The following is a 211419-nucleotide window of genomic DNA, read 5'->3' on the forward strand; positions in this document are numbered from 1 at the left end:
CTCTAGAGCTGGGCTTTTGGCTCCGAATCGTGCAGGCTTCCCACTTTGCACAGACCTTTCATCCCCTTCCTCCTTCTTCCTCCCTCGGGTCTCTCGCCACCACCCCCTAACCCCCCCCCCCGCCTCCATCCCCAGATGCCTCCATGCCCAGGTGGTGTTACCCACTGAGGGTGGCCCAGGGGGTTTGCAGCCGGGGAGGTTGCCACCAAGGGTGGGCCGCCCCGGAGACGAGAGGCGAGGCGGCGAGCCCTGGCATTTTCCTTTCCCCAGCACCTGTCCCACTTCGGCGCCGGGGCTGGGGCTGCGCCCGCGGGCGGCCTCGGAGCTTGAGCGCCAGAACCACGCACTGAGGTCGCCCAGGGTGGGGAAGTGGGGGGCCGGGGGAGGGGCGGGGCATCCGGCGGGGACGTCTCCCCCACCGCATGCAAGACCCTTTGCGCTCCCCCCCCAACATACACTGAGGCTAAAACAGGGGGATGAGAGTCACACAGAGCACGAGCGAAATCGTTCGCTCTCCGACCCGAACGGCGCGTTGCTCGACCCCCCCCTTCCTGGAGCCGAGGGCTGGCCGAGGAAGGTGGCTCCGTTCTTCCCCCGTGGCCAGTGCGGGGTCTGCGGCTGCCCGGCGAGGTTCCGGCTTCCCCGGGACTGGCAGGGGGAGCCCCGAGAACTGCAGGCCCGCCCCCCCTTCCTCCTCCTCCTTCCCCTCCTCCCCCACGTGTCCTCCCTGAGCCCAGCGGCCTGATCCCAGCACCCCCCCGCCACCTCCCCCCTCCCGCTTCGCCCGCTTCCCCGGCGGCGTGGAGAAGAGCAAAGTTGCGACAGCGGCCGGGGGCTCTGCCCAGGTAAAGGGGGCGCCGTGAGGCGGGGGTGGGGGGACGGTGCGGCCCTGCGGCGGGGGCGGGGGGAGGATAAAGAAACTTGTTTCCCGCGGCCCCCACCCCGCGTGGGTTCCGATCTTGCGTGGAACGAGCCCGCATGGCGAGTCGCGGCAACACTGCCAGGACCGAGGCCGGCACCTGGACCCGGACCCGGACCGCGCGCTTGGGCCGGCTCGGCGGGCGCAGGCAGCGGGCCAGGCCAGCACCCAGGCAAGGGCGGGGTGGGTGGCCGTACACCGGACCAAATCGGGGACTCCGGTGGCGTGGGCGCGGGCCGAACCCGGACCGGGCCGAGTTGGGTGGCGAAGTAGGACGTGGATTCGGGGGCGGGGCGCGGCGGGAGGGGGAAACCAGGCCTGGCCAGACTGGCCTGGGCGTGGGGGCGGGGGGCGAGTTCGGGGCACTTGCTGGGCTCTGGACCGAGCGGTAGGGCGGGGCAGCGCTAGGGGCTGGGCCGGACCCGCAGGGAGAGGGCGAGGGGAGGGAGAGCCGGGGGTGGAGTAGGGGCGTGGAGTTGTGAGCGGGGTCTGGCCTCGGCCGGGGGCGAAGGTAGATCGGCGGGGCCGCGAGCGGAGGGAGGGAGGCCCGCGGCAGCGCGGCGGCAGCGAAGGCCAGCTTCCGCGGAGTTTGTGCCCGGGCTTCCCGGGCTCCGGCCGCCTCACGCGCACAAATGGGGCTAGGGGATTGAGTGGTAAGCAACTCCGAGGGTTAGACGGTGATCCGGCGGCGATTCCGGGAAAAGCGAGGAAAGACACTGTCTGCGATTGTGCCGCACCCCCCACCCACCTCTTAGCATCTGGATTCTGCTCTCGTAGTGGGGGCCGCGGACCCTCCCCGCCACAGTCTTTTTACTCTCCAACACTCCCACCGCCTTCCCCCTTCTTCAGCCATCTGACTCTCCTAGGGGTATGTGTTTTTGGGGGTGGACGGCGACGGGGGTGGGGGATACTTTCCTTCCCGTGGCGGCAACCTAGTTCGTATCTTATTCCTACAAGGTAGCGTCGCTTCGAGTCGCATGGACATTGGGGTTTAGATAATTTACCCCCACCCAAGCGATTTAATGGCTTTTAAGCAAAAGGCGAATACCTGGATTTCCATGACAGGGATGAGGTTTGAAGATTGGGATTCACCCCCAGCTCACTTCCACTACCAACCCCTCTTTCTTGTGAGCTACTTCCACGAGTATCCAAACCTGGGGGGGGAGGGGGGACGGGAGTATTAATATGCTTCTCTATTTCTACACAGGGTCGGCGTGGCGAAGGACCGCTAGCCTTGGAGAGAAAGTAGCCACCAGTCCAACTCGGGTCGCCCCCACCATTATTTCGGTGAGGGGGCAACGCTAAGAAGGGGATACTGGTGGGTAGGGGCCCAGTATAAGGGAGGGGGCTGGGTAATCGTCCCCAGAGGGACTCCGTGTCTTGGCGGGGAGAGAAAGAGGCGAGCCCCGGCTTCAGGGGAGGGGTTCCGGGGAGGGAGATGGGGGGGTGGCGACGACGGTGGGGGGGAGCGGGAAGAAGGGGGAGTCACGCCCTGCCTGCAAGGGGAGCCTCCCTCAGGCCCCTGGGAGAAGGGGACTGAATGCGTCTGTTCTCCGCTGCCCGGCAGAGATCTGGGGTCTCGAGATTTGCACACTGGATCGGCACCAGTGGCCTGAGAAAGTCAGGTCGGGGCATAAGGTGGAGAGCGTTGGAAGAAAGAGAGAGAACCCTTTGGCCGCGGCTCACTGACCCTCTCCCTTCCTCAACCTCCCCCTTCGAGGGGCGTCGAGGTGGGGGGGGGGACGTGGAGCTCCTGCAGCCCCGCAGATTGAGCGCCTCCGCCTCTCTCGGGAGTCTAGCTTTTTGCCCGGCTTGCTGCAGCCACTGCTGCCTCCCTCTCCGGAATCCGCTCGGTCCTCTCAGCGATCCCCTCCTCCTCTCCTCCCCTCCCAGTGTCACCGGGGCTGCTTGGCTCTGCCCCCTTCGCCGCCGCTTGCTCCCTGCTTTCGTCCCTCCCTCTCTTGCTCGCTCCCTCCCTTCGCCTCCTCCTCCCCATTCCCCCCACCCGCGTAGGCGGCATTCTGGGAGTTGTAGTCCGGTGGAGCGGGGGTTGGCGCCGCCCGCGGACCCAGCCGGACTCCACTTCCCGTCGAGCCCTGCGACCGGCACCCACTCCACCAGGCTTCGCTCGCACACAGACACACACACACACCGCTCTCCCCCTCACTCTTTCGCTCGCCGCGGCTGCTGCCAGTGTGTGGCTCTGTCTCTCCTCCGCTTTGCTGAGCCCTCCCTTCTTCCTCTCAGTTCCTAGAGTCCGACCGCCGCCGCCGCCGAGAGAGAGGAGAAGGAGGTCGGTGGCGATAAGGGGCGGAGGGGGGCATCAGATCGGGGCAGTATTAGGCGGGTGGTGGTTAAGAGGGAGTAAGAGGGAGCCCGGGTGGCGGCCTGAGCCTCCCCGCGGAGCCGACCCGGGAACAGGTGCGTCTTTTTTCTCTCTCCCCCAATCCCTCCACCCCTTTTGACTCCCCGGCTTTTTCGTATCCCCCCACCCGCTTCTTTCTATCTTAAGCCTTTCTCCAACCCTGTTCCTTCTTCTCCCTGCGGCCGCTCGGCTTGCCCCCCGGGGGCGCCGTCCTCTTCGTGTCCCCGGACGTAGCGCTCCCTGGAGCTGGCTATGTCTTCGCCCCTCCCTTCGGGACAGCTCCCCTCCACTTCCCACCTTCGTACCCCATCCCCTGACTTGCCCTACCCCCTTCTCGACCCCCTTCTCTCTTAGCCAGGTGAGACTCGTTCGCCACGATCCGAGAGAGTCTTCTTCCCGGCTGGGCGGGGGTCTCCATGGAAACGGGGGTCGGTTGATCCTGGGGGGGAAACCATAGGAATTACCCCACTCCTCGGAAAGGGAGGTGGAGGCTATGGTCTTGTTAACTACCTGACCCCAACCCCCGATGCAAGGATCCGACGATCCGAAGGGAGGCTGGCTAGCAGGGCAGGGCGAGAAAAGGCTTTTTTTTGGGGGGGGGGGTTGTCCGTGATGAAGTGTTGAAGAGACCGGGAGAAAATATCCTCCAACCTCAGAGGGGAGGTGCGACGGGTGCTCTTCAGGGCTGCTTTCTTCCCGGCGCTGGGGTGCGGGAACCGTAGGGTAAGGGGTACCCCTAGGTGGCGGCGGGGCCTGGGTTCGGGAGTGGGAGTGCTGTGATGGGGGCAGGGGCAATTATCCGAGTCCCTGGAAAAAAGGCGGGGGATGACTTCGGAGCGCCCTGGCTCCGCTGCCCTCGCTCTAGGGGCGGGGGCCGCCGGGCCGGGCGCGGCGGGGAGGGGGCTTAAATTGAAGGAAGATGAGATCGGGGGCAATTCACACTAGCACCGGCAAGCCAGAGGGGAGATCCGGCGTGCAAGCCCTCCACCCGCTTCGCGCCAGGCCTGGAGGCAAGGGGTCGGTGAGCGAAGCCGAGGGCTGGAAGGAGAGAGGCTCCGGTTACGGGGCCGGGTTTCGGGATCAGGGGCAATCCCCCGGCCCTTGGAGAAGGAGGGAGAGGGATGGCCGCGAACCCCAGGGCTCCCCCACCCCGGGTCCTAAGGGGCGTGAGGAACGGACAGCAGGCCCAGCGGAGCTGGATTCGAGCGGATCGCGGCTGGGGAGTGGGAGGGCTTAGTGGTGGGCTTCGGGGGGAGCAGTCCGGCAGCGGGGCGGGCGGGCGGGGCGTGGGGCTCCGGCGGGCGGCGGGGCGGGGCCGGGGCGGCGCTGCTGCCGCCGCCGCTGCCGCCGCCGCCGCTGCTGCTCCTGCTGGGGCCGCCGCAGCCGTTGCCGCCGCCGCCGCCGCCGCTTCTGGGCGGGGAACGGAGGCCAAAGAGAGTCCCGTGCCGGGGCAGAGGGCGCAGGCGGCGCGCGGTGGGGAGGGGGCCGTCCTGGGGGCGGGGGCAGGCGGGGGGGGTGGAGCCCCCGACGGGGGGCGGTACGAGCCGGGACGACGACGACGAGGAGCCCCGGGGGCCGGGTGCATGGAGGACGAGGTGCTGGGAGAAGGAAGGGGGGTGTGGGTCCCGCGACTGGCCTCGTGGGCTTGGCTCCTCGAGGTTCGGTTTCGGGACAGAGCCCTGCAGGGGCGCCAAGAGGCCGGGGAAGGGATAGGGAGGTGAACTGGTCGGTGGAGGGGGCCCTCCTCGCCGGGGTCCCGCCGAGAGGAAGGCTGGGCCAGAGGGACGTCCGGGGCAAGGCTGGGAGGAGCCGGCCGCACCTCGGCTAGGGATTTCGCGTTATGGAGGTGCAGGAGATCGTTGTAGGGAAAGACGTGGTCGAGGGGAAAGGTGGGAGGGAAACACTGCAAACCCGGGAGGCCAACAGCACAGGCCCATGGGGGTGCCCTTCTATTCCGCTCGCACGTCCTCCCTCCCTGAGTGGAAGCACTATGTTTTTGTTTTATTGTTTTGAAATTTTCAATGTTGGCTGATCGAAACTGTCGATGGGGTGATATTCATTCTTGGTGTCTCCTGGAGTAGACAGTAAAGACAGGCATCCTTTGGCGAGCAAGCATCTAGCCCAGGGTTTAGAGGCTCTTTACGTTAGTGTGGAAAGGGGGCCCGGTAACTTTGTGCCACAGCTTGACTACTGTTAAGGCAGTTTGGAGGTCGTCCCCGTGGTACAGAGGTGGAGTACAATTGCAAAAATCTTCAGTGAGACTTCTGGAGATGAGTTGTAGGTTAGCGTTACAGTGGTTAGCCCTGTGGTTCTTTCAACTTAGAAGGCTCTTTCTCAAAAGCACGCCGTTGAGTTACATGGGAAAATAAATGTGGATTGCATTTGGGGTTGAGAGTGGATTAGGTTGATAATAAAATTTCAAGGTTGGAAGGAAGTTTTAAGGTTATTTACTTTTCTGTTGATATGTCCTGTCCTTGAATGTTGGAATTGAGGGAGCTTTATTTTGGGGAAGATGGTAGATGGCACAGTGTAGGATATCTGGTGCACAGTTTAGGGTACTTTAATTGAATGATGATGTCACCATGTGGTACTAAAGATGACAGTATGTAGGAGAGAAATTTGGGGGATTCCATTGGGGATTAAATGGGATAACCTAATTTTAAGAATCATCCCGGGGCTCCAAATAGAAGCAAAAGGCTGGGGAGGAGCCTGTAAAATTTCGATGGAGGCGAAAAGTTAGTAGCAAAGACTGAGGGAGCTGGGAAGAGCCAAGGGGCTTGGTGAGTCAAGTTAAGAGAATCTGAAGGTTGATAGTAGAGTTTAGGGATGTGGCCCTCTTGACTAAGTCATGAGGATGTTGTTAGGTGGACATCTTTTGACAGGGCAACTTAGGCAACTGCCCTTGGGGCAGATGTGAGGGATGAAAGGTACAGGCCTTGGGGCACAGAGCCTGACTAAAATTGACCTTAAGAGGGCTGATCCTGATACCAGCTTTACAACAAGGGTGGTTAGGTTTCTTTTCTTTTTTTTTTTTTTTTTAAGATGGAGTCTCACTCTGTCACCCAGGCTGGAGTGCAGTGCCACAATCTCAGCTCACTGTAACCTCCGCCTCCTGGGTTCAAGTGATTCTCCTGCCTTACCCTCTAGAGTAGCTGGGGCTGCAGGTGCCCGCCACCATGCCTGGCTAATTTTTTTGTATTTTTAGTAGAGACAGAGTTTCGCCATGTTGGCCAGGCTGGTCTTGAACTCCTGACCTCAGGTGATCCACCCGGCCCGGTTTATTTTTGTCCTGGCTGTAAGTCATTGATGAGGAAGGAGAGGGGTTTTACCTCTCCCTTGTCTGAGTCCAGGAGGATTTTTTAAAAAATTTTTTTAGAATAGGCCAATAAGGAGGGGACACAAATTTTTAGAATAGGCCAATAAGGAAGGGACAGCAAAACAAATTGTTGGCATAGGGCAGAGAAAAGCTAAGGCCCCGGCAAGCTCTGCTGCTGGAGTCTGCATAGGGCAGAGTCTAGAGAGTTCCACAAGACATGATGACTGCACCAAGAACATTCATGTGGGTCCGGCTATTTTGATTTGCCAGGAAAGCGTAGATAAAGAGGGAGGATCCCTTTCTCAGTGACATAGACATTCTTGGGAAGAAAAGAGGAGTCCTCCAGAGGGCTCTGCTTCATTTATGATACAGTTCATGAAATAGAAAAAAATGGGCCGGGTGCATTGGCTCACGCCTGTAACCCCAGCAGTTTGGGAGGCCGAGGCAGGCAGATCACTTGAGGTCAGGAGTTCAAGACCAGCCTGGCCAACATGGTGAAACCCCGTTTCTACTAAAATCACAAAAATTAGCCAGGTATGGTGGGGCGCGCCTATAATCCTAGCTACTTGGGAGGTGGAGGCACAAGGATTGCTTGAACCCGGAAGGTGGAGGTTGCAGTGCACTAAGATCGTGCCACCACACTCCCGCCTGGGCAACAGAGCGAGAGTCCATCTCAAAAACAAAAAAAAAAACCAAAAAAAAAAAAAAACAAAAAAAAAAAGAAAAAAGAAAAAAATGTTTAGTATGGGGAGTGGAGGATCTCAGGACACTATTAGTTGGATTATGGGTTGTAGGGAAGGGCTTCTTTGAGAGAAACAGAATTATGGGAAAAAAGGACTTGGACACTAGAGGGAAGGAAGGCAAGAAAGAGAAGTCAGGAAGAGGGCTGGTTGAGCAATGAAAGGAAAAGAAAGGTGATCATCACTGGTCCCATGTAAGGGCCAACTAAGGAAGAAGTCAAACCTTGAAATCTCTAGGACAATGTTTTCCAAAGTAAACTTTGAAGAACTCTTAAAGCTCTTTACAATTTCATGCTGGAATCACTAAGGTTAGGACAAGAGAGAAGGAATATATGGGGTAAAAGTAGGGTGGGGGAGAAACTGGCATTTAGAGAGAAATACAAGCATATTTATCCATAAGGAAATAGGGAACTTAGAGATTATATACAGGTTAAAATGCAGAATGTGAGAGAAAAAGAGAGGAATTAAGAGCCAAAGGAGGAAGATATTTACTCAGGTATCTTTTGGAGCTGGTGTTAGGGAGCGGAAAAGCTTGCCTTTGACAGCCACTGCCCTGAGAGGGCCCAGGAAGCAGAGGTTAGCTGGGATCCAGGCCTTACACATCTAAACATTAATTAGAAAATCTAGACTAAAGTAAGGATACTGAATGGGGGGAGGCATTCACTGTCCTAAATAGAGTGGCCTTGAAAGAAGGAAAAAGTGGGAATCCACCAGTGTTTCCAGTCTGCAGGTGGGAAGGATCCTAGGTATCAGGAGATGAGTGATGGAAATTCCAGGGTGAAACTGGATAAAAAACTGAGTGGCATGGGAGCCTGTGGGCCAGAATTGGAGGGTTGGGGTTAGGGGCATGGAAGAGAGGCTCTAATCAGGGCTTGGACTGGAGGCCATACGGAGTAATTCATTGATTCTGGGCTGAGCTAAGCTTGGGATGAAATATAACAGCCAAAGAGAGTAGAGAGCTGTTCTTCAGGGCCAGTCAGCATCAGAATCAGTGAAGAAATTCGAGGTCAAGTTTGGGTGGGAAAGTGAACACCGGAGTGGAACAGAGAGGGCGCTGGAGAAAGTGACACAATTGTTGGGGTAGAATAGGAAAAGGGAGAAGCCACTGATGATTACATAACCCAGAGGGAAGACCCTAGGCCTTCGAGTTTTCAAAGAGAAGGGAAATTTCTTAATGCTGGAGTTTGAATTAGGTGTGAATCCATGCTTGCCAGAGTGTTTAGTGTCAGGATGGCCAAAGAGGGAGGTAATATCTACTTTTCGGCCACTAGGATGCTAGTACAGTATTTGATATAATTATACATATGAACTAGGCTTTATTAATGCCGATTTTTGAATGGTTATCCTCAAAATAATGTAGAAATGGTTCTTTTTCTAAATTAAATCATTCCCTTTCCCACTGTTCATAACTTAAAAGCAATCTTTCATGATGAGAACTTTCTTTGGCGAACTGAAGTTTCATTCTGGTCAAGAGTAAAATTTAACTCTGTGTTTCTATCCCCGTAATTCAAATATGCTGTTCTAGTTTTCTTTTTTATTCTAAGCAGAAGCGACCTTTTCCCCATAAAACATAAAAAAGGATCTTTTTTTTTTTTTTAAAGTAACTGCAGGCTGCATGTCAAGGTCATATTTTCCCTGGTCAATGAATTATGATGCATTCGAATACAGCTGATATATTATTTGTAAAATGTGGTAATTTTCAGATATACTCATCACAGTATGTGAGGCAGGATACCTCTTCATTTGTATTTTAAGAAAACCTTAAGCTGAAGGTCCGTGAGGAATCCAGGGTGCTAAGGAGCAGGGAAAGCTTTGTGTTTTGGGCTTCTTTACCGTCGGTCTGCTAAGAAACAAAATTTGGTTACCTCATTACTAAGGTATGCCTAGAAATCATAGTGTTAGTGCCATTTAAGGGTACTGTTGAGTTTTGTTATAATGCTGATGTCCAGGGACAAGGAGAACAAGCAGATTTTTGCTTTTCCAAGTTTTGTGGAGAAGTGCACCGTATATGACTATGATCGCAGAGGTGAGTTGATGCACTGTATACCTGAATCCATGAGATGATTATCTTCTGATAATGAGGCTTTACTCAGTTTAACTTGGTTGTACCACACCCCAGTTAGTATAGTACAGTGGTTCTCAAACGTGAGCTCCTCAGAATTGCCTGGGAGGCTTTGGATACCCACAACCTCAGATTAGAGTGCTTGCTCTTCTACTTCCTAGCTATGTGGCAGGAGGCAAGTCACTTAACTTACTTTCTTTCTTTTTTTTGACAGAGTCTCACTCTGTCACCCAGGCTGGAGTGTAGTGGCGTGATCTCGGCTCACTGCAAGCTCCGCTGCCCGGGTTCAAGCCATTCTCCTGCCTCAGCCTCCCAAGTAGCTGGGACTACAGGCGCCCGCCACCATGCCTGGCTAATTTTTTTTTTTTTTTTTTTTTTTTTTTAGTAGAGACGGGGTTTCACTGTGTTAGCCAGGATGGTCTCGATCTCCTGAGCTCGTGATCTGCCCATCTTGGCCTCCCAAAGTGCTAGGATTACAGGCGTGAGCCACCGCACCCGTATTTTTTTTTTTTTTTTTTTTTTTTTTTACCAGAGACAGTCTAGCTCTGTCGCCCAGGCTGGAGTACAGTGGTGTGGTCTCGGCTCACTGCAACCTCTGTCTCCTTGGTTCAAGCTATTCTCCCACCTCAGCCTCCTGAGTAGCTGGGATTAAACGTGCCCACCACCATGCCTGGCTAACTTCTCTATTTTTAGTAGAGATGGGGTTTCACCATGTTGGCCAGGCCTGTCTTGAACTCCTGACCTGAAGCGATCTGCCCACCTCAGCCTCCCAAAATGTTGGGATTACAGGCATGAGCCACTGTGCTAGGTCTTCACTTAACTTTCTTTCTTTCTTTCTTTTTTTTTTTTTTTTTTAGATGGAGTCTTGCTCTGTCACCCAGGCTGAAGTGCATTGGTGCTATCTTGGCTCACTGCAACCTCCGCCTCCCAGGTTCAAGCGGTTCTCGTGCCTCAGCCTCTTGAGTAGCTGGGATTACAAGCGCCCAGCACCATGCCCAGCTAATTTTTGTATTTTTAGTGGAGATGGGGTTTTGCCATGTTGGCCAGGCTGGTCTCGAACTTCTGATCTCAGGTGATCCTCCCACCTCAGCCTCCCAAAGTGCTGGGATTACAGGCATGAGCCACCATGCCCGGCCCACTTTGTTGAGCCTCAGTTTTCTCATCTATACAATGGAGATGATAATACCAATTTCACAGGGCTGTGAGGATTACACAAAATCATCCCAGGCCCATAGTAGGTGCTCAATAAACGGGACCTATTATTTTATTTATATATATAATATAATTTTTTTTTTTTTGAGATGGAGTCTCGCTCTTTCGCCCAGGCTGGAGTGCAGTGGCGCTATCTCGGCTCACTGCAAGCTCCGCCTCCTGGGTTCACGCCATTCTCCTGCCTCAGCCTCTCCGAGTAGCTGGGACTACAGGCGCCCACCACCGTGCCCGGCTGATTTTTTGTATTTTTAGTAGAGACGGGGTTTCACCGTGTTAGCCAGGATGGTGTCGATCTCCTGACCTCATGATCCGCCTGCCTTGGCCTCCCAAAGTGCTGGGATTACAGGTGTGAGCCACCGTGCCCAGCCCTATTATTATATTATTATCTAATTTTTCTTGTTCAATTGTGTCCTATTATTTTACAGTAAACATGGTGGCAGCATGAAAACTATCAACAGCTTCTCAGTGGTCCTCTTATATCTTTTTTTTTTTTTTTTTTTTGAGATGGAGTCTCGCTGTGTCCCCCAGGTTGGAGTGCAGTGGCGCGATCTCAGCTCACTGCAAGCTCCTCCTCCTGGGTTCACGCCATTCTCCTGCCTCAGCCTCCTGAGTAGCTGGGACTACAGGCGCCCGCCAACACGCCCAGCTAATTTTTTGTATTTTTAGTAGAAATGGGGTTTCACCGTGTTAGCCAAGATGGTCTCGATCTCCTGGCCTCGTGATCTGCCCGTCTCGGCCTCCCAAAGTGCTGGGATTACAGGCGTGAGCCACCGCGCCCAGCGGTCCCCTTGTATCTTGATTCTCTGTCCTCTTTCTTCATATTCCTGTTGTATTAGTACACATTTAGCATTTACGGCGTGCTAGGAAGAAAGCTTGACTCATCACTGCATCCACCTTTGAGATGGAAGTGGCGGCTTCTTTAACAGCTATGCTGTAACACTGCTCAATAGTTTAGGACAGGAACTGAGAAGTGTATGTCCAGTTGAAACTTTAGGGAACATTTCGGGCCGTGGGTGACATTTTTAAGAACCATTGCTTTCTGAAAAGGGCTGTTTATTTAATTAATTTATTTATTTGTTTATTTATTGATTGATCGATTTGAAACCGAGCCTCACTCTGTTGCCCAGGTTAGAGTGCAGTGGTGTGATCTCGGCTTACTGCAACCTCCGCCTCCCGGGTTCAAGCGATTCTTCTGCCTCAGCCTCCCGTGTAGCTGGGACTGTGGGTGTCAGCCACCATGCCTGGCTAATTTTTGTATTTATATTATTTATTTATTTTTTGAGATAGAGTTTCGTTCTTGTTGCCCAGGCTGGAGTGCAGTGGTGCAATCTTGGCTCACTGCAACCTCCGCCTCCTGGTTTCAAGCGATTCTCCTGCCTCAGCCTTCCGAGTAGCTGGGATTATAGGTACCCACCACCACGCCCAGCTGATTTTTGTCTTTTTTCTAGTAGAGATGGGGTTTTGCCATGTTGGCCTGGCTGGTCTCGAACTCCTGACCTCAAGTGATCCATCTGCCTTGGCCTCCCAAAGTGTTGGGATGAAAGGCGTGAGCCACCACGCCCGGCCTGTTTATTTATTTTTGAGACAGGGTCTGGCTCTGTTGCCTCAGCCTCCCGAGTAGCTGGGACAGACCACCACGCCCGGACAATTGTTTTTATTTTTGTTTTTAGTAGAGACAGGATCTCCCTGTGTTGCGCAGGCTGCTCTCAAACTCCTGAGCTCCAGCATTCCTCCTGTCTTAATTTCCCAAAGTGCTGGTATTACAGGCGTGAGCCACTGTGCCTGGCAGAAAATATTCTTTTTTTTTTTTTTTTGAGACAGAGTCTTGCTCTGCCACCCAGGCTGGAGTGCAGTGGCGTGATCTCGGCTCGCTGCAACCTCCGCCTCCTGGGTTCAAGCAATTCTCCTGCCTCAGCCTCCTGAGTAGCTGGGATTACAGGCGCCCACCACCACGCCCAGCTAATTTTTTTTGTAATTTTAGTAGAGACGGGGTTTCACCATGTTGGTCAGGCTGGTCTCAAACCCCTGACCTCGTGATCCATCTGCCTCAGCCTCCCAAAGTGCTGGGATTACAGGCATGAGCCACCGTACCCGGCGCATTTTATTTTATTTTTGTTTCTGAGATGGAGTCTTGCTCTATTGCCCAGGCTGAAGTAGAGTGGTGCAAACTCGGCTCACTGCAGCTTCGACCTCCCAGGCTCAAGTGATCTTCCCACTTCATCCTCCCGAGTAGCTAGGACCACAGGCCCATACCACCAGGCACAGCTGATTTTTAAAATAATTTTTGGGCCAGGCACAGTGGCTCATGCCTATAATCCCACCACTTTGGGAGGCCGAGGCTGGCAGATCGCTTGAGCCTAGGAGTTCAAGACCAGCCTGGGCAATGTAGTGAGACCCTGTCTCTACAAAATAGTACAAAAATTACCTGGGCTTGGTGGCGCCAGGTGTGGTGGCATGTGTCTATAGTCCCAGCTACTTGGGAAGCTGAGGTGGGAGGGCCACTTGAGCCCGGGAGTGCCACTACAGTGAGCTGTGATCGTGCCAGTGCACTTCAGCCCGGGTGACAGAGTTGAGACCCAGTCTCAAAATAACAACAACAAACTCTTTGAGGTAATACTGTTTAATGAAAGCTGTATAGATACACCTTTGAATGAATAATATATGTAAAATTAGTTGAACCCATAGCTGAGTCTGTTTTGTTGTGAGAAAATAGAAAGAATAACCTGATGATGGTCTCTCCAAATATCTGTGTGTGTAGTCCAAGAGACTTTTATAAAAGCAAAAGTTGGGTGAGGAAGAATTGTCTTTTTTAAAACTATATATATCTATATTTACTTATTTATTTATTTAGAGACCGGGTTATGAGACTGGCTAATTTTTGTATTTTTTGTAGAGATGGGGTTTCACCATGTTGCCAAGGCTGGTCTGGGACTCCTAGGCTTAAGCAATCTGTCTGCCTCGGCCTCTCAGTGTTGGGATTACAGGCATGAGCCAGTGCGCCCGGCCAGGAATTGTCTTTAGGTGAAAAATTGCGTATCATGAATATGGTATACTGAAATGGAGGCACCAGAGGGCCACTGTCACAGTCTATGGCAGGCAGGACCCAGAAGCATCTCAAAAGGGATTCAGAATGTCTCATATTACAATGATTCAACTTTCGAGTGTGAAAAACACACTAAATATTTATATGGTCCTGCTGAAGACCAAGATTGAGGAAAGCCAATTTGTGTTTTTGTTCTAGTGGAAATTAGAAGTACTCAAAAAATGACCCTAGCTATTTAGGGTGACATTTTGAGGTTGCTTTGCCTTTTGAAAGGACTGATTAATTTCACAATGATCACTTAAGTTTTGTGTGACATCTAGAAGTTGTATAAAATCTTATAGCTAGAGCCTAGGTCTATTATAAAGCTATGAGGAGGTGTTTTTGTTAAATGGAGTAAAGTAATTTTCTTACAGCAGGAAATGGAAGTGAGTACTGTTTGAATAATAGGAAAAAAGTATCATAGCAATGGGTAGAAAGCAAAAAGAATCTGGCGGTACAAAAATGTAAGTGAGGCCAGGCACGCTGGCTCACGCCTATAATCTCAGCACTTTGGGAGGCAAAGGCAGGAGGACTGCTTGAGGCCAGGAGTTTGAGACCAGCCTAGGCAACATAGGGAGACCCTGACTGTACTGAAAAAAATTTTAAATTAGCCAGATGTGGTGGCGCACACCTGTGGTCCCAGCTGCTTGAGAGGCTGAGGTAGGAGGATTGCTTGAGCCTGGGAGGTCAAGGTTGCAGTGAGCTATGATCATGTGATTGTACTCCAGCCTGGGTTACAGAGCAAGACCCATCTCAAAGAAAGAAACAAAATGTAAGCAAAAGATTAAAGCTTTTGCATTTGACTACTTCATTCTTGGAATAGATTACCTATGGTCCTTTTTTAAATTTTTTATTTTTATTTTATTTATTTATTTTTTTGAGACAGAGTCTTGCTTTTGTAGCTCAGGTTGGTGTGCAATGGCACAATCTCAGCTCTGACCCCCCGGGTTCAAGCGATTCTGCTGCCTCAGCCTCCCGAGTAGCTGGGATTACAGATGCCCCTCCACCATGCCCAGCTAATTTTTTTGTATTTTTAGTGGAGACAGGGTTTCACCATGTTGACCAGGTTGGTCTTAAACTCCTGACCTCAGGTGATCCGCCTGCCTTGGCCTCCCAAAGTGCTGGGATTACAGGCGTGAGCCACCACGTCCGGCTAGTCTATGGTCCTTTCCTAAGTGCTTTCATGTTATTCCAAATTTTTAGTAGGGACTAGTAGTTTATTCCCATTTTGCAGGTGACATGGTAAATGGACATAGAGAGATAGTCTGAGATGGCTGAGAAGTCGGGACTGGGAGTGTTCTCCAAGTTTTCCCACCCCAGTGTAGGCTATGGGTGCTAGAGTATATCACATTTCAAGGCATTAATGCCTTGTAGATGGTTCTGAATGGATTTTGGATGTTCCTAAACATCAGATCAACCCTGAAAGGATGGGATCCAGCACTAGTGAGGAGAGTGAAAAGGGCGTAGTATGGGTCTGGATGCTAATGCTCACAGAGGAACTCCAGGGAGATTGCAAGCCCTGGCCGCTCGGCTGAGATGACTGTCCAGCCTCCTGAGGCGACTACCTTGGGGTAACTACATTCATTTGAATGATAAACGCTCATGTGTTTAACAGGCAGTTAACATTCCTTTGTATCCAGTCTCATAAATGTTTATAGGTAAGGTTTTAGACATGGAAGTACCCAAAGAGTCTATGAAGGGGTCCATGCTAGACCTGTATGCCAGCAACTACTTAGCCTTCTCACTAAATACCAGAATTAATGTATCTGGGCAAAAGATACAATATGCCTTATAAGACTGATCCCTTGGGGTAGATACCAGTGGAAATATTTGGATAGGAAAAAAAAAATCCAGGGGAAGTAGAAAGTGTTAGAATAGATTTTTAGTCAGGCAGAAGTTTGGGATGAACAGCAGAAAGGGCCCTTCTTCCTCCTTTAAATTGCCTGGCAGATTATTTCTAGTTGATTTTGTGTGTGCAGTGGTAGAGGAACCAACTTGGCATGAAGGGAAGCAAAGTAAAGTGTTTGGGGGCATGTCTATGGGACTTCTTTTTTTTTTTTTTTTCCGAGACAGAGTCTCGCTCTGTTGCTTAGGCTAGACTGCAATGGCATGATCTTGGCTCACTGCAACTTCTGCATCCCAGGTTCAAGCAATTCTCCCGCCTCAGCCTCCTGAGTAGCTGGGATTACAGGCGCCCACCACCAGGCCTGACTAATTTTTGTATTTTTAGTAGAGACAGGGGTTTCACCATGTGGACCAGGATCGTCTCGAACTCCTGACCTCAAGTTATCCACCCACCTCGGCCTCCCAAAGTGCTGGGATTACAGGCATGAGCCACCATGTCCGGCCTTTCTATGGGACTCTTGAGTTTCAGGGAATATTTGGTTAATGGTAGGGAAAGATGAGGGAATATAGATATTGGGGGTAAAGATTGAGAATTTTAGAATATCCTTATATGTATTAGATCATTAAATAACAGTTTATTTTTATTTTTATTTTTTGACATGGAGTCTAGCTCTGTCACCCAGGCTGGAGTGTAGTGGCCTCATCTTGGCTCACTGCAACCTTTGCCTCCCAGGTTCAAGCGATTCCCCTGCCTCAGCCTCCCGAGTAGCTGGGATTACAGGTGCACACCACCATGCCCAGCTAATTTTGTATTTTTAGTAGAGATGGGGTTTCGGCGTGTTGGCCAGGCTGGTCTTGAACTCCTGACCTCTAGTGATCCACCTGCCTCTGCCTCTCAAAATGCTGGGATTACAGGCGTGAGCCACTGCACCCGGCCAGAACGGTTTAAATTGGGGTAACTTCCTCATTGAGGGCAGGGGTTGTGGTATGTAATGAAGTAGGGAAAACAGGAATGTTAGTCTCCTAACACATTCTGTTGAATACACATGGAAGAAGGCAGGGTAATCAGGAGGGCAAGCTCTGTAGTAGGAGTTCCACATCTAAAGCCGGGTAAAGTTGTCCTTGCTGGGTGTGTGTACATTTTCCTATGGAAAACAATGAGCAGATTTGCCTTCACTCTAAAAGACTTCTGGGCAGAAGTCATGGCCTTTTCCCTTTAGCCCTGAGATCTCAGTGTCAGTGGTCTCTTAGATCTCCTCAGGGGTGTCTTAGATGCTGTTTTTTTCCCAAGTGGAATGATGAGGTGGCCTTTCCTTTTGCTGCTGTAAAGTTTGCCTCTGTCTTATGGGAGCTTTACCAAGAGCTCTGGGTCTCTATTGGAGGAGTATGTCCCAAAGTTGGTTTTCTTTACTTATTAGTCATCACTGACCCAGCCCTCCTCCTTAAACTGTCTACTGGCCACGCCTATCCTCTTGAGGACAGATTCAGGGCCAGGCTTCAAGATGAATATTTTCCGGCTCTTTCATTTTTTAAAGTCATAATTGCTTCCAGGTCACCAGGCAGTATGAACCAAAAGGAGCCTGGGGGAGCAGGACCACATTTCGTTTAACTGAGAGCTTCTTAAGCTTGGGTTTCTAGTTTACTGTCTTGATGGTAGAGTCCAAGCATGAATAAATGGGTAGGTTTCGTGCTATGTGTAGAAGACCGAGTTGTGTTCCATACGTTGAGTGTTCTGCACTTAAGGGGTGTTCAGCCACAAAGGGAGCTACATGATCCTGAAGTACTTGTCAGCTGCATGAACACCCTGTCTGATCATTTTCTTTTATTTATTTATTTATTTATTTATTTTTTGAGACAGGATCTCTCTTTGTCACCCAGCCTAGAGTACGATGGCGTGATCTTAGCTCACTGTGGGCTTGACATCCTGGGCTCGAGGGATCCCTTCCGCCACAGCCTCCTGAGTAGCTGGGACCACAAGTGTGCACCATCACACCCAGCTATTTTTTATTTTTTATAGAAACAAGGTCTCACTATATTGCCCAGGCTGGTCTCAAACTCCTGGGCTCAAGCAATCCTCCTGCCTCAGCCTCCTAAAGTGCTGGGGTTATGGACATGAGCCCATGCCTGGCCTGGTCCTTTTTAAGGTTAAAAACCTCATAAACAGTGCCTACCTCAGTCAAATACATTTGTCAGATAGATGCTCTTTCTGTTGCCTCCTTTAATGTCCTTCTCTTCCTCATATGCATGATGACAACCATGCTTTTGCTTGTAATTGTTGTGAAATCTGCATGTTTTGGCATCTTCATTTCAAAACAAAACAAAAAAATCCTATCCCATCTGTAAAATCTCCTTTGAGATTTTGGTGCTGCCTATCCCCTATTACTAACTCCCCCAGCCCTGACATAGGCTATAATTTGATGTTATTCTTCCCCTTTTGAGAACACATTCTCTCTAAACTTTTCTAAAATGTCTGTCTTCAGTGCTTCCCCACAGTGTTTCAGTTTGGCCCATGATGGTGAAATATTTCAGGTTCCCCTATTTCATTTTTTTTCTTTTGGTTATTGCATGCGATGGGCTTTTCTTTTATGCCTATCACACCTGCCCTTGTCTTCTAGTGTGTTCTATTTGGATTTGTTTTAAAGATCTCTGCTTCATTATGGTTTCTCTTCCACTACCCGCTTGCCCTCAGCTTAGCTGCTGTTTTTCACCATTTTAAAGTTATTGCGGCCAGGGGTGGTAGCTCACGCCTGTAATCCCAGTACTTTTGGAAGCCAAGGTGGGCGGATCACGAGGTCAGGAGTTCGAGACGAGCCTGGCCAACATGGTGAAACCCCGTCTCTACTAAAAATACAAAAATTAGCCGGGCATGGTGGCCCATGCCTGTAATCCCAGCTACTCAGGAGGCTGAGACAGGAGAATCACTTGAACTCAGGAGGCGGAGGTTGCAGTGAGCCAACATTGCGCCATCGCACTCCAGCCTGGGTGACAGAGCGAGACTCCGTCTCACAAAAAAAAAAAAAAAAAAAAAAAAAAAAAAAAAAAAAAAAAAAAAGTTATTGCTCTCCCATTAGTTCCTTTTCTTTTCGGTTTCTCCTGTTCTGTAGTGTAGTGATTGTCTCTGGCTACCTGCTCTTGGCTGCCCACTTGTTAGATTCATTTCCTGGAATCTTGGGCAGACCTTTTACTTCTCTGTGCATGTGCCTCCTAAATTGAAGTTTTACATATATATATATATATATATATTTTTTTTTTTTCCCAGCCACACTTACGGCTTTGGATTGGCAGAGCACATGCTCTCCTTTGTCCTCACCATGAGTTGAATATATCTTTTGAGTTTTTTCCCCCAAAGTAGGGATAGCTCACAGTGGTTCTTCTGCCTTTCGAGGCAGTGACCAGGGTTGATTCTTGGGCCATGCAGCTGTTCATTTCTTTAACAATTACATGGTTGTGACATCTGGGAAAATCCTTTGAGGTATTTCATATCCTTGTGCCTGTGCTTCCTGGGTCATTTGGGATTACCAAGTTTCTTCCAAGTTCCTTTTTGGAACTTTGCTTTTGATGTGATGATTTCCATCAGAGAGAGGGAGAGTGGGTGGCGTGGTGGGGGGAGGTGGGAAGGGAGAACACATGAGTACCAGTGCTTCAAGCAAAAGCAAGCCAGCATACAAGTGTGTAAACCAGCGGCGCTTACCAAGTGTGGCATGCCTGCAAGGCTTTTCCTTTTTGCTCACCTCTCCTGGGATACTAATTTGATTGGCTATAATATAATAAAACAAACCCCTAGGCCTACTGAATCAGAGTCTCCAGGATGAGACCTAGGAATCTGTATTTTGAACAAGCTCCTCGGTGATTCTGGCTGGGGAAACACTGGTTGACATTGACCGTCCTGACTCCTCCCTTCTGTGAGCATTCACGCAGTCAGGAGCCTGTTCTCTAGGGCCGCTTTAGAGGTTCCCTTTGTATTCCCTCTGGCTGGGGAAGACCAATCTTGCCTTCTTGTATAGACCATGTAGCTCAGTGTCAGTGTTCTCCTGCCTGTGTTTTATCCCTCCCCTCCTCTCCTCTCATCTGCAAAGGCTACTGTTAATTAGCAACAGTGGGCTTCAGATAGGAAGTGGCGCTCCTGGGACAAAATCATGATAGAAAATTGAGAGGCAAAGATTTAAGTGGATGCTCCATCTTGAGGATCTTGTGAAAATGGGGTTCTCCAGAATCAGTGTTGCTCTCTACGTGGTCATAACGTGTATTATATAGTAATTATTTTGATATTTTAACTCGGTTTTATTTTTTGTTTTTGTTTTTGTTTTTTTTTGGCCTAAAAGCTCCTCATCTAGGTGATGTTGTATGATGTTCTGTTTCCAAATGCCAGTGTTCCCCCTCTGATTTCTGTCCCAGACTCTACATACTACTAATCCTAATCCTCTCTAAATAGAGCAATACGAAACCTGAGAGTGAAAAATCCAGCCTCACTAATACCTGCTGCCTATAGATATTTAGTAGCAACTAAAACTTGTACTTTGTGTTGAAACACATCTTTTTTTTTTTTGAGATAGGGTCTCCCTCTATTGCCCAGGCTGGAGTGCAGTGGCGCAATCTCAGCTCACTGCAACCTCTGCCTCCTGGGCTCAAGCAGTTCTCCCACCTCAGCCTCCCAAGTAGCAGGGACCACAGGTTTGCACAGCCACACCCGGCTATTTTTTTGTATTTTGTAGACATAGGGCTTTGCCATGCTGCCCAGGCTGATCTCGAACTCCTGAGCTCAAGTGATCCACCTGCCTTGGCCTCCCAAGGTGCTGGGATTACAGGCGTGATTACAGTGGGATTACAGGCCACTGCTCGGGGCCTGAAATGCATTTGATGGCAAGAACAGCCCCTTCCGTTGCTTGAGTCCTCTAATTCTTTTTTCCCCCCCCCAGACGGAGTCTTAACTCTGTTGCCTAGGCTGGAGTGCAGTGGTGTGATATCGGCTCACTGCAACCTCTGCCTCCTGGGTTCAAGCAATTTTCCTGCATCAGCCTCCGAGTAGCTGGAATTACAGTTGCCTGCCACCACGCCCGGCTATTTTTTGTATTTTTAGTAGAGATGGGATTTCACCATGTTGGCCAGGCTGGTCTTGAACTCCTTACCTCGGGTGATCCACCCATCTCGGCCTCCCAAAGTGCTGGGATTACAGGTGTGAGCCACCATGCCTGGCCGAGTCCTCTAATGCTTAGTAGAGAGAAAAGATTAAATGAGTACCTGGGGTATCAGCCAATAGGCTGAGCTGGTTTTGTTTTTGTTTTTGTTTTAGACAGGGTTTTGCTGTCACCCAGGCTGGAATGCAGTGGCACAATCTCAGCTCACTGCAGCCTTGACCTCCTAGGCTCAGGTGATCCTCCCACCTCAGCCTCCCAAGTAGCTGGGACTACAGGCACCCACCACCATGCCCGGCTAATTTTTTGTAGAGATGGGGTTTTGCCATGTTGCCCAGGCTGGTCTTGAACTCCTGGACTCAAGCAATCCTCCCAGCTCAACCTCCCAAAGTTCTGGGATTACAGGTGTGAGCCACTGTGCCCAACCAGTGTTGTTGGTTAAAATGGGGATATTCCAAGATATTCTGAGAAACAGTCAAAACTTGATTAACCAGGATGTCCAGGGAACGGGGTCCTTGTTAAAAATATTTCTAAAATTATGCTAACCCACATAACTGTCTTCATAATGTTAAAAGATAATTGTCAGAAAAAAGGTAAAAAATCATGACTCTAGTACAGATACAAAAATGAACACGTGTTAAAAGATTTTATTTTACTCATTAATCAACAAGAGAACCAGACAGATGTTATAGCTGGTTCAAACAAAAAGTCAAAAAGCACAAATTTATATGGAGTAAAGGAATTAAATTGCAAATGGAGGCAAAAGTAGTTTTTCTACAGTGGGGAGGAAAGTCAATCCAAACTCAGTGGGACAAGACAGACTTCGCATATACATCAGTTACCTGCAATTACAGAGATGCAAAATAGCTTGAAGACAATAACCTGAGCTAAAATCAGATAGCCCAGAAGGTTATACTATAGACAGTGCATAGTTTTTTCATTGAAGTACAAAGGTTTTTCTGTAGTAAGCAAACATGGTGGATGCTTTGTGTGTGTGTATGTGTGTGTCGGGGGGTGGCTGTTGATTTTGCTTCTTGTGATTTCTCAAGGCCATCACTTCAGTTCTTATCCAGAATTCAGTTCCATATAACATGCATTTACTGAGTAGTTACTATACGTAAGGTGTCGTGGAGGAACCAAAGACAAAAAAGGATGCTATTTATTTTTCTTTCTTTTCTTTTCTTTTCTTTTCTTTTCTTTTCTTTTCTTTTCTTTTCTTTTCTTTTTTTTGATAGAGTTCCACTCTTGTTGCCCAGGCTGGAGTGCAATGGTGCGATCTCGGCTCACCTCAACCTCCACCTCCCAGGTTCAAGCGATTCTCTTGCCTCAGCCTCCCAAGTAGCTGGGATTATAGGCATGTGCCACCATGCCCGGCTAATTTGGTATTTTAATAGAGACAGGGTTTCCCCATGTTGGCTATGCTGATCTCAAACTCCTGACCTCAGGTGATCTACCCGCCTCGGTCTCCCAAAGTGCTGGGATTACAGATGTGAGCCACCGTGCCTGGCCAAGGATTTCTTACCTTAGGTAGCTGATTGGTGGGGGAGACAAACATGCCTTGCCCCCAACTAACCAAGCTAGAGAGGAGAATTAAGAACCAGTGCTGTGGAAGAGGTAGGGAGTAAATGCTTGAGGATAACCAGAGAGGGGGGGGTTAACTGAACTCAAGGGCTGAGGCTAGGGGGATGACATGATGACATTTAAGCTGGGTCTTGAGAGAAGACAGGGAGAGGAAGGGGGAAGCAGGAGAGGCCATTTCAGGGTGAGGAGGCAGAAGAGTCCTGAAACTGGATGGTGTGTTTAGGAAGGGTTGGGAGCTGGGGGTGGTGAGAGTGGTGGGGAAATGGCAGGATGTGGTGGAAGAGGAGGCTGGAGAGGAGGTTTGAGGCCAGGTCATGAGGGCCCTGAAGGCAGTGGCTGGCTGGATGCTAGAGGCTGGGGAAAGCTATTGAAAGCTTTTGAGGAGGGAAGGAGTGACATGATCGAACTGGCGCTTTAGAAGATGAATTGATTGTAGAATCAAGAAATTGAAGGCAGAGGGAACAGTTAAGAGGTGATTATAATATTCTGGGTGAGAGCTGATGAGGGCCTTCACCAGGGTGTGGCAAGAAGGGTAGAAGGCAAGGCTGGAGATGGCATTATTAAGGCCTGACTTCTGATTGAATATGGGTGGCAGGAGAGAGAAGGAGTTGAAGACGACAAGGCGGAAATTTCCAGGCTAGGGGACGGTAGTGCTATTAAGTAAGCCAGGAAACACGCTGCGTACTGGGCATGGGGGTGGGGAGCAGGTTTATGAGAACAGATAATGAGTATGGTTTGAGACACGTTGAGTTTGAGGGGCTTGGTGGTCATCCAATTAACAGCAAGTTGCTGGCAGCTGGAAATTCTGGTCTGGGCCTAAGGAGAGAGGCCAAGGCTAGAGATACAGATTTGGGAGTCATCAGTGCATCAAGGGGCAAGCTGAAACTGTGGAAGCTCATGAGCTGAGAGAGAAGGCAGGGCAGGGCTGACAACTGGCACAGAGGGAGAGAGATGGGTGGGGGAAGCCAGAGAGAGCCAGCAAAAGGCAGGCTAGGAGGAAAAGAGACAGAGGGAGACCAGGGAAGGACCGGAAGAGGGAGACTGAAGGCCAAAGAGTAGAGGGGAGGGGGAGGCACAGGGGAGGGAGAAGGGGAAGGAGGGGGAGAGGGAGGAGAGAATGAATGGGAGACTGAGGGAAATGGGGAAGGTGAGATAAGCAAGAAAAAGACAGGAAAGGAGAGAGGTGGGAATGGGGAGAAAGTTGGAGAGGGGATTGTGTGTGTGTGAGAGAGAGAGGAGAAAGGCAAGAGGTGAACAGCTGGGAGAATAATAGGGGGAGAGAAAGGTGAGGAGGAGGAAGAGTAAAGAGAGAGAGATGGGTAGGGGGATGAGGAGAAAGAGGGAAGAAGTCTTGGAAGATAGAAAGGGGAGGAAATGGGAGAGGGTGGCAGAGGTGAAGAGAGACAAAGATCAAGGGAAAGGCCAGGCCCCAGTGAATGCCCAAGTCTTGGGCTGGGCAGTGGAAGAGAAGGGCCCCGGAAAAGCCATCAGGCAGTGGATCAGGAAAGACAAGAGAAGGGAGAGAATAAAGAGAAGGAGCGAGGGCAACGTATCCCACTCTGCAGAGATGAGGAGGAGGATGAAGCCCAGGCAGGGTGGATGCCTCTCTCCTCTCTTCTCCTACCACCTCCACACTGGCCTTCTGGCTCTCCCTTGATCTTTGTGGGCAACCTCCTGCCTTAGGACTTTCTCATTCACTCTTCCCTCAGCCTGGAATGCTTTTCTCCCAAATATCCACGTGGCTACTCCTTCAACTCATTCCAATGGTTTAAATGTCTCCTTTACAGCAAGGCCTACCCTGTTTCAGACAGTAGCCCTCCCCACCCTAGACTGTGCCCTTGCCCCTTAGTCTGTGTTGTACTATCTCCTCCTCCTCCTCCTCCTCCTTCTTTTTTTTTTTTTTTTTTTTTTTTTTGAGACGGAGTCTCGCTCTGTCGCCCAGGCTGGAGTGCAGTGGCGCAATCTCGGCTCACTGCAAGCTCCGCCTCCCGGGTTCATGCCATTCTCCTGCCTCAGCCTCTCCGAGTAGCTGGGACTACAGGCGCCCGCCACCATGCCCGGCTAATTTTTTTTTTTGTATTTTTTAGTAGAGACGGGGTTTCACTGTGGTCTCGATCTCCTGACCTCGTGATCCGCCCGCCTCGGCCTCCCAAAGTGCTGGGATTACAAGCGTGAGCCACTGCGCCCGGCCCCTCCTCCTCCTTCTTCTTTTTTATTTTTGAGACAGAGTTTCACTGTTGTTGCCCAGGTTGGAGTGCAATGGCATGATATCAGCTCACCGCAACCTCTGCCTCCTGGGTTCAAGCAATTCTCCTGCCTTAGCCTCCTGAGTATCTGGGATTACAGGCATGCGCTACCACGGTGGCTAATTTTGTATTTTTAGTAGGGACAGCGTTTCTCCATGTTGGTCAGACTGGTCTCGAACTCCCGACCTCAGGTGATCCACCTGCCTCAGCCTCCCAAAGTGCTGGGATTACAGGCATGAGCCACTGCACCTGGCCTGTTGTACTATCTTCTAACATGCCGTGACATAGAACTATTTAACATGCTATGACATAGAAGTATTCAACATGTTTATTGTCCATGTCATCCCCCTGGGATGTAAGCTCCACACGGGCAGGCATTTTGTTCTGTTTTGTTAATCGTTGAATCCTCAGTACCTAGGATGGTGCTGGCTCATAGTAGGAATGCAATAAATTGTGATACTGTGTTGAATGTGGACAATCTCTGAAAATTGAAAAATGGATACATGAAACAAATCCCTCATACAACTGCATCTTATTGTGATTTACTTTGGAAAGTGGAGAACAGCATTCAATTCTGATCACTGTAGGGTTCCGTTCAGTTGAACTTCAATGAATAAGGATTTTAGCTAATAAGCTAACTCAAGAGCTTAAGGGTCTCAAGACAAGCTCATTGGATAAAGCTTTTTCTTGGTGCCTCATTTTTTCTAGAAGGTAAATTGACTGTGCCCTGCTTGTCAAAGCGAGAGAGGGACAGTGGGTGAAGAGAGTGGTGGAACATGGAGATAACAGACTGACAGGAAGGGACAAGGACGGAAACGTGTGGTTTTTTTTTTTTTTTTTTTTTTTTTTGAGACAGAGTCTTGCTCTGTGGCCCAGGCTGGAGTGCGTTGGCATGATCTCAGCTCACTGCAACCTCCGCCTCTTGGGTTCAAGCGATTTTTGTGCCTCAAGCTCCCGAGTAGCTAGGATTACAGGTGCGAACTGCCACGCCAGGCTAATTTTTTTATTTTTAGTAGAAACGGGGTTTCACCATGTTGTCCAGGCTGGTCTCAAACTCCTAACCTCAGGTGATCTACCCGCCTCGGCCTCCCAAAATGTTGGGATTACAGGCATGAGCCACCGTGCCCTGCCGAAACAGGTGGTTCTGGATGGAACGTTGCTTTCTGTTTGTTTGCTTGTTGGTGGTCAGCGTGCAAGGAGTACCGCACCTGATTTGGAGGGAGCTTGAAACCAGGTTAGATACATGCGTTATGTCCAACTCAAAGTCAATGGAGTATTTTTGATGGACTTACAAAAAAGAGCATGTGCTTCCTCTGAAGAGTGTAAATTGGCTACGTCACTCAAATACTTCAGTACCCATGGATTAGAGAGTAGACGAGAAAAAGGTCACTAGTAGTGTTGTAGTGCACCATTCATGTATGGGTATGACTCTCTAATTGTAGTCGGTTAGGCTAAATGTATGTAGAAATATATACTGTCATCTCATTTGTCTGAAATAGATTGAATTTCCTCGAACACTCAAGCATATCTGTCTTTTAAGATAATTTAAAACTCACTCTAGGTGATTAACAATGTCCTCATCTCCATCCTGAAACCTATGGATTCCTAGAAAGCTGGTGCTCCCTCTTCCTGGTTTAGACCTTAATTTTCCATAGCAGGCTGGCTGCTTTAACATTTTGATGCTGTAATTACCTTTATTGAAACATTGCTGTGTAAAAGGTGATTGAAGCAGCTGTCCCTGTTACGAGTTTTGATTTTCTGGAATTCTTTTCCCCAGGGGGAGTGGCCACAGCAGGTCCTATCTGGTGGTGAGTGGCTGTCATGATCTCTACAGCACCGCTCTACAGCAGCGTGCACAACTGGACCAGTTCTGACCGGATTCGCATGTGTGGCATCAACGAGGAGAGGTGAGGAGGCTGGGAAGGTGGCCGCTGCTGGCCTCCAGTGAGCAGTACCTCGTCACCAGAGGGATAGCTGCATACAATAGGGCCTGGGGAGGGACCCCAGGGAGGAGACTCTTAGTTGTTTCTAATTTTCCTGTGGTGGGATGGGGATGGGGCTGTGTGAGTGGCCTGATCTGCCATGCTATCTCTTTTCAGATGAAGGTGAGGAGGCCAAAAAAATGACCTTTTGCCAGCTAGCACTTTTCTAGTCATTAACAACTGTCAGACTGTGGAGTGAGGGGAAGCTCAGGCAATGGCAATTTTTTTTTTTTTTTTTTTTTTTTTTTTTTTGAGACACAGCCTCGCTCTGTCATGCAGGCTGGAGGGCAGCGGCACAATCTTGGCTCACTGCAACCTCCGCCTCCTGGGCTCAAGTGATTCTCCCACCTCAGCCCCACCAGTAGCTGGGACCACATGCAAGCAACACCACGCCCGGCTAATTTTTTTTTTTTTTTTTGTAGTTTTTGTAGAGACGGGGGTTTCGCCATGTGGCCCGGGCTGGTCTCGAACCCCTGAGCTCAAGTGATCTGCCTGCTTCAGCCTCCCCAAATGCTGGGATTACAGGTGTGAGCCACCACCCATGCCTGGCCAGTGATTGCAGTTTTTATTTGCTGCATCAAAGTTTGGTGCTCAAGGATATGTGTAAGGTATTTTCAGTCCTTGATCTAGGTCGGGAAGAAAGATGGTTTTATTGTTCAGATTTCTACTGGGAACTGGCAGTGGGCATTCTGGTGGTCAGCGCTTTCCCACCTCATGAGGCTGATTCTGATTTGAAGTGAAATCCTTATGAAGTATCAAAGGAAGTTGAGACCGCCTAGCATAGTCTTGAGAGTTGGTGACACCTGCCTCAGGTGTGTGTGTTTTCAGTTATCTGTTCCCCAGAATATTTGGTTGACCAAGATGTGCCATTTCCTGATCGTGCCCCATACCCAAAGCACTCAAAATGGCCTTCAGAATTTATATTTGACTTTCATAACCCTTGGTCAAAGAGCTGTGTGTGATGGCTGCAGTGCCTCTCTCATTTTTTTTTTTTTTTTTTTTTTTTTTTTTGAGATGGAGTCTCACTCTGTCGCCCAGGCTGGAGTGCAGTGGCGCGATCTCAGCTCACTGCAAGCTCTGCCTCTCAGGTTCACGCCATTCTCCTGCCTCAGCCTCCCGAGTAGCTGGGACTACAGGTGCCCGCCACCAAGCCCGGCTAATTTTTTGTATTTTTAGTAGAGATAGGGTTTCACTGTGTTAGCCAGGATGGTCTCAATCTCCTGACCTCGTGATCCACCCGTCTCGGCCTCCCAAAGTGCTGGGATTATAGGCATGAGCCACCGTGCCCGGCCGTTTTTATTATTTATTTGTTTGTTTGTTTATTTATTTATTTTTTGAGACAGAGTCTGGGGCTACAGGCATATGCCACCACACCTGGCCAATTTTTGTATTTTTAGTAGAGACGGAGTTTTACTATGTTGGCCAGGCTGGTCTCGAACTCCTGACCTCACGATCCACTCACCTCAGCCTCCCAAAGTGCTGGGATTACAGGCGTGAGCCACTGCACTCGGCCGCCTCTCCCATTTTTAGAGAAGGCACTGCTCCTTCATGCTTGCTGGTGTTTTTTTGTTGTTTCAATCCATTGATTGTTTAAATTCAAATATACGTCAGATAAATCACCAAGACACAGAACAATATGGCTTTCCCTGGGATTCAAGATCTGACGTTTCTTGAGTAAATCTTAGAAATGTGTGTGTGTGTGTATATGGGGGAGTATTGGTAATTTGAAGGGAAAAGGAATGGAAGTCTTTGTGTTTATCTACTTTCTTCTTCTGTTCCTAACTGGAGAATTATATACTTGTCTGAGGTCAAGGTTAGCAGAATAGACCTTTTTATTTTCTTAAGCCATTAGTGCCTGATAGCTTAATGTTCTCTGTACTGAAGAACAAGTTAGAGATGGGCTTAAAAGGAATTTAATTTTAGGATACAAAGAGTCAAGACCATGGAAAATGAGATAAAATTCTCAGGTGCTCAGGAAGAAGTGTTTTCCTTTACATATGAAGCATGTCCTCAGATGATCACTAAGAGATGATCTAGGGAAAGGCAGGGTGATGATAATGATTTGCGTAAGTATTCATTGGCAGGTCGTGTTGACCTAGTTATAAGTAGTTGAGACTTTGATGCAGAAATCTGGACTAGAGCCTTCAAAAGACTAGCGGGGCCGGGTGCTGTGGCTCATGCCTGGAATCCCAGCACTTTGGGAGGCCGAGGTGGGTGGATCACCTGAGGTCAGGAGTTCAAGACCAGCCTGGCCAACATGGCGAAACCCCGTCTCTACTAAAAATACAAAAACAATAGCCAGGCATGGTGGTGTATGCCTGTAATCCCAGCTACTGGGGAGACTGAGGCAAGACAATCACTTGAACCCAAGAGGTGGAGGTTGCAGTGAGCCGAGATTGCACCACTGCACTCCAACCGGGGTGACACAGCAGGACTCTGTCTCAAAAACAATAAAATTAAATAATAATAATAATAATAAAAAAAGAGGCCAACAGACAAGTTACCTTAGTTCACCATCTACTGTAAATCCCTGCCAAGAAAGGACCAGGAAGTAGGCTCAAAATCTGATTTTCCCTCCATCTTGTTTTTTGTTTTTGAGATGGTCTTGCTCTGTTGCTCAGGCTGGAGTGCGGTGGCACGATCTTGGCTCACTGCAACCTCCGCCGCCTGGGTTCAAGTGATTCTCGTGCATCAGCCTCCTGAGTAACTAGGATTACAGGAGTGCACCACCATGCCTGGCTAATTTTTGTATTTTTAGTAGAGACAGGGTTTCACCATGTCACCCAGGCTAGTCTCAAACTCCTGATCTCAATCTGTCTGCCTTGGCCTCCCAAAGTGCTGGGATTACAGGTGTGAGCCACCATGCCTAGCCAGATTTTCCCTCTTAAACCTGTGCCTAGTGCTTAAGAGGACTTTTTTTTTTTTTTTTTTTTTTTTTTTTTGAGATGGAGTTTAGCTCTTGTTGCCCAGGCTGGAGTGCAATGGTGAGATCTCAGCTCACCTCAACCTCCGCCTCCCAGGTTCAAACGATTCTCCTGCCTCAGCCTCCCGAGTAGCTGGGATTACAGGCATGCGCTGCCACACCCGGCTAATTTTGTATTTTTAGTAGAGACGGGTTTTCTCCATGTTGGTCACGCTGGTCTCGATCTCCCGACCTCAGGTGATCCACCTGCCTCAGCCTCCCAAAGTGTTGGGATTACAGATGTGAGCCACCATGCCTGGCCTAAGATGACCTTTTAAGTGTTGTCACTTTTGATCTCATCCACCCTTTATTGTCACCTTCTTGCTACAGTCTAGGCCATGCTATCACTGGTTTCCAAAATGTAATCTCACCTTATTTAAAAATCATTTTCCTTGGCCCTTTACAACTTGTAGAATTTAGGAATTTGAGGTACAAAGCTGTGTCTGGAGTTCAACTCTTAAAGTGATGTTTTAGAGGCCTGCCAGCTTTGGCAGCTGCAATTGAGGACCGCAGAACAGGAGGCATGGGCTTGCGGCTTGCCCCAGGTGGCCGTCTCTATGCAAACCTACAGCTAAATGTGTCTGCTTGCCTGCTTGCATCCCTTCTAGGATTAATTCATGCTTTCATTCAACAAAAATTTATTCAACATAATGAGAGCAAACCAATAGTTCTAGTACATTGGTGGTGAGTGCCCTAGAATAGTATGTCCGGGTCCAGTGGGAGTCCAGATGCAAGACTGACAAACCTTCTGGTGGGAGAATAAGGAAAGGCTTCCCAGAGGCAGTGGCATTTGAGCCCGGGCTTGAGGAATGAGTAGGAGTTTGAGGTGAGAGCTGGTATTTCCCTGAGACAATAAGAGCACAGTGTGGCTGGGCACGGTGGCTCATGCCTATAATCCCAGCACTTTGCGAGGCTGAGGCAGGTGGATCACCTGAGGTCGGGAGTTCGAGACCAAGCTGACCAACGCGGAGAAACCCCGTCTCTACTAAAAATACAACAATTAGCTGGGCGTGGTGGTGCATGCTTCTAATCCCAGCTACTCGGGAGGTTCAGGCTGGAGCCCGGGAGGCAGAGGTTGCAGTGAGCTTGAGATCGCACCATTGCACTCCTCCAGCCTGGGCAACAAGAGAGAAACTCTGTCTAAAAGAAAAAAAAAAAAAGCACAGTGTGTTTGGGGAAGGTCCAAGTTGGAATGAAGGCAATCTTGGGGTACTGTGGGACTCGAACCAGGGAAAGTCTCCCAGGACTGGAAGGTAAGGAGCCTGGTGTGTGCTGGGTGGTATATTTCTCTTATGGGTAGTCTGGGCCCAGCAGGAACTGAAGAGGGTCCGGTTTGACAGTGGTGCTAGCCCTTAATAATTAGGGAAATGGCCCTGAGGGGTCATGGCCGTTTCTGGTTTAAGTTCCACAAAGCCTTGAACATAACAGCTCTGCCTCCTCTGTGGTGGGAAGAAACAGCAGGATTGATTTTCAGTCCTGACTGAAGCCTGCTATGACCTCTGTTCCCTCCTGCCGCCCGCCTCCACCAGCTGCACCCTCATAACCTTGCCTGGTTGACCCAGCTCTTCCCGGGCCCCCTCCCCTGCAAGTTACTCCTGTCCCAGGCTCTTCTCTCAATGGAGCAAGTTAATGTTTGCTTAGCTCTGCCCAGCCCTCTTCTCAGAGGATTTGAAACGCGGCTGCATGACATTTTGCAGCGCCTTCGGGGCTGGACTCAGGTGTGGGTATGGCTGGAGTGGCCAGGACTGCTGTTGCTTGGTCTGGTTCTGTGGTTCTCTGGCAGCTGCCTTCGACGGCAGGGATTCTGCTTTCAAGGTGTGATTTCAGGCAGGGTGAGAGCTTGCAAGGGAGGAGTGAGGATGCAGCCCACTCCCTTTTGTATGGCCAGGAGGGGAAAGAATGTAAATAAATGGCACCTTCCCATGTGGGGTTGCTTGGGGGAAGTGCTGCTTGTTTCCCCTCGAGTACTCCCCCTAAAACCGTCCCTGGCAAGTCTAGTGGGAACACGCTTCCCCCGGCCCAAGGCTGGGCATAGGTCTCGCTTTTGTGGTCTCTCAGGAGTTGATGTGACAGTATGTTTTCCCTTTCCCTCAGGCCCTCCCTCCCTCCCCTTCCCTGAGACCACCCTGACTGCATCTAAAGCCCTTGCCTCTCCTTACAGTCATTTCTGTTTGTCACCAACAGTCACTTCCAGCAGTGGAGCCCTCCCACTTCTGCCAGCCCAACTGCCTTTTAAAGGGAACAAGCCTTTCCCCCTCGGTTAGCCCCTTCTGGATCCCTGAAAAGATGGGGAGAGGCCCGTGGTGATCCCCCTTGCCTTTTTTGCTTCTCTTGCCCCAGGTACAATTTTGGAGTCCCTGTTTCAGTGGGAGGGAGGAAGTTAGCAGGGCCCTCCCCCTTCTTGTTGGGGTTGGCTCCAGCACCCTGACTGCCCTTTGGCTAGGGTGACTGGGGAGGCGGGAGCTGGCTTCTTCAGGGCTGTCTTCAGGAGCTTGGGGTGAGCCTCTAAAGAAGGGAGGCAAAAATTAGCCAGGCATGGTGGCGCATGCCTATAATTCTGGCTACGCAGGAGGCTGAGGCAGGAGAATTGCCTGATTCCAGGAGGCAGAGGTTGCAGTGAGCCAAGATCAAGATTGCACCACTGCACTCCAGCCTGGGCGACAGAGCGAGATTCAATCTAAAAAAAAAGAGGGAAAAAAGGAAATAAAAAAGGGAGGTCACCTCAGGCACAGTGTATTTCCCCAGGGGCACACAGAGCAGTCCTGTGCCTTGCCCACCCAGGAAACGCACTGCAGCATCTGTGTTGGGGTTTTATTCTTTAACCTAAACCTCCTCCTTGGCCACTCCCACCCACAGCTCCCAAGGGCAGGGGGCAGTAGTTTTTTATTGTTGTTGTTGTTGTTTTGAGACAGGGTCTCACTCTGTCGCCCAGGCTGAAGTGCAGTGGTGGGATCTCGGCTCACTGCAACCTCCACCTCCCAGACTCAAGCGATTCTCCTGCCTCAGCCTCCCAAGTAGCTGAGATTACAGGTGCCTGCCACCATGCCCGGCTAATTTTTGTATTTTTTAGTAGAGATGGAGTTTTACCATGATGGCCAGGCTGATATCGAACTCCTGACCTCAGTGATGCACCCACCTCAGCTGGCCTCCCAAAGTGCTGGGATTACAGATGTGAGCCACCATGCCCAGCCTAATAGTTCTTGCTGTACTTAAAATACCAGATTTTCAGTGGGTAACTTCACCCTTCCAGTCTGATACCACCCCCTCCCTTTTTTTTTTTTTTTTTTTTTTTTGTCAGGATGTACAATTTTCTGTGATGCTCACCTGAAATTTGGAGAAGACTTTTTGAGCAGGGGGAGATGCATTTGAGTTTTCCTCCTTTGGGACCCAGCTCTCTGGCCTTGAGCCCTTTTCTCTGGGGCATATGAACCTGAATTTGGGGTCTGAGGCCTTTCGGACGAGAGAGAACAAAGTGGTGCTGGGAGACTGATGGGGGGGTGGGGAGGGGTGCTGGCAGTAGATAGGATGTTGGCAAGGATAGAAGGAGGGTAGAAGGGAGGGTGTTGACTAGAACTCTAGAAAAGGGGGCAGTGTCTCCTGTAGGGAAAAAAGTAGTATTCTTAAAATGCCTCTCAGCACCCAGTGACCTGGTGGCCTCCAAGTGGTATCATTACCAGTGCTAATAAACGTGTCTCTGCCCTAGGCAAGCCAGGAGGTGAATAGGTGATGATTCGAATTTAGACCTGAAAACACAACAGGGGTTTATTTGTTTTAGAAGAGGATTACCCATATGACACTTTCAGCCAGCTGCCCTTAGAGACTTAAAATAAGATTGTATTTAAAAGAAAAATGGGTTTTGCACGCCTTTTGAGGCATTCAGTGGTTCTCATGTCTCTCCCCTTTGAGCAATGCCCTGTACATCCTGGATGGTCATTTTGGCAGGTAAGCTTCAGGGAAAAGGTAAAAGTGCTAGGGTGTCCACACTCCTGGCAAGAGCCCTAGAAAACAGGGTAAACAGTCCGAAGAGGGGAGTCTAGTCAGACTGGGCTCTGGTAGAGACTTGCAAAGCTAGGTGTGGAGCCTCCGCTTTGTAACCAGGAACCCAGGAACCCCTAGTTCCTTGTAATCCCCCTCACAAGTTACTACAGGAAGTGAGACAGGAGGGTTTTATGGGGACCCAGGCAGGCAGGAGGCATTCTGGGGAAGGTGGTGTTGGCTCAAATCCTGGGCCTCATGTCCCTTCTCTGGTTGTATCTTCCATGCTAGAAGAGCACCTCTTTCTGATGAGGAGTCAACGACAGGCGACTGCCAGCACTTCGGATCTCAGGAGTTTTGTGTCAGCAGCAGTTTTTCCAAGGTAAGAGGCTTTATGGAGCCACGTGCTGTCCACCAAAGGATGGAGCTGAGCTGCCTGGGAGGTGTGCCCAGCCTGCCATCCCAAGAAGTGGGCAGGAAGGGACAGGGTCTCTCCCAGGAGTTGGTGTTGGTGGGACATAAATTGGCTGGCTGCCCTCTGTGTCTTCCGAGACCTGGTTGGTCGAGTTGCAGAGAAGACCAGCAGTTGCCTCTCAGGGGCCTCAGGACACTTGCACCATCTGCAGGGAGCTGGCTGAGATGTGCATGCTATCCTGTCGTTGCAGGTGGAGCTCACGGCAGTTGGAAGTGGCAGCAATGCCCGGGGGGCAGACCCAGATGGCAGTGCTACAGAAAAACTTGGGCACAAGTCAGAAGACAAGCCTGACGATCCCCAGCCAAAAATGGACTACACTGGGAATGTGGCAGAGGCTGAGGGCCTCTTGGTGCCCCTGAGCAGCCCAGGAGACGAGCTCAAGCTTCCCGCATCCGACAGCACCGAGGCCAGCAACAGCAGGGCCGACTGCTCCTGGACTCCACTCAACACCCAAATGAACAAACAGGTTGACTGCTCACCTGCCGGAGTAAAGGCTTTGGACTCTCGGCAAGGTGTTGGAGAGAAGAATACTTTCATTTTGGCAACTCTGGGAACTGGAGTCCCTGTGGAGGGGACCCTGCCCCTGGTTACCACTAACTTCAGTCCTCTGCCAGCCCCTATCTGTCCCCCTGCTCCTGGTTCGGCCTCCGTGCCTCCCTCTGTTCCAGATGCATTCCAGGTTCCCCTCTCCGTCCCTGCCCCAGTCCCCCATTCAGGGCTTGTTCCAGTCCAAGTTGCCACTTCGGTTCCAGCTCCTTCCCCTCCCTTAGCACCTGTCCCGGCTTTGGCTCCGGCGCCACCGTCAGTGCCCACACTCATCTCTGACTCGAACCCCCTTTCCGTTTCAGCCTCAGTCTTGGTGCCTGTGCCAGCTTCTGCTCCCCCTTCAGGCCCAGTTCCCCTGTCGGCTCCAGCTCCTGCCCCGCTTTCAGTCCCAGTTTCAGCTCCTCCCTTGGCTCTCATCCAGGCTCCTGTGCCCCCTTCAGCTCCGACCTTGGTTCTCGCTCCCGTCCCCACTCCGGTTCTGGCTCCCATGCCAGCATCCACGCCTCCAGCGGCCCCTGCTCCTCCGTCTGTGCCCATGCCCACTCCAACCCCATCTTCCGGCCCACCTTCTACCCCCACCCTCATCCCCGCCTTTGCTCCTACACCGGTGCCTGCACCCACCCCAGCCCCCATCTTTACTCCAGCCCCTACACCCATGCCTGCTGCCACACCAGCTGCCATTCCCACCTCTGCACCCATCCCGGCCTCCTTCAGTTTGAGTAGAGTGTGCTTTCCTGCAGCTCAGGCACCAGCTATGCAAAAAGTCCCCCTGTCCTTTCAGCCAGGGACAGTGCTGACCCCAAGCCAGCCGCTGGTATATATCCCACCTCCAAGCTGTGGGCAGCCGCTCAGTGTGGCCACACTGCCAACCACTCTAGGGGTTTCCTCCACTCTTACGCTCCCTGTCCTGCCGTCCTACCTGCAGGACAGGTGTCTCCCAGGCGTGCTAGCCTCCCCGGAGCTCCGTTCTTACCCGTATGCATTTTCTGTGGCCCGGCCTCTGACTTCGGATTCCAAGCTGGTATCTCTGGAGGTGAACAGGCTCCCCTGCACTTCCCCATCTGGTAGCACCACCACCCAGCCTGCACCCGATGGGGTCCCTGGGCCTTTGGCAGATACCTCCCTCGTCACTGCTTCTGCCAAGGTGCTTCCAACTCCACAGCCTCTGCTGCCAGCCCCCAGTGGGAGCTCAGCCCCACCGCACCCCGCCAAGATGCCCAGTGGCACCGAGCAGCAAACAGAAGGGACTTCCGTTACCTTCTCTCCTCTTAAGTCACCGCCACAGCTGGAACGAGAGATGGCCTCTCCACCTGAGTGCAGCGAGATGCCCCTTGATCTATCCTCCAAGTCCAACCGCCAGAAGCTTCCATTGCCGAACCAGCGCAAGACACCCCCCATGCCTGTGTTGACCCCCGTGCACACCAGCAGCAAGGCCCTCCTTTCCACAGTCCTGTCCAGGTCTCAGCGCACGACCCAGGCTGCCGGTGGCAATGTCACCTCCTGCCTGGGCTCCACTTCCTCTCCCTTTGTCATCTTTCCCGAGATCGTGAGGAATGGGGACCCGAGCACCTGGGTGAAGAACTCAACTGCGCTGATCAGCACCATTCCTGGCACCTACGTGGGAGTGGCCAACCCAGTGCCTGCATCCCTGCTGCTGAACAAAGACCCCAACCTGGGCCTCAACCGTGACCCCCGCCATCTCCCCAAGCAGGAGCCCATCTCTATCATTGATCAAGGAGAGCCGAAGGGCACTGGTGCCACGTGTGGCAAAAAGAGCAGCCAGGCTGGTGCTGAGGGACAGCCAAGCACAGTGAAACGATACACCCCAGCCCGCATTGCCCCTGGGCTGCCAGGGTGCCAAACCAAGGAACTCTCTTTGTGGAAACCCACGGGGCCGGCAAATATTTATCCCCGGTGTTCAGTCAATGGGAAACCTACCAGCACCCAGGTCCTGCCTGTTGGCTGGTCCCCGTACCACCAGGCGTCTCTGCTTTCCATTGGCATTTCCAGTGCCGGGCAGCTGACCCCCAGTCAGGGGGCGCCCATCAGGCCCACCAGCGTTGTTTCGGAGTTTTCTGGTGTGCCATCTCTCAGCTCCAGCGAAGCCGTGCACGGACTTCCCGAGGGGCAGCCACGGCCTGGGGGCTCCTTTGTTCCAGAGCAGGACCCTGTTACAAAGAACAAAACTTGCCGGATTGCTGCCAAGCCTTATGAAGAACAAGTCAATCCTGTCCTCTTGACCCTCAGCCCTCAGACCGGGACCCTGGCACTGTCTGTTCAGCCTAGTGGTGGGGACATTCGAATGAATCAGGGGCCTGAGGAATCAGAGAGCCACCTCTGCTCTGACAGCACTCCTAAGATGGAAGGCCCCCAGGGGGCTTGTGGCCTGAAGCTGGCAGGAGACGCGAAGCCTAAGAACCAAGTGCTGGCCACCTACATGTCCCATGAGCTGGTCCTGGCCACCCCCCAGAACCTGCCTAAGATGCCTGAGCTGCCTTTGCTACCTCACGACAGCCACCCCAAGGAACTTATCTTGGACGTGGTTCCGAGCAGCAGGAGGGGCTCCAGCACAGAGCGCCCACAGCTTGGAAGCCAGGTGGATCTGGGGCGAGTGAAAATGGAGAAGGTGGATGGTGATGTGGTCTTCAATTTAGCCACCTGCTTCCGGGCTGATGGCCTCCCAGTGGCTCCCCAGAGGGGCCAAACTGAAGTTCGGGCTAAGGCTGGGCAGGCTCGAGTGAAACAGGAAAGCATAGGGGTCTTTGCTTGCAAGAACAAGTGGCAGCCAGATGATGTGACAGAATCTCTGCCGCCCAAGAAGATGAAGTGCGGCAAAGAGAAGGACAGCGAAGAGCAGCAGCTGCAGCCACAAGCCAAGCCCATGGTCCGGAGTTCCCACAGACCCAAGGTGAGTGCCAAGCTAAGGTCCAGGGTGGGGCCGAGACGCCGCTGGTCTACTTCGTGCCACGGATAGCAACCTCCTGTGACCCCTACCCTGTGACACAGTGCTGTTGGGCAGCTGTGTGAACTGAACGGATTGGAAGGCTTTTGTAAAAGGAATAGTGACCTGCTGTCCCCTCCCTAGGTCACATTTTCCATATACGGTGTCTCAGCATGGGGAGAGGCTGGCTTGTAGTTTGTAGGATGTGGGAAATGATTCCATCCCTGGGGTAGGGAAGCCATTGTCCCAGATGAGGTCGGAAAGCGGAAGAAGGTATTGCTGAGGGAAATCAATGAATAACAGGCTCTTCCTTGAATAACCATTCTTCCTTTTCCTTTACTGAGAGAACACTGGCCTTGAGAACTTAGGGATGGGGAGAGCAGGGGCCTCTGACGGGGTTGTTCCTTGCACCGCTGGTGGGGGGGCCTGCTTAGGATTTGCTGGGAGCCTTGTGGGGTCAGAGCCAACTTGGCTTCTGTGCTAATCAGTTTTCTACCCGCTCGAATGCTTGAGGCAGCAGCTTTGGGTTTTGGCCCATTGGGGGTTGGATGGGCAAGGCAGGTTGGGTGTCTGGGTGTTGGTCTTAACAGGCTATGGATGGTGGCAGAGTTCTAGGCAAAAAGGTGGGCCAGGAACACTTGATGAGAATCCCCTGGTCCCCCAGAAGGGACCAGAGGCTACTGGTGATCCAAGGAGAATCTTGAAACATTTGAGGATAGGGTTTATTAAAAATCTAGAGCAACTTGAAGTTCTGTTAGCAAGCTTTCAAGTTGGATGTTGATGTACACTAAGGGACAAATTTTCTGGCTAGAGCACTATGAATTTGGCTGTGGCACAAGTTTGTGGTCTTTTTTGGACCATAGACCATTTTGAAAAGCTAGTGAGAGCTATGGACCCTGTCCCCAGAAACGTGACCTCAGAATTTTGCCAATAATTTTAGGGGGTTCATGGACCTGACCTCTGCCCCATCACCCAAAGCTCACCCAGGGACTCCAGGTTAAGAACCCCTGGGATAGGTATTTGGGTGGCTTTTAACTCACAAACCTCACAACCACCTGATATGTCAGAGACACGTGAAGTAGGAACGTGGGTCATGACGCAGTAGAGCATATAACATTTGGCAGGTAATTGCCATCTGCACTTGGTGGTAATAAGAATAATAATTCATGTCGTTTGAGTTGTGTTTCTACATTTGTTATCTAATCCTTACAGTAACCATATGAGGTGAATGCTACACCAATCTACAGGTGAGAAAATAAATGAAACAGAAGCTCAGAGAGGATGCATTACCCAGTTACACAGCTACTAACTGGCAGAGCTAAAACTCAGACTCTGGTCTCTGGTTCCAAAGTCCATGTTCTTCTTCAGCTATACCATATTATCTTCCACTCTCTTTTTGTTTTTTTGTTTTTTTGTTTTTTTTTTTTTGTTGTTGTTGTTGTTGTTTTTGAGTCAGGGTCTTGCTCTATCACCCGGGCTGGAGTGCAGTGGCTAGATCACAGCTCATTGCAGCCTTCACCTTCTGGGCTCAAGCAATCTCCCACTTCAGCCTCCCAAGTAGCTGGGACCACAGGTGTGTACCACTACACCTGGCTAATTATTTTTTTGTAGAGACGAGGTCTCACTATGTTGGCTAAGCTGGTCTCGGACTCCTGGGCTGAAGCGATCCTCCTGCTTCAGCCTCCCAAAGTGCTGGGATTATAGGCGTGAGCCACCTCACCTGGCCATCTTCTACTCTCCACCCGTGGAACTGTTTCACTGAATGTTTTGCAAGTTTTTGTTGCATGGCTACTGTATGCCAGTCCTTCCCAGGCAATGGGAATACCTCTTCAGGAGGGTGGTATCGTAGATTGATGAGGAGTATGCTCCCTGGAGCCAGACACAGAGCCTGGGTTTGAATTTTGGCCCCACCTCTTCCTAGCTGTGTGCTATTAGTCAAGCTATTTAATCTCTATGGCCTTCAGTATCTTAATCTATACACAAGGCAATAATAGTATCTACTCATAGAGTTGTTGTGAAGATTAAATGAGATGATGATATAAAATGTCCACAATAGGCAAATCCATGGAGACAGAAAGTAGACTAGTGGTTGCCTAGGGTTGGGGAGGATGGAAGAATTGGGGAGATGGGTATTGGGTTTCCATTCAGGGTGATGAAAAAGTTCTGGAGCTAGATAAGTAGGGATGGTTACATAGCTCTATGACTATACTAAAAACAATTGAATTTTACACAAGTGAATTGCATGGTATGTCTTAATAAATTATATCTCAGTAAAGCTGTCATTTTAAAAAAGATTAAAGAATTCGATATACATGAGTGTAGAGTAGTATCTGGCACATAGTAGGTGTTCAGTTAGTGTTAGTGGTTGCTGTTATTGTTAGCATTACAAACAAAATAGATGTGGCCCCGCCTCTCATGAAGCTTATGTCTTACAGATGACTCAGTGACAGGTGGGCACTGCCCCATCCTATATTAGATGAATAGTTCAGTGGGCCCACTGTCAAATGCAGAGTGCAGAGAATAAAATGACAGGACCGGGGGCCTGGAAGCAGCTCTTCGCAACTGCCTGTAAGGATTTAGTAAATGTCTATTTTTTGGGAGTGCAAATCACTTCGTTCTTTCTTTTTTTTTTACATGCCACCTTCCTGAGAAGGAAGCTGTTGATCAGCAAACTAAGATCAGGTGTTTGTTTGAAACAGCCCCTTTCAGGGCTTGGCCAAGAGTGAAAATAGTCTCCTGTTGCCAATACCACCTGCCCAAGGCCTCTCAGGATCCTAAAGGGCCTTCTGCATCACCAGCAAAGAGAGGGAGTTCTGCTTCATTTGGTGCTGGGTGTATTTTATTGTCTTCTCATTCCTTGGAAAGCTCTTTGGAAAATATTTCAAAACTCTGTTAACCAGAACATTCATCTCACACGGTCTCCCCATCCTCCCAACTTCATGCATAAGTTGGAGTGTGTGAAATATTTTTATTCCTGACCTCAGGTGATCCACTCGCCTCGGCTTCCCGAGGTGCTGGGATTACAGGCTTGAGCCACCGCGCCCTGCTAGATGTTCTGTTTTACTTGTTTTTGTCTTCGGAAGTAAAAGTTAATGATCTGTATTTGAAAGAGCCAGCTAAGAATGATATTCAGAAATAAATAGGACATGTTCAAATGTATGTACATTTGACTTTATTCCCCCTGACTTAAAATAGTTTTTCTCCAGCCGTACCTGAAGGTCAGTTTTTAAGCAGTAGTTCCTCATCTTCCTCTTTCCAACCAATGCTTTCCTCCTCCTAACACTTTGGTTTGTAGGAACTGGCAGTAAGCCAAGGGGGAAACTGAACTTGAATTTTTAGCTCAGGCCTCTGGTGAAAATAAGAAGCAGGAAGAGTTCATGGGATAGGAGGAGTCCTGGAATTTGATGGGTAGTGGTGACTCCCTGTCCCTGGAGAACTAGGAGGCCCCCGCCCCCGAAAATGTTCCATCAGTAAGGTATGTGCCATCCCCTTAGCTGGAGGTACACCACGATAACCTTCTAGCAGGCGAGGCATGGGTCAGCTTAGGGGAAAAACAGCTCAAGCAAGTTTAACCCTTCCTTTCCTCCTCGGACCTTTTTATTATTCCAACGTTTTGCTTATTCTGCACTCCCTGCATACTAGAATACTGGAAATCCCTACATTGCCCTATTTCTTGTTTAGTGGCACAGAGAGACCTCAAAGCTCGTGAGAATACGCGACTGTTAGGCTGAGAGTGTCCTTGCAGTGTGTGAGCACAGCCATTGTACCTCTTAGATGCGCCAGGCAGTGGGCGTGGGAGAAGCTGAGCTGAAGCAGTCGAGGAAGTGATTCGGGGAAGATAGGTAGCAAGAGCTGATGCCCAGAAGCCCGGGCTGGGGGCCAGGAGCCCCGGGTCCTAGTCCCAGTCCTGGGTCTTTCTCACTGCAAGCACAAATGTGCTAACTTGCGGGTTGGCCTGGTAAGTGGCAGTCCCTGAGCCAGTGGACACGTGGAGTTGTGTGTTACCCTGGACAAGTCATTCAACCCTTTGTCTTGGAGCCTCCGTTTTCTTATCTGTTCAGTGGGGATAATATTAGCTTCTCCTCCCAGGGTTGTGGGGAGAATAAAATCCAATAATGGAGATGAGAGCATTTGGAAAAGTTGAAAGTGCTGCAGAGTATAAAGTGGCATTATGAATACTGCCTGGGCCTTTTCACTGGGTTTTATAAATATGAGGATATTTGAATTGCTCCTGTGTCATGTTTTTCTTCTTCCCTTAGTTGAATCTATTTTCTGGTATTAATTTACACGTGAAAAGAGACAGTTTTCCTTGAGTTGGCCTGTACTGAGAATTATTTTCAGTTGTTGGTGCAATACCATTCACAGTGAAGTTATTTGAACAATGTAGTCTCCCAACTTGCAGAAGAGGCATTTTGTTTAATGCCGGTCTCTCCATTGGTGTTTGGGTACAGAGAGTATGGGGCCTGACTTTGCACCTTTTAAAATGACTTTGGGTGTTTATTCACTGGCTTGTGAACGCAGACTCTGTAGACCTCTTTAAAGTGATGGGATGTGGACGCCTATGGGGATTAGCTGGGGCCCCTGTCGCCCACTGTGGAAGGCAGTGCACGGCCCCTTGCCCCTGGTCCCCCACTCTGGGCAGCTCATGCCTCTAGGTCAGAAACGGGACACACGGCTCAACCCCGGCAGAGCTTTCTTAAGAAGCGAAACTGACCTCAGACCTGACCCTCTGCCTCTCCACAGTGCCGGAAGCTGCCCAGTGACCCCCAGGAATCTACCAAGAAAAGCCCCAGGGGGGCTTCAGATTCAGGAAAAGAGCACAATGGAGTCAGGGGAAAGCACAAGCACCGGAAGCCGACAAAGCCGGAGTCCCAGTCTCCAGGAAAACGAGCCGACGGCCACGAGGAAGGTAGGCCCCGCGGCCCTGGCCCTCTGGGCTGGGCTGCAGAGGGATCCCCAGGGCACGGTGGTGAGGGCAGAGGGGCTCAGGCGCCGACTCCTTCACTCTGGAAAAGTGAGACTTCTTCACTGTGGAAAGAAGATATGATTGACCCCTCTGAAGTCTAAGGTGAGCAAGCAAGGATCAGGGGCCCCTTCTGCTCCCTCTGGGTGCTAGAATAAGGCTGAAGGAAGTGGTTTTCAGACACAAACACCAGGCACACAACACAGTAGCCGACCCATTTCCCCGCGATGGGTCTAGGCTCAAAGAAACAAGTTTAAGGAGAATTTAGACAAAAACCACAGAATGGGGGTTCATTACGCTGTCTTCTTTGGGTATACTGGAAAACTGCTATTCTGAAAAGATAAAAATAAATAGCTAGGAGAGTTTAGAGAAATCTTAAACGTTTGTTATCATTTAGGGACACACAGGGTGTTTGGGATGACAGGGCTGGCATGTGTCCCTAACCTGTCCGTTTTGCCACTAATAGTTTCTGGGCACCCTTATCAGGGAGAGAATCCCCAGCATTCCTGAGCATAGGAGTCCAGGTTCATGGTCTTGCCCACCTGACATGACTATGACCTGCCTCTTCTGGTCTGTTTTTTTTTTTTTTTTTTTTTTTGAGACAGAGTCTCGCTTCGCTTCCCAGGCTAGGGGGAGTTCAGTGGCACAATATGGGCTCACTGCAGCCTCAACCTCCTGAGCTCAAGTGATCCTCCCACCTCAGCCTCCCGAGTAGCTGGGACCACAGGCATGTGCCGTTATACCTGGCTAATGTTTGTAGTTTTGAAGAGATGGGGTTTCACCATGTTTCCCAGGCTGGTCTTGAACTCCTGGGCTCAAGCCATCTCCCTGCCTCAGCCTCCCAAAGTGTTGGGATTACAGGTGTCAGCCACCGTGTCTGGCCTCATCTGTTCCTAGCCGTTTTTCTCTGTTCACTGGCTCCTTGTTCCTATCTTCCCGCCTCACTCAATCCTCCAAGATTCACTGAGGGTGCCCTCCTCTGGGACCTGCTCCAGCTCAGTTAGAACTTTGTTTATTTTCTTTTTTTCTTTTTTTTTTTTTTTTTTTTTTTGAGATGGAGTCTTACTCTGTCACCCAGGCTGGAGTGCAGTGGTGCAATCTCGGCTCACTGCAAACTCTGCATCCCAGGTTCAAGTGATTCTCCTTCCTCAGCCTCCCAAGTATCTGGGACTACAGGTGAGTGCCACCACGCCCGGCGAATTTTTGTATTTTTAGTAGAGTCGGGGTTTCACCATGTTGGCCATGCTGGTCTCCATCTCCTGACCTCAGGTGATCCACCCACCTCAGCCTCCCAAAGTGCTGGGATTACAGGCGTGAGCCACCATGCCCGGCAGAACTTTGTTGAGGTGCAGCAGCCTCAGAGTCCTATGGGCAGTGGGGCCTCCTACTTTCCTACTTTCTGGCACACTGTCACATTGATACTGTGCACTGCCTTTTCTGGTATCAGCAAAAGTGACCAAACTCCCAGTTTTTAAAAACCACCTGGAAACACTCATTGTCTACAAGAAACACATATGTGATGGCCACGTAAGGGGAGCGAATAAATGTAACCCAGATTAACCACAAGGTAAACACAAACTCTTTCTCAGTCTTTCCCCCGAGCCTCACAGGTGGGCTTTCTGGTCTTTAGGCTTTGATTCTAACATTTCTGCTTTCTGTCCCCAAACCACACATCACTCCAGGTTCCTTGGAAAAGAAAGCAAAGAGCAGTTTCCGTGACTTTATTCCTGTGGTTCTGAGCACCCGCACGCGCAGTCAGTCTGGTGAGTGAGACTAAGGTGATGGCCCCTCTCGGCATCTTCTATGAAAAGAGAGATCGAAATCTGGTTGAGCAGTTTTACCATGGGCCCAGGTGTTGAGTTGGGAATTTGATTCACTGTGCCACAATGCCCAGCTCCTTGCAGAGATAAGAGAGCCCTGGGTGGGGGCAGGGGACAAATAGTCCTCAAATGTTGCCCACTGTTTGAGGATTATTTGTTCAACTTTTCAGAGCAGGGATTTGACATCTCTTGTTGGGAGCTGATGGTGGAAAGAGGTAAGGCCTGTGCCACTCAGGAAAGCCGGTTTAACTCCAAGCTTTGGCACCTCGTCATTACTGGGGCCAATCTCAGGCACAGACATTTAACTTTCGACCTTGGTCTTATTGCCCTATGTGACAGGCATCCTCAAAATTGGAAAAGTCATTGAATCGCCAGGGCTGGCAGAATCACATTTGGCTCCCTGAATTTGTATTGGTCAACCTCTAGGGACTAAAAAAAGCTAGCCCTTTCTAGCCACCACTACCTTCTGCTAGCCTCCACACTGGTATCCAGGGCTGGAGATAGTTGTCCCAGTTCACCCAATTTCCATGCAAATTGGATAGAATGGGGAAGCAAGGTATAGTGTAAACTCAGTTATCTGACATTCTATTAACTGGCACCTTAGCACATGGCAAGCGAGGTGGTAATTGGGGCTCATAATGATGGCCTGGAGGCCTTGCAAAATCCTGAAGTGTCCTCTGAATTATCAAAGAGCAATTACATTACAGCCAGTCCCATTTTAGTGTTAAACACATTGTACTGTATTTGATTCTTTGGAAATTGGTGGTCCCTTTGTGATCTCTATGATGATTCTGTATTAACTAGAATATTAGATTAACCAGAACACTTTGTTTTGCCTGGTCTATATAACGGAAAATGTGCTGTTACTTGCTGTCTTTTAGCAGTGTGACTAACTTGAAGCTTTGGTCAAGGGCTACTTACTCTATTTGCCTCGAACCATTTCTTTCTTCTGCTGACCTCGCTTGGGTCTGGGGACTGTTGAGTTAATAGCTGGGCCTTGGGAGAAAGATGGTGGTGTCTCACAGCTGCTTCCGAGGAGGAAGGTGTCAAATCTCCTGTAGTGTGAAACCAGGCCAGTTTAGGATGTGCTTTTGTTATTAGCAGAGTTGAAGGAAAGAGTGGAGAGAGAAAATGGCCTCTTGGCAAGGTGGCTGAGGAAGGCAGGAAAGGTACCAATCCATCCTGGGGTGGTGGGGGAGGAAGGGGAAGCGCTTGCCCAGCGGTGAGGAACAGCTACAACTGGGTGGAGGGAGGTGCCTGGGAGGAAGCTCCACCCCTGAACTCTTGGCAAGTCAGGAGGAGGTGGGGTCAATTTAAGGGAAGTGGGCGTGCCTGGGTGCATTTGGGCATGACCCAACCAGGCTCTGTCACAGATCACAGGAAAGGGACTCCTTCTTGCTTCGCTTTTCTTGAGACTCTTCTCTTGTGATGTTTCTGCTTGGCCGGGATGGCTCTGTCCCCAAGATTGGTGGTGCCACAAAAGGAGTATATCCTCCCTCGCCCTGTCTGAGACCCCAATTGCCCTCTCCTAGCCCCTGATTTCCCAGGGACCCATGGCCCTCTCCTGCCCTTCACAAAATACTTGGCACTTTATAAGAGCTAAGCAAGAGTTTTGGGTGTGAATTCAGGTGACACTGTAACGTGGATGAGTAAGGGTGTGTGTTTTTAATACTTGACGTTGTCTGGTATATTGGACTCTGTAAAGCACATATGCGTGAAAGATCTTATTTGAGCCTCAAAACAGCCCTGTGAGGTCAGTAGGGGGAGAACAGTATCCCCATTTTATAGATGAGGAGACTGCACTGAAGGAACTTTCCCGAACGGTACAGCTAATAACTGGCAGAGCCTGAACTTGAACCCAGACCTTCAAACTCCTAGTCCAGGGCATTCACTTCGACACCATGCTTTGTCCTTTGAAGAAGTACCTGACCATCCTCTGTACATCCCATCCACAGGAAGCATCTGTAGCTCCTTTGCTGGCATGGCAGACAGTGACATGGGAAGCCAGGAAGTCTTCCCCACAGAAGAAGAAGAAGAGGTAACCCCCACCCCAGCTAAGCGTCGAAAGGTGAGAAAGACCCAACGGGACACCCAGTATCGCAGCCACCATGCCCAGGACAAGTCTCTGCTGAGCCAGGGCCGAAGGCACCTGTGGCGAGCCCGAGAAATGCCCTGGAGGACAGAGGCTGCCCGGCAAATGTGGGACACCAATGAGGAGGAGGAAGAAGAGGAGGAGGAGGGCCTGCTGAAGAGGAAGAAACGAAGACGGCAGAAGAGCCGAAAATATCAGACTGGAGAGTACCTGACAGAGCAAGAAGACGAGCAGCGGCGGAAAGGGAGAGCAGGTAAGGCTGGCCAGGGGCTCTGCTGTCGCCGCGGCCCGTTTGGCTTCTGGGAACCCTCGGGCATCTCTACGCCAGCCAAAGGCTTCGGGACCCAGAGAAACCTGGTGCTATGATCTCCAGCTGCCAGAGGGGGTCACTCAACTCCAGCTCCGAGCCTTTGGCTTTGGGTTGACATTGAATGAGTTCGGATTGGCCTGCAGGTGAGCGGAGGACATGAAGGCCCAAGCCCTCCAGTTTCTTATAGAAGTCTGAACCTGTGGGCAAGGCCACGGTGACATCCTTGGCATGGGACAACTGGATACCAGGGAGTTCTCTGGTTGGCTTGAGGGAGTCGAGTCTTTTGGGAGGACGGGTTCTCTCTCCTAGAATCTTGGGTTCAAGAAGACAGAGGGCATCGGCTGCCTTTCCTGGGATACTTGCAGCCTCTAAGCTAAAAAGAAGTACAGTGGGTTCTTCAAACCAACAGAAGAACTTCAAGTAGAAACGGGCACAGCATTGCTTTATCCGTTAAAGCCACAGTGATTATTCAGAGGCGGAGTGAAGCTTTGAGGTGACCCAAAGTAGCATCATTTTTGTTGGACCTGAGTTGAGAAGGCAGGCAGCCCAAAGAGAAAACCAGGCTTTCTCTGACCACATCAAATGCTGTGATATACCATTCCGGAGGCACAGACTGTCACAAGACGCTAATATCAGTATGTTCCACTGAGTACTGTTCAGGCCCATTCCTATAGTGGATTTCTAAATGAGCAAAAAGCACATCTCTGGGTTTTATAAAAACACCTCTTGTCTCTCACTGTCATTCTCTGACCTCTACCCTGGAAGCAGCAATTGATTGCCTCCTATAATATATTCATCCTGAGCTGCCAGTAAACATCCGCTGTCTCCTTATTAGCTAAAACTGAATAACCTCATATTGAGTGGGTAGTGGATTCCAGGTTTGCTATAATGCAAAGACGGCTTAACCTCATTTCCGGCTCTGTTTAAGTGGAGATATGTATGATACCCATCTCTACGCTCGAGAGAGTAATTGAGCTAATTTTCATCAACTATGTGACAGAGTGGGAACAATTTTCTCTTTCTTCTGCTAGAGCAATAATAGATTGGTCAGGAATGAGTTGTCAAGCTGTTGGCCTCAGCCACCTGTGTTAGGATGAAGAAGAGCTTTTGTGTATCACCTAATCTTCTCTAATGGCACCTGTTTTCCTAGCATGGAAGCTTCCTGTGGAACGTATTGGCTCTTGGAACCAGAAGGACCTTCGAGGTTGCCTGGTCCAGTTTGCCACCCAATGCAAAGATAGAGATCTCCACAGCATTCTTGACAGGTAGCCAGCCAGCCTTTTCATGAACACACCTCCAGTAATGCAGAGAACACCACCAATCAAGGCATCCTACTTGATTTGGGGGCAGCTCCAGTTGTTGGAAAGTAGGCCATTCTTCCTCTGTGGATGTGTCTAAGGGTTTTGCATTGAGGCAGCTGGATTTGGCACGTGGTCTGGTTACTTTCCTCCAGCTCTGATGATGGCATCTTCGTGCAGGAATTTGGCAAAGGCCAAATGTGGCAGGTTACCCTACTTCTGTCTGAGCCTCCTGACTTTTCTTTTCATCTTGGTTTTGGTTATCTCCCTTCTTGACCTGCGGAGCAGGTAGGCAGAGCCACTTCCACTCACACACCTGCCACCTCCGCTCTCTAGTCCTTTGTGGGCTACTATAAAGCCTTCACTTCTCTGCAATTGAATAAACACCCGAGCCTGCCTTGCCCTGGGTAAACGAGGTGGGGGGCTGTTTCTTTGCCTGTAGCATTGAACACTGTAATATGACTTCTTCATGTTTCCTGGGGTCCTCACAAGGCATGGTTCTGTTCCTTCCTCTTTTGCCTCAGCCTAAATGTGTTGCATCAAAAGCCGGAGTTTAGAACATTCTGACTGGAAGTGCTATTAGAGACCATGTAGTACAGCAATTCCTGGACAGGCTATGGGGCCCCACTGGCGGGCTGAGGCTAGCTGGGAGAAAGGGATGGCATGACAGCTGGCCTTCCAGGAACTGTGCATAAGCTGCAGCCAACTCCTCATGCTGAAATGATGGCTTCCACGTCTGGATCTGCCTTTGTCAATGTCACATGTGAGAGCCCGTGTCAGGGTTGGGGGAGGCGAGTTGAGAACTCTTCAATCTCAGTCCCTTCATTTCACCAATTGCTAGGCGTGGTGTTCATTCCTTTGGGGAGGAAAACACACGGGCATGGCTCCACCTCAGGAGCTTGTGCTTAAATAACACAATAATGATGTTTTACTTGTTGTAACACTTTTTGAAAGGGGTTTTGCATGTATTATCTTATTTAATTCTCATACCACTCTTGTGATGTAGATTATATTCTCCCCATTTTACAGATACAGCAACTGAGGCTCAGAGCAATTAGGACTTGAGCCCAGCCAATCACACAATTGATGGTCAAGCCAAGCAGCACTAATCTTGAGAGATGAGGCTAAACACACAATCAGTTGCCCCTACACATGGGGTTAGGACAGACCCTGTGAGATGAAGCTCTTGATAATGGAGTTCCCGGCAGGCCTTTTTGAAATCAGAATGTGCTTTGTTCAGCAAGCTGTGGCTAAATTAGAGATGTTGCTGGTGTGTTCTAGTGACACCAGTGACTTGATTTTCACCCAGAAAAGGCAGCAGGTTTCTGCCCTTGACTGCCAGCTAAGTAGGCTCATGATGCCTTCTAGTTTCAGGGAGTTCCTGTAGCTTTGATCTTTGTGTCCTCAGAGAGTGACAAATGGGGCAGTCAGGTGAGTAGAGCTGAGGCCATGAAGGCAGCCTTCTACCTTTTCCTCCCTGTTCCCCATGTACTTGATACTTAATGTCAGCAGGACCGCCAGATTTGCTTTCATACGAGACTGGAGAAACAGACAAAGGGAATGGGGAAAAAAGCGAATAGAAATTCTGATTTGCTCTGGGCTCTGGGAAAAATCCTGTTAAAATTACCCTTATCTTAGGGCTAGCCAGATGGGCCGCCCCCTGCTGGCAGGGCTGGGAGCTGTCTCCTGCTTGTAGATGAGAGACTTTGATGCTGAAGTATGGTGTGTTCATTCAAGAAGCACTTAGTGGAATAGTCAGCACAGCACTAGATATCGATAGCTGATAGTTATACAACTTTGCACTGCAGTTCTAATCCCCAAAGTCCTCTGATTCATCTTAGAGGAAGGCATTGCTTTTCTGTGTTCCATTTCTCTGACATCCATTCTTTTCCTGTTTCTTGCCTTCAGATTTAAAGGCCCGTAAGCAGAAGACTTCCTCCTCCCAAAGTTTGGAGCACCGCCTCAGGAACAGGAACCTTCTCTTGCCCAACAAAGTCCAGGGGATCTCGGATTCACCAAATGGTTTCCTCCCAAATAACCTGGAAGAGCCAGCCTGCCTTGAAAATTCAGAAAAGCCATCAGGAAAACGAAAGTGCAAGACCAAGCACATGGCAACCGTCTCAGAAGAGGCAAAGGTGTGTAGCTATCAAGAGGTATTGTAGAAGGTGTGTGTGGTGGGGGGGTGGGCAGAGGAGGCAGGAGGGAAGGAGGGAGGGGCGGATGGGGAGGATCAAATTAACCCATATTTAGTAAGGCATTCTCAAACTAGTTCTCGAAGGGTTGGGGGTGGATTTGAAGAATGGGAACTAAAGTTATAGTTAACTGTAAGGTCTGGCCCATGACGGCTTTTCCTCTACAATCTTTAGATCTTCTTTGAGTTAAGGAAGAGTTAAAGAATATGGCAGGATGTTAGCTTGAGTAGCTTGTTAACATCCAATCAAGAAGCTTTTGTCTGGGTTTAACTTACTGGAAACCAATCTTGGAACTTTCTGAGTCAATCAAGGTAGAAAACAACTTGTAGGGGGAAGGATTTTAAGGTCCAGACAAAGGTTGATTGAGGGTGAGGCTGAAGGAATTCCACTGGGGCCCAGGTTCTAGCTACTCCTCCCCTCCCCTGCTCCCCAGTTCTTTAGCTTCTCATGGAAGCGTAGGAGCCAGTGAGTGGGCAGTCACCAATCAACAGCCAGGCAAGCATTCCTAAAACCCTTATCCCAAATCAACATCTCTTTTGGGTCTGATGTTCATGCCATTGGTGTTAGGTTGCATGTTGTATCCTTAGAAAAAATCACTCTTCAACCTGGATGAACTTTACATTTGAGAGAAGTGAGGGTCCGGGTTCAAATGTATACTCATAATATGTATTTGTCATTGACAGCCAAAAACAAAAGCCCATCTTCAGCTTGTTTTGGTGGTCGTGATTCTTTTTTTTTTTTTTCTCTCTCTCTCTTTTTTGAGAGTCATGCGCTGTCGCCCAGGCTGGAGTGCAGTGGCATGATCTCGGCTCACTGTAACCTCCGCCTCCTGGGTTCAAGTGATTCTCGTGCTCAGCCTTGTTAGTAGCTGGGATTACAGGCGCCCACCACCATGCCTGGCTAACTTTTGTATTTTTAGTACAAAAATACAAAAAAATCACCATGTTGGCCGGGCTGATCTCAAACTCCTGAGCTCAAGTGATCCGCCCGCCTTGGCCTCCCAAAGTGCTGGAATTACAGGCGGAAGCCATCACGCCTAGCGCTTTGGTGGTCATGATTCTTACTGGAATCCCCGAATGGCACTGGCAAGAGGTGGGAGCCCCAGGTGCTCGTCTCCCCTCCTTTCCCCTTCCCCCTCCCAGAACCTCTTTCCAGCTCAGACAAGACTCAAGCTTATTTCCTCATCTTGAAGAATGGAGCTGCTGCTTCATGCCCTTTCTGTCTCACAAGGGTGCTTGGGGGAACAAAGGAAGCAATGTCTGTGACAGGCTTTGATAACCATAAAATGCTCTCCGAGGGTTGCTGTGCATCATTGTGCTTCGGGCAGAAGCAAGAAGGAGGGAACAGAGGCATGGCATGGCAGGGTAGCAGCGTTCATTCCCTTGACTCCCCAGAGTGGGAGGACAGGGGCCCAGGGAAAGAGCAGGGAACTCTGGTCTGTGCCAGGCAGTTCATTCATGTTATCGCTCTTAATTCCCGCAGTGGCACTTGGGAGGTAGGCACCTTTATTATCCTCATTTTGTAGTGAGGAAACTGAGGCTCAAGGAGGTTAAGGGACTTGTGTGAGGTTACTGGGTGGTCCTGAGTGATGCAGTTGGGACGTGAAATAGGCCTGTCTGCCTCTGGAGCCCTGGCTCGTTCCATATGTTTCTCAAGCTCTGAATGGGGGGCTTCTGTTTGTATTCGGGAGGCACTGGGGGAGGGGGGCAGTTGGACAGAAAATGCTGCCACCACAAGCAGCGCTGGGAAAAGGTGGGCATCTCAGGCTCCTGCTCCCCCTCCCCTTCCCCCTGTTCCTCCCCCAGACACTCAGATGGATGGCCCCAGCCCACACAAAGGTAACCAGCGCCCGAGATTCAGCAGCACACTCACATGCTTCTGTCTGGTTATTCTGCCTGGCAGTGTGTCCGCTGCAGTGTTCTCCTGGAGAGGTTTTTGTCCCTCCCCGTGACCTTCCTTTCCCCCTCCCGCCTTCCTTTCTCTCCCAGTCACCACCACCTGCTCTGGTTGCCCCCATGGCATGGGGCTTTGTAGCAGGAAGCAAGAGGTGGGGGAGGGTGGGGAACGCTCCTGCAACACTGAAAGCGGGGCACTGGCCAAGGGCTTCTTCCCACAGGGGCTCAGAGCCAGGGGGAAGGAGAGAGGGGGAGGGGTCCCCCACTTGTTCTTGCTCCTCCCCCTCCCAGGCAACTTGCCTTGCTGCTGCTCTCTGGCAGCTTTGGCCTCCAGAAAGGAGAGTCACCCTTTGGTTCCTGGCTTGGCTTAGTGAAACCCTGGTACTTTACCCAGCATCCTCCAGTCCTGCCATTGTACACTCTATCCTCCTGGCGATAAAGCAACATTGTACCCTCATAGCTAGTGACTTCCTGCTAGGCTTGTACCTCTCTGCCCTTTCAGGATGGGGACTGATCATGGCTTCTCACTGTCTTGGGATTGACCAGAGGAAACAAATGCCCCGAGCCCTCATCTTCTGTTCTCTACTGCTCCTTTCCTGACTTGATGTCTTTTTAGGCAGCTTTTCTGGCCATCCAGGGCTCTGCACACAGCTGGCTTGAAACAGGTCAACAAATATTTGTTGTAATAATGTGGCCAGGCGTGGTGGCTCACGCCTGTAATCCCAGCACTTTGGGAGGCTGAAGCAGGTGGATCACATGAGATCAGGAGTTTGAGACCAGCCTGGGCAACATGGTGAAACCCCGTCTGTACTAAAAGTATAAAAATTAGCTGGGCGTGGTGGCACATGCCTTTATCCCCAGCTACTTGGGAGGCTGAGGCAGGAGAATTGCTTGAACCTGGGAGGCAGAGGTTGCAGTGAGCCGAGATTGTGCCATTACACTCCAGCCTGGGTGCCAGAGCGAGACTCTGTCTCAAAAACAAACAAACAAACAACAACAACAACAACAAATAATAATAATAATAATGTCCCCAGCCCTGAGTTAAGTGCTGTAAGGAACAGAAAAATGATGGCAATATGAACCCTGTCCCCAAGGAACTGAAAATCTAGCAGGAGAGGTGAGACTTACACATGAAACTCTGGATGGAAAGAAGAAAGTGAGGCATCAGATTATGTGGTTCAGACTTGGTACTCTGGCTACACAGAGGAAGAGGGCCCAGAGTGTTGTGGAATATGGTAGAAGACAGAGGACTGAACTGAGGCCTCGATGTTCTGAGGGGTTTGGATAAGTCGGAAATACTAGTTACCTATTGGGGTATAACAAATTACTATACAACTTAGCAGCTTTACACAACAATAAGCCTATGTTATCTCACACAGTTTCTTGGGGTCAGGAATTCAGGGGCTTAGCTAGGCCTGGCTTGGGGTCTCTCATGAGGTTGCAGTCAGGTATCAGCCAGGGCAGCATTCCTCTGAGGGCGTGACTGGAGGATCTGCTTCTGGGGTAGCTTGCTCGCATGGCTAGCACATTGATGCTGGTTGTTGGCAGCAAGCCTCCTCTCCCTGTCCCATGGATCTCTCCAATGGGCTGCTCAAGGGTCCCCAGGACACGGCAGCTGGCTTTCCCCACAGTGAGAGATCCAAAAGAGAGCAAGGCAGAAACCACAGTGTCTTTTAGGCCCTAGCCTCAGAAGACACCTACTGTCATTTCTGCAGTCTCCTGTTGGTTACGTAGGTCAGCCCTACTCACTGTAGGAGGAAGGTGCATAAGAGCATGAAGATCAGGGGATCACTGGGGCCATCTTAGAGGCTGACTCCCACAGTCTGCCCTCTGGCCTCCCCCAGTGATTCCTGTCCCTCCCACATGCAAAGTATGCCACCTCTCCCAGTGCCCCCCAAAGTTTCATCCAATTATAGCATCAACTCCAGGTTGAGAATCTCTTTTATTTACTTATTTACTTATTTATTTATTTGTTTATTTATTTATTTACTTATTTATTTGAGATGGAGTTTCGCTCTTGTTGCCCAAGCTGGAATGCAGTGGCTCTATCTGGGCTCACTGCAACCTCTGCCTCCCAGGTTCAAGTAATTCTCCTGCCTCAGCCTCCCGAATAGCTAGGATTACAGGTACCTGCCACCACTCCCGGCTAATTTTTTGTACTTTTAGTAGAGATGGGGTTTCACCATATTGGCCAGGCTAGTCTCGAACTCCTGACATCTGGTGATCCACCCGCTTCAGCCTCTCAAAGTGCTGGGATTACAGGTGTGAGCCACCGTGCCTGGCAATTTTTTTTCTTTTCTTCTCTCTTTTTTTTTTGAAACAGAGTCTCACTCTGTCACCCAGGCTGGAGTGCAGTGCCGCGATCTTGGCATACTGAAACCTCCCCCTCCTGGGCTCAAGCGATTCTCATGCCTCAGCCTCCCGAGTAGCTGGGACTGCAGGCGTGCACCACCACACCCAGCTGATTTTTTGTATTTTTAGTAGAGACTGGGTTTCACTACGTTGGCCAGGCTGGCCTTGAACTCCTGTCCTCAACTGATCTGCCTGCCTTAGGGGCAGGAGTTCGAGACCAGCCTGGCCAATATGGCGAAACCCCTCTCTACTAAAAATGCAAAAATTAGCTGGGCATGGTGGCGCATACCTGTAATCCCAGCTACTCAGGAGGCTGAGGGAGGAGAATCCCTTGAACCTGGGAGGCAAAGGTTGCAGTGAGCAGAGATCACAACACCACTGCACTCCAGCCTCAGCGACAAAGTGAGACTCGGTCTCAAAAAAAGAAAAAAAAAAGATAGCTGTCTCATTTCTCTTTACTCTCAGAGTTTGCTTCTGCCTATTTACAGATAAGACTTATAAAAACCTCAATAAATGGTGATTGAGGCAGGTAAAGAAGGCATGCAGAGTCTTGAGAGAAGCTAGGATATCCCCTCAATCTCTGATTTACAATCCCTGTGGCATTCCTTGGTTTATGGGGTTGAGCATTTGAACCTCTTCATATCTCCCCACCGGCTACAAACTCATGGGAACCTGTGTTCATCCTGGAGAGACTTCACATGGTTAGCGCCTGGCCCAGCGTCTGGCCTCAAACCTGACAGTAGTTTTCGGCCATTTGGGGTAGTGTAAGCAAAGTACAGCATGGACACAGATAAGGTGAGATGGCCTTGGCCACTGAGGGCAGTGATGACCCTGGTGGATGGATAAGCTGCCTGGCCTGACCTGACCTAGGACTGCATCTCTGCTTTCCAGGGCAAAGGTCGTTGGAGCCAGCAGAAGACACGATCTCCCAAATCTCCCACCCCAGTGAAACCCACAGAAGCATGTACACCCTCTAAGTCCCGAAGTGCCAGCTCAGAGGAGGCCTCAGAGTCACCTACAGCCCGGCAGATCCCCCCAGAGGCACGTCGGCTCATAGTGAACAAAAATGCTGGTGAGACCCTCCTGCAGAGGGCGGCACGTCTTGGCTATAAGGTAAGGGAGTTCTCGACTGACCACAGGGCGCCGTTGGTCTGAGCATCTACACCTCAGATTGCCCTGGGGCTGCCTTGCCCCTCATCGCTTGGATGTCAGTGTGTGAGAATGCAAACTTGTTTGAATGTCAATTTGGGATGAATGCAATTGAAATGGTATCATGCAGTGTATTCCTAGACCAGGAATGCAATTTTTGGATATCCAAGTTGTCTTGAATTTCTCTGTATGGTGGTTTCCCAACTCAGAAAGGAACAAGGGGTGATTTATTGCTCACTCTTCATCTCCTCCTCCAGCTTCCCCTCATTTCCGCCTCTCGCAGAGGGGCCAGGATCATGTTTGAGCGGGGAGGCTGAGCTAACCCCACCTTATACCACTTCCCTATAGATTAGAAAGAAGGCAAGAAAGGAAGCTGGCATTTATTGAGCACTTCTTTTGTCATGTTAAGAGCCTGATTACTTTATATCATTTAATCTCACAGTAAGCCGATGGAGTAGATTTATTATCCCCATTTTATAGGTAAGAAAATCGAGGCTTTGCAGTGTTCACTGATATGTCCAAGATCACTCAACTACTACGTATATGAGTCTGAATTCAAACCAAGGTCTTTTGATTCCCAAGTGCCAGGGTAGGTGGAAGACTGACTCATTCACCATAATTCAGTTACACCTTGGATGTTTCCATTGTTCCCCACTTTTTATTGAGTGTATATCTTTGCCTACCATATGGATTATTTCCTCAGGGTTTGCTCCTAGCAGTGGAGTTGCTGGGTTAGTTACAGAGTGTGCCTTTGGTTTTAATTCTTTCCATCCCTATACCTGACTCGTTTCACACCAGCCACACTCCCAGCCAGACTGGTCAGCCCTGGGGAGCTAACGTGACAGTGTCTCACTGGCAAGCAGCCCATCTTTCATGAGCACCTAGTGTGGGTGCCTGGATAGCTGCCGAGGGAGACCTAAAACAAAAATAAAGACCAATCCCTGCTGTCAAGGTTAATTTAATTGTCTTGTACCCTGGGCAAAACCAGCAAACAGGAAACCATCGGAGGGGCCAATGGGATAGGGCTGGAGCACTGAGGCAGCCTGTCAGGGAGGGTGGAAGGAGCCCTCTTGGGCCCTGGGGAAGAGGCAAACATCTGCACTGGTGAGGAGGGTGGGAAGCCTCAGGCTTTCTCCCAGGTAAAGGAGCTTGACAGTTTCTATATACAGGTAGCAGCACCCCTGACACAGGCTGCACACACAGCCGCTCTAGCCAGCTAGCCTGTGAGCTGTCAGACAGAAAGGTGGAGTGGCCTATCTCCCCAGTGCCCCAGAGAGGACTGGCAATGGTGCAGCTGTGGGATCCGTTTTTTGGAAAGCCAGGCAGCCATTAATGCTGCCAGCCTCTCCCCTCCTCACCTCATTCACCCAGCTTCAGCCCACGCTAGCTAGGGTGCTTCAGGTCCCTGGGGTCCCACCTGTAGTCCTAGCATCATCTCAATCCAAGGAAGGCAGTCATTAAAGTGTGGATGAATGGCAGTATTGAATTATCCTTTTTTTTTTGAGATGGAGTCTTGCTCTGTCACCTAGGCTGGAGTGCAATGGCGCAATCACGGCTCACTGCAGCCTCCGCCTCCTGGGTTCAAGGGATTCTCCTGCCTCAGCCTCCTGAGTAGCTGGGATTACAGGCACCTGCCATCACACCGGGCTAATTTTTGTATTTTTAGTAGAGAGGAGGTTTCGCCATGTTGGCTAGGCTGGTCTCAAACTCCTGACCTTAGGTGATCTGCCTGCCTCAGCCTCCCAAAGTGCTGGGATTACAGGCATGAACCACTGCACCCAGCCTATTGGATTATCCTGATTTGAGGGGAGGGCTAGAACTGACTGTCCTGGCTTGAACGTTGGTCCTGCCGAGACCCACATCCAGGGATAGTCCTTAAAACAATTGTCTACCTTATTCTTGAATTGCCACCAGAGGCCGTGCTCTCCACCACATCTCATTTCCCTGGTCTGGGGCTGGCTTGCCAAGCTCAGGTAGTCGAGGTCTGAGTGCTTGAGCTCTGGGTGGGCAGGTCAGCCTCTCTGGGGACCTCACCTCAAATACCACCACCCAGATGAGGGTCCTTGGCCATAAAAAAGAAGTCTCTCCAGGCCAGGCGCGGTGGCTCACGCCTGTAATCCTAACACTTTGGGAGGCCAAGGTGGGCAGATCACCTGAGGTCAGGCACTTGAGACCATCCTGGCCAACATAGTGAAATCTCATCTCTATTAAAAATATGAAAATTAGCCAGGCGTGGTGGCATGCACCTGTAGCCCCAGCTACTTGGGAGGCTGAGACAGGAGAATTGCTTGAACCTGGGGGGCAGAGGCTGCAGTGAGCTGAGATTGCGCCACTGCACTCCAGCCTGGGCAACAGGGTGAGACTCTGTCTCGAAAAAAAAAAAAAAAAAAGTCTCTCTGCTGCCAAGGAAATGGCCCAGAGCTGGGGTCCTGGCAATTGTGCTCAGGACTGACGTTGTTAATGAAAGATTTTGAAGTGTGTCCCTGCTATAAAGGGCAGGCTCTGAGACTCCTCAGATACTTGGGGAGCTTTGAGTCTCAGGGTTATATAAGTTCAAAAATTAGACCTCTCTTTGCTCATGGAGTTGTCCCTGTCCCCACAGGATGTTGTTCTCTACTGCCTCCAGAAAGACAGTGAAGACGTGAATCACCGTGACAATGCTGGCTACACAGCCCTGCATGAGGCTTGTTCCCGGGGCTGGACTGACATCCTGAACATCCTGCTGGAGCACGGGGCCAACGTGAACTGCAGCGCGCAGGACGGCACGAGGCAAGAGGGCTGCATCTCCCTCCAGTCCCGCCCTCACTCCCAGCTCAGCCTCTCACTCAAAAGACCTTGCCCGCCGCTGGCAGGGCACGGTGGCTCACGCCTGTAATCCCAGCACTTTGGGAGGCCAAGGCGGGCAGATCATGAGGTCAGGAGTTCGAGACCAGCCTGGCCAACATAGTGAAACCCCATCTTTACTAAAAATACAAAAATTAGCCGGGTGTGGTGGCATGTGCCTGTAGTCCCAGCTACTAAGGAGGCTGAGGCAGGAGAATCGCTTGAACCCAGGAGGTGGAGGTTGCAGTGAGCCGCGACCATGCCATTGCACTCCAGCCTGGGTGATGGAGACTCCGTCTCAAAAAAAAAATAAAAAATAAAAAAATGAAGACCTTACCTCAGCCTGAACCTTCGTAGCACACCAGACTGCGAGTTGCAGAGAGGCCTTGACAGGAGGAGTTTTGGAAAGACTTCTATAGGCTCAAGAGGGAACCAGTTTAGGGCAGGAGCCAATGAGTTAGTTCCCAGATGGCCAGGCCACATCAGTTACTAAGGGGAGGCTGTGGTTGTCTAGGGATCATCCCATCACGTGTAGCTGTCACCTGGAAAACTACTCAGCCTTCCCTCCACTCATCCTGGTGGGGGACCTGTCTCAGACAGAATAGGAACTGGGAGGTTTACCTGAGGGTAATATCCAGATTTGATTTTTAAAATTTGATCTCTAGACACTGTAAGAAAAATACACCTGCTGTGTCTTAGAGAAATTGTACCCATTCTCCTGTGTTCTACCAGAGAGCCTACTTCCTGGGCAAATTAGAGACAGGAGCTGCAGATCCAGGAGGGGGCTCCGCTTGGGTTCTGCCTGGCATGTGGAGCCCTTCTGCTCATCTCTGCTCTCAGGCAGTCACCCAGGGCCTTCAGTTCCCTGAACTGAAGTATCCCGCTACAGCTGCCCATCCCTTCTTTTTTTTTTTTTTTTTTTTGAGATGGAGTCTCACTCTGTCGCCCAGGCTGGTATGCAGTGGCATAATCTTGGCTCGCTGCAACCTCTGTCTCCCAGGTTCAAGCAATTCTCCTGCCTCAGCCTTCTGAGTAGCTGGGACTATGGGTGCCCGCCATGACGCCCAGCTAATTTTTGTATTTTTAGTAGAGATGGGGCCTCACCACGTTGGCCAGGCTGGTCTCAAACTCTTGGCCTCAAGTGATCCACCTGCTTCGGCCTCCCAAAGTGCTGGGATTACAGGTGTGAGCCACTGCGCCTGGCTTCCCTGCAGCTGCCTTAACTTTATTGTAGGTCAGGGACCCATTCTCTAGTGAACTCCACAACTACCAATAGAGCTACATTGTGCCATGGGAACTGTCCCAAGATGTCAGGGGAACCTAAGAGAGAGTAATCGGAGGGAGGAAAAAGGGGTACAGAGAGAGGAGGAGTTGGGGAGATGGTAGTGGAGAGTTGCAAGGCTACAGGTGGTTCCCTTGTCCTAAGTCTTAAACCATATTACACCAAGGTTACCTGGGGGTCAGCTCAGTTTTTTCCCCTGATGCTGTAGCCTTAAGTCTAGACACCCCAGTTCCCACTTGGGCCCTGTTATCCTCACCCTGTATCACCTCCACAGGCCAGTTCATGACGCGGTGGTCAACGACAACCTGGAGACCATCTGGCTGCTGCTGTCCTATGGGGCTGATCCCACACTGGCTACCTACTCGGGTCAGACAGCCATGAAACTGGCCAGCAGCGACACCATGAAGCGCTTTCTCAGTGGTAAGCATGGTCCAGACTTGACACTGTTGTCCTCGGGGCCAGCCTCTGATTCCTGAACTTGTGAGGACATCCTCTTCATCTCCTTCCACCTTGAACAGCTCCCATGAGGGCCATCTGCCCTCTTCACCTGCTTTCTTTCAAAGAGCTCAAGAATCTCAGTTTGCTTGAAAAAGTCCAAAGGCCACTTCCTCTTATCCCCTTACTGCAAGTGTGTGCGTCTTCTTCAGGGCCCTGGGAGCCCACAGGGACCTATTTCGTAGCTAGGGATCTAGGGTGGGCCTCTGTGTGGGGGCGGCAGCCCCACTAGTAGACCTAGCTGGGGGCAGAATGTGTTGACCTGTGCTTTGAATGAGATGTCAGTTGCAACAAAGTGATACTTAGCATTTTGCTTATGTGTTTGCAATTTCTTCTTGTTTGTGATCAAGTGGATCACAGTGGAACCCCTGGGATGCTTCCCGAAGCTTCATTCTTTACAGCCCTTGCCTGTGGGAACTATGATGTTCCCTCTGCATCCCAGGGTCCCCCTTCCTTCCGTTCCTTTTCCTCCCTCACCTGCCCCTTCTGGAAAGTGTGTGGTGTTGAGGCCCATGGCAAGGGCCACAAGCCAACATGCATTTATTTTCTCATTAGTGGATAGCAGCTGTTTGTCTGCAGTTAGATAGCTCTACTGAGTTGGGCAGGGGGAGGGGGGAAGGAGGGGAGTCTAGCTTGGGCATGCTCAGTAGGAATCTCCTCAGACTTGACCTCTGAATAAAGGAACCCCGCCTCTTAGTGACATCACAGTTTGGCCCTTGCTCTAGCAGTGACTTCTTCAGACTGCCTGAGTGGTGGAGCAGCTGGAAGTTGTATCTCTGAACCTCCTTGGAGGCTGCAGTGTTTGTATTATGGTTAGAACCCCTCTCTGGCCAGGAGCCAATAGGACTAAGGATTGGCCCAAGGCAGCTCCCTCTTCTCACCCAGGCTTTGGCCCTAGTTAGCCCCGAACCTCTATACCTCCAGATATGTGGTTCCAGGCTCCCAACCAGGGGCTCATTTGTTTATACAACAAAGGTTACCTAAGTAGTTGATGATGGAGGAAGAAACAAAGGGGGCCTAACTAAAGGCTCTTATGGAAGGGGAGGACTAGGTAGGGGGTGAGGGGGAGTGATGGGAGGCTGTCGCGGGAGATCTTGACTCCTGCTCAGCCGGCCTCCACCCACGTCTCAGTTGAGCTGACTAAACCTTGGAGCACAGGCCTCAGGCCTGTACAGCCTGACTAGCCTTTCCCAGGCTGGGGGCAGGATGGCTGCCTTTTCTGTTTGCCCTCCCTCCAGCTCTGGGTTCCCAAGCCCCTGTCCTTGAGGGGCAGAGCAGCCTTGGAATGTTCATTCAGTCATTTGTCCTGGGCCAGTGGTGACTGTTGTTCCCCTTAGCTGAACCATCCTTAGGGGTGCAGGGCTCGGGGCAAGCCACCATTGGTAGCTCCCTCCCACATACTGTGCACACATGCACTCTCTCTTAGACACATACATGTGTTATCTGCACTCCACTGGATTCCCAGGAAAATCTGAGACCAACAAGTATCCAGAGCATCTTGATATGACAAAGGCACCACACGCAGCTCTGTCTTTGAGAAACTGGTCTAGTCCCGAGGCCTCCTTAGGCTAGAAACTGCTATCCCGAGGGTCTCGGGATTCTAGATTAAATAACAGTGACCACCTTAGTAAGCAGATGAACTATTTGCTTCCCCAATCCCTTCTCCAAAACCCCAAAGGAGTCGGAATGTTGAAACAATTTTAAGTAGTTAAAAAATAGGAAATAGGCCAGGCACAGTGGCTTATGCCTGTGATCCCAACACTTTGGGAGGCTCAGGTAGGAGAATTGCTTCAGGCCAGGAGTTTGAGACCAGCCTGGGGAACATACAGAGACCTTGTCTCTACAAAAAAATTAAAAAATTAGCCAGGTATGGTGACTGCACTCCAGCCTGGGCAACAGAGTGAGACAGTGTCTCAAAAAAAAAAAAGAGAGAGAGAGAGAGACAGAGAGGAGAGAAATAAACACGTTTCTCTTGTCTTTCTCTCTCTCATCCCAGCTACTAGCTATCTTTTGGTTTGGTTTTGTTTTTGGCGCGATCTTGGCTCACTGCAACCTCCGCCTCCTGGGTTCAAGCGATTCTCATTCCTCAGCCTCCCGAGTAGCTGGGATTACAGGCATTCACCACTATGCCCGGCTAATTTTTGAATTTTTAGTAGAGACAGGGTTTTGCCACGTTGGCCAGGCTGGTCTCGAACTTCTGCTAGCCAGCTTTTTGACATCTCCTGAAACTAAATTGAATGCCAGTCTATGTTGCAGAATTCAGAGAAGACTTTTATTTTTTTTTAGACGGAGTCTCACTCTGTCGCCCAGGCTCGAGTGCAGTGGTGTGATCTCGGCTCACTGCAACCTCCACCTCTCAGGTTCACACCATTCTCCTGCCTCAGCCTCCCAAGAAGCTGGGACTACAGGCACCCGCCACCACGCTCGGTTAATTTTTTTGTATTTTTAGTAGAGACGGGGTTTCACCATGTTAGCCAGGATGGTCTCGATCTCCTGACCTCGTGATCCGCCCGCCTTGGCCTCCCAAAGTGCTGGGATTACAGGCGTGAGCCACCGCGCCCGGCCCCAGAGAAGACTTTTCTTAACTCTAGTACTTCACATATGTGTGGTGTGTGTGTGTATGTATGTATATGTGTCTATATATATTTGAGACAGAGTCTTGCTGCGTTGCCCAGGCTAGAGACTCCAGCACTTCCTAACTTGTCCTGGCTGAGCACCTTTATTTAGATTTGTTAAAAATTACTAGAGACAGTGTCTCGCTCTGTCACCCAGGCTGGAGTGCAGTGGTACAATCATAGCTCAGTGCAGTTTCAAACTCCTGGGCTCAAGCAATCCTCCTGCCTCAGCCTCCCAAGTAGCTAGGACCACAGGTGTGTGCCACCAGTCCCAGCTAATTTTGTATTTTAACTTTTTGTTGAGATACAGGGTTTGCTATGTTGCCCAGGCTGGTCTGGAACTCCTGGGCTCCAGCTGTCTTCCTGCCTTGGCCTCCCAAAGTGCTGGGATTACAAGTGTGAGCCACCATGCCCAGTCTTCATTTAGACCTGTTGCTCACTTTATGGGCATGGAGCTAGCTTAATAATGGGAGTCAGGAGCCAATGGGTTGCTATAAAGTGCACCAGCTCTTTTCCATGCAAAGGCAGCCTGGGACCTTGGCCTACCACCCCAGGAAGGCAGGCACTGGCAGGAGTCAGCAGGCTCTCAAGAAACAGGGGGCACTTAGGCCCAAAGGCTGTTTGTAGGGTGTGTGAGAGGACAATACTCAGGGACTTTTTTAAAAATTGAGGTAAAATTTACCTAACATACTCATTTTAAAGTGAACAATTCAGGCCAGGCATGGTGGCTCACCCCTGCAATCCCAGCACTTTGGGAGGCCAAGGTGGGTGGATCACTTGAGGTCAGGAATTGGAGACCAGCCTGACCAACATGGTGAAACCCCATCTCTGCTAAAAATACAAAAGTTAACTGGACCGTGGTGGTGCATGCCTGTAATCCCAGCTACTCGGGAGGCTCAGGCAGGAGAATTGCTTGAACCCAGGAGGTGGAGTTTGTAGTGAGCCGAGATCACACCACTGCACTCCAGCCTGGGCGACAGAGCGAGACTCCGTCTCAAAAAATAAATTAATTAATTAAAAAAAATAAAGTGAACAATTCAGTGGGATTTAGTACATTTTCTTTTTTTTTTTTTCTGAGACAAATCTCACTGTTACCCAGGCTGGAGTGCAGTGGCATGATCTCAGCTCACTGCAACCTCTGCCTCCCAGGTTCAAGTGATTCTCCTGCCTCAGCTTCCCGAGTAGCTACGACTATAGGTGTGCATCACCATGCCTGGCTATTTTATATTTTTAATAGAGGTAGGTTTCACCGTGTTGGCCAGGCTGGTCTCCAACTCCTGACCTCAAGTGATCCACCTCCCTTGGCCTCCCAAAGGGCTGGGATTACAGGTGTGAGCTACCGCTCCTGGCCCATTTAGTACATTCCTAATGTTGTGCAGCCAACCTCAGGGGCTGTTTGGATGCCTTGAACTGAGTGTTTGGCTCTCATTTTTCATGCCTGTGTGCCTCCCTGCCAAATCTCCAGGAACCACTGGGTAGGTTGGTAGGGTGGCTGCAGGGAGCACCCGAACATGGAGACTGGAGGCTGGGGAAGCGTTTCCCTCCACTGCTCTACCTCCTCAGCCCCTACACCTAGATACATTTACATGGACTTCTGATTTATGTATTTATTTTTGAGACAGAGCCTCGCTCTGTTGCCAGGCTGGAGTGCAATGACACAATCTCTGCTCAGCGCAACCTCTGCCTCCCAGGTTCAAGTGATTCTCCTGCCTCAGCCTCCCGACTAGCTGGGACTACAGGCGCCTGCCACCATGCCCAGCTAATTTGTTGTATTTTTAGTAGAGACGGGGTTCACCATGTTGGCCAGGATGGTCTTGATCTCTTGACTCTCGTGATCTACCCGCCTCAGTCTCCCAAAGTGCTGGGATTACAGGCGTGAGCCACTGAGCGCAGCAGTAAATCCTTTTCTAAGTACAAAGAAATGTCACTATTTTCCGGTATCCTGAAGTGAGTCCTTTTGTAAAGCAGAAGATAGATAATTCATCTGGGTTGTAAATGTAGATTTTCTTATGTTGGGTTGGCTTAAGGTGAGGCCCATTTCTCCTGAGATCATGAAGAATGGAGTGGCACTCCTTTATTCATTCGTTCATCTGTCCATTTAGTGAGCACCTATTAGATTTCAGGTGCTGTCCTGGGTACAGGAGGCCAGACGGTGAACCCTTTCTACCTCATGCTTGGGCTTGGAGCGCCAAGCCATCCAAACTCCCTGAGAGGCCTCTGGAAGGCCTCCCCCTTCGGCCAAATTACAGGCAGGTATGTGACTGATTTACCTTTGTCCCTTTGAAGAAGAGAGCAATATCCAAGCTGGCTGAAGGAAAACAGACTTGTTTTTCCTCGTCTGTTGGAAAGAATGTAGGGCTTACCCAGAGTTGATGCAGTTTGGTTGGGGACATCAGAGGAAGTATCAGGACACTCTGCCTTCCACCTATGAAAGGGTTAGCAGTTTACCGCTTGAGGTCACTGAATCACAGGTTATTGTTTTTCCTGCTAGAGACCTCTGCCATGTTGAAGACCACTTTTTTGTTTTTCTCACCTTTCATGTGCCTCAGCTGCTGAGTTAGTTAGAGGAGATAGGGAGGGGTATGATCGGACCCTGAGGAATAGACAAACTGCTGGGGTAGCCTCTTGAATTGAGGTGAGAGGCTCTATTCTTACCATGAGGCCTGAGGGTGCTTTTTATTTTTATTTATTTATTTATTTATTTATTTACTTATTTGTTTATAGACAAGGTCTCACTTTGTTACCTAGGCTGAAGTACAGTGGCGCAATCTGGGCTCACTGAAGCCTCGACCTCCCGGGTTCAAGCAATCCTCCTGCCTCAGCCTCCCGAGTAGCTGGGATTACAGGCACACATTACCACACCAAAATAATTATTGCATTTTTTGTAGAGACGGGGTTTCACCATGTTACCCAGGCTGGTCTTGAACTGCTGAGCTCAGGTGATCTCCCTGCCCTAGCCTCCCAAAGCACTAGGATTACAAGTGTGAGCCATTGCACTGAGCTTCTGCGGGTGCTTTTTAAAAAAAGAATTTATCGAGATGAAATTCATGCAACATGAAATTAACAATTTAAAAGGAAATAATTAGGCTGGTCACATTGGCTCACACCTATAATCCCAGCACTTTGGGAGGCCGAGGCAGGTGGATCACTTGAGCCCAGGAGTTCAAGACCATCATGGGCAACAAAGTGATTCCTTATCTTTACAACAACAACAATAACAAAAATTAGCTGGGTATGTTGGCACATACCTGTGGTCCCCACTACTTAGGAGGCTGAGGCAAGAGGATCGCTTGAGCCCAGGAGGTTGAGGTTCAGTGAGTCATGTTCATGCCACTGCACTCCAGCCTAGGTGACAGAGCAAGACCCTGTCTCAAAAAACTAAAGTAAAAACAAAGCAAACAATTCAGTGACATTTAGTATATTCACTGTCTTGTGCAACCACCTCTATCTAGTTCCAAAACATTTTCTTTTTTTTTTTTCTTTTTGAGACAGAGTCTCACTTTGTCACCCAGGCTGGAGTGGTGCAGTGGCGCGATCTTGGCTCACTGACACCTCTGCCTCCGCCTCCCAGGTTTAAGTGATTCCCGTGCCTCAGCCTCCTGAGTAGCTGGGATTACAGACATGCACCACCACGGCCAGCTAATTTTTTTTTTTTTTTTGAGACGGAGCCTCGCTCTGTCACCCAGGCTAGACTGCAGTGGCGCGATCTCGGCTCACTGCAGCCTCCACCTCCCGGGTTCACACCATTCTCCTGCCTCAGCCTCCCAAGTAGCTGGGACTACAGGTGCCCACCACCACACCCGGCTAACTTTTTGTATTTTTAGTAGAGATAGGGTTTCACCATGTTAGCCTGGATGGTCTGGATCTCCTGACCTCGTGATCCACCCGCCTCGGCCTCCCAAAGTGCTGGGATTACAGGTGTGAGCCACTGCGCCCAGCCTCCCAAACATTTTCATCACCCCAAAATAAAACCCCACACCCTTTAAACAGCTGCTCCCCATTCCCCCTTCCTCCCTGCCCCCCGCCCAACCACTAATCTTTCTGTCTCTATGGATTTCCCTATTCTAGACACTTCATATCAATGGAATCAAACAGTATGGGGCCTTTTGTGTCTGGCTTCTTTCATGTAGAATACTGTTTTCAAGGTCTAGCCATGTGTTAGCAGGTTTCAATTCTTCATTCCTTTTTATGGCTGACTAATATTCTCTTATGTGGATATATACGCCATTGATGGACTTTTGGGCTGTGTTCTCCTTTTGGCTGTTCTGAATGGGGCTGCTGTGAGCATGCATGTACAAATACTTGTTTGAGTATCCATTTTCAGTTCTTTGGGGCATATACCTAGGAGTGGAATTGCTGGACTTAGGGTACTTTTTTCAAGGAAAGGATAAGAGAAAAGGGCTGGAAGCGTGGCTGGGGTGGGGGGAATCAAGGGAAAGGAAGGTCCCTCTTCATCTGGACTGTATGTGAATGTCCGTGAGGAAATGGCAATGGAAGCCACACCACCGACCAAATCTTGGAGCTCCTCCTGTGTGCCACTCATGGGCCTGTTTGAGCTTTAGCATCTTTGCTCACCCCAGTTAACTTTTGGCTGTCTCAAAAAGGCAAATTCACCTGCAAATGACAAAGATTGGTAGTCAGTGAAGAGGATTAGAGGAATGTGCCGGAGGCTTTGAAGGAAGTTCCCAGAGAGGAGCCCCAGGAACGTGGTGAGCTAGGGCTGCTCCCGTGGAATCCTTGTGTGACCTCTTGTGGGGGAGGGGGACAGCAGTCATTTGAATGCATGTGTTTCGGCATGTTGGTTAAGCAAGCACTTTCTAGTCTCGCCTTGTAGGAATTCCTCCCTCCTTTCCTCTCCATATATTTATTAAGCTCTTACTATGTGCCAGGCACTGGGCTTAGGTATGGCAGAGACAATGGTGAACAGGACAGGCATGGTCCCTGTCTTTTTAGAACTTACGCTCTCACTCCATAATCTCCCATAACACCTAACACAGGGCTAGGCACAGAAGACACACCCACCTAACTGACAAATGTTTCTGGAAGAAACTACTTCCAACCCTCAAGTGACATGGGGTACAGAGGAGCACCTGAGCCGACAGCAGGACTGCAGTTGTTTTTCAGGGAGTGCACAGAAGATCTAATGTGCATGACTAGAGGTTTCCCACTCTGGTTGCTCAGCCATGACTCTGAAAGCTTCTCTCTGGCTGCCTTTTCCTACTGGGGGAAACCCTGCATCACCTGGAAGGTTGCTAAAGAAATGAGTCATTTCAGTAGCTCACAATGCTAATAGGTGTTCTTGTTGATAGGATGATCCCAAAGGGATATTGGGTCATGGTGGTGCTTCTCACTGGGGGAAACTAGCTCTGCTCCTTTAAGTTGGCTGCCAACTTCCTCCTGGGATTTGCTTTTTGGGGGGCACCCTCACCTCACCTGTGCCCTTTGGACTGTCTGCTGTCCGGTTGCCCAGGTGCCACCTAGGGCTGGTGGCAATCATACACAACTAAGTCAGCTTGCCAGTTGTACAGGGTGGCATATTGGCTGAGCCATGTACCCTTAGATGGTAAAGTTGGATTTGTCATGAAAGCCAATGGACCTACTTTTTGTCCAGGTAGGAATAAGAGGTGAAACAATTCCACTAGATAGTGCCTAGCTAGGAAATGAGGAGGCTAAGGGGTGGCCTTAGCCTCCTCATTTGTCTTATCTTGTCTGTAGAGCAAGTAAACAAAATATTGTTAGAACTTTTATGTGGTCAAATACATAGAACCCAAAGTTTAATATTTTAACCATTTTAAAGTGTACAATTAAGTGACAGTAAGTATATTCACAATGTTGTGCAACTACCGCCACTATCTAGTTTCAAAACTTTGTCATAATTTTAAAGGAAAATCCTGTCCCCATTAAGCATCTCCTCCCGCTCTCCCCCAGGCCCTGGAAACCACCAATCTGCTTTCTGTCTCTATGGGTTTGCCTCTTCTGGACATTTCATCTCAATGGAATCATACAATATGGGACCTTTGGTGTCTGGCTTCTGTCACGTAGCATCCATGTGGGTAGCATGTGTCGGAATCTCCTCTTAAAGGTTGAATAATATTTCACTGTATGGATATACCACATTTTTGTCTGTTTATCCATTCATCCATTGATGGATGTTTGGGCTATGTCCACCTTTTGGCTGCCATGAATAGAACTGCTGTGAACGTGCACACAGACAGGTACTTGTCTGACAACCTGTTTTTAGTTCTTTTGGGTATATAGCAGGAGTGGAATTGCTAGGTCATATGGTAATGCTGTGTTTTACCTTTTGAGGAACAACCAAACTTTTCCACAGCAGCTGAACCATTGTGTGTTTCCATCACAAATTTCATCAGTTGATGGGCATTTGGATTGTTTCCATCTTTTGGCTTTTGTGAGTGGAATTGCTGTGAACATTAATGTATAAGTTTGTTTGTTTGTTTGTCTTGAGATAGAGTCTTGCTCTGTTGCCCAGGCTGGAGTACAATGGCATTATCTTGGCTCACTGCAACCTCCACCTCCCAGGTTCAAGGGATTCTCCTGCCTCAGCCTCCTAAGTAGCTGGGACTACAGGCGTGTGCCACCATGCCTGGCTAATTTTTATATATTTAGTAGAGACTGGATTTCGCCATGTTGGCCATGGCTGGTCTCAACCTCCTGACCTCAGGTGATCCACCCGCCTCGGCCTCCCAAGGTGTTGGGATTACAGGCGTGCGCCACTGTGCCCTGCCTCATGTGTAAGTTTTTGTTTGAACACCTGTTTTCAGTTCTTCAGGATATATACCTAGGAATGGAAGCAAAAGGATTTTATGAGGATAAACCTGGCCATTTCCCCATGTTCTTCAAAAATGAACCAGAACGACTTATGCTTATTTATATTATTATAAATCGGAGAGATTATGATTTGATAAATGAACATTGTGACCAGCAGGGAATTAAAATCCTGGGATAGGTCTAAGATTCTGCTTGCAGGGTTAAAGCTCTACACCATGTAAAGTGGAGGTCCCAAACCTAAATGCCTTCAGGCTTAAAAGGGAGAAGAAGGCTGGGTGGGGAGTGGCGAATTGGAGCCCAGCACGCATGTGTCGCTGTTCCCTCCAGCCAGCTGTTGACGTGCAGGAATTTGGATACAATGTTGCCAGATCAGATTTTTTTTTTTTTCACAGAAATATTGGGAAATCTGGATTTTTAAGTGAAATTGCCCAATTTAAAAATGTTGGAAGTGGGGCCAGGTAGGGTGGCTTATGCCTGTAATCCCAGCACTTTGGGAGGCCGAGGTGGGAGAATCGCTTGAGCTCAGGGGTTTGTGATCAGCCTGGGCAACATGGTGAAACCCCATCCTTTACAAAAATGAAAAAAAAAAAGCATTAGCCAGGTGTGGTGGTACACACCTGCAATCTCAGTTACTCGGGAGGCTGAGGTGGGAGGATCACTTGAGTCCAGGAGTTCAAGGTGCCGTGAGCTATGATCATGCCACTGCACTCCAGTCTGGGTGGCAGAGCAAGACCCTGACTCTTAAAAAAAAAAATTAAAATGTTGGAAGCAAATTGGGATTTTTTTTTTCTTTTAAAGCACTGGGTCAAACGCCAGGCAGTATTAGATTGGTCTTCTGTCCCCTTGTTGGCAGTCTCTGACTGAGAACAGGAAGTGTGTGTCTTTCTGGTCACTCCTGGCCTCTCTTGTGGTCCTTTCTTCCCTTCTCCTGTTCCCTTAACCCCATATGCAGGGACTTCACTTGGACATTCCTTCCCCAGCCTAACCTCCTTGTCTCACTGCCTGCTCTTCTTTCATCAGATCACCTCTCGGATCTTCAGGGCCGGGCAGAGGGTGATCCTGGTGTATCCTGGGATTTTTACAGCAGTTCTGTGTTGGGTAAGTTTTAAGTGGGATTCTTCCCACCCCTCTTCTCAAGAACAGGAGCAGCCCTGTGGTGGTATCCCTTCTTCACCTTTTAGTGGCTTACAGACCCTTTCAGACCAAACCTGAACCCAAACCCATCCTTCCCTGCAGACTCAGAAGTCATTTGTCTAAACTAGGAAATGCAGCACTGATTTGGACATAGCCATCCCTCACTAGCCCTCCACCACTCCCCACCCTGGGCATTTAAAAAATTCTCTTTCCTCCGAGGTCCCTTTCTTCTCCCTGGCTTCGTCTTAACCCTGCCAGAAGCCCCTATGAGCATTGTCACCTATTCCAGTATTGCTCACACTCAAGAGGGACCCCACCCCTCACCTGACACCTACCATTCCCTCCCTACCCTGCCCCCACGATGCACACGCAGTTTTTGAAATAGCTACTGTCTTCGGAGCCCTTAGCCGCAGCTTTCCTCTCCTGGAAGACCAGCAGGCCTTTATCCATGGTGGTCATCTAGCATTCACCCTTTGGGCTAGGGGCTGAAGATGAAAGGAAACACCCACTCCTACCCTTGGGGGAAGCTGGAGGGGAGAAAGTCAAGATGGAATGCAACCGGCCACACCCAGAATGTGGGCTGGGGAAAGGAACCCGCTGGGCCCCCTCTGGGTTTCGTGGGAGCCCTGCAGGCAGTGAGGTGGCTTGGGAAAGCTGCAGCTAGAGAAAGACAGGTGTTTTTACCTTGCCCTTGTCTGCTGATAGTATCTTCAGGCTTCCATCTCCCAACAGCTGAGCAGCTCATCCTTGACGTCACCTTGCTTTTTCCAGTTGGAGGGGGGGAGTAATATAATAAATCTCTGGCCACATAATGATTTCTTTCAGTGCTAGAACTTTCATGTGCCCTCTGAAGGATGTGAGCCATGGAACCGGCAAACCTCATCCCTGACTAGGGGACTGTGGCCTTGTCATTTACCTCCCAACCACCACCCCCTCCATGCCCCTTTATCTGCTTGGCGCATTTCTTTTCTTTGGTTTTGTACATGTATCTGAGTCCTAATCCCCTGTATGCTCCCCTTACAGAGGAAAAAGACGGGTTTGCCTGTGACCTCCTACATAATCCTCCTGGGAGCTCAGATCAAGAAGGAGACGATCCGATGGAGGAGGATGATTTCATGTTTGAACTCTCAGACAAGCCTCTTCTCCCTTGCTACAACCTCCAAGTCTCAGTGTCCCGCGGGTAAGTGTCTGAGAGATCCATGGCACTCAGTGGGAAGGTGGAATTCTCCACGAGGAAGTGAAGACCTGGCAACAAGTGCCATCACACATTACAAAGGCTAGCCTGCCCTTTTAGCCCAGAGTAGTCATGTTCAAACTAGAGGCTGCAGGCTCCATGGACATTGACTATCTGCATTTCCTGAACCTTAAATCTAGATTCTCTCTCGGAAAGCTTTTTTTGCACTATTACTGGCTATAAAAGATAATCTGAAAGATACTTGGGCCTATGAACTGCTAGAATCTCTGGAACATTTTTGTAGTTTCTGGAGGTAAACAGATAGAACATTTGAAGTTGAGATTGCTGGAAAAGCCAGGACATATGGTTGCCATAGCCATGGGGCCACTAGGGTCCTTCAGTAATCCACAGCCTAGTTTCTCAGTGCCGTAATGTTAGTAGCGTGGTGCTACCAACATTGTCAGCCTAGATGACTGTGCATATTATATTGGGGATCACCCATTTATTTAAGGAGACTAGAATATAGAATATACCTGACACGTAACATTAGATTGAACCCAATTTAATATTTATTTGATGGTTCTGGAGGGAGTTCGACAGCCGGCAGGGCCATGGCTCTTGTTGCGTTTCCCCACATGTCAGCGTGTGGAGGTGTTGGTTGAGAGAAGGAGAATGCGGGCTGAATTGCCCTTTTGTTCTTAGCCTCCATGATTTTTTCTCTCTGATTGGTGTCTTCATGTATTTCACATACTTTTCCGAACAGTTGTAAGGATAATTTTTCTTTGATATCTATTTTTAAAATGTCAACTGTATGTTAAAATCCTGTGAACCGGTAGCCAGTCGCAGCAGTTGTAATTTCAGCACTTTGGGAGGCCGAGGCGGGTGGATCGCTTGAGGCCAGGAGTTCCAGACCAGCCTGGCCAACATGGTGAAACCTCGTCTCTACTAAACATGCAGAAATTAGCCGGGCGTGGTGGCGGGTGCCTGTAATCCCAGTTACGCAGGAAGGTGAGGCAGGAGAATCGCCTGAACCTGTGAGGCGGAGGTTGCAGTGAGCTGATATTGCCCGCTACACTCCAGCCTGGGCGACAGAGTGAGACTCCGTCTCAAAATAAAATAAAATAACAAAATAAGTCAGTGAACCAGCATGATGTGCACAGGACAGGGAGCTAGGTAGACAATGGATGAGGAGGTCTTTAAGTGAGAGCCTCTGTTTAGGGCTCTAACCATCAGACCACAGTTTCTTTGCATCCCCTGCCCTCCCCCGCCCCACCACCCCACACACATGGCCTGATCAGAATAAAAATAGCATATATGATGGCACTAGTAGGGATCAAGTTTCAGGGGCTTTTGGTCCTTATTCTTCTGGGCATAAGCTGATCCCTGAGGACAGGGCGGGGCCTCTGGGATATAGTATTGCACGGTTAATTAATTCCTCCAATGTATTCAGCACCTCCCTCTCTGAAACAGGATCTTGGGCTTCAGGCAGTAAAAGGACCACGGTAGTCTGCATTAGGTGCCGACAGAACACGGGCCACGGAGGGCTGCGTGCCCCTCAGCGAGCTGGGTGGCAGGCACATAGTTAGCCCAGAGCCCGGTACCAGCAAAGCTGGTTTTCCTGGCGTGACATCCTCTAGCGCTCGCTCTAGAGCTGCCTTTCCCCACAGCTGCAGCACACTGTGAAAATGTCTGTTCTTCCAGAAGTTGGGTTTGGGGGTGCTAGCGTAGAGTGATGCCTCTGAGGCCCTATGGGGTGCAGAAGGGCCTTCTGAATCACCAAAGCAAGACTGAATTCTCATGACTAGTGTGAATGTTCTCAGGGCATTTTTCCATTCTTTGGAAGTGATGGTCCAAGTGTATGATATCTGTAGTCCCCTTTTCTTAACCCAGAGCCCTCCATTTCCTAATCATGTGAGATAAGAGCTTGCTGTCATTTGGGAGAAATGTTCCATTTTAGGGATAAGGATCGTGCGTCTGGTTAGATGTTTAAGGCGCTGGAACAGAACATTTGATTCTATAAACATGTCTTAAACAGCTGCACCAGGTCAAACCCTGGGGACCTTCAAAGAATCTACCATCTAGTGCAGTAGACAGACAAGTATATAATTAACTCTAATAAAAGACAAAATGTCCTAAGCAGATTTATTATAAAAAACTCCAACAGTTTCAGAAGGGTGTCAAATGCAAAAAGTTCCAGTCCACCCTGAGCCCCCATTGCTATGCTGCAGAGTGAACCACAGTTTAAGGTTCTTTTGCAATCCTTTCAGAAATGGGCTTTGTTAGTAGTATTACAATAGGGATGTGAATCAAATGCCACGAGACCATGGGAGATGGAGGAACAATGAGTTACACCGGGGGAAGGTTTCACAGGTGATACAGTATCTACCTGAGCTGGGCCTGGAAGGAGAGAAGGATGGAGAGCAAGGCACTGAAACATACAAGTTCAGAAAGTAGGGGGAGTCCTTTATCATGTGGCTGGTGCTTGGTAGGGTGGGGGATATAATGTGGGGTGTGTGTGTGTGTGAGAGAGAGAGAGAGAAGGAGAGGGATTGGGTGGACATTGGTCTGAAGAGGTTAGAAGGTCTTATATAATATCATGCTAGTGGCCGGGCATGGTGGCTCACGCCTCTAATCCCAGCATTTTGGGAGGCTGAGGCGGGTGGATCACTTGACATCAGGAGTTTGAGACAAACCTGGCCAACATGGTGAAACCCAGTCTCTACTAAAATACAAAAATTAGCCAGGCGTGGTCGTGGGTGCCTGTAATCCCAGCTACTCAGGAGGCTGAGACAGGAGAATTGCTTGAAACTGGGAGGTGGAGGTTGCAGTGAGCCAAGATTGCGCCACTGCACTCCAGCCTAGAGACTCCGTCTTGGAAAAAGAAAAAAAAAAAAAAAGAAAAGAAAACTGTAATGGTAACAGAAGATCCAATGAGGGTGGGTAGGGGTGCAGAAGAGTGACTCTTGGCAAAGGGAAACCGGTTAGGAGGCTGACAAGACAGAGCCCAGGCCAGAAGTGGCAAAGGCTGGAGCTGGGGTAGTGGAATAGTGAGGAGGGAAAACCCTGTGAACTGGGACCACTAATGTGGGGAGGCAGCGTTTTCTTCCCTCATTAGTCAATGTAAGCGTTTGGCCCGGGATCGGCCTCTCCAGCACCCCTCCCAGCTGTCCCCAGGCTGCCACCCAGTCGGGTGTGCTCAGCAAAGTCAGACTCCACTCTCTGTAATGTGAGCTCTGGCCCTGCAGAAACGATGGTGCTGCTGCCGGAGAAAAAACTTGTCTAATGCATTCCAGAGCCAAAGAGAAATGCCTTTTGGATTACCCGCAGTTTAGGCCTTTCTCCACGGCTCCCCCTCTGCTGGGGAAGATCTTGGAGAGCAAGGAGGCCGGGGAAGCAAGAGTAAGAACAGGAGAGGGAAGCCAGCCGGGGTTGGCAGGGGTGGGAGTCGGGGGAAAGACTGGTCCCAACAGATGGCAAATGCCAGGTCACAGGGGCTCAGGCTAAGTCCCCAAGAAGCCTGCTAAGAGTTTTAGGTTCTAGAATGCCCCTTTGCCTCCTGTTTGTGTTATTTTGGAAGAGGTGGTCACTGATTGCGTGCTCACCATTTAGCTGAAAGCCGGGCCAGGCATTGCAGGGGACGGGAGGAGACATTTGCGTCAGCTATACCCAAGGAGCCTGTGGTTTAGCAGGGGATGGGGGAGCCAGACTGGCAGTGAGTTATAATGGGAGACATTGGTGGTCGCGCAGCCTTTGTGGGCTTTGCAGAGTGTTCTGGGTCGGTGCCCCCACCGCTTCCTCCAGCCTCCTTCAATAACTCCCATCCTTGCCTTTGCAGGCCCTGCAACTGGTTCCTCTTTTCCGATGTCTTGAAGAGGCTGAAGCTTTCCTCGAGGATCTTTCAGGCCCGGTTCCCGCACTTTGAAATCACCACCATGCCCAAGGCTGAGTTCTACAGGCAGGTGGCCTCCAGTCAGCTGCTGACCCCTGCCGAGAGGCCTGGAGGCTTGGACGACAGATCCCCCCCAGGCTCCTCTGAGACTGTGGAGCTGGTGCGGTACGAGCCAGACCTACTTAGGCTCCTGGGGTCCGAGGTGGAATTCCAGTCTTGCAACAGTTGACCGGGAAAACAGCCCCTCCTCTTCTTTCTCCTTCCGAGTTCGCCCTTCCCCCACCTCCTTGTCTTTCCCCCACCAAGCACCAGACTGCAGAATGAGGCAATAATACGGACCAACAAGAAGCCGCCTTATCAATGCCAGCATTAGCGACTGGACTGTTTTTGTTTTTTTGGTTACAATTAGTTCTCATCTCCCTGTCGTCGTCATTGTTATCGTGGTTGGTGATGGGGGTGGAAAGTTGAACTCCATGTCTGAGGACAAGAGGTCCCGGGGGTGGTGGGAGGTGGCGCCAGGGTCCCTTGGACTGGCCTCCTTGTTTATGACCAAGACCAAACCTGGGCCCTGGATGGCCTTGGCCTGTCCCGAGGAGAAATGAGAAAATCCCAGATCTCTGAGCGCCCCCCAACTCCATTCCCCTGTGTTCTTCTGTCTTCTGTAGTATTTATTTTATTAGTATTTAATTTGTATTGTTTCATTGGTTTCTGATAAGTCTGTATCACTGTGACGATTTGAGACAACTTGTTGTATTGAGGGACTTTCTGTACCTCCTTTTCTTTTTCTTTGTTGATGAGCTCTGACAAAGCTATTCCCAGGTGTTTTTTCCCCCCACTGGGGAGGGGGTGAGGTGGAATGGGGTGGGGGAACATGGACTTGTGACTAATGAAGCTGGCTGCTGCTGGCCCAGGGCTGGGGGCTTGCGGGTAAATCCTGAGGCTTTGGTGCTCCCCCACCCACCCCCTCCCGCCCTTTGCAGCAGCCCCCTATCTTGAGATTAGTGTTGACAGGGAGGGGAGGATTGTGAGGTGAGGGGTTAATAAGTTACTCTAATAAAGGAGCGTGGAGAAGGGATCTGAGGGGTGAGGGTGCCCCCCTCCTCACGCCTTCCTCACTGCCCCCCCTCAGAGTGCACAATACGAGTTTGTTCCTGCCTCCACTCTCCCACCCCGTTCTGGCCTCCCTGTCTCAAGATACTGAGCCTCTCACCTCCCAGCCCTCAGCCACCCCCATCCCTGCCCCTTCTGAGACTCACAGCGCCCCTTTCCTTCCTCTCCTCCCTCCTCCTCCCTCAGCCCCTCATTCTCCTTGGGAATCTGCAGAGGGCTCTGGGACTCACTGCCAGATGTGAAATCCAGGCGTCAGCTGTTTCCTAGGCAAGGGCAAGAAAGTGGTCTCCAGCCCTTGCTCCACTCCTGCCTGGGGGCCTGGGGCTGAGTGGTGTCCCCACCTGGCCTCCCCCTGGCCTCTGGGCCTCCAGTGCTGGGTTTGTCGAGTGAGAGAGAGGAGCTTGGGTTGCTTCCCTGTCCCCGCCCCCTCTGTGGCATTGTCCCTCCCACTCTTCTTATTTTTCTACCAATTGCTATTTTTCCGAACAATCCTTGTAGAGTATGTACCATCCAAAGGCAGGAGGGCCTCGCCGTGGCTGGCTGTGGTTGGAGATGGTACAGTTTTATTGTACAGGTGCTAAAACAACAACAACAAAAAAGAAAATGGAAAAAAAAAAGATTAAAAAAAAAAGGAAAAAAAAAAGCCAGTTTGAGGATGGGACAATCTGTTCTCTAGAGGCTCCTGAGCCGTGCGGGAGCATTGGTGGTTATTTTCTTTATATTGTGTTTGTTCTTTGTTCCTGGGGGGGAAGTTCTCAGCCCCCTTCTGTAGGACTGCTCCCCACCCCCACCATACTGCCCAGTTGGTTTTGAACAGTTGTTTTCCCTTTTTAAGAAAAAAAAATACATATATATATATATATATACATATATATATAAAGTTGAGGGGTTTTGGACTTTAATTTGTTGGTTTTGTTGGGGTTCCTGGTATTGTGTAGTTTATTTCATGTTCTGTTTGCCTTTCCTTTTTTCGCATTTGGGTGTATATTCTGGCTGCCCTTTATGTTTCATTTTAAGCAACTGGCTGTGGAGTCAAAAACACTTGCATACTGAAAAACCTGTGTCAGGGCTTCTGTCTCCCGTCTCTCTTTTTCTCTCCTCCCCTTTGGGACTTTTTGGTGGTTTCAGAAGGTGGGCATTGTGATTCAGTAAATGGGGAGCCCCCGCCATCCTGCTTTGCAGCCGTGGGTCCCAAGGGGTACGATGAACAAAGGCAAGGTGGAGTGGCTAGTGAACATTGGGTCACGATCTGGAAAGAAAAAGAAAGGGACAAATCCTGGGGGCAGGGCCAGTGGGGGCAAATGGAGCATCTGGCTCCTGTTGCTTTGGTTTGGGGTCGAAGCACGTGCCTGGGCAGTCCTTGTTTACATAGGAGTAGCAGGGTTGGAGGAAGTAGCCCTCTCTTTGGTGGCTATGGGAATAAGCCTCTTTAAGGAAGTACCCTGCTTGCCCTAGGCCACCCTGCCGAGGTGGCATCTGGCTGCATGGCCTCATCACTGCCCTCACTGTTGTACCAGTGCTCCCCACCCACGGTGCAGGCCTTCCATGGTTCTGTTTTCCTGCCACCGAGCTACCATGAAGGCAAGATGCCCATCCTGGATTTTGCAGTTTTTCCTCCCACTTCTGAAAAACAGTGGTAGAAACTAAGATTCTTGTGATTGCTGGTTCCAGAATGCACCAGTGACTGAGAGGAAGAGGATGTTCGAGAGGCCTGGCATGAGGGTCTTTGAAGCTCTATTCTCTTAGGGCCTCTCACTGTGGCTTTCGAGTCTGGAGAGCCCTGTTAGAGAGTGTAGAGGCAAAGGGATCTGTGCGTCCGGCCGGCTGGAGTCCAGCCGTCCTCAGGAGTGAACTCTAAGCTGCTGTCTTTGCTCAAGCCTCAGAAGCTTGGCTCGACCCAGGTCCAAGCATCATCCTCTTTGAACCATAGCATTAATCTTCCTCATTGGCCCTCCTCTCCCCACTTTCTGATCCCAAGGCCCTATGCAATAGTCACCTTTGTCAGATTCCCAAACAAGCCCACAGTGGTTCTGAATTCAGGTCGATCCTGTGCTTGGAACTTGCAGTTAAGTCGAGAAATCTGACATGTTGATAGGTTATGAAAGCCATGTGGTGAGTATAAGAATTCAACTAGTCCCAGGATGCTATGGGAGCTCAGAGGGATGGGCAAGGGCCCTGGGAACACATCCTAGAAGAGGTGATGCCTGGTTGATACTTTAAAAAGTAGAAATGTAGGAATTAGAGGTGGCAGGAAAGAGTGTTTGAACTGAGGGGACAATCTGAGCAAAGGCTTGGAGGCAAGGGGAGTTAAAAGCAAAACCAAACAGCAGATTGTTTTATTGCTTTGGGGGTTGTTTGCCCACGGCTTACCTGGAGTCCCACTGCCCTTTTGCCAGGTTGGAAAGATCAAGGCAGGAAGTATGGGCCCTGGCATTAAATCTACATCTCCAGTCAGGATTGGGGTGAGGATGGCTTGGTGGCCTCTTATTAAAAGATCTCCCAGTCCTGTATGGTGTAGAGGAAAGAGCCAGCACCACTCCTAACTACCTAGGCTGACCTTGGGCGAGAACCTAGTCTTTCCCAGCCTTCATTGCTCCATCAGCCAAATGGAGGCCAATGTACCCACCTACTGACAGAGCATCACACTGAGGACCATAAAGATGTTTAGCCAAAATTAGTTCCTCCTTCATGCCGAGCTCACGAACCTACGGTTAATGAGGGTCTTATCAGAACGCTCTTTGGGCTTGAAAGAGAGGCTCTGTTCAAGTCTTGGTGGGAGAAGGGATAGTCTCTGCATCCCTATTTGGAGTAGGTGGGGTTGGGGGCGGTGGTGAATGGGGCAGTAAACTCCTGCCCGTTCCATACTCTAACCCAATAACCGGGAGGCCTGGTGGGTGTTTAACTGTGTCCCGCCCATGCAAAGACCAGTGTGTGTGTGTCTGGGGAAGGGTGGGGTCCGCCCCAGGGGCGTCTGCTCAACTGCTGGGCAGGGGGACGCGAAGTGCTCGGGCCTTCTGGACCCCGCAGCAGGGACGGGCCGGGGCTCCACTTGTTTCCCTAGCGCTCCGGCTGCCAGCGCGCGGGGCGGGGCGGGGGCCGGCAGAGCCGCAGCGTCCGGCCTCTGGGGGCGACGTCTTTAGGCCCCGCGCCGGTCCTTGGGAGCCGGGCTCGTGCGGCGGACGGTCAGGTCCCTCCGCTAGCAAACGACTGTCTGGGGCGCCTCGGTCGCTCTCCCGCTTCACGGTAGAAGGCGGCGGCGCGCGAGGGGAGCGGAGGGCAGGCCGGGTGACTGCGACGCCGCGTGTTCACCTGCTGGTCCGCGAGGCTGGGGGAGGGGGCGCCGGGGGCGAGGCCAGAGCGCCGCTGGCCAATGGGGGAGCGCATTCGGCGGCCGGCTAAATTCCCCCTGGAAAGTGAAGGGGGCTGGGGTCGAGGGGAAAGTTCGAAGCTCTGGAGCAGCGGAGGGCTTTGGTGGCGGCCAGAACCGTCCGGGGACAGTTGCAGGCGCAGGGGCAAGATCGGGGGACTGGAAGACGCCAGCCGCGGCCGCCTCCGCCAGAGACGGTAGGCCCTACCCTGGCTGCCCCTCCCTTCCCGGGCCCCGCTGGGCCACTCTCCCGCCATCGCTGGCTCGGCAGCGCCACCTGCTGGACGTCGGCCTCCACGTCCGGCGCGCCGGGGCCCGAAGTTCTCGGAGGCTGGGACCTCAATCTGGGAGGGGAAGGAGCTCACTCACCCCAGGTCCAGCGGCTTCAGAGCTGGAGGCAACTGCCTCTTTTGGAGTACAAGATGGGATCAGAAAGGCCTGTGACCGTCGGAATAACTTCTTGTCCCGCCCCACCCACCGGAGCTGACACTTCCACCGCACAGCCCCACCCAGGGGTGAGGAAATAGTGGCGAGGCAGTCCCTGGAAGCGGGCAGCAACAAAGGGTGGGAGTTCAGGAGTTGCATGTGGCACCTGGTGACAGCAACGCACAGCTGGCAAGCAGCCCTGGGCTCCTCGTGGACCCTGTGATCCGGGGATGTCTGTAACACTCCAGGGGCAAAGGAAGTAGCCGCCTGCAGTGTTATAGGAGCGGGCAGAAAGCCGCCTTAGCTCCCAAGTGTGGATTGTCCTCCTCCGTCTCCTCTTGCCTGCCATAGCATAGGGCAGAAGTCCCAGAATTAAAATCAGGACCCGTTCCTTCTTTCAATAAGCATTTATTAAGAACCTACTGTGTGCCAGGCACTGTGCTAGGCACTAGGGATACATCAGCGACTAACACACAGTCCCTGTCCTTGAGGCTCACAGCCTATTGGCGGGGAACCCTACATAAACATGTAATTAAGGAACTGCAGTGTGCTAAGTGGTGCCATACGAGGTATTTACAAAGTGCTGTGAGGTGGCTCAGGGCTGTAATCCCAGCACCTTGGGAGGCTGAGGTGGGCGGATCACTTGAGGTTAAGAGTTCGAGACCAGCCTGGCCAACATGGTGAAACCCTGTCTCTACTAAAAATACAAAAATTAGCCAGGCGTGGTGGCACGCAGCTGTAGTCACAGCTACTTGGGAGGCTGCGGCGGGAGAACCGCTTGAACTCGGGAGGCAGAGGCTGCAGTGACCCAAGATTGCACCACTGCACTCCAGCCTGGGCAGCGGAGGGAGACTCTTATCTCAAAAAAATAAAGAAAACAAAGTGCTGTGGGAACCCAGAGGAGGGAGTAACATATCCGCTGCTGGGAGATGAGGGTCATCTATTGACTCCTGACTCCATTAAACCAAGAAAAGGCAGAGACTTATTGCCACTTGACTCTGGTTAAAATGAACCTGTCTCCTGAGATTCTCCTCTAGCCCTCTCCCATAACTGTATCAGCACAGGTTAATCAGTTTAGCTAGTTTCACACTTGGAGTAGGAAAGAAACTGGACAGGGAAGTTGCTTTAAGGGTAGAGGATGTTCAAAATAGTAACAAATTTTGAGTGCTAAGGTGGAGGGCGGGGTCGGGGATACCATGAGGGCACTGAGCCAGGGAGGGCAGGCCCAGAGCAGTGGAGCACCTGGGGTGAGTGCCTGTGCAGAGGGGAGGTCAGAGGTCACCTACCTCAAAGTTTGGTCCCCATCTCCCACCGGCTCCATCAGTAACCATTCCTTGATGCTTTGCACTGTGCCATGTTATGTGGTTGATACAGTCCCTCCCACTCCTCAAGGAGGTAATGTGCTAATTGGGGACACTAAATAGGTACAGGTCATTGAAGATTTAAGTAACAGTTTGGATTATAATAGATGTCACAGGGTATTCATGATCAGTTGCTGAAAGAGTGGCAATTGCAATAAGTTTTAAATAGCTCACTTAGGACAGGCTGGTCTGGGGAGGCAGAGTCCATGAATCGAGTCTTGAAGGAGGGACACAATTTAATTGGTACTAGCAGGATAGGAAGGACATTCTGATTGAGCGGAACCAATCAGATCTTGAAGGATGGATTGTACTTTTTTTTTTTTTTTGAGACAGAGTCTTGCTCTGATCACCTAGGTACAATCTCGGCTCACTGCAACTTCCACCTCCAGGTTCAAGGGATTCTCTGCCTCAGCCTCCCCAGTAGCTGGGATTATAGGTGCATGCCACCAAGCCCAGTTAATTTTTGTATTTTTAGTAGAGATGGGGTTTCACCATATTGGCCATGTTGGTCTCGAACTCCTGACCTCAGGTGATCCGCCCACCTCAGCTTCCCAAAGTGCTGGGCTTACAGATGTGAGCCACCATGCCTGGCTGTGGATGGATTTTCTTTCTTTCCTTTTCTTTTTTTTTTTTTTCGAAATGGAGTCTCACTCTGTCGCCAGGCTGGAGTGCAGTGGCGCGATCTTGGCTCATTGCAACCTCTGCCTCCCGGGTTGAAGTGTTTCTCCTGCCTCAGCCTTCTGAGTAGCTGGGACTACAGGCACACGCCACCATGCCCAGCTAATTTTTGTATTTTTAGTGGAGACGGGGTTTCACCATGTTGGCCAGGATGATCTCGATCTCTTGACCTCGTGATCTGCCCGCCTCAGCCTCACAAAGTGCTCGGATTACAGGCATGAGCCACTGCGCATGGCCGATGGATTGTATTTCTAAAGGAAAAGATACATAGAAGGGAAGAATATTCATTAAGAAAACACAAGAGTGTGTAAATAATGTTGAGTTTGTCTGTATTGCCTAGAGCAGGTAAAAGATAAATGGAGGATCTTGGTTTCCAAGTTTAAAATGCTTAGAATATATGTAGTAGATAATAAGAGCAAAAGCACAGAGTTTGGAAATTGTAAACAGAGGCATGTTCACAGGCCAGCAAATCCATCAGTTTGACTGCAGCAGTGCCTTGGGGTATGAGTGGTGGCAGAAGGAGCAGGGTGAGTTGACTGGGGAAGTCAGTTAGGACCAAAGGTGAAGGGTCTTGATGGCAGGCCAAGGACTTGGGGCTTTGTCCTGAAGACAGGGCTGATGCTAAGCTTAAAATACTTCCGGAGCTACTGCCCTGAGCTCAAGTGCTCCCCATCCCTACTCCAGGACCCCTGGACTGGCTTCAGCAGCGAAAGGGCTAAGTTTAGAATGGATTAGAGATTAAGTATTTTGAGTATCACCCCTACCTGTAGGCCAGGAAGAGTCAGTGAGGGCTTTTTATCAAAGGGCAAATGGGAGGGGTTGAGACAGATCACACTGGGAGCCCCTGTGTGTCTTGGGTAGTTTGAACTAGGGTGGAGGCTTCTGGGAATGTGGAAGAAAGGCAAGGTTTTACGGACATTGCAAACCACAAGCTGGACTTCGGGAGATGGGAGAGGGGGATGGGGGTGAAGTGAAGGCAACGATCAGACAACTCTGAAATTTCAAACTTAAGAGGTCAGGAAAACGGTGGCACCATTAACAGAAATAGGCAAGTCATGACGGCCTTTTTGTTTGCTTGATTTTATTATTATTATTATTATACTTTAAGTTCTGGGATACATGTGCAGAACGTGCAGGTTTGTTACACAGGTATACATGTGCTATGGTGGTTTGCTGCACCCATCAACCCGTCATCTTGGAAAGGTTTTTTGTGAGCATGGAAATAATTTAAAAATCCATTGTTGGCCAGGGGTGGTTGCTCACGCCTGCAATCCCAGCACTTTGGGAGGCCAAGGTGGGTGGATCACTTGAGGCCAGGAGTTCGAGACCAGCCTGGCCAAAATGGTGAAACCCTGGCTCTAATGAAAATACAAAAATTAGCTGGGCATGGTGGCATGTGCCTGTACTCCCAGCTACTCAGGAGGCTGAGGCAGGAGAATCACTTGAGCCTGGGAGGCAGAGGTTGCAGTGAACCGAGATCGCACCACTGCACTCCAGCCGACAGAGCAAGACTCTGACTCAAAAAAACAAAACAAAACAAAAAAAACCCACTGTTGTTGATAGAGGGGCTATCTTTAAGGAGCTGACAAGCATCCACGTGGAAATGTCCAGCAGATCGCTGGAAATGTGAGCCAGGAGCTTAAAAGAAAGGTTGGGACTGGAGCTCTAGATTTAGGACCCATCTCCGAGGAGCCAAAATGAGCCCAAAATGGATGAGATTCTTGAGCAGCCACGTTGGAAGTGGTAGGTGAAGAACCAGCCCCGGAAAGGGTGATGGGGGACGCAGGAAAGCCCAGCTAGTGTGGGCTTACAGGGGCCGGAGAACTGTGAAGAAATTTGATTTCACCATGAGGTCATTGATGACCTTCCAGCAATGAGTTCCCATGGAGTTGGAGTAGGGGTGGCAGAAACCAGATTTCAGGTGGGGGCGGAGCTACCCCAACCCATGCAGCACCTTTGTGCAAAATGTTTTTTTAATGGTGACCCTTTATCAAGATGCTTACTTTCAACCATCAGGAAACTGTCATAATAAACTGATTTTATTAGAAAAAGGCACTTTAATGCCAACTGCTGGAAACACGCATAGTAAATACATTTGCACAACCAAACACAGTGCCCTCCAGGGGGCAGGGAGAAGAAGAGTGGGAGAGGGTGATAGTTGGCTTGGCAAAGAAGAGAAGAGCGAGAGCGCGGCCAGGGGAGGTAGTTAGGTCAAGTGGATGGTTTTGTACCAAGGACACAGCAAAGGTCCTCGGGCACTGATTCACATTACCCAAAGTCACCAGATAATAGAGTTGTTTCCGTGGCTGACATTTCTTAGCCTTGCCCTCAAACTTGGCAGGAGGGAGGCAAGCTCTTTTAAAGAAGGGAGAGGGGAGGAGATCCAGGCAATTGGCCTAGGGGTTGGCTTTGAGACAGAATGGGTTGACCCTTCCTCGGAAAGAGGGAAGGGGGAAGCAGGGAGCCACGCAGAGAGAGAGGTGCCACGGGAACTCCTGGCTGCCGACTCCCGTCTTCTTGGTGAAGGAGTCAGGGTTAGGTGTGAAAGTGGGAGATGAGGGGCTTTGGTCCACCCAAGGAGGTCTGCTGCAGTCATCATAGAGGCAGGCTGGTCCGCCTTCACGGTGAGTTGCAGGCAGGCTGAGCAGCAGAAACCATGTGGTAGGTGTCCATGTTTGAGCAGGAATGGGGGTGGACCCCATCTAGGTCGCTGCCGGACTAGCCCCAGTGACGCCTGACAGCTGGAAAATGTCAAGAAGTAATCAAGAGGGAGCCCAGGATCGGGGAAGTAGGCTGTGGTGTCAGCAAAGGCTATTGTCTGGCGGGGGGCTGGTATCACACAAACAGCCCAAGCCCTAGGCACAAATATTCAATGAATTCAGCTCTGGGGGCTTTGTGGCTAGCTCTGAGGCTGGAGGGCACTTCACCCCCATCTAAATCCTTCAGCAAAGCACTCTGGGGTGGCCCAAGATTCCAGCCTGACTGCAAGGTGACTGTGGTTGCTAACACGGCAAACTCCAGGAAGAGTACCTTGGTCCAGCCACTGAGGGCTGCTCCCAGAGCTGACTTCCCTTCCCTCTCCTCGTGGTTTTACCCTACTCGGCCTTCGTGTCCCTGAGGAGCGCATCTTCCCCAATGTGCATGCGCATCAAAGCGTTCCTACTCTGCACTTGTTCCAGCTCTACAACATCTCCAGATTCGGGGGATCAAATTTGTACCCCATAGTCTCAGAGCAACTGAATCTTGGCATGAACAAAGGGAATTAGAGAATGCTTTTCCTTAAAAACAAAATCCCTATCCCTGTGGCTGATCCACGGAGACATACACACACCCTTGGAGACAAGACCTCATAGCTACAGCCCTGTCCTCCCCAAAGAAACTAAGATAGAGACCAACAAGTACACACAAGTACATACAGGGATATTCACATATGGGGTAGTAAATTCCCTGTGTAGGGAATGCAGCCAGTGAGATAGAGCCAGGTAGAAGGGCTCTTCTCACAAAGCTGCTGCACAAACCCTGGCCACAAACTTCTGCCTGGCTCAAGGCTTTTTCCCTCCATCACCAAGTCAGCCCCTTATGCTGCCAAAAGCATATGCCCTAGTGCTCTTGAAGGCCATAGTCTGATGCCAGGGATGCTTAAGCTGGGCACTGTTTGGCCACAGTGACACCAGGCAGGGCCGGGGGACTTGGGGTCAAGTGTACTGACATCCCACTGAAATGCAGGGGCAGGTGTGCTACTGAAGTCGGTCCCTATGAAAATGCTGCTCAATTTTGCCTGGTGGGTCACACTTGCCCTGACCCCTTTGCTTATATGTCATGGGGCTCCATCTTAATGAGGGAAGTAGGGTTGAATGGGGAGAAGGGGGCTGGGGTGGGGGATCTTGTCAGAAGGCTCCCAGATGTGGTCACACTAGGCTCAGCCATCAACAGGGACCCTGAGCCTGAGGAGAGCTCAAGTTCAGCCACTGGGGTCAGCCCAACAGTGGGGCGGCTGGGAGGAGACAAAGTCTGGTTGCCCAGAAGGCTCGGATTGTGGGAACCCCTGGAAACCACCTGGGTTGGAAGTGGCTGAAGATGAGCCTGATCTCTCAGGAGCTCCCTCAGGGTCTCTTCAGGAACCAGCAGCCCCTCCATGGGGGCCCCCGTCACCATACCCTGAACATAGGAGGAGGACCTCAGTGGCCCCTCCTTGACCCCAGGGGCTGCTGTAGTGCCAGAAGTCCTGATGAAGGCAGCAATGACAGTCCCAGGGGGCTGAGAGCTGGGCCCTGCTGGTCCAGCCCCTGTGACCGTGGGTGGCGCTGGGTTGGTCGGACGGTTGGCCCCAGCCAGAAGTTGGGGGAGGCCACTGAGAATCAGTGGAGCCCCTGGGGCTGCCACCTGGCTGTCTTGGAAACTGGCGTTCAGGGGGAAAGAGGCCTGCAAAGTGAAGGTGTCCTTGAAAGTAGAGGCCGCTGGAACACTCTGGAGAACGAGCTGAGTGGGAGCAGTAGTACTGGCAGGAGGCCCATTGGTCAGCACCGTGGTCAGTGGGATCGTCTGCAGGGTCAGGGCCGAGCCTGACCCCACGGGGGCCACTCCTAGGTGGATGTTGCTGGGCATTGAAGACGCACTGAGAAGAAACAGAGAACAGAGTTCGTTAAGGCAGGAGGTGTCCCTCAGCTGGTTAGGAAGGAGGGCACGAGAGGAATGGAGCTGAAGGTGTTTGTCGATTTATTTGCTGTTTGTTATTGGTTTTTTTCTTTTTCTAGAGACAGGGTCTCACTCTGCTGCCTGGGCTCAAGCGATCCTCCTGACTCAGCCTCCCAAGTAGCTGGGACTACAGGTGTGTGCCACCACACCCAGCTAATTTTTAATTTTTTTTTTTTTTTTGAGACGGAGTCTCGCTCTGTCACTCAGGCTGGAGTGCAGTAGTACAATCTTGGCTCATTGCAACTTCTGCCTCCGAGGTTCAAGTGATTCTCCTGCCTCAGCCGCCCAAGTAGCTGGGATTATAGGCAAGCACCACTACACCCGGCTAATTTTGTATTTTTAGTAGAGACGGAGTTTCACCATGTTGGCCAGGCTGGTCTTGAACTCCTGACCTCAGGTGATCCACCTGCCTTGGCCTCCTAAAGTGCTGGGATTACAGGCGTGAGCCACCATGCCCAGCTGTAGCTCACATTTATTAAGTACTTAGTATATAGGTATATAGGTCAGGGATCATTCTAAGTGACTGACATGTGGCATTTCACTCAATCCTGAAAACAGCCCACACGTGGGATAAGAACAATCTGATTTTACAGCTTGAGGAAAGTGAGGCACAGAGAGGTTATGTATTAATAACTTGCTCCAAGACCAGCCATACCTTTGTTATCTTTTGATTTCTTCCAAGTGGGGATGCTGGGGTCTCACAAGGCCTAGATGTGAGTCCCCGCTCTAGTGCTTACACAGCGAGTATACATAGTGAGTAAGCACTACAGCAGGGCCTCACATCTAGGCCTTGTGACCCCAGAGCTCATCTTCCTCACCATTCCACTCTACTGCCTGCCCTCCTGGAAAGGGTGTCTCACTGATCTGCACCAGCGTACTGGGAGGTCCATACACATAACCCAACAAAGTCCAGCCTTCTCAGGGGAAATCGGAGGCCCCTTAGTGGGGATGAGAAGTAGTGAGAGCTTGCTGGGTGGGCCTGGAGGTCCCAAGGGGTTCACAGCAGGCGGCTCTAAAACATTCTCTGTTGCTTCTTTTCTAGAATGGAAGAGGCTTAGGAGGATGGGCCAGGACACGGAGGCCCTGGTGGCTCCCTGGGGAGCCCTTCTCATGTAAGCCCCCAGATGTGTGACCTCGGCCAAGTGACTTTCCCTCTTGACCAACAAGTGCCCTACTGGCTTCTCCATGGCTCTGGGCGGATCCCATGAGCCTGGAGACAGAGTAGAGCTTGGCAAGAAGTTGAAAACTGAGCCCTGCCAGGCGTGGTGGCTCACACCTGTAATCCCAGCACTTTAGGAGGCCAAGGCGGGCAGATCACTTGAGGTCAGGAGTTTGAGACCAGCCTGGTCAACATGGTCAAACCCTGTCTCTACTAAAAATACAAAAAGTAGCTGGGTGTGGTGGCAGGTACCTGTAATCCCAGCTACTCGGGAGGCTGAGGCAGGAGAATCACTTGAATCTGAGAGGCGGAGGTTGCAGTGAGCAGACATCATGCCACTGCACTCCAGCCTGGGTGACACAGCGAGACTTCATCTCAAAAAAAAAAAAAGAAAACTCAACCCCAACATGATGTACTATGTGAAGACTCATGCTGACCTGGGTGCCCTTACCTCACAGCTTTGGTGAGCTTGACCTGGCCCTCTGCTGGAGAGACGAGCATGGTGGAGGTAGTGGGGATCTCCTCGTCCAGCGATGGTCCCAATTCCAGACTCGCAGATGGCTGGAGACCAACATGCTGAATTTTTGGCTTCTCCCAAGAAGAGCTGCCCCTGCCCTGGGGGGCAGATCTGGATGAGACCCTGGAGCTGGTTCGCCGGGTGGTACTGGCGGAGGCCACAGAGGCCGTGGAGGCCTGAGGTGGGGCTGCTGTGGCTTCGCTGCTCTCGTCCTCATCTTCAATGACCACCAGATCCTTGGGCATCTCCTTAAACTGGTACACCAGCCTCTGCCCTTCCACTTTGGCCAGGATGCCTCTTTGGTAGTAGTATCTAGAGGAAGAGGGGCAGGGAGTTGGGAGTTAGCCAGGAGCTGGGTGGGAGACCTTCTACCTCCATCTCCCCAGTGCTCCTCCCCCAGGGCTAGGCAAGCAGGAGGCTGAGCGAGGCTGGCTGGGGAGCCAGCTGAGGGCCCAAGGGCAAGGGAAAGGATATTTCAACACCTGGACTTGGAAGGTTTTTATGACATTCCTGAGATTTCCCCCTGAGGACCCAAAGGATCACAAAAAGGTTTTCACATGTCACCCCCCTCCAACCCGCTGCTTTGGGGCAGAGGACAGGGAATGACTGAAGGAGGGAACTGAGAGTGAGGGGATGGATGGCGGGAACAGCAATCCCCCAGCCTGAGAGACCACCTCTAGGACAACTCAAGCCCACCTCCCCGGGGCCCTGGCTTACAGATGTGAAGAAAGCCCTTCTTGGGGAAGAGGGGGTGCTGAACTGCTCTTCCATTATAAAAAGCAAAAAGGAGGCCAGGCGCGGTGGCTCACGCCTGTAATGCCAACACTTTGGGAGGCCAAGGTGGGCAGATCACTTGAGGCCAGAAGTTCAAGACCAGCCTGGCCAACATGGTGAAACCCCGTCTCTATTAAAAATACAAAAAAATGAGGCTGGGTGCGGTGACTCACGCCTGTAATCCCAGCACTTTGGGAGGCCGAGGTGGGCAGATCACAAGGTCAGGAGATCAAAACCATCCTGGCTAACACGGTGAAACCCTCAGTCTCTACTAAAAATACAAAAAAATTAGCCAGGCGTGGTGGCAGGCGCCTGTAGTCCCAGCTACTTGGGAGGCTGAGGCAGGAGAATGGCGTGAACCCAGGAGGTTGAGCTTGCAGTGAGCCGAGATCGTGCCACTGCACTCCAGCCTGGGTGACAGAGCGAGACTCCGTCTCAGAGAAAAAAAAAAAAAGAAAATACAAAAAATTAGCTGAGCGTGGTGGCATGCGCCTGTAATCCCAGCTACTTGGGAGGCTGAGGTATGAGAATTGCTTGAACCCAGGCAGTGCAGGTTGCCGTGAGCCGAGATTGCGCCACTGCATTCAAGCCTCGGTGACAGAGCAAGACTCCGTCTCAAAAAAAAAAAAAAAAAAAAAGGAAAAGGAAAAGAAAAAAGGCCAGGTCAGATACAAGAGGAGGGGGGCTCTTCCTGCCAGAGCGGGCCTGGGGAACGGACATAGGAGCAAGCTAAGAGGAAAGTTACGAGACTCGTTTCCTTAGGATCAATCAGGTCTCCATGAAAGCGAGGAGGACTCCTTGGACTTAAGGAAGGACTGGTGATCCCCAGGGCAGGGGTTCTGCATCCCAACAGCTCCTACCTTAGCGCCCGCCCCATTGTCTCATAGTTCATGTCAGGCTTGTTTTTCTGCTTCCCCCACAGCTTGGACACAGCTTTGGAGTCCACCAGTTTGAAGATGCCTTTCTCTCGCTGGGTCCACTTGATGTACTTGGGACAGGTGTTTCTGTCTTGCAGAAGCGCCAGGAGGAACTCCCACAGATAGATGGTGCTGCCTACAGAGGGACAGGCCGTGAGGGGCAGCCTGGGCAGCTGGGGCACCCTGGCAGCAGGGAAGGGGCTCCCTCCCCACCTCACCTGAGTCCCAGCTGTCCATACCTTTGCCATCCTTTGATTTCTTCCTAATGGGGATGCTGGGGTCAGTGACAGGTGAGGTACTTCGGTTGCCCTTGGTCTTCCGGACTATGAGGGAAAGGTAAGTAGGATGAGGAGCAGCTCCTGAGGGAGGGCCCGGGAGCTGGCCAAGTTGGCTGTGATAAGGCCAACAAGAAGGAGGCAGATCACCGGGGCTGGAGGCCCCAGATCGCTGTCCACAGCCACAGCCCTCAGGCCTTTGCACCCTCATTTTCAGGCCCCCAGGGTAGCACTGCAACATGGCTACAATGTGGAGAAACTGGGTGCTGGCAAATAAGTCACCTTTGTGAGAACAGCATCTGCCTAGCCTAACTTCTGATATGGAAAGGCAGCCTAAAGGCACCGTGGTTGTGCAGGTAAGTGCGGTGCTGAGGTTTGGTTGCCATGCTGACAAGGCAGTATCAAGCAGCCATCGCCTGAGTAAATCAATAACACCGGGGCTTGGGAAAGCCCAAAGTCCTCTCTCATATATGGCCTTGGCTTTATAAGCTCCGCAGAAGGGAGATAAGCACCCAGCATGACGGGTCTTTTATAGGCTGAGGCCCCAGAGGTCCAGGGACTGGCCAGGGGGCTGAGCCTAGTGTCCAAACTCCCAGGCTAGGATTCAACCCATCGAGATCATTAATGTTTCTGAAAGAGTTTATGCAGATCCCGGGCAGATAGGGGCAGCATGGGAAATGTCAGGCTACAGGCAGGCTAATGGATGAGGCCAGGTTTTACAGAAGGGAGGCCTTTTGGTCCATCCGTGTCACACCAGAGAGCTGGCCTCTTAACACATCTATGAGCCCTGAGCGCCCCCCACGCCCTGCCCATCCCCTCGGAGACACACATACACTCACTCTCCCCCACTTACTTCTCTTCTTTGATTTCCCAGTCTTCTTGGCACTTTCCTCTCTGGAGGCCTTCTCCTCCAGAGAATGCCCCTCCTGGTCACTACTGTCACCCACCCTGTTCAGGGCATCGGGCTCAGAGGCAGGAAACAGGTAGTTGGGCAGAGTGACAGCTGGTGCAGGGTCCGAGTCTGGAAGCATTTCGGAGGTACTGACTGCAAGAAGAAAGGCCTGAGGTGGGCGGGGCCCAGGGCAGGGCTGGAGCGGGGTCTCCCAGCGCTGGAGAGACAGGTAGGTTCCAAGGAAGGGCGGGGGGCTCATCCCCCCAGCCCCAGACACAGGATACACCTGAAAATGCCTCATGTGGCTTGTACCAAGAGGAGAGGAAACATCTGCAGAGCTGTGGGCACGAGCTGGCCCCAATTACAGCTGCCACATTTATAGCCCACTGCTGGTGGTAGGGAAGTTCTAGGCGGCACCCCAGGTAAAGGGCCACCTTGATTTAGTCCTTGGCTCATTTTACGACTCAAAGGGGCCTTAGAGATCATGTAGTCCCATTCCTGTGTTTTCCTGATGAGGAAACTGAGACAGACCCAGAGTGGGGAAGTCATGTGCCCAAGGTCACACAGCAAGTTGGTGCCCGGTACAAATAGGCACCCATTATTGGATCCTGGATGAATACTGGTGAGAGTCAGGACTAGAAATCTCTCAGATTTCAGCTTTATGGCTTGCCCTCCCTCACTGTACCACACCACCCCTTGGGAGAAGGCAATCTGGGGGCACCCTCCTGTGTATCTGCCTGAGGGGGCATTGGGAAGAGCCTACCTTAGGGGCCCTCTGGGGAGTTAGGAGCCTGGTAGGATGGGCAAGGATCACTTATTTATTTATCTTATTTATTTATTTATTTATTTAGACAGAGTCTTGCTCTTGTCGCCCAGGCTGGAGTGCAATAGTGTGATCTCGGCTCATTGCAACCTCTGCCTCCCAGGTTCAAGCGATTCTCCTGCCTCAGCCTCCCAAGTAGCAATAGTGTGATCTCGGCTCATTGCAACCTCTGCCTCCCGGGTTCAAGCGATTCTCCTGCCTCAGCCTCCCAAGTAGCTGGGATTACAGGCATGTGCCACCACGCCAGGCTAATTTTTGTATTTTTAGTAGAGACGAGGTTTTGCCATGTTGGCCAGGCCAGTCTCGAACTCCTGACCTCGTATTCCACCCGCCTCAGCCTCCCAAAGTGCTGGGATTACAGGTGTGAGCCACCGTGCCCAGCCTGGATCACTTATTTCTAAAAGAGCCACATGCTGCATATCTCAGGTTTCCTGCGAGCTAAGCAAAAGAGCAAGGGCCTGAGAAAGGCACCCTGACCAATATTATTCAGCCTGAAAATGGAAATAAATTATTATTATTTTTTTGAGACGGAGTTTCGCTCTTGTCGCCCAGGCTGGAGTGCAATGGTGCGATCTCGGCTCACTGCAATCTCTGCCTCCTGGGTTCAAGTGATTCTCCTGCCTCAGCCTCCTGAGTAGCTGGGATTACAGGCTTGTGCCACCACGCCCAGCAAGTTTTTATATTTTTAGTAAAGATGGGGTTTCACCGTGTTGGTCAGGCTGGTCTCCAACTCCTGACCTCAGGTGATCCACCCGCCTCAGCCTCCCAAAGTGCTGGGATTACAGACGTGAGCCACTGTGCCTGGCCTGAAAATGGAAAGAAATTCTGACACATGCTACAACATGGATGAACTTTGAGGACATCGTGCTAATTGAAATAAACCCATCACCAAAATACAAAAAGATAAAAGTCATACGTATATCGGTGGGTGTGGTGCATGTATACCTGTGTGCACACATGCCTGAGAAACCAATACACAGATTTCATATTTTTAAATGGAATTATTTTGTTGCCTTGAGTTCAGGCACTGGGGTTCAAACTTACAGATCTGCTTCTCATCCAGGATATCGCTGGGAGAGTCCATATTGAGTAAGACTTCCGCGGTTGACATGGTGTGCGAGGTGGCCTCATTGTCATCTGGTCCCGGTTGCATGGTGGGAGGAGAGAAGAAAAGTTCCCTCAGGGCACAAGGCAGGGGGCACAGCTATAATCAAGGCCAGCCCGAAGAAAGGATGGTGGTAAGCATCCTTCGGGCTGACCCTGAAGTGAGTGCTAAGTGAGGGAGAAGCAGGGGACCCTGACCAGAGGTACTGAGGGACAGCCAGGAAGGGCCCAGCACCCCTCCTTACCTAACTCTCCACCCCCCTCAGCTGGTCTTCACTCCTTGTTGTCCCACCCCACTTCCACAGACCATGAATCTACTAAGATGGTTCCCTCCTCTGTGAAGCAGCACAACTTTTTGGCTGGTGGCCTTGCCCATTCTGCACAGGGTTACTAGAAGCTATTGTGGGCTGCTGTTCCCTAAAGACACAGCCCCTTTTTCTACCACACCTTCTCTGCCCAGGAAGGGAACAGACCTGTCAGCAAAAAACTGCCTTCCAGGATCTGATCCTGTGTCATGCACAAGGTCCCGTCTGTTATGATGCCACTGTGAACGTCGTCCAACTCCAGTCCCGAGTACAGATGCAGTAAATCAGGGTAGGGTACCTGCTCCACGATCACAGCTGGGAACACAGAGGGGTCTTCCAGCTATGGAGAAGATAGGGATGTGGTTCAAGACCCACCCAGCTCTTCCAGCAAACCCTCCCTACCAGAATCTGGCCCTTTGTGCAAGTCCTTATTCTTGGGTTCATCAGGGACTGTCCTTTGTATAGGATGGTATCACTCTGGGTCCAGCCTCATTAGGTGATGCTTTGAGTGGGTTCTTGATGAATAGATGGGTTAGCTCTGCACCACCAGCACTTTAAGCTTTTTTTTTTTTTTGAGACACAGCCTCGCTCTGTCGCCCAGGCTAGAGTGCAGTGGCATGATCTCAGCTCACTGCAACCTCTGCCTCCTGGGTTCAAGCAATTCTCCTACCTCAGCTTCCCCAGTAGTTGGGATTACAGGTGTGTGCCACCATGCCTGGCTAATTTTTATAGTTTTTGTAGAGACAAGGTTTCATCATGTTGGCCAGGCTGGTCTCAAACTCTGGACCTCAGGTGATCCACCTGCCTCAGCCTCCCAAAGTGCTGGGATTACAGGCGTGAGCCACCACGCCCAGCCAAGGGCAAGCTTTTTTTTTGTTTTGTTTTGTTTCGTGAGACAGAGTTTCACTCTGTCGCCCAGGCTGGAGTGCAGTGGCGCGATCTCGGCTCACTGCAAACTCTGCCTCCTGGGTTCACGCCATTCTCCTATCTCAGCCTCCCGAGTAGCTGAGACTACAGGCGCCCGCCACCACACCTGGCTAATTTTTTGTATTTTTAGTAGAGATGGGGTTTCACCGTGTTAGCCAGGATGGTCTCGATCTCCTGACCTCGTGATCCACCCGCCTCGGCCTCCCAAAGTGCTGGGATTACAGGCGTGAGCCACTGCACCCGGCCGGGCAAGCATTTTTAACTGGTTGTAGTTATGGTTTAATCCGTGGCCAGGTTAGGGCTCAGTCTATGAGGATTAGATTCATTCTAAGGCCATTGGGAATAGACCAGTTGATGGCAAGGGCAAGGGGCTCAACCTATAGTCGGGGGACAGAGGGATTCAGCCTAGAGTCAGGGCTGGGGACCTAGTTCGCAGCCAGAGTTAGGGGCTCAGACATCTTCGGGCTCCGTCTGTGGCAATGATAGTGGGAATGAAGACAGAACAGAGGCATTATAGAAGTAGAAATGTCAGGAGTCAGTCATTGCCTGGATGGGGGAGAGGGGTTCAATTTCCAGCTGCATTCAACAGGGACATGGAGATACTGCTCATGCCAAGGGAGGGCCCAGGAGGAGGAAGAGCAGTCTGTGGACCAAGATAAGGGCTACAATGTCTGGATATGGTGAGCTTGAGGTACCTTTGGGACATCTGAAATAGAGATGCCTATCAGGGAGTCAAAAATAAGTGTCTAACAGTTCAAAAGGGAGCTGGTGGTCGCTCAATCCCTTGGAGTAGATAAGAAAATTGAGATGAGAATTCAACCCCTAGAGAACATAAGTGTTTTGAAATTAAGCAAAGCGAAATTAAAAAGCAGTATGACTGCATGTGTTGTTTTTTTTTTTTTTTTTTTAAAAAAAACTCCATATAGAGGCTGCATGTGGTGGCTCATGCCTGTAATGCCAGCACTTTGGGAGTCTGAGGCAGGTGCATCACTTGAGCCTAGGAGTTCATACAGTAGCCTGGGCAACACAGCAAGACCCTATCTCTATTTTAAAAAAATTAAAAAGAAAAAACCTCTATAAAGAAATAAATATGCCAGGATGTTAATCATAGTTTTCTTTTCTTTTCTTTTTTTTTTTTTTGAGACAGAGTCTGGCTATGTCACCCAGGCTGGAGTGCAGTGGCACGATCTTGGCTTACTGCAACCTCCACCTCCCAGGTTCAAGCAATTCTACTGCCTCACCTTCCCGAGTAGCTGGGATTACCGGCGCCTGCCACCATACCTGGCTAATTTTTGTATTTTAGTAGAGATGGGGTTTCACCATGTAGGACAGGCTGGTCTCGAACTCCTGACCTCAAGTGATCCACCCACCTTGGCCTCCCAAAGTGCTGAGATTACAGACGTTAAGCCACTGCGCCTGGCCATAGTTTTATTTTCATTATGGAGTTTTGAATGATTTTTTTCCCCTTTCTACTTTTTTGTCTTTTCCAAATTTTCTTTCATGGGAATGTTAATTCTTTTTGTTGTTATTGTTTAGTCTCAAGATCTGTTTGTGGAGGATAATTCTTTTTTTTTTCCCATGCAAAAAGAATGAGAATGATCCTCTCTGTGTAGTGTTCCTGAGGGATCCAGAGAAACAAAAATGGATAAAAGACCTTTGGATTTGGCCATGGTCAGTCACCCTGGCTAGATCAGTTTGAGAGCAGTGCTAGGGTCCCAGGCCAAGTCGCAATGGATCTCAGTGAGGACAGACTGAGGTAAGCAGTTGGGTATAGTGATTAAGGTCCCACCATCTACAGCTGTTCATGATGATATCCACTAGCCACGGGTGGCTATTTAAATTTAGAGGTAAATAAAAACTTTGGAGAGCTTAAAAATTTATTTCTTCAATTGCACTAGCCACATTTCAAATGCTCTATAGCCACGTGTGACTAGTGGCCCCATACTGGACAGCACAAACATAGAACATTTCCAGCATTCCAGAGAATTTTTTTTTTTTTTTTTTTTTTTTGAGATGGAGTTTTGCTCTTCTTGCCCAGGCTGGAGTACAATGGCGCAATCTCAGCTCACTGCAACCTTCACCTCCTGGGCTCAAGTAATTCTCCCATCTCAGCCTCCTGAGTAGCTGGGATTACAGGCATAGGCCACCACTCCTGGCTAATTTTTGTATTTTTAGTAGAGACAGGGTTTCACCATGTTGGCCAGGATGGTCTCAAATTCCTGACCTCGTGATCCACCTGCGTCGGCCTCCCAAAGTGCTGGGATTATAGGCGTGAGCCACCATGCCTGGCCTCATTCCAGAGAATTCTGTTGGATTGTGCTGATCTAGAGCCAGAGTACCTGGCCTTGAGACCAAACTCTGCTGCTCACTAGCATTGTGACCTTGGGCAAGTTACCTAACCTTTCTGTGGATCAGTTTCCCCATTTATAAAAGGAGAGTGATCACATGATTGACCCCCTAGGATTGTTAAAACAGATCAATACACCTAAAGCACTCAGAGCAGGGCCTGGCGTAGACTAAGCTCTCATTAAGTGTTAGGTATCAGGGGCTTCTAGGAGACTGGTAATGTTTTATTTCTTAATTTGGGTGGTGAGGGTCTGGGTGTTCATTTAATACATGCCTATATCTAAATATGATTTGTGCACCCTTCTGCATTTATTATGTATTTCAAAATAAAAGTAGTTTCCTAAAAGGAGTGAAAGGGGCTGGGTGCAGTGGCTCACACCTGTTGTTTTTCTTTTTCTTTTTTTCTTTTTTTGAGACAGAGTTTTGCCTCTTGTTGCCCAGGGTGGAGTGCAATGCCTCGATCTCGGCTCACTGCAACCTCCACCTACCGGGTTCAAGTGATTCTCCTGCCTCAGCCTCCCGAGTAGCTGGGATTACAGGCATGTGCCACCACGCCCAGCTAATTTTGTATTTTTAGTAGAGGCAGGTTTTCTCCACGTTGGTCAGGCTGGTCTCAAACTGCTGAACTCAGGTGATCTGCCTGCCTCGTCCTCCCGAAGTGCTGGGATTACAGGTGTGAGCCACCACACCTGGCCGGCTGACACCTATTGTAATCCCAGCACTTTGGGAGGCCTGAAGCGGAAGGATTGCTTGAGCTCAGGAGTTCGAGACCAACCTGGGCAACATGGTGAGACCCCATCTCTACAAAAAATACAAAAATTAGGCCGGGCATGGTGGCTCACGCCTGTAATCCCAGCACTTTGGGAGGCCAAGGCGGATGGATCACTTGAGGTCAGGAGTTTGAGATCAGCCTGACCAACATGGTGAAACCCCCTCTCTACTAAAAATACAAAATTAGCCAGGCGTGGTGATGCACGCCTGTAATCCCAGCTACTTGGGAGGCTGAGGCAGAAGAATCACTTAAACCCAGGAGATGGAGATTGCAGTGAGCCGAGATCGCGCCATTGCACTCCAGCCTGAGCAACAAGAGCAAAACTCTCTCTCTCTCTCTCTACACACACACACACACACACACACACACACACACACACACACACAATTAGCCAGGCGCAGTGGCATGTGCCTGTTGCCCCAGCTACTCAGGAGGCTGAGGTGGGAAGATCACCTGAGCCTGGGGAGGTTGAGGCTGCAGCGAGCCATGATTGTGCCACTGCACTCCATCCTGGGCGACAGAGTGAGACCCTGTCAAAAAAAAAGAAAGAAAGAAAGAAAAAAGAGTGAAAGGCAGGTAAGAAAGTAAAAACAGAGTGTGGAGACTACCCTGGGAGGAAGAAAGGAACTAAAAAGCTATAAAAAGATGCAATTTTGAAGGTGGGGGCAGAAGGGAGGGAAGGTTTTCTTTTAGGGTTGGGGACACCTGAAGATGTTCAAAGTTGAGGAAAGAAATCTGAGAGGTCTGAAAGATACAAGAGGCCGGGCGTGGTGGCTCACGTCTGTAATCCCAGCACTTTGGGAGGCCGAGGTGGGCGGATCACCTGCGGTCAGGAGTTCGAGACCATCCTGCCCAACATGGTGAAACCCCGTATCTACTGAAAACACAAAAATTAGCTGGGCTTGGTGATGTGTGCCTATAATCTCAGCTACTCCAGAGGCTGAGGCACAAGAATCGCTTGAACCCAGGAGGCAGAGGTGGCAGTGAGCCGAGACTGTGCTACTGTACTGGAACCTGGGTGACAGGAGTGAAACTCCATCTCAAAAAATAAAAATAAAAAATAAAAGATACGAGAGAGAGGAAGTGATGGATGGTTTGAGGTCTTGAAGGATGCAGGAGAGAACAGATTCCTGGGCCAGTGGGAAGGAAACAAGAACAGGAGATGTTACAGATAAAAAGAGAGAAGGGAGGGAAATTGAGGGCGTCCTGGGCTTTGAGCTTCTCTGTGGATTGGAGGAGAGGCTGTCCGCTGAGGGTGGAGGGATAGGTTGGAAGGTAAGAACTGCTTCTGTGAAAAACAGCCTCTATGAAGAAAAGAAGCAGTTGCTGAGTGGACTAGAAACAAATGAAAAATGACAAGTAGCATTGAGAACTCATGTATGGTAGATTTTCTTCCTTTCTCCTTGTCTGATGCCTTCCACGAGGCTAGGCACACCACATATGTTCAATAAAATTGAGCTGCTTTAAGGCAAGGAGGTGGACGGAAAGTTCAAAGTGCTCAAAGGCCACTAGGGGGTAGGCTTTGGTAGGCCGCTAGAGATTGGACAGTTTTCCATCCTCACAGGATTTAGAATAGAGAGCATCTGAGTTAGACTGGAATGCCCTTTGGAGATAATCCAGTTGGATCGCCTCTTGGTGAAGATGGGGAAACAGCAGTCAGATAGGGTAGGGGTCCAGGCGTGGTGGCTCACGCCTGTAATCCTAGCAGATTGGGATGCCAAGGTGGGTGGATCACTTGAGGCCAGGAGTTGGAGACCAGCCTGGCCAACCTGGTGAAACCCCGTCTCTACTAATAATACACAAAAATCAGCCGGGGGGGTGGTGGCAGGTGCCTATAATCCCAGCTACTTGGGAGGCTGAGGCAGGAGAATGGCTTGAACATGGGAGGCAGAGGTTGCAGTGAGCCGAGAACACGCCACTGGACTCCAGCCTGGGCGACAGAGTGAGACTTCGTTTCAAAAAAAAAAAAAAAAAATAGGGTAAGGGAGGACAGGACTTGCTCAGGTGACATTGTGGCCAAACTGGGATCGGAACCCAGGGCTCCTGACTCCTAATCTTCCATTCTTTCTACTGTGCCTGGATGCTTCTTCTCTCTCCATTTTGTGGAAGGAGGAGAATGGAGGGTAGTGATGAGTCTGCCAGGACACCATTCATTGGGTACATCTAAGTGCACAGAAAACGTGCCAGTGCAGGGAAGGTATGGAGCAGTGGTGACCTGAGTGAGCGCCAGAATCCTGTCCTATTTTCCAACTTCCTCCCACCAAAAGACCTCATTTCCAGCTTGTCCTGAATCCTCAGGCTGGGGCCAAAAAGACAACTCTGAAAATGTCAGGGCCTGGACGCCAGTCTACAGTTCAGCTGGCAGTGCTCATTCTTGCTATGTGGCTGTCCCCACAGCTTTCTCACTGTGACACTTTGGGAGAAGAGAAGTGGCCAAAAAATGCATTTGATGGTCAGTGTACCCCTTATGCGTTTGGTCCATGTTGCTGACTAACCAACAGCCCAGCTGATGTACTTAGCAGCTGTTTGGCTGGCTCAATGATTGCATGTGGGCAACCAGCTCCCTAAATGACTGCCCGGTGACTCCAGACCAGCCTCATGAGTGACTGGCTGGCACGCAGGCTGGCTGGCAAGCAGGGCCAGTGCCCTGAGCATAGTAGGTGCTTGATGGATATTTGCCGATTGGCTAGCTGTGCAGCCAGCTGGCTCCCTGGCTGTCTGCCTGGCTGTCTGCCTGGCTGTCTGTGTCTATCTGATTGTCCACACGGGCTGACTGTGTTCTCTGGGGCCATACCTGGTGGATATCATCATCCATCCCGTTGCTTGCGAACTCAAAGATCAGGTCACTGGGCTGTAGGGTAATAGCCATGCTGTCTTTTCAGAGAGCTGACAGTGGGATTATCAGAGCCCTCCAGAGCTGTGGGGCTTTCTTGATGAAGGGACACTACCCAGGTACTTTGGAGCCTAGAGCCTACCCCCTGAGCTGCGGTAAAATAGGGGGTGGAGAGAGCTGGAGTAGGTGGTGGCCTAAGCCAGGCTCAAGGCTGCATTCTGGGCTGGACCAACCACAGGAGCGACCTAGAGAGAAGGGAGAGATGGGGACAGTGAGTAAGTCACCTTCCTTGAGCTCCGTTGCCAGAACTGCCTATGAACCAGAGAGACCCTGCCATGCTAAGGCAGACTGCCAATAGAGGAGTGGCCGAAAGGGGAGGATGATGAGAGAAGAAAAGCGACAGAGAAGAAAGAGGTCAGGGAAAGAAGGAGAGAGGAAGTCAACTGAATGGCCTCCAGTGGGAAGTGGCTGAGTGTTGGTGCCTGTCTGGGTCACCAGCATCGGCATCTCGCACTAGTCCCAAAGACATGCAGCCTCCCTCCCTACCTCCTCCCCTTCCCCTGGAGAAACTGCCAGATGGAGGAACTTTGCGCTCTCTCCACCCTGAAGACTAATCCCCAGGGGGGAGTCAGGGCGCCCGGCCTGGCCTCGTGGACAAGGCAGCAGTATGGAGAATCCCTGTAACTCCCTTGGCTTGGGGAAGAATCATGTGAGGGGCTGAGTGGGGGCTTGTGGGTATCTGTATACCCACTCTGTAGTGCTCTTCTGACTCTGCCTGGCTCCAGGTGAAGTCAGTCTAATCTTACCTTGGGAGTGGGGGCCAGTTAGCTTGGAGGGGCCACGTCTACAGAGGAAGAAGTGGGGGTGGTCACACCCATGCCTGCCTTGCTGTGGGGGTTGTGTTGTGTGAGGACCAGCAGTGGCCTGACCCTGCTGTCAGGGATGGGACTCTCAGATGGAGCCAAGCCTCCAGAGAGCCTGGAGACTGGGGGACAGGTGGGCTATGTACCCTGTTTTCGTCAGCACCCCCCACTCTCACCACTACCGCCGCCACCCGCCAGAGAGCGTGGCCTCTGTGCTGTGTGTGGGTTTGTGTTCTTGGTTCAGCTTTGCTTTCAGTTTCAAGAGTGAACTGTCACCCTGGGAACTGGTGAGGAGAGCCCCGACTGGAGGAGGGGCAGGCGGAACCTTCCCCATCCTCTGGGGCTGGCTCAGGCCCCTTTTCCAGGAAATCTTCTGTGTCTGCCGCAGCCCAAACACACCTCCTCTCGCCCCACGTGCCCTCAGCGCTCATGGTGTCACATGGCGTCCGGGCCTGCAATTGTTTCCCCTGTCGCCACTCCTCAGGGCTGTCAGTGCCCGGGCGCCTCATCTGCGTGTTGTGGGTGGTCACACCCAGGCCTGCCTCCCACAGCCCCAGCCCTCCCACCTCCCTCCTCGCCAGCCAGCTCTGCTCCTCCACCCCATCACTGGAGCTTCTCCACTTCCAGGCGCCACGTCTTTGGTCCCCTGGGCTCGGTTCTGAGTGTGTGGATGTGCGTGTGGGTGGGTCCATGCACCATAGCAGAAGCCACACACTGCACTCCACCTCCTTGACACTCCCTTGGCAGTGCCGGGGTGGCCAAACCTTCTCCTGGCCCGGAAAGAAATGAGGAACTTCAGAGAGGGGCAAAGGGGAGGAAAGGGAGGGGGACCACGGTGACCTCCCTGATGACCGCTCTCCCCCACAGGAGACACCCAGGCCTCTCCTACTTCCTTTCCGTTAACCCACAGGGCTGGCCGTGCCTTTGCCCCACCCCCACCCTCACCCCCACACCTTTCCACCCACCCCAGCAAAAAGTCGGGAGAAGTCGCTCAACTCAACCTTTCAGGTCTGAATTTCCCTTTGGACGAGTGAGAGGCTGAGTACTGGGAGGAGGCGCCTGGGAAACTGCAGCCCTTGCCCCAGGTTCACTCTTCCCACCACCACCCCACCCCCACCAGACCCTGCCTGTGACCCATTCTCCACTGGTCTGTGAAGCCTCCCAAGGCCATTTATGCTTGGAAGGTCTGTCCCCCCCGGCCCCCCTCAGCCTAAGCGCCCCAAGGCTTGCATTCCACAGCATCTCCCGCCCTCCCACAGGCCTTCTGGGAAACATTCTCATACTAATCAAATTAAAGGTGATCACTTTCACCTAATCCCACTTTGTCTAAACATGAAACTCCTGTGTGTGTCCCGTCCCCCAAGGTCGCTCGCTGTAGCCCTTCCCTTCCGGCTTGCTCATCTCTTCTTTCCAGATCAGGATTTCATGTTTGCGAGTTCATTGCTGGTGCTGTCTGCCTGGGCTACTTTTATGCACCTTCCTTACCTCCCCCGTAAGACAGGGGCTTCCTTGAGGGCAGCAACAACTGTGTTGGACATTGATGAAACCTTAGCACTTTGCATCATGCATGGCATGTAACAGACACTCAATTTGTGTCTGTGGAATGAATGAAGGGATGAACGGGTGGATGGGTGGGTGGATGGATGGATGGATGGATGGATGGATAGATAGATTGGTGGTATGGGTCAGTCAGCATCTGTGAAGTGTGTTTTCTGGGCAACGTTTATCTGTATACAGTGGATGCGGGTAGGTGTCACGTACTCTGCCTTACAAGAGAATGAGAAAAATGCGCATACCTTCTGGGGTGACCTCTGTATGTTTTTGCATTGTCATTTACCCAGGTGCGCTATTTGTGTTGGCTGTGGGTGTGCAAGCACACTGTAGGTATATGTGTGTGCAGAGTGTGTGCATGTGTCCCAACCGTGGAGACGTGTGCACGAGAGCCTCTGTGTGTCAAAGGGCTGCCCTGGTCTGGCCGGCAAAGCCGCAAGCTCAGTTGTCAGTTCCTCCTCCCGGCCAGCCTCAGCTGCCTTGGTGAGAATGACAAACCTGAGCTAATGCTGGCTGGAAGTGGCTGTGCTGAAGATGGGGGTGGGGTTCTCAGGAAGAGAATGCCAGCCCCAGCTAGATATGTGGCCCATGGGTCCCGGGGATGAGACCCCCAAAGTCCATGTGCTAGGGAGCTGGTGGGGGAGGGAGGCAGCCAGGGCCCTGCACTGCATTGAATGGAATCCTTGGTCACCAATGCAGAGAGGTCTGAAATCAAAGAGAGACGATTCCCAGGGCATTCTTTTCTGTGTCCACATATTGAGGTAGCAAAATCCAGGACTTGGTGGGTGCAGGCTTTGCTGGCTCGGGATTGTGAGGTATTGTGAGGCTATACCCAGCACCTGAGGCTCATCCTGGTGATCATCTGCCCTGAGCCTGAAGCTAAGGTCTTGAAGGGGGTGGAGGAGGAGGAAATAGCTGTCCTACTCTTTTGGCCAAGGCTGAGAAACCATCTGCCCTAACCTTCCAGTCCAGAAAGTTTCCCCCTCCCCCTTGAGATGTTTGAGGATTTGAAAGTGAGAGGTGGAGAGAGGCTCATTTGCATGTTCACTCACTCTCCCCAGCAGAGGAGTGAACCCCCCCTTCAGTCCTTCAAAATAACCTCCTTCTCCCAGGAACCTGAAACCAAAGATGCCACCACCATAGGAGGTGCGCCCTGTGGGCCAGGGAGGCCTCTACCAGGGGCTCCCCTCTCCAGTGGGCCCTTTGGCTGGGACGCAGCTTCAGTAGCCTAGAGCCCTGGATGCTGCCTCCCCAGCGAGTGGACGATTCAGGGACCACACACGGACACTTGGCTCGGGGAACTGAGGAGACTGTGAACCCTTAGTAACTGGTGGTGAATTCTCCTACCCTGCCCCATCCTTGCACAGCTCACAGCTTGCTCCAGTCACAGTCCACTCGCAGGGTGGCAAGAGCTCCACTCCCTTCACCCCCTTTGAGGCCCTACAGGGTCTGTGACTCCCAGCGCCTGTCTTACTTGGGCCAAAAGCAAAGCCTTTGCGAGAGTATGTGCCCCTGGGTGCCCTCTGAGTGTACGGACCGCAGGAAGGAGTGTGCAGGCGAAGGTGCCTACCTCCTGGCCTGCAAATACACACCTCTGTGGCTCTGACTGCATTTCAAAACCGAAGCAAAATAGAAGTGGTATGGGCTGCTCCTGTGTCACAACTCAGCCCCCTTTAGATACACAGACCCTTCCTGGGGCTGTACTGAAACATACCAAGCAGTGTCCAGCAACCACTCATCTGGGCCTCCCTCACAGGAAATAGCCCCAATGTGAAAGCCACGTCCACAGTCTCCGTGGAATGAGTTTAAATCTACACCCTTTCGGCTGAGCCAATGGCTCTCACAGAATTGCTGGTAACACCCGTGGCATTTTCGCACATGCCAGGAAACATGGAGGCCAGATGGTCAGCTGGGCCACAAAGCACAATTCTCCTTCTCCGGTTCCTTGTCCCCTTGGAGCCAGCTCTCACTCCTGAAATACCTCATCCTCCATGAAACCTTTCTGGAATTCTCTGGAAAGGAAGTGACAATTTCCTTCATGCCATTTCCCACTCCCTCAACACCCCTCCCCCCACAACCACAAGCAAAATGGAAACTACCCCAGGAACAGCTGTACCCTCAACTGAAAAACAGCCCGTCCTCAGGCGAATAGTCGTCAAGCAGGGAACTGCCTGCTGTACCATGTGACCAGTGGCGTGGATTTAAGAGACAGAAGGCCAGAGTCAGGACTATATCCAGTCTGTAGTCCTGAACAGAGCAGAATTCACCCGTCCATAGGACTTGAACCCAAAACCTCAGTCCAGTTACGGCTGGACTCCAATGAGTGAGCTAACCCTCCTACTTAAGCAAGTGTCCAGTGAAGGGGCCCTAGTCACCGCTATTTTGTCAGGTCTTTCTCCTATTCCTTTCTTTCTACCAGCCACTCCATTTGAGATGAAACCAGGAAGAGGGAGAGAAAAAAGAAAGGTTTTGCAAGCTCTGTTGGTTGGGGTTTCTCTGTGCTTATTTATAAGAAACCCAGTTTCCTTCCTTGCTCCTCTGTCACCACCTGATTCCAGCATAGGGTTTCTCCCAACTCTGATGGTGAGGTGGGCCCAGGGTTCTTCCCCAGTTACAGCCCCCGCTCTCACACCCTTCTCAGTTCGCCTCTTCCCCTACCTTCTTTGCAGGCCTTGATCTGTCCCAGAGGAGGAGTGATTAGATGGCAGGTCCCAGGCAAAGAGATGCTTTTTCCTCTTTCTCCAGGAGACCCACAGCCCACCCACAGTGTAGACTAGGGTCAGGGAGGAGGAGGGAAGCGTTCTGGCTGCATCCTAGCAAGATGTGTGACCATGGAAAAGTCGGCCATCTTTCTGGGCTGTGGTTTCTGTCATCCTTCGAGCAGGTGAGGGTTGTGAGTAATCCAGGCTTAGCAGGTGCTCACCAGGGAGTCTCAGGTGAATAAAGATGGCAGTGGAAAAGCACTTCGAAAATTAAAAAGCATTCATCCAGATGATGAGTTTCAGGTGACCTCCCAGAGAGCAACAGGGGCTGTGAGCCCCATTAAGCTCCAGATGGTGGACCCCACTGGATCCAGAATACACAGGGTGGGGCTGGAGGGTTCCAGTTGTTGGGTGGGAAGGGGCTGACTCCTTGCCTGGGCTGGGGACCCGGCAGGGAGGGAGGAGCAGGCTGCTGCAGCTGGTGCAGCGCTCTGGATCCCCTGTCCTCACCCCGCCCCAGCTCTTTGGGTTGTGGTTATGTGGCAAGAAAGAGCACTACACTACAGAAGCCCCATAGCGGAGGAAGAGGAGGGGGAGGGTTAGTGACAAAGAGAACCTATTTCCCCAGCTGCTCTGAGAAGGCCAAAAGAGCACCCCCTAGAAGTGCCTGCAGCCACCACATCACCATCTCTAGTGCTTCAGGGACGAGGCACAGGACAGTGGCACTAAGCCAATGATGGGAGAACTCACTGCAGGAAAAGGGAGAAACCCAAGTGTGGGGCAGCCACTAAATCCCAGTATAATGGTCTGCCAGCTCCAGCCTAGGAGAGCCCCCAGAAGCCCCTGCAGACCCTAAGATCATCGGCTTTCCAGCTAGAAGCCCCAGCTCTGCCTTGGGGTTGAGGCAGGTCACTTTCCTCTTTTGTAAAACAGGGATCTCCTATTTAGCTCAAGGGGTTGTTGCAAAAGGCCAATGAGCTAACGTAGGCAAAAGCTCTCTGTTAGCCCCAAACGTGTTTTTCTTTTTTTATTTTTTGAGACGGAGTCTCACTCTGTCACCCGGGATGGAGTGCAGTGGCGCGATCTCGGCTCACTGCAACCTCCGCCTCCAGGGTGTGCACCAGCCTCCTGAGTAGCTGGGATTATAGGTGCGTGCCACCACGCCCGGCTATTTTTTTTATTTTTAATAGAGATGGGGTTTCACCATGTTGGCCAGGCTGGTCTCGAAATCCTGACCTCAAGTGATCCACCCGCCTCAGCCTCCCGAAGTGCTGGGATTACAGGCGTGAGCCACCACGCCTGGCCAGCGTGTTTTCCAATTCCCTGGTCTGATTCATTACTCTGGTGCTGTGGTAGTTCATTAAACATTCAGCATATCTTTACCTAGATATAGAGGAAGGAAGGGAAATGGAGGTGGCAGGATGAAATGAAGTCTGAGGGGACAAAAGCAACAACTATAAAATGTATGGTAGAGAGAGGAAACCAGTTTGACTAGAGGGAGAGAGGAACATTGCTTGGGAAGCTGGATAAGTGGATCCATGGAACTGTGGAATGAGAACTTAATATGGAAAGCGACTGTGAGTTACTGTAGATTCTTGAGCAAGGGAGGGGCATAACAAGCAGCCCTTTAGGAAGGGCAGTTGGGTCTGGGTATAAGAGTGGGTCTGAGGCAGGAGAATCACTTGAACTCAGGAGGCGGAGGTTGCAGTGCACTGAGATCGTGCCACTGCACTCCAGCCTGGGCGACAAGAGTGAACACTCCATCTCAAAAAAATAAATAAATAAAATAAGAGTGGGTCTGTGAGTGGAGGAGATGGAGGGAGACCAGGTAGGGTAGCTGGAAGCCAGGAGGTGAATCCCAGAGCCACCCCAGAGTAAAGAAATTGATGGACTATCGGGAAATACAGTAGCTGTAGAGACCCCAAGATGTGCAGGGTGTTCTCACTGTAAGAATGTTAAAAGATATTGCCGGGTGCGGTGGCTCATGCCTGTAATCCCAGCACTTTGGGAGGCCAAGGAGGGTGGATCACCTGAGGTCAGGAGTTTGAGACCAGCCTGGCCAACATGGCAAAACCCCGTCTCTACTATAAACACAAAAATTAGCCGGGGTGTGGAGGCATGCAGCTGTAATCCCAGCTATTCGGGAGACTGAGGCAAGAGAATCGCTTGAACCTGGGAGGGGGAGGTTTCAGTAAGCTGAGATCGTGCCACTGCACTCCAGCCTGGGTGACAGAGCGAGACTCCATCTCAAAAAAACAAACAGTGACTAGAGACTAATTAAATTCATTAGTGGGTTTTTTAGAAGCTAGGATAATCTATGTTGGTACCCACAGGATATTAAGTCAGATAACTTTTATTGAAGTTCTTTGTCAAGGTTCCCTGCCAGCCCAGTGTGTGTCCTAGAAACTAACATGAAGCCTCCTTGCTCAGATCTGGAACTTTCCTGGGCAGCAGGGGCCATGGTGTGGTTGCTGCCTGCTTGGCACTGGCTGACCCTCCCAAATGTGCCCTTCTGCCACTGGCCAATCCCCAGGCCAGCAAAAGCAAAGGACAGTACTTCAGGCACAAGAGCAGTACTCCAGCATCCCTTTCACAGAAGGGAGGGGTTCCAGAAAGGATGAGGTGGGAAGACAGCCTACCAGGGCCTGGCCAGACAGGGAGGGCAGCCTCAGCTCCAGAAGTCATCGAGAGCTCCTGGGGTTCCTCCTTCTCTCTCACCCGCACTATTAAAACCTCTCCTCAAGTTAGAAGGCCGGGCGCAGTGATACACACCTGTAATCCCAGCACTTTGGGAGGCCGAGGCAGGTGGATTGCTTGAGCTCAGGAGTTCGAGACCAGCCTGGGCAACATGGCAAAACCCCGTCTCTACTAAAAAAAATACAAAAATTAGCCAGACGTGGTGGCACACGCCTGTAGTCCCAGCTACTCAGGAGGCTGAGGTGGGAGGATCGCTTGAGCCTGGGAGGTGGGGGCCGCAGTGAGCTGAGATCACACCACTGCACTTCAGCCTGGGCAACAACAGTGAGACCTCAGCTCAAAAAAAGAAAAAAAACCTCTCCTTGAGTCACAGTCCCAGGATATCAAAGTTATAAGAGACCTGAAAGATCATTGCATCCATCCCTCTTATTATCCAACTTCTGCTACCACAGGAGAGGAAGTGACTTGCTCAAGGTGACACAGCTAGTTGCACTGTGACTCCCAAGTGACTCTTCTTCCTCGCCTCCTTCCTTGCTCATTGTCTCCTGGCATCCTCAAAAAAGCAACCCTTTCCTCTGGCAAGAACACACAGCAGCCAATGATTCAGGGCTGGCCAATAACAATGAAGCCATGGCTGGGCGTGGTGGTTCATGCCTATTATCCTAGCACTCTGGGAGGCCAAGGCGGGCAGGTCACTTGAGGTCAGGAGTTCGAGATCAGCCTGGCCAACATGGTGAAACTCTGTCTCTACTAAAAAATACAAAAAAATTGTCTGGACACGGTGACTCATGCCTGTAATCCCAGCACTTTGGGAGGCCGAGGCAAGCAGATCACCTGAGGTCAGGAGTTCAAGACCAGCCTGGCCAACATGGTGAAACCCCGTCTCTACTAAAAATACAAAAATTAGGACCAGGCATGGTGGCTCACGCCTGTAATCCTAGCACTTTGGGAGGCCGAGGCAGGCGGATCACGAGGTCAGGAGTTAGAGACCAGACTGGCCAATATGGTGAAACCCTGCCTCTACTAAAAAATACAAAAATTAGCCAGGTGTGGTGGTGCCCTCCTGTAGTCCCAGCTACTCAGGAGGCTGAAGCAGGAGAATTGCTTGAACCCGGGAGATGGAGGTTGCAGTGAGCCAAGATCACACCACTGCACTCCAGCCTGGGCGACAGAGCAAGACTCTGTCTCAGAAAAAAAAAAGAAGGAGAAGGAGAAGGAGAAGCCACACACATGCAGGGCAAGTTGAACCTTCACAGTGCCTTCCCCACCTCCACCTCTGTGCCTGTGTTCACACTGTCCCCCAGGCCTGACAGGCCCTTCCTCAACTTCTGCAAGCCCAATGCCCACAAGTCCTTCAAGATCTGAAGCAAATGTCACCTTCTTTTCAAAGCCTTCCCTGCTTCCTCCCCACCTGGCACATTTCCCTCCTCCTCCTCATGACACCTTAGCTTTACTTCTTAGACCAAACCAAGGGTTCATAAATTGTGGCTCATGTGCCAAACCCAGCCCTGCAGTCTATTTTTAGCCCATGAGCTAAGAATGGTTTTTACATTTTTTAATGATTGGGAAAAATCAAAAGAAAAATATTTCATGACATATAGTGTTTTTTATATATATATGTCTTTTTTGAGACTGGCTTTTGCTCTGTCACCCAGGTTGGAGTGCAGTGGCACAATCATGGCTCACTGTAACCTCTGCCTCCCAGGCTCAAGTAATCCTCCCGCCTCAGCCGCCCAAGTACCTGGAACTACACGTGCACGCCACCGTGCCCGGCTAACTTTTTGTAATTTTTGTTGAGACAGGGTTTTGCCAGTTGTCCAGGCTGGTCTCAAATAACTGGGCTCAAGCAATTCTTTGTAGGAAAGGTTTGCTGAGTGCTGGACTAAAGGCTTCAGTGTGAATAAATTCACCAAGTTCATTTCTTTTTTAAAATTTATTTTAGGCCGGGAACAGTGGCTTACTCCTATAATCCCTGTACTTTGGGAGGCCGAGGCGGGTGGATCACCTAAGGTCAGGAGTTTGAGACCAGCCTGGCCAACATGATGAAACCCCGTCTCTACTAAAAATACAAAAAATTAGTTGGGCGTGGTGGTGGGCACCTGTAATCCCAGCTACTCAGGAGGCTGAGGCATGAGAATCGCTTGAACCTGGGAGGCAGAGGTTGCAGTGAGCCGACATCGTGCCACTGCACTCCAGCCTGAGCAACAAGAGTGAAACTCCATCTCAAAAAATATATATATTTTCAAATTTGTATTTATTTATTTTTCAGAGATGGGGTCTTGCTATATTGCCCAGGCTGGTCTCCAGGTCCTGGCCTCAAGCCATCCTCACACCTCTGCCTCCCAAAGTGCTGGGATTACAGGCGTGAGCCACCACACCCACCCCATCATGTTCATTTCTGAGAAGAATGTCACAGAGCACTTGGGGATGGAGGTGCCTGCAGGGAGGTGTGGGATGCCAAATACAACTCAGCAGATTCTCATCAGAAAGAAGGTCCTGGGCTGGGGTTAGGAGACGTGAGTTCTGCCCATGATGTGACCTCGTGCAGGTCACTTCTGCTTTGTGTGCCTCGGTTACCTCATCTGCACAACGAGGGGGTTGGACTGGGTGATCTAAGGGCCTGTCTAGCCCTATGACTTAGGCAGTGATCAACTGCATTACCAGCTCCCACAGTTCTTAGTCTTAGTCCCACATGATCTTAGTCCTGATCATTTACCCTCAGAACAAAAGCTTACAGAAGGGTCCTCTGCCCAGCTGTGGTTTTCTGCTGCCCCCGTGGGCCTCCCTCACTCCACACTCACCTGCCCTGCCTCACCCTTCCCGTCTGCTGACCTTTCTGCCCTCCTCTCAGAATTCCTCTCCTTGCAAAATGAAGATGGCCTCCTCTGAAAGAGCCCTCCCCCGCTCCAGTCAGGTGGGCTAAAAGCCTCCACTTTTTTGGGAGGGAGACAGGGAAAGGACTCTCACCTCTCCCCAGCCTCCCAGGGCCCACAGCAGACAGGCAGTGGAGTAAGAGATAGGGCCAGCTCTCACCGCACCCCTGCTCTGCCAGCGGAAACAGCCCTTCTCTGCCACTTCCTGTCCCAGGGGTTTCAGCAGTTTCCCCTTCGGGGCCTGCTGGCCCTCCCAGCCCCGCCCCTGCCTCACACAGGTCAGGGAGTGCAGAGAGGGGAGGGCCCTGGGTGGTGAGTGGGGAGGATCCCTCACAGGAAGGCTGAGGAGACAGCTGTCTACACAAGGGGACGCCCCAGTGGCAGGTCTACCAGACTGCTTTGGGCTAGGAGCAGGTACAAGCGGATGCAGTACCTGGGAGGGAGATTGGGGCTCTCCTGCTACCACAAACCCTCTCCTACTACCAGATGAGTAGAAATGACTTTATCACTTTACCTAGCTGTCACCTTGAGGGGTGGAGTGAGCCTGGCCTTAGAGGACTGGATAAAAAACTGGAATATAAATGCTGAGGTCAATGTCCAGGAAGGACTAGCCCAGGGTGGCTTCGAATGGAGGGACAGGTTTAATGAAGCAAGAGGATGAGAGGTTAGTTCACTGGGGCAGATGACATTGAAATCAATGTCACTTCATAATTTTGCAGGGGCCTTGTCCCTAGCACCAATGGACACAGGCGACAACGGAGGGCAAAGTACAGTTGTCCCCTGGCATACTTGGGGATTCGTTCCAGGACCACCTGTGAATACCAAAATCCACGCACACTCAAGTCCCGCAGTTGGCCTGTGGAGCCCACACATCCAAAAAGGTGGCCCTCCCTGTACTCAGGTTTCGAATCTTGGGAATACTGTAAAAAAAAAAAAAAAATCCATATATAGGCCCGGTGTGATGGCTCATGCCTATAATTCCAGCATTTTGGGAGGCCAAGGCAGGCAGATCACCTGAGGTCAGGAGTTCGGGACTAGCCTGGCCAACATGGTGGCGTGGTGGCAGGCGCTCTGTCCCCCAGGTTGGAGTGCAGTGGCGTGCTTATAATCCCAGCTACTTGGGAGGCTGAGGCAGGAGAATTGCTTGAACCCAGGAGGCGGAGGTTGCAGTGAGCCAAGATCACGCCATTGCACGCCAGCCTGGGTGACAGAGCAAAACTCTGTCTCAGAAAAAAAAAAAAAAATCCACATATAAAGTGGATCCGTGTGGTTTAAACCCATGTTGTTCAAGGGTCAACTGTATTATATCACATGTAGGTCAAGGGTAGAGGCATTTTCTGGGTGATGGAGCAGGAAACTCTCACATTCCATGGTGGCTGATGACTTGGTGTAGTGACTTACGCTCATAAGTACCTCCCAGGTGCTGTTGCAAGGTGGGGTTCCTAGCCTAGGGCTGTGTGCCTGTGAGGTTATTGTGCAGGCAGGTGACCCACTCAGTGAGACCCTCCCAAGGCCATGGGTCAGAACAGCTGTAAACAGCCTGAGGCTTTGGACCTCTCTGCCCAGTTGCCAGTCCTCCTGGGGACAGGCCAGAACTACATGATGCTGGCTCTAGAAGCCTTGCTACCTGGTTCGGGGGCCTCGTGGTGGATGGACACAATCACCTGGCTTCCCCGTGGTGATATTGTTCCCTGGGATTCAAGCAGCTGTGCAAGAAGCTAAGGGGATTCCTACAAATGATGGTTCTGGATGGGCCTGCAAAAAAATGGCTGAGAAGGTGATCTTGATACCTCTCTCAGCTCGGGGCCATATTCTTGTATCTTTGGCCAAGAACCCTGCCCAGCCAGGCCTCCTGTCATGAGAGTAGGGGCCGGGCGCGGTGGCTCACACCTGTAATCCCAACACGTTGGGAGGACGAGGTGGGTGAATCACTTGAGGTCAGGAGTTCAAGACCAGCCTGGCCAACATGGAGACACCCCGTCTCTACTAAAAATACAAAAATTGGCCGGGTGTGGTGGCTCACGCCTGTAATCTCAGACTTTGGGAGGCCAAGGTGGGCGGATCATGAGGTCAGGAGTTCGAGGCCAGCCTGGTCAATATGGTGAAACTCCATCTCTACTAAAACTACAAAAATTAGCCAGGCGTGGTGGTGTGAGCCTGTAGTCCCAGCTACTCGGGAGGCTGAGGCAGAAGAATCACTTGAACCCAGGAGGCAGAGGTTGCAGTGAGCCGAGATTGTGCCACTGCACTCCAGCCTGGGTGACAGAGTGAGACTCCGTCTCAAAAAAACAAAAAAAAACAAAAACAAAACAAAACAAAACAAAAATTAGCCATGCATGGTGGCGGGTGCCTATAATCCCAGCTACTCGGGAGGGTAAGGCAGGAGAATCACTTTAAACCCGGAGGCAGAGGTTGCAGTGAGCCAAGATCACGCCACCGCACTCCAGCCTGGGTGACAGAGGAGACTCCATCTCAAAAAAAAAAAAAAAAAAAAAAAGAGAGAGAGCAGGGTCCCACTTTTCCCTGTCCCCTTTCACTCTATGTTCCCCCAAGGACAAAGAGGAACCAGTTCCCTCCAGATAGGGCCCTGCTGCCCCTGAGGGGAGTACCTGCTTGTCCACTCCTGCAAGCTGGAGTGAATACGGCTTCACAGCTGGTAGGGAGAACGCCAAGGAAACCTTAGAGACAACATCTGGATGTGCACCTGGGCTTCTGCCAGCCCCTCCCTACATCTGCAGCACAAACCCAGGGCCAGGGTTTGGTTACAAGCCTGGCTCAAAGCTGGCGGCACGTGTTTGGGTGGAGGGGGTGGAAGCGCTTGAGGTTGGTGCCAGCTCAGGGTGAGCACTTGTGGGGTTGGCAGTGACCTGAGCCGCTGGTGGGCCCAGCGTGGTGGGTGTGGCCACTGTGGTCTCGGGCATGGCCTGCTGGGGGAGGGGCGGAGGGGTGTGGGTGCTTGTGTAAACGTGGGCAAGATTTTCTTTTGCGCTCTCTGATACCACTTCAAGTTGCTCCTTCTGCTTCGGGGAAAGGAGGGCCAAACAGTAAAAATGACAAGATGATAGGGTGGTGTGCAGGGAAGGTGGCAGGGATGTGTAGTTCTGGGGTGCGGGCTGTTGGGTTGCTGTAGCACCAGGCCCTGGATATAAGGTATCTCCTTTTAGTCTCACACTACACCGTCCCTGCAAAGGAGCCAGCGAGTGGCAGAGCCGGGGTTTGAACCTAGATTTCCAACTACTACACGCAATGAACTTTGTTTTCAGTGAAATCTGTTTTGGTAATAATTCTGTTTTAACGGTTTCATTTGAAAAACAGTAGAAGTGAGGCTCAGAGATTAGGTAACACGATCAAGGCCACCACTGCCCAAGAATGGAGGCAGAACTCAAACTGTGGCCAGTGTGACCTTGATCTTGAAGTCCCTGCTTTTCCCTCTGTCCATGCTAGCAACCATCTGCTAGGATCTCAAGCTCAAGGCTGGCTCACAGCTCTCCACTTCGAAGCCTCAGAGCCCCTGTGGGGCCGCTTCAACACAGGCTTCCCAGGCTTGTGTCCCATGCCCCTCAAGGACTCAATGTCAACCCAAGCTCCATCTAGTAAGTCAATTCTAACTTCCTGGGCCCAGTCTGCACCAAAATGGTGACCATGTGAGCTCCTGTGGCCAGCTGCTGAGAAGGAGTATTGTGGAGGGGGAGCCTTCCAGCTCTGATGATGTGGAGGCGGACTCTTCCTATAAGCTCTGCTGTTTCCAGAGAGTTCCTGGCTCCAGACCTGAAGTAGCCACAGCATGGTCCCTGCCCCATAAATATACACTTGCTCTTGGCTTACACATAATGTAAGTCTGGGCTCTTATCTTGGGGTGTTGGTTCACATGTTTATTCAAATATTTATGGAAAGTCAGCCTTGAACACCTCATAGGTGCCAGGCCCAGGACTAGGGGACTAATCATGGGGCCCACCCTATTCTCTGTGGTAGAGTCTCTTTGTATCGAAGTTCCCAGTAAGCTCGGTAGCCCATCTGCCTAAACAATATTGCTGGGTGCTCCACCCCCTCAAAACATGTTTGTAGCAAGTATCTTCAAAATTGAGGCCCAAGGGTTGGGAGAAAATGGGGAGTGAATACTAATGGGTATGGGATTTCTTTTGGGGGTGATGAAAATGTTTTGGGTTTTTTGTTTTGTTTTGTTTTTGAGACAGAGTCTGACTCTGTCGCCCAGACTGGAGTGCAGTAGCACAATCTCAGCTCACAGTAACCTCTGCCTCCCGGGTTCGAGTTATTCTCATGCCTTAGCCTCCCGAGTAGCTGGGACTACAGGTGTGTGCCACCACACTGGGCTCATTTTTGTATTTTTATTAGAGATGGGGTTTCACCATGTTGGCCTGGCTGGTCTCAAACTCCTAGCCTCAAGTGATCCGCCCACCTCAGCTTCTCAAAGTGCTGAGGTGATAGGCGTCAGCCACCATGCCCTGCCTGGGGGTGATGAAAATGTTCTAAAATGGATTCTGGTGATGGATGTACAACTCTGACAATAGACTAAAAACTACTGAAGTGTATGCTTTAAGAGGATGAATTATATGGTATTTGAACTATATCTAATAAAGCAGTTGTCTTTTTTTTTAACTGAGGCCCAGAAAAGGGCAGCAGCCCACTGAAGGTCATGCACAAGCTAAGGTCCTTTGGTTGATGGCTCCAAGGCTGTTTCCTCCTCCCAGCCTCCCTATAATCCTAGGCAAGGGTAAGTACAGGGTCACTGAGTATGCATGGCAGGTCCAACCTTATGCAAGCTGCTTTCCTCGGGGTAAGCAGTGGAAAACACTTCCAACTAAGGACTTTAATTTCAGGTCTGCCATTAATGTGGCCAAGTCCCTGCCCCTCTCTGGATCCCAATTTCCCCATCTGTAAAGTGAAGTGGGCAAGTTTGGTAATCTTTTGCTAAAGGCTCAGCCAGTTCTGAACCTCTGAGGTTCTAATTAGAAAGTACTGCAAGGGGCCGGGTATGGTGGCTTGTGCCTGTAATCCTAGCACTTTGGGAGGCCGAGGTGGGAGGATGGCTTGAGGCCAGGGGTTCGAGACAAGCCTAGACAACATGATGAAACCCGTCTCTATTAAAAAAAAAAAAAAAAAAAAGCAGCTGGATGCGGTGGCTCACGCCTGTAATCCCAACACTTTGGGAGGCCGAGGCAGGCAGATCACCTGAGGTCGGGAGTTCAAGACCAGCCTGACCAACATGGAGAAACCCCGGCTCTACTAAAAATACAAAATTAGCTGAGCGTGGTGGTGCATGCCTGTAATCCCAGCTACTCGGGAGGCTGAGGCAGGAGAATCTCTTGAACCTGGGAGGCAGAGGTTGCAGTGAGTCAAGATCGCGCCACTGCACTCCAGCCTGAGCGACAGTGCGAGACTGTCTCAAAAAAAAAAAAAATAAATAAAATAAAAAGAAAAAGAAAGAAAAAAAAGAGTGAGCACTGTAAGCCAGAATAGAATGGAGTGTCAGATACGTGGCTCTCCTTTGGGTGCTGCAGGAGGCCTTTGACACAATTAAGCGTTCAAATAGATGCTCCTCACTGATAGTGATGATGAAGATTTTCCTGTGAGAGTCAGATTCTCTCAGACAATCCTTCTGTTGACTGTCTCCATGAGGGGCAGCTCAGTTCTGATTTCGCCTCAGCAGTGCTAGGTGGTAGAGCAACCCATAATAGAGACCCATTGATCATGTCCTTTGGAGATGTCAGGAACCAGGTTCTTGGCCTGGCGCCCAGGCCAGCAGCCCCACCTTGCACTGAGCTTGCCTTCGTGGTGGAGGGAGTGATCCTTGATGGCCACCAGCCTAGCCCCCGCTGGACAGGATGTTTCCACATCGAGCCCCACTTCCTGCAGCTAGGCCTGGGCTCCTGTTTCCCCCCTCTCCTGCCATCTGGTCGCCTGCCCTCTGCCCCCTCCCCTTGCCGGGTGTTTACAGGCTGCCTTATCAGCCTGGGGAATCTGGGCCTCACCCAGCCGGCTGCCCCCGCCCTGCCTGGCCCAGACAGCCTGCCCAGGGCCCTACCTGCTCTTTCGTCACTACAGGCTCCAGCAGCCCGGAGCCCCCCTAAGCCATGGGCAGGCAGGGGGTGTGGATGAAGGATTACTGCCTGGCACAGCCCCGCAGTGCCTGGGGCCCTGCCTGCCAGAGCGAAACCTGAATATTCATAGTGCTTTATGCAGCTTGCTCAAGCTGGAGAGGGCATGCGTTCTTTTTAAATTGTACCTTCTCTATCTGCAGGCTATGGAGACAGGAATGAGACGTGGTGCTGCTAAGGAAGCTAACTTTGACCTGGAGTGCCTCCACGGCTCTTCTGTCCTTAGCCACCCAGAGATGACGGTGGGTAGCTCTAGGCTAGAAGGCACTGCAAGTCCAGGCAGATATATTTGTTTTTTACTGGAGAGCACTGTAAACACTCTAAGCTAAAGGTGGGGCTGAATGAGGGGCTGCAGGCTGACTGTGATGGAGGAGATGAGGCTGGGAAGTCCTTGGGCACAATCTTGGCCAATCCACACCCAGGCTTCTGAGCCTCATGGGTCCCAAGCTGTCTGTGTCCATCCCACACTGGAATCTATGCACCCACCCAAAGGCTAGGATGAGGCCGGAGCTAACCACTGAGTGAGCTAAAAGATTATCCCCCAGGACAGAAGGGGCTAGATTTTTCCATTGAATGTGTTTGAATCACAAAGGGAGACAGGGATGGAGACAGGAAGCAAATGAAAATGCTGAGGGTGACAGATTTCCCTTCCAGCACTTTTAGGCTAAATTTCTGAAAGTTCAACCTCTGACCCACCTGTAGGCAGGCCCTACAGAGACAGGGCCTGCATGCCAAAGCTGACCAAGCCCCAGACTAGGCGTCAAAGCCACAGTCCAGACCGGGCTCATCTTCCAGGGGCCTCCATTTTGTTCACTGATAAATCACTTAAAATGTACTCGAGGCAGTAGATTGCAACATTCACATTTAAGATCAAAAGTCATACTTCCAAGAAATTTTAGCTGTCCTTCTAGGTCTCTAGAATACAGTTTTCAGTAGTTTGGGAGCACTTGGGTGGGAAAGTTTGGAAAAACTCTGCTAAGTCAATTTTGCCATTAATGGGCTATGTAACCACAGGCACACCACGTCACAGGGCTCTCGCAGCCTCGGGCCTCCCTCCCTAGAGATTTCATGCTGTCCAGAGCTCCACGCAGGCTTATTGACCATAGTGGCCATCGGGGCTCCACATTTCTTCCCTCTATCGAAACTTTCAGGCCAGCCAGGCGCAGGGGCTCACGCTTGTAATCCCAACACTTTGGGAGGCCGAGGCGGGTGGATCGCCTGAGGTCAGGAGGTCGAGACCAGCCTGGCTAACATGGTGAAACCCCGTCTCTACTAAAAATACAAAAATTATCTGGGTGGGGCGGTAGGTGCCTGTAATCCCAGCTACTCGGGAGGCTAAGGCAGGAGAATTGCTTGAACCCAGAAAGTGGAGGTTGCAGTGAGCCGAGATCACGCAACTGCACTCTAGCCTGGGTGACAAGAGCGATACTCCGTCTCAAAAAACAAACAAAAAAACCAAAAAATTGTTATTGTGTTAAGTGTCATCTCTCTCCTTAATACATTTTCTTTTTTCTTTTGATAGAGTCTCACTCTGTTGCCCAGGCTGGAGTGCAGCAGTGCTACCTCGGCTCATGGCAACCTCCGCTTCCCAGGTTCAGGCGATTCTCATGTCTCAGCCTCCCAAGTATCTGGGATTATAGGTGCGCATCACCATGCCCTGCTAATTTTGTGTTTTTACTAGAGACGGGTTTTGCCATGTTGGCCAGACTGGTCTCTAACTCCTGACCTCAAGTGATCCACCCGCCTTGGCCTCCCAAAGTGCTAGGATTACAGGCATGAGCCACTGCCTGGCTCTTAATACATTTTCATTTAAGGAGACCATCCTCTGGAACTAACATGTTTGAGCCTGAGAAGGGGCTCCAGGACAAGTGGTCACCTGGTGGGGCCAACCAGCAGGTGAGCTATAGGGTGTTTCTTGGTGGTTCTACCTCCCGTCACCCCAGTAGCCATGGAGTGAGCTGGTCTTCACCATCTATACCCCATACCTGTGGGTTCTGTTAGGAAGCTATATGGAGTGAATGTGAAAATCCTTTGGAAAGCTAAAAGCTAGGCCTGATGCAGCAGAAAGCCCACTTGACTGGGAGTGAGGAAGATCAAGTTCCAGTCTTGGCCCAGCCTCTGCCTAGCTCCTCCCTCAGCTTCTGAGCTGGCGCCAACTCCTACTCCAGGACACACATTGACATCGATGGCTGTGACCACACCAGATGGACTCGGCAGAGCCGTATGGTCCAAACTCATCTGCTCAGTTTCCAAAGGTCCTTCACAGTCTGACCCCACCCTACCTACTCCGGCTTGTTTCCCATGATTTCCCAACTTAAGCCTGGGCTTGAAGCCCAGTGGTCTCCTCATGGTCCCCTGAGGGAACATTCCAGGCTCATTCACGGAGTTTCTCAGGCCTGCCATGCCTTTGCTGCTCCTTTTTGGCTAATCAAATAGTGCCTATCCAGCAAGGTCCCAATCACATCCACCAACCCCATGGAGCTGGTTATACCCTCATAATTACGGTCTGCGCCCATGGAACCCCGTTCTCTAAGCCCCCATGACCTTTAAATTCTACCACAAAATTTATTAATCCCACAGGGTCTTGAATTGCCCTTTAATTATTTCATGTGTATCTCGTTTCCCCAACAGGTAGTAAAATCCATGGGATCAAAGCCATTTCATCTCCTGACTAACACAGGCTTGGGCATTCATGAATGAAGTTCACGTAAATTCTCAACAAGAGTGAGATCTCTAGAAATGAGACCACAGGTCCTGATAGATCTTAGGGCTACAGACTAGGGGTAAGGTAGCCATAGAGTTGGGCAAATGTCTCCAAGGCTCCAAAGTTACTTTTCCTCTCTTGCTCCAGGCCTCTGTTAGGGACAAGATGTATTAGCTAGAGTCATTTATTCCAAGTGGCACTGAGAAGGCAGTTGATGATCAGGTCATCACCAAAGCATTCTGTCTTTGTACAAAACCACAGTGTTTCCACCCTGGGGTTATTGGTTGATCACTGAACCCTCAGGAAAGACTTCATTCTGGATCAGGTCTAAGAAGTCAAGTGATTCAAGAAAACAGGGGTAAGAGGATAACTATATGAGGAAAAATTTTACTTAAAGAAGCCTTTTGTTTTCTGGACAGACAAGGCTGAGCAAGTATATGATTGGCATCTATAAAATGATGTATGAGGCAGATAGTCATGGATTTATTCACCAAAAATTGGTAATAAATCAAGAGCAAATAACAAATAAGTAGTCCTATTTTACAAATGCATAATAAAGTTAAGAAACTTTTTAGGCTAAGAATATCAATTAAAAGATAAGCATCATCTAAAATAATGGTAACATAAGGGACAAACATGATTATAATATAAGATTTAAAAAACAAGCCGGGCGCGGTGGTTCACGCCTGTAATCCCAGCACTTTGGAAGGCCGAGGCGGGTGGATCACCTGTGGTCGGGAGTTCCAGACCAGCCTGACCAACATGGAGAAACCCCGTCTCTACTAAAAATACAGAATTTGCCGGGTGTGGTGGCGCATGCCTGTAATCCCAGGTACTCGGGAGGTCGGGAGGCTGAGGCAGGAGAATCGCTTGAACCTGGGAGGCAGAGGTTGCAGTGAGCCGAGATCGCGCCATTGCACTCCAGCCTGGGCAACAAGAGGGAAACTCCGTCTCAAAAAAACAAACAAACAAAAACAAACAAGGCCAGACTGGGTGCAGTGGCTCACGCCGGTAATCCCAGCACTTTGGGAGGCCAAAGCGGGTGGATCATTTGAGGTCAGGAGTTTGAGACCAGCCTGGCCAACATGGTGAAACCGCATCTCTACTAAAAATATATTTAAAAAAAAAATTTAGCTGGGTGTGGTGGTACATGCCTGCAATCTCAGCTACTTGGGAGGCTGAGGTAGGAGAATTGCTTGAACCCAGGAGGCAGAGGTTCCAGTGAGCTGAGATCGCACGACTGGCACTCCAGCCTGGGCGACAGAGTGGGACTCCATCTCAAAATAAAATAAAACACCAAACATATTTGTTACAACAAAAATTAATGCAAGTGGGATAAATGCAAATATTAAAAGAAAATGTTATGGACAAGTCAACCCTAAAAATCACGTGAAATCGCAAAGGACTTAAACTAGCCAAAAACAACTTCAAACAAAAGCAAAGTTGAAAAGCTAATACTACCTGATTTCAAGAATGATTATAAAGCTACAGTAATCAAAACAGTTGGCATTAATGTAAAGAGAAACAAGTAGACCAATCAATGGAATTGAATACAGAGTACAGAAATGGGCCCACATATAGACAATGGTAGCAGACTGATGATAGCTTTTTCAACAAATAGTGCTAGAATAATTAGATATTCATATGCATAAAGAAAAAAAAGGCTGGGTGCAATGGCTCACACCTGTAATCCTAGCACTTAGGGAGGCCAAGCTGGGAGGATAGCTTGAGGCCAGGAGTTCAAGATCAGCCTGGGCAACATAGTGAGAACATACCTCTACAAAAAAAAATTTTAAATTAGCCGGGCATGGTGGCACACTCTTGTGGTCCCAGCTACTTGGAAGGCTAAGGTGGTAGGATCACTTGAGCTTAGGAGGTCAAGGCTGCAATGAACCATAATCATACCACTGCACTCCAGCCTGGGCAACAGAGAAAGACCAAGAAAAAGAAAGAAAGAAGAAAGCAAGAAATCAAGATAAAGAGAGAGAGAGAGAGAGAAAGAAAGGAAAGAAAGAAAGAAAGAGAGAGAGAAGGAGGGAGGGAGGGAGGGAGGGAGGGAGGAAGGAAGGAAGGAAGGAAGGAAGGAAGGAAGGAAAAGAATTTGGATCCATACCACTCACCATACAGAAAAATTAACTCAAAGCAGACCATAGACTAAAATGTAAAGACTAATATTATAAAACCTATAAAAGAAAATATGAGACAAAATATTTGTGAACTAAGGCTAGAGGAAGAGTTCTTCGATACAGCACCAAAACTATGATCCATAAAAAGAAAGATTGAAAAGTTGTAGTTTCATCAAAATTAAAAATGTCTGCTAAAGTCAAAAGACACTTCTTGAGAAGGGGATTAAAAGAAGCCACAGACTACCAGAAAGTATTTACAAAGCATGTATCTGATGAAAGTCTTGTATCCAAAAAATATAAAGAACTCTCACAACTCAACTACAAGAAAACAAACAATTCAGTTTAAAAAAGGGCAAAAGATTTGAACAGACACCTCAACAAAGAAGACATATGGACAGCAACTATATGAAAAGATGTTCAACATCATCAGTCAATACAAACATCATCAGGAAAATACAAATTAAAATCACAATGAGATACCACCGCACACTTATTAGAATGGCTAATTAGAAGTGGTCACCTAATGAGACAGGTGTTTTCTGTGCATAGATTCTCATAGAATTAGCGGAGCTGAACTAGCCTCTGTTATCCTCAGGGGGCATTATAGGAAAAAGATTAGCTCCTCATTCTATGTCTAAATACCTCCTTGTTATCGGGTCATCAGGAATTTCGGGAGGTTAAGAATAATTGCCACCCTCCCATCCCCCAAAGCCTAGCAGTTCTAACTGAGGGGTGGGGACCAAGGGACTGAGTGGAGTGCTTTACTCAGGGGTGGTCCAGTTTATCCTAGGCTGCCTGTCCCTGCGGGTGGTCACAGGCTCCTCAAGCAAACACAATCCAGTCAATAGCAAATGGAACCTCCAAGTTACTCGCTGGGAGGCCTCTGGAAGGGGAATGGCCCCCAGTCCCCTGGGAGCTCTTCTGGGCAAAGGCAGTGCCCCAGCCTCAACTCAAGGCCTCTGGGCATTGGCCCAGAATGGACCCATCATCTATTCTAGTGAAGGGTGAGAGTGAGTGGTAGTCAGCCAGTTGGCTCCCAGAATTTTACACTCAGTAGGATAATAACAATAATCTGATGATTGCTAAATAGTTCCCAGGAGTACAACGTTAGGCCTTCTCTCAAAGAAACTAACTTACTCTTATTTCTGCAGTGCATGATGCTCAAGATGAAAATGGTGAAGGACTAAAGAAGGCAATGTTAATACAAATATTAACGATTTGAGTTTTGCTCTTCACTACAGCACTGCCTGCCATTCAGTATATTACACACACACACACACACACAGACAGACACACGCACACACCTTCTATTACATCCTTTCCCTATCCTGTGCAATGGCCGAGTTAACAAAAAGCAGAAAAACCTGGAAAATCTCCCTCTTAGTTTCAGAAATGGGTGTGGCATGCCCTGCCAGCATTGCCAAAGAAGTAGTTGGTCCCTAGAGCCTGGCAAAGTCAAGGTTGTGTGAAGGGGAAATGGTGACAATAATAACTGTCACAGGAATAATAATAACAGCAGTGAACACTTACTGGGTGGGTACTATATGCCAGGCACTCTGCTGAGTGCTTTATATGCATCGTCTCACTTAAGCTTCACTCCAACCCTGTGAGATGGGTGCTGACTCCCAGAGTGGTTAAGTAACTAGCTCAACAGCAAATAGTCACACAGCCAGTAAGTTTGGCATATAAATGTAGAGAGCCTGTGCTCTTCCTCCTCTAGACAATAACGTGTATTGGGAAGGATATTGGGTCACACTGGAAGAGGAAAGGAAGCTTCAGGAGAGTCAGGTGTTCTGAGAGGCAGGAAGTGCCCACACTGGGCCAAGAAAATGACCAGGGTGCGGTGGCTCACGCCTGTAATCCCAGCACTTTGGGAGGCCAAGACAGGTGGATCACCTGAGGTCAGGGGTTCGAGACCAGGCTGGCCAACATGGCGAAACCCTGTCTCTACTAAAAAGTACAAAAAAACAAAAAATTAGCTGGGCATGGTGGTGGGCGCCTGTAATCCCAGCTACTTAGGAGGCTGAGGCAGGAGAATTGCTTGAACCCGGGAGATGGAGGTTGCAGTGAGCCGAGATCACACCACTGCACTCCAGCCTGGGTGACAGAGCAAGACTCTGTCTCAAATTAAAAAAAAAAAAAAAAAAAAAGAAGGTGGCAACTCAAGGGAGAGCTTGCTCAGCCTCTACAAACTGCTTAGCTTGCTTCTTGTTAGCCTCTCTGAGAAATGTTCTGGCACTTTCCCTTGCAGACCTTCCTGCATGAAACACCCTTCCCTGCTCCCTGACCCTCCTCCTCACCCTGGAAGCAGGCTGGGGTCTCTTTGCTGAGAAACTCACCTTAGGGCATGATTTCCCAACCAAGAAGTCAGGGCCCTCTGGTATGTCCCTTTGGTGTTGAAATGTGCTGGGGAGGGGGCAGGGCAGTGAGAGTGGGAAAATGATGAGTGTGTGTATGTGGCAGGGGGATGTCCGGGAGCTTTTTATCCAATTAAACCCAACAAGGGCCAAGCTTCCTCCATGTCCAGCCTTGGGAGACACAGAATCAGTGGAAGCAATATATGGCTAGTCCTTAGCTGTCTGGGCAGAAATACATGAAACTCTACATTCTTCATTTCCCAGATGGTGGAGTGGGGAACAATTATGAAAATCTCTCTCCTCCACCTGAAGCTCTGGGCTTCCAGAGAAATCTCAGAACCCTGGGGGAAAGGTGGGATCCAGCCAGCCTGAGACTGCCATGAGCACGTGTGGCATGTCAGTTTTCCTGTCATTTAAGTGCCCTACGTGTCTCTCCTGCCATCTCTCCCACTCCCCAGGGGCCTGTGTGTGCACGCGCGCGCGCGTGTGTGTGTGTGTGTGTTTCTGGTAAGGGAGGGGTTTCAAAATGAAATCCCCTCAGCTTGGGTGGCAGGCTGGCCAGCCAGTTTGTATCTCCCGGAGTGGAGACAGGGGTTTGCACTGAGCCACCCACACTCGCTGACCTGGTCTTTTATGTGACATGCATTTGCCAAACAATCATCCAGGCTTCGAAGGTCAGTTCGTGGCCAGGGAATAGAGAGAAAGGCGTCTTTTCTTCCTTTTCTGCTGAGCCAAATCTCCCCCTCGCTTCTCCCTCACCCCCCTTCAAGGTCTAGCCTAGACCCGCATCCCTCACAAAGCCTTCCCTCCCTCCTCCAGCTGCTGCTGACCTCCAGTCCCGGCCGCGCTGGCCTCTGCTCCAACAAGCACAATTAGCACCTGACCAGCCACTGGCCTGGCTGCTTGTCCTCGCCTCTGATTGTTTCAGTGTCTTAGTCATCTCTTCCCCAGCGCCTCCTTCTCTCATCTTCCCCACGGCGCCTAGCATCGGTTGGGCACACAGTAGGTATTAATAAATGTCTGTTGAATTGAAATTCAGCAGCCCCTATGAGGTCAGAACCCTCATAAGCACCCCGACCAGCAGTTTCTTGGCAACCAGCACTGGGGCCTGAGCTACAGGGCATTAGCAGTGTGGCTGCTATTACAGGACACACGAGGCTCAGCTGCCAGAGATTTGCAGGCAGGTTGGTGTTGATGAGAAAAGCCCCTGACCCCTAGGAAAGCGCCTATGGGATTCTGGGTACCTTGCAGGAGTTTCCTTTCTCCCCTGCAGAAGTAGTTTTCAGTCTGAGAACCACAAAAAGAATAAATTGGAAGAGAAGCCAGAAACCTCTTTGCAGCTTAGAAATCCAGGAGAGATGCCAAGCCCGGGTTGGGGTCAGGCCCTACTCTGAGGACAGAAGGCTGCCCAGGGCCTTTCCCAGCTCGGTGGGAGATCCTGGGGAGACAGGGGGCATGGCAGACATGAGCCCTTCCACTGCAGGGGGCTATAGGGATGTTTGGGGGTGTCCCTAAGAAATGCCATCCTGCCCTGGAACCCAACAAATAACATCCTGCAAGATTGCCACCTGTAGCTCATGCAGAAACCAGTGTCCCAGCCAGGAGCAATGGCTCACGCCTGTAATCCCAGCACTTTGGGAGGCCAAGGCGGGCAGATCATCTGAGGTCAGGAGTTCAAGACCAGCCTGGCCAACATGGTGAAACCCCATCTCTACTAAAATATACAAAAATTAGCTGGGGAAGGTTGTGGGCACCTGTAATCCTAGCTATTCAGAAGGCTAAGGCAGGGAGAATTGCTTGGGCCTGGGTGGGAGGCAGAGGTTGCAGTGAGCTGAGATTGGGCCACTGCACTCCAGCCTGGGTGACAGAGCGAGACTCCATCTCAAAAAAAAAAAAAAAAACAGAAAAGAAAAGAAAAGAAAACCAGTGTGCCTTTCCCTCTCTCATTCACCCAAATCCTAGGGCAAGACTCGGTGTGTGGGGAGGGTGGGGGGTGCATCTAGACCAGAATCTGGCCGGGGTCTTCAGGCAAAGAGAAGCCCCCAAGTCTAGGGTGCTTGATCTCCCACACTGGCTCAGGAATTTGATCCTGGCTTCCAAGGACAATTATTTATATAGATGACGTATCCCCTCTCCCTGACCCCCTCCCATACCCCTGCTCCGACTCCAGCCCACATGAAAAGGTACACACAATCCCGGAAGGCAGGTGGTGTCTTCCTCACATCCATGTTTTCCTCACTGCTACTTCACTGGGGCCTGGTACTAGGACTGGCTCTGAGCGAGTGTTTGCTGAATTGAATCTGAGTTTTAGGCGCTGCATTAGGCAATATCATAAGGGCAGCTAGCACTTACTGTGTGCCATGTGCTGTTCTAATAAGCATCTTATATGTATTCATTCATGTATTTGATCCTCACCAAAGTGTTATAAAGTAGGTCTCATGTGACAGATAAGGAAACTGGGGCATACAATTGACTGGGATCACATAGCTAGTAAATAACAACACTGGGATTTCAACCTAGACAGCCAGGCTTTAAGAACTGGAGGTAGCTGGGCGCAGTGGCTCACGCCTGTAATCCAGAACTTTGGGAGGCAGAGGCGGGTGGATCACCTGAGGTCAGGAGTTTGAGACCAGCCTGACCAACATGGAGAAACCCCGTCTCTACCAAAAATACAAAATTAGCCGGGCGTGGTGGCACATGCCTGTAATCCCAGCTATTCGGGAGGCTGAGGCAGGAGAATCACTTGAACCCGGGAGGCGGAGGTTGTGGCAAGCCAAGATTGTGCCATTGCACTCCAGCCTGGGCAACAGGAGTGAAACTCCATCTCAAAAAAAAAAAAAAAAGAACTGGAGGTAAGGAGTTCAAGATTACAGTGAGCTGTGACTGTGCCACTGCACTCCAGCCTGGGTGACAAAGTGAGACCCTGAATTAAAAAACAAAAACAAAAAACAAAAAAACAAAAAAAAAAAACAACACTCTAAATGCAAAAACAAAAACTGGATGTAAAATTAGAACATTGCAGGGGTAGGGGATGTGGAAAGGACGAAGGCCAAGCTTAAGAGCAGAAGAGCAGAGGTTTCCCCAGGAAAGCAAACTCCTCAGCCTGTGCCTAGCTGGGTCTGTGCGACACAGGGCCTGATTTTTGCAAGATGAGGGGCATTTTGGACATGCTATCAATCAGGCCCCTAGAGACAGACCACAGCACCCTCTATTTTAGATACCAATATATGCCAGAGAAGACAGAAGCCACTGTGTCACCACTTAGCACTAGGTGAGGGAGAGTGGATTTTGGGCCCCTAGGTTGTCTAGGGGTGGGCGCCAGTTCCTGAGCAACCACCGAGCAAACAGTGCAGCACAGGGAGGAATGCCAGACATAGTTGCAAACAAGCCACTCCTTCGGCTCACAGCAAGAGGCTGGGTGAGGGTGGTAGCATGGAGCCTGCTTCATGGTCCCCCCCACCCCTGCCCCCAACAAGAGATCCCAGGCTCTGAATCCAGCCCCAGAAACAACCAGATGCAAGGTAGCCTCTTCCTCACACCGGCTGGCTGGGATAGGACGTCCTCCCTGATAATCTTCACTGAACTCCAGAGAGCTCCCCCTACGCTGCTCCTGTACTGGATGCACTGAATCTGAATTAATGGTCGAGAAAGCACTTTATAACCAGGAAAACCCAGTGTAACTAACTGCAAGGAAGGACTGGCATTCTTGCTGGGCATACGTGTTCCCCGGGCATTTTCAGTGCCAAAGTCTCCCCAAAGGGAAGAGCTAGAACTGTTCTCTTCACCCACCTCCAACCTGGCACTCGGGCCAGGGGTCAGCTCGCAGGGGGTGAGTCCCCAATGGGCGTGCCCACCAGCTGTTGGGGCTGAGCAGTGGTGGTTCAGGCTCTGGGGTGGTGACCTCACTTCCGCTCCTACCTCCCCACCTCCCCAGCACTCCTCCCATTTGAGGCCCCACCAGGCCAAAATCGAGAAGTCCAAGGGTAACTGTTCCTTCCCACTTTAAGAGCTAATTAAAATAATTAGCCACAATGAACTGTCAAACATTAACCAGAAGAGGCTGCAGGACCAGACAGGCCTCTATCACAGGCCAAGGGATGAGGGGCAGGAATCAAAAAGCCATCAAATCCCTCAGCTGGGGTATGGTGCGGGGCGGGGGCGGCCCAGGAGGACCTCGCTGAGCTGAGGTGCCAAGGGGTCAGGAGGTGACTCTGGTCAGGAAGGTGATGTGCAGGCATACGGTGGTGAGAAAAGGGAGTCAGGGTTAGGGTGCGGTGGAGGAGCCAGGAATTCATAAAGCGGTCACCGCCTCAGCAGTCTCTCAAGCCTCTAAAGCAAGGCGCTGGCGTGAGGGGACCCCGCACGGTGCGGCTGCTGAATCCCCTAGGCGGCGGCCCGGGAGGGAACCCGGAGGCGGGAGAGCCGGGGAGAGCGGGAACGCGGGAGCGGGAAGGCTGGCGGCTGGCTCACACGGAAACTCCGGCCCCTGCCAAGAGGTCTCTATTTTGGCGATTCAGTTCTCCAAATCATAGGTCTGCGTGCGCATGTGTGCGTGTGACCCTAAAGCCCTGGCCCCAGAAGCCCCGGGGGTAGTCGGATCAATCTAGCAGCTCCGCCACAGTCCGCCCCACCTCCTCTGCCCTCAGGCGCTCAGCTTCTGGGGACCCGCTGTCACGATCGGCCCCGTCACGGAACCCGGGCTGCCGGGGGCGAGGGAAAACAGGGGCCCCTACCCCGACTCCCCGACTCGGGGAATCCATTCCACTTCCATCTCGGGGATCGGGAGCCCGGGTTCTCCAGCACACGCGCGGCGGGGCGACGCCAGGGCGGCTCGCGACACGCCGCGACTCTCCCGCCCTTCCCTGGGCCCCCAGCCCCACGCCGGGGCCCCGGCGCTCTCGATTCCGCCCTCACGCAAACTTTTCCAGGTCCCCGAAGGCTCGAAGAACCGGCGCCATCGACGTACCTGAGGCCGAGTGGCTCACGGGCCCAGCTCGGTCGCCGGGCCGGGGTCTGTCTCCGAGGTCCCCGCTCCGGGGGCCGAGACGCGGGTCCCCAGCCCCGCCAGCCCGTCCTCTCCCCCTCGGAAGCCGGGCCGGGCGAGCGGCGCCGGGAACTCGGCGCCGGCAAAAGGAGAAGTGGAAGTTGAGCGCGGCGCCCGGTCCGTCCCCGCGGCCGCCGGGGCCGCCGTCCCCCGCCCTCCTCCCCGCCCGCCCTTCCTCCCCGCCCGCCTGCCCCCGCCACCCCGCGCCCGTGACTCACCTCGGCGCCGGGGCAGGCTGGTCCGGGCGGGCGAGGCGCAGGGCTCTCCCACACGTCGCGCCGCCAATGGCAAGTTGGAGGGAGCGATGCAAATACCAGGTGAGACGGCGGCGCCCCTGATAAAACGGGGCGGGGGGCGGGGTGGAGCGCGCGGGGAGCGGGGCGGATGCCGGGGAGGGCCGGGCCAAGACAGGGGGCGGCAGGGGCGCCCGGGGAGGGGGCGCGAACCCGCGCAGACCTGCACCGAAACGAGCGAGCGAAAGGGGAAATTACACTACAGACACACACGTCCCCGCAGGCGGAGGCTGGGGCGGGCGCGAAGGAGGCAGGGCGGGAGGGAGGGAAGAGCCGGAGGGAGGGACCGACGGGAGGGACCGCGGGCGGGCGGGGTGGGGGAGGGAACGAGGGAGGGACGAGGCATCTCGGTGGAAACAGCGCCCCTCCGCCCCGGCCCGCCCGCCGCGGTCGCCAGCACGGCAGGGGGAGCCGTGCCAGGGGCCCGCGCGGCCTCTCCTTCCCCTCGCGGCTCGCTCGCGCCCGGGGGACCACTAGGCAGGGCGTCCGCAGAGCCCGCGTCGTGCGCTGCGGCCCGGGCAGGCGCCCCCCACTCTGCTTCTAGCCAGCGGGACCCCGGGCTCTCTGCTCGTTCCGTGCCCTTCCCGGTGCGAAGCCCCCACACAATGCCCCGCAGAGAAATCCCTTCCCCGCGGACTCGGGAAGGTTTCGTCCAGCCCCCTCGGCCCCTGCAAGTGGAGACTTGCTTGACGCCTTTGGGCCAAGCCCTGCGCTCCACATTATTGAGCTCCTGGGGTGTGCGGGCCCCAGCGGGAGGGCGGGCCGTGCGGCGGGTGAGGCCGCGAGATGCCCAGAGGATACAATTTTGGAACCATATGCCCGACTCCGCAGAATCCTGGGCGGAACACCTGGGGTGACTGGAGAGTTTCGGCGACTTCTTAGTGAAGTCGAGTCTAGGACTCCTGCGGGGAGTTGGGGTGGGGGACGCTGGCAAGATAAGAGTCAGGGGAAGGGCTAGCGGGAGAGGGGCTGGCCCACAAAGTGCAAAGAGAGCCAGAGTTCGGGTGCTGGAAGAAAGCCCATGCCTACCTTTCTTCCCCTGTCCAAAGCCAGGCTGCTCTGCTCCACGCGCCCACTCGAAAGCCACTCACGCACGCTCCCCTTCTACCTCCCCTTTGCCCTTTCTGACCTGCCTCAACATCAATACCGCCGCCTACGTGGGTCTGCTGATAGGAGGCTCTGGAGAGAGTCCGCTGGGAATTGTTACTCTGTATAGTTCCACGTGGCCTTTTTGGGGGTGGGGGCAGCAAGGCCTAAGCCGTGGCAGAAAGCATCAAGACTGAAGGGGCCCCAGGGGATGGGGCCTTCTAAAGGGCTTGAGGTTGAAGGACCTGCTCAGCCTCCAGCATCGGCCTGCTTCTCCTGCCTTGGGAAAGGATCATCCCAGGCGCAGGACTGGGGGACAGGAGTGGTGGTGGATGATGGCCACAAAGGCAGCTGCAGATTACAAGTTACCAAGGAAAGATCCTGTGGCTGGACTGGGGCGCCGGCCCCTGAGACCTCCTGGATACTCAGAATCAAGTCCCCAAAACAAGCACTTTGTCTTTTACAAGCGGGCATGCTTTTCCCAGGGGATTCCAGATCCTGGCGACACACAGTTCTCTGCTGGCCTCTCATCCACGAGGGTCCCCTCTCAAATTTGGGGTAGGTCCCAGATGTCCCTAAGCCCTCTTTACCTTGACTTTGAAACTCACGAATGGACACACACGTCTGCACACGCGCGCGCACACATGCACACACACACTTTCCCATTTAGCTAAGAGTTCAGTGGTCTGTAACCTCAGACAGACCTGGGTTCCTATTCCAGCTCACTATTTACCAGCTGTGTGACTTTGGGCAAGTCACTTAAACTCTCTGAGCCTCACTTTTATTCTTTAAAACAAAACAAAAACAAAAACTAGGCTGGGCATGGTGACTCATGCCTGTAATCCCAGCACTTTGGGATGCCAGGGTGGGTGGATCACTTGAGGTCAGGAGTTCAAGACCAGCCTGGCCAACATGGTGAAAACCCATCTCTACTAAAAATACAAAAATTAGCCGGTGTGGTGGTGCGTGCCTGTAGTTCCAGCTACTCGGGAGGCTGAGGCAGGAGAGTCACTTGAACCTGGGAGGCAGAGGTTGCAGTGAGCCGAGATCGCGCCACTGCACTCCAGCCTGGAAGACACAGCGAGACTCCATCTCAAAAAACATAAATAAATAAAATAAATTAATTTTTTTATTTTTGTTTTTTATTTTTATGGGTACATTGTCGGTGTGTGTATTTATGGGTTACATGTTTTGATGCAGGCATGCAATGGGTAATAATCACATCAGGGTAAATGGGGTATCCGTCACCTCAAGCATTTCTCCTTTCTTTGTGTGTTTTCTTTCTTTCTTTCTTTCTTTTTTTTTTTTTTTTTTTTTTTTGAGACAGAGTCTCACTCTTTCACCCAGGCTGGAGTGCAGTGGCGCGATCTCGGCTCACTGCAAGCTCCGCCTCCCGGGTTCATGCCATTCTCCTGCCTCAGCCTCCTGAGTAGCTGGGACTACAGGAACCCGCCATCCTGCCCGGCTAATTTTTTGTATTTTTTAGTAGAGGTGGGGGTTCACTGTGTTAGTCAGGATGGTCTCGATCTCCTGACCTCGTGATCCGCCCGCCTTGGCCTCCCCAACTGCTGGGATTACAGGCGTGAGCCACTGCGCCCGGCCTCATTCTTTGTGTTATGTACAATCCAGTTATACTCTTTTAGTTTAGATTTTTTTTTTTTTGAGACGGAATTTCACTCTTCTTGCCCAGGCTGGAGTGCAATGGTGTGATCTCGGCTCACCGCAATCTCTACCTCTTGGGTTCAAGTGATTCTCCTGCCTCAGCCTCCCTAGTAACTGGGATTACAGGCATGCGCCACCACACCCGGCTAATTTTTGTATTTTTAGTAGAGATGGGGTTTCTCCATGTTGGTCAGGCTGGTCTCGAACTCCTGACCTCAGGTGATGTGCCCACCTTGGCTTCCCGAAGTGCTGGGATTACAGGCGTGAGCCACCGCGCCTGGCCCTAGTTATTTTTAAATGTGCAATAAATTATCGTTGACTGCAGGCATCCTGTAGTGCTATCAGGTACTAGATTTTACTCATTCTAACTGTATTTTTGTACCCATTAACCATCCCCATTTCCCTGCCCCCAGCCTCGCTTTTCTTATTTTTAAATTGGAGACAATATGAACCTATCTCCCAAGGCTGTGGCAAGGACTGAATGAGATAACAAATGTCTATGGCAGTGTCTGGTGCCTAGTAAGTCTTCAATAATGTTAGGTTTCTTAGGTGTCATGTTCATCTTCATTTCCCTTTCTCAACCCAGCTCTCAGGAGAAAGTATGACAGGGCCAGGGCTGAAGTTGCTCAGGACTAATGGTGGATCCCTCCTGCAAGCGAATGTAGTTTGAACCAAGGCTGAAGCCTCAAGGCAGCATGCAAGGAGAGGTTTCCCTTTTGGGAAGGGCAGGAAGAGAGGTCGGCACTGCCAACCAGCTCATGGTGACTGGCCCTAACGCCTGCCAGCGCCTTGCAGCCCACGGCTTGTGGGAATCCCATAAGTTCCCACCTTCCCCAGCCTTTCAGAACTAACCACAGCCCCATGATCTGCGCGTTGCAGCCAAAGCAAGCCCCACCCCCTTGATGAAAAAGGCTGACCTCGCCTTGGGGAGCCGTGGGCCACCTGAATGACCTTCCTGGCTGCCCTTCTCCTTCCCCACACGGCTCACCGCTCTTCCACTTACCTGCTGGGTGAGCCCAAGCCAGGTGGGGCCAGCCAGGCTGAGATCACCATTCTCCTGACGACAGCCATGCTGTTTCTACCAATGGCTCATTCCCTGACTTGGCAGGAATTCCCCTTCTCGAGTTGCCCATGGATGCCCAGCCTGCACCATGAGCGGAGCACTCTGAGCCTTTCTCCTTCCAGCCCTGCTTCCCCCAGTCTCCAACCCTGACTGGGTGGTCTCGGGTCTCAAAACTTGAGTCCTGCAAGGAGCGGGAGGGGCCTCTGTGTTGCCCACAGCCCATGTACTTCCATCTCCCTACTTGCACACTCAACTTGCCCTTCCACTTTAACAGCTTTCAGAGCCCCTCTTTGTCTCCTTTTTCTTTTTTTCCAGAGGCAAGGTCTTGCTGTATTGCCAGGCTGGAGTGCAGTGGTACGATCATAGCTCACTGCAGCCTCCAACTCCTGGGCTCAAGCGATCCTCCCTCTCTTTGGCCTCCGGGGTAGCTGGGACTACAGATGCATGCCACCATGCCTGGCTAATTTTTGTATTTTTTGTAGAGACAGGGTTTTGCCATGTTTTCCAGGCTGGTCTTGAACTCCTGGGCTCAAGCGATTCTCTCACCTCGGCCTCCCAAAGTGTCAGGATTACAAGCATGAGCCGCCATGCCTGGCCTTTATCTCTTTTTTTCAAGCAGTGCCTGATAGCCCATGTTTTCCTGCAAATCACCCCAGGTTCTTCGGAGATGAGGTGGCTGATTTCTCCCTCTCTCTGCTCACTTAACTCCTTACCCTCAACAAATTCTATTCAAACTTGTGGGCAGAGCAATATACCACAACACCACAGTTTCTGTGGCCAGAGCCCGAACATACCACCATAGACACATACTAGAAAAGTTGCCTATTGGCTAGGCACAGTGGCTCATGCCTGTAATCCCAACACTTTGGGAAGCCGAGGCAGGTGAATTACCTGAGGTCAGGAGTTCAAGACCAGACTGACCAACATGGTGAAACGCCATCTCTACTAAAAATACAAAAATTAGCTGGGCGTGGTGGTGGGCGCCTGTAATCCCAGCTACTCTGGAGGCTGAGGCAGGAGAATCACTTGAACCCAGGAGGCAGAAGTTGCAGTGAGCCGATATCACGCCATTGCACTCCAGCCTGGGTGACAGAGAGAAACTGTCAAAAAGAAAGAAAGAGAGAGGGAGGGAGGGAGGGAGGGAGGGAGGGAGGAAGGAAGGAAGGAAGGAAGGAAGGAAGGAAGGGGAAAGAAAAAAGAAAGAAAGAAAGAAAAAGAGAGAGAGAGGAAGGAAGGAAGGAGAAAGAAAAAGAAAGAAAGAGAGAGAAAGAAAGAAGAAAGAAAGAAAAAGAAAGAAAGAAAGAAAAAGAAAGAAAGAGAGAGAAAGAAAAGGAAAGTTGCCTATGGATCAGACTTTTGGAACGAGGAGTGTATTCAAAAGCTGGGAGAGAGGTTATGGTGTAAAAGGAAGCCTCCCACCTGTAAATCTGAGAAGCCCCCTATAATCCTTCCTATAAAGCCAGTACTCATTCTTCTGTTGCATTCAATAACCCCAGGTTTGCATCTGTTGGGTTTATATGACAAGGCCATGGGTATCCAAGTGGCACGCAGAGATCTCCAAGTCAAGGTTGTGTCTGGTCAGCATAAGCAGTGTTTGTTCTAAAAAACTTGTTGAATAGCTGCAAAACAGAATTCCTTTCCTCAAGCAGTGCCTGATAGCCCATCATGTTTTCCTGCAAATCACCCCAGGTCCTTTTTTTTTTTTTTTTTTGAGACAGAGTTTTGCTCTTGTTGCCCAGGCTGGAATGCAATGGTGCGATCTCGGCTCACAGCAACTTCTGCCTCCCAGGCTCAAGTGATTGATTCTCCTGCCTCAGCCCTCCTACCTCAGCCTCCCGAGTAGCTGGGATTACAGACGCCTGCCACCACGTTCAGCTAATTTTTTGTATTATTATTATTATTATTATTATTTTGAGACGGAATCTCACTCTGTCGTCCAGGCTCGAGTACAGTGGCGGGATCTTGGCTCACTGCAACCTCTGCCTCCCGGGTTCAAGCAATTCTCCTGCCTCAGCCTCTCGAGTAGCTGGGACTACAGGTGCGCACCACCATGCTCAGCTAATTTTTGTATTTTTAGTAGAGACAGGGTTTTACTGTGTTGGCCAGGCTGGTATCGAACTCTTGACCTCGTGACCCACCTGCCTCGGCCTCCCAAAGTGCTGGGATTACAGGCGTAAGCCACCGTGCCTGGCCACCCCAGGTTCTTTGGAGACAAGGTGGCTGGTTTCTTCCTCCCTCTCCTCACTTAACTCCTTGGCATGTGGATCTGTGTGCAACATGGGCTGGTTATACCAAAGCTTTTCTTCACAGATGACGGTCTGTGGCCTTGGCCTGTACTGGGGATGGAGGTGGACTCAGGTTAAAGCGCAGGCACGCAGATGAGAGGACGGAGTTGGTAGCCACTTCCCAGATCACAACTTTCATCTGCACCACCCTCATAGGTTGGGAGACATGCCTGACTGGGGCTCTTGGAAAGCCACTCGGTCCCTGCAGCCCACCCTGCTCAGTTTACAATCGTTAAAACAGTTATACAGGCCGGGCGCGGTGGCTCATGCTTGTAATCCCAGCACTTTGGGAGGCCGAGGCGGGCGGATCACGAGGTCAGGAGATCGAGACCACGGTGAAACCCCGTCTCTACTAAAAAACACACAAAAAAATTAGCCGGGCGTGGTGGCGGGCGCCTGTAGTCCCAGCTACTCGGATAGGCTGAGGCAGGAGAATGGCGTGAACCCGGGAGGCGGAGCTTGCAGTGAGCCGAGATTGCGCCACTGCACTCCAGTCTGGGTGACAGAGCAAGACTCCGTCTCAAAAAAAAAAAAAAAAAAAAAAAACAGTTATACATTGGCTGGGTGTAGTGGCTCACGCCTGTAATCCCAGCACTTTGGGAGGCCGAGGCGAGCGGATCACGAGGTCAGGAGATCGAGACCATCCTGACTAACACGGTGAAACCCCGTCTCTACTAAAAAATACAAAAAATTAGCCGGGCGTGGTGGCGGGCTCCTGTAGTCCCAGCTATGCGGGAGGCTGAGGCAGGAGAATGGCGTGAACCCGGGAGGCGGAGCTTGCAGTGAGCCGAGATCGTGCCACTGCACTCCAGCCTGGGTGACAGAGCAAAGACTCCATCTCAAAAAAAAAAAAAAAAACAGTTATACATGTCTCCTCCCAGCACCATGAAAGCCCCTACAGAACTTCAGAAGATCACTGGCTTTCACTTGTCGTCGAGCTGGACAGCAGCTCAGGAGGGCTGGCTGCCTGGAGGAGATGATGCCAACACAGGAGGTGCTGCTGGCCGTGAATAGGTGCTCACCCTGAGCATGGTGGCTGCTGGGAGGCACTACCCCCCAGCCCCCGACAGCTGGGGAGTGGGCCTGTTGTTTGGGAAACAGATTCCGTGTTCTTCAGGAGGGCCCTCTGGGATGGTGGGAAATTTGGAGAGTGTGGGAGATGGAAAGACTCAAACCTGTGGTTCATTTGAAAAGAAAAAAAAAGAGTGAGGACGAAGTGGCTTTGGGCAGAGTCAGCAAATGAGATGAGGGCAAGCCCCCTGGAGTCTCTAACTCCACTGATCCCCAACTCCTCCTACCTTGGAGCCAAAGCTCAGCTTGCCAAAGTCCCTGGGACCAGGGCAAAGAGGCAGGCACCTGCCCTGGGCTCCTATCAGAGGCAATGCAGCATCCAGGGGTTTGGGGCCACTGTCCAGTGGTGCCAGAGTTAACCCCTCAGCCGTGAGTATCTGCTAGCCCAACACCTGTCCTGTGTCGTCTCTTTGACCCCTGATGTGTCCTCAGAGTGAAGTTGGGGAGGCCCTGGCCTTAGCTGATCTCCCCACAGCCTGGTGCAGGCAGACCAAGATTGTCAACACAGGGAGGTTTTGCCAGAGCGAGCACAAAGTGAATTTCTGCGGGCCCTTGAGTGTGCTGGGGGATGGGGACACAAGTAGCCATCAAGCTGACATCTCTTCCTCAGATGGAGAAGAGACCCAGGGGAAGGGAGGGGCCTCCAGTCACACTGCACGGGGCTCTATGTATTATATAAAGTGAATGCCACTGCCCGGAAGTGTGCAAGGAGGTGGCAGTAAGGCCAGATTCAGGAGAATTGGGGAGGGCACTTGGAGAGGAGAGATCAGGAGGGGCTCAGACTGGGACACCACAGTGGGACCATGGGGCCTGGCCCCAGATATCCAGGACTAGGGATGAGGTAGGATGGGGGATTGTCTATGAGGGGTACGCATTAGCCCCCAATTTCATCCACTCTGCATCCTCCCAAGGGGCAGGCCCGGGCTGAGGTTTGTACCAGGAGGTAGACAATTCTGCTCTTTGGGATTGCCACAATCCACTGGGAAGTGAGGACAGGCCTGAAACATTTGCTAGACAGAGGCATAGCAGAGGCCCAGTGGAAATGCAGCCACTCTTCGGTTTCCCCACCCTGCCCCCACATCGGGGTTGAGGGTTGTTGTTGTTGAATGCAGAAAAATATAACAATGTGTATAAAGGTGCAGTATGAGTCACTTCACGGAATGTCTAGGCCCCTTTGCTGGCAGCAAACAAGCTTTCCAGCCCTCTTTTGAGGAAGCCATCCAACTCGGCGGCTGCTGCTGGTTTGTGTGTGTGAGGGTGTATGAGTGTGCATGCGGGTCTGTGTGCAACATGGCTCTCTGGGCCTTGCCTGCCTGTGTGCGTGTCTGTGTGGGTCTCACAGATGTGAGTGAGGGCATAACTGTGTTCGGGGTGTGAGTGTGTGTGCATATGCTTGTGTGTGTAGGCTCAAGTCTTGGATGTCAGGTCCCCTCGTGCATGCGTGTGTGTTCGTGGAGGGCGTGTGCATATGTCTGTCTGCAAAGCAGTATGGTATGTGAGCCTGTGCGTCTCAGGGTGTCTACGTGTACATTTTTTCCTCGTCGCTGCCAAATTATCTTCCCATCTCTCCCCTCACGAAGAGAAGGGCTGACCGAGGGGAGCTAGCAGTCCAAAACGGAGGTGGCCAGGGACGGGAGAGGGGCTGGAGGGAAACCAAAGCAATTCCACTCTTCGGAGTAATGTGTCAGCCAAGGATGAAACTGAAACCGAGACAGCAGCTCAAAGGCACCAGACCCTGGGATCGTCCAGGGGCTTCGGTTCCTCCCACTCCCCCACCCCCTCCAGCCAGCTGTGGAGATTAGTCAGCCCAAAATTCCCATCCCTGCAGCCTTAACTTGGGGTTGAGTTTGTGATGCTGAGTTAGAGCTTGGACCCGTGGTTAGCACGTGACCCCATTAGCTCCCAGTATCACATTAACACAAATTAGTATATCAGATCCTCTCCTGGTCACCTAGGGGGGCTTGGGGAAGAGCTCACAGCTCAGGTCCTGCTCTGGGAGAAGAAGCTGGTGCCGTGGCATCAGGAGAGGGCACAGGCTGAGACTGCAGGTCAGACTGGGGACAGAAAGAGGGGGCAGGGGGGCGTCAAGCTTTGCTGATCTGATCTTTTTCCTCGGTCGTGCTCTGGGAGGAGACACCTTGGGGAGGGGGCTGGTAGAAAGGAGGGGGCTTCCAGGAATAGCTGGGCACCGCCCTGTAGGAAAAAGGCCCGGGCTCTGAGGTCTGGGCGGGAGACAGACGGTATTTCTCCTGGCACACAGTGAGACCTGGGAACGTTTAGGATCCTTTGGATTCCCCCCACCCCTTCCCTTTCTTTATGGAAAGTCTTTAGATAACTTTCTCAGATGGTTTTGGACACCCTGAAAGCAGGAGAACTGGACGGACTGAGAGGGGAGGAGAGGCACCCAGAATGCTAGCACAGGGTGCAGCTTTTATTTCTTGGCACAGAAAAGAGGGACACACTCTGCCCATATATTTTATATGTCAACTTGTATCACAGAAGTGGCCACTCTAGCTTCTGGAAAGGGTGAGGTTGGAGCCCCCAACAACTTTTCCCCACAGGTTCTGGCCACAAGGTTATTTTTGTGCCTTGATATTCTCAATATGTTAAGTAAACATCCACCTCATAACCACCAAGCACCACGAGGATGTCCAAGGCAGCATCATGGCTTCTAGAGCTCAGGGCCTGCAAGGAGTTAAGACATGAAGTTCTGTCTATGAAGACAGAGGTTGCAAGTTTGAGCCCCAGATGAGCCCTTAGTTTTTTTTTTTTTTCTTTCTTTCTTTTTCCCTTATATAGCTGCAGAAGACCGGATTGACAAGCATGGAACACCTAACTGTCACTCTAGATCTGGACTTAAGCAGAGCCTCTACCTCTCATCTCGGCGGAGCCCAGTCTCAGGCTGCGCCCCAGCCTTGGTCACAGTCTGCAACCCTGTGCTGGAGATGCGTTCTAAGTCTCATGGGAGCCAGGCTAGAGAGTGGCTGTTCAGGGAAACCCACCCCCAACGCCCCAGACACGACTCAAAGTTTCCATTCTACTGCCTGCGGGTCAAGAGCGCCATCCCCAGAGAGCAAAGACCGCCCGAAACTGCAATCCCTTTGCTGAAGTTAGGAGCCGCCCGGGGCTCTGTGGGGCCTGCGAGGTGGCTCGAGGGACTTTGCAGAAGCGCGCAGGAACCAGCCCCCGACCTGGGGCGCTCGGCCGCGGGGCTGATCTCCGTACTCTCCCGCCACTGGGGTAGGAGCGCGTCCTTCTCTCGAGTTCGGGGACGGCCCGAGAAGCAGCGGGGGCTGGTGGCGTTTTTCTCGCCACCCCCTTTCTGGGCTCGCGCGCCTTCCAAACCCGGATCCTAGTGAGGTTGAGCGCCCCCACCCGCCCAGCAGTGCGCCCGGGCGCCTCTGCAGCGCCACCTGCACGCGGAACGCGGCGGCGGCGGCGGCGGGAACTGGCGTCCAAGGAGGAGCAGCAGGAGGAGGCGATATCGGCTCCTCTGCCCCCAGCTTTCCTCGCTGGCACGCGGCCTCCCTTCGCCGCCTCAGCCCCAAGCGGCCTGACCAGCCCAGCCTCGAGCCTTGTCCCGCGCCCTGCCTGGCGCAGGCAGCCAGCGCCCCAAGCTTCCACTCCTGCTGCTGCGCTCTGAGCGGCCTCCTGCCCTGGGCGCCTCTTCTGGGGAAACAGTGAAGTCACACTGGGCCGGATCCGCTGACTCATGAGAATGAGACTCTTCCCCGCTCCCCGGCACACCCTTTGAAACTTCCCCTCAATCCTTTTTCTTTTTTTTTTTTTTTTTTTTTGGCGGAGTCTCGCTCTTTCGCCTAGGCAGGAGTGAAGTGGCGCGATCTCGGCTCACTGCAACCTCCGCACCCCACCCCCAGGTTCAAGCGATTCTCCTGCCTCAGCCTCCGGAGTAGCTGGAATTACAGGCGCCCGCCACCACGCCCAGCTAACTTTTGCATTTTTAGTAGAGACAAGGTTTCACCACGTTGGCCAGGCTGGTCGCGAACTCCTGACCTCAGGTGATCCACCCGCCTCAGCCTCCCAAAGTGCTGGAATCCTTTTTTTCTACTCCCGCCTCCCCTCTTCCTCCCGTCCTGACAGGCGAACTGGAGCGGCTCTGGGCTCCCCGGGAAGGATTTCGGTGGGGCAGCTGGGAGGGCGGTGGCGGGTGGGAGTCCCCGTGGAGACCTCCGCGCCCCTGTTCCAACCTGGCCACCTGTGCTGTTCTGGGGGTGCACAGGGAATGCCCAGGAGGGAATTGCATGTTTGCAAGATTGGGCAAAGCTCTCACTAAGGTATCCTTTTGTAATTAGCCACTGCATTCAGGGAGTGCCTACCCAAGGGAAGGGGTCTGGGGATCCCCTTCCCTCTCTTCAGAACCTTGGGGCTGCCTGAGGGGTTCACCTGGAAGCTGATAGCTCTTCTTTGGAACCACCTGTTCCAATGAACAAGTGAGAACATGGGCTTGCTTCAGGCAGAATTTGGAACAGCTTCTGCCACTGAAGGGAGAAGTGTGGAGTGTTCTGAGCCTTGAGCTGTTCCGGACCCCAGCAGCAAGTCGAGCCGATCATCTGAGAGGTCACTGGCCCTTTCTCCTGGAACTTGATAGTGGACCAGTTCCGGATAGGGTGGGGGTGACTTGGAGGCCCAGGAGTCTGGGTTTTCATACCACCCCCTTGTGACACTAATTTGAGGACAGTGGAAGGGATGAGAGGATTGGATTGTCTCATCACCTCTCCACTGGGGTGGGAAACCAGAATATTAGTTTATGCTAAGAATTTCTAATATGCTTAGAATATTAGTTTCAACAAGGTGCCTAAGGGCCTCAGGCCCAGGCCAGGGAAGGCTTCAAGTTAGAGGAGCCCTGCTGGCCTCCGAAACACCTAAAGCTCCCCTTTCCTTCCAGAGGGGCATAGTCCTTAAGCATCCTTTCCCACCTAGCAAATCGTGGTACTGGATTGGCATTGTTTGCCTGTATGCAATTTCCTTGTCTGTAAGGTAAGAGCCAAAGCTGGGTGTTGAAGTTTGCAAGCTTCCTGGCTTGCTTGTCACTGCACTTCAGGGCACGGCTCTGCCAAGGCCATGGTCAATATGGAAATGGCCATGGACTAGGAGCAAGGAGGGTGGGAGGTAGAAGGGCTGGTCTCAAGGCTTGGGCTTATATGGCATGAGGGAGCTTTTCTGAGCTCCTACCTTGGTATTAGGTTGAAAGCCTGGGTTATGATGGCTGTCCACACAGCAGCTCTGTAGGGCATGTTTGTTGGGGATTGGGAGCCCGTAGGAATGTATGTGCTAGGATCATGGCTGACAATAGTCCCACTGTCAAGCCTTCCTTGGTGGAAATTCTGGGTTTGAAGCCAAACTTTAGCTTAGGGGCTGAAGGATGACCCGTTTCATGGAGCCCAGTTTTGAGGCTGTCAAACTCTCCGTGGAGAGGAAATAAGACAATGTACAATGTACAATTTCTAGGGGTCCCAGGTCCAAATGTAACTGGGTAGGTCAAAGAAAAAGAAACTATAAACAAAAGCCATAAACTAAAAACAAAACAAAAACCAGCAAAACCTGTACATCTAGTAGAGCCAAAGGGACAGCAGAGGCATGGGGAGATGGCTGCCAAGGGCCTTGGGTTCCATTAGCAGCCTCTCTAGACCTTAGAGGTAAACAGCAACTGAGAGATGGAGAGATGAAGAAAGTCCCATGCAAACACCGAAAGACTGTTGCATACACAGGAGGTCAGGGCTGAAGGTGAGAGATGACCTAGTCTGTTCTCATTTTACAGATGAGGAAGCAGAGAGCTCAGAAACTAGTTGCCCAAAGCCATCCAGGCAGTGAGCGGCAGCACTGCGGCTGAAATCCGGAAGAGTGTTCTTTTCACTGTGCTCCTCTGCTTTGGGAGAAAACACATGAGCAGGGAGCAGCCCCTGGAACCCGAAGAGGAAACACAGGGAAAAGGGAAACACGGGGTTGCCAGGCACAGTGGCTCACACCGGTAATCCCAACACTTTGGGAGGCCGAGATGGGTGGATCACCTGAGGTCAGGAGTTCAAGACCAGGCTGGCCAACATGGCGAAATCCCATCTCTATTAAGAATACAAAAAACATTAGCATGGTGGCTTGGTGGCGGGCACCTGTAATCCCAGCTATTCAGGAGGCTGAGGCAGGAGAATCACTTGAACCCGGGAGGTGGAGGTTGCAGTGAGCCGAGATCACACCACTCACTACACTCCAGCCTGGGCAACAGAGGGAGACTCTGTCTCAAAAAAAAAAAAAAAGAAAAGAAAAACAAGAGGGGAAGACTGCAGAGATTCTGAGAGGAGGAGGGAGAATGAAAGATCTGAGGAAGAGTGAAGAGGGAGATGTGTAATCTCTGGGTGAAAGGAATGTCAGCTCCATCTTCTATGAAGCAGAGCACTCTCCATATTCTTTCCAAAGTGATGACAGAGAAGACACAACCATAAAACAGGGGAACTATGATTTGGTCGGTGAAGGAAAAGCCTAGAATAGGCCAGTCACAGTGGCTCATGCCAGTAATCCCAGCACTATGGGAGGCTGAGATGGGAGGATCGCTTGAACCCAGGAGTTTGGGAACAGCCTGGGCAACAAAGTAAGACCCCATCTCTATTTTTTTAAAAAATGCCTAGAATAGACAGAAGCAGAACAGTAAAGCAACTGGAGAAGCAATGAAGTTCCAATCGGAACTCACTTATCATACTCCCAGCAGTTAGGTGACACTGATAATCCCTATTGACTTGTCTGTGGCCACCACTTGGTTATAAAGCCATTAAAGGAAGACAGGGACAATATATTACTCATCTTCCTATCTCCAGAGCCTAGTACAGTACTATGGCATGCATTAATTGCTCAGAAAATGTTAAAGAAATGAATACATTTATTTGTATATTATTTATAAATTCAATACCTATGCTAGATACTCCCTGAGAAGCATCTCTGTGTTGTACTGCAAATGCCAAGACATCCTAGGTGAGAACCTGCCTGGGAAGCCAGGTACCTCTGTCCCCCAACACAAGACACAACTCCTGGGCTTTCCCCAACCGAAACACAGACCTTGGAGGCTCCACCAGGACTAGGTAAGGTCTTCATAAAGGCACACGACTAGGTGAAATTCACTGGGGTCTCTGCCTGACAGTGGTCCTCCAGAGGATAGTTTGGCTATTTGTGTCCAAATTGTCAACCCCCTCTGGTCAAAGACCACCAGGAACATGGTCAAACAAGTTAGGTTTATTGCTCATTGCAGCAAGAAAGAAGGCGCCCCATGGGGGAACCCTGCCATGCCTCAGGAAGAGGGCGCTAGAAAAGACTTAGAGGATTCAGGTTGGGTCAGGGGATTTGGAGGAAGGTTTAAGGATGTCAGGCTTTGTTCTGGGCTGGATGCTGGTGATTCTGTGATTGGATTGGGTATCTTATCAACTCAATCTTATCCAAGAGGAGGGCAGACAAGAGCGAGGCTGAAGCCGCAATTGGTAAGGAAGCAGCAGCTACTCAGAAAAACCAGGATGGGGGTGGGGGGTGTTTGGTCATTTTCAAGGTTCAGGCAATCTTCATGTTTTTGTCTGTGTTCACATGATTATGGAGCGGTCTTGTTTTTGTCTCAATTCACCATGGTCACAGAGTAGCCTTGTATAATGCTGATGTCCTATGAATGTATGTTCAGCAGAACACCCAGATCTAGCTGTGAGTGCCAGGCCAGTTGGTAGCAACACCAAGTCCTGGCCGACAGTACCGGGCGAGCTTCCAGAGACACCAGAGGCTGCTTTTCTTTCTGCAAATGTTCATTTTGAGAGGATCTCTGGTTTCCATCGAGGGCTTGGCAGTCCAGTATCTAAATATTTAGACCCTCCCTGTCCTCTTTGACCTAGTCACACCCATACGTAGAACCAGCCAGGCAGGGGAACGTCATCACTGGCTTGGGCTGAGTGAGTGTATCTGTGTGTGGTTTTGTGTACGCGTGTCTGTGCCCGCCAGGAATTCCCTGATAAGATGGGAAAGAGACCAGAGGCAGTCTTACTTCACCTCTGGGCCCAGCAGAACTTCCCCTCTGCCCAGAAAGCAAGGTACTGGGAGCGAGTCCCAACAATCTCTAGGGCAGCAAGGGTGCCTGGCTTTAGGTGGAGTCAGGGAAGGACGTACAGAAGGGATATGGCAGCAGCCAAACTGGAGAGGAGCGGGAAAGGGAAGGGGCAGTGGGGGAAGGGAGGGGAGAGTTCCTTTGTATAAATGGGTCTCTTGAGAAGCTGCTGATTTTCCTTCAAGGAAGCAGCCTGCAGTAGGTCACTGTGGAGTCCCACCCCCAGCCCTTTCTGTTTAAAGCCTCTTGTCTCCAAAACAGGCCCTGTCGATTAGAACAACAACAAAAAAATCACAAATGTTGACCTCATCCTTCACTAAGAGGCTTAATCTAACCCCTTTCCAATCAAACTTCCTTCCTTCCCTCAGTTCCACCTCTCCACCTTTAAAAACATTAGGACACCCTCTGCTGTGGTTTACAGGTAGCCAGGCAGAGGTTAGGACCATCACTAAGTGGTGCCAAGGACCATCTGATACTGTTTGTGAAATGGCCAAGGAAAGCGAGGTTGAAGTCAAATGGGTGGGCTCTAGATGACTGCTCTTTGGGCAAAGCCTGCCTCTTCTTCCCAGGGTGGGACTAGCCCTGCACCACATTGTGGTGTGGCCCAGCTTATCACAGACCGGCTATTGAGGGCCAAACCTTGACTGGCACTGCTTATCTGTGGAGTGAGAAATCAGACCCTAGAGGCCAGTGGCTCATGCCTGTAATCTCAGCACTTTGGGAGGCCGAGGCGGACAGATCACCTGAGGTCAGGAGTTCGAGACCAGCCTGGCCAACGTGGCAAAACCCCATCTCTACTAAAAATACAAAAATTAGCCAGGTGTGGTGGCGTGCGCTTGTAATCCCAGCTACCCGGGAGGCTGAGGCAGGAGAATCGCTTGAACCCGGGAGGTGGAGGTTGCAGTGAGCCGAGATCACCCACTGCACTCCAGCCTGGGCAACAGAGCGAGATTCCATCTCAAAAAAAAAAAAAAAAAAAAAAAAAGAAAAAGAAAAAAGAAAAAAAAAAAGAAAAGAAAGAAAGAAGTTGGACCCCAGGATCCTCAGGGGCTTGGGCAGATTAAATGCATCCTGGGATAAGTGGCAAGTTGTGACAGTGAGTGAAGTGGTGATGATCTGAACATCCTCCTATAAACAACCTGAATTACAGAGATCAGAGGTTACAAGACAGAGGTGCATTTTTACAGTCAGCCCTGTTATCTAGCATCATCCAGCCAATCGACCAAGGACTTGCTCAGCACTTCACCAGGGTGCATCAATATGGTCCCCATCCTGAGAAGAAAACATGGGCTCTACTCTGGGACAGGTGACAATTCCTTTAGAATGACTTAAAGAACAATTACACTCAAAGGTGCTAAGTGCAACTGGAGTTCAGAGAGAAATCATGCATGGGCACTAGTCCAACTGGTACCATGCCACCAAGGCAGGACTTGATGTAGGCCTTGAAAGATGAGTAGGATTTGGATAGGTAAAGGGAGGAGAGATGGCGTTCCAGACGTGAAGAGCATGAACACAAGTTTAAAGGTGGCAATAAACCAGGTGTGTGTGTGTGTGTATGTCCACATTAAAAGTCATAGGGAAGGTCAGCCAAGCAGAGTGGGCTTAGTACTACAGGAGACTTTGAACCTGATGTGGTTGGTGACAGGGAATCACTGTATATTTTTAAACAGGGAGGGGACATGGAACAAGTGGTGCTTTAGGAAGTGGCCTAACAGCAGTGGTTGACTCAGGATGGCTACTGTGGCTGATCTCTCCATTCTTGGCATGGCCACAGTACTTTTTGTGTCCTTCTATGAATGTAGCTCATTGTATTGGAGTTCTGCACCCACGTGTCTGCATTCCTCACCAACACCAGGAGGTCCTTAAAAGCAATGGCTATGTTTTATCCATCTTTCTATTCTGACATCTACCTGGCTCACAGTAGGCACCCAATGAACATTGATTAGATGAATAGATCATTTAATTTCAATCCACTGAACTACAATGACATACCATACAAGGATAACTACTGTCAAAGAATTTGACAAAACTGTATACAACACTAAAGCAAGACAAATCACAATTTGATCTTTTCTTAATGATTTGTGGAACACTAGGATCTTAGTCTTACCCCCATCTCTATAAGCAGCAATTACTGCTGTATAATAATTTCTATGTCACAGGATACTAGATGAGTTTTCTTTTTTTTTTTTTTTGAGACGGAATATTGCTGTGTTGCCCAGGCTGGAGTGCAGTGGCGCAATCTTGGCTCACTGTAACCTCCACCTCCCAGGTTCAAGCAATTCTCCCGTCTCAGCCTCCTGAGTAGCTGGGACTACAGGTGCACGCCACCATGCCCGGCGACTTTTTGTATTTTTAGTAGAGATGGGGTTTTACCACGTTGGCCAGGATGGTCTCGAACTCCTGACCTCAGGTTATCCACCTGCCTCGGCCTCCCAAAGTGCTGGGATTACAGGCATGAGCCACTGCGCCTGATCCTAGATGAGTTTTCTACATATGTATTTGGATATATCATTTGGATATGATCACATTCGACTAAACCTGTATCCATATAGTATTGTACGGTATACCCGTAGTGCAAATTCTTATGGTGGAGATTTGGCCTGTTCTCCCAGTGTTCAGAAGGGATTTGGTTGAAGCTGAAACTGCCCTTAATCAAACCCAATATTTAAAAAAAAATCCAGACTGGTAATAATTTTCTTTTTATATACATGGAGTTTCACAACAGGACTCTTGAAAGTAGTAACAAATTCCTCTTAAATAAGATTTGATGTTTTTAGGCCAGGTGCGGTGACTCACACCTGTAATCCCAGCACTTTGGGAGGCCGAGGCGGGCAGATAACCTGAGGTAGGGAGTTTGAGACCAGCCTGACCAACATGGAAAAACCCCATCTTTACTAAAAATACAAAATTAGCCAGGCGTGGTGGCGCATGCCTGTAATCCCAGCTATTTGGGCGGCTGAGGCAGGAGAATCACTTGAATCTGGGAGGTAGAGGTTGTGGTGAGCCTAGGTCGCACCACTGCACTCCAGCCTGGGCAACAAGAGCAAAACTCCATCTCAAAATAATAATAATAATAATAATAATAATAATATTTGATTTTTAAAAGTTAAGCAATCTAAAATGGCAAACAATGAGTTGACTTGTGAAACTTTGAATCGTATTCCCAGGAAATAATCTGTAAAGTGAGGTATGCCCATAAGCATATTTTAGAGAAAAGGAGCTTAAGAGAGGACAGATGTCTGGCATGAGGACAGCAGGCAGAAGAGTCAAGAGATGATGGTCCTTCCATGAGTCCGTCTCCAGGTTTAACTGTGAAGAACCAGGTCTCTGAACTCAGATTTGTAGTAAGTGCCCTTTCTGTCCCCTGCAGGACCCAATCCAGTTCTGGGACAGGAGTTGTTCCAGGTAAAACAGAGTCTATTCCATACATTTATTTGTTCACTCATTCGACAATGATCTATGAAGCACTTACTATGAAGCAGACCCTGTGCTAAGCTCTGGAGATAAAACCGTGAGCAAGGCCTTAACGTCAGGGCTCCTGCTTCCAGGAAGTCATGGGCTAGCAGGTAGACAGATACACAAGGATGAGGCTTGGAAGGCTGGGAAAGTCTTCAGAGATAGTGAACTTCCTGAGAGGAGAGGAGGGGAGTCAAGTGTTGTGGGCCGAGGCCACAGCAGGTGTGTGCAGAGAGGTCTGGAGGGGTGAGGGAAGTTCGGAAATGAAAGCAGTTTTGCGTGTGGAGTAGGGCATGAATACATGGCTGAGAAAAATCCTGCGCTTGGTCGGTGCTGCAGTTTGCTTGCTTTCTAATGTGTGGCTTTCCACCTTCACCCACCTGCCCCCTTGACAAGAGAACAGAATTTAATTTAGAAGAATCAGAATTTATTTCACTATGTGAACATTAAGAATTTGCCTACATAGTTGAAAATATTCACAAAGGACTTGATCATTCACACTCATACACAGAGAAAGTCTGCTGAATAAAAAAATGCTCCTTTACCCATCCGACCTCCTCTCAGGGGCGGCAGTGGGTTTGCCAATTCCACTGTGGGGCTTCAGTCTTCATGAATGTTGAATAGTTTGGCTACTTCATTGAGATCTTCATGCTGCTCACCGTCCTTAATGATCTGAGGGAGAGAGAGTAACAACAGGTCCCCAACTCACTCCATGTGTGTTCAGGCCATGCCCACACAATGGGGCCACCTGGGGCAGTCCCCATATCACACTGGGAGGGAGTTGTGGGAACAGCTCTCTACTAACCCCAAACAAGCAGCCTGCCAAATCCCAGGTCACCCAGCCAAGTCCCAAGTGAAAAAGAATGTTCCTGAGCCAAGGCTATACCTTTGTTCTGCTCAGGCACAATTTGACCTGGGCGGGGCACAATGCATCTCAGAGCACCCGATGAAGTTACAGGAGTGTTTCTGAGCCGTACTTCCCATCTTCCTCTAAGAGTTATGACGGGCACCTACCTTCCTTGCTATTGGCATTCGGTTAAAGATGTTCCATAGCACAATCCCCACGACCACTTTGTCCCTGAGGTAGAAGATGACACCTTTGCCGTAGTCCTCCCCCTGGACAGGGGCCTGTGGAACTGCCGGGGTGCTGGGAGGAATAGTAATTTCTGAGGCCTCGGACTCTGTCTCACTCTCTGATCGGATACCAGTTCCTGTGGCCAGCCCCCAAAACAAATAAACATAGAAGCAAAATCAAAACTTCAGTTATTATGAGCTTGGGAAATTCTAGAAGCCAACAGTCTTTCAAGGCCTGCTTCAAGCTACTTCTAGAGGATTTGTTTCTCTATGCCCCCTCAGCAAACCCTGGCCTTCACCAGCCCCTCTCCAGTGACAAAGCCAAGGAAAGGTCCTCCTTGCCAGCTCCTGGGCACAGGGTCAGTCTGACCCAAAACTTCCCTCCCTTATTATCTCATTTTAAATTCATGCTATGAATATTTCCTGGTATCTGGATTTCTTCAAACTGCAGAAGGCTGGTTCTTGTCCTCTAAGAAATAATTCTAGAGCTGCGTGGTCCAAATACAGTAGCCACTAGCCACAGCCATGTAAATGAACATCATTTCAAACTAAGTAAGATGTAAAATTCAGTTCCTTATCTGCACTCACCATATTTCATGAGCTCAAAAGCTACATGTGGCTAGTGGCTAACGTACTGGACAGAGCAGAGATGGAACATTTCCATCGCAGCAGAAAGTGCTATTGGACAGTGCTATTAGACAGATACTTTAGACAAAGCAGAAGGCACTTCCATATGGAAAAACCATAGTGGAGGCATTTCTTCCTAGAGAAAGAGGGGAAGGGAAGGGTGACATAGGAAGGGGGCACCTTGCTTTCTGAGAACCACCAGCCTCCAAATAATACTGTCCAGTGGACAGAGCAGTGACATGAATCCACTTACTAGGAGAGATCAGAATTAAGGAATATGGAATACATTAGAATTACACAGGAAAAGGACCTACATATCCATATAATGTCTTGCTTTCTCCTTCTTAAAGAGCACCTTGCCCTTGAGACACCTCTGGCAAAAGGACGCAGAGGTTAAATAACTTGAGCTAAGGTCAAGGAATAAGGTCTCGGAGTTAATGAAAGACATCTGTGGGAGAGAAGTCCATTCCAAGAGAGATGCCTCCCATCTAAAGAAAATCTGGCATTAAGATCTGCCAAATGGAATGAGAGGCAGCTAAATAACTACTCAGCCCAGTTCCTCCCTGCCCAGGACCCATGGAGGATAGCCAGTCTTAAGCTAAGGCTCTCAGGCCGTGTTCTTGAGATTCGTCTGAAGCAAAATAATAAAAATGACAACTGAAAGAAAGAAAAATAAAAACGCAACCTAAAACGTTCAGGTTTTCTTGTTTTCTTCCTTAGGTCTTTCCAGAGACAAACAAAACAACAGTGTCGTTGAGCTAGCCACTGTCCAACGTCTAGGACAGATACCCGCAATATTTGAATCTATGCTTTGACCAGGATACCTGACTTTGCCAAATCTCAGACCACTAAAGAGTGAGGACTTGGGGTTTGGTTTCTTTTAAAGAACAACATGAAGAGAGGCTTTCACTGACAACCCCCTCTGGCCAATACAGAAACCCCTTGTTCAGGAGAATCTGGACCACTCACTGCTTCTCAACACTCTCCGAGAGGAGAGGAGTGCTGGGACTTTCTTACCTGACTGCTCTGTGGCAGATTTGGGGTTGTCTTGTGCAGTTGCTTTTGCAAAAACACCAACTGTGGGCAAACTACTGTCCACAAGACCAATAGCTTCGTAGCCAACATCGGGGCCCAAATCACTCCTAAGAAGAGAGAAGAGGGTGTTCTGTCAAGGGACTGTAAGGAATGACACAGTACCACATATTCTCCATGACACTGCATTTTTTTTTTTTTTTTTGAGACAGAGTTTCACTCGTTGCCCAGGCTGGAGTGCAATAGGTGCGAACTCAGCTCATTGCAACCGCTGCCTCCTGGGTTCAAGTGATTCTCCAGCCTCAGCCTCCTGAGTAGCTGGGACTACAGGCGTCCACCACCACGCCCGGCTAATTTTTTTGTATTTTTAGTAGAGACGGGGTTTCACCGTGGTCTCGATCTCCTGACCTCGTGATCCACCCGCCTCGGCCTCCCAAAGTGCTGGGATTGCAAGCGTGAGCCACTGCGCCCGGCCAATTTTTGTATTTTTAGTAGAGACGGGGTTTTACCATGTTGGCCAGGCTGGTCTTGAACTCCTGACCTCAAGTAATCTGCCCGCCTTGGCCTCCCAAAGTGCAGGGATTACAGACGTGAGCCACCGCGCTCGACCAACACCACACTCTTATGCCAACCAAACAACTTAGTATGCATATCACAAGAGATGCCAAACTGATCTGCTGTTGCTAGAGCATCTAGGGATGACCATGAGAAAGTAAGATTAACCCTAATAGCTTTGACTTTTCCTTAAAAAGCCATTATACACGACCACATATCCATGCAGTGATTGAAACGTTCTTGAATTTATTCATGCTTTTATCCCATGCCACATTTGGAAAGTGATGAGGTTCCCACTTTTGCTATTCACTACTTTTGTCTTGAAATTCCCTTTTTGAAGCTTTAGTGTTCCACATTTATGGAATTCAGAATTTGAGATATTTTATGGTTTCATTAACCTACAGTATTTCCCCTTAGCCTCCAACTTTTCTTTTTAACTTTTAAAAACTTTTTATTTAAAAAATTCAGATGAGCTCTTGCTATGTTGCCCAGGTTGGTCTTGAACTTCTAGGCTTAAGCAATCCCCCAGCCTCGGCCTCCCAAAGTGCTGGGATTAGAGGCATGAGCAACCACACCAGACCAGCCTTCATCTTTTAGGACTGGAATGCTTTCTGACATTCTTTTTTTTCTTTTTTGAGACGGAGTCTCGCTGTCGCCCAGGCCAGAGTGCAGTGGTGTGATCTCGGCTCACTGCAACCTCCACCTCCCGGGTCCAAGCAATTCTCCTGCCTCAGCCTACCAAGTAGCTGGGATTACAGGTACGTGCCACCACGTCCAGCTAATTTTTGTATTTTTAGTAGAGACGGGGTTTCACCATGTTGGTCAGGCTGGTCTCGAACTCCTGGCCTCGTGATCCGCCCACCTCGGCCTCTGAGCTATTTTGCCTGAAGTGCTGGTGCCATCTCCATTCATTCACCTAGTCTAACATATGCCAGACAGAACACTTAAAATAATTTTTTTTCTCTTTTGATGTTTTACAAAAGGATCAGTTTGGTGAAAAACTAAATAGGACATTTCTGCCAGATGGCTACCTGAGGGTAGAAAGTGTGGACATGAGATGGACTTTTTTCCCTTCTGTATGAAGCTAACTGGCTCATAATAAAACCAAGCCATAACTCTGTGTTATGGTCCTAGAGATACTGAGTTGTAATCAGTTGGGTCCCCAAGGCACACCACTATTACCAGAACATTGACTGATGCCAGTACGGCTTAGCAGCTCCAGTCATATTTTCTCCAGCCAATCTTCCGCTCACAACAGCGTGATCATGGTGCTCTACCCGCCTCCTTCCCAACTTTATATCGTAGAAGCATGCAGCATCTCCTGCCTGTGGAAACAAATACATAACATGAACACATATAAAAAAAAAAAAGCAAGTTAAAGACAAAATATAAACTTTGGGGGCTCAAATAACACTTGTAATGGTAACTAATTCATGTTTTCCAACTACAGGCCAGAGTTGTACTTTAACAAAAACAGCTAATAACCCATTTAAATTTTTTTTTTTTTTTTGAGACAGGGTCTCACTCTATTGCCTGGGCTGGAGTGCAGTGGTGCAATCATGGCTCACCACAGCCTGGACCTCCAGGCTCAGATGATCCTCCCACCTCAGCCTCCCAAGTAGCTGGGACTACAGGAATGCACCACCATGCCTGGCTAAATTTTTTTTTTTTTTTTTTGGTAGAGATGGGGTGTTGCCATGTTGCCCAGGCTGGTTTTGAACTCCTGGGCTCAAGCAATGTGCCTGCCTCAGCCTTCCAAATTGCTGGGATTACAGGCATGAGCCACCACGCCTGGCCTGAGATCTCATTTTAAAATATCTATTCCAGGCCAGGTGCAGTGGCAAATGCCCGTAATCCCAGCACTTTGGGAGGCCAAGGTGGGCAGATCACAAGGTCAGGAGTTCGAGACAAGCCTGGCCAATATGGTGAAACTCCATCTCTACTAAAAATACAAAAAATTAGGCAGGTGTGGTGGCAAGCGCCTACAATCCCAGCTACTTGGGAGGCTGAGACAAGAGAATGGCTTGAACCCAGGAGGCAGAGGCTGCAGTGAGCCAAGATCGTGCCACTATACTCCAAACTGAGAAACAGAGCGAGACTCCGTCTCAAAAAAAAACAAGAAAAAAAAATCTATTCTGCTTCCATAAAGCTAACCTAAATCTTCTATAGTTCGGTTTACTTATGCCTACTTCCTGTTCTTTCCTTAACAGACAGGATATTTATTTATTTATTTATTTATTTATTTATTTTTTTTTTTTTTTTATTTTTTTTTTTTGAGACGGAGTCTCGCTCTTTCACCCAGGCTGGAGTGCAGTGGCACGATCTCGGCTCACTGCAGGCTCCGCCCCCCGGGGTTCACGCCATTCTCCTGCCTCAGCCTCCCTTGTAGCTGGGACTACAGGCGCCTGCCACCTCGCCCGGCTAATTTTTTGTATTTTTAGTAGAGACGGGGTTTCACCGTGTTAGCCAGGATGGTCTCGATCTCCTGACCTTGTGATCCGCCCGCCTCGGCCTCCCAAAGTGCTGGGATTACAGGCGTGAGCCACCGCGCCCGGCCCAACAGGATATTTAATAACCATGATTTGCAGAATATTCTTTTCTATATGTAGAAACCAGTTTTTGGATGTGACTGCCTCTCACCTAGAAATGTTTTCTTAGATTTCTTTTTGTCATTCAGTATTCATTCATTCGACAAATATTTATGGAGTACTTATTATATACAAAAGTATTATGTTGTCCGGGTTGCTGAGACAAAACTGACATGGACCTTGACTATGAGGAGCATACAACCTAGTACAGAAAGATACAGCCTTGCTCATAACTACAGAGCAATGTAAACAGTAATGTGCCATATGAGAGGTACAGATTAAAGGAGTCAAGTATTTCAAGCAGAGGGCGAGAACCTCCAGCCGGGGGTGAACTGGGCCAGCTTCACGAAGGATGCGGTATTTGAGCTCTCTAACGCTTTGTTCATCTTTGTGGCTATTTAGACTCCCCCAAAGCAACCTAAAAATCCAACGAGCAACGGTAAACTGTGAAATTCACTTAATGGAATATATAGTCATTAAACTGTTTACAAAGTCTGAAGCAACGTAGAAAATGCTTACCTTTATGGTGTTAAGTGCAAAAGAGCAGAATATTATATATAGTATGCTTGCCACGAATAAAACAAACCAACAATAAAACCTACATGCAAGGAAACAAAGGGTAGGAAATACACCAAAATATTAATGGTTGCTGCAAGTGACTTTCCTCTCCTCTCTCCTTCTTGTCTGTCTTCTACACTGACCACATATTACTTTTTTTTCTTCTTTTTTGAGACTGAGTCTTGCTCTGTTGTTGCCCAGGCTGGAGGGCAGTGGCATGATCTCCGCTCACTGTAGCCTCTGCCTCCTTAGTTCAAGCGATTCTCCTGCCTCACTCAGCCTCCCAAGTAGCTGGGATTACAGGCCTGTGCCACCACACCCGGCTAACTTTTGTATTTTTAGGAGAGACAGGGTTTTACCATGTTAGCCAGGCTGGTCTCAAACTCCTGATCTCAAGTGATCCACCTGCCTCAGCCTCCCAAAGTGCTGGGATTACAGGCGTAAACCACTTCGCCTGGCCCACATATTACTTTTATAACAGGTTAAAAAAATCTAGTACATCTTTTTTTTTTTTAAAGCAAGGTTTGGAGGGGGAAAAAATTCCTCCAAGGTACCTACGTCCTTAGTTGCAGAGTCCATAAACAAACACAATACACTTGTAACTAGCAATGGGGAAATTACCTCATGGTTCCTACATACTATAGTCTTGTTTGTGTCACAATAGATTGTAAAAAACAGCTAAAAATAGTACTCAAGGAAAATGAAAACAGAGTAATTTTCCTTTCTAGGGAACAGGTTATAAAATTGCTTCATCCTCCATCCTCCGGATTCACGTTTGAGCAAAGGGAACAGCAGATCCATCTGAAGACTATGTGCATGCCCACCAGGGGTTATGCCAGTAGCTGCTGCCAATAAGTAGAACCGGAAGAGCTCTACCCCTGCAGGCATGCACACTGTTCATTTCATCTGCCACTAGCTCGCAGATGAGGCCATACCTGGTCTTCTGAATCAAGCAGTTCACACGTTTCTATTCTGTACCCTCAGCCTCTAAACACTCTGACCCTATTTGGTTACGCTGTTGATGAGCTTTAGCACACCACCAGGCAGACTTGTTCACAGGCTAGGGAGAATGAACTATGCCTGGTCATGCTGTAGCACACTTACCACCCAGATGTTAGAGCGTGCTTGTAGCTCTGCATTTACCCGGAAGCCACCAAAATCTGAGTCTATTTCCAGGCCACCAGTCTTGGCCAACTCAACATTGGGCTCCAGGCCCACAGCTGCCACTATGTGGTCAGTTTCTACCTGAGGCAAAAAAGAAATAATTCAGTCAATTACCACAGTTTCCATTTATGCCTACAGGCATCACAATGGACCATCATGCCATTAAGAATTGGGACTTCAAAAAATCATGGGTTAACTTACCTCTGGTAAATGGATTTTAAGTTCTATTTCATAAGCCTCCACCACCCCATCCCATGCACATCCCCCATGTCATTCCAACAGAAATCTGCCACCCTAGCCAGGACTCAAAACTCTGTGAGACAGACAGAATGGGGCTAAGGGCAAGTGGTTCACAGGAGCCTACTCTGGCTTTCATCATTCTGTTTTAATGGAGGGATAGTTAATTCGGAAAATTATATCAGGTTAATGGCAACTGCCAGGAAAACTAATCTACTGGCGTCAAATGAAGGAGTAAGAATGAGGCAAGGGGAGTGGAGAACTGGAAGGCCTCCTGGCAGGCTATCTTTTCCTTCCTTACCTTCCTGCCGTCTTTCAGCTTGATAAGTAACTTGCCACTGCTGACTCCAACGGATTGCACAATAGCATTGGGCATCACCTTAACCCCCTCTGTAAAGGCAAACAAGACCTGAGAGTGAGCCTACGAGGCTATCATTTTCATGGGAAGTACGGAAACTGACCAGCGGTCTCCTCCACAGTAAAATCAATTATCAGTACACAGGCAGTTTTGGAGAGCTGCAAGAACTTACACCCATGGTTCATTTTCAGCACTTCCAGGAATTTGGGGTATCTGATTCAGAACACCTAGATGAACGTAGCTGACTGGAGAATGGTGGAAACATTTTACAGGCCAGGTGATAGGGCTTATGTCAAAGGGGTTCCCATAGAAGCAAAGTTTGCCTTAGGTCACACTCAAAGGAAATAGAGTGGCAGCATATAGAAACAGTCTCTCTACCTCGTCTGACTTTTTCCATGGTCCAGTTGCTGAGGTATTCGGGGAGGATCTTTCCCATATTTCCTTTCTCAGGGAAGAGCTGAATCACTTCTGTGCCCAAGGCTTGAGCTGGGAAGAAGAAACAGAGTAGTTACAGCAGGAAGCAAAAGTTAATCCAGGAAGACAGGAAGAGAAGTAAAGGAGCAGCAGACAGCCCTCACTACAGACAGGACAGAGCTGCAATCCAGGCCACAGCACCCACTTACAGGACAGTGGGCATAAGGGCCTCGGTGCTCAAGTTCATTTGTAATGCAAATACAACAGGTATCAGAACTGCTGGCCCCAGATTAAGCTTCAGATGGTGAACTCTGTGCACTTCCACCCATGCAGTCACCTAAGGCTTACACAAGTGCTTTGCAACCTCTGAATAGGAAGCATCCTCCTGAAAAGATGCCCTGATTTCATATATCTGAAAAAGAACATTAAGAAAACTAGTTGCCATGAAACATTCCAAATGGAGCTCACAGATCTCTCAAGCTGGGAATCATCATGTGCCCAAAGAAGTTTTTGGCATTTTACAGGAAGCAGCAGTTCAAAGACACCTATAATTCTGTAGTCTGCATTGCCCTTATCATCTTCATAACTCACTTTCCTTAATATTTTATTTCTAAGGAGTCCTGGCATAGAGGGTAGAGGAAAGGAAAGGAAAGAAAGCATTGCTGTTGGCCAGGAGCAGTGACTCACACCTATAATCCCAGCACTCTGGGTGGTCGAGGCGGGTGGATCACTTGAGGTCGGGAGTTCAAGACCAGCCTGACCAACATGGAGAAACCCTGTCTCTACTAAAAATACAAAATTAGCCAGGTGTGGTGGTGCATGCCTGTAATCCCAGCTACTCCAGAGGCTGAGGCAGGAGGATCGCTTGAACCTGGGAGGCGGATGTTGTGGTGAGCAGAGATCGCACCATTGCACTCCAGCCTGGGCAACAAGAGCGAAACTCTATCTCGGAAAAGAAAAAAAAAGCATCGCTGTTAAGTTGCTCAGGTGATAGCTTTTTGGTCACCAAGGGATCCCTCACCAGAACTAATCTCAGTGCTTAGCTTTTCACTATATAAACCTTAACTAAACTCTTTCTACTGATCCTGCCAAACACATCTCTGGGATTCACAGAAAAGCTATATAAGACTAGAGAAAGAAAATCAAGGTCACTCCTCAATACTCACCCTTTCTGCCAAGAGCACAGGCCAGTTCGCTACCCAGGAAGCCCCCACCGATAATCGTAATTGATTTGACTTCCCGTGAAATCTTCTCCAAGCTTCTAAAGTCTCCAATCTGCAGGATCACATCAGTTTAGTCCATTAATTTCCAAAAGGGGCATAGGATAATAATACTAGGAAGTAGTATCTTCTAAATCTTTGGCAAAAGTAAATTTTCTCCTTGTATAAAGTGACTCAATTATAACTTCTATGTTATTAATGCAAATTTATTTCTTCATGGTAAAATTCCTTCTATAAACAGTGGTTCTCAATTGGTGGCAGTTTTGTCCCTATCTTCCCCAGGAGAACATCTGGCAATATCTGAAGACATTTTTGGTTGTCAGGGCAAGTAGGTGCTCCCAGCATTTAGTGTGCAGAGGCCAGGATGCTGCTAACATACTACAATGGTATAAGACAGCCTCCACTACAATTATCCAGCTCAAAATGCCAATACTGTAGAGGGTGACAAACCTTGTTCTAGGAAGAACTTAAAAGACAGTACACAGCCTGGCCAACAGGGTAAAACGTCCCTACTAAAAATACAAAAGAAAAAAAAAAAAAAAAAAAAAATTAGCCGGTTGTGGTGGCACGTGCCTGTAATTCTAGCTACTTGGGAGGCTGAGGCACAAGAATTGCTTGAACCCGGGAGGCGGAGGTTGCAGTGAGCCAAGATCGCACCACCGCACTCCAGCCTGGGTGATAGAGCAAGACTTAGTCTCGAAAAAAAAAAAAAAAAGACAGGACAAATCTTATCCCTGAAAGATGACAGCAGTTTTCATAAGCACAGTGTTAAGAAGCAGAACACCCCATTGCTTTTTATTTAGGTAGTCTTAACTTTTTTCTCAGAAGTCTCTACACAGCACTTGCAATGAAAAATGCCAAGAGGCTGTAAGGGGTTCCAATGAATCAAACACATCAAGAAAAAACAACTATGGAAGAGCAATCAGAAGGATCTATTGCAAGGAATACAAACACTCCATTTTTTCCCTAGGAGCTTAAAACCCTTGAGTGAGGTATCTGAGGTACAGAGAGAGGAAATGACTTGCTCAAGGCCAGATAACAAGTCTGGAGAAGAGCCATAAATAGAACTTGGATCTCCCAAGTCCCGGGTGGGCACTTGGGGACTGCAAGATTATACTACCTCTTCAAAAACAACACAAGGAAAACACTAAAGCAGACAATTACCTTTCTGAAAAGCGTCGTTCTACTCTTCACCTCTGCTCCAGCCCTATCAATGGCAGACAGACTTCTTGGAGTACCTCCTGGAAATAAGAGAAGGAAAACCCTTTAGCCCAACAAGCAGGAGCTAGCCCAAACAATACTCCCTCCACCACACAAAGGTGGAGCCCTCTTCACTTAGCACCATGGCGGCAACAACAGGATAGGATACCAAGGCTTTGTTTGCCTTCAGCTCGCCTCACAGCAGGCTTTTTGTCAGTTTCCTTTGAGAAGCAGATTTGAGAGTCTGTCTTCAAGGGGTACACCCTGCCCCTAGGTGGCCAAAAGGCCTTACTTTTGGCTTCCATGTTCTCTTCTAGTTTCTCTCTCACGAGGATTTGCCAGCTAGCATAGCTACATGGGTTTGATAAATTGCTTCTGTCTCCTCTCTTGGTTTCTGATTGCAACTGGCAATGAAGCCACAAACATCACTTTCAGGGCACAGGGCACAGGGTGAGGGTTAAGCAGGGAGAGAAAAAAGGGTAACTTCTTCATGCCTCTACCGGGAGAACAGCAAGGATCATCCAGAAGGGCTGGTGATCCAGGATGCTTTGACACAGCCAGCTTTAGTACCAAGAGAAGACACTCACTTCAGAGAGTCTGGGTTTCCATTTTCTTAAGTAGTAATGCCTTCTATAGAGAAGGCTGGACTCTAAAACTTGAATGAGCTGTATCAGAGAAGAAAGCCATCTCCAGAAATGCTCACCTGTCGCAATCAAGCACTTTTCATAGGTTATTTGAGAGCCATCATTAAGTTTCACCATGTTGTCTCTCACATCCAGCTGTACTACCTGGTACAGTCACACACATACACAAAAGAGGTAGAGATGAATTAGCTTTGAAAAAATTTTATTGAGATATAATTCACATCAAATTCACCATTTTAAAGTGTGGAATTCTGTGGATTTCAGTATATTCACAAGGTTGTGCCACCATCACCACTATCTGATTTCAGAACATTTCCATCACCACCCCAAAACTCCAGGCCAATAAGAAGTTGTCAGCCCAGGACAAGCACAGTGACTCATGCCTGTAATCCCAACACACTGGGAGGCTGAGGCGGCCAGATCACTGAGGCCATGAGTTCGAGACCAGCCTGGCCAACATGGCAAAACCTCGTCTCTACTAAAAATACAAAAATTAGCCAGGTGTGGTGGCATATGCCTGTGGTCCCAGCTACTGGGGAGGCTGAGGCAGGAGAATCGTTTGAACCTGGGAGGCAGAGGTTGCAGTGAGCCGAGATCATGCCACTGCACTCCAGCCTGGGCAACAGAGCAAGATTCTGTCTCAAAAAAAAAAAACAAAAAAAACAAAAAACAAACAAACAAAAAAAACAAAAACAAAAAAAGTTGTTAGCCCAATAAGAAGATTTAGTTCTTGACCTAAAGCAATCCTTAAGAAACCATATCCAAGTAATCATGGCAACCAGTTTCTGGTACCCAGTTTTTTCAGGCAGTCATATGTTGGAAATAGGCAATTGGAAGGCAGGCAACATTAGAGCAAGTCATGACAGTCCCAAAGTCCTGACCCATGTGTGGAAAAGGAGAATCGGAACAGCCTTTCTTATTTGGCTGTTTGGAATTACTTATTATTACTTTGTTAATAACTCTCCTACATCTACAACATTTTTACAGAATGCTTTCTCCAACTTGTAGCCTTCACCAAAACTTGGCTCTCTCTTAAGGAGAGCTTACACATAGAGGCTGTTCGTTCCCCTACACTCCACATCACAAGGCCAGGAGGAGGTGCTGGCATTCTGCAAGCTTCTTGAGGTTACTGGTCTGCTGCTTCCAGATTCTTGTACTTTCATTCTCTTCTGAGGGACATCAGAGGAGTCCTATATTCCTACGAATCACTGTTTTGAGCCACCTCCTGGCTACTCCTCCTGATTCACTGAAGACCTTGGAACCTGGCTCACACTTTTCCTCATCTTGTTATCTCCTAAACCTCTCCTTCTACCTCAATTATTCTACTTGTTGGTCACAATTTTCCATCCCTTCAGCTTTCACTCAGTCTGTCTCCTATACTTGCTTTCAATTTTCTCTGTTTATTTGACTGGCTGCTCCATTCTAACTAATTTGGGCCAATGGTAGAACATCCAAACTGTTCTTTTGCCAGTACCTTTAATTCCCTTGCACCCTACTCCTTCTTATGGTTAAGAGTTTGAGCTTTGGAGTCAGAGAGAATAGGGCCCCAGTTTTTCTCCACTCTTTACTAGCTATGAGACCATTCAATTAAGCACCTACTATGTATCAAGTTGAGACAGTGATCCTTGCTGCTTTCAGAGTTTAGTGGCCAAGACAATTTAACAAGCACTAACAATAATCAAGAGTGATAAATGTGATATATGTGGTAAGAACAGTGCAGGTAGCGCTGGGAACATATGACATGTGCAATCTAGCGAGGTTGGGTTGGGTAAAGCTTTCTAGAGGCAATGATGTGAACTGAGATCTGATGGATAAGCAGCTTCTTTAGCCTCCTTTGATTTGTCCTTGGTAAGCTCCCTCTTCAATCCAATCCCGCTACTCAACCCTCACATTGTTCGCTCTCAGATAACCATCTTATGTTCTATTGTATTGCGAAAACAAATGAAGCCATTAGATGTGATCTTCCACAGCTTCTAATGAGGCATGAGGGATCCCCACCACCCCCGCCCAGCCTATTAACATGCTTGTCCCATCCAATAGGTCCCACCTTTGATTCTATGTCCACTTCACGCTTTTATCCAATTGCCATCTCTCTTTTCTCATTTAAATCTTTTGAAAGAGTACTTTACCCTCTTTTCTAACTTCCCAATGGTATCTGTTTTATTTTATTATTTTTTTGAAATGGAGTCTTGTTCTGTCACCCAGGCTGGAGTGCACTGATGCGATCTTGGCTCACTGCAACCTTCGCCTCCTGGGTTCAAGCAATTCTCGTGCTTCAGCCTCCTGAGTAGCTGGGATTACAGGTGTGCGCCACCACACCTGGCTAATTTTTGTATTTTTAGTAGAGACAAGTTTTCACCATGTTGGCCAGGCTGGTCTCTAACTCCTGACCTCAAGTGATCCACCTGCTTCCGCCTCCCAAAGGTATCTGAACCGCCAAATCTCACAGTGCATTTTACAGTTCTTTTCTTCCCAGATTCCTCTGCCACAGTAATACTGTGGATCACATTCTCCTTCTTGAAACTCCCTACAACCTTGGATCCTGTCCTCAGGTTTCCTCATATTCTCTTTAAGTTCTTTCCTAGTCTCCTTTGTGGGTTCTTCTTAAGCCTGCCTCCTAAAAATTGGGGTTCCCCAGGGCTCTATCCTTGCCTTACTCCTCTTCTCACCAGATCAGTTCTCCCTGGGAGGCTTCACCTACTCTCATGGTTTCAACTGCTACACATATGCAGATGATTCTCGACTCTCTATCTGAGCCCAGGTTCCCTGAGCGTAGCAGTCGTATGTCCAACTGCCCAGAAGACACCTTCACGCAGATATTCCACTTCATACTTAATGGTCCAAAACTGAATTTTATCTTCCCCCTTAAACTAGCTCTTCCTCTTGTAATGTCTTTCTCAGCTGGGGGTACACTGCCATCCACTCAGACATGCAGGCTACAAATTAGAAAATCATCTTTGCCTCCTCCATCTCCTTTATCTTCTACCTTTCACCAACCACGAAGCCTCATCAAACATGATTCCTAAGCATGCCTCAAGTGTGTTCCCTACTTCTCATCACCTTTCTATCAAGAAGTAATACTGGCCGGACATGATGGCTCATGCCTGTAATCTCAGCACTTTGGGAAGCCGAGGTGGGGGGGATCACCTGAGGTCAGGAGTTCGAGACCAACCTGGTCTACATGGTAAAACCACATCTCTACTAAAAAGACAAAAAAAATTAGCCAGGCATGGTGGTGTATGCAGCTACTTGGGAGGCTGAGGCAGGAGAATCGCTTGAACCTGGGAGGCAGAGGTTGCAGTGAGCCAAGATCATGCCACCGTACTCCAGCCTGGGCGACAGAATGAGAATCTGTCTCAAACAACAAAAAAGTACTGTACACTGATGTTATTAATAGCTTAGGCTCTGGAATCAGAATATCTGGGTTCCAATTCTGTGGCTCAGACAGACCCGGGCTCAAATTCTCTCTCTACCGCTTACTAGCTATGTGAGTTTAGGCAAATTATTTAAAATTTATTTATTTTTAAAAATTTCGACTTATTTCTCTGTAAGAGGGAAATAATATCCACCTCATAAGATTATTGAGAGGATAAAATGAGATGGCGCACACAAAGCATTTAAGAACTGTGCTTACAAGATTAGAATAGGTACTATACAAATTTTACCTCTTACTTTCTTCTTCTTCATCATCACCATCATCCCACCACTACTATTCTAATTTGGGCTCTCATCATCTCTTGCCTAGATTATTGCAATAATCTCTGAAATGGTCTCTCTCTAGTCTTGTCTCACTGAAATCCATCCTCCTCACGGCCAATGGTGATTATTTAAAATTCAACCGCCTAAAATGCAACAGCTCCCCAGTGCAGAAAAAGCTCTTTCACGCAAAGCCCTCCACGATCAGGCCCCTTGCATAACTTCTCAGGTTCATATCTTGCCACTTCCTAACTTGTACCTAACTGCTCTATCAGTACCGAGCTGCTTCTATTTCCTGGCACCAAACATGCTTTTTTGTACCCTTGTGCTTTTGCTTACGCTGTTCTTTTTTACTTGAATGCCCTTCACTCTTCTCTAGTCTGGTGAATGCCTCTTCATTCCACAAGATTGCCCATTCTGTAAGACCTTCTCCTCCAGAAAGCCTTTCCTGATGTCATCACTCTACTGGGCACCCTTCCCAGTATTTCCCACAACATACTGCGCAGATCTCTCTTACTACACACCTATGTGTTATGATTACGTATTTATGTTTCTGCCTAATACAGTTAGCCCCTAGAGGGCAGGGCCTGAGTGTTGTTTACACATAGGGGACACTAAATGTCTCATTACCAGCTTATCAACAAACCTATATCCATCTTCTCTGTCTAATGTCCCCTTACAGGAGAAGTGGGTATGTTCCTAACGAAGGACAATCCCTCCACTTATGCTGTGCATCTCATCTACTCTGGGCTTTGCTCCTTCAGAGAATGCCTCCCTATAGGAACACTGCCATTAGTTTACACACACACTCTAGTACCTGCCATTAACAACAATAAAATATAACAAAACCATCCTGGGACTCCACAAATACCCTCTAATAACTGACCTTATTATTCAGACACTCACCTTTTAAAGTCTAACAATATATTCCATGCTGAGTTATGCCCAAATTATTTTACTATAATGAGTAATACATATTTGTCAATCTTTTCTCATCGATAATCCCAGAGAGAAGTTAGTGTGGGAAAATAGGAATGATGAGGAAGGGCAGAAGAGCAAATAGGAGAGATAACAGCTTTTAGGGTCAAGTTGAGTCAGCATGCTACCCTAGGCTTTGATACTAGTGCTTTCCCCAGAAAGACACACTCAGCATTATTAAACCTAAAGCAGCGCGATCCTTCTTTGATGAACTACAATGGCAGGACAGACATAAATGGTAATGGAAACACACATCACCATACTGGCTGGTGGGCAAGTATGTAGAGCCTGACAAAGGAAGCGGTCTACTAGCTCACCTTCTTCCCAGTGAGGACGGCCACACCACCATTCTCAATATGAGGCAGGTCCTGAGCAGAGACATAGAAAGAAGGTGGCTGGAAATATATGCTGTATGGAGAAGAGAGGGAGAATATTATAAGCATGTGGAACTGTTATCAGCTTCCCCCATAGCTTTAATTATCAGAAACTTTAAGGGATGCTTTCCAAAGTAAGTCTCCAAGTCTATTAAATCATGGTCATGACTTGCTTACATACAGGTATCCAGATCAGTGGTTCTCAACTTGGGGCAATTTTGCTGCCAGGGGATGTTTGCCAGTGTCCAGAGACAATCTGGGTTGTAATAACTTGGGTAGGGATGCTACTCATATCCAGTGGGTAATGGCCAGGGATGCTGCTAAACATCCTGTGATGCACTGGACAGCTCCCCACCCCAGCAAAGTGTTATCCTGCTCCAAATGTCAATAGTGCTGAGGCTGAGGATCCTGCTCTAGATTTAGGTTCATTTCAAAGTAAGAACAAGTGGAGCACCCAAGGAGCTGATATTCACATATCCACCCAAATGGGTTGTCCAGAATGGTGCTCTTCAATGGAACAACTAATTCTAGCTCCTGAGATGACTCTGCCTCAAATAGTTATCAATTATGATATATTAATATTAATTAGTTAATATATTAATATTGGCTGGGTGCAGTGGCTCAGGTCTACAACCCCAGTGCTTTGGGAGCCCAAGGTGGGAGGATCACTTGAGGCCAGAAGTTTGAGACCAGATTGGGCAACACAGCAAGATCTCGTCTCTAGAAAAAAAATTTTTAAATTAATAAAAGGCACGTGGTGGTATGCACTTGTAGTCCTAGCTACTCGGGAGGCTGAGGTGGGAGGATCACTTGAGCTCAGGAGTTTGAGGCTGCAGTGAGCTATGATTCGGCCACTGCACTCCAGCATGGGTGACAGAGCCAGACCCTGTCTCTAAAAATATGTATGTGTGTGTGTGTGTATGCATATATATACATATAAAGTTAGCCACTAACTTAATTGAAAGTATACATTCTGTTTGAAAATGGAACATGATAGTGGGGGTGAGGGAGAAGGGTAAGTTTGTAAAATTTCGTCAGGTATCAAAAGGGTCACTAATGAGAAAAAAAATTGGAACCCAAAGAACATGGTACTAGAATTAAGAGATCTAAGTTGTCCATCAAAAGGAAAAAGCTTCTGGACCTGTATCTCCAAGTCTGTCATGCAAAAATTCTAACACAGGCTCTTCCTTACAGCCTTCCTACTCTACTCCTGAAATTCTAAATGCCTGCTAGGCTGTCAAAGAGAGTGCCGTTAAACAGTTTCTTTTCTTCTGCTCTTGTAGGACATGTCTAGGCAAGTATAAAGAAGTGATGGTTGGGCGCAATGGCTCACGCCTGTAATCCCAGCAATTTGGGAAGCTGAGGAAGGTGGATCATGAGGTCAGGAGATCGAGACCATCTTGGCCAACGTGGGGAAACACCGTCTCTACTAAAATACAAGAAATTAGCCCGGCGTGGTGGTACGTGCCTGTAATCTCAGCTACTTGAGAGGCTGAGGCAGAGGAATTGCTTGAACCTGGGAGGCGGAGGTTGCAGTGAGCTGAGATTGCGCCACTGCACTCCAGCCTGGTGACAGAGCAAGACCCCGTCTCAAAAAAAAAAAAAAAAAAAAAAAAAAAGAAGTGACAATACAGGCCAAGTTGATCTTCACCTAAAGAAGCTTAACGTAAAGGTTCCAGAAATAGGAGCATTAGTATTTCAGAGGCCAACATTATACCATCAACTGTTGGTAGATCTGGTAACAGAATCCAGGACTCTTGCCCTTTGTAGACTGTTATCTCTAAGCTGTACCAAGTGTGGACAGTAGTAGACTCTAGTGGACAGCCAAGCCATCCCTCCTATTCACTGTACACAGTCAGTGGCAAAATCCTAACCTATTCTCTGTGCTTAGCTGAAGTTGATAGTCAGGCTCATTTTATATAAGCAAACACACCTTCTCTCTTTTCCATTCCACTGTTTGAATCGCAGTGTCTTTGTGACATTTGGGTCATCTGAAAACCACAGTTCTTTTGAAAGAGGAGGTCGCATGTATGGCAGCTCAGGATCTTCAGATACAATCAGTACCTTCAGACATAAAAATCATGATGCTTATCACAGCCAAGTCATTTAACAGGCAAATGTCAAAGCGTTCACATTAGCTAAATGCTTGCAGACTGTACCCTCTGTGCCAAGCAAAAAAACATGCACCTTACCCTGGCCCCAGGATCCCGAGCCCGGATGGATCTGGCTGCAGCAAAAGCAGCCGTACCTCCACCGATTAGCAGGAAAGGAACATGACTTGGCGCCCTGTCTTGAGGAACTTCCTCTCCTTCTGAAGCTGAAAGCAACAGAACAGACTGGATGAATCTTCTTGAAGTCTCAGATGATTCTTTGCCACTGTTAAAAAAAATCGCCTTGTACTTGTCTCAATCCTCCACATAAAGCTAGCAAAACATAGGACCTACACTAATCTTAACAATCTTCACAGCATCCTGATGGGAGAGGAAAAGCAAGTGTCCCTTTCATTTCATAAGTGAAAAATAGGAGAATGATTTCACCAATGTCATTCATTCATCAGGTCTGAACTGGTACTAGGACATAGCTTAAATATTTAGTTACTTCTAAAACATTTAGAAAGTATACATCAGTAGGCTTCTGCCCTTCCCATCAATTTTCTAGTGATCACCAGGAAAATACCAAGCTCAGTTTCACCTTCTGTTAGCAACAAAGGGAGAAAATCCAGGAGGTCAATTGGGGATTATTATACAATGTTCAAGAATAAGGGGGTGCTTTTGAAAAAAGCAGAACAAATTGTCCACCCAGAGTTGTGGGGCTTATTAAAGGATTAAAACATTCCTTTCTGAAAACTGAAGCGAATCATGTGAAATGGAAGTGATGGCTAGGGTATGTGCTTTAGGAAAGCAAATATACTTTTAGCAACTAGAAACTGCAAAGACTCAAAAGGGGAACAAAACAGACCAGAAGAATTTCCTCATTTAAAAAACGGCTTTCGGCCGGGCATGGTGGCTCACACCTGTAATCTCAGCACTTTGGGAGGCCAAAGCAGGCAGATCACCTGAGGTCAGGGGTTCGAGACCAGCCTGGCCAACATGGTGAAACCCTGTCTCTACTAAACATACAAAATTAGCCAGGCATGGTGGCATGCACCTGTAATCCTAGCTACTCCAGAGGCTGAGGCGGGAGAATCACTTGAACCCAGGAGGCGGAGGTTGCAGTGAGTTGAGATTGGGCCACTGCACTCCAGCCTGGGCAAAAAGAGTGAAACTCCACCTCAAAAAAAAAAAAAAAAAAAAAAGGTTTTCATCTCTTTTCCATCTTTTCCAATAGTTTTCCTTGCTAAGCTTGCCTTTTAAGAGACTTTTCTTTTTTTAAGACAGAGTCTTGCTCTGTTGCCCAAGCTGGAGTGCAGCAGCGTGATCTCGGCTCACTGCAACCTCCGCCGCTTGGGTTCAAGCAATTCTCACGCCTCAGCCTCCCGAGTACCAGGGATTACAGGTGTGCACCACCACACCTGGCTAATTTTTGTATTTTTAGTATAGATGGGGTTCTACCATGTTGGCCAGGCTGGTCTTGAGCTCCTGACCTCAGGTGACCCGCACGTCTCGGCCTCACAAAGTGCTGGGATGACAGGCGTGAGCCACCGTGCCCAGCCAAGAGACTAATATTAACATACAGATAAACAACCAATCATAATCATCACTAGCTTTATTCTCAAACTCAAATTTCAGCCAAATGCTTTAAATCACTCCCAGTTCTAGGGTAATACCATACTTTCTAGATGCTTGCAATCTCATAGCACCATTGCTTCTACAAGACATCCATAAATCACAGCACCCAAACTGTTTATAACTTTCCCTTTGTGAGTCTCAAATCATAGCCAGAATTAAGGGAATACTCACCAGATAATGCGGCCTTTTTCTGTTTCTGTTCTGGTGTCAGCCCTAACCCTGAAATTCTTTCATTGTATCTTTTTTCATCCTCTTTTATAGTCTTGTAGGCCTGCAGATCCAAACATGGAGAAAGTTTATTTCACCATACAGCTAGCTCATACTGTAAGTAATATTATCTTTCAATTAAATGAGAAGCTTTTGTCTGTCTGATGTTAGTTCCTCTATGTCAAAACCACTAAGACAAAGTTGTTTTCTTAAGAAATAAAAAATACTGGGTGTGCACATGCTTGGTATGGAAAAAATATGTGTAAGCAGATGAAAATATTCCAGTTTCAGATTTTTTGGCTCTTTGTAAAGAATTCTCCCCATATTTTATTCTGAATGTACAGTTTAAGAAAAAAGAAAAAATCATTTTACACTAGAAGAATAAAGTGCTAGAAAGGGCTAATCTTTATATGAAGCACAGAAAGGGGGTTTGGACTACACTGGACACTAGCTGTGAAATCAATCTACAGGGTCCTGGGTAGGAAGCTGGGACATAAGTTTTCCTGGTCAACATTCCAGCTTTTGCTGAGTACTCACATAGTGGTCAGAAACATGGCTGCCTGTATTCTATTTTTAGAGAGTTACCCATCATTCCCTCAATGATCTATCCTTTTCCTAAACTCACAAGGTAGAAGGAATCTCATTCCTAAAAACTACACACAGATATTTACTAGGGGGTCAAACACCTTGTTTAAACACCTGTTATATTTCAAATATTCTATCTTCTCTACCCTTTCAAATTGGAAAAGGGTAATTTTACCATTATGACTAGTTGTGTGTTGTTCTTTTTTAACATAGCACCAGAGTTTATTGGAGACTTTTTAAAGAAAAGGTAGGTAAGAATGACTTGACATAACAATGCTTTTTGGCTGGGCACGGTGACTCACACCTGTAATCCCAGCACTTTGGGAGGCTGAGGTGGGCAGATCACCTGAGGTGAGGAGTTTGAGACCAGCCTGGCCAACATGGTGAAACCCCGTCTCTACTAAAAATACAAAAATTAGCTGGGTGAGGTGATGCACGCCTGTAGTCCCAGCTACTTGGGAGGTTGAGGCATGAGAATTGCTTGAACCCAGGAGGTGGAGGTTGCAGTGAGCTGAGATCACATCACTGCACTCCAGCCTGGGTGACAGAGTGAAACTCTGTCTCAAAAAAAAAAAAAAGAAAAGAAAAGAAAAGAAAAGAAAAACCTACAATGCTTTTGCTCTTTTGTATCCCACAGGGTCAACAAAACAGGAATTTAGGTGACCACATGTCAAATGAAATCTCAGATTAATTAATTGTAGGAGAAAGTAAAGACAATCAGAGGAACTACCATAAAACATATTCTTTATTTTATTTTTTTTTTGAGATGTAGTCTCACTCTGTTGCCCAGGCTGGAGTGCAGTGGCGTGATCTCGGCTTACCACAACCTCTGCCTCCCGGGTTCAAGCGATTCTGCTGCCTCAGCCTCCTGAGTAGCTGGGATTACAGGCACACGCCACCATGCCCCGCTAATTTTTGTATTTTTAGTAGAGGTGGGGTTTCACTATGTTGGCCAGGCTGGTCTTGAACTCCTGACCTTGTGATCCACCCACCTTGGCCTCCCAAAGCGCTGGGATTACAAGCGTGAGCCACCACACCCAGCCCCATAAAACATATTCTAAGAATACTTCTATGACTTCCTTCCAGAACAGCCCATCAGGCAATGTGCTGCAATTGAGGAACCTGGACCCTGAGAGCTGGGTTTAACCTGGAAGCATTTAACATTGTGACAAATGAAGTAGAAAGTTAAGTACTGTATGCGAAAAGACAATAGTTACTCCTTGGATTTACTACTAAATTTATCAAATAAATGAATTTAATTAACATTAATTTCAGGAAGAGTTTTTATCTTGGTATCAGATACTATACACAAGTCCAGTATTTACTCATACCTTAAAAACATTTCTTTTAAGAAAGGGACTTTAGCCAGGTGCAGTGGCTGATGCCTATAATTCCACCACTTTGGGAGGCCAAGTTGGGGGGATCACTTGAGGCCAGGAGTTCGAGACTAGCCTGGCCAACACAGCAAACCCGTCTCTATTAAAAATACAAAAAGTAGCTGGGTGTGGTGGGGCGTGCCTGTAATACCAGCTACTAGGGAGGCTGAGACATGAGAACCACCTGAACCCCTGAGGTGGCGGCTGCAGTGAGCCGAGACCGCACCACTGCACTCCAGCCTGGGCGACAGAGCGAGACTCTGTCTCAAAAACAAAAACACAACAACAAAAAAAAAACCCAGAGGGGAAAACTTCTCCAAAAAAGAAAACAAGAGAAAGGTTTTACCTAAAAAGATGGCTTACTCTGGTCAACATGAATGAAAAGAGAAATAAACAGGGGCCATGTTCATTGAGAGGAATATCCCAAAATAGCCTAAGCCCAGCTCACACTTGCTACTGGCTCACACATGAAGGGAAGAGCAGACCAAGAAATATCTAGAGGTTTAGTGGGGAAAGGGCAAGAATGAGGTCGATCTGTCTGATATATATATATAAATGTATTTATTTCTTTACCTTTCCCCCAAAGGTTTCTGTACTCCTAGTTTGCACAGATTTCCAATTAATGACATGAATACATGTCAGGTTAAGAAAAACTACAAATTTATGAAAAATATTAGCGAAGACAACTTTTCTAAACAGATGAATATGGTGGCATTTATTCAACTTAATGGGATTTGAAAGGAAACAGGTCATTTTCTGAGTGAGGCAATGCAATCCTATAGTTTAACAATAGCAAAGGGCCCAAATACTAAATTTCATTAAATATTCTAAAGGCCACTTTGGCTCTGCCCACCAACAAAAAATAGAGGACTGAGATTTGGGGATCTGCCTCAGGTCCTAGTGAAAGTTACCAGCAAAAAGAGGAAAAACTCTCACATCAATGCAAATCAGAAGTTCATATTTACAATCCAAGCAGCAGAAGCAATGTTGAAATCAGTGTTTTTCAAACTGTGGTTGCATGCCATTAGTGGGCTGTGAAGTCAATTTAGTAGGCTGCAACCAGCATTAGATGCAAATACAAATAGAAGAGAACAGAAGCTAGAGTAAGTGTATGACACCTAGTAAGAGTAGTTTTTGAAGCTTTGTTTCTGTTTTATGTATTTGTAGTCACAAAATGGGTTGTAAAAGAAATGTATTTCTCACTGCAGATCATGGCAAAAATTTTTAAAAGTCGGCAGTTTAGGCTGGGCATGGTAGCTCACGCCTGTAATCCCAGCACTTTGGAAGGCTGAGGCGGGTGGATCACCTGAGGTCAGGAGATCGAGACCATCCTGGCTAACACGGTGAAACCCCGTCTCTACTAAAAATACAAAAAAAAAAAAAAAAATTAGCCGGGCGTGGTGGCAGGCGCCTGTAGTCCCAGCTACTCCTCGGGAGGCTGAGGCAGGAGAATAGCATGAACCCGGGAAGCAGAGGTTTCAGTTAGCTGAGATCGCGCCACTGTACTCCAGCCTGGGCGACACAGACAGACTCCATCTCAACAACAACAACAAAAAAAGTCAGCAGTTCACTCCCTTCTTTTTGGAGAGTAAAGTGGAGGGAGGTAAAGAGCTCCCAATACAGGAATTGCCAAAGTAATAGTTATACTTAAGTTAGGAATATTTCTTCAAATGAGAGAAAAAAGTTACGAAGAAACACTGTTCACTGTTATGGACTGAATGTTTCCTATTCCTACACTGAAGCATTAACCCCCTATGTGATAGTATTTGGCAATGGGGTGTTGGAGAGGTGATAAATGGTTGAATGAAGTCTGAAGGGTGGGGCCCTAATCAGATAGGGCTGGAGCTCATATAGGAAGGGGAAGACACCGGAGTTCCCTTGCTCACTCTTTCTCCCTCTCCGTCCCCCACCCCCCAAAACCATGTGAGGACACAGCAAGAGGGTGGCTGTCTGAAAGCTAAGAAGAGAGCCCTCACCAGAAACTGAACCCTGTGTGACCTTGATCTTGGCCTTTCCAGCCTTCAGAACTATGAGAAAATAAACCTCTGTTGTATAAGCCACTCAGTCCATGGTGTTTTGATATGGCAGCCCAAGAAACTAATACAAACGTTCAACAACTTACAGCTATATCTCATCAAATCTGAACACTGATTTTAAGTTCATAGTTCTCTTGAGACTAATACCAATTTCGGACAAAAAAACTAAACCACCTCAGATCAAGTTTTCAATAATTTAGAACCTAAAACAAAACTGTACATAACAGTTCAATAACAGTTGTAGGTAGACAAAAGCTTATCATTTAACCTGGAACCACTTTATAATACAGTAGCTTTATTATTACCAGTGTTGGATAAACACAGAGTACAATGAGGCATTTAAATGAATGACTTGAGAGGAACTTGTGCTTCTTAGATATTTCTAAGGCAGGAGAAAGGAACAGTGACCAGCCCTGTCTTGTAGCTTGGCATCAAGAAAATTTGCATGGTCAACTCTGTGGAGGCCATCCAACTCTGGTACAGCAACACAGACCAGGAATTTATCAGGCTTAAATTTTTACCAACATACTGAACACAAAGGCTTTAAATCTATTTTTGAATGAATGGGGTGGAACTGATGGGAAAAGTTGAGAGATATGAAATGGAAAAAGTAAGGCTCAGAGGGTAGTATCTGAATTACGAATGAGAGGCATTAAAGAAAGCAATCTACATGAATGTGTTAGCTTGTACCGCTTCAGCCACTAGTTTGACCAAATTAGAGATTACAAAGGGACACTGCCAAATGAATTTACTTTGAAATAGACGCTGTGAGTGGAAAGGTGGATGGGGAGAATACTGCAATTTCTATGGCTTTCTGGATCTCCTCAGAAGCATTCAATAAAATGCCTTTTCACAGTCAAAGTCTGGTTGTTTCCCACAAAACACAAAAATTACATTTTACCTAAAATGATTCAAAAATGGATGGTGTTCACATTACCTTTATTTGCTTATTTAACATTTACTCTGAGACTGTCTTGTTAGATATGCAGCACTAAAGCACAATATAATTTGGTATCATACAAAATCATTATAAAATTGGCAAAAGTTTCAAAGAAAGAGTTAATGATGAGGATTTGTGATCATCGTTAGACTTGTGGCTTTAGCTATATCTGGTAGGACTTCAACAGTTTGAAGAGTGAGATTTGAGGACTCTCTAGTGACTGACAATGTCCCTTTAATAAACACCTAGAGAAAGCACATGCTGTGAATATTTTACTATATTCTAATATATCGAGTTTTCATTAGTGCCATGGTCTCACCCACCCTACCCCAAAATATGTTTTAGTGTAAGCATCTTACATAATAAACTCCTGCCCCAGTGACTGTTGCTCCTACAATTAAGAAGTACACTAGGTTGCTGCCATCTTTCCCAGAAGCACCTGTAGATGCTAGTGATCTAGAAGGGGATCCTAGGTGATGAGACTGCACAACTGTAAGTAAAGATAAGGCCAAGAGAGAAACAAAAGGAAACAGAGTACTAAGTATTAATGAAGAAACATTCCATACAAAGGCAGGGAAGCAGTTTTGGTTACCCTGTGCTAAAAAAGGAAAAAGAAAAAAAATGCTGCTCCAGGATTGCAGAATGTGTATTTCATCAAACCACATTATCAGACAGCTCTCGCCTATTTCTTACTCTGATTTGACTCACAATAGGCAAGAACTTATCTACTTTTCTTGTCCGTTTGGGAGTCACATCAGGGGATGAGGATATAGGTAGCTTCAAATAATTTTCACGTCCCTTTCTTTAACCTAGCAACCAAGGAACAAAGATAAATTCATTGTCTTACCAATGTAGGAAAAAACCCCTAAACTTGTAATGGCTTAATAAGTAAAACAAACAGCTTCCATCAATCAAGGGTGTTACTAGGTGTTATCTAAGTTGGTTCACTCAACCTTACAGGATCCAACTTTAGACTGATCAGCTTAGTCACAGTAAACCTTGCCAAGTTAGGAAAAAAAAAACACCCACAAAATAATTCCTCTGTGACCTGCTAAGCTGATCGGAGTTCATTTAAGGAGATACTATGGTGCTAATACTACATAGCAATTAAACACCATATTTCTCACCTCAAACAAACTCCATTCTAAAATCAGTGGTACTAGCCATGCTTCTGTAATTCAGTCTTTGGGTGAGATTCGGGGATAGCTTTCCTTTTAGGAACACTTAATATTTTTGATTGAAGGCTGTTGTTTTTTAATGTGAACCTCAAGCTAGGGAAATAAAATGTCTGACAAATAGGTCAAAATCAAATATTGTGCTAAGGAGCTGCAATGGATTTTGACTTTATTCACAGGTTAGTGTGTGACATCCAAGAAAACAGGTACAATTTTGTGGGTTACTCGAATCTAGGAAAACACAGTGGCTTTCAAGTAAAGAAGAAAAAGACAAGTGAAAAGAGCAGAAATCAATCAACATGAGATTAAATTTCAGTCATTCCAGAATTGGTTCCCATAAGATATTAGGCAGCAGGCACTTAAGAGAAAGCTTTTTGAAAATTTTTCCAAAAGGAGAAAGGGGAATTAGTTGCAAAAGTTTTAAAGCAGAGTACTATCGAGTCTATTAATGGGAGCTGTTTGGCAGCTTCTTTATACACGCTGCTTTTCTACTTACATAGGCACCAGCTCCTACTGTTGATAAGCCCACAATAAGGACTAACACAGAATTATCGATTTTGCCCCCTGATGCACCAGAGCTAGCCATTTGTCTTGTCATCTGGAGTTCTAGAGGAACATGCCATCGCTGGAACAAGTTGCCTAAGAAACATAATTTATTAAGACACACACATACAAAAATAAAATAGTTAATACATATTTATGATTAAATGTCAATGCACTGTACAAGACTTATTGCCCACAGATATTCACTGTTAAATGATCAAGAAAAATATCATCAAAACTGCATACATAAATACTACAGACAGCTGAATGAATACTCTTAAGTTGCTGAAGTTTTTAAGAGCAAAATTTAATGCTGTCCAGTGAGAAAATTTTCAGCTTCCAGAAAAGATCATGAAAAACATGAACAGTTCATCAAATACCTCTCCCTTCATGTCTTTCCCATAAATTAAGTAAACACAGAGAGATGACTGAATAGGTAGATATACAAAGTTAACCATGGGCTACCTGGCACATTATAACAACCATTTAAGGAGTAATCTAGATGGTTCCAATCTTGCACAAAATAAAACGCAACACACTCTAACCAGGACACAGTTCAATCTTGCATGAAAGGTAATGTGTCCTGGAACACAGAAATGTTAAAGCTCAGAAGAAAATCAGAAAAAAAAAATTTTAATGAGTTTCGCTCCCCCAAAGAACTAAAAAATTTTGGACTATGAAATATTTTTTATAATGACAAAATTTAAAGTGTCCGGCAACTCCTTGACTCTTACTCCTCCAAAATAATACAAAGGTTATTTTGACGTAAAACTATGCAGAGCTATGTAATGATGTGATGATTATAACGACACCTGTACATAGAAATATAAGAGTTCTGTAGATTTTTCTAGGGAGACACTGACATTTTCAGATAAAGGAAGGTCTCAGTCTCTGATTATTCTGTGATTACTCCTCGTGTTTGTTGACTATCAACCTAGAGCAGCAAATTTTTTCTGCAAAGAACCAGATGGTAAATATTTTCAGCTTTCTGGGCCATTTGGTGTCTGCTGCAACTACTCAATTCCGCTGATGCTGCATAAAAGCTGCCAAAGACAATACATAAATGAACGGATGTGGCCATGTTCCAATAAAACTTTATGGACACTGAAGTTTAAATTTTATATTATTTTCATGTGTCACGAAATTGTCTTTTTTTTTTTTTCAGCCATTTAAAAAATGTAGGCCAGGCGCAGTGGCTCATGCCTGTAATCCCAGCACTTTGGGAGGCCTAGGCGGGCAGATCACGAGGTCAAGAGATCGAGACCATCCTGGCCAACATGGTGAAACCCCGTTAAAAATTAGCTGGGCAGGTGTGGTGGGGCACGCTTGTAGTCCCAGCTACTCGGGAGGCCAAGGCAGAAGAATCATCTGAACCCGGGAGGCGGAGGTTGCAGTGAGCTGAGATCGCGCCACTGCACTCCAGCCTGGCGACAGAATGAGACTCCATCTCAAAAAAAAAAAAAGAAAAGAAAAGAAAAAAGAAAAAAGACCGGGCGCAGTGGCTCATGCCTGTAATCCCAGCACTTTGGAAGGCCGAGGAGGGTGAATCACCTGAGGTCGGGAGTTAGAAACCAGCCTGCCCAACATGGAGAAACCCTGTTTCTACTAAAAATACAAAAAATTAGCCGGGCGTGGTGGCGCATGCCTGTAATCCCAGCTACTCAGGAGGCTGAGGCAGGAGAATCGCTTGAACCCAGGAGGCGGAGGTTGCAGGGAGCCGAGATTGCGTCATCGCACTCCAGCCTGGGCAACAAGAGCGAAACTCCATCTCAAATAAAAAAAAAAACAGAAAAAAGGAAAAAAGAAAAAAAAAATGCAAAACCCACTCACGGCTCCTGGGGCATACAAAAGCAGGTGACTGACTGGCTTTGGCCTGTGGCTGTAGTTGGCAGACCCCGATCTAGAGCAGTGGTTTTCAAACTTGAGAGTGTATCCGAATGCCCTGAAGGTTTTATAAAACAAAGCTGGCCAGGCCCCAGGCCCAGAGGTTCTGATTCAATAGATCTGGGATGGGGCTCAAGAATGTGCATTTCTAACAAGTTCCCAGGGGATGCTGCTGTTGCTGCTGCTGCTGTTAGGGTGGGGACCACACATTGAGAACCATCTTTCTAGAGCAGGTACATCCTATCTTTTGGCTTCCCCGAGCCACACTGGAAGAAGAATTGTCCTGGGCCACATATAAAATACACTAACACTAACCATAGCTGATGAGCTAAAAAAAAATCGCAAAAAAAATTTCATAATGTTTTAAGAAAGTTTACAAATTTGTGTTGGGCTGCAGGTTGGACAAGCTTAGTCTAGAGGCTGATACATATGTCCCTGTCCTGTCTAGGCTTTAAAAGACAAACAGAATGGACACTGGTGGTAGCATCCCATGCATACTTGTAGAGATTAGAGAAGGAATTTCCCCCTTGCTTTCATAACGTTAGGCCACAGACGGGTAAAAACAAGCTCAATGTGGATCTGTGGTCTCTCATCTGAAATCCCGGGCACCATGTATATTTTGGAACTTTGAATTATCTGGTCTTAAGTATATGGGGCCGCCGGGCGCGGTGGCTCACGCTTGTAATCCCAGCACTTTGGGAGGCCAAGGCGGGCGGATCACGAGGTCAGGAGATCGAGACCACGGTGAAACCCCGTCTCTACTAAAAATCCAAAAAGTTAGCCGGGCGTGGTGGTGGGCGCCTGTAGTCCCAGTTACTTGGAGATGCTGAGGCAGGAGAATGGCATGAACCCGGGAGGCGGAGCTTGCAGTGAGCCGAGATTGCGCCACTGCACTCCAGCCTGGGGGACAGAGTGAGACTCCGTCTCAAAAAAAAAAAAAAAAAGTATATGGGGCATATACCATATAGTGACACCTAGCAAGGCAAAAGGCAGCAACTCATAGTCAAACATATTAATATGACCAATCACGCTAAGTGATATTTTAAAAAGATTATAAAGTAGCCTCTCTCCAGTTCAGGTCAGGTTTTACTGGCAAATGAGTTATGAAAACTTGATAGTCTTAAATTTTGGTCTTTCTACAATTTCAATTTCTGAATTACAGATAAGAGACTTTAGATCTATACTCTTAGAAAAGCAAATGTATTTTTCTTTACTGTTCTTCTTACCTGCTTTTAGAACTCTTCATCACCTCATGAAATAAAATGGTTGAGATTTGGAAATAATGACAAATCATGAAAATAAAAACATGAGTGGGGCAGAAACTTATCTCAATCTGGGTAAGCTTTTGATTTTCAGAAGCTTACAAAAATAATGAACCATCAGAAGTAGAAAGTGGTAACTCTCAGAGCTTAGAAAATGAAACTGGTTAGGAAAAGTTCCACGTGATTTAGTTCCATGAATTTAGTTTGTCCTCCACCTCTATCCCTGGTTCATTTACTAAAAATAAATGTTTTTTGTTTTCGTTTTTCTTTTTTTTTTAAATTCTGTTTATTCCTCCAGAAGACCCTAAATACAGACATTATAACAAATTCGTTTTAATATCATACTCATGTTTCTTCTCTTTCTGCTTGCTTTTCACAAACTGATAATACTAAGAGTGTAGATCTGGGAAAGTTCAGCAGCTTTTGTCTCAATTTGCCAAAAAAAAGAAAAAAGCATTTAAAAGTAAATTTACTTTTTTTTTTTTTTTTTTGCGACAGGGTCTCACTCTGTCCCCAAGCTGGAGTGCAGTGGCACAATCTCGGCTCACTGCAACCTATGCTTCCTGGGCTCAAGCGATTCACCAGCCTCAGCCTCCCGTGTAGCTAGGACTACAGGCGTGAGCCACCAATGCCCAGCTAATTTTTCTATTTTTTGTAGATACGAGGTTTCACCATGTTGCCCAGGCTGGAAAAGTAAATTGACTTTAAAAAAAGTAAACTGGTTAATATTTAAACTACTGCTTGAAAAGAAATGTAATACACTACTCTCATTAATAAACCAACTTTTAAAACTTTTTACATACCTACAAAGTGACTTTAATTTTGTAAAACGTACTAAGTATTGTCTGTTTACATTCCCCCTCCCCCCATTTTCTTTTCCCTATGAAATTCCTCCCAAACCTTTCTCCCCATAGCTTCAGAATTTTAGGAAATATTACATTGTGACTGAAACATGCCTTTTCACTTGTCTTACTAACATGGAAAAGCCAACTTACTCCTTGACTTTTCATCATGGCACCAGTTTACTTATTTTAGGTTTTCTGCAGTCAGACCACACATACAATGCAATTTCTTCCTCACACTTAGGATTTCATTCTTAAGAAGCCAGTTTGACCTGTGCAACAGCACCTGACAACGCATAGATGTTTGCTCAATAAGTATCTGTTCAATTAATGAATGAAGGAAATACAAATTCTTCCTAATTCTACTGATATTGACTGAACATTCTTATTACTACTAAAATTTTTTTTAAATGAAAAGGTATCAGTATGTTGCCCAGACTAGACTCAAACTCCTGGGCTCAAGTGATCCTTCCACCTTAGCCTCCAGAATAGCTGGGACTACAGGCATGCACCATCGTGCCCGGCTAACTGAACATTTTAAATAATTCTTTGCAAAGAAATTTTAACCAGGGCAGGCGCGGTGGCTCACACCTGTAATCCCAGCACCTTGGGAGGCCGAGGTAGGTGGATCACTTGAGACCAGGAGTTTGAGACCAGCCTGGCCAACATGGTGAAACCCCATCTCTACTGAAAAATAAATAAATAAATGAAATGAAATAATAAACCTAAGAGTTTTTTTTAAAAAAAAGCTTTAGCCAGATTCCATTTATTTCAGGTTGCTTAATCATAAATGAGTAACCTCAAACACCACAGACCAGCATTAGAATAGTAGCTAAACTAGCAAGTTCATTTCTGTAGGTTTTGTGATTTCCTGTTTTTCCATACTCCCAAAAGGCCTTTTCCAAAAACACAACTTCACAACTGAGGCACCCAGGGATCCTAAATGGTTAAGAGATCTATATGTTCTTGAGACTTGTTTCCTGAGTGTCAAACTGATTTTTCCAGCATGGAGAAAACACAGGACGGCCAGGTGCTCACGCTTGTAATCCCAGCACTTTGGGAGGCCGAGGTGGGCAGATCACGAGGTCAGGAGTTTGAGACCAGCCTGGCCAATACAGTGAAACCCCGTCTCTACTAAAAATACAAAAATTAGCTGGGCGTGGTGGCAGGCGCCTGTAATCCCAGCTACTCAGGAGGCTGAGGCAGGAGAATCACTTGAACCCAGGAGGCAGAGGTTGCAGTGAGCTGAGATCGTGTCACTGCACTCCAGCCTGGGCAACAGAGCAAGACTCTGTTTGAAGGAAAAAAAAAAACAACACAGGACAAGCCTAGATAGTCTGTCCATTGTAGATAAACGATTCTTTACAAGGAATCCAACAACTATTTATCAGCCTTTTTTTTTTTTTTTTTGAGACAGATTCTCGCTCTGTCGTCCAGGCTGGAGTGCAGTGGTGTGATCTCAGTTCACTGCAACCTCCACTTCCCAGGTTCAAGCAATTCTCTTGCCTCAGCCTCCCGAGTAGCTGGGATTACAGGCATGCGCCACCATGCTTGGCTAATTTTTGATTTTTAGTAGAGGGGGTTTCTCCATGTTGGTCAGGCTGGTCTTGAACTCCCAACCTCAAGTGATCTGCCCACCTCGGCCTCCCAAAGTGCTGAGATTACAGGCGTGAGCCACCGCGCCTGGCTATCAGCCTTTTTTTACTTTTTAGTATCAACCCCTGCTGGAATTTTAGAAGAAATGGAGTAGTAATAACTATAGTACAGCGTGAACCATTCTGATGAAAGACACACAAGGAAAAATTATCTAGGTAACAGAAAATGAAATCTTCTGCAAAGTTAAGTCCTTCACAATGCTGTACTAGGGTTCAGTCACGAGAATTTACCATGTGCCAGAGATGGTAAAAGGTGCTAAGGACACAAAAATAAATAGGACATAATCCATGTCCTCAGGTAGTGTTTAATTTAGGAGAATGGCTGCTACTATTCTGAATATGAGAAAATGAGCTTGATACAAATCACAAGAGACTCTAGATTGCTCAGTTTGGTTTTTTAATCCTTACGTCAGTGAAACAGAAGGGTAAGAGTCACTACTCATCCAAAACAGTATATACCAAACTTGCCTGATCATATGAATGGCAAGGGGCTTGTTAAAATACAGATTCCCAGAATTATCTCCTGGAGAAGGTTAGGAATTGGTCCTCTGCTCGATTCATATGACCAGGCAACTTTTGGAAACATGATAAAGAAGAAAGCTAAGACATGCAGTAACTCCCTCAAAAAGTTAGAACATTTCTAGAAAATGTAACTTATTAACTGGTTACAGAAAGGGCTGAGTTGCCAAAGAATTTCTTCCGCAAAGCCTTGTCTCAGCAGAAAGAACAGGGGAAGACTCATCTTTTAGGCTTCAAAACGAAGTCACATTTGGCAGTGTCCAGGAAGCCAGGATCCTTGCCCACAAGGAGCTCAGTTTCCTTTTTAAAGAGGTGAGAAGGATTCCAAATAGAGAAAAATGTTCCAACATTTGAACCTAAAGTCAGGGAGTCAGTGATCAGTTTGATAACATGGGCAGCACTGTTTGGTGACCAAACAAAATATTATAGAACAGAAAATATCTATTATCTATTATCTAACCTGTCTGCTCCTCTGTGTCTGAATGCAGACATAGAGTGATGACTATGAGTTACCTTCAATCATCTCTGGAAGGAGGCAGAGCATCCAAACAAATAAAGTAAATAAACAAATAGTAGCTATCACGGTTTTAAGGCAGAATGCAACATATAATGGAAATGAACCTGACAATGGTGACAGATGTCAACAAGATAGTTGCAAGGCAGGTTTGAAGTTTAAAGGTTTGGGAGGCTGAAGCAGGTGGATCACAAGGTCAGGAGTTTGAGACCAGCCTGGCCAGCATGGTGAAACCCCCGTCTCTACTAAAAATACAAAAAATTAGCCTGACGTGGTGGTGCATGCCTGTAGTCCCAGCTACTCGGGAGGCTGACGCAGGAGAATTGCTTGAACCCAGCAGGCAGAGGTTGCAGTGAGCCAAGATCGTGCCACTGCATTCCAGCCTGGGCAACTGAGCGAGACTCTGTCTCAAAAAAAAAAAAAAAAGTTTAAAGGTAAGTTGGAGGGAGAAATGGTGTATAAACGAACCTCGCTCTTTCCCACCTGTGCAAAAACACATGGTAGAGGCTACTACGTGAAAGAGAAATCAGATCAAAAGCAATTAGTAATCAAGCCACAAAACAGAGTTAATTCCTAAAATGAGAGTATCAGAACTTCTTTTTGAAATTTTAACACTACCCTCACCCATTTTTAAAGGCAGGTGATGTCATACTTTGGTGCATGGCCAAAGGACAAAGAACAAGTGTATGCAAAGAGATGGATGGATATGTCAGGAAGTCCCAATATATTCTACAGTAGACTGCCTTCAAACAAAGACATGCAGTGGAAAAAACCATTTGAGTCTGTATTTTTCAGTAGTTCTAACATCACCAACCACTTTCCAATGTCTAATAAATCAACTTAACTTTGCAAATGCATATTTAATTGATGAGAACTTTTGCTAAGACTTTAGAATGCTGGTAAAAGTTGTGAGACTTAAGCAAAACAACTACTCAAAGTTTGAAAGGCCGGTGTGGATGAAAAAATTCAGGTTATCACCGGGCGCGGTGGCTCACACCTGTAATCCCGGCACTTTGGGAGGCCGAGGCGGGCGGATCACGAGGTCAGGGGATCGAGACCATCCTGGTTAACATGGTGAAACCTTGTCTCTACTAAAAATACAAAAAAAAAAAAAAAATTAGCCGGGCGTGGTGGCGGGTGCCTGTAGTCCCAGCTACTCTGGAGGCTGTGGCAGAAGAATGGCGTGAATCCGGGAGGCGGAGATTGCAGTGAGCCGAGATCGCGCCACTGCACTCCAGCCTGGGCGACGGAGCGAGACTCTGTCTCAAAAAACCAAAAAAAATTCAGGTTATCTCAATTTCTGTGCAACAAGCACAGAGCACTATCATTTCAATGCAATCATTTCAATGCACAAAACCCTCAAAGATGACATCCATTGATAAGGCATTAGTTTAAAAGCTAAGCAGAGGTTTTAAGTTCCAAGAGCAATATGTCCCAGGACATAACTGAAATACACCTATCAGGAAACATTTTCATTGTGCATAGCAACTGGAAAAACTGTTCAAATGCACATTTGCAAAGACCCTAACAACCCAAGGAAAATATTTTCCACTTTTTATTTTCAAAGCACCCAGGTATTTCTGTATTGTAAAAGCCTCAAGGATAACTTCTGACATTGCAAATGCCCTAGGGGTGGACATTGAAGGATTACTGATTTTTTTTTTTAAAGCAACTCCTACAGGTGGATCATTCATTGACCCCGTGAAGTAATGCAGTACGAAAATAAGCAGGCTCAAGCTATGCTCAGATAAATTCACGGATATCTGATGTACAATGGGCTAATTACTGGGAAGAGACCAGAATTCATTCTTAACTTTTTGAGGTCAACTTTAGGAAGCAGTATGGAGTTGCAGCGAAGGGATTAAGGCCCTGGAGGCTAGCAAACTATCCTTAGCTCTACCTATTAATTAACTATGTGACCTTTGGCAAGTAATTTCACCTCTCTGTGCCTCAGTTTATTATCTATAAAATGAGTGGGTTGACCTTTACCACAAAATCCCTTCCAGCTCTAAAATTTGATGAAACAACTTAATGGAGGACAAATACAATGCGTTCTGCAAACTGTTTCTTTGAAGCCTTAAAGACCACCAAGAAGTACATGGCTCAGGCATCTCCAATTAATTCTGGGCCAATTCTCTGGGTGTCTGGTACACAACCAACCGACTCCTTACTTGCCCTGCACCGTTTCTGTTTCACTGGGCATTCAAATCCATGGATTTCATCTGTGGTTTGGAAGGCTGAGCAGATAATACCCTCATTTACACAAGAAACTTAGGCGTAGGGCTTAAACATCCTGTTTAAAGTCTCAATCGGTAAATGACAAAGTCTACTTGACCTCATTGCTCTAAAAAAGGGGGTGGGGGGTGGGGATGGCGGGGAAGCGCCGACAGCCAGTTGTTCTGGGATCCCTGAACAGCAAACGCTCCCGGGAAAAGGCCTCAGGCCGACTACTGGGTTCAAATCTCTTGAAGGTCAGGTCGGCATGGCTGAGCCAATTCCTCCGCTTGCAAGACTCAGGGTTCGGAGTCTGCCAATTTGGAATTCACGTGACTATGTGTTAAGTTTCTCGGGGGTACGCGGGGGTAGAGGGCTGCAAGGCACAGGGAGCCTAAGGCGCCAGGCCCTCGGACTTGGAGGTTGCCTGGAATGAGTCAGTCAGTCACCTGGGAGCCGGTTCCTCTGCCTCGGGCTTCGGACGCACACGGTTCGCACCAAGGGCACCAGCTTCTGCTTCAAAGCACCCGCCGCCAGGCCTCCACACCGGAACATTTCGGCGACCGCTATTCGGGACCTCCTCCTTCCCTTTCCTCTCACGCACGACCGACGGGTCAAACACCGCGAGCCCCGGCCAGCTCCCCCAGTCTCTTCACACGCACACTACGCAGACTCCTCCTCCCAGCTCCGGGTGGGCATTGGACAGAGAAGCCGGCCTGCTAGAGCCGGGGAAGGGGAGCGGCGACCGGAGGCCTACTGCGCAGGTGTAGCACTGGCTGCCGCATTGCGATTGGTCCGCAGGGCGAGAGGATTTGCGCATGCACTAGCTGGCCTCAGGCTCGCAAAGACGCTGGCTCTTGGTAGCCAGTTTTCGCGAGTTTGTGGCACAGTGTTGGACTGAACGAGTTAAGGAACCTGTTCAAGGAGGGACTCGTGGGGCCGCTTTGATTGGCGGTTGTGCCTGGTGCTGCCGCTGTGTTGGTGACGGGAACTGATAACAGCATCTCACAACAGCGTAGCCCCGGCACCGCACTTTGTTTTTTGGTTTTAGGACACCAGTTACTTGATACTGAAGCCTTCCTGATTCTTTTGCAGTGATCCAGATCCAGTTTTTCCATGAGTCCGAGGCGCGGAACCTGGCTTCCCAGATTCCGCGTGTACTTCCATCTTTTACCAGTTGCCGGCTCTTTCCCACCCAACCCCTGTTTCCGGACAAGTAATTCTGCGCTCTTCTTCCCGCCTGTCACCTTTATTTTTTAGTGCAGTTGTGTGTCCTAGATGCTGTACCAGGTGCTACAGATACACACAGTCTCCTGCTGTGGTTTCCGTGCTTGGGAGCAGGATGTTAGCAAAAAGCGTTCGTGCTTCTCGGACTTTCTGGGAAGAGAAATCTTCTAAGCAGAACTTTCAGTTATGGGAGTAGGGTGAGGGGCTGAATGTAAATAGGTGTTTTGACTGTGCCAGATATAAGCTAAATTGGAAATAATGTTTTGGTTGCACGCAGAACATAAAATGTGCCTGTTTCAAAGATTCAGCTTACATACTCATTTAACAAGTATTTATTGAGCACTTGCCCCTTGGGTTGTACTATAAAAGGGGCTCTGTTGGGTATGAAAAGTACGGATGGTCCCCGACTTACCTCTCACAATGGTTCAACTTACAATTTTTCGAGTTTATGATGGGTTTAATGAGACCTAACCCCATGTCAGTCGAGGAGCATCTGGACTTAACCATGGTTCAACTTACGGTTTTTTGACTTTATGATGGGTTTATCAGGGTATTAAATGCAGTTTCGACTTACGATATTTTCAATTTACAATGGTTTTATTTGGACGTAGCATCTATATAGGAAGTGCCCACTGTCTAGTTGGGGAGATGACGTATACTGGTCATTGAAATACTATCTGGTGTAGTGCCGGACAGAGCAAGAGAGAAGACTATGGGATGGAATCGCTATGGTAGAACTTCATATAAGAAGTTATTTGAGTTGTGTCTTAAGGATGAGTAGTAAAATTCAAATAGTGGAGGAAAAGTAATGATATTTCAGATGGCGAATACTTTGGGACCAAATATAACATTTTTCATTGTTAAACATGTTGACCTTGGATCCAGACCAACCCAGATTGAATCCTGGCTCTGCCACCTGGGCAAGTCACTTAATTGTGCCTCATTTTCCTCATCTACAAATCTCACGAGGGTGTTCGGAAGACTAAATGAGCTAATATTTGTAAAGTGTCTTAGAGGAAGCACCATGCTGTTTGTTAAATGAAAAGGCTTGGAACTGTTTTAAAAAACCAAAACCCAGCACATTTTCGGGGGACAATGATAGAGAGTACATACTAAGAAGTATTGATGTGGTCAGGCTCTGTGGCTCATGCCTGTAATCCCAGCACTTTGGGAGGCCTAGGCGGGTGGATCACTTTAGGTCAGGAGTTTAAGACCAGTCTGGCCAACATGGTGAAACCCCGTCTCTACAAAAAATCCAAAAATTAGCCGGGCGCCATGGCATGCGCCTATAATCCCAGCTACTAGGGAGACTGAGGCAGGAGAATCGCTTGAACCCGCTAGGTGGAGGCTGCAGTGAGCCAAGATTGTGCCACTGCACTCCAGCCTGGATGATGGAGCAAGACTCTGTCTCCAAAAAGAAAAAAAAAAGAAGAAGTAGTGATAAAGACAGGCAAGTATGGTGGGGGGCCAGATTTGAACTGGCAAGAGTTTGGCCCTAACTTTGGAGGTAATGAAGTTACTTTTTTTTTTTGTTTTGGTGGAATGGGGATAGAGAATGAAATTACAAGGCCGGGTGCAGTGGCTCATGCCTGTAATTCCAGTACTTTGGGAGGACGAGTGGGAAGATTGTTTGAGGCCAGAAGTTCCAGACCAGCCTGAGCAACATAATGAGACCTCATCTCTACCATTTTTTTTTTTTATTAGCCAGGCCTGGTGGTATGTGCCTGTGGTTCCAGCTACTCAGGAAGCTGAGATGGGAGGATCACTTGAGCCCAGGAGATCGAGACTGCAGTGAGCAATGATTGCTCCCGTGCAGTCCAGCCTGGATGACAGAGCGAGACCCTATTTCAAAAAAGAAAAAGAAATTAGAAAGATATTCTTTTTTTTTTTTTTCTTGAGATGGAGTCTCCCTTTGTTGCCCAGGCTGGAGTGCAGTGGCAGGATCTCAGCTCACTGCAACTTCTGCCTCCCAGGTTCAAGCAATTCTCCCGCCTCAGCCTCCTGAGTAGCTGGGATTACAGGTGCATGCCACCGCGCCCGGCTAATTTTTCTATTTTTAGTAGAGACGGGGTTCCACCATGTTGTCCAGGCTGGTCTTGAGCTCCTGATCTCAGGTGATCACCCGCCTCGGCCTCCCAAAGTGCTTGGATTACAGGCATGAGCCAGCTTGCCCGGCCTACAAAGACATTCTTTTATGAAGCTTAACCCAGGAAGTAGTTTTGTTTTTTGGTTTTCTTTAAGAGACAGTCTCGTTATGTTGCCCAGGCTGGTCTTGAACTCCTGGGCTCAAGCAATCCTGCCGCCTCAGCCTCTCCAAGTGTTGGGATTACACGTGTGAGCCACTGTGCCAGGCCTAGGAAGTAGTCATTATTTGGTGAAAATGATCCAGGGCTCCCTTACCCATTAAGCAGAGTAGATCAGTGTTCAGAAGTGCAGGCAATGGGTGACATTTTATCTAGAGCTCCTTTGGATAAATACTGAAAATGTAGTCAGGCTCTGTGGCTCATGCCTGTAATCCCAGCACTTTGGGTGGCCGAGGAGGGTGGATCACTTTAGACCAGGGGATAAATATTGAAAGTATCAATTCCAGGCCGGGCGCGGTGGCTCATGCCTGTAATCCCAGAACTTTGGGAGGCCAAGGCAGGCGGATCACAAGGTCAGGAGATCGAGACCAGCCTGGCTAACACAGTGAAACCCCGTCTCTACTAAAAATACAAAAAAATTAGCTAGGTGTGGTGGCGGGTGCCTGTAGTCCCAGCTACTTGGGAGGCTGAGGCAGGAGAATGGTGTGAACCTGGGAGGCGGAGCTTGCAGTGAGCCGAGATCACGTCACTGCACTCCAGCCTGGGTGACAGACAGAGCGAGACTCCATCTCCAAAAAAAAAAAAAAAAAAAAAAAGAAAAAGTATCAATTCCAAAGTAAGGTAAACATTATTTATATTTACTTAATATTTTAACAGCCTTGCATTGACTTTTATTGATATTTGTAAAAACCAATAATCATGGATTGATTAAATACAAAGTTAATTATATCTGATGGTGAAAGAGACTGGAAAACACTGTCAAAGTCATGATAATCAGGTACCTATGGAAACAACTGCATGTATTTGAAAGTCAGTAATTTAATAATGCACAATTAACACAAAGGGCATTGTACAGTAAATTTAATTTTTTTACAATAGGTACAATAAGGTAGTTTTCCTGTCCTTTTAATTAAAAATTATATTTTTATCTTTTTTCAAAAGCAATATATACTCATTGAATTAATTCCAAAAAATATAAGTGGAAGTCTCCCAAAGTCTCACCCCACAGAAGTAACAGATGCCTTTTATTAGGGGAAGAAGCCCATTTTGAGATATCTTATTTTCAGAAATCAAAGTTTCTTCCTTACAAAAGTAGACTCAGTGACAAGTTTTTGCTAGAAGCGTACACTGAAATAATCTTATTATGTACATATGTTTTTTTTATATCTCTCAGGTAGTTAGCATTAATTCTAGCTGTGAGTTGGCAAAGGGCAAAGCCCCTTTCTACTTTGTGTACTGGATGTACCTAATTAATAGTTACCCCTCTCCACCTTAAAGATATTCTGTAGATAAAGATCATCAGGGGCATTAACTTCCAATACAGAAGGGAACGATCCAGCAAACTAGGCATCAGACTAATCAAAACCAAAAATAGTGTACAATGATTATTGATACATAATACAATGAAAATTGGTATTCATAAGGATGATTTTGGATTGGCCAACTAAGATGAAATCCTTATCTGGGTAGTTTTAATGCTGAGTAGTATAATGTAGGGTGTTAGAAATGGGCGACCCACATATATGATAAAAGGGTTAGCTGTAAATATACCTGCTAGCTCAGCTAATAAACTTATTAACTGGAAGACGCCATTCTGAGTAACTTGGACGTCCTTGAGTAGTCACATTCCAATTTGCTTTCAGGTATATCACTGATGCACTGAATTGTTTTTCTCTCAGCAGAAATGGATTTGGTCATGTTTGTCTCTTCCTGCAGCTCAGCCTCCCAAATAAGATGGCAGCTCAACTGTGCTGTTTGAATCCCTGACCTTGATGGCATTAGCAATAACTCACGAGTCAGTGCTAGTGACATGTGTCAGTGTTACCTTAGCTTATGAAATATGTAGGGGGAGAGGTAAAGTCTTAAAAAGAAACAAATGGGTGCACTTTATCGTATGTAAATTGTACCCCCAGTAAAGTTGATTTCAAACAAATTCTGAACCCGCGAGTGACTTTAGGGAGAGGGACTACTGGTCTTGACCAAGACGTGCGTGATGATTAGTAACCTTTGGGAAGCAGCCCCCTAATACTGTAAGGAGGTTGTGTTCATTTATCATCTTCCAAGCATAATCTAAGCTTCTGGCAAATTAGACCCAACCACTTTGTTCTACATTCAGCTGCAGGGGGGAGTGAACCCTCCTAGGGATTCCCAATTCCCTCTGAAACTCCACCCTTCTGGAAGGACTTATGGTTATATGGAGGGCTTGGGAATGGAAGGCACTGTGGAGCTTATGCCATGTCCCAAGATCCTCCACCTGGGCCAGTAATGGCTAGCCCCGTAAACAAAGTCCCCTTTTGCTGGAATTGCCACCACTAGCTTCCCCCCCTTCTCCTAGCCTCTGTGTGGCCCTCTCCCGCGGCGGGCCTTCCCCATTGGCCAGCCAAACACAACCGACTGCGGCAGCCAATAGGAGCCGCTCTCCTGAACATTCAGAGGATGGGTGCTCGTGGTGTGATAAGGGGATGTTGGCGCCTGGTACGCGCCCCCCTACATCTGGCAAGTCTGTGACAGAAACAGTTACACCCCCTACACACGCACATGCGTGCCCGCTGGCTCCCTCCTCTCAGCTGTACAGGCCCCGGACAACCCACTGCATGTCTTGGCAGCGTCCTCCCAGGCTGTCTGGGGCCCGCGAGTGCACCTGCTCACTCAATAAGACAGAGCATCCCTTTATCCCAAGGCGCGGGTTGGGTAGAGGGTGGGGGTAGAGGGGACGGGGTAGCGGGGACCAGGAAGGCGCGGCTCAGCTGCCCGCTGCTCCCGAGGTGAAAGAGGTGCCTCCGCCCCGACCCCATCCCCGCAGAGTTGCGTTGCTCCAGGGAGGCCGAAGTGATCCAGTGATGTCTTAAGGTGCAGCTCGTTGTCCTCCCCAGCTGTGCTCCCTGCCCCCTGACCCCGTGCGCTCGAGCCAGTGGGGGTGGGGAGCCCGAAACCTATAACATAAATGATGGCAAGGAGAAATAAGTCTATCCCGGGGTAGCGTGTGCCGCTGTCCCCACCCCGTCTCTTTCCTCCTGAGGCTTCTTCCCTCCGGTCCGTCCCGGGGGTACAGGCAGGGGAGGGTGTGGGCCGAGGCGCGGCGGCGGCTGGAGCAGCGCGGTAGGGTCCTCGCCAGAGCATCCGGTCCGAGGGCGCACACAGGCAGAAGGCTCGCGGCTCGTCCACTCTCCTCCCTCTCTCCTCCTCTCCTTGGCTTTTGTGTTGGTGCCTCCGAGCTGCAAGGAGGGTGCGCTGGAGGAGGAGGAGGGGGGCCCGGAGTGAGAGGCACCCCCTTCACGCGCGCGCGCACACGGTGCCGGCGCATGCACACACGGGAGGACACACACGCGCGCACACACACACGCACAGAGCTCGCTTGCCTCGAGCGCACGAACGTGGACGTTCTCTTTGTGTGGAGCCCTCAAGGGGGGTTGGGGCCCCGGTTCGGTCCGGGGGAGATGGCGCAGCCCATCCTGGGCCATGGGAGCCTGCAGCCCGCCTCGGCCGCTGGCCTGGCGTCCCTGGAGCTCGACTCGTCTCTGGACCAGTACGTGCAGATTCGCATCTTCAAAATAATCGTGATTGGGGACTCCAACGTGGGCAAGACCTGCCTGACCTTCCGCTTCTGCGGGGGTACCTTCCCAGACAAGACTGAAGCCACCATCGGCGTGGACTTCAGGGAGAAGACCGTGGAAATCGAGGGCGAGAAGATCAAGGTGATCCAGGGGGTCAGGTCCAGGAAGGGTGGGACCCGGGAGGGGACCTCGCCGGAGGCATAGCTCTAGCTGCTGTCATCGTCCAGCGTCCAGCGCGTGGCGGTTTCGCCTCTTACTGAGCCGAGGACCCTCGGCCCCTCCTCACCCCTTTTCACCTTTCTCAGCGGGGCCCCGTCCCTACCTCACTCAGTTTTTTAGGGCGGTTGAGAATGGGGTTGCATTCTTACCCTTAGCCCCTGCCTGACAGGTCCTGCCAGGAAAAGCATGTTGGATTCCATCCATGACCCCTACCCCGAGCAGCGGCACCTGTGGGCAGAGGGTGGCAGGAGGCATCTCTGGGTCCTAGTCTCTGGGATGGATCCCAAAGCACTTTACACATCCTGATGTCTCTTCTACCGCTTGGGTGCTGATAGGCTGCAAAACCCCACTTTGGCTAAACCTTAAGGCGTTAGAGGGAAGGAAAGGATGGAAATCCACGGAGAATGAAAAAGCTGCTTTATTTTAAATTGCAGTTTATAGTTAAGATTAGGGCTGAATAGAGATGGGGGTGGAGTGGGGTGGTTCTGGCAGAAAGCCATGAGCCCTTTTAAAGAAATTGAGGCAGGGTCCAGCCCTTCGTAATAGACAAAACTTGTTGTTTTGTAACAGCCCCTCTGGAATGATATCTTCTTTACATGTCTGGGGTATCTCATACATGAACTGCCCCTTATTCATTCTGTTGGTATTGTCTTCAGAAGGTCTTTGTAAAAATGCAGTGACTTAACCGAGGGCCAGGGGAATGCTCAATCCTCCCCCTCCATGAGTTTATGTAATAGGCTAAGTGCAAATATTCTTGTCTGACCATTTGTGCTCACCTTTAATTCAGAAAAGGTAGAAACCTGATATGACAGGAATATGTCCATGTGCAGGGGATGGCGGGAGGGAGGACATAACAAGGGCAACTTCTTGTGTCAGGGGAGCAGAGGGGGGCCTCTATAAAGGCACGGGGATCACTGAAGACAACTCCTCTAGGCTCACAGCTGGCCTTTCCTTGAGCGTATGGTTGGACCTTAGACAGAGTCAGGGGTGACAGTAAGCCTCCTTCTTGCTGGTCCAATGGCCAAAGTGACCACAAGGCCCCTCCTCTGAGTGACGTGGAGAGATAGGGCTGAGTAACCGATGAAACTGATGAAACACTTGAAACTGTGCAAGGCTCCTGACTCCTTGATTATTAAAATCAATGTGTTCTAAAAATGGCTTCAGAAACTGGGCCAACGCACTAGATGTCAGGAAGATGGACAGCTCAGTACTGATAAGGGACAGCCCCAGGGTAGGAAGATAGAACATTATTTTGAAATCGTGATCTTTTTTGCCCCTTGCATTTTGGAGGGAAATTACTACATTTCCTTTTAAAGTCAAAGGCGGTATCTGTCTCTGTCCTTTCCTGGGGCTGTTGACATTTGCTTGGTTAAGACTTCCTCTAGTGTGTATAGCTTCTTTAATGTAAAGCTATAAGATTCTAGAATTTCTAAAACATGCCTTTGTAATCCAAAGTAGAAATATCTTTACAGATGGGCTCTTAAGCCTCAAAAACCTAATGCTCTCATTTGCTTAAAATCAAGTGCTACAGTGAGCCAAAGAGTTCCCTGGATTTAAAAGGTGGGAAATAAGTCCATCTGAAATTTAGATGGAAAAAAATGAAGTGTTTGGGAATCTAAAGAAGGAGGGAGGAGGAAGCTAGAAAGTGAGGGATGACAGATGAACACGAGTGGAAGAGTCACCACCCAGTGGCCTTGAAGGAATTTTTAAACCATTCCTTCTCTTCTAACACCGCAGTACTTAGCCAAACTGGACTTTACAGTCTCTGGCAAAGATTCCAGACTTTTTCCCAGAGGGCAAAGCCTGTGACAGTGTGACTCACTAGAAACAGAACTCAGCACAACACCACGTGCAGATAAGTGCTTAATACAGGCTTTTTTGGGGAAGATGATATTTTCAAGAGGACACAGCCTTGTGACACTGCTCATGGAGGAGTCCTCTGAGGGCAGATTCCGAAGGAGCTCAGAGTGGCGTGTGGGAGTGGGGAGGTGGTGACCCTGCTTCTTGTAAAGCTGCTACAATCTCAGGACCAGAGCTGGCAGGCGAGAGATCAGCATGTCTGTGGGAAGATGGCAGAGCCTGGCGGCTAGCACGTGATCTAGATAGGAGAAGATTTGGCCTCGCACTCTGGCTAGCCTGAAGTTGTTCAAGGAATACATGCCAAAGCCATGCTTGGAGATGACTGCCAAGGGCTTCACCCTTTGCGAGAGAGAGAAAAGTCCAGTGTGACAGTCCGAGGTCTGGCCTAGACCACGGCCAGCAATAGAAGGCTTTTGGGCTGTAACATACCAGCCCTTGTAGGAGAGTGGTAGAGAGGTCTCAGCCAGCTCTTCTCAGTCTAAGAGCAAGGGTGTGGCCTCTTCTGGGCTGCCTGCCTGTGTCCTGGGGTAGCACATACATGAACCCCTGCTAGGGACAACTGATTTGGTGTAGTTAGAGCCACACTGTAATTAATTATCAAGGCCATCCCTAGGGTATTGAAGCCCCATTTGCTGTCTCCAATCATTATGTTCCCCACCCTCACCCCATCAAAGCATTTACAATTGAGTCCTGGTGAACTCAATTGTATGAACACCAAGAAAAGCCTCCAATGAGTAGGCAATAATAATAATAATAATAACTATGTATTGAATAAGCAAAGAGCCCAGGCTGGGCACTTTACATGCATTATCTTATTTACTCCTCACAGCAGCTTTATGAAATCAGCACTATTGTTATCATTCCCATTTTATAGATAAGGAGACGGAGGCTAAGAGAGATGAAATAACCCAATGGCACATGGATATGAGCTTCAGTCTTTGACTCTTGAGCCCAAGCACTTCGCCACCTCACTATCCTGCCTTTCCTGTTACAGGGCCACGATTTCAACCCAGATTCAGAGACCGTGCCCTTTACCACTGCATTTCACTCTACAGGGCAATATTCAGTCCCCTAGATTGGGGAGCTTGACAGGGGGAGATAGAATGCCAGGCAGCCAGTCTTGCTCTTTCTTCTAGGCCAGGGACTTAGGGTTATGGCCCAAGGCCCCAGGAGCCTTTCAGATGTCTCCTTCAATTTGTGTCCAGAACACACAGAACTCAACTGGGTTTACTTTTTTTTTTTTGAGAGGGAGTTTCACTCTTGTTGCCCAAGCTGGAGTGCAATGGCACGATCTCAGCTCACTGCAACCTCAGCCTCCTGGGTTCAAGCAGTTCTCCTGCTTCAGCCTCCTGAGTAGCTGGGATTACAGGCGCCTGCCACGATGCCCAGCTAATTTTATATTTTTAGTAGAGATGGGGTTTCACCATGTTAGCCAGGCTGGTCTCGAACTCCTGACCTCAGGTGATCCACCTGCCTCGGCCTCCCAAAGTGCTGGGATTACAGGCGGGAGCCCTGGGTTTACGTTTTGCACCTTGATTGTCTCAGCTCAGGTGTGAGATGCAGAGAATGTTCAGAGATAAAAGAGATGTTACAGATTCTGTAATCCAGTGTCCTCCTCTTGCAGATAGGAAACTGAGACTCAGAGAGGGAAAGTGACTTGCCCAAGATCACACAGGGCCAGGCCTAGAACTCATGTCTCCTAATTCCCTTTCTGGTGCTTTTTCCACACATCATGCTGCCTGGCTTAGAGGAGCACAAAATCCTCTCTCCAGCCTAGCTCCATGGTCCATCCAACCCACAAGGCCATCTGTGACAAGAATCCAGAGGGACGTCATAAGAGATAGCTGACAGTCTTTCCTGACATCAGCCTAGGAAGGGTGGAGGCATCCCCCAACCCCCAAAGGAAGAGTGGAGCTTCCCTTAAATGACTATGATGTGTCTGTCACCTACAGATGTAGCTAAATTTATTGAGTCTGTCTCCTAAATGCATTGGAAAATGCCGAACAGGGGTATGTGTGTGTGTAGAGAGGGAGGGTATGTAGTAGAGGGGAGGCTAAGAAACTAATTTTTGAATCATTCTTTGTAAATTTGCATGGAAGCTGCACTTCTGTCTATAATAATTTGGTTCCTCCCACAGGCTGGGCACTCCCTGTGCCCCAGTCCTGGGGACAAGACAAACTGCAGGTCAGCTGTGGCTATAGGCAGGTACAGCTCAGGACTGTGAATTTCTGTTCCTCTACTGATCACTGGGGGAAAAAAAAAATACCTTCCTGTGTTACATTATCAAGTGGATGGAGGCTGAGCTAAGTGTTCCTTGGAAGCTGCCTGCAGTCAGAATGACATCATTTCTTCCTTAGGGCTTCTGAGCTTCTATCTTCTGCCAGTTAGCTTAATGGTTAATTATCCATCAGTGTGAGTTTCTCTGTCTCCCTTGCTGCTTCTTTCTGTGTGTGAGTTTCTCTTTGTCTCTGTCCTCCTTTGCCATTCTCTGTGTCAGCTTTGTGTGTGGATCTTAGATGCAGATGGGACGGTCCAGCTAGTTGAAAACAGGTTTCTTTTAAACTTTTCCCATCATCCACTGGGGCATGCTCCAAAGGTTACAGATGTATTTGTCTCCTTTTTTTGCACTTCTACCCTCCCCCATTGGCCTCCAACAAAAGGACATTCATGCCTCATCTATAGAAAGATGCCAGTTATGTTTCCTAGGGAAAAGAAATCCCCCTGTCAGCTAAGAGCACATGCGGTGGTGGGGGCGGGGCTTGCTGAAGCTCACCCAGAAAACAGTTCAAAAGGTTAGATATCTCTTTGGCAGTTCCCCACACTGTGCCCCTCCGTCCTCCAGCACCTCATCAGTTCGGGCCTGCCCCCGGCCACCCATGGCATATTGCCAGCATTCCTCTCTCCACCCCCTCCCCACTGGATGGCCTTTAGCTCTGTCTCACCTTCAAGAAACCAAGCTTTCTGTGATTTCCAGGAAGAGAGACCAATGGACCCAAGGAACCATACCGACAGGAGAGGGCTTGATGGCCTTTCTGAGACCAGAGCAACAACTAATATTTGCAGAGCGCTTGACATTTTCCAAAAGTCCTTTCTCTTGTGTTATTTCACTGGATCATCCCAGCAACCACAGGAGGATCAAGGTCCCATTGTAGAGATGAGAAAAACAAGGCTCAGTTCAGGGAGGTTAAAAGACTTGTCTGGCATTTACTCAGCTTCTGAGCAGAAGAGCTGGGATGCTTGCTGCCTTTCCAACAGTGCTTGCTCAAGTTGTTGCCTATCTAGACTTAATGGTGGAGGTTTCAGGCCATGAAAGAAGGGAGAGTGTAGATTAGGCACTGGGTCACGTACTTACAAGGACTACTAATCCTCACAGCATCCCTACCTGATTACTATTGTTATCATCACTTTCCAGATGAGGACACTGAAGACAGAGAAAGTAACTTACCTAAGGACACCTAACTTATCTAAGGACACCTAACAAGTCATGTACTAACATGACTTGGGCCGAGATCTGCACCCAAGTTGATTTGACTCCACTATACCCCATTGGCCATCTGAGAGAAACAAGGATCTGGGGTACATGTATGTGGCTAAGAGGCAGTCTTCACCCTCATCCACTGTATGGATGTGGTGCCCACAGGAAAGGAGGAAAGGGTGAGAGGACAGGCAGCTGCAAAAGAGGAAGGAGATGCTTTCACTGCTTGGCGGGGGCCAGGGGTTTATGAAGATGCTGAGAAAGGAACACCTAACTCTCAAACAAAATGAGATCACTGTTAGGTAAGGTGGCTCGCCAGCACTTTGGGAGGCCGAGGCAGGATGATTGCCTGAGCCCAGGATATCCAGACCAGCCTGGGCAACATAAGGAGGACCCCATCTCTACGAAATAAAAAAATATGAAAATTAGTTGGGTGTGCTGGTGCATGCCTGTAGTCCCAGCCACTCGGAAGGCTGAAGAGGGAGGATTGCTTACGCCTAGGAGGTCGAGGCTGCAGTGAGCCATGATTGCACCGTTGCACTCCAGCCTGGGTGACACAATGAGATCTTGTCTGGAAAAGAGAGAGAGAGAGAGAAAGAGACCAGGCATGGTGGCTTACACCTACAGTCCCAGCACTTTGGGAGGCCCAGGCGGGCAGATCACTTGAGCCCAGGAATTTGAGACCAGCCTGGGCAACATGGGAAAACCCCATCTCTACAAAACATACAAAAATTAGCTGGGTGTGGTGGTGCATGCCTGTAGTCTCAGCTACTCGGGAGGCCGAGGTGGGAGGATCACCTGAGCCTGGGGAAGTTGAGGCTGCAATGAGCCAAGATCATGCCACTGCACTCCAACCTGGGTGACTGAGTGAGACCCTGTCTGATATTTATTTATTTATTTATTTATTTATTTATTTATTTATTTATTTTTGAGACAGAGTCTTGCTCTGTCACCCAGGCTGGAGTGCAGTGACACGATCTCGGCTCACTGCAAGCTCTGCCTCCCAGGTTCACGCCATTCTCCTGTCTCAGCCTCCTGAGTAGCTGGGACTACAGGCGTCCACCACCACGCCTGGCTAATTTTGTGTATTTTTTAGTAGAGACGGGGTTTCACCACGTTAGCCAGGATGGTCTCGATCTCCTGACCTTGTGATCCACTTGCCTCTGCCTCCCAAAGTGCTGGGATTACAGGCGTGAGCCACCGTGCCCGGCGATTTTTTTTTTTAATGAGATCATTTCATGTGTTTAGGGAGCCTGCCTGCTGTGATCTTCCTTTCTGATGGTTCTGAGGCCACACCACTGGTTCTTCTATTTTCTGCTGCGAGCAGCCTGCTTCCTGGCTCCCCTCTCACGACAGACACGTCTGCAAAGAACTCAGGGTGGGGTTTACAAAGAGCTAGAAGGGAGCAGTGCCTGCAGTTTAAATTCGGAGCCTCCAAATAAAAGCTTCAAGGCTCCCAATAGCGTTGGAAAGACAGAGGAGGTCTCCAGCAGAGAGGGCCCTCCTGGCAGTTCCGGCAACTTGGGCGGCATACGCAATTATGAAGCCAAAGAAAAGCCAAATGGCCAACCTCACTCAGCCTCAAACACCTCACACACTCCCACCCGTATTCCTGCTAGTGGCAGGTATTTTTAGAGTCCTGAGCTCATGGTGTTAAAGCATCTGCCACATGCCTGAGGGCTGGTAGGGATTCAGCCTTCTTCAGAGGCAAAAGGCAAGAGTGAAGACTCCTGGGGGGTGGGGTGGCGAGTGGGGATCAGGAGCCAAGTGCTAATGATATTCCTGGGCTATGCCTGCTGTCTTCCTACTGACCTCCATTCCTCCTGTGGTCTGCTCTCCCTTTCTTCCTGTTCAGAACGCCACGGAGAGGTGGAAGAAATGAAAATCTTTTCTGTCTCTTGCTTGCAGAAGCAAATCAGTCTTTGAGGACTTATGTTTTTTCTGTGTGATCACAGTCAGACGTTCCCTCTGAAATCGCCTTGGCAGATATCTAGGATGCCAGACTGCTTGTAGTTTTAGTGGTTCAGGCCATCACTGCCTTCTGATAATGTGGCTGCTGCTGATAATGATGATGATGACAACCTCAATGACGAGTGTGGTCTGATGCAGAAAAAGACTGCTTACAGTCTTGCTGGAGAGATGCCAAGAGCACTGACGAGACAATTAGAAAACATAAATCTATTCAAAATGGTATGATGCAGACTCAAAGTGCAACAGAGATTCCTAAGAAAAGACAATTGAAGGGAAGTTGGCGAAGGTTTGAGGAAGAAGCCAGAGGCATGAGCTTAACCTTGAAGAATGGGTGAGTTTTGGATAGGGCAATGAGGGGGCAGCTGATTCTGTAGGGGAGGAGTGGACTAACATGACCCAAAGTACAGAGGAGGGAATCAACCAGGTGTAGCTGAGTAGTTTGAAACCAGATTGGGAAGGGTCAAATTATGGCAGACAGAATTCCACATGTGGAATCCATGTGATGCCACATGCAGTAGAGGGCTACAGTAGTTTCCTGAAGAGGTGAATGGCATGCTGATACAAGCAGGGATTGAGTAAAGCTAGTCAGAAAGCCAGTATTCAGAGATCGGGCACTGGGGCTCACGTCTGTAATCCTAGCACTTTCAGGGGCTGAGGCAGGTGGATCGGCAGTGATTAGGCCTCCCAACGTGCTGGGATTACAGGAGTGAGCCACTATACTCAATTTATTTTTATTTATTTATTTTTTATTTTGAGACGGAGTTTAGCTCTGTTGCCCAGGCTGGAGTGCTGTGGCACCATCTCGGCTCACTGCAAGCTCCACCTCCCAGGCTCACGCCATTCTCCGGCCTCAGCCTCCCGAGTAGCTGGGACTACAGGCGCCTGCCACCACGCCCAGCTAATTTTTTTGTATTTTTTGGTAGAGACGGGATTTCACTGTGTTAGCCAGGATGGTCTTGATCTCCTGATCTCGTGATCTGCCCACCTCGGCCTCCCAAAGTGCTGGGATTACAGGCATGAGCCACCGTGCCCGGCCTTCAATTTATTTTTAAGTTCACTTTTTTGTTACCTAAGGTCAGGAGTTCGAGACCTGCCTGACCAACACGGCAAAACCCCGTCTCTATTAAAAATACAAAAATTAGCCAGGCACAGTGGCACACGCCTGTTGTCCCAGCTACTTGGGAGGCTGAGGCAGGAGAATTGCTTGAACCTGGGAGGTGGAGGTTGCAGTGAGCTGAGATTGCGCCACTGCACTCCAGCCTGAGCAACAGAGCAACAGTCCATCTCAAAAAAAAAAAAAAAAAAAAAAAAAAAGCAAGTGAGCAGTGTTCAGGAGACCCTGCAATGGAAACATCCACAATCCAAAATACTTTGCTCTAGTCCAGGAGTGAGGAGAGGAGAGGCTGGCCGAGGGCCGAGGGACACAGAAATCAGAATAGGAGAAGGGTTCAATCTGAAGGTCTTGCCAGAGGAACTTGGAAGCCGTGTCAATAGAGGGAGATGACGGGGAGCCTGGACAATGAAAACTGATATTCGGAATGATGACTCTAGGGCCCTGTAAAATCTTCACTCAGCCAACAGATTCGATTATATTTACTAGATTATACTTACTGACTGCTAACTCCAAATAAAGGCTATACTTCGCTTTAAGAGCCATAGCAGTCAATTAGTGGCCATAATCAAATTTTCTTTGATAACTGAGAATTGTATAGGGCCTTGGGACCATCATTCTGAGCATGGATCTCCCTTGTCCAAGACGTTGGATATATAAAGGGAAATAGATTGGGCTGAATGTATATCTCCTGGGAGTTATGTCTTTGCATATGTTACAGATAGCAGCTTTTTTCTTCATAATTTGGCCTTTATCCCAAAAGCTGAGATACAGAAGAAAAATCCAGTGAATTAAGTTACCTTTTACATAACCAAAAAGTGAACTTAAAAATAAATTGGAGGCTGGGCATGGTGGCTCATGCCTGTAATCCCAGCACTTCGGGAGGCTCGATCACTTGAGGTCAGGAATTCAAGACTAGCCTGGCCAACATGGTGAAATCCCATCTCTACTAAAAATACAAAAATTAGCCGGGCATGGTGGCACATGACTGTAATCCCAGCTCCTCAGGAGGCTGAAGTGGTAGAATCTCTTGAACCTGGGATGTGGAGGTTGCAGTGAGCTGAGATCGCACCACTGCACTCCAGCCTGGGCGACAGAACAAGACTCTCATCTCAAAATAATAAATAAATAAATAAATAAATAGGGCTTGAAGGTGAGATTTTAATACTAACTTTGTTTTCTTTAAAAAGTAATGCAGGCTAGTGGCTCATGCCTGTAATCCCAGCACATTTTGAGGCCGAGGCAGGAGGATTGCTTGAGGCCAAGAGTTCGAGACTAGCCTGGCCTACATAACGAGATCCTGTCTCTACAAAAAAAAAGGAAGATATATATATATATATATATATATACATATGGTTTTAAATAAAAAGTAATGCAATGCCAGGTGTAGTGGCTCATGCCTGTAATCCCTTTGCTCCCAAAGCACTTTGGGAGGCCGAGGCGGGTGGATCGCCTGAGTTCAGGAGTTCGAGACCAGCCTGGCCAACATGGTGAAACCCCGTCTCTACTAAAAATACAAAAATTAGCTGGGTGTGGTGGCAGGCGCCTGTAATCTCAGCTACTTGGGAAGCTGAGGCAGGAGAATTGCTTGAACTCTGGAGGTGGAGGTTGCAGTGAGCTGAGATCAAGCCATTGCACTCCAGCCTGGGTGACAAGAGTGAAACTCCATCTCAAAAACAAAAAACAAAAAACAAATAAACCCTGAAGTAATGCACACTTGTAGAAGAAAATATGGAAAAATATTTAAAAAGAAGAAAATAAATATCACTATAGTCTCATTGCTGATAAATAACCATTAATGTTCTGATGTGTACACTTCCAGTCTGTGCTTTGCGTATGTTTATGTTTAACGTTTTTTTAAAATTTGGGACCATAGCATATGAAAACATTTGAGGCTGGGCGTGGTGGCTCATGCCTGTAATCCCAGCTCTTTGGGAAGCCGAGGCAGGCGGATCACCCGAGGTCGGGAGTTCAAGACCAGCCTGACCAACATGGAGAAACCCCGTCTCTACTAAAAATACAAAATTAGCCGGGCGTGGTGGCGCATGCCTGTAATCCTAGCTACTCAGGAGTCTGAGGCGGGAGAATTACTTGAACCCAGGTGGCAGAGGTTGCAGTGGGCCGAGATCGCGCCATTTCACTCTAGCCTGGGCAACAGGAACGAAATTCCGTTTCAAAAAAAAAGATAGAAGAAAAAAGAAAAATTCTGTATTCTGCATTTTCACTTACTTGTATTTTGTGAGCATTTCTCTTACAATTTAGTCCTTGAAAACATTATTTTCAATGGCTGCATAATATCCCACTGTACAGATATATTTTCATTTTTATTTATTCTTTTTGAGACGGAGTCTCACTGTGTCACCCAGGCTGAAGTGCAGTGGCCCGATCTCGGCTTACTGCAACCACCGCCTCCTGGGTTCAAGCGATTCTCGTGTCTCAGCCTCCCGAGTAGCTGGGACTATAGGTATGCACCCCAGGCCTGGCTAATTTTTTTTGTATTTCTAGTAGAGATGGGATTTCACCATGTTGGCCAGGCTGGTCTCGAACTCCTGACCTCAGATGATCCACCCGTCTCAGCCTCCCAAAGTGCTGGGATTACAGGCATGAGCCACCGTACCTGACCCCACTGTATAGACATGAACTTTACCTATTCTTTTTCTGGTGATCATTTAGGTTTTTCCTGTTTTAAAAAAATTCTCGGTGGCTCAAGCCTGTAATCCCAGCACTTCGGGAGGCCGAGGCGGGCGGATCACGAGGTCAGGAGATCGAGACCATCCTGGCTAACACAGTGAAACCCCATCTCTACTAAAAATACAAAAAATTAGCCGGGCATGGTGGCGGGCGCCTGTGGTCCCAGCTACTTTGGAGGCTGAGGCAGGAGAATGGCGTGAACCCAGGAGGCGGAGCTTGCAGTGAGCCGAGATCGCGCTACTGCACCCCAGCCTGGGTGACAGAGCGAGACTCTGTCTCAAAAAAAAAAAATTCTAAATAACACTGTAAGATATTAGCACAAAATTTTGACCACATCCCTATTTCTTTTGTATAGATTTCTGCAAGTGAGATTTCAGGTCCTAAGAGTTATGAACATTTTTGAGGTTCTTGATAATATTGCCAAATTGCTCTCCAGAAAAGTTGACCAATTTACATCCAGTTTTTCAACTAAAAATCTTAAGATTTTTTTCAACTCAAGATTTTCAGTTAACAATCTTAAAAACTTGACAAATCCTGAAACTTCTCTTTATGCTTTGGTAAGTCCATTCTGCTCATCTGTCAAAAAACCACTTCCTGTGTCACGGCTTGTCACTTAATTTTTTTTTTTTTTTTTTGAAATGGAGTTTCGCTCTTTTTGCCCAGGCTGGAGTGCAATGGCGCTATCTCGGCTCGCTGCAACCTCCGACTCCCTGGTTCAAGCAATTCTCCTGCCTCAACCTCCCCCGTAGCTGGGATTACAGGCATGTGCCACCATGCCTGGCTAATTTTGTATTTTTAGTAGAGTTGAGGTTTCTCCATGTTGGTCAGGCTGGTCTCAAATTCCTGACCTCAGGTGATCTGCCCACCTCAGCTTCCCAAAGTGCTGGGATTATAGGCGTGAGCCACCGCACCCGTCCTGTCACTTCATTTTTATAGTGCTACAGAACCATGTTTTCACCTCTCTGTTCATGTTCCCTTTTCTGACTCCACCTTTGGGTTTTTGTATCTTCCAGGTTCAGGTGTGGGACACAGCAGGTCAGGAACGTTTCCGCAAAAGCATGGTTGAGCATTACTACCGCAATGTACATGCCGTGGTCTTTGTCTATGACGTCACCAAGATGACATCTTTCACCAACCTCAAAATGTGGATCCAAGAATGCAATGGGCATGCTGTGCCCCCACTAGTCCCCAAAGTGCTTGTGGGCAACAAGTGTGACTTGAGGGAACAGATCCAGGTGCCCTCCAACTTAGCCCTGAAATTTGCGGATGCCCACAACATGCTCTTGTTTGAGACATCGGCCAAGGACCCCAAAGAGAGCCAGAACGTGGAGTCGATTTTCATGTGCCTGGCTTGCCGATTGAAGGCCCAGAAATCCCTGCTGTATCGTGATGCTGAGAGGCAGCAGGGGAAGGTGCAGAAACTGGAGTTCCCACAGGAAGCTAACAGTAAAGCTTCCTGTCCTTGTTGAAACCAAATGGTGTAAATACAAGATAAATTATCACTGGAGTTTTTTCTTTCCCTTTTTTCTGTGCCTGCATAATGCTGACACCTGCTTGTTTCCATACAAATTGATATCAAAATAAAATTTGTATAGATTATCACATGGATTTTTGTCTTGCTTTCCTCCAAGACATTCCTGATTGTGATGAGTAGAAGAGGCAGTTTGCCCTACTAGAGTGATATTCCCCATGCCAGTGGCACACTCCCTACCAGCTTTCTAGGCTCTCTGAAATTCTCATCGTTTGAGTCACTTCTTCAGGAGTAATTCATTCTCTCACTCAGTGTAATCAGTGGGCAGAAACACCCGGTGGGGTTGGGACACAGGCCAGATATGCTTTTCTAGAGAGCAAGTGCAGGTGGAGTGATACAGAAGTCTTGAAAGGAGATGTGGACTCATCAGTATTTCCTAGGTTCCCTAGATATGTGCCTTGAATGTCCAAATAGACTACTCTCAGTGGCTCACGCCTGTAATACCAAGACTTTGGGAAGCCAAGGCGGGCAAATCACTTGAAGTCAGGAGTTAGAGACCAGCCTGGCCAACATGGCGAAAACCTGTCTCTACTAATAATACAAAAATTAGCCAGGCATGGTGGCACATGCCTGTAATCCCAGCTACTTGAGGGCTGAGGCAGGAGAATCACTTGAACCTGGGAGGCGGAGGTTGCAGTGAGCCAAGATTGTGCCACTGTGCTCCAGCCTGGGTGACAGAGTGAAACTGTGTCAAAAAAAAAAAAAAAAAAAAAGGAGAGTTGGTCCAATGGGCCTGATTACTTCCAGAATAGTTAGATTCTGCTTCCTATTTCTCACCAATCAGTCTTGAACCCTAAGGTTGTTCCGACTGTGACCCCCACCCCCATCCTTTCTTGGATGGGCAGGGCTCAAGCAACAAATATCTATCATGTCCCCAGACCTTTGCTAGGTGCTAGGGAAGAAATGTTACAAGAGGACACATTCTCTATGTTCAGAGACCCTATGATCTAGTTGCAGGAATGATGTACACACTGAAACTACGTGCAAACAAAAACTAGACAACAACATCACCAAGTGTGAGGCTGTGCTATGGGAAGTGAGAGCATTATGTATTCAATATTGGGGAGGGCTCACAGGAAAATACTTAGATTTGTTTTGTATGTTAAATAAAGTGTAAGGTTTAGATTGGTAAAGGAGAAGGGAGTGGGCAAAATCAGGGGGGCAGGAATGACCTTGGAAGTTGGAATAGAGGACAACTGGGGGTCTGGCCCAAGGAGAGCTGAGCAGTGCTAGTGGGAGCCAAGGTTGGGGAGGGCTTGTGCATCAGGCAGAACAGTTTGGAGACTTTTTTTTTTTTTTGAGACGGAGTCTCGCTCTGTTACCCAGACTGGAGTGCAGTGGTGCGATCTCAGCTCACTGCAACCTCCACCTCCCAGGTTCAAGCAGTTCTCCCTGCCTCAGCCTCCTGAGTAGCTGGGATTACAGGCACCTGCCACCACGCCCAGCTAATGTTTGTATTTTTTAGTAGAGACAGGGTTTCACCATGTTGGCCAGGCTGGTCTCAACTCCTGACCTCAGGTGATTCACCTGCCTCTGCCTTCCAAAGTGCTGGGATTACAGGCATGAGCCACCGCACCAAGCCCGGACTTACTTTCTGAGCCAATGAGAGCTCTTGGTAGTTTTCCAGCAGGAGAGTCCTATAGTTATTTCTCATACATCTGGTCTTATTATTGATATGAAAGCTCCTTGTCCAATTGTGAAAGTAACTAAAAGTGGCTAGTAAAGGCTTGTCTACAATAGCTCCAGGTGGATTTCTTTGCATGAAAGATGGTGTGCTCCTTTAGGGGTCTCTTGTTGGAATCCCGCTGTGAGGGGATCTCGGGAAGACAGCTCCTGAACCCTTTCCTCTGTTAGGCATATGGAGCTCCGCTCCTAGACAGCGAAGGGTAACACACACCAGATGTGCTTCCCACCCAAATAAAGAGCTTGTCTGGTCCTGCCTGGCTCATCCTTGCAGCCCTCTCCACCCCATCCCATCCCCCTCTGGCCTCAGACTCAGTTCAGCCCCCAATGGCCTCAGACTCAGTCCAGCCCCCAGTCTGGTTCTCATCACTTGACTTTTGCCTGGATCTCAGTCTTTGGAATCTGCCTAGCACTCCAGTTAGAGCTGCTTTTCTTACTAGTTGTTCCCATCCAACTCCCAGCCCCAGAATCTCCCCCAAAGGGCTGGGCTCCTACTGTCTGTGGATGAGCTGCCTGCTGGAAGCCTGGTTGCTATGCCTCTCCCAGATGGAACATCCCATGACCTTGTCTCACACTCCAGACACTGACTCCTTGTTCAGGACACAACCTGTTGTTGTGTCGCCTTTTGGTTGCCGTCACCTGGCTTGCAGGGCTAGGCTACTGCTCAGTTACTACAAGTGCATTTTTCTGTCCTAATGGGTGCATTTCAGTTTGGGTCCAGGCCCCTCTTGGTCAGGCCTCTTTCTTCAGTTACAGGGGCCAAGGATGACAACATTCCTAGTGTTATGAGCCCTCTAACCAGGATTGCCTCTGACACCTTCTAGGCTTCTAGGCTTTCTTTCCTCTCCTCCCCTCCCCTTCCCTCCCTTCCCGTCCTCTTTCTTTTTCTTTCTTTCTTTCCTTTCTTTCTTCTTTCTTTTCTTTTTCTTTCTTCCTTTCTTCCTTCCTTTCTTTCTCTTTCTTTCTTTCTCTTTCCCTTCCTTCCTTCCTTCCTTCCTTCCTTCCTTCCTTCCTTCCTTCCTCCCTTCCTTCCTTCCTTCCTCCCTCCCTCCCTCCCTTCTTTTTTTTTTGACAGCGTTTCACTCTCGTCGCCCAGGCTGGAGTGCAATGGCACGATCTTAGCTCACTGCAACCTCCACTCCCGAGTTCAAGCAATTCTCCTGTCTGAGCCTCTCGAGTAGCTGGGATTACAGGTGCCCACCACCATGCCCAGCTAATTTTTGTGTTTTTCTGGAGACGGGGTTTCACCATGTTGGCCAGGCTGGTCTCAAACTCCTGACCTCAGGTGATCTGCCCACCTCGGCCTCCCAAAGTACTGGGATTACAGTCATGAGCCACTGCGCCTGGCCACCTCCTAGGCTTTCAACAAACATTCACTGAGAGCCCACTATGTGCCACTGTTCTGAATCCTGGGGTTACATACATGAACAAAGTCCTGCTCTCCTAAAGGAGACAGACACTAAACAAGAAATGAGGACCCTAAATAAGCTCATTTGAGAGAGTGATAATGACTCTGGGAGCCACAAAACAGGATAAATGAAGGTGACAGACGTGGGGGAGGGTAACATATTGCTGGAGTGGCACAAAAGACATCTTTGAAGAGACGCCACTTGAGCTGAGAACTGAATGAAGAAAAGCAACCAGGGACAGGTGCAGTGACTCATGCCTGTAATCTCAGAGCTTTGGGGGGCCAAGATGGGAGGATTGCTTGAGCCCAGGAGTTCAAGACCAGGCTGGGCAATATGGTGAGACCCTGTCTCTAGAAAAAAAAATTAAAATTAGCCCAGTGCAATGTTGCGTACCTGTAGTTCCAGCTACTCAGAAGGCTGAGGTGGGAGGAACCTTGAGCTGGGGATGTGAAGGCTGCAGTGAGCCAAGATCGCACCAGTGCACTCCAGCCTGGGTGACAGAGTGAGATTCTGTCTCAGAAAAAAAAAAAAGAAAGAAATAAAGAAAAGAAAAAGGGAGAAGAGAACCCCAAGCAGCAGAAAGAGCAAATGTCAAGATCCAGAGGCAGGTGGTGTGACGTTGGCGTGTTTGAGGGACAGAAAGGGGGCTAGTATGCAGATGGCTGGAATAGAGCAAGCAAAGGAGAGACTGGCAAGAAATAGGTAAGGCCAGGTCTATGGGGGCCCTATAGGCCATGACTGGGAGTTTTCTTTTCTTTTCCTATTTTATTTTATTATTATTATTCTTTTAATTTGAGATGGAGTCTCACTCTGTTGCCCAGGCTGGAGTGCAGTGGCACAATCTCAGCTCACTACAACCTCCGTGTCCTGGTTCAAGTGATTCTCCCGCCTCAGCCTCCTGAGTAGCTGGGATTACAAGTGCACCACCACACCCAGCTAATTTTTGTATTTTTAGTAGAGATGAGGTTTCACCATGTTGGCCAGGCTGGTCTCAAACTCCTGACCTCAAGTGATCCACTGGCCTCGGCCTCCCAAAGTGCTGAGATTACAGGTGTGAACAACCATGCCCAGCCTCCTATTTTATGTTTTTGAGACAGGGTCTCACTCTGTCGCCCAGGCTGGAGTGCAGTGGCACGATCTTGGCTCACTGCAGCCTCGACCTCTCAACCCAGGCAACTCCCCCCTTCCACCTCCCGAGTAGCTGGGCCTACAGGCATGTACCACCATGCCCAGATAATTTATTTTTATTTTTTGTGGAGATGGTGTTTCGCTATGTTTTTCAGTTCGGTCTCAAATAGCTAGTGAGATCTCTTTTGCAGCCCCAGAACTGAATGATGGCAACAGCACGGTTGTATGATGGTGCTCAGGCCTCCCTCAGATTGAGGGAGAGGATATGGGAATGGGTTTGACCCACAGCATACCCAGTAGAAGGGGACCCAGGAGGCCAGAGAACCATGAGACTCTTGTTTCTGTGAGAGTGGTGAGGAGTGGAGGGATTCAAAGGAAGGAGAGCGCCTCCAGCATCATTTGGCCTTACTGTGTCTCTGGAACTATTCATGTTGGTCCCTGCCTTTCTTCTATGGCTCCCCTTCACTATCTAGATCTGTACCTTTGGGACTTTGCCTGTGCTACAGAGACAGAACCTGGAGAAATAATTACTAACATTTGAATGCCTGTAATGCAACCAGGCACCGCGCTAAAACACTTTACATTCGTTCACTAGCTCATTTAATGCTCCTTCAACCCTTTGGAGTGGGATAATGATTTCCATTTATTTATTTGTTTGTTTATTTATTTATTTATTTATTTATTTATTTATTTATGCTTTAAGATGGAGTCTCACTCTGTCGCCTAGGCTGGAGTGCAGTGGCGTGATCTCGGCTCACCGCAATCTCCGCCTCCAGGGTTCAAGTGATTCTCCTGCCTCAGCCTCCCGAGTACCTGGGATTACAGGTGTGCACCACCACGCCCAGCTAATTTTTGTCTTTGTTTTTTTTTTAGTAGACACGGGGTTTCACCATGTTGGTCAGGCTGGTCTCAAACTCCTGACCTTGTGATCTGCCCACCTCAGCCTCCCAAAGTGCTGGGATTACAGGCATGAGCCACCACGCCCAGCCTCCATTTTAATTTTTTATTATTTGTTTTTAGTGACAGGGTCTTGCTGTGTTGCCCAAGCTAGAGTGCAGTGGTGTGATGACAGCCCACTGCAACCTCAAACTCCAAGGCTCAAGCGATCCTCTTGTCTCAGCCTCCTGAGTCGCTAGGACCACAGGTGTGTGCCACCACACTTGGCTAGTTAAGAAAAAGTTTTGACCGAGCGTGGTGGCTCATGTCTGTAATCCCAGCACTTTGGGAGGCCGAGGCGGACAGATCACCTAAGGTCTGGAGTTTGAGACCAGCCTGGCCAACATGGGAAAACCTCATCTCTATTAAAAATAAAAAAATTAGCTGGGCGTGGTGGCGTGCGCCTGTAGTCCCAGCTACTCAGAAAGCTGAGGCAGAAGAATCACTTGAACCCAGGAGGCAGAGGCTGCAGTGAGCTGAGATGGCATCACTGTACTCCAGCCTGGGTGACAGAGCAAGACTCTGTCTCAAAAAAAAAAAAAAAAAAAAGAGAAAATGGTTTTTGTATAGAGATGGGGTCTTGCTATTTTGCCCAAACTGGTCTTGTACCCCTGGGCTCAAGTGATCCTCCTGCCTTGGCCTCCCAAAGTGTTGGGATTACAAGAGTGAGCCACCATGCCTGGCTGATTTCCACGGTACGAACGAGAACATTGATGCACTGAGACTCAGTGACTTGTCCAATGTAGTAAGTGATGAACGGGGATCTGTCTCACATCAAGTCTAGGCTCTTTCTATGATATTACACTGTCTTTCTAGCCAGTTCCCAGCTCTGGGACTCTTGTAGGGATGCCAGGTTTACCCCAGCCAGTTTCCCTGACCCATGGGGGCCTAGCCAGCAGGCCATTCACTACCCAGGAGGCCCGTCTAGGACATTCCTCCCTGAATCAGGTGCCACAGACTGGATACCTCCAGGAAGCCCAGTGGGCTGACACTTATGTCAGCTCTGGGCCAAAGGAGTCTCCGAGATATCCTTGCCTTGGACAGAAGCTGGGGACCACACAGCCAGCTGACTCTGCTGCCCTGCCTTTGGGGCTATAGCATCTTGCCACTGGGGCCCCCAAACTATCCTTTCCCCCAATACCTGCTCATT

At 49.2% G+C, this 211419-nt stretch overlaps 5 protein-coding genes across 17 annotated transcripts; 3 read left to right on the plus strand and 2 right to left on the minus strand.

The window, feature by feature from the left end:
* The first annotated feature begins 768 nt into the window (after positions 1-768).
* BCORL1 (BCL6 corepressor like 1) lies at positions 769-77824 on the plus strand. Of its 7 annotated transcripts, XM_055266848.1 has the most exons (15): positions 1433-1787; positions 2127-2206; positions 26278-26407; positions 33711-33801; positions 34085-37348; positions 42125-42290; positions 44027-44107; positions 46120-46509; positions 49773-49999; positions 55195-55416; positions 58055-58221; positions 59832-59977; positions 70477-70554; positions 71614-71770; positions 75600-77824. In XM_055266848.1, exons 3-15 carry the CDS (start codon positions 26322-26324, stop codon positions 75880-75882), a joined length of 5358 nt encoding a protein of 1785 aa, XP_055122823.1. In that variant the 5' UTR covers positions 1433-1787; positions 2127-2206; positions 26278-26321; the 3' UTR covers positions 75883-77824. The 7 variants fall into 7 exon arrangements, with proteins under 7 accessions (XP_063490803.1, XP_055122823.1, XP_055122824.1 ...); XM_063634733.1 differs by lacking the exons at positions 1433-1787; positions 2127-2206 and adding an exon at positions 769-845; XM_055266847.2 differs by lacking the exons at positions 1433-1787; positions 2127-2206 and adding an exon at positions 3057-3212.
* A 6792-nt stretch (positions 77825-84616) lies between these two features.
* On the minus strand, positions 84617-130532 carry ELF4 (E74 like ETS transcription factor 4). Of its 4 annotated transcripts, none has more exons than XM_055266856.2 (9): positions 130186-130532; positions 100896-101179; positions 94225-94396; positions 93692-93784; positions 91786-91977; positions 90897-90980; positions 90601-90793; positions 88901-89278; positions 84617-87210 (listed from the first exon to the last, which is right to left on the minus strand). In XM_055266856.2, the coding sequence occupies exons 2-9, from the start codon at positions 100968-100970 to the stop codon at positions 86406-86408; spliced, it is 1992 nt and encodes a 663-aa protein (XP_055122831.1). In that variant the 5' UTR covers positions 100971-101179; positions 130186-130532; the 3' UTR covers positions 84617-86405. The 4 variants fall into 4 exon arrangements, with proteins under 4 accessions (XP_055122831.1, XP_055122827.1, XP_055122828.1 ...); XM_055266852.2 differs by lacking the exon at positions 130186-130532 and adding an exon at positions 129890-130131; XM_055266853.2 differs by lacking the exon at positions 130186-130532 and adding an exon at positions 106007-106692.
* Positions 106170-146864, plus strand: LOC134735983 (collagen, type I, alpha 1a-like). The gene is made up of 10 exons (XM_063634592.1): positions 106170-106232; positions 111599-111661; positions 111835-111898; positions 128400-128535; positions 128683-128752; positions 129241-129471; positions 129570-129837; positions 129895-130284; positions 140227-141305; positions 143589-146864. The coding sequence occupies exons 1-9, from the start codon at positions 106170-106172 to the stop codon at positions 140781-140783; spliced, it is 1842 nt and encodes a 613-aa protein (XP_063490662.1). The 3' UTR covers positions 140784-141305; positions 143589-146864.
* Positions 146865-149382: 2518 nt separating this feature from the next.
* On the minus strand, positions 149383-186055 carry AIFM1 (apoptosis inducing factor mitochondria associated 1). 4 transcript variants are annotated; one of them, XM_055266859.2, is made up of 16 exons: positions 185621-186055; positions 176235-176377; positions 169591-169690; positions 167884-168008; positions 167625-167755; positions 165635-165725; positions 160703-160787; positions 159964-160040; positions 158746-158854; positions 157544-157651; positions 157109-157197; positions 156511-156651; positions 153443-153585; positions 151691-151815; positions 149987-150183; positions 149383-149644 (listed from the first exon to the last, which is right to left on the minus strand). In XM_055266859.2, the coding sequence occupies exons 1-16, from the start codon at positions 185724-185726 to the stop codon at positions 149573-149575; spliced, it is 1842 nt and encodes a 613-aa protein (XP_055122834.1). In that variant the 5' UTR covers positions 185727-186055; the 3' UTR covers positions 149383-149572. The 4 variants fall into 4 exon arrangements, 3 of the variants coding, with proteins under 3 accessions (XP_055122834.1, XP_055122835.1, XP_055122836.1); XM_055266860.2 differs by lacking the exon at positions 176235-176377 and adding an exon at positions 174923-175053 and having other exon boundaries at positions 185621-185919; XR_010119613.1 differs by lacking the exons at positions 149383-149644; positions 149987-150183; positions 151691-151815; positions 153443-153585 and adding an exon at positions 154920-155266 and having other exon boundaries at positions 155368-156651; positions 185621-185940.
* A 5881-nt stretch (positions 186056-191936) lies between these two features.
* On the plus strand, positions 191937-205181 carry RAB33A (RAB33A, member RAS oncogene family). The gene is made up of 2 exons (XM_055268570.2): positions 191937-192396; positions 204596-205181. The coding sequence occupies exons 1-2, from the start codon at positions 192004-192006 to the stop codon at positions 205049-205051; spliced, it is 849 nt and encodes a 282-aa protein (XP_055124545.1). The 5' UTR covers positions 191937-192003; the 3' UTR covers positions 205052-205181.
* Positions 205182-211419: the final 6238 nt, after the last annotated feature.

Source organism: Symphalangus syndactylus, chromosome X (assembly GCF_028878055.3).
Source record: "Symphalangus syndactylus isolate Jambi chromosome X, NHGRI_mSymSyn1-v2.1_pri, whole genome shotgun sequence".
NCBI lineage: Eukaryota > Metazoa > Chordata > Mammalia > Primates > Hylobatidae > Symphalangus > Symphalangus syndactylus.

Excerpts from the sequence above, each read along its gene's own strand:
- LOC134735983 (XM_063634592.1), top strand. The coding sequence starts at position 106,170 with ATGTGTGACCATGGAAAAGTCGGCCATCTTTCTGGGCTGTGGTTTCTG. Across the intron at positions 111,899-128,399 it reads CCCGCCCCTGCCTCACACAG|AGATCCCAGGCTCTGAATCC; the intron begins GTCAGGGAGTGC and ends GCCCCCAACAAG. Across the intron at positions 128,536-128,682 it reads GCTCCCCCTACGCTGCTCCT|GGAAGAGCTAGAACTGTTCT; the intron begins GTACTGGATGCA and ends GTCTCCCCAAAG.
- RAB33A (XM_055268570.2), top strand. The coding sequence starts at position 192,004 with ATGCACACACGGGAGGACACACACGCGCGCACACACACACGCACAGAG. Across the intron at positions 192,397-204,595 it reads TCGAGGGCGAGAAGATCAAG|GTTCAGGTGTGGGACACAGC; the intron begins GTGATCCAGGGG and ends TGTATCTTCCAG.
- BCORL1 (XM_063634733.1), top strand. The coding sequence starts at position 26,322 with ATGATCTCTACAGCACCGCTCTACAGCAGCGTGCACAACTGGACCAGT. Across the intron at positions 42,291-44,026 it reads AGCCGACGGCCACGAGGAAG|GTTCCTTGGAAAAGAAAGCA; the intron begins GTAGGCCCCGCG and ends ACATCACTCCAG. Across the intron at positions 50,000-55,194 it reads CCGTCTCAGAAGAGGCAAAG|GGCAAAGGTCGTTGGAGCCA; the intron begins GTGTGTAGCTAT and ends TCTGCTTTCCAG.
- AIFM1 (XM_055266859.2), bottom strand. The coding sequence starts at position 185,726 with ATGTTCCGGTGTGGAGGCCTGGCGGCGGGTGCTTTGAAGCAGAAGCTG. Across the intron at positions 167,756-167,883 it reads CTCGGGATCCTGGGGCCAGG|GTACTGATTGTATCTGAAGA; the intron begins GTAAGGTGCATG and ends TTATGTCTGAAG. Across the intron at positions 151,816-153,442 it reads TGGCATCAGTCAATGTTCTG|GAGTGATTTGGGCCCCGATG; the intron begins GTAATAGTGGTG and ends CTCTCTTCTTAG.
- ELF4 (XM_055266856.2), bottom strand. The coding sequence starts at position 100,970 with ATGGCTATTACCCTACAGCCCAGTGACCTGATCTTTGAGTTCGCAAGC. Across the intron at positions 90,981-91,785 it reads TGGGAAATCAAAGAAGAGAA|TCCGGAAGACCAAGGGCAAC; the intron begins GTAAGTGGGGGA and ends TTTCCCTCATAG. Across the intron at positions 89,279-90,600 it reads ACAATGGGGCGGGCGCTAAG|ATACTACTACCAAAGAGGCA; the intron begins GTAGGAGCTGTT and ends CTCTTCCTCTAG.